This window comes from Dicentrarchus labrax, unplaced genomic scaffold (assembly GCF_905237075.1).
Source record: "Dicentrarchus labrax unplaced genomic scaffold, dlabrax2021, whole genome shotgun sequence".
Classification (NCBI taxonomy): Eukaryota; Metazoa; Chordata; class Actinopteri; family Moronidae; genus Dicentrarchus; species Dicentrarchus labrax.
In genome coordinates this window covers 20,062,377-20,350,734 of record NW_026136712.1, presented here as the reverse complement: position 1 = coordinate 20,350,734, position 288,358 = coordinate 20,062,377, and the positions used below count along the sequence as shown (strand labels likewise).

Genomic DNA, 288,358 nt, shown 5'->3' with positions numbered 1-288,358 from the left:
GGACAGAGAGCTCATTTTCGAAGGTGATTAAATCTGTGAATGTAGATGTGTTCTGTGTGTGTGTGTGTGTGTGTGTGTGTGTGTGTGTGTGTGTGTGTGTGTGTGTGTGTGTGTGTGTGTGTGTGTGTGTGTGTGTGTGTGTGTGTGTGTGTGTTGAATCATGTGTGTATCATATTTTACCATAACAAGAAGGGAACAATAAATATCAGTTAGAGCCAGAATTCACACCTTAGCTTTGAGCATTTTTCTTTTTATCAAATCTTTAGCAATAGTCAACTTCCACATGGCCTCTTTTTCTTCTTACCACTTATATGTGAATTCAGTGAGTTTGCACAATTTAATTCTATCTTCTTCAGCGCCTTGAACACAACCAGTAAAGCTTGTTCCTTCTTTTGTTTACAATAACTGTTGTCACAATATGTAAATAAGACCTGGGCAGAGCAGTATGAAGTGAAGTTCTGTGGTTTATGTGGTTTATGTGGCCATCTAGTGGGCTGGTGAAACATTTCCCAAACTAAACATGGGATATAAAATTGAATTATTTACCTGAATATTGTGAGAAACTTGAAAGTGCTTATTCACGCCGCTTCTGTACTGATGACATGCTATGGCTTAATGCCCAAGAAGAGAGATTTTTTTTTTAGAGCTGCAAAACCCCAAGGAGAATGTTTTTTACTTCCTGTATAAAGCCAAACACTCAAAATAACCATACATGTACATATAATAACATCAATACACATCTACAGTTTCATCCAACATCTATATACATTAATTCAATATGTAGCACAATTCAAGTTAGACTTACTGTGTATGTTTACTGTAAGACTAATGTAATGAACAGGGCTTCAAGTTGCTTTAAGCTCTAAAGCAACAAGCTCTAAACACAGATCTGTCTATGGTATCACTACTTTCTTATTATATTTACATCCGTAACAAGCAGTGAGGAATTGTCTCTATATCGTTTATTTCCTCAACTCAATATTTTATAAAGGTCAATATTATACTTCACAGTTTAAAATAAAAAATAACGAAACTTAAAGAACCGTCTAGAACGTCCTGTTGTAACGTTAGTATTAGTTACAAATGTCAACAGTGTGTAAACACTGATGGACCTCAACCTCAGTATGATCCTCACTAGTCATTCATGTAAAAGAATGTTAAGTATATATAAGGAAAACTAATTGGATGCATTGCACAGTTTTTGTTATTTCATGTTGACATATTAATTGTATTAATATTCTTATTCATATGAGTAGTTATTGCAAGTGAGCAACATGTTTAAGCATTATCCTTTCTCATGGAAATTATACTGATAACATACAATAGTTAAAATGTAATCTTGAATATGAACATTTTCTAAAACTTTCAAGCAAAACGTTAACAATGAACCACAGTTTATTGAACAGTAACCTTATTTCCAAAGGCAACAAACAAGAAGCGATGTGAGGATTACTGGAAATAGAGAAATGACAAAAAAACCTGTGACTTCTAAGAATTGTGTGTTTGGACATGTGTGTGTATGTGTGTATACAGAGTCACACATGCGTGCTGGTTACAGTATCTAAGCAGTGTGTGTGTTTGAAAGTACAGAGGAGTTGTTGTTTTTGATCAGTGAGCAGAAAGTGCTGCTTTTCATCACCTATTGACTGAGTTTATGTACGTTTTTTTTAGTTCTCACTGCAGGCTTTTACTGCTTCTCATAAGTCTGCAAGGCCTGTGGTTTTGTGGCCCGGATGGGTGGGTGCATTTTTCTTTTTCCTGAGGTAGGCTATGTATTGAGGTTAGCGGCACAGAGTTAAGATGTAGGAAACAAACTTGGTGGCGGCTGAAGGAGCGAGGCTATGATTTGAGGTAAACAAAACAAACTTGACTTCAGACAAAATGGGTCAGAGGATTCTTTTTTTTTTTTGGTCTACTCTTTGAAAACTTTCTATGTGCACCAAAGTTCAGTATTTTGGCGATGTTGAAGTTTCCCTCACATTTATGACAAAAGGACTTTCAGTAAACTGGTTGATTTATTCTGACATGCTTTGTATGCAGCCAATCAACACAGTGTGAACAGATATGTGAGACGTGAATGGATGATAAACAGAAATCGTTTGTATCCCCCTTTTATCAAAAGACACTTTTAATGATTAAATACTTGAATAATGTTCTACAGGTCAGTCACAGTATTTTATAAAGACCAATAAAAACATTAAAAGAATTTATACCTTGTGGACCCAAATTTGACTAAAGAAACCGACAAGGCTGCATTCATCATTTAAGTTTCAGTTATTAATAAGTCATCAATAAATAGTCATGGGACTTTTTGTCTACTAAGCAGTCCATGAGATGATTATTATAATCTGTAAAAATGTGACTGTTTTTATTTTATCAATCAGTATGGTGATGCAGGTGAAACAGGAAAATAATATAATCGTTTATAAAAAATTAATGCACAAACAAAGCAGACACACATAATCATCATATTGGCTGTACTGTTAACAACTCTCAGTTCACAATATTTAATAATATTAATATAATTACGTAGCTACAAAGAAAAACCAAAGTTTATACATCAACCACCTCCCTTTAACTTTAATGTGAGCTCACAAACTGAATTATTTTATCGATGCAATAACTTATTTCTGAGATCTACGAAAGATAAATATTAACTGCTAACAAATAGCAACATAGCAGCTGTTGAGGTCTCTTCCAGTCTGTTTCTTTGCTGAAGTGGACCGTTGGTATGATACGCTGCAATTACCCTGTCAACACCTGGGCGTTATCGATGGATGATGTGGATGTTTTCACAGCAAGCTCAGAACTCTCAGCAGCAGCGTCTGGCCTGGCTGACTGAAACTAACAACATGATTACTGCTCCTCAGGACTCTGCAGCCACAACAATTCACCATAATAAAGTGTCCATAACAGCCTCTGTGTGTGTGTGAGTAGGGGTGTGTGTGTGCAAAGGGCACTGCACATATTTAATATTGAATACAGACATAAATATATATACATTTCGAAACTCACCTCCAATGCTGAATAGTTTTGCAGAAATATCATCTGTCAAGTGGTGAATGATCGTTGTTAATAACTTAATATCAACATGCAATTCTAAAATTGAGATGTATTTATACTTTTGAGGCTTGAATTTCACTCTGGGTTATATGCATGCAATAAAGAAATCATCAAAAATGGGAGTTAACGGCAACAATTTGAAGCTCTTTATGTGATAAAAAAGAAATATTAGTTTTGAAAGTTTCAACATGTGCAGTATTTAAATAAAACAGTAAAAATATAAATCTTGTCAGGTGAAGTTGTGAAATAAATGTTTGAAATATCACATGTGAGCACCTACTGTATTGCTAAACCAAACTTCCTTTCCTTCTGCAGAGAGATGCAGCACAAACACTGATCATACTCTACGCTCTCTTTCAAATATTAAAGAACACAAACTGCTGTTATTTGTTGTAGTTCGGATAATCTCAAGCAATATTTATGCTTCTAAGAGCATTAAAATTGAAGTTGCCAGATTTTCACCCACATCTGTGCTTTTTAAATTCTCTTGACACAAACTGTGTAACTCCTTAAACGATATCAAGCTTCATGTGCGTCACAAGCTCTGCAGTCAACATCAGTGAAGACAAAGGATGTGAAATGCAGCCGAGAGCAAATGACATCATGGTTTGTGCATAAAGAAGCCAGTTCATACATTATTTCAGTGCAAGTTCCATTTTATTTATAGGGGTATTTACAGACAGAGAGAGAAAGAAAAAGTGACTCTGTTGTTGCTTTCGTTTTGTTTATCACAATCGTAAAGTTCTTGAATGCCAGCAGTGCTGTTCCACCACACAAATGCTGTAGAGTAGCCATTACTTCTCATTAGTGTTGTGGAGAGTTCATTAGTGTTGAGGTCTCCATGTGCGCTTAATGTTACCCAGGAGAACAACCTGACTCACTTAGTTACTTATAGGAGAGTGGAGCTATACAAGAATGAACAATCAGACTGGTTTTTAAAACTCTTCCTCTTTGTTGGACCTAGCCATTTGTCGCCTGAGTAAATCTGAGTGAAATTTCATGATGAAGAAATATTTAATTTGAATCTAACGATGACAGATTTGATCTTTCCTTTGCTGGATTTGTCTCTCTGTTGATCTCCTGAGTAAACCAAGGAGTCAGTTTGCTCTTATGACCCAAAAAAGGGGAAAAACAGACGAGATGGTTGCAGATTTGAAGGTTTTTAAACAAAAATTAAGATCTTAAACCTGAACTAGCAATTATAAACTTTATGTGATGGACCTCAGCACAGCTTCTGTATGTGCAGTGTTGTAGTGTTGCAGAAATAACGTGTGTGCGTGCAATGTGTAAGCTCATACAGGGTGAGATTGCTCTGCATTGCTGCTTCTGGCCAACAGGTTGCGGTTGCTAACAACATCCCAACACCATTAACCACAATGCAGCTCCCCCCCCCCGACACACACTGACATGACCAAAAGAAGACCTGCTAACCATGTCCTCTGTTTTTCAAAATACAGGAAATATTTTGTTCTCTAGGGGGCAAAAAGGATCATATTGTTTGTGAAATCTGACCTCAGCTGCAGTTCATATCAAATTACATAGTCGTAACTTAAAGTTCCCAAATGCAGTTGAACTACTAGTTTATGATGCAACATTACATCATCAGCAGTGAAGACAAACAACTATGCACATTTGTGCTTCTTTCTTTCTTTCTTTGCTGCATGATAAATCAGACTAGAAAAATATGCATCAGCACGCTTATTACTGACGCTAACCTTCAGACAAACATTAATTTGTAATTTTTCTTTAAACCTAGTGTACTTGTGGTCGTATAGTCAGTCCAGATCATTTGATGTCATATGTGATTAAGCTTGAAAGTGCTCACTGTCACACATCCCACATGATGGTTCTACATAGGAGGTAGGACATACCACTACATAGTGAGTAAAAGAGGAAAGGTGTGGGGTAGTACTTGTATATAACTCGCATATAATTCATATTTAGTGTGGTGGTGGCTAGGATTATATATACTGGTTTACAGACACTCCAATTTGAAGTTGTTGAATAATAGAGTACATGTTGCATTAGCCTTACACACTTGCAAAATACCTGTCTGTACACAACTTTAAATATTTTTTACACAGAGTGATATAGGAACATACATACAGTAGATAATAATTGGGAGTCAATAAAGCCCTCTTCGATTGAATGGTCAAGTAACTCCGCACTGCCTTATTGTACACCTCGGGATGTAGTTCTTTAAGGATAATTCCAGTTTATTGGAACAGAATCAGAATCAAAATCAGAAATAATTTTGTAACATTGTAATCAACAAGTTAATTGCTGAAGTCTCTGAGCCTGGCGACATTGCTAAAAACAAGTCTAATTGGGAAGAACCACAAGCAGTCAGAGAACCCACACAAGCGATAGAATTATGCTTTTGTTTTCAGATTGCTTCGAACTTGAAACCTTTTTCTTGTGAAATTCTGAACAGTTTTTAGGGTTTCCACAGGAATTGGTTTGTGGGGGTGGTAGGTACTTTCTTCTGATTTCAGCCACAGGATGAAGCTGAGCTCCTCTTTAAATAAACGTATAGATGCAACACAATCAACATCCGCTGGGCTGAATCAAACCAATCCTAATGCATGATTAACTGTTTAGATAGATAGATAGATAGATAGATAGATAGATAGATATTCCTTTATTTGTCCCACAATGGGGAAATTTACAAGGCTCACTCCTTATACGTAGTCTCTGCTGTTTTATATTTCATAAAAGTGCAGTAAATTCTTTGTGGAAGTGCTGGGCGCCTCCATTATGTTACGCAGTGGGAAACCTTGGTTTCACTTTTTTACAGCCACTAAAAGGACAGTGACTTGGCTGAGTTTGCACCACTGACCAACAGCAAGTCATCTTCACAGCTTGAGAGAACGCCAGTACAAACTGCTCTACAAAAGAGTAATTATGAGACAGTGTGAGCTTAATGTTACTTAGTGACACAGCTAAGCTAACTAACCGCTTTAATTTCACTCTTCAATAACCTTTTGTTGAACAAAATGTTGTTCAAAGTAAACAGCACTCTGTGGAGAAAATGGAAAGGCTCAGAGCTATTGTGACTGACTGGTTGGCGTGTTAGCAGTTGGCACGTCAGCAACAGCAGTTCAGCAACTTGTCTGACTTCTATTTTTAGCAATACTGGGGCTTTCCCAGATCTCAGCAATTAACCAGGTGACTACGATGTAATCGTGACCAATGAAACCAGTGTCCAAACCTGCTAGAACAAGGTCTAGGTCCATAATAAACCAGTTACTCTTTAATCTGATATTCCTTGACCCCCCCATTGGAAAATTCTCTTTAAACCTTCCTTGTAAAGCCATAGCCTGGAGCAAAGCCTCCAGAGCTTGTAGAGAGTCCTACAATATGTGCTCTAATCTACCGCATTTCATCTCTTCAATAACTTCCAGTCAATTTAAATGCATGGTAGGTGTGTAGGGACATCCCCATATTAGAAACTGCACATGGAACTGAAAGCCTCAGAGTAGCTGACATCAGTGTAACTTTGTTGTTTTTCTTTTTTTTTTTCTCAAAAAAGAAGTTCACGTCCCACAAGCTGATCTCGCATTAAGATTCCACTTGTGATAAAAACTAAACCCATGTATCAAAAGAAGAGTATTGTCATTGCTGAAACCCTGCAGAGATAACTTTGCTGATTGGAGATGATGTTTCTGGTATCAGATCTCCGAGATAGAAATACAGTACACTAAAAAGCCTGCCACTTTTTCCTCGAAGCAGGTCAGAAGTCTTGATCTCATGCAGCCAGCTGTGTGTGTTCTTTTTTTTGTTTTTTTTGTTGGGTGGTCTGGGCAGTCGTGACATCAAACTGTTTTGAAGGTCAGATCTTTAGGAAGACCGATGAGAATCCCAGTTGATAATTTAAAGTCTTTGTACAGAAAAGTATCCCATGTGGTGGGATTTGGATCTTCGACTCCTCTATATACAGCAGTGTGCAAGCACATGGGAACGACACCAACATGAGACATGTGGTGCATTAACATTTGCAAAAATATATCTTCATATTTTTTTGCCTTACAGATTGACAATATAAATAGTAAATTATACATGGAAAATATATATGGGGACTGAAAACATATACATTGTATAGGCTATGCTAACTTAAAGTGCTAAGATACTTAGATTTTTTTTTTTTTGAACAGGCCGCAAGCATAAAGGTATATTCTGACAAAATGTTTCCCTAGTAGAGAAGACACATCAGTGCCCCGCCCTGCAGGGCATCATCTTAACTCTGTTTGGGTAAAACCGCCTTGATCCAAACATACTTTCACATTCATATTCCCCAGCTTGTCAGTTGGTTTCAGTAGTTGAAATGTGAGACTGGAATGTTTAATACTTTCTTAACTGCCATAGAAAAACAGAAAAAAGTGAACTGGCATCAAACCCTGATTGACAGAAAATCAGTCAAAATTCCTTCACAGTGTCAGCATCAAAAACTTCACATCTACACTCAAATGACTAATCATCATCCCACATGACTTTGTATATCTGTCAGATCATTTCAATAAGCCAACTTCTACCAGATCACTGTCCTTGGCACTTACTGCACAGAATCCTCTGCAAGAGATACTGTAGGTGTGTGAGATAGAAAATGTCCAAGCAGGTGTAAAGTATTTAAAGCTAAGTGGTGAGAATAGTCTGTTAAAAAAAGGACGCCTCAGATCTCCCTGATCATTTACTGTTGAAACACTAAACTAACTTTTTCACATGCAGAACCCCTGAACTTTCAAGCCTGCCTCTCATACCTCTTCTTTGGCTTACTTTGCTAAATCAAAGTATACTACACTGTGAAGCGAAAAACAACACGACACCTGAAACTGCCTGAAACCACACAACAAGACTCATAACAAAACATCAGCAACCAGAGCCAGTGATTATACAGGCAGAGCTGTCTTAAGGGCGTTCAGTAAAGGACTGCATGTGGACTCACAAATCCAACACAGACCTGTGTTTAAGTACTTCCATATATACCAGGCCCCTGCGCCCATTTTGCGTCCCTACCTATAGATTACCGCACACAGCTAACTGGTTCGCACCGTAAAATAGGTCGCTCGTGATTCTACGTTCGACTTTCCATTTGGCCGGGTCTGCCAATCTCTTACATAATCTATAAGAAGAGGCCGCAGAGATATGTGCGGGCTGGTTGCCATGGCAATCAGATCTTGCTGTTCTCCAGGTGGGAGTCGATGTGCTTGATGAGGGCATCGTCAGGGTAACCGACAGGGAATATCAGCTGGCAGAGAGGGCAGCTCCGCATGTCACTCTCCTCGGTCTCCATCCAGAGCTGCAGAGCAACACACACACACACACACACACACACACACACACACACACACACACACACACACACACACACAATTAGGCATAAGGATAAATCACATGCGTTCCTCAACTTACTTACTCCACAGGATTGTATTAGTCATTCTGTGGGAGGCAACAAAATTACATCACTACTTGGTGAGTTATCACTTCAGACTTACACAACAGGGTTTTGGCATGAGATAAACTGACCAGTAGTAAATCCAGGTGGAAACCTTACTTTGCTTTACTTCCAAGAGTAAGAAGAGGAGATTAATATCTGTAATATTTCATGCATGTGTGTTAAGCACAGCGCTTATTTAACAACAAAAAAGTATGTCACTTGGAATTGCCCTCCAGAACGACACATATAAGCGATCTGATCTGCCACCCCTCCGTAGAACAACGTCATCTGTCAGTGCCTTCCAAAACTGTTGAAATCCTTGTAAGAAAAATTTTTATTTTTAACCTGACAAAGCTTAAAGTTAATGTTTGTTTAGGTTTAAAAAAACGATGTCTTTAAAATTAGGTAAAGATCTTTTTGGTTAAAATAAGTACTTCCTGGTAGCTGAGGCTGAGGCTGAGTCCTTGCTGCAGTGGCCATGTGTTCGACTCCAACCTGTGGCCCGTGCGTGCCCACCTGTGGTACGTGTAATCCCCTCTCTTTCCCCCCATTTCCTGTCACTCTTGAGTTGCCACTGACAATTAAAGGCAATAAAAGGCCAATAAATAAATAAGTGCTTCATTAAGGTTAGGGAACCTTTATCAGTGTGGTACTTAACGCACAAGACATCAGATTGATATCACACTTCTCATATTACTCTCAGAATTAACCACTACTTTAAAGGAACTAAGAAAAAAAACACTGAAACCTTTTGATGATTGTGACATTCAGTGTGAAAAGCAGCATTCAATGGAAATAGTCTCAAGGGTTAAATACAAGTTATTTCCTGTGAACCAACTCAGTAGTGACACAGGACACTGTGCATTTTCACTGCTGCAACTTCATGGTTTTAGAATCACTCAAACATGTAACTCAAACTCTTTTACACAGATGAAATCAAGTTTTACACTTAACTCACATTGATTGAAGGCCAGGACTGGGCATGCTCTGCTGACATGTACCCCGGCTGTGGGTGGCAGCTGAGGGTGTTAGACCTCTGAGGGATGGGGAAGGCTGAGCAGGACGCTGGGCCTCTCATGACACCACTGGGCACCGCAGCAGAGAGCACGCCCAGCGTCCGCGGTGGGCTGATGGGATGCGGGCAGGTCCACTCCTCCTCATCTTCAGAGGACTGTGGTGGCTGGGGTGCCGGTGTGGAGGGAGGAGGGGGCTCAAAATGCAGGTGGGCCACCTCAGACAGTGGGAACGGCATCTCTCTTGAGTGGCGCATAGAGCTCTCCCCGAGACCCCCGTCTCCTCCTCCACCACCTTGATGGGGAGATGGGGAGACTCTGTGCTGCAGTCCACCATGAGGAGAGCCCACATGTTGGGGCTGCTGTTTTGCGTAGCTATCAATGTAGGGCCGGGGCTTAGGCAGGGTGGAGACAGGGTCCAGTGAGAAGCGGGGTGGGCACTGGTAAGCCGAGGGGTCGGCAACCTCAGAGTAACTGCGACGGCCCTGGAAACTGGCCCTCAGGTGCTGGCTGGGTGGCCGGCAGGAGTAAGAGGCCGGTCCGTCATTGACGTCCAGCAGGGGTGAGCGGCGGTGCATGTCTGGGGAGAGGCGCTGCAGCACCGGGGAGCGTCTCTGTTGGATTGGGGAATGGTGTTGTGGAGGCGGGACTGGAGAATGGCGCTGTGAGATGGGCGAGTGGCGCTGAGGTACTGGAGAGTGGCGCTGGTGGTGGATGGGAGAGTGACGCTGGACTAAGGAAACAAAACAAACATGTAAAAACACATTTGAAAAGTTTGGTAACTTGTTACTACACTATATGGCCAATAGTATGTGGACACCCTTGTGCATATACCTTTGGGCTTGTACTTTTGGTCTAGAGTTGACTTACTTACTACTTATTAGGCCTTATTTTAATAACTCTTTATGTGTTTGTTTCCTTTCCTGTTTCAGCATGCCTGCATGCACAAAGCCAGGTCCACGAAGAAATGGTTTCACCAGTTTGATGTGGAAGAACTTGATTGGGCTGCAGGGATCCCTGACCTCAACCCCATCCAACACCTGCAAGCTAGGCCTTTTCACCAACATCAGTGTTGGACCTCACTAATGCTCCTGTTGCCTTCCTCTGCATAAGCAGAAGTCTGTACTCATTTGACTGCCAATGGAGTCATATAGTTTGAAACAACATGTAGAATCCATAGCAACAGGCCAAATGGATTCGTGTGGACAGAGGACAAACGTAACACGATGTCTGATTTCCATTTGGGCCCGAGAGTCAGTATAATGGAAACTTCATGATTCATATCACAACCCGCAAATGACGTATGTGTTTATGGGCATATAGAGTGGGGAAGTGTAAACTGATCACAAGTGGTCATGTGAGATATAGTGTAATGCTAGGTATAACCAAGGCCGGCACCACAACATTCACACAAATCTAGCTGTGGACATTTCCGGTAGAGACAGATTGTTCTCATTGTTTGGCCCTGAAATTGCTAAACTGTAGTTTATTGGAAGACGTTCATGGCAGGTTTTACAATGTTTGGCATTAAAATTGCTAATTTGTTTTTTTATCGTGAGATGTTCGTGGCAGGTTTTTACAAAATAAGCTTTCCTACAGGCGCTACACTACGATGTTCACTTAATAGAAATGCACATTATTTTCCTCTATGTATTCATAAAAAAGATTTGTATCTGCGCAAGTACAGTACAGTTTTGTGTAATTGCGAGATATGTTGATGAGTCAGTCACCCCTGCAGTCACCACTTCAGCTCCACTTCCCATATAAAAGAGGAAACATCATTTAGGGCCGGTTGGTTTAGGTGTTAAAAGGGAGGGGGTGTTTGTGCTCTAAAGCACTCTCCGAATGAAGAGGAAACTCTCAAATGGGGCTATTCAGTTCATGCTTACTCTTACAGTGTATCACCCAAGAAAAGTTTTACGGCTACACACAAATTCCCACTTTGCTGATCATTTCAATCATTCACGTATTTGTTTCGTTGTTAAAAATAGAGGCAATCATATTACTTGAACGATCTTGTAACTAATTACGCAGAGGTGCCATTCAAGTCGCATTTTCTAAATTAATGTGACACAACATCACCATCAGGAAACGTCTAATGAAGTTGGGTTTTTTCTCCGAGAATGAATCTCATAGCTGAATAAAAATGTGTTAATTGATTTACGCAACCTCGTTTTCCAGTTTTTGTTATCTACAGCTCACTAAAGGCAAAGCACGAGGTGCCTTTGGGTTTGTGGTAGGTAGTAGTTGCACAGTTGTGAGACATTAGCTATGTGTGTGACTGCATGTGCAGGAAGAGAAAGGTGTTGCTACTGTTTAGCACTTGAAAGTTGTACTCATCATCAACATATCTTTTATTTAGCGAGAAAACTGAAGCAACAAATCACAACCAGAAGTTCTTTCTATGGCATTAAAGTGGCACAGGCCATTGTTTAGAGGCCTACAGTAATGTACTGATTTTACTGAAATTATATTTAATTTTACCAGCATATATTGAAAAATATTCAAATTATATCTGGGAATTTAATTTATTTACTCAAATACAGTACTTAATTTGAGATACTTGTAATTTGCTTGATACTACTACTATTACTTTAGATGGCTTCCACTCCGCTTAATTTCAGAGGAAAATATATGTATTTTTTTACTTCACTATATTGATTCAACAGCTGCGATCATTAGTTACTTTTTTATACACAAAACCTGATAAGCTATTAAAAGTAGTCACTTAAGTAGCATTTTGAATACAGGAGTTACTTGTATTTAAGTGTTTTTACCGAGTGGTGATGCTACTTTTATTCAAGTAAAGCAACTAAATACATTAAACCACATTTTTGATATGCAGTTTATATGTGTACTGTAGATGCTTACCTGGACTAGCCTGCTCCTGTGAGGCTTTCCTCAGGATTTCCGTCTGCTTGGAGCTCAGGGCTTGGAGGCGTCCCAGCTCCTCTGTTAACTCTGTGTAGGCCAGAGCTAAATTCACCCTGGAGGAATGAGGAAGTGAGGCAATTATGTAATTATTATAATCATTGTCATTACAGAATATTACAATGTTGGTGGAATGATAACGTATTAGAACCATACAAGAATACAAACACTGTTATCTCTGTTTAATCATCAACATACACACCGTTGACGGAAGTTTATCAGAGGGCTTTCTTTAATATTGCAAAATGCATGCAACTACAGCTGAACTGCATCACAGATCTTCATCGCCTCTTTAAACTGAATGAGCTCTGCAGCACTGACACAGCCTCACAAATCAGGCTGGCTAATTGAGAGGCTTATAGGCTTATATTTTTAGAGAGAAAGTCACAGCGCATAATTGAAGTGCATAAAATCACACCATTTCATGCAAGATGTGTCATGACTCTCTCAGGGGCCGTACTGACAGAGCAACTCTATTTTGAGAACCGTAAACAAGGATGGTTGGCTTACACGCTTCTGTGTCTTTTACCCATGGCAACGAGCTGACTTTGTCTCAACTCATTAGCTTGAAACTGATCTGAATCCCACAACATAAATTACAGCGAGGCAAACATTATTTAAGTAGACACACGGTACATGTCTAAGCATCTATATTAGAGCTTAGATGGGATAAAGGGTGTTATTTACTGTATGTGGTTAAAAGCAGATATTGCAGGTTGCATTACAGCAAAGGATTTTCTTCGCATAGGCAACTATAGTAGTTAGTCACTGCCAGGGCCACATCTGATAACAGGCAGCTTATCTCGAATCTCTAACCAATTTTTATAAACTCCCCAGTCTTGACCTGAAATTTACTCATTCTAGCATTGAAACTGGTAGATTAAACTTTTAACTGCAAGATGGGCGAGACGTGAAACCTCGAAATCTAACTGGAGATCTGTTAAGATAATCACTTTATCCTGCCAGTGTGAGTAATTTTTTGTATCAAGACCAGACAGTTTTGATTAGTTTCATAAATGCAACAATAAATGAGCAAACTCAAGGAAATTAAACTTTGACCACCTTCACATCGAGGTTGTTGTGCCCTGCCTGACTGAAACTTAAACAGTCATCATGAATGTTCTTAGCGTTTTCATTTCCTTTAAAAGGTTTCTATTATTTTCATTTGCACTTTAACCTTTTGAAATTGTTGTTCTTTCTTTTTTGTGTTTTTAATGCATCATACTTAAGCACCTTGAATTGTCTTTGCGTGTGAAATGTGCTATAAAAATAAACTTGTCTTGACTGTAAAAAAGTACACCCAAGTGGCTTTCTTTTATCAATTACTGTATTTAAAAAGGTATGACAGACAACTTGAACAGTACTGACGAATGGAAACATACAGAAAAAACACAGTTGTTGAAGGCAAATGCTACATTTTTGCCAGACTTACAGTAGATCTGATAAAGCACATCCGATTATCCATTTAACCTGCACATGATTAGAGTTTGACTCAGTTCTCTCTTCCATAGAGATCGTGGCAGATAAAAACATGACAAACAACACATATGCATATCCTGGGGATTTCTTCTGCGTCAGTAGGAATAAATATGCACTTCCACTGCACCGAAGAAAAAAGAATAGAAAAGAAAGACACTTGTGTATCCGGCCTACACAGCAAATAAAACACACTGTCTAATTAAAAACATGTTCCTCAGCATACCCCCGTACTAACTTAATTGAGTCTTCCCACTTGTGTGTGTAAGCTTGCTACCTAAAAAGAACACTGCATATTACTTTGTCTGAACTACAATCTCATTCTGCACCTCTTTATACTTTGCAGCTATCCAAAAAGACGTGCACTGAAAACATGCTTGCCTACCCAAGTGATTCACTTCACACATGTTTAAAACCAGGATACACTGCTTTTTAAGGTTATCACCCTAAAATAATTTAAAATAAAATCAGGTACCCCATTTCAAGGAAGTTCACAATTTCAAAAAAACTGAATATAAGTCATAACTTCCACTGGTTAGTTGGCTTTTGCAACTGGCCCACCTAGTTTTCCACCCACCTTCTATGACTCAGACAGAGTCAGAGTGGGGTATCAAACCCCCTGTCATCCCCCACCTTATAACAAACACCATCCAACCTTGTGGTACGAGTTGGTGGAACCTGGTACTAACAAATGATTCAGGGTCGTCTGTGGTAAAAAAAAAGAAATGCACGTACTATATTTGTGGCTTTGGGTCAAAGCTTCATGCAAACATACAGAAACATTTAGTGCATCAATAGGAAAATCACAATCATTAGGTTACTTACTGGCATGGTGGGTGGAGCATGCAGTATAATATTGATATTAATTGACGTGCCTGTAAAATGTAATCCACTTCATCTCCTTACTACTCTCAGTTTACACTCTGCACTGTTCTTCTTTCTTTCTAAATGCTGAATTTGTTAACACTTTTTTTGATTAATGCACCTCTTCCTTTTCACACGTGTACTGTCTCACTTTTCAAAATGCGCTTGTGTGTTTCGACAATCTGTGTCAGAGACCCGGGTCAGACTGCAGCACCACTCACGCTTGGCACCAGGTAGTAAAGCAGATGTGTGAACACGGGAACACGAGCGCACGCAGGAAGAACATTTCTCATTCATTGCCTGTATTCTGTGTGAAATGCAGGTCCCTTGTTTGTTTTTGTATGTCTAAAAATACTTTGCACACTTGCAGCATACCTATTTTGCATTGTGTTTCCTTTTTTCTTTGCTTGTATGCTTGTAACTGCACGTACTTACTGTACAATGTACAGTACAGTGTGTAGGAGGGGTGTGATAATGCCAATGCGGCGCTGATGAAAGAGTCATGCCACTGAATCGATCAGGTGCAAGAGTATGTATGTGTGTGTTTGTGTGTGTGCGTGTATATATGTGGGAGATGAAGTGAAGAGAGTGTGGGCTGAAATCTGACCTCTGATCAGACGTTTCAAAGAAAGAGCCGTCACTGCAGCTGCCTGTGAGATCTGAGCTCCTCTTTGTTGTCTAATAAATGTTCTTATTCAAACCTACTGGCGCTCAGTCACTCACATTAACGACATTGTGTTTTCTTAAGATTTTGCTGGTACATAAAAGCAGAGGTGGCAGAAGCATTCTTTTTGAACGGTTTTAACTTCTTTACTCAAGTAAAAGTGAAAACGTACAGGCTGTAGAATGTACTTAAAGTATAAAACTACTCTCTTGGTTTCTCTGAGGAGATTTCTTCTGGCTGTTTCTGTGCAAAGCTAATGGAAACTCAGCGTTTTTGTCAATGATGTAAAGTAATAATAATAATAATCACACATTAAATGCATTGAAACTAAAGTAATGTTCTGTTTACAGATATTTCTGTAAAAGTGTAGGAAATGCAAAATGACTCAAGTGAAGTACAATGAATTATCTGTACTTCGTTACTTCCCACCTCTGCTTAAAAGAAATGTATAAGCTGCATGTCTCCGGCCTCATGAAGGAACAGGTGTTAAATGGTGGGGGCTTTTCACACTCTGCAGTCCACACTCTGTCACACTCTACTTCTACTACACACATGAACCACTTTAACCCCTCACAGAGAGGTGTCAAACAGTTCTCACACCAAGCCATGATGCACAACACATTTAGCATGTTGAGCTTTGCTACCTGGTAACTTTAAGTGGGTTTTGGGGAAGCTAATTATCAATTAAAATGTGAAAATTATTTCCAAAAGCTAAATTTAATGGTTTAAAAAGCCTGGCTCAATATAATTTTCCAAACATGTCATTACTTTATTGGTAATTTTTTTAATTACCAACTAAAAATGGGAATTCCTCTTCAATTTCAAATCATCATGTCGTGATTTATTGGAAATTGGCTCTCACTTTGTGAAAGTTGAAGAGGGATTAGTCAGTCACTCTGCATACTGAAGAGTGGAGGGGAGGGGGTGCCCTACCAGGTGGCTGCCAGCGTCTGTACAGCACCCTGGCTTGTGGTTGGTGAGGGTAGTTTGAACACGTATCATTAGTTACGAGTGAGGCAAACGAAATTCCATAAATGTAGTCATGAAAGATGTGAGAAGTTGCAGAATTAGCCACAAACTGCACTGTCTCTTAGAAAACAGATGGAAAATGAGAGGAGTGCTGAAGTAGTAGAGCTTTTACAAAAACAAAGAAGTGCGCAGTCAGTAGAGTGCAGACAACCGTCAAGGTATTTTGTTTGTGATGTTTGAGGTGACCTTTATGTTTGTTGTATGGTTAGTCACGGCAAGGCATTTACTTTAATTAGGACACGCTCGCTCACACATGTGCAGTCGACCTATCTAACAATGTGACAGGTCAATGTGTGAATCTGCTCCATGATTCAGATCTGCTTCCAAAATAAAATGTGTTCTTCCTGGGCTCATATTGCACCCTTCCACCATGATTCATGAAAATCGGCCAGTAGCGGTTCTCAAACTGTGGGGCAGGCCTCACTAGTGGGACACGGAGTCCCTTAAGACGGCCTGTGAATGACCAGGGGAAAAAATATGGAATGAATCTAAGTTGAATTCATATAATTTATGCAGGGGGAATAAATAAACAAGTTTGCTGATGCTATTTTGCATTTTTTTAATATGTTTCGGTTCCCCTATCGTTGTTAATGATATAGATATAGATATAGATATAGATATAGATATAAATCTTCCTACGGCTTCTGAATGGGGGCATGCCAGAAACCATTTGAATACCACAGGCCTAGGTAATCACAAAAATACTTGTGAAGAATGAAAGATAAAATCAGTTTCCTTTCAATTGCTGGTATCAATAGTTACAGTATCACAGTCAAAGTTATTTACTGACAAAATCCTCAATTTTAAATAACCCCACTTTCCCCCAATAGACTCTCCTCCAGATCAGAAAGTGCTGATGATTATTAGGGCAAGGGTGGTGTGTTAATACGCTCCAAAGCACATGCAATATCTTCCATATCAATCTGTGCAGTTTACACTAAATGAGCCCAATTACAAGAAAAAGCACCAGGAAACGAAGTATAGGCATTGTACGTTTTCAGTGGGAGTAAGTGATATTGTTGAGTAAAACCAAAAGGTGACCAAGGTCTGGAAAAAGCAGTGGGCTTCCACCACACACTCAGTAAAAATTCTCTTCACTGCCGCACCATTTACTTTCAGTTTGTTCCCCATCGAAACACTTCTGGGGTTTCATTGTGTGGGAGTAGTTGGCCAACCTACTGTGGTTTTAACTTTTTTTTCTTCTTCTTTCTACCTGCAACACCTTGTAAACAGCCTGGGGCAATTTGACACAAAGATAAGTTACTTTCTTTCCTCTCAGTACAAGTTAAACACATTTGCTCTGTTGGCTGAAAGTGACAGAAATGACAAATGAGTAAAAACACAGGAGCTTGAATTCTCCTATCTTACTAATATTCCTTTTTTTGTGTGTGTATTTTGTGTAGGTTTCAGGTATGGAAGAATAGGAGGAAGAATGTATAGATATATGGGACTGGATTTAATGCCTCATAAAGATGTCCAACAAGTACACAGGCATGAGGAAATGGACAGGAAGGTATCCTACACTGTGCTTACACTGCCCCCTACTGCTCAGACCAATCTCCTGCCAAAACATCCTTGAGCAAGTGTTAAATACAGAAACAATGGTGCTACAGCTGAATGCACAGATAGTGTAGTATATAGTAAATGCAGCTTTTTGTGCACAATCAATAACACTCCTTTATTAATACTGTGTTTCAACCCAGTTAGCCAGCGATGGAGAGCTCGTCTAGTTTCTAATGAGGCCCCTGGAGGTCGGCCCGAGCACATCACAGCAGGAGAATAAAGATACAGATGAACAACAGCTTTTAGTCAAACATTTTTCCTTTTGCTCTTTCTTTTCTCGTTGCTCCTCAACCAATATCTCTCCTTTCTGACATAACTACCTGGTGCTCTTGCTTTCCTTCCATTGTTCCTTTATTTTTTTTCTCCCTCCCCACCCCCTCCCTCCCTTCCTTCTCCCTCCGCCCAGAGATCTGCTGTGGTCACTTACTGCTCATCTCCCACCTTCTTTATCCACTCCACATCACACTGCTTGCACGGAGAAGTCATTTCCTGCAGAAGTAGAGCGTGAAATTAGATTAGCATGCAGGTGCTGGTAGAAAATTGGACAAAATCTGACAGCAGGAGCCAATCGAGACAACATGTTTAAAAGGAAAAAAAGGGCGTGGGTGAAAACAGGTCTTAGTCATTGATAAATATTATTCAAGCGCTGTATGCATGTTTATGTGTGTATACATGCACAACTGTGGACCTTTATGGCTCATCCAGGAAGCCCACATTTTTTGCAATATTGGTCCAACAAAGAGAGGAATTACTGTATTTGGAAAGATTTTATTCTCTGTTTAGTGAGTAATACGATGCTGTGATGTGTCATTAAAGGGCAGCAAATCAGCTGTGAGAAGAACTCAAGGAATAGTTTGACATCTTGAGTTATTATCTTTGTTGCTGAAGAGTGGTGAAAAGATTGATAACACTATCATGTCTGTATGGTAAATATATAACCCTCCGCCAGAAGTCCACTGAAGCATAAACATTAAAAAAAATTGCTTTTACAATTGGTCTTGTGTTATCTTACCTTTGGACAGAACCAGACTAGCTGTTCCCAGTCTTTGTGCTAAGCTAAGCTATGTTAACCAGCCTCTGGCAGTGAGTATCATGCAGGCTGCTAGCTGTAGTTTCATATTTAATGTGCAGACATGAGAGTGGTATCAATCTTCCCATCTAACACGAATGTATTTCTCTTAGTACTGCAAATCAATCATGATCCAGGGAATGCAGCACAAGAAAGTATTGAAGTCCACTGCTTCTCTGATAGCATTCTTGACATAATTCAAACTGTCAGATGCAGTAAACTCCACCCATGTGGCACACCCCAAACAGTCTAAAACTAACACTGACCCTGTCCCTCTGGCTGTTCTGCAGCATCCTCATATCTTCCTTCAGTCTCTCACACTCCCCCTTCAGCTCCTCTTCCCGCTGACATGCCCCCTGGGCCTCGTGCCGCGCCCCCTCGAGCTCCGCCTCCAGCCGCTGCAGCTTCAGGTCGGACAGGGCGTCCAGGCTGCGGGAGCTCTGAAGGGTCAAAGCTGGACAGTCCAGCACTGGGAGGGGGAAAAAAGAGAATAGAGAATGTACAAATCGCTGCATTTTCATTGCTTTCCCCCTGACTAATGCAGCATTCTTCTGTCCACAGTTGTACAATAGAGTGTTTAAGAGCAAAAGAGCTGACTTCTTCCAAGGGCAGCATCTTTCAGTTTGTACCTGGGTGATGTGATCTGTGTGGGCATGTTAGTGATTCAGCTCCGCTCACACAGACTCAGTCCTTGAGCCAGAAGACACGGTAACAGTGCAGCGGTATCATCTTTTATATTCCAGCTCTTCCTGCCTCCTCACCAGTATACTCATTTTTGCAGTCACAAGTGCACACATACTGTAAACAGTCTACACTACAACATATTTTATCGCCCTCATTCACACACACTCTTATTAATCAGCAATACTACCTTGCAAACTCTGCCTCCTCTAACACAAATTAAAGAACAAAAAAAGCGTATACACCCTTTTTACCATTAAATATGAGGGTTTTAATGCCTATGAAAAATGTTACCTCCTCCTCATCAAGATATACTATCAATAGAGGCATCTGTTGAGGTGGCAGTGACACATTTCTTCCATGTTTCCATCAGCCACCCACGTCGTCGAAGAGGGCAGAGTTTAGCATCCACTAACTCTAGAAGTTCTTAAAGTTGAACAGAATCATATCTATAGCAGCAGTGGACTGCATATTTTATCTAATAATTCTGTGCTGCAGTCTCAAAATGAGGGACTTTGCTGACTTGGTTTGGCTTTATAATCCGAAAAGTGATTTAAGATTTTATTCATACGTGTTTTCTCCCGTAAATGCAGAGAAATTAGTGTAGTGACCTGTCTAGTTTGAAGCATCGTTGAAACTTTTTTACACATTTTAATACAGGAATAAATTTACATTGTAATAAGTGGAATTATCTCACAGGTTTTCTAGCATTTGGTAACGCAGACTAATCACAATAGAGATCACTCAGCAGTGCAGATGGCAGCAACAGGCTGAATAATACAGAGAAATCCTCAAATTTACAGTACGAGGCACTTCACTCCAAATGTTTTGGAGCCAGAATGATTGAATTTCAATCACCAGCACCCTCGTAGATTGGAGGTCTCTTTTTCTGCGACTCTGACTGGGGAGTGCGAAGAAATGTCCGAGTTGGTTCTCTCCAACAAGCCGAGGATTAACCTGACCTCAGTTAAAATGCTTTCTGGCCAGATTGTTGGATTTAATTAAAGATTTGAGACATAGAGAAAATATGAGTGGTGATTAACAGAGATGATTTTTCTGGCTTTTTCAGATCGTACATGAACCAAACTACTGAACCAAATCACCCTCTGAAATCTGGATAATACACACATTATATTAAATATTATTAATATATTGATATATGAATAAGGAATGTGGAGGGTATGACGGTACATTTAATTTATAATCGTCCTCCCCATTAAAGCTCAACAAATACACTAAAAACATTATAACCAAAAGCAGAGAAACTTTAAATGTATGTAAGTTTTTATACATTTTCTGATTACTGATTTCTTTTTGGTTATAACATTTGTTAAAAGAGCCAAAACATTAATGTGTAAGTGTTGCCTGCTGGTAGCTAATAAATAAAAGGCAGAATGTTAGAACATATAGCAGTGTTGCCAGACTACTTTTTATTTAATTGGGTGGGTAAAAATAGTTTTCAGCAGCATTGTGATCATTTGGGCTATGTTTTGTACCTTTCGGGAGGTTTCCACCCACGAAAGGTTAGCCCAGATTCCAATTAAACCGACACTCATCAGTTTTATTCAGAGCGATAGGATGAGTAGGCTCGGCTTGTAATAGCTGATTATTCGGTCACAGCTCTGTGATAAAAGACTTGTAAAAGATGACATCTGTTTATATAAATTAAGACTTTTAACATTTAATGTAACATTAATCTAATCCAAAAGACAACAAAACACTGAATTGCACTGATAATTTAGCTCATTGTTAACTATGTAACATCCATAAACTAGCTGCTGTTAGTGTAGTATGTCATAAGTGGAGTAGTTACAGCTAGACAGACAAAGAGCCTTGTTTTCTGGTGCCACTGTGACTGCTGTGTTCAAACTGAAGTGTTAAAAAGTTGCTCACTTGTGGTTTATCCAAAGAAACTGCAAATGCTAATAAAGATGGGAGTGCAGTGCTGTGTTCAAGGCGCCCTCTGAAAGCAATGATAATCACAGTAATGATGGTAATAGAAATTGTTGGTGGTATAGTTGCCATCAGTCGAGTGGTTTCTAATATAAATATACATCCTGAATGAAAGTCACTCACTGTGTGTGTCCGGGCCGGCGTGCAACTGCAGATACTGCATGTCTTTGCTGTGCAGCTGCATGTTGAGTTTCTGCAGGGAGTTGTCCCTCTGCCTCAGAGCTGACTCCAGGCCCAGGATACGCTCGACGTGCTTCTCCACCAGGCTGGTCTGTAAGCATACACATTTTCAATGCTTTATTTTTATCTACCAATTACATTAAAAGCATACCGTATTCAAATATTTACAGAGCTTTATTTCTATTTAACCTGCTAAAAGTCAGTTTGTGAACACGTCCAAGGCTGCTAAATATCAGTATGACTAATAGACCTTCATATCCTGGCACTGATATTATACTACTGACATTTGCAACCAGGGATTGGTATTTTATTTCATCAGTTTATCCAAAGTCTTGTTTCTTGTACAACCCATCTTGGCCTTGAGTGTTTTACATGTTGCAGAACAGATCATGAGAAATATTAAACCACCCTGGCATCTCATGGGAATGTTTGTAAAAATGTACATTTGTTTTAATGCTGTGCTGATGCCGTGGTTTGGACAGATCTACATGCATGTCAGTGTTGATGTCTGCTTGTATTTATATCGATAGGTTGACCAGAAATAGGGGGGGAGGAGAGCAGAGCGGTGGAGATGGAAATTAAGGGTGGTGCAGGCATGTGTCAGCCCTGCAAGGAAGTATATATTTCATTTCACTTCCAGTTTTGAGTCTTTCCTTGTCGAAGAAGTATGAATATTATGTAGATTAGTGAGTGAGTGCTCTGCTGGAAGGTTAAAGATCAATGAGGCCTGGTAGGTAGTTGGAGCGACAGCTTCAGGTGACATTGACACTGTGTCAGTCGTTGGCAGGTGGCAGTTCCAACATCTCTGGCGCACCACATCCCTTAATCACTCGGACCACATAAAACTGCTGATGCAGCTTGGCTAGAGCTGCTCAATAGACTTCACTCTCATATGAGATGGTTTATTATCACAGAGGGGATCTGGGAAAGACCAGCCAGACAATCTGTTCAGTTGGAAGCCTCTACCTGGTCTGGATCGACTCTGATTTGTAACCAGTTACAGAAATGTGTTCAAAAAATTAGATTTTCACAGTCGCACACTAATGCACATCTATTGTTAGAGGACAAAGCTAAAAACTAATTATAGTATGCTGTAAATGACAGGAACTTGCAGTATCTTGGATAAAGAACAATGGCAGTAATTTGCTAAATTAAAACTTTATGCTTCCTTAGAGTCAAAAAACAGTAAGTGTGTTGTGTCAGGGGAGAAATTTCAGTGAATTACTTTAAAAGGACTCTTGTCTCTGAAGGACTGTTGACTCTGTATAAGAAGTAATGAAAAAGGTTCGCTCAGAAGGCAATTACTTTGAAATGAGCAGTGCAGTCTTAAGTGCACAGTCAAAGTGATTCAATGAGTTTCGTGAAGTGTCTTTTTTTCTTCTTTGTCGTACTATCAGAGTCCCAAATGTAAAAGAAATGTCCGGAGAGAAAAAGGACAGTCGTATACATTACAGTTCCCTTCATTTTCCGTTTTCCCGAGGTAGCGATATACAGACTGAATTCTTTTGTGGCATAAAATATGACCCAATGAGGTAATAGCAAGAAGGTTAGCTTAAAGGTGCCTGCAATTGTATGCAAACGGTTGATAAAAGGACAAAAGTTTCAGGGCTCTATTTGTTGATTGGCTGCGAACAACAAAGATGATAAAACATTTATAGAAACTGCATTTCTGTTACGTATTTGTAAGATGTTAGTAATGGAAATATATTCAGAATATTGCGCTTTCTTGTAGTACTTGAACACTGAAGTGACTCTCTAATGAGATGGCAATACTAACACTGGCCCAAAGCCAGTTTGAGTTTGAGAAAAGGTTAGTGAGTGACGGTTAGTCCCCATAGTGCAACTTGATTGCATCTTTCATTAGAACATCCCCGCCTGCTAAGCACCTGCATTTTAAAATCTCCACGTCTCCAGTTCCTAACACAGTCTTATTGTTATAAAGTCAAGCCTAATGAGAGCATCAGGGGTTATTTTCACAGACAACTGTTTTAACAGGCTGAGGCTCATTGTGACGAGTAAACTGAGCTTTGTAGGCTTGAATTTGAGCCCTTGTGGACTTCTTTTGTCCTCAGTCCCCACCAGCCTCAGGAGCTGTTTTGTAGCTGACACTGACCTTTGACCTCCCTGGGAGGCTTTTCTTTCACAAGACAAACACAATGTCAGAAAAATAGGGAGCAGTGCAGTTAACGTTCTTTGCTGCTACATCATCCCAAGTCCATAAATGTTGTGTGTGAAAAGAATTCTGTATTCAATTTGAAAGCAGGTAATGACAACATGGTGTAATCTACATCAGAATTCATTAGAATCTGAATTATTAGTGCAGATGGATGGTGACAAATACACTACATGGCCAAAAGTATATGAACGGCTCAATATTATACCCATATGTGGTGGTGATTTAATTTAATCTAAAAACCTTGAGCATTAAAGAGAATCTCCACCAAGCTCAGTCTACCCGTCATGAGGAAACAACCCTGAAAAAATAACCGTGAGGACTTCTGTGTTATTTCTCACACTGGGGTTGAGACTTCATGCGGAGAGAGAGAATGAATGTTGCATTATGGGAAATGTAGGATCTAACATTTTTTCAGCTTGACCCGTAGGGAGTATAAGGCAAGATATCTCAGCTTCTGCTGCTTCAATTTTAAGCACTGCTTAAGTCTGTCTCTTGTGATTCCCTGAAACTATTTTATTCCCTAAAGAAACTTTGGTGGGGGACAAAATCCCCTGTCCTCAATCTGTACAAAAATATATTTTAAAGTTCATCCTGAGTTAATATGAGGCTTCAGAAGTTTGGGTTTGTACAAAGTTTCCACAACAGTTCCTTTCTGAGCAGTAGTGGACGGATTGTAGCAAAAAGAGCGAATATCACTTTGTAATATATCCACTTGATTTGTCCAACTCAGATTATGTAACATATTATGTAACAGAGGCTGAACTTTGGAATACATTTTTGCTTAGAAAGTGAGTTTTGTTCCCCACCTACATTGGAAATGCATTAATAAAGGATCAATTACAGCAACCAACAACACTTTCATTGTACATATGGAGAAGCTGTTATTGCTTTAAAACATACTTAAAAAACATGTTAACCTATCCTTAAAGGAAGTGCAATACTAAATCGCTACATCACCCCTTTAAATCTGCTGCTATAAAAGCCTCCACTGTTCCGGTTTCAGTCTTTTCACCACATTTTGGAGCCTGGCTTCAGGGATCTAATCTCATTCAGACACAAGAGCATCAGTGAGGTCCAACATTGAAGTCTGGCTCACAGTTTGTGGTCCAGTTCGTTCCAAAGTTGTTGGAAGGGGCTGAGGTCTGGCACTTCCACATCAAACCATTACTGTATGAACCTGACTATGTGCACGGGGGCACTGTCATGTTGAAAGGACCTGTTGGAAGCTCACTTTTGTCTAAATGATTATTGTTTATTGTTGCTTTAAGATTTCCTCTTTTTGAATCCAAATCTTAAAAACAGCTCCACAAACACATATGCACGAGGGTGTCCATATGCAATATTTAGTGACTTAATGTATTCATCTATTATGTTCATTAGTGATGTCAGCCATGCCGAGTTTATACATTTTATTTTCACCCCCCCTCCCTCATCAGAAGAGTGTGAAATTCATTAATGAGCCATATGGCTTATGAGTAAAGCTACTGTAAAATAACGAATGCACAGTGCAATGAACTGAATAATGTCTCTGACCATCTTGTCGAGATCCCTCTGGAGGTTGCTCTTCTCCATGTGAATCTTCTCATAGGCCTGGATCACATCCTCCAGCTGCTCCTCTCTCTCTTTCCTCTTCTGGAGCTGACGCAAGATACAGAGAAAGAGAAGCTGAGACCGAAGGAAAAAAATAATAATATCGGCTTGACATACATTTACTTTTTTCCTTCTTTGTCAGTTTCCAAACTTCCTTACAAAGAGAGAGAGAGAGAGGGGGGAAAAAACACCAAAAACTTCCATTGTGAGAGTCATCAAATGTGTCTCTTAAGAAAGGGTTACGTAACCAAGCAAATTTAGGACACCGAAATCCTGACACCTCAGCAGGCACAGAGCAAAATCTCGCTCATCTCGACAAATGGATAAATCATGTTTTCAACCATCTTCAACACTATTTTTTAAAAAAGAGAATTTCTTGATGTCTTCCTGGCATATTCTCCTCAGACTGCGGCATAATAAGGGGGTTGAATGTCACTGGATGCAATAATCACATACTTTCTGACAGATCTGAGGGCAGTGACACACACCAAACTGAATGAAATGAAGAGCAAGCGAGGATACGGAAGTTAGATTTCTGTTGGAGGATACGTTCACTTTAGACAATGCAGAGAATGCGAGTGGGAGCAGCAGAAAGGCAGCGAGATAAACAGAGAGCCATCAAGGACAAAGAGGTACTGTATATCACTGCAGTGTGCCGGAGCACTGAGGCCTATTCAGTGTGTCTATGGTAACATATGCTTGTAGAAAACAGGCACCAAGGTGAGGACAGCTTGTCAACAGCATCGTGACCAAGGAGAGCAGGATTACTCCAGGGCTAGATTTCTATAAAGAGAAGAGAACAGAAAAAAGATTTATTTCTCATTATCACCTTTTAAATTCTCTCCTCTGGATGCTGTTTGTGGGCTTGATCTGTTGTTTTAAGTGGCCTCTTAAGTTCAAAGCTGTCTGGTTTTGTTCTAGTTTTTCTGGAGATTATTTTTAGTTTAATTTGTCCTTTACAAATAGTGGTATAAAAACACGGTGGAAAACGGGTTTTCCGCATCCTCTGTAAGGTATTTTACTCGAGCTGGGCCTGTTTGAACTTCAGTTTAAGTTCATCAGAGGGGAGGGGAAAGATGGGGAGGGTCACCGAGAGTGGACAATTTAAACATAGGGTTACATTTAGGATCTTATTTTGGTCCTTTTGGCCAACGCTGTACTCATCAAAGTAAACTCTCACTGTGACATTAGCCAGCTTTCCTGGTGGAAAAATGTCATTCATGTTTGTTTCATGTGTTAATGTGATGTCTTTTTAAGTCTCTTCAGTGGAGCAGAAGCTTGAGTGGACTTTTAAGTCACATGCTTCATGTACGTCATGATTTATTCACAGTCTGTTTCCACCGCAATATTCCTTATAGTTTTAATTCAATTTTAAACTATTACTATTACAATTCTGACAGCCCACAGGTTCATCTTAGTCTCCTTCTATTAAGAAATAAACGTATTTATGTTGGGGTTGGTTTTCCACGGATCAATTTTGCGTCAGAAGACTTTATGTTATTGTATAGATTTCCAAAACAGTGAACAAAAACCCACATTGTAATAAATTCTCCTTTAATGTAGAAATGCCTTTATTTTTCTTGGCCTCAGTTCAACTGTATCAGGACAGTTATTTCTTTATGTGGTGCTTTTTGCTCATGCCATGTTTTGCCTCCAAATGACTGAGAAAGCACGGATTAAAGCAAAATGAAAGAGAGAGAAGAGTTATTGTTGTCATGATGGTTGGATTAACCTGGTAGGGTGCTGGGCCCTTATTAACCAGTAGTTTGTTCCTCTTTCTGTGCAATGTGTACAGTTTGTCGCTGCAACAACACCTGTTTACTACTGGAAATGCTGTGTAATTTAAGTATAAGCTAAAAAAATAGATTTTAACACAGGGACACGTGGCCTCAAATTCAATTAATAAAACCAAACGCACATTAAGGTCAATTGATATTGTGCTTTATTGGTATTTCCAAATGAAATATACACACAACATGCTCAGTTGGTAGCCTTAACTGTCACTTGATTCAGACATTATGTTAGAAGAAACTGTGCAGTTACATTTTTATCTACATTTAATCTGAAAAACATTTTTTTTGCGACCTTTAAATTCCTCTAATGTGGTCTCTGACAGGAAACATGTCGCCTGTCTCTACTTCTCGTCGATAACTGCAAGTCACCACTTTACCAAAAGAAAGAGTATAAGGTGTGTGTGTGTGTGTGTGTGTGTGTGTGTGTGTGTGTGTGTGTGTGTGTGTGCGCGGGCCTGTCCCAACAGAGCATGCTCAGTGAACCGTGGCACATTTCATCACCATGTGACCTTGTGTGTCCCGCTAATCGTTTCTGCTGCTCCCATAAAGCATTTCCTTCCTCTTTCTTGCTCTCTAGCTCCTTTTTACCGCTGCCACTACCAGTTTTACCACTGCCTTCCTGTGTCAGTCGTTTCTCATTTCTATTTCCCCACACTCTCGTTCACACAGTCATAGAAAACGATAGAGTTACAAGCGATGGGAATGAGCAGCCAAAGCACATTAAGGCCATTCTCCTGCTCTCACTCCAGCCCATTTTTGGAAAGGAACTGCATTCAAGTATGGCAGTAAAGTAATAAAACTGATTCTCAGGCCTTTTTCTTTAAAAAATACACAAGAATTATATTTTAAATCACGCTGTGTTATCCCAACAAACACTGCAGGATGTGTGGGAAAATAAGACTACTTTATTTTTTAAAGGCGTACACATTCAGCAAAATCTTGGCCAGTTCTGGTCCCAATTATATTGCGTCTCAGAAATAGAACACCAGTGTGAAAATCCCATGTCACAGTGCTGCTTGGACGGTTTCTTAAAAACATCCAGTCTCAGTAATTTTGCTTGGACAGCAGTTTTAGTGCTTAATTAGTTCTGGTGGTCTCTCAGCGTACGTCCACCAGGGTTGGCCTTAATTCACTTTTAATTCAATTAATTCACATGCAGGGAGGGATTTCTGCAGAATTCAAGCACTGACAAAAACCTTTGGTGTGATAAGGTTTTTATTCCATCCAGTGTGTTTTAAAAAAAAGGAAAAGTAAATGAATACATAGTGAAAGTGGATCTTACTCTAATTTGGTACATATCCCATCCTGCCTCTTCCTTTCCCATCTCTTGCCTCACTCCCATGTCCCCCACACCCTCCCTCTTCCTTCTTCTCTGTCTCTTCCCATCTTGTCCTCATCTCTCCTCTTACCTCGTGGGTCAGGACGTTGACTCTCTGCTGCAGGTTGCCATTTTCTGAGTGCAGCAGCGCCGTCTCTTTGCTCTCAAAGGAGCAGTAGGAGTTAGTGTTCTCCCCAAACTCGCTGATCATAGGGAACTGCAGAAAAAATAAAGCATTATAGAGACACAGAATTAGACATTTCATAACAAGGATACGGTTGAGACTTGATGTAGAGAACAAGATATTAAACTAATCCAGTGAATGAACACTTTTTGCTTATTTATAATTTCTGTTTGTTTGTGTTCTTATATTTCAGTCTCCTGCTGTTTTCTGATTTCACACTGAGATCATTAAAGATTCATCTTGCATCATCTGCAACTTCTGTCTGGCCCAGATATCACTCAGAGCATAAGGGTGTTTTAACTGAAGTCATGTTTTTTTTTCTTCTCATGAACTAGATTTTATTTTTCAGTTCTCCTAAAACAGAATCTGTGAATTTACATAGCAAGTTATTTGCCGTACTTTCTCATATCATCCCACACAATAAAATCTGGACTGCTGTTTGGCCATCTGTCCATATTTTCTTGATAAAAGTTTCAAAAAATTCACTCCACGGGCCCATATGTGGGAGCTACAATGTTAATTTTAGTGTTTGTATGCCAATCACGATAATTGCGTATCAGATTTTCTCAAATGGCAGGAGAGAGAGACATCTCATTGCTCCACTGTGGCAAAATTACACTGATTAGCCAAAATGGGGTGCTATTTTTCAATCAACTGCACATCCTGCACAATATTTAAACTGCAGCAAACTGTATTTTTATAAAAACTTGGATAATATTGCTGCAGTTTACAATATGTCGGATGCACTGATTACATACATACATTTAGTGGAATGAAGCCTCCTTGCTGTGTCTTTAAAACTGTATACATTGGGCAAAATGCTTTGTATCATGCTTTCCAATCCCCCTAGACTTAGTGTTAACAAGGAGAGCATCAACAATGTGTCTCTTGATACTTTCTGATTTACCTACCTTCACTGTGGCTCTCAGCCTGAAGCCCATTGGTTTCTATGAGGATAACTCTTTAAAAACACCTGACAAATATGTGGTTTCATTTTTTAAAAAGGGGCAGCAATTTTATAAAACAGCTGGGTGCAGTAGTTTTTAGCCAGTGTTATTCAAACAGGAGGAAATAGTGTTTTTGTTGAGGACTATTTTCAATGGAGAATTAATAAGCATTTTGTGCTCTAGTGAGTATTTACAGCAGCAGGACGGTGTTTGTGGGACTGAGTCAAAATAAACTACAGTGTGTTTGTTTATGGTAATGAATGAATGTCACCCAGTACAACTGTGTGACTCACATGTGTTTTTAATAGTTTTTGGACAACAATGGAGCTCTATATGGCACAGAGGAATAAGATACATCAGGCTTTGGATACACAGACAATACTAGAATCAACTCATTGTTTGTGTTTATGGGATTTGTTAACAATAGGAGAAATATTGCCAACCTTCTCTAACGTAACATATTTACCAGATATTATCTTATTCCCTCACTAAAGCTTATCATTCAGAGGGGAAATCAGATTTTCTGTTGTATAAAATAATACAGAGAAACAGAGGGGCAACTGCAGTGTAACAGCATCACATGAAAACATTTAAAATATGCAGAAATAATTGCATTATATGCAGCTACGATTATGCTGCAATGTTTTATTATGCAATCGTGATTTTGTAGAATATGTTAATGCACAGCACATTTACTGCTGTTTAACTTGTGAAGTACGCATTTTGTTTCATGCTAAACTGCTGTTTGGTGGCAGAATCCTATGATATAAACACACAAGACAAGTTATATAACTGTGTGTGGTTTAACCTAAATGAACACATTTACATTTAGAGTGCCCATAAGCAGGGAGGGCTTTTCATTTTCCGTGTGAAGTCATTTGCCACTGATGCAACATCTATTTGAGGAGCAAACAACCCTTTTCCATTCAGCAGAACACCTCTCTCTGCTCAGTTTAACAGTAAATGTTCGCAACATGGGCAAAAAACTCCCAGGGGCCCCAAAGAATTCTCTCACTGCCGAGCATCAAGATCTCTAAACTGGAGAGAAAAACCTCACTTCAACCCATGTTCAAAGCAGCAAGAAGCACTCCCATCTGCATCATTACAGCAGCTGTACTCAGGCATCTTGTATTTAGAGAAAGCCTGCAGCAACACTTAGACCTCCTCAACAAAAAAGGCTATTTTCCAATTGGGCTAAAGTCTTTTTTTCCCACATAAATATTGTGATGTCCATTTTAATTCAATTGATTATCCAAATCTAAAAAAAAGAGAAAAAGACACATGCTGTATGTACAGAGGGACAGGTGTGGCGACTCTCATTCCAAACAGCCAACACCTGCTTTCCCAAAATCAACACCTGTCTCTCAGGGAATGGGTCCTGAACAAACTGCCGCTTGGCGAGTAAGTCAGCAGCGATGTGTCCGCCTGCAGCCTTTTGTACCAGCTGCGCACTAAAAGGATGCAGGATTTCTGCATTGACACATATGTCAGGGGAGGAAAGTCAAAGTGTCTTTCCATCTATTTCCATCTTTCTTATTCTTCACTGGGGGGAAAAATGCCACCAAACATATCAAAATGTATCAACAGCAGCCCTAATCATCCGCTTTTAATGCAATTTCCCAGAATCAAAGCTTTCTGTAGCAGTTTGCACACAACTCCAAAATCACAGAAGGACCAAAGTTTCAGTTTCCGTACCGACAGTATCCCTACTAGACCATAATGCTGAAACAGCTTGCATCTTTTTGGAATTGTCTTCGTCAGCATTTCAAGTACAGCAGCCTCTTTGATAACCTTTTGTCATTTCCAGCATTTCCTTCTCTCTATTCTCAGAGAAAAAACAAAAAACAAAACATGTGCTTAGCTGGTGATACTCCTCTCTGCAGCACTGTAAACAGCACAGCTTGTTGAAAGTCCTCATGTACCTGAACTAGGTGACACAAGTTGAGGGGGAAGTGGGTGCTGTACAGCCTCTTCGCAGTATAATTCCCAGAGCACCGCAGATTAATGATAATAAAAAGAATATCCAGGAGTGGACTTTTTTTTTTCTTTAATCCTTCTTTGTTCTTAATTTCAGCCATTTATCTCTCCCTTGCTCTTTACATCATTATCTCCTTTTACTGCCTCATTTCTTCTCCCTTTTTTCTGCCTTGCACTGCATCCTTCAGCCCATTTAACTCCCTATTTCTGCTTATTTTTTTCCCCACTTTTTCCTCGCTTTTTGTCCTCCCACGCTATTCCTTCACGCTCATTCGCCCTTCCTTCCCCCTGTATGTCTGTCCATTGGCCCAGCTACTGCTAGGAGGTGGATTTCCGCTTCACCTGCTCTCTCATCCAACCCGAAAAGCAGTCTGATTTCCACTAGCCGAGCAAACAGGCCTGCATGCAGAAATATTTACAGTGTCACAGACATATTAGATAAAGATATATTAGATCCAGAGTAACAGTGAAACATACTTCTACGCCTCATTAACTTTGGGATCAGGGTAGACTTTGTCCTTAGGCATACAGTTAAAAAGCAATAAACATTCAAAAACTGTTTCCATTATGTGAACTCTCATGAGCGTACTGGATGAGCCCTGATGAACTCTGTGTGCAGCCCTTTGACATGACCATTCTTCTTACACAGTAACTATTTCCCTGCTGACTCCTGATCAATTTTACCAATAATCCTAATGTACTGACGCCATTAATCAAGCCAGTATTGTCAACATCAGTGGGATTAAGCACAAGATAAAATCAATGAAATAAAGCTGTGTCGTCATAAAATATACAGCATGGTCCACAATACATGATGGGTCATACCTGGGTTGGGACTTATCTTCGCATTCCTCTCAGTACGTTAAGATGGTTGATCACTTTCAGTTCAGCTGTGAGAGTCCCTGAACTTACTTTATAAGGTCAGTTCTTGAAGGACATCCTCACGAACCCAATCATTTCTTAACTGGCCTTTACATAAATCAGTGAGATTTGGGCCACATTTACACCTGCTTTTTAAAATGTGGACATTTTTATCTGGATAAGGAAACACACATATTAAACCTACTACAGGGAGTTTAACTGGTTATGAAACAGTCTCAATTTAATACTGATACCTCTATATGATCATCAGTGGGAAGATTGCCTTTTTCTATCTATTCTTAATGCCCGCCAGCGGGTCACATTCCCTTTGAAATCAATAAAACAAGGCTGTGGAAACTCTACTGCTCTTGTCCACAGGGGTCGCCAGAATCAACCCGAAATACACGTTCCTTGTTGCTGCTTTACGTCTGTAAGGTTTTGTCATATTTTTATGAAATAAATCCATCAACAAAGGACACCTAAAGGCCAGGAAGGTATATTTGAGACAAACTAGTTTGTATGATGTGACATCCCATCACTTCACACTTGAGTGTTGCACTGGGACGTTCAAACTGTTTGCTTTCTCACCTCCACACACCTGGCCAATTACTGCAAGCCTGCCCCTTCAACTGTGGCAATAGCGTGGGGGGAGGGGGTTTCAGACAGTTTAATGATCCAACAGTCACTTAGTTTGAAGCATACTGACCAAAGCTGCATTGACTGGTCAATTCATCGATTAGTCTGCAATTATTTTGTAGCCAATTCGTCGTTTTAGTCATTTTTCAAGCAAAAAAAAAAGCCAAACATACTTTCCTACATACATTTCTCACATGTGAGAATTTACTGCTTTGTCATTTATAAAGGTAACATGAATATCTTTTAGACTGTTGGTCAAATAAAACAAGTTATTTAAACATATCACTTTGGGTTGTGGGTCTTTTTTTCACCAATTATCTGACATTTTACAGACTAAACAACAAGTTAATCAAGACACGAATCAGTAGATTACTTAAACCAACAGAAGTCGAATTGAGCCCCTACAGCAACATCGCTTGACGTGACCTGGATTATACCCTGTCTGTTGACAGGTCTATCGCATACTGAGTTCCAGGAACAGGAACCTCTCCTCAATATCCATATATAGATTGAATGTCACTACCAGGTGTAAATGGGGTCCATTATTTTAAAGGACTCTATTTGCTCAGCAACATTAGTTCCTGTGAGCTATTCATTCAGTTTAACATGAGGTTATGTGTGCAAAACCCTTTCATAGCCCCTCAATTTGCTTTGTTGCTACCAGGTCTCCTTACGGGCCATTTCAAATGTGACTCAGCATTATTTAACTTAAACATGAGTTGAAACTTAAGTACCCTTCTGCCGGCTTATAGCACAATGATTTCCCACTTTTAAAATCATGTTTATTGTATTGTGTGGGATCAAAGCCCACCATCGCTTTCTTTTCTTTTTATCTTTGTGTACAATCTCACTGCCTCAATAAAAAATGCTAAGGGTGCGTGGTTTGCTCACTCCCCTTCTGAAACACTTCCAATAAATCAAAAAACAAACCAGCCTTATCCTTGTCGGCACTGAAGACCGTCTGTCTGATACCAACAAGGACAAAAACAACATTAGTTTGCAAAAGTCTTGTAATATTTGACTTTGTGATCCGGCTTTGCAAGTGAAAACCCTTCACCTTGATCTCATAGATCTTGAGCTTCCTCTTGATACTGCTGTTCTCTCGCTCCAGGCAGGCCAGCCTCGTCTTGATGTCCTGATATGCGGTGATAAGGGCAAAGTGGGAGGCTGAGTAGACATCGTCGGGGGGCAGGGCGGAGGAGTGCCACGCCACACTGCCACAGCCATCCTCCTTCAGGCCTCCTGCGTCGCCGCCTCCTCCCAGCAGCCCCAGCTCCCCTCCGCCAAACAGAGACTGCATCACTCAGAGCCTCAACCTGAGGACAGACACAGACAGTTATTTGCTTATTAATTATTAAATCGCCAGATTGCTTCCATTCAATTAAATGTACCAACCAAAAAAAGAAACACCATTTAATAATTCTAGTAGGGGTCGACTATCAGTGCTAGTGCAGCTTCAAGCAACAAACAAAACAGAACAAAGCATATTCGACTGAGAGCCGTCGGATTGCTGGCACACACAATGTAAAATATTCAAAAGCAAAGTGAGTACAGAGAGACACAGGAGGAAGACTGAGGGACACTGCTATTCCACGTGAAATCTGAAGATGACTCAGTGCCTTACGATGTCTTTTCACTTCAGCTGTAGGTACAATAATCACATTGAGCCTGTTTACGCGCTCACTACTACCCTGGTTTTGATCGTGTCTAGGAGAAACCTGATTATTCATCTCCCTGTTTTATGATTATAAAGTTTTATTCAGACTGAAGATGAGGAAAACTTTACTGGACTTGGGATGAGATGCAAATTCTCTCTGGGTGACACAAAGTGAAGTTAAGACACAAAGTGAAAATGTTTCAGCTTGAGCAAAGAATTCACCCTTAACCCAAAGCTTTGTGACTGCAAGTCATGAATGTACAAAAAAAAAAAAAAAAAAGCAAAGAAGAGGACTAGATAATAGAAAGACTTGGAGTCTTTGCTAAGTTTTGAGATGAGTTAAGAGACTGTACAGTACAGCTGCACTCCACACACACACACACACACACACACACACACACACACACACACACACAGTTGGTGCTAGCTATCTATAGCTAATGTCTAACCACTGTATCCCTCCGTACACATTTTTTTCATGACACAGCTTTCAGTGTACACTCACATTTTGTGTCTCTTGAGGGTTGAGATGTCTCAGTGTTTCTTTGATCCTATTTACAGTCTTTGCATCATCAGACTATCACTATTTCTTCCTGTTGTGTGCCTTAACAACTCTGCTGAAGGGTGAAGGAAGGGTGCAGTGTAGAGATTTTAAATTAAAGATTTTTAAAGATTGGAAATAGTTGAAACTCAATTCTGTGAGAGTGAGCACAAACAGTAAAAGTTGTGAACTAAACAATGAGCTGAAACTCACTATAAAGCTTTGTAAAGCCAAGAGGAGCTACACATTTTCTTGATTCTTTTGACATGACCATTCTTCTTGCACAGTAACTATTTCCCTGCCGACTTCTGATCAATTTCCCCAATAATCCTAATGTACGAACCAAGATTTTTCTTGGTCCGTCCTTCAGGCACACCAGGTGTTGCCACCCACTTTGGGAATCACTGGTCTGGTGGTCAAACTGGAACGAATAATGGTGAATAAAGGTGAAAATTTGCGTTGAGTCTGAAAATGATCATCTGTGGCAGTGTAGGCCTGTCTTTGATTCCTCTACAATACATCCGGCAGATCTGTCATTTCTGTACCAAATGAGTTACCGCAACAGTTTCTGTCTGTGTGGACATATTGCTGTATTTACCACTTTTCTGGTTTTGGCTTCTCAATCTAATGATCAGTGATGAAAGACAGGAGCAACAATACAGTTGTGCTTGGTTCTGGCTTCATAACTTGAGAACGCACCTGCACACACAGTGATCAGAAATCTGTTTTTACATGACACAGTCGGGTTTCTCAAAATCAGGATAATGGCTTATCCAGGACTCTGAAACCAGGATATGATGTTTACATATAAAAAAAGCCCTGATTGTAGCCTTGTTATGATACTTGTGTGCATGCAAACATATAGATTTTTCACTAGCTGATCCCCATAAGCTTTAAGAAGTTCAATCATCTTACATTTTTCTTTTGCAATGAGTAATTTTCAGTGAGAGCTGCCCCACAGGTGCATGAGTAACCAGTGCATGTACGGTAACTGATATGTTAATCAGACTCTGATTTACATATGAGTCTGGTTCGTGCTCTTGTTCCATTTTACAGTACTTAAAAAAACATGAGCTCTGACAGCTTACGCTCCTTGAGTGGCATGATGAATGAGCTGGGTAGTTAGCTGACCATGCTACATCACAGCCAACTGGCCTTGGCCTGCCTCCCCTGCCCAAAAGACTCTGGGCAATGCTGTCAAAAGTGATAAATGGCACCTGTGATGTCACCTCCCTTTTTTCTGTGCAGCCAAAGAGGGGACATGTGCACAAAAGTCATACTAGCTAGGCGCACCGAGAACAGTTTGATTTACGGGCACTGAGGGAGTTACACAACAGCTAGTTGATTTGATGCATACTGGAATGGATGCCTTCCTGACACCCAGCATTGCCTTGTGAGTCAGCGATTGCCTACTGAGCTATTTTCATCTGCTCCCTTCCTCCACGCTGCTATTTTCCTTGTGTTTTAAGAAAGAGGGGGATAGAGCCTCAGCCAATCTACGGCTCTTTTTCCTAGCTGGTCTAACAGGATGATCCAAAAGCACTCCCACATGCACAGGCACGCACACAACACGTCTGTGCACATGCTGCCAAAAACAAAAAAAAATACACAGAGGAACAGAGAGAAATCGCACGTGTGGACAAAAGCGCCCGTTTGATCAGTCCACACATGCACAGACGGACTGTGCCGATCACCTGCCAGCTGCCTGAACACTGGTGTTTACACTGGGAAGATATTAAGGTCCTGTGATGTGTACTGTGCCGACATAATGCAGTCGATTCTCGTGCAGTTTTCTCTGGCAAACAGGCTGTCAGGCCAATATCATATCTGTACTCACTGTGTGTCATATATGAGCAAAAGAGATGAAAGTATGGAAATATATGATATATATATGACTATCCTGCAACGGTGGCAAAGTGGCTATAATTGATATAGTTTATATCCCAGTGCATGAAAAGACAATAGAAAATCTGGAAATCTGCAGATCTCCTTAGATTTATGATGCTTTATATCGAGCTTCAGCTCATTGTTTAGCCCAATATTGTACTGTTTTGGTTCACTCTCACCTCTCTCAAAAGGTCTGTTTATAACAAGAAAAAGCTCTGAAAACTACAAACGTAAAAATATATTGCGAGACAGTTAAATCACAATACAAATATGTGAAGATCGTGATTGTCTTTTTAAACCACAGAGAGCACTATCTTTTGACTTACATCCTACATCACTCATGTCCGTAGCTGTATCAAGGCACAAAGATCAGTTTCATTTTTATAAAAAAAAGGGAATATGTATTGTTTTGCACAATTTATATCCTACCTCAAATTGATTCATTTTCAATAATTTCATATAGAAATACAAGAGAAAAATGTTTGCTCATTTTTGTCTAAGAAATAAAAGAATCCTTTCGGTCATATTTTGTCTAATTTTTGTTAAAAAACAAACAAACTTCATATTGTTATTATTATTGTGCAATAACCAAAGCTACAACAACAGTGACTCTACGGATACAACAATGATAAACAGTAAAACAAGTAAAACTAACAAAATCATATCAAAATATCATATCCTCAATCCAGTATTGAGCTAAAAACCCATTGTATGTTACCTGATAGCAGACAGACAAAGTCAGAGACAAGCTAATGAAGATTGTGGAGCATTTAGCGTCATAATAAGCTAATAATATGGGAGTATTTACAGCTTGTTCCACCGCCCCCAAAGTGGTAAAATAATCAGTTGATCCAGCTTAAACCATGTCCATGATTTCTCCCATTTTAGAACTGTCAGGGTCACTTTGGAAAACAACCTATTTTCTCATTTAGATATGAGGACTACTTGGATGAGGTTCAAGGCACTCAGGCGGCATGCTGACGTAAAAAGTTATTTTATGTGACTACCAAAGGCTTCATTAGCACAGCTCAGTTAACTGCGTTCTGTTTTCACATTTAGTTTTAAAATTACCTCCAAGAAACAAAAGAAAAATGCTCAACATGAGAAGAAAGAGCTGATACAATTGCCACAGCGGGTTTGGATGCAAATTATATAAGCAAATGATTATTAGTATATTATATTAGTCAGGACTAAGCTTTCACCTTGTTGTATGTAGTGACCACATTTCCATAAAAATCCTCTTCAAACTGCATACAGCATCCGCCTACATTCAGGCTCGAGAACATAATTATCCATAGACCAAAAATCAGATAAAATTGCCAAGTGGGTATTATTATTCAATAGTGTATGGAGTACCTATTCACAGGCTATATCACTACACAGTGCAAGATAACACTGGCAATATATATCCAGACTAATTTCCATAGAAAATATCTACATCTCCACTATCGACCAGCTCCAGGAAAGATGGTGCAGCGGCCACTGATAGATGGCGAAATGTGGCCTCAGACTGGATTAAATAAAGGACAGGGGCACAGCAACATCCATTTTGTGTGTGCTCCTCTCATAGGCAGCACAGAAATGAGGTATTTATCACACACACACACACACACACACACACACACACACACACACACACACACACACACACAGCTCCTGCTAAGCTTCCTTCCCCTATCCCTCTCTCGCTCTCTGCTCCTCTACCCAAAATATCCCTCATCTAGCTTGATCCAACCCCCCCCCCTTCCCCTCCTTCGGAATCGCACACTATCCACTCTATCTCCTGGATCTCTGGGCTCATTTGCTGAGGCTCTCGGGGCCACACTGTACTGTAGCAGCGAAAGCGTACGCTTCGCTCCCAACCAGCTCCCTGCTTCATTATAGAGATTACCACAAGAAGTCATACATTACCTTGGGCCCAGATGGCATACGTTGTTCCGCTGAGACAACCTCTCTTCCTTCGTCTCTTCTCCCTTGTTCCCCTTTCCTTCCCCTCTCTCCAGGGATTATAGCCCCACTCCCCTCCCTTTATGTCACCGTATATAGTACTGAAAGGGCCAAGCTCTGCTGCCGTCATCAGTGGACCTGGAGAGTCTAGAGCCATGAACTCGGTGGGTGACTATTGTGTTCATTACCTACATGTGGTGGCAGTTTCACATGTAGGTCTCATGTTTGAATAAGCACCCCGAGCCATTTTTTCGTAAAAGTCACAACAACAATCTGATTAGGTCAGACTTGATGACATTTTCCTCCAACACAGCTCAGGTCTGAATCGAATGTTGTCACATTAATGTCAAGGCTACAGCAACAAAAGGTTACATAACGAAGAGCAATTAAATGTGCTAATTTTTCCACCTTTTTTATACGCCACACAAAAAAAATCTATTCAATGAATTACGTTGGCTTACTAAGAGAACGTAAGACTGACGCATCTCGTCTTGTGATTCAGTGAACGACAGCCTTCATAATAAGCCCACTCATTGAATGTACTGCATTTGTTGTGTGAAATAGTTTGACGTTTATGATGTTAGTGGCGTCGGTGGCTTACGTCAGCTATAAGTCTGTGTTTTTAGTGATTCCCCCCCCCCCCCCCAAATCCGTCTCATTGAACCATCAGCTGGAGTATTCTTTTGTCTCTGCAGGGTATTTCCTCACTGAGTTAAAAAGAACAAGCCTCATCCATTTACAAACATGCATAACCCAATCAAATCCCAGAGCTGGTGCTTTCTGAAAATGCCGCAAATCATATTTTGGGGATCCTTTGAGGACTGAAGCAACAGATGATTGTTCTCTCAACGGGAGATCTGTGTGTGTCTGCCAGTTAGCAAATCATGGATTGCAGTAGTAGACTATAATGGTGCAAATCTCTGCCTACAGATGTTAATATGACATTTTGTTCTGGTCCCTGCTTTGTAATACCCCACCCTTTCTTTTGGTAACGCTAAAGAAAATAAAAGCCCAGTATATAATCATAATCAATTTCTTTCTTCTTTTACAAAGCCTGTGTATATACAAGTTTCTGTGTATGTCTCTGTTGTATCCCAGGGCATAAATATATGAGAGCAGTAGAAAACATGCCAGCTGGGTCAAGGCTGGGTTTTCCGGTGATAACAGAACCAGGATCAAAGAGGAAACTGGGGGAGTGAGTCCCTGCAGTGTGTGATGTTAATGTTGGATCTTGTATGAGGGAGATGCAACCACTTTCCTTTCTATCTGCCCCCTTCCCTCCCTCGAGCTGTGAATGTATTTCTCTCTGAATATCACCCTCTCTGTATACCTTTTCTCTCATTCTCTCTCATCCTTTCTCTGTCCTCCACTCGCTCTTTATTCCCTCCCTCCTTTTTTGTCTGGCAGTTTTAAACAGTCCAGCTCTTCTCAATGCCGCCCCGTGATCCCCACAGGCTGGACGTTTGGCACCTCTGACTCAGACAGTATGTCTGTAAATGGAGAGTCCAGGGCAGAGAGGTGATGTGCCTTTGTGCCCCGTGCTCATCCGCCAAATGCTCCCATAATGCCTAGCTTCGCGCCGCTGCACCTGTTTCCTCTGTTAAAGTCTCCTTTCACATTGAACAAGGCCAGAGCTGGACAGCACAGCACACACTGAGAACCAATTAACATGCCGGCAGGTGGAGCTTGATTGTGTGTGTGAGTGTGCGTGCAGTAAATTCATCCGTGTGCGCACGTGCACATCAGTGTGGCTGCGTGTGGAAGTCGGTGCAGAGAGAGTGTGTGTTTTTGTTTGTGTGTCAGGACAAGGACATAGCAGCAGAAGTGCAAGCAGTAAAACTTCCCTCTGTGTCTTTGTCAAAGACAGACGGGTAGTAGTTATTGATTTACTAATCAAATGAACTGGATCAGTATTGATACTGTGCTCTGACCATTAAATGGATCAGTTATCAGCCAGACATGTCTTAGCCACAGTCATTATAAAACTAACAACTAATAACAACTAAGCAGTGGTGGAAGATGAGATCTGTTACTTCAGTAAGAGTAAGTAACTCTTGTTTTTAAATGTATTTAAAACAACAAAAGTAAAAGTAAAAGTACTCATTGTGCAGTAATATGGTCCCTTTTACTATTATATAGGATGTTTTTGGATTAATATTACTGATGCATTAAAGTGTCTGTTGCATTTTACTGCTGTAGACGTTTAAGGTTTTATCTCATTTGAATTACTTTATATACTGTTGAGCAGTTTATTCTACAGTAATGCATCATGTTCTATGTAGCGTCGCTGTCCTGTGAGAACCATGTATCTCAGAAAAAACAGCTTTGTGATGATGAATTTTCCAGCTCAGAGAGGGGTTTTAAATACTTTATTTAGCTTAAGAAGTAGGAGAATGTTTTCAGTCAATAACCGAACATTTCATCCTTCAGTTCACCAGAAACTTTCCTATTCAAAATCTAAATTTGTGCAGGAAGGGTATGAAAACATCTCAAACGTAACTTAAGCTGTCAGACAAATATCATGGAGGAAAAGTTCCTTAAGAAGAAGTAGAAGAAGAAGACTAACTCTATTAATACCCAATGGGGAAAGTCTTCTTGAATTTGCCCCCTAGTACAGTATTTGAGTAAGTGTGCATAGTTACATTCCACCACTGCAACCAAGCCATATAAACTTCTAGACAAATATAATTAAATTTAGCCTGTTATAGTGAAGACAAGTTACCTTAGAGATCATCATTATCAGTTTTATACAATATGCACTCTCAACCCATCCTATATGTATATAGCTACTGATGATGGGGCAGGTATTGGGTATGAAAACAGATATAAAACAACTCGACAGCAAGTGCTTGTTGTAGTGCTGTACAATTAGTATGCTAATTATAAAAGGCTTCCTATTGTGTTTTATAGCAGAGGTAGGCCACCGTGTTTAAAACTAAATCCAGCCTCCAAACTAACCACGAGACGAGATTCGTCAAGAACTGGGGCGGCTTACCACCTCGGCTAGACAATTTCCTACAGCAACCCTGCTGTACAGCGTGCTGGCCTGGTGGCTTAAACAGCCCGACTGTCCATCATTGGTGATGATGGACAGTGAGGTCTCCTTGGGATAGCGTTGTGGGTAAACACCTCTGATAGCTGTCAGACCTGGGTCAGATGGTAATAACAGCATTTGTTTCCACCCACCTGAAGTACCAGAAGGGAGGTAGGTGGCCTATAGGAAGATACAGTGGACGTATTCATTTAGCACCAGTATTCACAGTCACAGAAAAGAGTATTTATTGATGATGTTATAAGCTATTTTTGTCTCTTATCTTAATCTATGAGAGATTGCCAAAACAGCTAAATAAAGTGTTTTTTGTTTTTAAGTCAATATGATGTTTGTTGTTGAAATTGGATGATGTGAACCTAAAATTAACGCCAGTTCAGACAAAAGAAAATGATTTGTGAGCGCACCAATTGAACCATATCTTTTTTGGAAACCAGCCTAATAACTTTAACTCCAACCTGATGTAATAAAACCCAACCATCTGGTACTTCAGGCTGGTTCAAACAAATGCCAAGAGATATTAGCAAATACTATTTGAGTCAGGTACCTTGAGAAATCCTCTTCTCACCTGCCTGCATGTGGCAAGTATACAGTAACCTCCTCCAGTGCTTGAATTAGTACCGAGCACTGGCACATTCGATTCGTGCAACTGAGTACAGTTTTTTATTTAATCATTATAGTATATGGTGTAGTTATTGTGTACGTGTACATGAAAAATAGGCCAATTTCCTACTCTAACAAGCTGCGAGAGGAGGCAAAGATGCACAGCTGTGTGAGAGACAGTATGTGGTCTTGTTTAGTCAGTTTAGATTTCTGCTCCAAAATCCAAACCCGGAGGGTAGGGGTACATTTTTGAATTTATGTAGATTAATGTTTTTATTTTGATTTATTCATTTGTACCTGGGGCATTCAAATACACAAGGGTTAATGACAGTGGCCAATTTATAGCTGCAATATCTAACAACAAAGGCACCTTATATCAAAACGTGAATGCATTTATCAATCTATACACAAGGTAAACTTGTAAACCAGCTCTTGTACCACGACTGAGTTGAATGGCTCCTGTGATGTGAAAACATCCCTCCACAATGCACCTCCCTCTTTAATTATTTAGTGTCCAACCTTAATATATTCCAAGAACTGACCGAAATGTATCTGTAGCATCAAGTATTGATTGTTCATATCAGAAGTTGGTATTGAATTCTTGCTTATGTAATGAAAAACATGTTTATAGTCCCCAAATGAATGAAAAAGTATAAGTTTCTCATATCAATACCAATCCCTAGTCCTTTAATAATGTATTATGTTGGCCTAAACAGAGTGTAATTTAAAGGGTTTATGTTTACATTCAGTGTTACTCACCAAAATGAAGTCTAACAATTGTGTACGCATGCATGGATGCATTTCCATCATCATAAAACATCTGAACATTTTAAAACCTGTGTTGTTTACAACCTTGCTTGCAGTCTTTTTTCTCCATCTTTGTTGGCACTTTGCTGCATTTCTTGGTGAATTTCCCCCTGGTGCACTTGCATGTGCATCCTCGCACTAAAAAACACTGCTCCATAGTGCTGTTAGTGGTCAAAACCTCCACAGGCTACTTACGTCTATTTAAATTTTCTATTTAGCATGTGAGTGTTTCAGTAGTTAACGGCTGAATAACAGTTCTGTGTCTGTTCTGCTCCGTTTAATAAAGCTGCTGTTGCTGTGAGGCGTTCAGGTTACCAAGACACTATGTACTCTTAAAACACATGTCTACTGTACACACACACACACACAGCTCAGCAACAGCCCCACGCCACGTGCCACTACTGTCCATATCCACAATACACACACCCACCCACACACACACACACACACACATACGTGTACACACAATATAAAGGTCTTATACAGCCTGTCAGTACAGGAGAAAAACACCACCTCTAACAAATGCCGTGCTGTGCCATGCCATACCGCACCATGATTCATCACTCGGGGAATCAGCCGCGTAGGCAGGCGGGCAGAGTGCCGTGTGTGTGTGTGTGTGTGTGTGTGTGAGAGTAAGGCAGCTGCCATTCGGGTGACTGATGGCAAGGGCAGGATAGAGACAATGAGCTGTGTTGCTGTATTTTTTTCCCTCCCCTCTCTGTTTTCTGTCTGCTCCATCGCTCTTTCCTCTCTTTCTCCGTAGCTCCCCCTCATCTTTCTTTCCACCAGAGCTGTAGCGAACCATCAATTCCTTCCCTTCCCTTTTTTTCCCACCACCCCCTCTTCCTTTCCTCTCTTGCTCTTTCTCTCTGTCAGTCATCCATCTTGGTATTCAGAAGCAAAGTTCATCACAGCCCCCTTGAGCAGAAGGGAAAAAAAACTCTATCTTGACTTTGAATGAGAACTTTCCCCACAAAGGACATTAATCTCCTCATTAATACTACAACCAGTCCAATACTTGGATTCCCTCACTCTGAAATCTGAGTCAAGTAGAGCTAAGCTGCAGCCCAGAGGCAAAGACCAGAGAGAAAAAGACGAAGAGGACAAGATAAGAATGACTTCTTTTTTTCCTTCCTCTGGTTGCAATTAACGCCCACCCTCCTTTTACCAACTTCGCTTAGCCTCCCTAATTAACCACGACCACATGCAGTCCCGAACGCATGTGGTGTGCATGCAGTACACATATACATGCTGACAGGGTGAATGAGTTGGATGACTCATGAGCACTAGTGTGTTTCCCAGTGAAACAAAGCTTGTAATTTGGTCTCAGCTGTTACAAAGCACATTAAGAAACAGAGTGTGATGCTTTCTCTCAATGCACAGTTGCTACACCAGCAGGATGGAGTGAAAGATGGCTGCTCAGGAAAGATGAGAAGCACAATGTGGTGAAAGGAGGGAGTGTGAGAGCTGTGGATGTTAGCATTACAAGAGGTCTGGTGGATGTATTTAAAGCTGCCCTAATCAATATTTTTATAATAACAATGTGTTCAAGTGTGAAAGTGATGAAAGGTGTCACTCATAATGACAATAAGACAGACGCAGAGAATTATCATCAGACGTCTGCAGCTCTACAGAACGCTTTAGTATCTTTCAGCTTACTGTTTTCTGACCCACAAACTCACATCTCATTTCCAGCTGCAGCTCCAGCTGTTTTCAGGAAGACAAAAAAAACCAAACTATTATAAACCCACTGTACACTACCTGCTCAGCACCAAACAGCCAACAGTCAAAGTCGGCATCCAGCTGGTGAACACAGTGAAGCATTTAGCAGCTAAAAAGTCATATCAGGAGTTGGTAGAGCCCAAAACAGAGCCAAAAGAAGGGTGGATGAACAGTCATTAGGTAGACTTTAAACGAATGCTAATGTTGCTCCATCACTGCTGTAAAATATCCAACTGTTTGCTGAACCACAACAAATTTATAAGGTGATAATGTGACATATGTTGTCTTATCAGCTTGTTCTGCTGCCCCCAAGTGGCCACAAAAATATATTCCAAATAAAGAGTTATCGAAAGGATTCTGGACTTTACATATTCATAATTGTTGTCATAAACATTTTAGTATGGTGGGAATTTCTTAAAAATGTAAACATTTTACAGGATCATCATTTAGTGTAGAACTTATTAGTCGATTTATTATCTGACAACTATTTTCTTATCTGATTATTCGTTTAATGTGAGGCTATGTAACCTTTGTGGAACAGCAGCTACTAACAGGAACACAATATGCGTAAATGTTAAAACATTGTAGTGTTATGTAGTAACAGTCAGTGTCAATAAGTTTGCTAACATTAGCCATCATTTACTGTTGCAGACAAAGTGAGGCTGTGGCAGCAGAACCACTGAGTGTACTGATGGGAGCAAGGCTGTGTTTCTGTATCTTCTTTAAAAAAGTTACTCACACTTTAAATCATCAAATATGTCAAACAGTCACTGGTTCTAACTTCTCAAATGTGAAGATGTTCTGGCTTTTATCTGTTTTGTTCTGTTGAAAATTGAATCGCTTTGGGTTTTGGGTTGTCGGTCCAATAAAACAAGGAACTTGACGACGCCCCCTTAGGAACGTATGATTGTGATTGATCACTTTTTTGACATTTCATTGACTACACAATTAATTGACTGATCTGAACAATAATCTACACATTGATCATTAAAATACTGCTGCCCTAGTTTAGAGCCGAAGCTTTCTGATATCATAGAAGCCTCCTGTGCACTGGGCTTCACTCAAGAGTACAAAGAAAGGGTCCGATCCTCTGTGGGACGTGATGAGCCTTATGCTTTATTTATTGACGGTTTGTAACTATTATACATAGTGCAGTGTGGTCCTGGTTTTGTGGTTTTGTTTAGTGAAGCTGCAGTGGACTGAGCTTTCATAACCTGCTGCGAGGGAGGATCAGGTGGTGAGGAAGACGGTGTAATGCAAAACGGTACATGTTATGACTTCAGAGCCTTGACATGGAAAGCAGCATCAGTCAGATCCCATCACACGCACACATACACACACATACATATATACACACACACACACACACACACACACACACACACGCACAAACCTTTGTGAGCTTCCACCTCACGGTGAATTCATACATTAATGCCAGCCAGGGACCTTGACAGCAGGAGCAGCTCAAATCATTCCAGTGCCAGTGGCCCTGACTCGTACTTGGCTCTCACTCTTGTCTTGTTCCCTCTGCATCTAAAGGCTTGTGTGCTTCACAGAACATCACATCCTCCTCCAACGTGTCGGTTCTGCTGTCATGCACTGACTATAAGACAGACTGATAGTCACACACACACACACACGCACACACACAAATAGCTAAAAATGGTATATCAAAGATGCATGAAATGAAAATGCATAGGGAATGTACAAACACAGCTGTTACACTATACACATTCATTTTGTATTTATTTATTTTTAGATTTCAATTTCATCCCCATTCAAAGCAAACTAATTGCTGTCAAGTGGAAATTTCTTGAGACATGGAAAATGTACAAAACAAAAGCATGTGTAACAGACATACCCACACAGATGCATCATAAATTGCAAAGCATAACGGTGCTTCCTGCGGACAAAGGCTTATGCAAAGAGAGCTAGAGTCTATCATTATATAAAACAATATTTTTTTCCATATCTAAATTATATAACAAATTAAAATCCAATCATATCCAATAAGAATTACCCAAACTAGCACCACAAAAACGGAGGTTAATTCTAACTCTGGCCTCTATTACTTTAAGAAATAAAGATCTGTGAGAACTTGCTTATGAGAGAAACTATAACCAAGTGTTTAATTGGCTCCCAGCGCTGATATGACAATCTGTGTCTGCTGATTAATTAATAGTGCATGCTGCTGCTGCTGCTGCTTGTTGGATGAGTCCAGAGACAAGATGATGTGCGAGGGAAAAAAGAGCGCTGGCTTGGATCAGAAAGAATAAATGATAAACATGTGCAGTGCATTGTGGGAGCACAGCGTGTGTGCTCATGGTGTGTGCACGTGCGTGAGATCATGAATCTACACAGTGGATATACCTCTGCTCATCAAGGTGTCATTAAAAAAACAATACAGACTGTGTGGGCATGTCCTCTGAATGCGTGCTTCAGTTGCACGTGTGCCTCTTTGTCAAGGCGTTAGTACATTACTTTAATGAAAGTCGCTGTCCTTGGCAAAGGACACAAGCGCTTAGCCACTAAAGGCTGCTCTCCTTCCCCCCCCCACACACACACACAGAGACACACACACACACACACACAAACACACACATTAAATCCTCCATCCGTCCCCCTTCTGCTGCCCTGTGATGCTCATCTTCTCACAGAGACTGAGAGTGTTAAAAAGGGGAGAGCATGTGTGGATGTGTGTGTGTGTGTGTGTGTGTGTGTGTGTGTGTGTGTGTGTGTGCGTGTGTGCGTGTGTGCGTGTGTGCGTGTGTGTGTGTGTGTGTGTGTGTGTTGGGGCAATCAAAAGACACTGAGGGGGTGGAGGAAGGAGTAAGGGGCATAGCAAATGTACTCGAGCAACTATACTGAAGTCTGAGGGGAAGAGGGGAGGAGTCGGATGCCGGACCTGAGGAAATCTGAATGTCACATTGGCACAGTGGTCTGAGAGACACACAATAAACACCATAATAACTGCAGTGGCGGAATGAAACTAAATACAATTCAATACATTTACTTTACTTGAGTATTTCCATTTTATGCTACTTTATACTTCTACTCTGCTACATCTCAGAGGCAAATATTCTGCTTTTTTACCACATTTATCCAACAGCTTCAGTTACTAGTTACTTTTCAGATTACAATTTAAATATCCTTTTTATCCAGGTGAAAAACTATCTATCTATCTCTCTATCTATCTCCATATTTGGTGATATTGAATGTTTGTCGTAAACTGGAGGATGAAGTGTTCCTTTATGGGTTGAGAATATTCTCCTACTTCTTAAACTAAACAAACAATTCAAAACCCCTCTTGGATTAGCTGGAAACTGTCACAAAGCTGAAAACAGGGCCATTTTTCTGAGCTCCTGAAAACTTTTTAGAGGTCCGTGGTTCTCAGAGAACAGCCATGCTACAAAAACATGATGATTTTACAGAATATGATGCATTGCTGTAAATTTAAATACTCAAAAGTATACAAAGTAGCTCCAATGAGCTCAACCTTAAACATCTACAGCAGTAAAATGCAAAATGCACACACATGGCTATCAAACCTCTAAAGTGTAAAAATGATGTCTGCAATGAACTGCACAGGAGCTTCAGATAAATAAAATAAAAGTTAAATTTTTGATCAAAGAACAAGTAAGCACGATATGATTCTTATGACTTCAGGCTTCACTTGACAAAATTATAAAACATTTAAACTCAGCTTTGACTTGAGCATGAGATAAATTTAAAGTGCATTAAATTGCAGTGCAGACCAAGAGACAGACAACAGATGACAGTAATAAAAGAAAACAAAGAAAAACGTTTAAAACATTTGGCTGAAAAACTGACTGAAATTGTGTCACAGGAATAACGAGCACCTGGTACAGAGAGTAATATCTTCACATCTTAAAATCCTTTCAATACTTGTCTACATTTACCTTTACATTGTAAAGTTTTGCTGTTTAAAAATATCACATGATGACACACACTTTATGACTTGGACTTTACTTCATAGCCAAGACTTGTGACTTACAAAACAATGACTACGTCTCTCCTCTGCGATATGACGGTCAAAACATTCATTTCACTCCATCCGTGTGTTTGTTTTTAGCTCTTCAATAATACAGAAAAAAACCAGAGGTTGAGTGACTCTTTCTATGACCCACACAGTATGCTGACAGAACAGATGGGAATGAAACAAAATGACAATTACTTTCAGCCTTATGATCGTCAGGGACGTTTTAGCTTTCCTGCAAGTCGGTGTCCTTCCCATGCCTGCATAAATCTAACCTAGATGAATGAAACCATTTCATGGGGCCTCTCTCACTCACTTACACACACACACACAGTGTTTATGGAGGAGGTATGCATGTAGCAGCAGCCACCACACACTACAGTCATATGCAGCTGCCAGCAGAGTGAGAAAATGAGAAACAGAAGAATGACAGAAGACAGAGAGACACTTTTACTGTAACCAGGTTGGAGACATGCAACGCTTGTGGAGGATAAAGCAAACAAGTAGATTACAGCTCAGCAGGCTGGGCTGTGCTTTCTGTTTAGAGGAACAGGTAGAAAGGCTGCATTCGACGGCCAATTATTAGGCACATACACAGGCACGACAACAGACTTGTTAGGGCATTGAACCCATATGTTCCACTTCATGTGTCTGTGCACACTTCGCACATATATACCTGCACAGGAGAGCATGCTCATCATTAACCAAAGACACACCACTCATACACACAAAGAGAAAAAGGCTTCAGGCTTGTTCTTTGTCCGTATCTAGTAGGCTTCTGCACATATGTAACACCTCTCTATCTTTCATCGTCTGGCGTGAAATAAAAGAGGCACGGGGAAGTGTTGAGAAAAGGTCTTTGACTGTAACATCAACCACACAATAAAAGAAGGTGATATTGTTAGAACAGTTTTTTACATGGTGCTATGTACTATTCTTTCTCTTCAGCTCACATTTGCTTATTTTAGCCTACAATATCTTATAGTATCTACAACAGCGATAGCAGTACAAGTCAGGGATGTGAGATCTGGAAAATATGAAAAACAGAGAAAGAATTCTTGTCCCACTGGACGAGTTTGGGAAAACAACAGGGAGAGTATGGAGATATTGTCGATATTATCGTATTGATTTGCACGTGGAACCTTGAATAAATTGTCTCTGTCCTCTGTGGACGGTTCATCTGGTTGTTGGCTTTCAGTACCATGGACAGCAGCCCACGCAAGCAACAACACTATCAAGGCTTTCCTACAGGAAACACAATGTGCTTGTACACATTCTTGGACCCTGAATAGATGTGGTACTGTTTCAATGAGACAGAAAAAATCTATTAGTCTGATCTCGTCGACTGTTCCAAACCAAGGTTTTCAGGCCTAAATTTGCCTTAATTTTTTGGATCATTAGAAGGATGTTTCAATTAAAGTATTGTATAGTATCCAATACTGTTTAGGGATCCCAGTCTTCAGAAATATTCATTGCTGTAGGCATCAATCTAGTATTGTGCGATTGAATGAGCATACAGTATTAGAACTATCATCTGGCAAGTATTAAAGGCCAAAACAAATATCGAATGCTTTTTCAGGTATATACAGCAATGGCAGAAAATATCAATACTACATTGTCAGCTACAGTATGTACAGTACAAGCAGGTTACATAAGCAGTAAACACACCAGTAACTCCATTTCTGTTATTTTCCTCCAGTATCTCCCCTATTTCCTCTCATCTCTGAACTTTTATGAAGCATAATCATAAAGTTCCAGATGAGGTGGACATTTTTCACTGAAGTTGAAACATTTTTAACTTCACCTCCCCAGGCAAATTCACATCTATTTACACCCACTCTAATCATTCCTTTGACTTCAAATATCCTGTCTAAAATTCCCCTCACACTCTGTCTGAACAAACCTGCAGGGGTTTTGCTGCCAGTCGGGTCAGCTTTTTACTTTTTAAGTTACCCATGCTGCTGGTTAAGTTAAAGGTACCCTGTAGAGTTCTGTTTACATTCAGTCTCAACAAAACCCATCATGGGGATTCTGGAGGCCAAACAAATGTGCTGAATGTTTCTCTTTCGTCATAACACAAAACCAATTGTTGAATATTTTAAAGCCTACAAAGTTTACACCCATGTTTACATCAGCATCTTCATCCTCCCTGCCTTTTGCCGGCACACTGCAACATTTCTTGGTGTTATCAGCAACAGCTGTCAGTCAGTGGAACAGCATGAAACTGGGGGATTTGCATAGCTTGTGTGCACTACATATTTGCATTACTGCCCTCACGTCACCCACATGTTCATGCACAAATGCACATCCTCGTGTGTGCTAATAGAGCACGAGATACAAACTAAACAAGGACCTGCTTATCAAAATATTGCTCCGTAGCGCCACTAGTGGTCAAACATTCTACAAGATGCCTTTAAACATTGCAAGAAACAAGATGAACAACATATTTACCTGCACTGGCAAGCTAAAAAGCCGTTTTCTAGCTGCTTGTCTGCTAGCAACAAACAAGTCTTCTGTGGTTTGCCCACAAAAATACACCATCAAAGACGACGAGGTTGTAAATACTTCAGTCACTGAAGTAAAGACCTACATGAGTCCACCTCTCCTCTTCCCTGCAAAATAAAATGATGCAGCACACAAAACACAAACAGATACTCTGTGCTTCCTCTCAGTCTTGCTCAGTCGTCTACTTGTCACTCTCCGTGATGCGAGCTGTATTTCAGCTACATACTTATTGGAAATCTATGCGCTGTGCCCGGGCTCGCTGCAAACAACAAAGATTATCTCACAGATGAAATTATTCTTTGTATCCTCTGAGTCAATTTGATGACAGTTTGTTTGTTAGGTCTGATTCCAGAAAGGAGCAGGCTTCTTTGTTCTGAGAGATGTGACAGTGTCGACAGCACGCATGACTCCGCTCGTTTCGTGGGTGTATTTCATTTAATAAAAGCAGGGGAATAATGTCACGGCAGCAGCAGAATTAAAATAGCAAACATTTTCTGAAACGTCAACAACAGAGAAATATTCTTACAAAACACTGGTGGGGCATTCTCACAGTGTGAGTAGATATTTTTAGGTGCACCAGAGGGAGTTAAAGCAGTCCAGTAACGAGTGACAAGCAAGTGGGTAACCTGGTTTTTCCGAGACACAAAAAGAATCATGTGAATCCCCAGTGAGCATAAAGACTCCAGGCCCAAAACGGACTTTCTACCTCTTTCTGGAACCAGGATATCTCAAGTGTCACACTCACACAAGGGCCTTTATAGTGTCAATTTTCCTGTATTTTACTATAACTCTCTGTTAGTACTTTAGACCTCCTCTGTCACACGGATACATTTAGCTGCTCTTGTCAAACACACACACGGACGTACTGTGCACATTACTCTACATTATGCCTCCACGGTCGGCACAGTGCCTTGAGTGGGCAGTGAGAGTGAGTGGTCACATTACACTGCAGTTACATCACATTCCGTCAGTCTCCTAAGCAACCAGGTGTCCTCTAACAACAAAAGCAACGCAACGACAATGCTTTTACGTCACCCTCTAGTTGTCACACAATGTTCAAGGTTCCATATCAAAGACAAAACCTAATTTTCCGTCATCGCATGCCTGCTGTACTGCTGTGAGAAGACTTGGTGCAGTCAGTGGGGTTGCTCTTGAACAATGCAAACAGCCGGGACAGGGCAGTGGGAGGTGTGAGTGTGTTGTTTCTGAGAGCAGCAAAGCAGAGTTTGGAAAGAGGTGAGGCTTTCTTCCCTGAAAGAATATGGCAAAGTGACTCATCTAAAGCCAGAACTCTGATAGAAAGGAGAGCCTTGATGCAGGTGGGCCGCCCATGGCTTTTTCAGAAGCAAGAGAAAAGAGAAAACCAGCGGTCACTGCCTTGGCCCACAGATATTACACCACAGTTATGTAAAAAAAAAATAAAAAAATGAAAGAAAGAAATATGTAGAGAAAAGAAGGTAGAGAGAGAAGAGGAACCAAGTGAAGCTCCTCAACATGATGCAACTTTAGAGGTGATTGCATACAAAGTCAATAGAAAGACATGATTGGAGGCGAAGACTTCATAATATATATATATATATATATATATATATATATATATAAAGTATTTTGCCCAGGGTGAAACCAACATTTAAATCCAGTATTTCCACAGCACAAAGCTCCTGCAGTGAGGACGACATGTCTGCTGTTGCTGGAAAGCTGGGAACAGTCTGTAGAAATGCTGGATTTAGACTCTGGTTTCACCCCACGCCGAGGTCAAAAATGGGGCTAGAGAGACTTCAGTCAGACGCGGACGTGAACTCAAACACACACAGACACAGTGTCCACACACATACACAATCAGTGTTAGCTATCTTACAGCTAAAGCCTGTATAGTTGGAACATTGGCTGTTTGGGGTGAGTGCACAAGCGGTCCAGTGGTCAAACTTGCACAAATGTTACAAGGCAAAAATGTACTGTGCTGTATGTCTGAACACACCTTTAAGCAATAATGCTTTCTCTATAATTACTTCCCGAAAATATATAACATTTTATAAGATTTCCCAGAGTGTGAGCACATTAAAATGTCATCAATAATCCCCCATTGTACAGGAAAACTGCACACAGTTGGACAATAACTTCACTGCCCCCCTCTTAAGTTTGGTTTACCCACGTTTGTTAAAATCTGATTATCTGACTGTGTGTGGGTTTTTTTATTGGTGTCACTGTGTTCCCTGATCTCAGCAGTTATTACTTTGTGAGGACTATGTTATTGCCGATAGAGATAATGACCACAACTATAAAAATAAGACACTAATAAAGACATAATTTTACAAAATCTTGTTAACTCAAGCTACACACACTGAACGTCAGGAGGGCACAATGAAAGCAGAAAATAGAGGGAAGGTAAGGAGAGGTGTGTTTGTGTACGTGTGTGTGTACGTGAATGAGCTCCCGCCTCCAGGGTTTTCGACCTTGTTATCTGCTGAAGGTAATGGAGGAGGATCCCTCAGAGGTGTTCTTTGCTGAAATTATGAAAGCTTTGATTTGGCACAGAAACGCCAACCAGGTGTAACCGGTCATTTGGCATTGTGCACTGTGCCATAAACCTGATTAGTGAAATCTGGCTCGTGCTGGATGGACATTACCTCCATGCACCAGGGAGATTCCTGTCTGTCTGTCACTGGCTGGACACTGGCTGCTCTTTGCTTTTTTGTTGATTAAAAATTAGAGATTGACTGCGCTCTGGAACCAAACATTTTTAAACAACCATACTTCAAAAAGAGCCCCTCCTCTCTGTTTTATGCCGCTGAGCCTGAGGACATATTTTGGTTAATTGGATTTCGGTACGTGCTGTATTGAAAATGATTAACACTTAGTCACCAGTCGTGACTGGTTAGCATCTTGTGGAAATGGCCATTATCTTCTGTCTTCACCCAGAATGCTGATTGTTTGCAAAATTCTAATTGCACAGATGTCAAGCACAAAAAACGTGCCGAATTGACTTCGGAAACAAAACGTCTGACAGAGCCTTGTATTGCAATCTTTTGCCTTTTTCAAGAGCCAGGCCTAAATGGAAAATTTTGATATACAATAAAGACAGGAGCACAGCAGTGCATCATTCCCTCTTTGTTCTTTCCGTCTACCCGCTTCCTTTACCCCTTGTGACCCTTAAAAGCTGTCTATGAATATTCCATTAGGCAGCAGGGCCTCTGCTCTTCATTTAGTGATTCAGTCTGTAAGTAGCTTACATAAACCTCTGTATTTATGTGTATGAACATAATCATATCATAAGTGTGTATATTCACAGAGAGAGCAGACCCAGGGGCAGGAAACATTGGAAACGAGTATGAAAAAGTGGCAAAGACATGGGAGGAAAATGGAATAGGTTTTGCATAAATTAGCTCTCTGTGAATTATGTCAGCACTGTTTCTAGGCAGGACACTTCTTCAGTGTGTGCGTGTGCGTGTGTGTGTGTGTGTGTGTGTGTGTGTGTGTGTGTGTGTGTATTTGGTCTAATATGGGCTGCCCACCAGTGATGATACTGCAGAGTTAGATAAACGACCTCATATTCTCATGTCTGAGCATGGCTCTCAGGTGCTCAGTGGAAACTACAACATCATCAGGCTGTAGAGTGAACAGAGCGGGTCATTAATGCAACCTCAGAGTGCAATATTTACTGTAAAATCTACTGTAAATTGTGTTACCATTGCTGTGATGCTATAGTCCAACTATAGTCAAGGTGGAAATAAACTTGTGTTACTGGAAAATATATTGACTTTAACCAGGAAACAAGCTTAACAAGCAGCTTGCCACTGGACTAGCCATTAACAACTCATGCTGTGCATCCAAATATTATAAATAAATTCTAGTGGTGATACCTGATACCAAATATTATTCTGAGGCAATGTGTAGACAAGACTAAGGGTAGACTGGCAGCTCTATGAGGTTAAAGGGTAACTTTGGTATTTTTTTTAACTTGGACTCTATTTCCCCATGCTTTTGTCACTAATGGGGACAACAATTTTTAAAATTGGTTCAGTATTGAGCGACCGGGCTGTAGCAGGCAGCCACAAAACTGGCTGCAATGTAATCATCTGGGGCAATTGCGCACTGACAATTTCCGTCCGCTAAAAGTGCTTGTTTTTGCCACTGACAGGCTCAGATTGTTGTCTAACAACATTATAGAAAGGATTCACACAATAGAGAGTGATATTCTGTTTAACCAGAATCAGCTCTTATATCACTCTCCTCAAAGCCACCACACATAATCCTGAGGTGAACATCCACATTTTATAGCAATATATCTAATAGTTGTTGAGATATTTCACTCAAAACCACTAATGCCAACCTCATGATGGCGCTAGAGGAAAAGCCGGGGGATTGTCAAAGTCAGGAATCCTACTGACTTGTGTGTGGACCATGAATGCGTGCACCAAGTTTCATAGCAATATATCTGAGATAAATGTTGAGATATTTAATTATGAATCAAAGTGGTGGACTGACCAACAGACAGACACTAGTGAGAAATGATGCAAGGACTAGAATCTAGAATACTTTATGTGTTTGGGTTTAAACATTTCACTCAGTTTAGGCATCATGTAGCTTCAGTAAAGAGTTCAAACAGGCAGATAAAGATTAAAAAATGGAGGGCCCAGATTTCTCTCTTTAAAGGTTTGGTTGGATCGTAAACATTGTTTTTATTCTCTCACCAACAGACCTGTGGACTCCAGCAACCCCTGTTTACATCAATTTTTACACAATTATTTCAAGGTAACATTTAATTCAATAATGATTAATCAGAAGTTTATTCATTTATGTTAAACTCGTACCCCTGTGACACTGGAGAGAACAATCATTAACACCATTGATGAGGCTGTCAGAACATCTGATCCAGACTGCACAGCAATCCTGATAAAGGAAACAGACAACCTCCAGTACTCACTGTTTGTACCTTCCCGATGGGACTGATGTACAGTAAACTCTGAGCTGTGAAAGGAAATAAAGCACATGGTATTTGTGTCTTTTCAAATCCAATTCTTCTTTGAAGGCCAGTCTGAAAAACACAACCCTTAACACAAGCAGCTCATAGAGTAGAGCCAGTGGCAAGGTTTCACAACATTAGAAAAATCCTGCATATTTGCTTTAGCAGAATCCTTTTCACCTTTCTGAAAGAAAGTGACAAATCTGATAGATTGGTATTCTGTATATCCTTTGTTTGGTTGACTGACTTCCTTTCTGAGTTTTTTTTTAAATGTTTCAGTGTATTATTATGGCAGAACTGCCTCCAAATAAACCTTGTTAACTAAAGAAGATGAAGACAGTGATGTGTTTTAAGAAGAAAACAGTGTGTTCTGTTCAGTGATGTTACATCGTGTTACTCTCAACATGTTGACAGCTCTAATTCTCAGATCCTGTCAGTAAAGGACAGTTAGGTTGAGGGAAGGAAACAACACAGAGTGCATATCCAGGCCCATGAAGAACTTTTATCTGACTCACTAGACTGTAGCTCACAAGAAAAATGGCAATATTCTTGGTTTGTTAAAATGCCCAAAATAACATTAGATTGTATTTAATGACAAGGACCTCTCGTGTGAAGGAGCTACGGCCGAAGTAGCGTGACACTACTGTAACACCAAACAATAGACCTCATAGAGCGATGAATCAACAAAGCCTGTGACGAAACACCACTGTTAGTGATATTGGTTTCTTTTAACCATTTCTACAACCTTAAAGGGAAACTCTATTTTTCAGATTTAAATTACTTTATTGTCCGTTTAATTTGCATAAAATGGAAATGCATCTTCAGCACTGGCATATATCAACACACTCTATAAACAACAATACATAACATAACAACCTACAAAAAATTTAAAATAAATCTAAAAATAATAAAAGAATCTAAAAACCATTGAACCCTGATTAAAATAGAAAGCATTTTCAAACTGTGTTTACTATGTTTTACACATTAAAGTCTGTTTGATGTGAAAAAAGTGGTATAAATCCTTTTTGTGGTTAAAGGAAGGAGCTGTGTGCCTCAAGTGATGTCACGTGAGTCAGCGTCGGTCTTTCTTTGAAGACAACAAGTTTGAAAATGGGGGTGTGGAAGTAGAAAGAGCTTACCATTATGATTCTGCTGCGTTCATTGTGATCTAATATGAATCTGACAAGGTTATAGGAATGCAATGCTAAATAGGAACTGTTTTAACCATGTCATTTTTCTGCCTAAGCCTAATCAAACCTTATAAATGTATAAATATAAAATAATTTGTAATGGCTTTGGCAATGACAGATGACATAATTTATCTCTTAGTTTAGTTTAGACTTATTGGACTCACAGCTGCAGTGACCGTCCGTCTTCATCTATCCCGAGAGATGACGAGTTTGACCCCTCTATGTTTAATTTTTAAGGCTGTACACTACAGGTACATTTATATAATGCAACATTTATATATAGAAAAGTCAGATCAGATCAAGTCCAATGAATGCTGCCATGATTTATTTATTTATTTCTGAGATGGAGATAAGGACTTGTGCCATATGTAAATGTAATGAATGTCTTTCGGAGAAGACTCCTGCAAACAATAATAACTGAAAAACAGATTATATTTACATGCTTGTCAGAATTTAATGTGCAATTTGCCGAAATTGGCAGAAATCTGCAAATTGCCTAAGTGATTCAAAATGTGCCACTAAAAAAAGCTAAAATAGACTTCATAATCTGCTGCTTTTCTTGACTTTGCAATACTGAGGCAACAGTTTGCAAATGCTTTCTATTTCAATCAGGGTTCATTTTGATTTGAACGAGGCCTTAAAATGTGTTACTTTGAGTGTTCTCTATATGATTTCATGTAAGAATATGATTTTTCATCTTCAGTGGTGTCATCCAGAACACTGAACAGACACTGGTTCAACTGTAATTCACATTTGCTTCTGCAAGTTAATTCATTCAACAGAGAAAAACACTTTCTCTGTTCAATCGAAGGTGCCAATGTTCTCAGGCTGATTGCGTCAGTAACCCCCCCCTCCCCTCCCACCACACACACACACACACACACACACACACACACACACACACAAATGCACTCTTGTTTGACACATTGCAGGAGTTACTCCAGAACAACCCTCCCCAAGGTCAGCTGGCACAATGCAGCTTCCAAAAAACAGTCTAATTAACTCCACAAATGCAACAAACACAAACGGGTGTGTCGCTGATGAGGAATCATCCGTGACAACAGAGCCAGACCCAACCTGTTGGTGACACGTTCTCCTCAAGTGTCCTGATGCCAATCGGGCTAAATAAAACAAAAATATATATATCAGGTATATTAGGTATATTGTATTGGGCCGGGACAGTGCCCTTGGTATAAATCTAATAAAACAAATCAGACTGAGAGGCCATTTCCTCATGAGAATGAAATCACTGGCATACTCTAACCTCCCTTAACAGCGCATCATGTTTCAGAAAAACAGCATCAACAGCACTCATCAGCACATAACAAAGTACATTATACAACAGCTTCAAGCATGGAGGAGCTTGCTGCAATCCAATTTAAAAGTGTGGAGAAATAAAAAAAAACATGATTAACGAGGGCAGAAATACAGAAAAACAAGCCCAGACCCGTGAGAGACTGTACAGCAGTACGGTGGCTATGTGATTGGTGATTAGCAGGAAAGCTTAAGCCATGTTTCATTTCCTTAAATTACCTCCCTTGGACGGGACCCCCTGGGAACCGACAAGAAGGGTGGGTTGAATACTTCAAATGAAGTGGTGGTAATCAACTGAAGTCTGAAGTTCGGGCTCTGTAGATGAATGCGAAGCGAGAAATAAGGAGTTCTTAATGTAACCTACTGACCCCTCTTAAAGGCCACTGCAGACACAGTGACTGACAGACTTTGGCATGGAGCTTATTATCAGGCCTGTCTGAGCATGTGAAATAATGACTTGAATCAGGGATCTGAATGCTAATAGAGGGAGTCAGGTTCTTTTTGGCGTAGTCGCTCCTTTTTCACGGTTAGGAGTTATCAGCCCACCACATTTCTCTTAGCCGTGAGAGGAACAGTGAGGATAAACCCGGCTGCATTTCAGCACCACGCCGCTGTCCACTCTTAATCCAACGGGCCCCCCATTAAAGCCCCAGTTCATACAAAAACCCTGTGTGTTTGTTATCAACGCAGGGTTTGCTACTTAATCTGAATCTTTATCATCATATATTTAATACAGCTACACTCACGTGCAAGCTCCTCCAATAAAAGGAGGGCGATTTGGGTTTTCCATTTTGGTCTCATCTTGTATTTGTCTATCCTTGACCAGTGTTTGAATTTCCAAGCCAAAAATATTCCTCAAAACCTTCCGACAGCCCTATTAGCACCTTCCCTTCGACTGTTTATATGTCTAGCCATGCTAGTGGCATGGCTGTAGGGCAGGCAGTGTCAGCTGGTTGGTCCACGACCTTGCTCCAGACTAAAATAACTTGACAAATATTGGATGGATTTCCATGAAATGCCACATATATTCATGGTTCCCAGTGGATAAATGGATAAATACTAATGACTTCATGATCCCCTGACCTGATCTAGCACCACCAGCAGGTCAGCGTCTTCACACGTCAAGTAAAATATCTCCACATCTTCTTCATGGATTGGCATAAACGACTTTTATTCTTGTTACAACAGAATATATAGTGAGTCCAGTGAGCGTTGTTCATGCAAAATAATGTCAATTTTCCAGATTAAAACATCTACTGGCCTAAAATTTCTAACCATTCTGAGAGGGATGTTAAGGGGTTGATTCAGGCTTGTATTCTATTTGGTATTATAGCATTCAGATGGTATTAAGAGGGGATAATATACAGTTTAAATTCAGATGTGATGCCTGTATAGGAGGCTATGCTGAGACATTTATAAGAGGTGGGTCTTTTACTTTTAAAGTCATCTGAAACATTGCCATCCAGATAACTCCAACTTGAGTTTTTTTGTTTGTTTTGCGTGGACACATTTTCAGATATAAAAAAACAGGGTCTCAAAGGCGGTTGTATTTGATGTCCTGAAAAGTGCGTTTATATCATCAGTCCATCAGGCCTACAATTCAAATTCAAATGATATTCCAAGTGGATACTATACAGTGCAAGTGCAGCTGCTGTGTCTTTATTAAAGGCTGTGCAGATATTTCATAAAAGATTATTAATGATCATTTCTAATAAGTCACTTGGATACTAACACACAGTGATAAAAGCCTGCTAGAGAACAACGACCCGACAGATGTAGACTACTTTTGCTGACCGCTTTCCATCCTCACTGAGCTGAAGTTGAAGGCTGCCTGCGGCCAGGGCATCGCTCTGTGTGCTGCTGATGCTGCCAAAGCGGCTCCTTTAAGCAGAGATGTATGCATCAGCTGTGGCCACTGCAAATAAATTGCGCGTACAATAAATAAACAGAGCAGATGAGGATTTTTTTTGAGCTTACAATCCCCGTTGTTTGGCCCGTTTCGAGACGAGTCTGTTGGTGCGATGCCTAAAACATGGCTGTGGTGCACTGTTAGACATCCAGTCTGCTCTGTATCTTCAGCACACACCGTATCCGTCACATGAAAGACATTGCACGGGTTGTATAAAGAGGGTAACTCACGCGCTCCCGTGGATCGATCCGTGGATGCCATCGCTCGGGAGAGTGGGAGGCGGGGGCAGAGCACCCCCAAAAAAAGCGCTCTCTTTCACGGTGTGTCAAGTGCCCGGTAAAAAAGCCTGCTGGCCTCTGCTGGTCCTCCTCCTGGGCTCCTGTGGCAGGGACAAGCACGCCTCCTGGAGCTGCTACTGTGCAGGACTGAGCATCACAACGCGCACCGTGGAGCTCCACTAGTGTAGGATGATGATGTCGCGGGAATAGGAGCGTCAGTCTCTCCTTTTAACGAGAACATCTATGTCTACTGCTTGAGTCACCCTGCATTTTAGAGAGAGAGAGAGAGAGAGAGAGAGAGAGAGAGAGAGAGAGCTAAGGCAGCCAATCTCTCAGCAACAAAAAGATTCATATCTAATATTCTTTTTTAGATATGCGTTCCCTAAAGAATTCAGATTACAGCCGACCCCAGACACAGTGCAGCAGCTTCCACACAGGAGAGGGAATAAGATAAAAGCAGTTGATAATAACCACGCTGAAGTGTATTTATAGCACGAGCTGAATGCAAACAATTCAACAGCTTACATTTAAAGCCACATGTCTCCACCAATGCTGCGTCCTCCATACATGAAAACTCCTCACACCTTCTGTTTTCCAGGCTGTGGAGGAAGAAGTGTCTGTGGCTGTGGAACTGGCTTCTCAAAGTGTCAGGGACTGGGAACACAATTTAAAATGGGCCTCATTCTTTCATGGCCTTGACCCTAATTTGGGTCAATGCCCCACTTTTGGTGCACATGATCTGTGCCAAGGAGAAACTGTTGTCGTCGATATGCCTTTGGTGAATTTTAAAATGTAATATGAGATTAATTCTGTTGGGAATTTGATTTTTAACTTCACAAATCATTGTTTGCATCCAAATGATCCAAACATATAATATATCATTTTCACTTTTGGGACTTTAAATCCTTTCCAGCCAGTTATATTTCTTGCATCTACATTTACCAGTATTTAAATGAATAATTTAATTTAGGTCTTAGATGCAATACATGGCCAAAAGTATGTGGTCACCCATATGCAATTGTTCATATTCTCACTTCAAAACCACAGGCATTAATCTGCTGCTATAACGGCATCCACTGTTCTGGTTTCAGGCTTTCCAAAACATTTTGGGAGTGCTGGGAAGGTTTGGGAATTGCTCCCATACAGACATGAGAGCATCACAGTGATCCAGCACTGATGCTGGGTTGGTGATAAGGTCTGGCTTACAGTTGGGGTTCACACCAAACTGGGAAAACCATTTTTTTATAGCCAAAGTGTTGCGACAAAGCTGGAAGATCAAAGTGTGAATATGTGGGTGTCTACATACTTTTGGCAATAAAATGTAAATAATCTGAAAGATACTGTTGCATTTTGCACATCACTTAATACATAATATGTTGAGAAAAGGATCCTGTTAACTTTTTGTCCCCCAAACAGCAATTACACTGAATGAATACTCACAGTAAACGAGTCCACTAACTCCACTGAAGTCAGGACATTCACTCCTTTAGAAAGCTTGATTGATGTAAGAACAAAAGACTTTCAAATTCAAAATTTCAAATATGGACTATACCAGAGTGTGATGGAAGAGTATGAGTATAGTCAGAGACACTTTTAATTGCATGTCGTAAAAAAAGCTTACTCATGCAAGGTGTTGCCGAGCTCCATAATCTCCCAGACTGTCTGCATAAAAGTATTTAGCTGCACATTTAAGTCACCATTTGCAGCTGAAATACTGAATCTTATAATACTTTCCAGAACTGCGCTGCTCTATAAACCCTGCCTGTGTAAGAAATGCAGTCTTTACTGAAATCAGGAGCACAATCTCTCAATATGATTCTCCCAGGTTGATGTGCTGTCAGTGTAAACTACAGGTTTCCTGCAGGAACTGATGTGAGTGATGGATTCGTGATGGATAACCACAGGCTTTTACCTCTGGGATCAAAAACTGTCTCCTCCATCTTTTTTACATTCAGTGTGAGATGGCTCTTATCACACCATTTCACAACTCTCCCCTTATACTGATGGGGAGCTATTCTTGTGCATTAAGCCCAAGATAGCTGCGTCATCTGAGAATTTGATGACACAATTATCAGGGTTCGTGCTCCTGCAGTCGTGTACGTAACTTGAGCATCGCACAATGTTGAACCATACGTCGCCAAACTCACTTCCTTGTTTCTGAAGATATGTGCAAATGTCTCCCATTTACCCCTTGCTCCAAACAAAGACATTTTATTCTCACTGGAACAAGTTGTCTTTGAATTTTAATGAATTATACAAAGATATTGCTAACTATTTTTGCACTTTTCACTTCCTTCCACAATTTCATAGCAAAAAAAGGCCTAAGAAGATCACAACATGCCTCACAATCTTTTAGAAAAGCTGCTGGGAAATCAGGCATTTTAGGCTAAAACTATCCCAAAAAAAGCCAATGAAATCCTGGAGGGACGGATATTTGTATTTCTACCGTAAGTTTGTGTATGTTATCTAACATTATTATGTATATTATGATTATTATTACTGCCTATATACTTTGAATATATTTTAGTTCACACATCATGGCTTCCGGAGTTGCACAATGGACTTATTTTGTACAAATGTTTGCACAAATCACTGATATAGTCTAAGGTATTGTAATGTATATACTGTATGTAGCTTTCAATCTCTTATCATAGTTTACTTGACTTATTTCATTCAAAAAGATCTATTTTATTACCTGTTAGCCTGTCTCTGTGCTGTATGTGAATTTCCCGCTCAGATATCAATGAAGTCTGATTCTAAAACCATATACTGACCAAAACAATTGACTGATATGCATAAATGCACCAAAGCACTCTGTGTTTTTATGTTTTGTGTGTTTGTTTATGTTTACTGTGGAATAAGTTATGTCAAGGTTTAAACACCATATATTGATCAATAAAGTTTTGTTCAAGGGCCTATTTATGTTCATCCACCTCATGCTGTTTCACCAGGAAGACTAAAGGGTAAAAGCACTCAATCTTATCGATGCAACAGTCCTTTTTGTGGATGTAAGTTTAACTGAATACTGAAAGCTTTTGTATTACCTGAAACAACACATACTAGATGTTACATTGAAGACAATTTTTTTGTATTCAATATTTATAGTGATATATATAGTTTGAAGTCTCGGATTGGATTGCATATTTATCTCAGTGGTCACATAAAAACATATTTTTTTTCCATTAAAAAGGTATATACTGTGTGCTGTTGTGCTAAACTCCAGAAATAGATTTTTAAAAATACACTTTTAGGAAATACTTCTTGGCAGGGCAACAAGCTGCGGATGTGCACTTCTGAGGGAATGCCCTTTAAAAAATGTGATTATACGGCTTTTGTTTCTTCCTCAGACATCTAACAGGAATAAACAGACAAGATGAGCACAAGAAACAAAGCTTTCAGGCTCAAAATGTATTCAGAGAAATGTACCTGGTTGAATCAGACCGTCCAGAGAGTCCTGGCTCCATTGATTACAGGGATATTATAGTGATTTTCACCCAACCATCACCCTCACACATACTTCATCAAAGAAATAACATACTTGTGGGCGTTCCTTATATAACATACCCTTCATATAAACAGGCTTTTATTTAATGTTGTGATGAATGTACTGATTCATTCATTTTCCTCACTGTTGCTTTTTCACTTTATCTCTCTCACAGGGGGACTGAGGCCAATCCAGCAGTGGGAAGAAAAAGAAGAAAACTGTTTTTTGAGACATCACCCTTGAGTCTGTGGGCAACAAATGATGTCTACTGTGAAAGACATTTAACAAAGAACCAACCCATCAGTACAGGATTGATAATTATTAAACTTCCCATGATGTACTGAGCTCCTCTCTCCTCCTCTCCCTCTCTATCTGTACACATTCATGTCCTATTAGTGTGTGTTACTAACTTAGCTTCTTCCCCAGAGTTTTTCTGCTTTCTTGTCTCTCAGGTTCCCATGAATCATAGTTGTGCCTAGATCAGGGATGGACTGTCCTGGTCCTGCTTTAAGCCCACTGCTAATAATAATATGATTATGATTATCATCATCATCATCATCATCATCATCATCATCATTATCATCACTCCCATCGTCATTATCATTACTAGTAATATTTCTATTATAATGGCTGTTATTGTTACTGTTGCTGCTGTGGATCTCTATCTCTTTGTGTCTCTCTTGAATTGAATATTCTACAAGTGATATCACAGTATATACTCAAGTAAAGTACAGATACATCAAGTTTATACTTGTGTAAATGTACTTTCCACCACTGGTATTATATAAATGTAATTTCTAGGAGAGAGGGTTGCTTTGTCATCTGTCTTGTCCGTAGCAGATCGCACAGCTGTTGTCATCAACCTGTATTTATGTTTATTTTGTCTGACAAATTCACAAAATTAACACTAGTGATTTACTGTACGCCTGCTTATTATCAGAAATCAAATAGCTTTTTATGTTCATTCAGGTTTCTGATAAGAGAAAAATGTGTAAATGGGAACAATTCAATCTTTAGTTTGGCTGTATTAAAACAGACAGCAGGATGGGACAGAATGGAGGTTTAAACAGCTGATATTCAGTACAATAACCAGACAGTTGCCTATCAGGTGTTGGATGTGATGCACTATTCTGTCTTCTGCCAAACAACAGAGGATGAAGAAGAAGAGATTTAGCCTTATTCTTGTTGTTTTATCTTTTCAGTGCGGGGTGAGATCTTTACAAAATATACTTAAAACACGATTCAAGCTCAACATCAGCCATCTAATTAGAAGGCTAGACAGTGAATAAATTACGAACAAATCTGCAGTCAAACATAATTTTTGGCTACATTTGAGAATTCAGTCCATGCCTATGCTTAAGTTTTCTCTCTTTCATTTCTACTTCCCCCGGTCGTTTTTTTCATTGTTCGCTGTCAGTTGCTCCTTCCAAAGTGATTATAATGACCACGTAAGAGCTCAGTTCGTATGCTTGATTAGTGGGACGTCTCCTCTAATCTGCATTTACGTAGCACTGCCATTATCAGTTGTTTTGTGAATAGACACACAGTGAATGTTGTAATGATTACACAGGCCAGACACATTGTTTAAATGCAATGGGCTTGATTAATTATTAAATGTTTTGGTAAGCAGGAACATGTAATAACTGAGGATAGAGTTGAGAATTTGATTTAAACTTTTATCAAGAGGGGATTCTTTTGTTAAGACAAAGTTGCTCCCCGCGAAGTGAATCGTTGGTATTTAAATCCAATTGCAGTGACCCCACTTCTGCCTATAGGGCCATCAACAGCTCCCCCTGGCCTGCAGCGAGAGGAAATTTCCACTGGAGTTGTTGTTGTCCGGTTACACACTCTTCAACCAGTACGGCACTGACAGAATGCCCAAACATTTAGGCCTGATATGCCCAGCTGTTTGTTGACAGTGGGGAATAGGAGCTGACTACTGGCAGGAATGTAGGCGGATGGGAGAGCGGAAAAGTACTGGGGGTAGCCAACAAATACCCCCCCTCCACACCCCCGCCCTACACCACCACCCCTGACCAGTTAGGCGCTCTCCACTAGAGGTGTCTCCAGGGCCAATTATAAACAACGACAGCCTGCAGTTTCAAGCTACAACAGAATAAAACTTTTTAACTTATAGACTGGAAATAGTTATAATTCATGGATTTGTAGAAAACAACAACTAATAAGCCACAGTTAAAGCAATAATGACGAGGAAAGACATCCAGGGATTTCAGCAAAATGTACTGTAAGCATCAAAAGTCCTTATTTTGCACAAAAATTGCCCTGGGACCGTTATTTGGGCCGATCCGACTTTTTCTCTACAATTCCAATACCAAAACTCTGGGACTGGAGATCAGCTAATCCACTGTATTGATTTGGTACCAGTGCTCTCTTTTCCCACATTTAAAATCCCCACTGCTGAGACTGGAATTAGTTCTGTGTATTATTTCTAATGCTACTGTGCAAAACATTTCTGGCTGATTCCTGATCTGTTTAATAAGGTCAGTATGCGTGCCAATACCAATCTGAATAATCATTACTTGATGTTATTGATGCCACAGTGTGTAAGTAGTGCTTTAATGTTGTTGTTGGTCAAGGTGAAACTTATTTAACTACTTAGTATTAGTTTAATCTATAAAAATGCATCTTATTGTAAGAGCTAATCATATGTTTTAAATCTTAATCTCTAAAGTAACTTGTATCTATAGCTCTGAACCTGACCCTCTTAAAATGTAGAGGAGCAGAAGTATCAGGTAGCATAAAATGTGTGATACCTATTAAACTGCAGTGTGTGCAAAACACCACAGCATGTACCTTAGCACTCATGTTGCAAAAAATATCTAAGAAATCTCACTGCTTTAATTTCCTTTTTAAGTAAAATGATGTGGAGCGTCAGGCGATAGAAGCACAAATGAAATCTCCCTATGATGTTAGAAGGAACTTTAGAGAATTGTACTCCACGTGCCGTATGTTAGGATGCTTAGGATTGGTTTTTATCACTGGCTGACATGCAGTCATTACAAATCCTTATTCTCACATCAGTGTTGAGTGAACTGCAGAAATATGAAATGAACTGGCCAAAACAACTTTGAAAAATGTAGAAAAATACATGTTTTTTCTCCTTTACTGCCCTCAATTCCCTGTGGTCAAACACAAATAAATCTCCACGGGTAATAATCTGACCAAGGCCTTTTCTTTCCCAGCAGGAGCTCCTTCAGTTGACTCCTGTACTCGCTTTCAAAGGACACATCTGCCTGAAGGACAGCATGTTTTGCTGTGACTGGCACATTTAAATGTGTAGTGTGACATGTTATTTTGTGGACTCAAAAGTATTTAAATCCAGAGCATAATGCAAGTCAAACATTAATAATGTCGGGGTTTGGATACCAAATATGCTGATATTTTGTGTGTGGGCAGCTCTTATTGCAGATGTTCTGTTAAAAAACGCTCGAAATACCTTGAGCTGAAACAAGATCCTGTCTTTGTAGCTGATATAGCACAACAACCAATAAAAAGCCAAACAACTGACACTTGAAAACAATATGACTAATACTTGTTTTGATATTGTCTAGCAGGGATTAGCATATTATCTGCTGTGAGCTGGCAGAGTTGAAATGAGCCGTGGTATTTTGCGGCGTAGATTTCTGACATCACACTGCAATATTGCTTTCAGGTTTTTATTGCCTCCCACATGCAACTACAAAAGGTGTACAAACTAGTGTTTTGATAGAGAGGCAGGGCAGGCTGGCTTTATAAGGACAATCCCAACTGTACTGACACAGCCGCCGCTTATGTAATGGGAGATCTGACCGGGACACTGTGTTCCCTGACAAAGGCATTTCTATTCAAAACCGTGGATGGCAAGCTTCCAGAGATTCATTCACAGAGGATGAACTTCTGTCCATCAGGAGAGGAGGAAATAAACAAGGAGACTGTTATCATCCAGATGAGGATGGAGGTGGATGGAATTCCACTGAGCTTTTAAGTAACTTCAAGGAGTTTTTAACTGATTATGAAACAGGCTCAGTGTGATACCAGTGCTTCTATATGACCTACATAAACAAACAAGAACAGAATCAGAATCAACACAAAATCAAAGTTTCTTGTAGGGGCTGTAAAGGACCAGTGAGTCGGATTTTCAGATTGCAACTCACTAGTCTCCTTTCCAACCACGAGGGAGAAACTACAGTGGCAGCAAAATGCACGAAAAACTGCCCTATCAAGAGCCAGTGTTTGGTTTGATCGTTATGGGCTACTGTAGTAACATGTAGCCTCCATGGAAGGCGACCCGCAGCGTCTGTAGATAGAACAGCTCAATATACACAAATTAAATCATACCTATGAATATCATATTCCATTTCTGCCAATAAATGTTACACACTGGACTTTAACTACAAATTTGATGGCAAAAATCTTTTCGTAAAACCTCCTGAATAAGACCCTCATCAATAAAGGAACGTCTTATCTTATCTTACTTGAGCTGCAGCAGCTCTGTCGGTTCGCTCATCTTTTTTATACTTTCATAATTTAATAATATGATAATAAAACTGCCATGATTGTAGAACAGTTTATGTTCACTATGTCAGCCAAACCGACCATGATCAGACCCACAGAATAACTGGTCATAAGCATGTCAGACACACTACAGCAGTAAATAAAGAAGCATAAAGAAATGGTTTCCCCAGTCTTGAGTGGAAAAAGCCCACTCCACCTCTGGGATGAACTGGAATACCAACTCTGTGCCAGACCTTATCACCCATTATCAGCGTGTTGTGGCTGAATGGGAGCAAATCTCCGCAGCCAGATTTCAAAATGTGGTGGAAAGTCTGTAATCAGCGTGGATGCTGTTCTAGACGCAGATCAATGCCCACAGCACCATGTAGTGTTGCTGACCCATTTTCAGCAACAGCAAACACAGGTTTGTTCCCTGGTTGATGCTTCATGATGAAAGAGTTAAAAGGATAATTTGATCTCAAACAACACATGCAAAGACACAGAGAGACGATTGATTGTCTTATGTCTTTGATCAGTCGGTGCACTGACACACAAACATAGAATACCTCCTGTCGTTGTAATGCTGCCGTATCATATATTATTATTACTGTTTTGTAACTTGTTGAAGTGGAGCTAAACTTAATCAATCACTATTTGCCAGTTCACCTCTGAGCAATGTATCATTTTATAAACTCAATATAGGTTTTCTGTGTAAGATTTGAATCTTCATTTTTCAGTACTTCATTACATTTCAGAGGGAAGTTTTTACTCCACTATATTTATTCTACAGCTTAACTTACTAATTCCTATGCAGATCTAAATTTTTAATACAAATTATACATCATTTTAATTATGGTAATATTATGGTTTAAGCTACCCAGCGGTATATAAAGTAGTTTTAATTTTCTCCACCTATACCAGCTGCAATATTAATGCATCACTAATCACAATCCAGTAATATAATTATTCTGAAATGGGCCAGTCTACATAATATGTACTTTTACTTTAGGTACTTTAAGTACATTTTGATGCCAATATATTTGTACTCAAGTAAGAGTTTGAATGTTTTATACTGTATTATTGCTACTTTTACACAAGTTAAAGTTACTGAATTAGTGCTTAAAGCTGTCAGATAAATGTAGCGGAGTACAAAGTGCAATATTTCCCTCTGAAATGTGTTGCAGTAGAAGTAAAAAATACTTCTATAATGGAAATACTCAACTAAAGGAGGCCAAATGTACTTAGTTGTTTCCCACCACTATAAAGGGCAGCGCATGGGGTCATTAGGGACATCTAATTAGCACATTTGTTCATCTATGGGTTGATTATTTCAGGATTGATCAGTTAATCACCTGCTCACATAATCAAACAGGGAGAAAGTGCCTCTCAGATGGAGAGTCCACACTGGGAGCACCCAAACACATTAACCCCGCCCCCTCCAGCGACTCCTATTGGCCAGTCTGGGACGTCAATAACAGAATCCCGCCCTTCCATTGGCTGGAGCTCTGGTGGCCTCCCCCTGTTTTTACCCGACAGGAACGATAGCAAGTCCGGTCAGTTGAGTAACCTAGTATCGGACGTGGTGGTGGTCGAACACAAGAGCCACGACTCTGCACAGCAACAATGAAGTTCGTTAGGTTCATCATGAAAAACGCCGCCATGGCCAGTGTGCCTAAACATATCGAACATTTTTCCAAATTTTCTCCTTCACCGCTCTCCATGAAGCAGTTTCTGGATTTCGGTGAGTATCGATCCCCGATCAGATCGGTCAGTTTGTGCCATGTGAACAGGGGAGCATGTTATGTGACACTGTTCCAATGCATAATGTGTGAAAACGAGCCACCATCTCTCTGCTGTGCGGTGCTGGAGGTGTCTGCATCTGCTTAGTGCTCATAGGTGCAGAGTGTTGCGTCAGATCTGTAGCAAGCTCAGGCAGGTTTGGGCCCTTTTCCTGAAGGACACACTGAATTGCATAGCTCCAACTAATCATCCCTGATAAATAACAATAGTCTTCTCAGCAGCTTGCAAATGAGCTGTCATGCAAAGTGTGCAGAGGAATTCAGTGTAGGAATGTGATTACTGTTTGCAGAGAAAAATGCTTGTAAACAATACAAATATCTAGTTTATAATGATCTTTTTTTTGTATTAGGGTTATGTGGGTTAATGGTTATTTTCATGATCTATAAGTATTTGTTCTTGTTAATTATTTAATTAATTAAGTGGTTGAAAGATTATTGAAATATGTCTATATCTAAAAATTCTCAAAATTTGCTGATGCCTTCAAATAAGTTGCAGTCCAGACCTCCAGTGGTCCAGTTCTGTCCATCGATCTAGCAGAAAAAACTGCAACCGATGATCATTTTCATCGATTCATTTCAGTTTCCACAAACACATTGTTTGTTAAGCCAATAAAATGTGAAAAAGAACAGTTAAAAACTCAAATATATTCAATTTACTATGAAATAAGTCAGAGAAAAGCTGAAAAACATCATATTTTAGAAGCTGGAAAACTGTGATTGAAACATAATTAAAACCACGATTGCTTCAGCTCTAATTATTATTCTGTTTCTGTGTTGACTTTAGGTTCCATCAACGCCTGTGAGAAGACATCTTTTGTGTTTCTGAGACAAGAGCTCCCTGTAAGACTTTCAAACATTATGAAGGAAATCAACTTGCTACCTGACAAACTGCTCACAACGCAGCCTGTGAAAATGGTGCAGAGCTGGTAAGTCAAACCAGGGGGAAAATGCTTTAAATGATATTATGATCCAAGTTACCTAACAACTCAACTATGGCTTTGATTCCACAGAAACATGATCCCAAACAAAACAACAATGCTCTGACACTGTGGTTATTCACAATAACCTTATTTGACACCAGATATTTCATCCCCTATCCGGTGAGACTTTAACAGCTGTTAACTTGTTTACTTCCTCGTAGTGGGACGGTTTAATTTCCCCACTGTGGAAACGTCATGCTCAGAAATACAAAAGCACCCTTTGACCGAGTTGAACTCCTTCCAACCAGCCCTGTGCAGGGGGGGGGGGGCTCTAAGCTCTGAACTTTACCCTAGTTTCTCGTCACACGTCACGTGACTCTGTTTTCAAGAGTGTCTGCTTCTCTTTCCTTTGTGAGGGGATGCACTGTGACCAATCCTATCTTTGCAAACATTAAAGACAGGCTCACTCAACTTGGTTTCTGCCCTTAACAACGTCTTTATGTGTGTGAACATCTTTTATTTCTTTTATTTTTGTCAGGTACATCCAGAGTTTAATTGAGATCCTTGAATTCCTTGACAAGAACCCTGATGACTACAAAGTCCTGGGAGAGTAAGTCACTCATTTTCCTGGACTGTCTCACATTTATTCTTCAGGCAGAGAGAGTGTGTCCTGTTCTCCAGTTTTTAAAGCGACATGACAACGCAATAAAGCATGAGTTTTTTTAGGCTGTGTGTTTATGTCAGAATTTTCGTATGTCAGCCAGCTTTATTTTTCTAATTTGGGAACTTAATTCCTGCATATGTCCACCTGTACTGTGATGTAATACAACTTTATGTCTCTCCTCCCCAGGTTTGTTGATGCCCTAGTTACCATCAGAAACAGGCACAACGATGTGGTGCCAACAATGGCCCAGGGTATCATAGAATACAAAGAGACCTTCCCCCATGATGCAGTAACCAACCAGAATATCCAGTACTTTTTGGACCGCTTCTACATGAGCCGCATCTCTATCCGCATGCTCATCAACCAGCACAGTGAGTAACATTTCAAAATTCACTGTGCCTGACAATCTCTTTCCCTCGGGATAAATAAAGTATCTATCTATCTATCTATCTATCTATCTATCTATCTATCTATCTATCTATGTAGTTTAAAGAGTCTAGAAAAATGTCGTGCACACGTGCAGCACACAGCTTCTCTTTAACATTTTCCTGGATTATGTCTGTATGCAATCAACACAGATACCAAGTTATGTTTTTGTACCTTCACATAAATCCATTTATTATATGAAAAACATCAAACATCCACAGATTTAAAAGATTTCAGAACAAGATTACACAAAGTTTTTATTCTTCCTGCATTGTATCCAAAATGAATGTTGTCATACCAGACTGCTCACTGTCTGTTGCATGACACCCAGAGGGAAAAATAAGTCTCTGCTAAGATATAATCCTTCAAAAAACACATCGCCTCACAAACTTTATTGTCACATCCATTACATTATTTATATGTGAGATGTTTCTTCTAGCCTGGGGAGCAGTTAGAGTCAAAGCTAGACCTCCCATCAAAACATTTCTGTTTAATCATGCAGCTTGTGTTACAAAAATTAATCTGGAGTGTAAACGGATGTAGACAGAAGTAAATGTGGTTTTAAATTCATATATATTCATAGTGCTGAAAACACTAGGAAGGAACAGCAGATTGCCGGCTATAGGACGACATTCTGCTGTTAAGAGCTGTGTTTGTTGTAGTGTTTGTATCAGTCATGTGGAGCAAAGATTGTTGGTGTATCTAGCTGCTGTGAGAATGTACTCTTTCAAAACTACTGTTGCATGAAGGGAAAACCGTTATGTTTTAATGAATTTAAAGTAGGACCTCATATGTGTCTTATGACATGTTCTGTTTTCTTTCCCTGTACTTATTTTATTATGAAATGTGCTTCCAGCAAAAAGTACCAAATGTTGGCGTCAAACGCTTCAGAGGATCTCGGTCTTGTTTATTTAGTATTTGGTTACTCGTTTGCTTATTCAAACCATAATTGCGTTAGTTACTGTGTGTTTTGAGAATATCAAACAACTGCTTTACGTTGAGAGGAAGTATAGACGAGTTTGATTTGTTTTGTCATGTGGAAAATAGTTTTTGTACAAACAACATTTTTATAATCTTGGCATCAACAACATCTGTAAAATCGGTACTAAAACTAGTCCTGAATTGGCCAAATTTCTAATTATACGTGGCCCGAATTTTTTACTTACCTTGATGTGTTTGTGGTTTAATAATAATAATAATTTGACTATTTTTTTGTTCTCTGCAGCTCTTATTTTTGATGGAAGTGCCAACCCTGTCCACCCAAACACCATCGGGAGCATTGACCCTCTCTGTCAAGTTGGAGATGTAGTTCAGGGTAAATATGAATTTATGTTATGTTAAATGTAATTTGACAAAGAACAATAATTTTGATGTGTAAACATTTTTTTTTGTAATCCAGGTGCAGTTTTTTTTATTGATTACTAATTTAACACCAGCATTGGAGTGTTTTTAGTATTGTATTTGTATCCTGTGTTTACAAAAATAATTCCATTCTTTTTGTTTTGTTTTGTTGTAATCATAATTTCTGACATTATTATTTTTTTGTCCAGATGCCTTCCACAGTGCCAAGATGCTGTGCGACCAGTACTATCTCTGCTCCCCTGACCTGATACTACAGGAGATGAGCAGTAAGTTTACATTGATTTCATGTGGCAGGTTAAACACAAACCCAGTTGTACTCTTAATGCCAAAATCCCAAAGGGCAAAAGTCCCCATAGTCTGTGCAAGAGATTTAGATCAAGAACAAATAGAGCCAAGTACTCTGTGTGTACATACAGTATGAGTGCTTGCATGTAAATTCACATTCAGCCAGATGGACCTGAGGGGCCTCTAATTATAGCACTGAAGTATGGCTAAGTGGGTCCTGCTGACGGCATGAGACAATATTGACACACGGACCCTTCCCTCTCCATCCTCTCAAACCTTAAAACCAGAGCAGAACAGAATAATTGCAGCTGATGGAAAACATCAGCGAGTGGTGAGGATGATGAATTTTAAATGAAGTGGGCGGAATTAAGGAACACTGTTTGTTTTTCCCTCCCTGTGCAGACAAGAAGAACCTTCCAATAAGCATCGTATACGTTCCCTCTCACCTCTATCACATGCTGTTTGAGCTCTTTAAGGTACGACACGTCCAATAGTTTGCATCATATCACAATGAAAAAGAAATTTCAAATTATTTTTAAAAAACACGATATTTTCCTTTTTGCAGAATGCTATGAGAGCCACCATCGAGACCCACGAGAACAGCAATAACCTTCCTCCCATTCAAGTCATGGTGTCTCTTGGAGGCGAGGACATGTCAATCAAGGTGGGTTGCAAATTACAGTACACCTTCTCTGAAATGGTTATTTCTGTAAATACGGAAAGGTGCAATGCAAAGAGGGTCACTTAGGTTGTTGTTTACAGTCAGTGCAGCATACAGGCTCTTTAAGGTGGACCCTTTTCCACGCCATGTTCTGTTTGTGTAGGTTTCTCGTAGGAGTATCCTCCCATATTCTTCACATACTTGCTTATAGTGGATTAGAGCTTTGAAATTGCCTGTAGGAGTGAATTGGGAATGTGGGTGTCTTTTTAAGCTCTGTGTGAATCAGCACATGTTTAACAAGTTTAATGAAGCCTGTAAATATAAAATTATTTCCCTAAGTTAATCTTCTCCACTTTTGTTATTGCACAAGTTCAAATGAGTTTACTTTTGGATGAATTAATCGTAAATCCCTATTGCACATGCAGTATAGTATGCCTTTACTTTTAAAGCTAAGAGCGCCACCTTTTTTTGTTGTTGTTGCCACCCAAATCTTTCTCTAAACCCGTTATGTAACGGCTTCACCCTCAATTAAGCACAGCGCCTACTGGCAATAAAAGCTACTAAGCTCTGATAAGATTAACTACATGAGCTGTGTGCCTTCATAAATCTTGTCTTAATGCTTGTGTCATGTTACTAAGACTGCTTGTTGTCACACAGACATAGACAGGAGGTAATGTACCACACAAACAATGACACGCATCAGTCTGGTCTAATTTATCAAAGTGCTAAAAGTTAAAAGATTTGGACTTTAAGCTGTACTAAACAATATTGTCATATCTACGATGGTTCACATTTTTGAGTGGATCCACAGATCACCAGACTCTGCAGTTCCCTGTAGCTTGCCCCCTTTTAATGTCTTTCAGCTCATCGTTTTGGTTTTGCTGCCCAAAACTTGTTTTGGTTCACTCTTAACCCAAGCCCAGCTGTTTTCAGCAAAAAAAGCTCATATAAACGCTACCTGCACAGCACCAAACAGCAGAGACACAGTTGGCGAAGTTAGCTAATAGGAGAGTAAATATTGGACACAAACACGACATTAAGCAGCTCTGTGTCTGCTGGAGGTGTAATTAAGCTACTGTTTGCTAACACAAACTTTAAAGGTCACAACATGTCAGTGTTGTGTTAATTAAAAAATCTTAAATAAAATAATATGAGCTCTGGAGGTAAAGGCAATCCTTGATATGACTGTATAATAGACTTATTATTATTATTATTATTATTATTAATACAGATCCTCCTGCACATTTACCCTGACATATGAGCAAACAAACAGAAGGCCACTTAACTTCTATTCTTAAGTGTTAATGAGTGTTAATGACAGACAGGCACTTGTCTGTTGGCATCGTCTCTACCTTTTAATGGCTCGGCACTGCTCAAGGACCTCACATCATTCTCTCTCCTTTCCCCTACATTGTCCTCCGTCTGTAGGTGAGCGACAAGGGCGGCGGTGTCCCCTTTCGACGGATCGAGAACCTTTTCAGCTACATGTACTCCACCGCTCCTGCTCCACAGATGGGAGAGCACACACGGCCTCCACTGGTAAGTAGAGACACAGGCATTTATTATTATTATTATTATTATTATTCTTTCACTCCTACATATATTGAAAAACAAATATAGGTTTGTTTTGCAGGCGCAAAGATGCTGTTAATTGCACCATATGCCGTTTGGTTGCATATCTGAGCAGCCTATAAGCATCAAAACGCTCGTCTTGCCTTTTATTTATATTCTCTTTCCTATTTAAAGATCCTGGCATCATTTCTTTTCTCGAAAAAAAAAAAAGAGTGACCTACAATACACAAAGCAAACTTAACAAAAGTCCTGTTTGTTCCATGTAAAAGCGTTGCTGCTTGCAGTCTGACAGAGAACAAAGCCTTCTTAAACCCTTGATCCCCTCTGTGTCTGTGCAGGCTGGCTTCGGCTACGGTCTGCCCATCTCTCGTCTCTACGCCAAGTACTTCCAGGGGGACCTGCAGCTCTACTCCATGGAGGGCCACGGCACAGACGCTGTCATCTACTTGAAGGTGAGCCAGACATGGTGATCATGCATGAAACTGTGACAGGATGCCAAGAGTTAGCAAGTTTACAGCACATTACAGAGGGAGAAAACAGCCTTGTGACATAATTTAGTTACACACAAACCAAACAATGCAGACCTGTGGTGCCACTGCAGGTTTGACAGGATATTTGTAATTACATCTTGTCTTGTTGTCCCTTCAGGCGCTGTCCACCGACTCCATCGAGAGGCTGCCGGTGTACAACAAAACTGCTCTGAAGAACTACAAAGTGAGCCAAGAGGCTGACGACTGGTGTATACCCAGTAAAGAGCCCCTAGACCTGAGCAACTATAAGGTGGCCAAGTGAAAAGTCCTTCAGGTCTACGGACTGTGACGGCTTCAGAATTTCTGTCCTCATATTCCCATGTCTTCATCTGCCGAGGTAGATTTGGGCACCAAACCTTTTTTTCAACTGAGACGGTCATCTCCAGACAGAAGCGGACGGTGTCGTCTTATATTTCAGTCTGGTTTTAGCAGTAGCATGTTAATGTTGCTTTAAGTCCCCGTTGTTCTTTTGGGTTCTTCATAAGAAAATAGAAAACAGCTGAGACATCTCCAGTGTTGCATCAACAGGGACGTGCAGGTAGAGACAGAGGCTGCACCTAGCATGTTATGGGTACGTTGTTGTGATTAAGAAAGTGGGAATATAAGTGGACCGACGTAAAGTAACAAAGGAGGGTCTAAATATTACAGTTTAAGACACTCCACATGTGGTGAGGTTATTACAGCAGATGTTGAGATATTCAGTTGCACAGGGGGAAGCTGTTGTTGAATAATTGAAAGAGGACCAGATATTATCTACTGTAGGAAATGTCACCCAAGCCTTACCGTAGCAACTTCACCCAAAGGCTCATTTCATTAAAAATACTTGAAACTATTTAAAGTAATACCCATGGTGCACCTTGTTCAGTTGTTAAGTACTGTATTACTAATTTGAACAAATGTATGACTTGTAAGATGAGTGGTTTTGTGCTTTCTGCATGGATATTTGTTCAAGCTTTTGATATTTCAGCCTTTAAATTTTTAATCAGTATTCGCTTTCACTGATAAGATACAGTGTTATCTTAACATCAGTTGTCTGGACCAGGCTGAATGTACTCCACTCTTTTCTATACATTAATTTGCATTCATTATAGAGACAAGAGTGTTACATGATAGGAATTACAGCATTATAGGGTCCTAGTTCTCTCTGATGTAACACGTTTTACAGCCAGCCACCAGAGCTTTTTGCTACACTTGTTTGGAGGTTTAATGTTTGTAGCTGGCTTCAATGAAGGGTAGTGTTATTAAACCCCGGAGGGCAGCACATGTCATGTTTGAGTTCAAGACCATTCTGTGATCCAATAAGGCAAGGCCAGTCTCAGATAATTTATTACACTGTGCCATATGAGGAAAAAAATGCCCTGGGTCCATATGTGTTGGAATACAGTTTTCTTTTGTATTAAATTTATCTTAATCATACAGTATGTGAAAGGTTATTTTTATAGCTACTCTTTTGTCACTGAGCTGATTGTACACATTGTAAATACAGTCCAAATAATTAAAAACAACTATGTCAGTACAACATGCTTCTCTTGTGTTATTTTATTCTGCATGCTGTGTTTAAAAGTAGAGTTGATTTAGCTGTATAGAGGTAATCGATGGACGGCCCCTGTGGTGTACATTTTTCTTAAAGATCCTTTCCAGATATGTCTGCTTGGAACAGTAATGTGTGTCTGTATTTTGAGCAAGAAAATTGTATAAATTCTACATTAAAATCCTTAAAAAAGGCATCTGCTACTTCTACCTCATTAAAAATTCAAGAATCTATGAATATTCAAATTGAATTCATTTCCTGCTGGACACAAGATGTCTCCTACTTCCCTGAAAGTCCATTCTCAGTGTCTGCGCTAGTGGCTTCAAGTGTTGAAACTGATTACATCAAATCTTGAGAAAAACGATCTTAATTTTGTTATTAAGTAAAAAAAACTTAATTAAGTAGCTTTAGTAAATTTAAGTGACACTGATTTTATTTTTTTAATCTTTATTTGTACGGAGAAAACAAAGTACCTGGTAAAAAGTACTTAATCAGGAATGTTACTCTAACTTACAAAACTAAGTTAGTGTCACTTAAAATTACTAGTAAAAGCTGCTTAATCAAGAAGAAAGTGAGCTCAGAGAAACTTTCCACTTTCAGCAGATGAACGTGAAAACATCCTTTACCACCCTAGTGTCCAACTCTGCACATACGTCATTCTGCACAGTGAAGCTCAAATATCAGGGGGACTTTAAAGTTTGGATTGCAGCTGTGTGGGACAAAAAAAGGAAATTACGAAAAGAGAGAAACAAAGTAAAGATAGCTTTTATCTCAGTGTCACTGGATATCATGTTCAGCAACTCTACCCTGCAGCCATTCCAGTACCAGACCCTCAGGCACACAAAAAAATCTGTACTGTGTACATTGTCACAGACAGATTTATGTCTGTAGAAGTTTCCACTCCGTTAGTTTTCCTCCGCCTGTGGCTACAAAGAGTGATGCCTCTATCATGCCAGCAAATGACGAGGTGGATCACACTGAGCTCGGAGCCCAGTAAGACAGTAAGGTCATCACGGGGAAATAGACAGGTCACTGTCTTGTGGTTGTTTGAGATCAGGGTCATGTGAGACTCACGCAGCTGAAGGGTAAGAGCCTGAAGGGAGTTCTAATATTAGATGGCTTCTGTTGTGTCACATATTTGCACTATATGAAAAGAGAGAGAGGCAGCATACAGTAATGACAGTGATAAACAGTTACTCAGCGTATGTACTTAGTGCTGTACTTGATTTTGAGGCTGTTGATAGCTATAGTTACTTCTAATCTAAGATTTTACACACCATATGATGAGCTTGTGCTTTTCTCACCAATTACTGTGCAAGCTCTCAGCTCTCACAAGATTTACCCTTGTTCCACTGTAGTGTGACAGATAGAAAAGTTGTAAAGGGCGCTGTACATCACATCACACTGGGCCTGTCTCTCACCAGCACGGTACTGGTGAGAGAATTTTAGTTGGTAGTCTCACTAGATAAATCTGAGGTGTCACACAATAATTGACAAGATCCAAACCAAGAACAAAAAGCACATATCTGCTACGAAAATCAGACTTTTCTCCAGATGCTAATTGCTTATTATTGTGAAATACTTGATAATTTTACCTCCTAAGACCTCTGAAAACTACTCAAATGAAACAATCTGAGAAGGGAACATCATTGAATAGGCTGGTGGTTATTTATAGATATATTCAACTTGTTGCAGGTTGCACTTTAAAGGTTCATAAGCCAACATGTATATGGCAAAGACATGACGTCTTCCCAGACATCTACAGCCATATAGCAAGACTTGATCTTTGAGTCAAGACTGATTTTAATGAATAATTCTTCGGTATAAAACCGCTGAAGTAATTCTCAAGCGTTGGGAGCCCATCGCTGCCCTTCTAGATAACACCAAGGTTGGAACAAATGACTCAACCTGGCTTTTTTTGACGTACTGTCTAGCACTTTCTGTGTATTTACTTGGCAGCCCTCTTTGCTGCATGCTTATTATAATTTATTATTTATTTTGCTTTGATGTTTGAAAAGTTTTCTAAATCAATTTAAAATAACTACCCGACTGTATATAGTTGAAATTAGCTCCACCTAAACCTGCTGCAACATTAAACTGCTGCCAAATTAATCAGTAAAAAGGAGAACAATTCATAATATATAATATAATAATATATATTTTATAATGTATGAAAACATTCTGAATGGGGAATTTTGTATAAGCAGTACTTTTACTTAAACTTCAGTACTTTTTGCTGATCATATTTGTGTGTTTTTTTCAAATTTCACTCAAGTAAATTTACAGAATACGTCTTCCACCACTGAATAACGAAAGAAAATACTGTATCTGGCTTAAACTTCACTGTGTTTTTATCTCTTAAACCCTTTTTCTCTTTAAATTTGACAATACATATTATTTACAAGTAGAGTTGACTAAGCATGCAGGTGCTATATTTAATCTGGCCCATTTTTTCTGTGGATGCCTCCCTGTTTTTGTTGATGAAAGAAAGATCCTGCGGACGGCAGATGTCAAGTGAGGCTCATTTTACAGTCAGTTTCATGTTTACATGGGCCAACAGGCCAACAGCAGCTGATCTAAATACGACCATTGAACCAAGGTGTTTACCACCACAGCTACATGAAGGAGTGGAAAGAATCCAACAGTGCCCTTCTCCTTATCTCATACAAACATAAGGCTGATAAACTCTCCATAGCAACAGGAACAACTGCTGCACAGCGAGAGGAACATCATGTCCAATATCTGCTTCTTCTTAACAACATCTCACATAATCTCTGTCGTGCGTAACGTGTGCCATGTGTACTAATAAAAATGGAACAAATGGAGGAAAGTTCAAGTTAATTGACAACACAACAGTGAATCCCAGCCACTGGTGATACTTCTGCAGGTGCCAACGGACGTGGAAAGATTGTTAAGAAGCTCAACTAATATAAAAATAGAAACTAAGATTTGAATAAAAACATATATGAGTCAGCTGTAATGCCTAAACAGGTGTAGCCATTGAAAGTAGGCTACATTACACACAGAAACGTTGACACAGTTAGCTGGAAGTATTGGGCGAATGGTTAAAATATGCTAAAAGTAAAAAAAAAACAGCTGATATATTTAGCTAAAAGTAATGGATATTGGTAGACATAGATACCTAAAAGTAATAGATCAGTGTTTGATATAGTTAGCTATAAGAAGTGGCTATAACAGCTACAGTAAGCTAAATGAAATAAATATTGGTTGACAGATACAGTAATGTACAACAGTTGACATAGGCTAGTAATGGATAGGCCTAAAAGTAACTTGTAACTTAAAGTAGGCTAAAATGTTTAAAATAGTTTACTGAAAGTTGATACTGTCTGTTAGACAGAGATAAATATATTATTCATCTATGTCTACCAGTATCCATTGCTTTTAGCTAACTAGTTAGCTACAAATAATGGATAACTAAAAGATAAATGTTTGAATTTATCTTGAAAATCTTGGCACAATATCCACTTTAATATAATAACACCCAGTTTAAAATCAATTCAAGTGAACACATTTGTTTGTGGGGGTTGGGAATTACTAAAACACAACAAAGAATATATGTACTCTGATGAATGAAGCTCTACTCTGTTGAATAGTGACCTATGTCCTGGTGCCCTCGATGTCTGGCATCACAGCTACAAACATCATGAAAGTGGCCTGTCAACGCAGTAGCTGCCAACAGAGACCCTGCAGCCACGCCAAGTATTTTCATGAAGAGCTGGTTATGATTTCACAAGTATGGAAGTTGCTTTGTCACTGGCGTGTTTTAAAGCCTTTGTGTGCTGCAAGTGAAGGACTTCAAGCATTGTTGTAGTTTCTCTTTTTCAAGTAAAGACCTTTATAATTACAATGATTGGGTAATGGTGCTCGAAGCTGGTTTGCTGCTGTTACCCTCTAGTGGTGTGTTTGGTGGAAACATCCACTTCTTGTGTGGATACAAACTCTCAGATGAGCAGAATTTGCTGTATATGATGTGTTTGGACCCATGCGAGGGAAAAGAAAGCATTTGGATTCAACAATCCTCCTTGCTGCTGAGTTTTTCATAAATTCTGATCTCAGAGTTCACAGAGAAGCTCATTAAATGAAAATATAGTCCAGACTCTTCTGTAAAATCACACTTTTGCATTATTGGAATATCAATTTCAAGTTATTGCAGTGATCGCTTCATTGTTCCTCCAATTTAATTAAAAGTAAACAGTAAATTTCACACCCATCTTAAAGGCCAACGTCGTCTCCAAGTACACATTTATCACTGATTTACACTGATTTATGTTGCAATTGTTTGTTACGTGTCATTTTGATAATATATTCTGTTTAGCATGAGTTGCAGTCGTCACATGAATGCTCATTTGACCGTTTTCACACTTCCATCCATCTGTGGACATTGAGGGGTAACTGTACTGACAAAAGAACAACTTTTACAGTTTCACCACTGCCTGCTGACCATACAGACTGAAAAACTGCCAACGCCGTACTAATTTCATGTCTACATTTGCAACTAGTTTGTGAAAAGTAACACCTAAACTGTGTGGGAAAGATGCCGTTAAACTGAAGTCTGTAATTTCCCCTTTGTTTGTGCTTCACTGTGTCGACTATTGATGAGTATATAAGGTGGTTTTCGGACGGCGGGTGAGTTTCTCATCATGCTGATATGAAGAGGTAAGAGTAACTTTGAACATTTGGTAAAATATCCATTTTTGTAATGATAATATCTTTGGAAGATCTCCACTATTATAGGTATTAAGGGTAGTCAGACATATTTAATATGATTTGTCATGTTAATGGTGATTTATTATTCTTTCAGCACTTGTATGGCCTCTACCTCATGAACTATACATGTCTTGATCAAGGTAAATTTACATTTATTACTGTCTTGATTTCACAGATAGTACTACAACAGACAACACTGTTGCCAGTAGGGAAAATTGTATGGCAAATTTATCTAATAGTATCGTCATTGTATGTAAAGTGATCCTGAAACAAACCATTAAAAATACATAAAAAAATAATGGTTTAAAAACATATATATATTTCATTTAAATACAAAAGCAAGATCACAAATTCAATTCAATTCAATTCAATTCAATTTTATTTGTATAGCGCCAATTCATAGCAGAAGTTATCTCAGGACACTTTTCAAATGGAGCAGGTCTAGACCGAACTCCTTAATCACAAAAATCACAATTATAAAAAATGACACATACATAATGCTAGACAAAGTTGATACAAACATACACATAAATAAATAATAATACTTTTTAAATAATTATTTAATATATAGACATCCTTTTAAATGTTTTATAATACAATTAATTAACCCACATCTATCATACTATACATTACATCCAAAGCAAAGCAAATATATTTGCATTAACTATTTAATTTAATTTAATTCCTTCATAATAATATTTTTTTTTTATTGATAATAACACTAAATTATATGATGTTGTTCTAATTAATAAATTAGACATTTATTCTCATAACAGTAAAAATATGAACTTCTCTACAGAAATAATTAAAAAGTCATGCCCAGTAATTGTATTCTATAAAGAAAATAAACTGTATATTCCTCCAAACTTGCTGATAATAATACAGTAATTCCATGTGATTATTATGCAGTGAGTAAGCGAGAAACCATATAACTGTCATCTTTTTACATAACTATTGTGCAACTGTTGTCCCCAGATGGTTGTCTTAGCTGTGGCTGTGTTTGTAACGTTGTCATCTTGTGCAGTTGGCTGCTCAGGGAGCCCAAATTCTGTGAGTATGAGCTTTGTTCGCAGACGACGTTACGAGGCTACCAGGCAGATGGAACATGAAATTCATACATTATGCAACAAAAGTTATTCATTTTGCCAGATGTTGTTTGGACAGAACTGTGCTTAGTTTCCGCCACATTAAACTTATAAAAGGGAATAGAACATTATATTATATTAAACCCAATTACTTACAAAGTCGTGTGATAAATAAAGTTTTGTTTGACACGTTTTCTTTTTTTTCCAGACTGAGCTGAAGCTTTGGAGCAGGGAGAATCAGTCTATGGCAGTGCAAATAGCTGCTGTGTTCAAGGTGAAATTATATACTGTAGCTGTTTCTTGATTGGTTGGATAATTGATTAGTCTTTCAACAGACAATTCAACAACTATTTCGATAATCAGTTCATTTTTTAAGGTAATTTTCTATAAATTATACCAAAAATTCTGGTTATTCCAGCCTCTAAAATGATTTTCTTTGGCTTATTGCCCACCAGCTTTATATCTGAGGGTTTTGGCCTGTTGGTTGCCTTGGACTTTGATAAGCATTTTTCACTATTTTCTGATCATTTGTACACATGGGTGCTAAGGGGCTGCAGCACCACTAAAATCTTATGTAATGAAAACCATTAGTTCATAAAAATGTTCAAACAAGGTTTTACCCTGTTTTATGTCCATTTTATCTGCAAAAAGTTAGAAATGTCTTCTAAAAAGTTGTTAATAACTATTAAGTAGGCTATAAATTATTCTGAATGATTATTCAAATTGATGCAATTTATGCATGCATTTAGCATTTAGCAGACATTGTCATATAGACAGACTTCCTCTCAGCACGCCAACTCTGACTGGCATCCAGCGTCCCTGTTTGTAGACCAAACACTTATTAGATTAAAAGATTAATTATGATTGATAAAAATAATTGTAGTACTGCAGTCTGAAAGCAAAAGAGTCCTTTTCCCTTTTGATTATATTTTCTGTCAATTTCATCTCCCTACATTATAGTATTAATGTTGTTTTAAAGCTCTCCTGACTCTGAGCATATAATTCTGTTTGGAGATTGTTAAATCAGTCATATTTTATTTTAATTTAATTGAATCTGGGGATTTTTGTTTGTTTGTTTTGCCATAAAAACAGTCCAATTTTAAGATATCTAGTCTCCTCTTTTTGCCAATAACTCCCTCAAATTTTCCAGAAATATGAAAGTCTTCTGTCTTCTCTGGACTTGACATAAGCCGCGACATCTGAATCAGTCATTATTATGTTAATCCTCAAGTATTATGAATCTGCAAGAATTTGCCGGTTTTTCAAACGAGGTTCCAACATTCCAGTCATTGCTAAAAATGCACACTTTGCTCTATTGCAGGAGATGGAGAGTCTAAGGTGTGAACAAACAACACTTCAGCAGCAGCAGAATGCTCTGACTCAGGTAGACTCTATGTAATTCCCTTACAATCTGCGTAAATGCTGTATATCAGCCACTGAACGTGTAATTTTCTTCATTCACAGATGCATATAACAAGCCATCAGAAAAGAGCTCAGAAGGAAGTCGGTCAGTCAATAAAACAACAACATTCTTTACATAAAATATGATTTTCAGCATTCACTCTCAACTCTCTATGTGCTGTAGTCTGCTGCACTCTGTAGACCTAATATTGGTGGTAACTGGTGGGAAATATCTCTTGTCAAGCTGGAACAAACGTCCTTACTTATGGTTCAAATGATGACGAGGAAGACCTGCCCAAGGAAGACCTGCCTGAGGAAGACTCGAGGAGACGGGGTGACCCCTGCTTCCACCACACAGTCCTGGACCAGGCCTGGCGTGCCACCAACAGCACCTCCAAGTTCAAGATGTGTGACCGCAATGTTAAATGGAAAGGTAGCTATTGATCTGTATGAAAGGGTTCACTTCAACAATGAGGACAATTACGATTATTTCACTATGCTTTTGTTTTCTACCAAAGGCTGGTACCGCCTCTTCTACAAAGGTAGGAGTATTCAGATGCCTGAGAGGTGTGTCCCTGTGAACAAATGTGGCACCCACTCCCCCCTGTGGCTGGTGGGGCGTCACCCAAAGAGAAGGCAGGGCATCGTCACGCGCAATGTGTGTGGCCACTGGAAGAAGAACTGCTGCGCTTTCCGATCCACCCCCATCCAGGTCAAGAAGTGCCGCGGCAACTACTACGTCTACAAGTTCAACCAGCCATCATCCTGTTATTTGGCTTACTGTGCAGGTATTGAATGAGGATTGAGTCCTAAACTGAACACTGGAACATTATTGGAAAGGTTTTTCAGCCATGAATCCATCAAAATGTTTTAAGAATTAGGATTATTATCTTATTCTATTTTGTCAATGGTGGAATCTTTAAATAATGTGTAACTGTCCTAACTTTGAAGTGGAGACAGATTTAGACATATTGGTAAACCAAGTTATTTTTCACTTGATCCTATACTTTATCCTTACTTTTAGATTTCTTTTAATTTCAAATATGTCTTACTGAAAAAAAAAAGAAAATATTATTTTTTACATATATAAGAGTATATTGCATATGATAAATAGTAGGACTTTTTCTTCAAATACTTGAGAATACGTTTTTTCAGCTGTGATTAAGATGTGGGAAAGAGGTTGTTGCTGTCTTCTCTAAGTTTGAACATTATAAGATACCCAAAACTATCAATACAGAGTCTGGTTCAATATGTTTCTTCACCACTGGAGAAAGTATTCAGATTTTAGACCACTATTTTTCCTATTTGGGATAAACTGAGGAGATCTCAGGAGATAATTTAATGTGGTTTAATCTTTCAGTAGTTCAGTGTGTGAATGATGTTAAACTGAACAAGGCAGCGCTTAGAACTAATAAAACGAGGGTGAATCTCCTCAAGGCTCAGACATCTTCAGAGATCTCACCGTCCCAATCATCCAATATCAGCCTGATATATTTGCACATCTTTTGATACAATCTAAATCCTCTGTGTCTGACAGTATTAAACATGAAGGGGGAAGTGTTTGAATGATGCTGTATGTCTGTTCTCAGATATCAACACACTTGTATGTGGGCGCTGCAGAAGAAACCAGTCCTGTGTGAGCCGAGATAAGATTAACTGGAGGTGTAAGACAAAGAGAAGAAGTAAGTTGTATCTTGTCTTGAAAATGTTTAGGGCATACAGAAGGTCAGAGAAGTATTTCTGTTTGCTGAAGGTCTGACTTTAGTCCCTTGTCAAATGTACTGCAAATCATCATGCTATCTCTTTAGTTATGAATGACAAACAGGCATCTTAAGTCACAAATATCAGGCCATAGCATCAACTGATTAGTTTAGATGTTCATTTATTGTTTTATTTTAGTTATTAATTATGAAAATAATTCAATCAACTCAATACTGTTACATTATTATTATATAAGATATTTGGGTGTAGTTGTAGTTTTTTTTATATTATATTTTTTTTAAATTATTGATTCTGGAGAAGACCTTGAATCAAAAGCCCCCTCGTAGCCCTAATCATTTTCATACAGTCTCTAATGTGCCATGCCCCCCTGGTAAATATAATATATATTAATGCAAAATACACCTGATAAAAATTAGTGGTCACTTTATGAGACGTAAAGAACGAAATATGTTAATTTAAAATGTTCTTATGGATAAATCTGTTTTTGCTTTTGATGAAATGTAAAATGATAAATTTGATGATTAAAGGTATATGCCAGCTATTAAGTGTTGCACTTCCATAAAGTTAGAGGAAAAAATCGCCTACATTGGTGCTATTGGACCCTACATTTCCCATAATCACCGAAAAAGCATGCCGGTCTTTTTCAAATCCCCAGTTTATAATAATAACAATAATATCTCCATTTTTTTTTCAGTGTCTTCCAAAAAGATCCACTTCTTCGCCTCGTACCCCGGCCAACTATCAGGCAAGGTGAACAGAATCAAGTACAGCAAGGTGCTGGTGAACGTGGGCCGAGCCTACAACAGAAGAACCGGCGTGTTCAAGGCTCCGGTCAAAGGAGTCTACCAGTTCTTCTTCTCCACTCAGTCAGCCAACGCTGGTCAGAAGACTGATCTGTGGCTGGTGATCAACAGTTACTGGGTAGCTGTCTCTCACACACACGTCTCCCGTCCCTCCACTGTTGGTAGCTTGTCTATGTACATGACTTTCCTCCGCAGAGGGGCGAAAGTGTTCGTCACCCACAACTCTGGTAGGTCTTGGGCCAATGCTGCTTCCATGACCATCACATTTGGGGGGTCACTGCTTGTACAAATGAAATAAAGTATGTGTAAACACATTTTGACAACGCATTAGGTCTTAATGTATCCTTGAATAGGATGGGACTAGAATTTCAACATGTGGAGAGTGTATCATGACAAAGTTTACAGTTTCCCTTTGCCATTAATTCAAATATTCAACTAGTTTTTGTGATAAAGGACTGTAAACCGTCAGCTAAATGCTTGAAGTAATGCCTAAATGTCTGATTTAATGCTTACATGTTAATATTAAAACAAAAAAGAAATAAAAAGTGTGTGTCAATAATTGTGCTGTGTGTCATCCCCCTTTCCTCTCACTCTTCAGCTTTCACTATAAATTAAAGACAATAAAAAATTAACAAACATAATAAAAACTGCAAATATTTCATCTGGATTTTTTTATTATTTGATCTCTTTTATTCCAACTGGGCTATTCTTCTAATGAAGATCACTTTATTACTTACTAACAGAAACAATAATAATAAATGTACAAGTATTATTTATTTGATCTAGTTTCGGTTTAGATTAGATTAATTGATTAGCCAGTTAACAGATCTATATATCTTATAACCACAGCTGTCAGATGTAGTAAAAGGTGTAATTATTTATATTATAATGTAGTGTAGTAAAGTAAAGTAGCATAAAATGGGAAGTAAAGTTCAAGTAAAGTACAAATACCTCAGAATTGTGCACTACCTGAGTTAGTGTATCTACTTTTTAACCACTGCTGTCTAGTCACAGTATCTACAACATGCTCTTGCCTCTGTTTTACACAAGATGGCGCACTAACATCAGTGTAAACCATAAACAGTACATATAAGGTGTAAACCTGGAGAACTAGTGGCAGTCTGATCTTGGTGTTTCAACCAGGAGGCCTCATTCCGATTCAACAGGGACAGATCAGAGGAAGTTACAATGATAGTTCAATAGATGCAAGTTCAAAGACAGGTTGGTTGAGAATGATCCAGCCTCTGCAGAACCACTCTCAGTCCATTTATTCATTCATATTCCACTCAGTAAATTCTGATGAGACCTCATTTTTCCTTTTATGGTAACAGAGGGCATCATAAAAGTCAGGCCAAAAAACATTATGTTTTTTTTTTCTTCGAGTGTTTTACAACTTAAGAGGTGGCCCCGTCATCGCAGAAATATGTATCAGAAACAGTGGAGCTGTGGTCTAACCCAGAAGTATGTGCTGCTCAGCTCTCACACAGGGCCAGTCTGACCAACACCTCTCCGCAGCGGGGGGGGGGGCGGGGCTTGGAAGAGGCGGCTCCAACCCTATTGGCGGATGGTCGGTCTGGACGACAGGAGAGAAAACTCCAGGAAAAGGGACGCACGGTGTAACGGGACAAGGATACATTTCGGCGTTAAGAGGAAACTTTGTATGGACATGAGGATATTTTGGGATAATTTCCTATTTCTTATAGAAAACCCGGACGTTTAAGGGCAGAAGACGTTAATAGCTACAGGGTATTTTCAACCAGTTTGTTCCTTTTTAATTCAACATGACTGAAATTGCAGTTTGACGAATGAAAATGCGCATCGACCACACAGCTGTCCACTGAGGAGAGGAGGTGCTCGGAGAAGCCCGCCAATGTTCACCTTCTGTCGGCACTTCAAAGCAAGTTGTTAAAAAAGAAAAAAGAAAGAAAAGAATAATTTCCCGCATTCTTCAGTGAGAGAAAGGGCGTATCACCATGGCAGAGCACGAGAGCCTGGAGTTTGGAAAAGCAGATTTTGTGCTTCTGGACAACGTGTCTATGGAAGAATTCATGTCTAACCTAAAACTCAGGTAAGCCCCAGCCCCTAAAGCGGCCATTCACCTTTTGTAAATCCACGGAATGCCTAATAAGCACGGGGGGGAATGAAGGTTCCCGTCACTGAAATCCTGTTATTTTAAGTCCCTCTACAGGTGCTACCTGTTGCTCATTGGTGGCCACTTATGAATGAACACGTCTCTCCAAAAAAAAAAAACCCAAAAAACCCACCGTGTCATCTATGTAAATGCTGCCACTGAACCTGTGTTTGACGTGTGAAACAGTATAGAGTATGTCTGAGCCGCTGTCGGTGGTTTGAGTAGCTCTTGAATGCGGCAACAATATGCGGTTTGTTTTAAAGTTGTTGGGACAGAGCTGCTGGCTGGTCTGCATTCATTTGATGCCTTCTTCCGATCAAACCTGTAATTCCCTCTGAAGAATTCCGTGTGAGACTCCACCCTAACTTCACACACTCACTCTCACTCACTCACACTCTCACAGTATTACCTGCAGTTGGACCTCACAGTCCTACTGCAGAGGAGAGTCACACAGGCCGGTTTTTATCAGCTGTGTTTCAGTGGCTCAGTGCCAAGCATGCTTAGTGAATGGAGAGAGGGTTTCAGATGGGGCTGTGGCTTGGAATCAGTTTCCCCATTGTCTCTCCTCACCTCTGCCATCTGTAATGAAAGTGCAAACTGATCCCTGATGTCAGCTTTTAGTGGAGTTGCTCAGCAGGAGTTTGGTACAGTAGATGTCATTAGTTTAGCTTTCTGCTGTAAGGGAACTTTGTCTGCAATAAGAGAGTTTTCTCTAATAGTAGGTCTTTCACAGCACAATAGGAAGTTAAGAAAAGTAGTCTGAAAATATCCAGTTAAAACCCAATTTAAGCACATATATGTCTAAAAAAACAACAAAAGTATGTCCCTGAATCACAGGTTACATCTCTTATCTAGAAGCCAAAGATCATTCAGGATCATTTAATATCTGGTTAACATATTGAAGTTTGCAGAAGAATGAGGATGAAAGTAGATTGCATGAGCTGTTTTGATTTGTGGAAATTGGGTGCATTTTTTCCTCTGTCTAAAAAACAAAACTCCAAAATATTGTGGTCACAAAAAGGAATTTCGGTTTGTTCAAGTTAGCTAACTTTGTCTTAAAGCCTGGTAGAAGAGGCAGGATGAACAGTCTTTTTTTAGGTCACTGTTATTCTTTATCAGCAAGATAAGATAAGACATTATTGATCCTTAAAGGAGAAACTTCCTCATCATCCTCTCACTTGTTGTCATTTCTCAGTGCTGCTTGCTAAACTGAGTTTATCAAGTCCCAGAATCGTACAGCCAGTAATGACTTGTAGAATAAATATTTGAAAGATTTTAACGATGCCGGTTTCTCCTGTCGGCTGCATGGTTTCCCTTCTATGGCCAACAAGAGTGAGCTACAGAGCTTACTTTTACTTACAAGCAGGAATGTCCTCCACACCAAAATGTTTGTGATTCCTGAGGACAATCATAATATTCATCCGTTTATTATGACCAAGTGTAATGCACCGAACATTTAGGCAAAGTCTGCCTTAGTTTAGTAAAGATAAATTGCTTAGTGGCACATTTCAACAGGTTTCCCTGCAGTTTTCTATTAAAGTAGGCAAATGAGTACGTTTGCATGTTCCTCTTGCTTATGCATGAGTTGCTCTTAAGCAAAGTGTAAGACAGGATACATAGCAGGTAATTGCTAGGCAAGCAAAAGTCATAGGAATGGCACTAAAATGTGCCCCGATGCAGGTAACCAAGTGGAGGAGGGGTTCTTCAATACTCACTCAGGCTCCAGTTTCAGAATACTCAAACTCACTTTCAGTCCGAACACAAAAGAGACAGCGAATAAATCTCAATGGGGCCTAAAGACTAGAGTTTCTGGTAAAGTGAGGTCAATTGAGGAAGGACCAGAATGCTCTGGGTGTGCTGGTACCCACCTCTCTTATCTCCTAAAGATGGGGTGTCGTATTTGTATCTAAAATGAGAAGAACTGAGTGTCTTTGTCTTTTGGACTGTTGGCTGGACAAAAGGAGACATTTGACATGGACCTCAATATTGATACTGCAACAATATTGTAGGGATGACAATCGGTGCTTTTACAGAATATTTACACAATGAGATTTTTGATAAATAATCATCACTAAGTGGGTAGAGGCAAATAGTAGAACAGCTAGTCTGCTCAGAAAATGACACCACTTGACTGTAATTCACCCTTTAAAAGCAGGAAATGACAACTCTTCTGCCATATTACAATATTATGATCTCCAATATCTAAGATGATATCTATCTATCACAATCAATGTAATATGGATTTATTGCCCAGCCCTGTTGCTTTTGGAAAGTGTGATTTTTCTGATGTTTTTTAGACCAAACAGTTTGATTAAATGAGAAAAAAATTGAGAGATTATTCGATATATAAAATAATCATTACTCGCAGCCCTGAACTCCAAAGTGTACATATATTTAACTGTTTGTGTGGCTGAAAGAGGAGAAAGTGCTAAACAAGTGTACATGTTTCATAGAAGACAAGGCAGTTGTGGTTAGCATTGTTTTTGTAGACATACCTCTTAAATTAGATAATCTGCGGTGGTGTGTACAGTAGCTCTGGAAGCCAGGCAAGAAGACCTGAGAGGAACCAGACAGCACCGGGCCTCATTTTCCCAACTCTCTTTTCTCTCTGTTTGTTTTCCCTCCTGCTAGACAGCTCGGTCCGGAGATGGCGTGTGCAGATTGTTATTTGTAGAGGGTGTGACCAGCCAGGAGTGCTTCCTTTTTGCTCCTTTTCCAGTAGTCTGAGGGTGGGTGTGTTTGCCTCAGTGGTAGTGGGCCGCTCGAAGGAGGGATTCAGAGGGCATGAGGCAGCTAATGGTCTGTCCTGGTACAGTTATCCAAAACAAGTATGTCTGGGGCACATCTGCACATCTCTCCTGGGTGTATTTTACGCTACACGTGGGTATTGAACCTCACAGTTAAAGGTATAATGGCATAATGAAAAAGGCTTGCTGCACACCAAAGCTCAGCCCTAGACCCACTTAACAAAATTAATTTATTTGACCATTTTCACAAGCACTGGAAGAGAATTTTGTGTGTGCTTCACCAATCATTGAAAAGCACAATTTTTTTGCTCTTTCAGAACTTGTGAAAATGAGGTCTAAAGCTGAGCTTTATTGTGCCGCCTGCCTTCCTTTAGTGACTCTCCCGTTGCCTGAGTTTCATTAGCAACCAACTGAATTACACTGCTGTGCAGGGGATTTCTACTTGTGTCATTAAATGCTTACCATGTTGAGAAGGTAATCCAGTCCCCCAGTGGCTGCATGTGAGGCAGGGTTTGGGAAAGATTGCTTGTTTCCCCTCAGTGTGGCAGGACATGGTTGTTCAAGTTGACATTTACTTTGTTTGACTTGGGGTTGAACTGTGTGGCCTGTTCCAGAGAGCCTCCCAGTCTCTAAATAGAGCCCAGCAGATGCCCAGTTTCTTTGTAGAGATGTCTGGCAGGATAAAAGTTCAAGCCAAATTCCTGTAGGGGTCTTGGGAATTTTGCCTGATTTGACCAGTCAGCAGATAAGACTCCTTGGACTCAAACTGTACAACACAGTCCATTGGACCATGTGTTTATGTAGGAGAATCAACTGATGTGTGATTAAAAATGACTCATGACGGGAAAATACAGCGGGTACAGCCCAGAAGGGAGTTATAGTATCAAAATACATTTTCTTAAACTGTGATTGCTCGCTCCTTCTCTAAATTGATACTTAATTGAAGCCCATAGGGATGATGCCACAAGTCAGGCATACTGAGGAGTTCCCCTACAAATGATAGGGATTGAGTGTCGTGCTTAAGAGCTCCTCACCAGGGTAGATGTTGGGAGAGCTTGGACATAGAGCCACTACTGTCTACTTCTAAATAAAACTGAAATTCAGACAAAATGATGATCACAGGAAGCTATTTCAAACGGACATTAGTGAGCAAAGACTCTCTGTATATTGTAGTTCTGATGGTCCTGTAAGCTTACAGTATGTGTGTATATCTCACCAGCCAGGCCCTTTTACTTCAACTCTATGTCTTTATAAGGCAGCTTTGTTTTGTCTGTCCCTTGGCATCCAGGAAAAAAAACATTCCTGTGTTTTCCCAGATAATTATGGAAGGATTTTAAAAATTCCAAATGGGTTCTACAAGTTCTACACAATGTAAACATGCTTTTTTTTAATCTGTTTTCTGCAGATGAATGAAAATTGGTTAAGAGGAACCTGACAGGGACTGAGCTTCACAGGACTGGATGTTTGTTTAAGTCTTGCTAGAGTACATGATGGGTGGGGCTTATATCCCGTAGCAAAACACAACCAGAGTCCAAATATGTGCACTGTTTGAAAGTCAGCTTAGTGCATAACACAGTCTGAATTGCCCAGATGTGGTGTGCACCACTTTCTGGTACAAATATGTTCAACCAGAGGCTGAAGGATTCTTAGCTCAGGACTGAACCTTCCTTGCATTTTTTCCAATGGGCTCGAGATAATAGTTTTCAAGATCTTATCTATAGAACAAGTCTGAATAAGTCCAGATATTGTGGTGAAATTCCGAAAAGCTCCTGTTTATTTGACTGTATAAACTGCTCCGAGTGATTTGACCTTTGAACCCATCAAGAGGACTTTGAACAGGAAGTCTCCAATAATATGGAGCAGGCCAACTAGGCAGGAAAGCTGGCATTTCCCCTTGCCTGTGCTCCTCACATTTCATTGTTTCCTGCAGCCTCTCTTCCGAGATAGGTTGGGGATTCGTGCATCGACTGGCACATGTATTTGAGATTCAAAATTGTGGCTAATATATTCTCAGGTAGCACTGACACATGCTCTTATGAGTTACATAACTCACAATGCACGCCTTTGATGTTAATGCCGTCACTTATTTCTGGTGTTTCCTGGATTCGACCATGAAATTACATGGCAAATTATTTTCATCTGCTGTTTAAGGAACAATGGTTCTCCTGTTTTAACTGCTCCAACTGCAGGTAGACTGCGTCTGAAAGGTACAAACCCAAATCGTTTTCTCTTTCTCCTGCAGAATAAACAGTGATCAAAGAACCCACGTGGCACAGGTAGAGTAAGGCTAGCCAGGGAGAGAAACCCAGGGTTAAGGGTCAGACTTTGTACTCCTCCTGTGAGATATGGTTGAGTAAATAACCCTGTCTTTCTCTCCAGTGAAAACAAAGGCGGTACTGATGACATGTATGTGTTTATACGGCTCCTTTTTAAAGTTATAAGTGCTGGCATATTTGGCATAGATTTAGCCCAGGGTCCTTTCCTAAGCTAGATCTCTTGTTACTTTCTTCATGCCTTTGTTCATTCCTCAGCAATAAAACCAAAGTCCATGAGCAGTACACACAGTTCTGGCTGACATATTCGTACCCTGCCACAAAGATGAAAATGGGTGATTCTGTGCAGCAAATGCCTCTAAGAATATTTAATCCCAACCCGCTTATTAAAGTTTTTTCCTCTTAGCGGTGGTCAGTGACTGGAAGAGAAATATTTATAGATGAATGCTAAGATCGAGAGTGTTCTCCTGTTAGCTTCCTGCTTCACTTGTCCAGTAGCTCTTGGCCTTGTATAGACCAGCAGCGAGGGATTGCAATGTCAATTACAATCAAAGGCTTAAAGGTACAGGACCTGTGGCAGATGGTAGCCCAACTGTGCTCGTAAAATATGCTTATTTTATATTTTAGTTGTCAAAACTTAATGAAAATATTATGCAAGTGTTGGTTCAGTGCCTCAGACTGGCATTCCCAGGAGATTTCATGCTAATCATGAAGAAGTCTACCGCGAACCGACGGATTCATAGAAGGCTGTTTGAGAAATGCCTCGTAGGCCCGCTCCCCTGCAACCCAGCAGTGAAAAGTCCAGTCTCGCCACAAGAATTTCCATACAACCGTCTGTAATCTGAAACACATTACCATCCTTACATAAACAGGGGCTGTGCTTGTGTAGCTTTATTCCCCCCTAAAATAAGTTCACCAGCTCTCAGAGACGTCTCATTTGTGGACTGCCTGAGTTGGCAGGCAGGGTCGGGAGCAGGCCGTTCAGGACAAGTTTTTACCAGTTTTTAGTCTTTTTTTAGTGCCTTTGTGTCATGGTTTCTTGCCATTTCATTTGGCCACTGCCTTTGACCATTTTCTCTTATAAATGTATTCCTTTCATACTGTGTAATATGCGTGTTTTGAGTATACATATTATGTCTTAAGTTACAGTAAGAATAAGATGTGGGATTTACTAAGACTGGGTATCAAACCTCAATATTTCTTGACTACTGAGCCAAAGATGTTCATAGCATCAACTATCAAAAGTATTGTAGTGTCAAGTGGTGTTAGTAAGTACTTAATCTTTGACAAGATATTAACATCATCATTCTTGACCTTGGAAACGATGAGAAAACAAGCTCAACACCAGGTTCATTCAGTAGCCGTTTTGGGGCTTTCGATCACATCACTTGATCTTCAGTGGAAAAAGTTTTTAGTTTCTGGTGGGTCCCCAAGATAAAAAAATGAGACCTTCTGCATTCTTGTACATGTTGCCTCCCTGTTGGCTTAAGAGCTCAGGAACAGCTTCTAAATGGACCTTGTGGTGAGACTGTTACGTTGCTAACTTTAGACTATTTTATTTTAAGCAAAGTTCTTGTATAGCTGATTTTTTGGGGAGAAGACCATTGTATATGTGAAAAGAAGTTGTATAAATCCCGTTGTGATCAGAGGGAGCTGTGCAAAATCTGATGAATTGTCTCAAGTGATGTCACTTGAGTCAGCATCTGTTGGGGATGAACACTACAAGTTTGAAAACCAAAGAAATCTTGGAAAGAAAGAAGCGAGCTCACCAGACCTCTGTAACCCACTCCTCGTGTCTGTTTGAGGCTATCGGCTCGAAGCTACATTATCCGCTGCTAGCTCCACTTAAACTATTGGTAATTGAGTTGTATTGTGGGTATTGTAGGTAATGTTTTTATTCCATGCATTTATTTCAATGCGTGGAATAAAAAAACATCTCTGGTTCTGCTGCGTAGATTTTTGATACGTAACTTTTTTAACCGTGCATCATGAAAGTGAAATGTGTAATCTTTTAAATCACAATAAAACAGATTTCATAAAAAAAAGGTTAGGTTTATTCTCCTCTGTTCAAATGTTCAACGGATACAGCCAAAGAGAGATGATGAGAGTTGAAATGCTCTTCAGATTGAAATGTACGATTTCACTTAAATTCTGGCTGTCTTGGATCATTTTTAATATGCTGGATTTTAAAATGATTACCCTAAAAGAATAAGTTTCACCCTTCCCTCTGGCACTGTCTCACTTAGAGGACTTAATGTTGTTACGTGTCCCATTTAGCTGTCTGGCTCATGATTTAACAACCAAGCCCATCCTCTGTCTGCAACATTACCCCCAGACACAACTTCCCAGAAGCCTTGTCCTCCGGCCCACACACGAGCCGTGATGCATTCGTGCGACACTCGTATCTCCTATCTGAGCCTCATTCGCTGAAGTAATGGGTGTTAAGTTTTTCAGGAATCAGCTTGCGTGGGTTGTGTTGGGGAATCCCTAATGAGACTCAGAGGGTGGTTTTGGGTGATGCACATGTGTGTGTGCACATACGGGTGTTTTCTTTGTGCGCGTCCGTGTGTCCTAGTTGGATGTGATGTCATTCTCGGCTTCCTTCGGTGTTGTATTGTTCCCTTGTCCACCTGTTGGAGCTGTGCCCTGAGCCGCTGTGGGGGTGGAACAGCTTACTCACTTTCACAGCCAGCGCCTCACATCACTTTACAGTCACACACACACTGGGCTGGATTATTTACTGCCACTGTTCAATGCACATTTTATTCCCTTTTACAATCTTTTTAGATGGTGGTTGAAAGCAACTGAGTACAGTTACAATTTTGAGGTACTATGTTAAGTATTTCCATTTAATGCTACTTTATACTTAACATTTCAGAGGAATATCTTGTACCTTTTACTGCACTACATTTATCTGACAGCCGCAGTTACTAGTTACTTTACAAGTTAATATTTTACATTTAAAAAACATATGAGCTTTTAAGATACAATACAAAACTCCTTAAACTAAAGCAGTGTCTACTTGGGACTCCTTGTAGCTTTCAGATGTCTCTGAGTTGTTCGCAGTTCCACCAAAAGGTGATTTCCCCTCTAAGAAATTCCCCAAAAATGATCATAAATATCTGTATGAGAACCTTTTTCTTCATTCCTCCTTCCAAGTTCAAGTTTATCTAACTGTCGTTCCAACCATATCCATAGGAAAACACACATAAATGAGATGTTGTTTCTCTCAAGACCAGATAATGATTGAAAAAGGAGAAAACAAGATGATGGAAGACACAAATCATAAAACATTTCAAGTGTGTAGTGTACAAACCACGGTACTTAACTGTATACAAAGCAGCTCTACCTTGAGCAGCTACAACAGTTAAATGTTGCTTATGCATTAATATTAACAATGTAACAGTGTACCATATGAAAATGTATTTTTAGATTGTTGTATTAAATGTGGGTAAGGTTTCTTCCAGCACTGTCTTTAGAGGAACAAGTCTTTGCTTTGTATACTTAATAATCCCATTGTTTCTATCCAAGCCCATTTTTCCCTCCCCGTCTATTCTCATGCTGTTATACTTCGTCCATCTGTCTGTTTTTGTGCTCTTCCCTGCCCTTTTTTTAGCCCTGATAGAAATCGTAGTGCCTTCCTGAAATAGCATGTTGAGTAATGTCTGGTTCTTTTGGATAGGTCCATTTCTCTTCTTTTTTTTCTCTCCTCTCTTTCTCTCCAGATCCATCCAGTCATCCCTTTTCATAGCCAAGCCCACTGTGACTTTTACATCAGCCGCCGCCGGCCACTGTGTTAAAGCATAAACAGGTTCTGAACCAGGCTAGCATCCAGGTCCAAAAACCCCACCACGACCCCTCCCTTCATTTCTCCTGCTTTCACCAGAAAGCCCTTTTTTATTGAATTTTGGAAATTTAATCAGACTGAAATAATCTTCTCACTCTGGAAATGTTACGTGTGTGTGTGTGTGTGTGTGTGTGTGTGTGTGTGTGTGTGTGTGTGTGTGTGTGTGTATATAAAGGGCGTGTAGTGGGTGGCTACAATCCCAGTCAGCAAAGAAAGGAGGGTCAGCCACCTGATCTGCAGCCAGGCTGTTTACACATGGCTCCCATTTCCCCTAAGTATCCAGATCTGCCCGCCTCATGGGAACATCCTGTAGTGTGAATGGGAGGAACACATGCTCCTAAGAGCTATTCGAGCATGGCCTTATGACTTTGTCTTTGAGTGTGCTTGTTTGCTGCATCTTGAAAAGGGTTGTTTTTAAAGTCCTGCAGAGTGCATACAGGATAGATTAAGCTAAATGATTTCCTGTCGCCATTAATGCCTATGAAAGTCCACTTAAGTTAAACTAGGCTGAACACACCCAGGTGTATCACTGTGTGCTGGATTCAGAGGTGAAGGTGATATTGATCTCCTCATCACGGAGCTGTTATAATGAAATCTGACCTGGGAATGACTTCTGTGGAACAATGTCAATGAGAGAAAAAAGGGGGGCTTATACAAAGGGAAGCTGGTGATATAGATTGGGAAATGCAGCTGTAACTGGTCTGTAAAGTGCACATATGAATTTGGATTATCAACAGGAAAGTGTGACAGCCATACTATTAAAAGCATCTCGAATGGGGTAATTTAGTTGAAATTAATAACAGTTTTAAACATCAATATCACTTTGTGTGCAAAGTCATGAATAAAGTATTGATGTTCAGTGCAATGAATCATGTTCACCTGTTGCATGTATTGTATCTCTCTTTCTCTGTACATGATATAAACAGCAAACATTTATAATCCTTAAGATTTTCAATGACTTAAACCCAATTTTTGATGGTATTTATGACTGATATTAAATGCATGTATGCTCATTATTCGTTGCCTCTCTACATAGTAGCATTCTTTATCAGTGGTGGGATCTGCCATTCCCTCGCTGGATTCAAATGATCCACAGGGCAACACTGGCACACACACTGGCTGAAATTCCGAAAACAAGAGTTGGCACATGTAAATTTCATGTAGTTTTGAACAGGAAACATATTTGCATCAGCTTATTTCCTGCCATTTTGAATTTAACTCTGGGACTCTTGTATCATAAAGATGTTCTTAACGTTACCACCAATATCCCCAGGTGTCCTGTAAGTAACCAGAGCTGAAATCTTAAGCACTGTGACTTTTTAATAGGACTGCGCAGTTAATCGAAATATTAGTGACGTGGCAGTGGGGACATAATAAGTCCAAATTGCCAAAGATGAAAGTTTTAGCTAAAGGTAAAATGTGAGACAATGCAGCATCACAATGAAGTACTGTAGAGCTGCAGAGATACCCTGGCCTACAAATCTTGTTTTCCAGATGTATTTTAATTGAATGTGATATTATTGAATTGAACTTGAATCTACTAATATAATACAATCCTCACAAAGTCAAACAAAGTTTGTTGTTGCATGAGATTCAGTGGTACCAGTGGTGCCACTGTATACAGATGATTATATTGGGTAAAAATTCGAGAATATCTGTGTGTAGAAATGAATCAGAATTCATTCTATTGTTTCTTTTTTTTTTTACAACCTTCTCAGCCTGGTCTGTTTCACTAAAATACTTCTGATTGTTTGGCTTGTTGCAGTAATGGAGAGAGTGGAGGCAACAACAGCATCGTCCATGTCTGAGTGTGTTTGTATCACATCCTCATGTTCTGGCTTTATGTTGAGTTGACAGATGTCTGCCTCTTTCTCTCTGTCTCTCTCTCTCTCTTCTAATTTGATAATGTTATATCATTTACTCTCACAGACACGGCATCATTAGAGGAAAGTGGGACACGGTCTCAAATCAGAACCATTAGGTATTAGATAATAGAAGATTTAGTCAAGCCCTGTGTCATCAGGAAATAAAAGGTGATGTAATTGTCTTAAGACATTGTATGACACAGTTGTGCAGTATTACACATGTTAGATCATCTTTGCAGTGAAACATTTGAAACACACAGTTCAGCAATTTTAAGTGTGAGAATAGCAAGATGTCTTACATAATCTGTCTCCCCTGCTGCAGCCTCTGTGCAGGCCAGCTGTAATAGTAGCAGGGAAACTACCTCTTCTGATTCTGGGAGAAGATTGATGTTGGGCCTGAGGGAGGGTGGATGTGTTATGTGTTGATGGGCTGCGTCTCCTACAGACAGTCTGGGAGCTGCTGTTTAGCACTAAGCAGGCTTTACAAAGCAGCGGAAAATCCCCTAATGCAGAGCCCAGATGTCTGATGGCTGCAGACCGTGAAGGAGGCCTCTGTCACTCTGTACATAAAAGAGAGGAGTAGAGGAGAGAACGGTGGAGCAACACTTGACTCATTTCTGGTGGGTCCCCTAAATGAAATCTACAGTGATATGTGTGGGACAAAAGACTAGTGTGACGTTAAAACCTTGTTCTACAGTAGAGCAGACCTTTTATTAGCCACAAAGGAGCAATAACTGTCATATAGAGAGTTAATAAAAGGACGACTATACACCACATAATACAGAACGACCTGCTTAGTTTAGCCATTAATCAACAAGACCTTCACTTCATCTTAACTGCCTCCATGATACTGCTGACCAAAGCAGCAGGTCAAACTACAATAATTAACTTCTGGTTGTCACCTGCATGCACCTGTCCCAGTTTGCAAACTTCTGATTTACATTAAACATTGTTCTGACTTCAATCCTTTTTATTATTGTGAGAAATACTGGATTAAAAAAAAAAAAAGAGGAGCCACAGATCTGTTATATAGGACTAGTTGTTGGTATCCCTTACATTACACACCTTAGACACGATGCCGCAGCGTGGTTAAGTAAGCATTTTCTTGGTTATCAAGTGGGCACCCTCTTTTTCTCAATCTTTCCAACTTTGTGGAAACAGTTTGTGTTTGGCCCTTTCCTGTTTTAACATGACAATGCCCCTGTGCACAAAGCCAGAGTCCTTAGACAAATAGTTTTCCCAATTTGGCGTGCATGAATGTGACTGCTCTGCACAGAGCCCTGACCTTACCCCATCCAACACCTTTGTATGCTGCCAGGTTCCAAGATTTGCTGGAAAACCTGAAGCCAGAGTGGTGGATGTAAGAGCAGCAGATTTATGCCCATGCTATTGGAAATAGATGTTCAATAATCACATATAGGTGTAATGTTAGTGTCCATATACTTTTGGCCATGTTGTGTATATAAGAAGCTAAAGTAAGGTAATGCTAATGTGCAGAAACACCAGCGTTAATATCAGTAGTAATTGGTACTCAGTATATGATATTACAGTAGTTGTAGCAGTGAAAGTATTGAGTCAGCTCACTATTATTAACTAGGAGACAGATGTTAACAGCCACGCTCTGTTTCCTTTGGCACAGTTTATGCCATCATCTGACTTTGGTCTGAAGTACTTGCTGAGAACTGATGCTGGATTACTGTTGTTGTTGTTGTTGTTGTTGTTGTTGTTGTTTTCCTCTTGTCTGTGAGCTATCATCACTTATCATTGCATCCATCTGTCAAACGGCCTAATCCAGTAGCTTCTGGACCAGCTTTCTCATCCTCACTGAGTTTATTCGTATGACTATGTGAACTGTTGACCCCTTTACACAGGCGGGGATGATGAATAATTACACGTCTCGTGTAAATCAGTGCTTCTCAAATGTTTTCTGGCATCCTCCTCTTTAGAAGAGGAAAAAAGTTCACACCCCACAATTTTTTAGCAGTCTTTACCAGTGCTAGGAGAACCAAAACTAATAAAAAGGATCAGAGTTGAGTTTTAGTTGAATTGTTTCACCCACATAAATCATATTCATTCAGCTTTGTTCTACTCTGCAGTTTTGCCCCGGTCATCCACACCCCGCCTGCAGTGGCTCTGTGCCCCACCAGTGGAGCCCGCCCCATAGTTTGAGAACCACTGCTTTAAATGTACATTACAATCTGTGCTGAATCTGTCTTACGTTACAACATTATAGAAAAAATAGAACAGACTCCAGCCATACAGATGGGATGAAAAGCTTTATACCTACTGCTATATTGGGTTCAAAGTCTTAAAAATGACTTGTTTTATCTGCACAACAGTCAAAACCCAAAAGCATCAAATCCTCCCTAGTATTTAAGAAAGAGTAGACTGCACTCTGGCCATGCAGATGAGATAGACCAAGCCGTGCCGGTTGCTCTGTAAGAAAACCAATTCTTTGAAAGACAAGATCTTTAAGCCCTGAAGCATACTGCTATTAGTCTAAACAAGAGCAAATGATAGTGACCTCAGAGATAAAAGTGGGACAGAAACAGATTATGTCTCTTCCCTTCATAATTCCTAGAATGACCCTGAAGTTCAAACACATAATGATGACGACACATGCCGGTTCAGCTCACGCCTATATGGGCCACAGATTGCACCACGCAGTCCCAATATAGGACACAGTACAGAAAGACTTTTTCTCTCTTTAGCAAATTCCTCCATTGCTGCAACGTTTATGGCATCAGACCCACAAAGAAAGGCTATTTAAGTCAAGATAAACTTTTCTCTGTGGCCTTGAAATTCTGCTTTTCAGGACAACTCTGCACCAGCTTGGATTGAACTTTATGAGCATACGCTAACAAGCTGATAAAGTTTTTTTACGATGCAACATAACATACAGTGCTTTTATTCTGGAATTGTTCAGCATATGTGCCTTTATGACTGATGTTGGATCTCGCTTTATTCTTGAAATATCGTGACAATTCTGAGTGTTAATCAAAGCCACACAGTCGCATAATTACCCCAGTGTGTCCAGCCTCAGTAGAGATGTGGAAGGTGGCATTGTTACATTACTAATTCTTCTCTCAAGGTTTTCTTTTTTTTTTTTTTGTGGGGGAGAGAGGAGGGATTGTTGGTGAGAAAATGTCATAAATCGCTGGCGCTCCTCCCTAAGTTAACCATAAAAAAAGACCCACCCAAACAAGATTGGAGACAGTGGTTGTGCTCGGCTTTGCTCTGTAATTCACATCTGAGGGGTGTGTGCGCGTATGTGTATACATACTTCAGGTTTGTGCATCAGTGTGTGGCATTAGGGTTCTTCTGGTATTTTTGGGGCAGAAAAAGGTTTTCTTGGTAGAGTGAAAAACACTGGTCACATTTCCCTGTTTGTTTTTGCGTAACACGTATCTTTGAAGTCACTTTTTAAGATCTTTGCACAGTTGTCTGATTCTGTGTGAGTTACAGCAGGACCAGAGTACAAGGCTGCTTGTCTGTCGAGCTCCAGCTAACCATGACTCGCTATGCTAACATAAGCTAGTTGACCTACTGGTGCTTGGGTAGTTTATGGGCTCTGAGTTGTAACATTTAGTGAGAGGTGACAAAGAGGAATCTCACTGCACTTCCTCATGGGTGGGTACAACTAGGCACTCCATTATGTAAGATTGTTTTTTATTTTTATGAATTATGAATACATAATATATATATATATATATATTCTTTTTATGAGTAGCATAAAGGGAACTACAGACCTGAATTTCATTACACAACTCTGAGTTGTAACATAGCACACTTTGGCCATTGTGCAGGATTTTTTTGATCCTATAACAGCTATTAACACCTAGAAGAAACAGGAATCAGAACATGAATTGATGGATAGAAACGCAGACAGAGCACTTCAATCAACCTGGCTGCCTTATAGCCTTTTTAATTATTGGGGAGGCTGAAAAGTGAAAGGCATGGGAGGAGAGAGAGGGGAGGGGACGACATGCACCAGAGAGCCGCAGGTTGGAGTCAGCAAAGACTCAGCCTTGGTATATCAGCCAGGTGAGCTACCAGGGCACCCCGTTTCTGGTGTTTTTAGTATGTGGGAGGTGAGTTCTTCTGCAGAAAAAGTGTTTGTCATGATATCCCATTACAGTGATATTTCGGAGCAGGAACATTTGATAGCGGCACGTCCCTAGGTGGGAGTCTCCACAATTTATGATTGCTACTTGCACATATTCGCTTTCTTCCTCCCCCTTTCGCTTCACGCCTACTCTACCTCCTCTTTATGCTCTGTCTGTCTCTCTCTGTTATTTCCTGGCGGCTCTTGGGAGGGGTCCTTTTTTGGAAAGAGATCACAGGACTGCAGGTCAGACCAGTTTAGACACACTTCCCCTCACAGCTGGACGGACAGAAAGATGACAGGGTGGAATATAAGATGATGAAGAGACAGTTGCGCTATTGCACATGAGTGTTTATGGACCTCGCTTCCAGTTTTATGTACTTTTAAACTTTGACTCTCTTCAAACTGAACCTTTATCTAACCAGTGGTTTCAGATGGGTCTCTGCCCATTTTGGTCTGGAATTGAAAACTTAAACAGACAGGTGGCTGTGTTACCAATTATAAAATATGATTCAGTCTCTCCTTGCACCTATAAATAGCAATTCTAGGAGACTATTATGACCCATAAGGTTCTCTAATCTCTGTCCTGTGTGTCCGTTTAAATCCTCCTAAATGAGAGTGGAGCAGATGGATCAGCCAACCCTGTATCTCAGTTGACACGCTCCAACTGATTGATTTTTCTCTTCTCTTCTCCTCATGTGAACCCATTCCCCATGAAATGATGACCGACACAAACATGATTCACAGATGCTATTTATAAACTCGGAGGTGGGGGAAAAGCACCAGGGTACCTCTGGGCCTTTCACTGATTTATACTCGGCCTGTGTTAGTCTAAACTGTGCAGCTTCACAAACACAGGCGGTGATGTCGGAGGGTTTGTTAGTCCAGTGTGTAATGTTTCGTCATGGTGTGGGGAAAATGAAAACCACCATGCCAGACTGACACTCCCAATAATAATAGTTACACAAATATCCCTTTGACGTATGCTTGAATGAATGAAAATGATGTTGTTTTTTTTTTACTGTAAGTGATATCTCTGTTATGCAGTTGGAAATATGATGAACATATATAATTGGCACATTGTTCAGGAGTGTGTTTTCAATTAGCTTGAGTGTTACACACATGCTTGAATATGAGACAAATCCGAGTTCTGAGTTGTTATATTTTAGCTGGATTAACTTTATTGTCATTATTAACGACAATAAGTGACGAAGTTGGTGAGCTCATAGAGCAGCAGGACAGACAACAGGACAACATTCGACACAACATAGTGAAAACACCATAATGTAAATAAAACATATTGAAATACACAGAATAGCACAAGTAGGAAAACATTACTAGTCTAGAGACTGTTTTTGTTTATAATGTTATATCATAAAAATGATTGAAAAGGCGTGAAACAGACATTAGTAATCAGTAATCACATTTAGTCAAACCCATAAGGTGAACTGGCTGATGGAAGATATGGATTCATTGCTTTGATGATGATCATGGTGGAGACTGTGTCCAATACGTTACTCCAAAATCTGCAATAGGTGTTGAAGATCTGGTGAATATGAAGGTTATAGTATATGAGTCACGTAATTTTCCTGTTATTTCTCATTTGTCTGTATATTGGGATGCACATTGTATGGGAATTTGATTAAGAAATCATTAAGGAACATGATGGTTATGTCTGTTTTTGGCAGACACATGATGAATTATGGTATTTCATTATCCTGTTTCCAGACCTCTGAATTTAATTAAATTTGCTAATCTTTAAACTCATCTACAAATGTCTACCTAACCCGGCTGCTCAGGCTCTCAGTGACCTTGTGGTTCCACTCAGAGCTTCATGCTCAGTAACACGTGGAGCATCCAGTGGGAATTGTAACGTGCCCTTACGTAAATCCTCATTCGGACAAACAGCTTTTTGTGTTTGGGGGATCAAAATGTGGAATTCCTTACCTGCAGAACTCAAACTGGATCCTGGCTGGGGTCGTTTTAAACTCAGCCTGAAGAGTACGAACGATGGTGTGTCTATTAAAGCATTTATGGTGCTTTACTGTATAAGTTTGTGTCCATATGTTAAGTTGTTTTAATGTACATACTTCTTGTGTATTTGTAGAGTTTAATGTATCTTAAATGCCCATCTAGGGACGGGCATTGCAAATTAGCTTAGGCTATAAATGCTGTGGTGTGTGGCATTTTATTATGCTACTTCCTTGTCCCTATACAAATAAACAATAAATAAATTGCCATCACGTTAATGCTCCCAATACTGTAAGTCTAATATTGTATTTTTATTAGTATTATTGTTATTGCAGTGATTATTAAATCCCTTCTCATCATTGATCTACGTCTCCTCAGATCACTCAGTATAAGTGGAATATTACAGTATTAATATGCTTTCATGACCCGTCTTTTGTTCAGATTAGTTCCCTATAACACTCTCTTTGGAACCAGCTCAATGTCCAATATGGAAAATACCTGTGGATCTTTACATTATGGATAGGAGACCCTGTCACCTTCTTTCTATGCATTCCCAGCTGGGACTCCAGATACACCCCTCCCATCATGTAAACCATTGTTGACAATCCCCCAGAAGCTATTGTACGTTATGTGCGTTTAGGGGCAGCTCGCCGTGTCGGCCCACGTAGGGGGAGACGGAGGGCCTGTCTCAGACAAAGACCTCCGATTGACGTCTGAACAATGGAGCGGGCACACAGCAGCCTCCTGACTGGGGGGGGGCACAATGGCTCTTTTTCTGCAGCACCAGGGGAGGAAGAACCAGCATGTTAGCTTAGCTGCTCATAGAAATGATTGTGAACTGCTAATTCTGTTTGCAAGAATACAAATGTGACAGGTGGTAATTTATACACATTCTTGGACTAACTAGTGTGTTTGCAAGCTTTAGTTCTCATATACAAATTATGTATACTAGAAATGCACCGATACCAAATACAATAGCGATATATCATTACAGTTCTAACAATTACTTTAAAATCATGTTTTGTCTGAATGTAACAAATCAAATGTTGCTAATGTTGTTGTAAAAGTTGCTTAAAATATCTCCAGACTGCTGACATTGCTGAGGTTACGTCACCCTGCCGTAAAGTGTTATCGGAGTAGTTTTATGATTACAAGTACATAAGCTCAGTATCTTAACCGATACCTGATAGTGGCATCCGTATCAGTGCATCCTTAATGTTTACTTTCCATTTTTGAATGCCTGCTACTGAGATTAAACTTCTGGATTCATTACGAGCTGTCACTCCTGACGAGTTTTAGTTTACATGTTTTTGTTCATTATGAAACTTGCTTGAGTTGTGTAATCCATCCCAGTGAGTGGGCATCAAATCTGCAAGGATTTATCTCTGAACACCCCATGTCATTGTCAGCCAGTTGTGCCTGTTTGTGCTTGGCCTGACATACAGTATGAATACTGGCACACACATCTGAACACACTAGCATGAGCTAATCGGAGCATGCTCTGCTCTGTTAGGTAATGTGTTAAATGCCAAACAGTTGTGATAGCATTGTTGTTTCTAGCTACTGCATGAGTAATTCCACCCATTGTGTTGTTAACCCTTTTTCTGTCACTGTGTCACACACATAAATGAATTTCAATTCATAATTCTATTAATTTATGAAAGCCCTACTTACTTTCACATTACCCTACACATCAGCATTCAGGTTTTACTTCCCTGAGCCAACACACACCTTATTTTGCTGTTGTGACACTGTTAGTGTTCTCACTGTTTTGATACGTTTTGAGTACAGTTTACAGAAGGTTTAGAGAAGATAAACTGGATTAAAAAGGCCAAGGCTCACGTGTATTTAAAAAGTCAAGGTTTAGAAAACACTGACAAACAGGAAGAGTGTCACAGGCATCTGTCAGCAGCCTCAAGGCCTGTAAGTTGACAGCAAAGCGTACCACTCTTGATTTGTAGTTCTACCAGCAATTCAGCATTTTAGTTCAACAACTGATATCTCAATATCTGACAAGTCTTTAAACAAACGAGTGCTTGATTGAGTTTATCTGGCAATTGCATCAAACCCACAATCACAAATACTTTATGTAGGCCTTTTTAGGACCGTTGTGGAATAATACGCTTTTGGCCTTGTTTGCAAGACAGCGGCAGAGGTTTGGCAGCTGTGAATAAAAGAGACCTTTCTTCTGTCGGGAGACACTGGGATACTAGTCCTCTTTGGAGAGGAAGGAAGTCAGGCAGGCGGCCTGGGGAGAGGGAGAGAGAGAGAGAGAGAGAGAGAGAGAGAGAGCAGCCATATAATAATAATGATCATAAAGTTTTATAGTGTTTTGGTGCTCACCTGATACATATGAATGTCACACATAAACCAACTATCATAAACACATATACACACATAAATACACACATTGCTGTTGTGATAGCCTCCACTCTTTCAGTCTTTCAGTCTTTCAGTCTGTCCACCAGTTTTTGGAACCTGGATGCAGGGATTCAGCCACCATTGATGCTGGGAATCAGCGTCAGAGTTCATATTTATCCCAAAGGTGTTAAATGGGGTTAAGGTCAGGCCTCTTTACAGGCCAGGCAAGTTCTTCCACACCAAACTGGGGAAACTATTTCTTTATGGTCCTGGCGGGAAAGAGACAAACACAAACTGTTGCCACAAAGTTAGAAGCTCATTTGCTGCGGCATTAACACGAAAACATGTTGACGGAGCAGGAGGAGCAGGAACTGGATCTTTTCCTAGACACATTTTTGGTGTCTATTATAGTGACTTCCTTTTGACAGTGATAGAGGGTGTGATAGAAACCGCCTTCTGTCAGATTGTAACATGCAAAATTGTGATGGCTATTTATGATTTGTTTTGAGATTACAAATTAACATTTCATACTCTTGATAAAGGTAATTATTTACTTTTTCTTTTGGAGTTTCCTGCATGGTGGACGCAGGGAGGCAGGGGCCTTCAAATACCATGTGACTTGGCAATTTAAAACTATTGCGATTCATTAATATTGTAATGTCCTGTTTTTGAGTAATGAAAGATTCTGTATTTAATACTGGACCATGCAAACACTTATACTTACAATATTTAAAGCTTTAACACAGAAACACGCAACAGTTCCACAAGTTTCTTCCACATCTAATTTGATTATATTCCATTGTTCTGTGTCCTCAGGTTTGAGAAGGGGAGGATCTACAGCTACATTGGAGAGGTGGTGGTGTCTGTCAACCCTTACCGTGCCATGAACATCTACGGCCGCGACACCATAGAGCAGTACAAGGGCCGCGAGCTGTATGAGAGGCCGCCCCACCTCTTTGCCATCGCTGACGCTGCTTACAAAGCCATGAAGAGGAGGAACAAAGACACTTGTATTGTCATCTCAGGTAACACGGGAAGCCCCCCTGTGTGGGCCAGACGAAAAGCACAGAGATGTTTTACTCTCTGGTTCACTGTTCAATTTATATACAACTACAAGTCTGAGATCATTTTTTTTCCTGAGCATTTTATATCCTATCTATACCTATACAGTATATACCTACCTTTATAATATAAACATAAAGTTCTACTATAATAATCCATTGTTTCCTCTTATACTCAGATGTTTTCTCCCCTGAGAAGAGACATCTTGAAAAATATTAATAAAACCTGTTAAATTGAAAATCAAAGCATTTTTTCTAAAAACAAATATTTCATGTGTCACACATGCTGTGCGGCAGCATGGAGGATCCATGCAGAGGATGAAGCACCACTCAGTGGTCAGAGGGAGAACTGAGCTCCTCTAAACCCTGATATCATGTCATTAATCCATACAGAGACAGGAATACTGTTTGGTCTAATAATATCACTAAAATATGAAAATTGGTGTGGTGGACTGAACAATAGCACAATACCATGCTACACCGTAACGATTTCCAAATGAATGAGCCTGAAGCAGAAAAATAAACTGTCAATCAACGTATCAACGTTATTTTAATTTTTCTATATTTACAATTTTGACCTCCTTTGAATGTTTGGTTATCTAAATCACTTGTGATTCGGCAGTTTAATTTACAAGGCAAGCAAACTGTGTCATAATGATTAATAGCGAATCTATTTATTTATTATTATATTTATTTATTGATTTATTATAAAATATTTGCCCTGTGTTCTTTATTGCAGGGGAAAGTGGAGCGGGAAAGACAGAGGCCAGCAAGTATATAATGCAATACATCGCTGCTATCACCAATCCCAATCAGAGGGCTGAAGTTGAAAGGTGAGTTACTGTTAGAGACACAGTTTGAACCTCGGCACACTGCAGAACACTGTATGGCCACAAGCTTGGTTTGGTGAATAAACGGCAAATATTGTCAGACACGGAGGGTGTGTTTCTGTGGATTCATGTATTACACTTGTTGCGTAGCATTGATCTTATTGCACAAAAAACCCTTTTATACCTTGCAGGAAGATGTGTTTTGTGTATTCAAATGAGATACATGATATTTTGATGTAAGGTGAAAACAGTGTCAAATGTTCACCGTAGAGTGTACAAATGAAAACAAATGCTCATAATTATTTTCTTTCTACCCACAAGAAAAGTTGTTTAACTCATTTTTAGTGCCTGACTTCATGGCTCATTCTCAGCCAGTGAAGCATTGTTTATTACAGGTCAACTTTATTATCTTATCACAGCTATTTTAAGTAAGTCAGTGTCACATTGCAGGAATGAACACTGCCAGTAGTCAAGTCTCATAGATCATAGTGAGATATAATTAAAACTCAACAGCGCCATATCACTGATACCTGAGTGGGCGTGGACCTGTCACTCCAGAGAAGAAATTGCGCCAACATTACAGAATGGTCATATTTAAAGTGTGTTGAAATCAACTAGATAGATATAAAGAGCAAAGCAAGAGATATGCTTGTATTCAAAGTAAATGTAGGTCAGAGATTACGATAAGATTTGCGCAGGGAAAGGTTTTAAGGTCAACTTTACAGTTCCAGTTAAACAGTGCTGCTGATACATTTGGCTGTATAGAATCAACTGGGTGCAAACTACCACCGCTGCACAAATCTACACACACTGTGGGCAAATATCACATACACAAACTGATAGGACAGCTCTATGTCTGCTCAGGATTTCTACATGTGATTCATACTTCTGTTACTTTGTCAACTGCATTATTTTCTTTTTTGCCACTAGGGGGCAGCACAACGTCTAAACCCAACAGTGGCACATCATCATCTTACAAAGTTGATATAGGAACATGTTAGTAAGCAGTTGCCTATTAACATTAATTCTGCAGTCACTGAGCAACATTAGCATTCATTTAGAGTTGTGTTTCTCACAACATGATAAATATCAAAGTCTTTATTTGCTAAATGCTCCATTAATATCTAAATATAATAATAATAATATACTATAAAGTCGATTCATTTTCTTAAGAAGGTATAAAATAAAATGCTATAGAGGACAGATTTCAGTACACACAATGGGGGTCTGCAGATGGGGTTTGTTCTCACACAGCTTCACAGTATGAGTCAGTGTATTAAGCTGGTTGTACTTAGTCAGCCTCTCAAACTGTAATATCATCCTGCCTCCCCGCAGGGTAAAAAACATGCTGCTTAAATCCAACTGTGTCTTGGAGGCCTTCGGGAACGCCAAGACCAACCGCAACGACAACTCCAGCCGCTTTGGCAAGTACATGGACATCAATTTTGACTTCAAAGGAGATCCCATCGGAGGCCACATCAACAACTACCTGCTGGAAAAGGTAAAGGCGTGTCAGCTACCCTCAGAGATGAAACGAAGGGTAGTCATACCTACTACATGGTTAAATTGAAATTAATTTAATATAATAAAGAGTGTATTGTAAGTGCAGATGCTATTGTACCTACTGTAGAAGGTAGTTTGTTTAACATTATAGTAGTCTGTCTTAAGTACATGTTATGTTCTTTTCATTTAACAAAGGGTTTAATACTTTTTATTATACAGTAGGATGTTTCAGTCAAGCATCTTCTCAAAATGTTTTTCCAACTGTGGTTATAAACTCCCAATGGTGGTCATGTTCCTCTTTATTCTGAGTGGTTCCCAGCCTGGGGGTCTGGAAGGCCCCACAAGGGTTGCAGGATACTATAAATCTGAGATGATAAACAAGATACTGCAGGGAAATAAAAACTACTACTTTCTACTATTTTTGGCTTTTTTATTGTGAAGTTTTCCCCTTTCAGGTTTGCAAAAACTTTTAAAATCAAGCAATCTAAGAAAATAACTTGACTTTATGAATGAACTGCTGCATTGGGAACCACTGGTCTAGGCAGTAATAGTGAAAAGGTAGTAATTAGACAAACTTCCCTCTCTTTTTTGTGGCTTTAAGACACCTGTTGTCTTACACTGTCCTGCTTTTGTATGTTGCTTTCTTCCCCAACAGTCCAGGGTCATTTTCCAACAGCCAGGAGAGAGGAGCTTTCATTCATACTACCAGGTAAGTGTGTGTGTGTGTGTGTGTGCACCTGTGTGGTATATATGTGGAGCATATGTACAATATGTGTGTGCATGCAATCATTTTCAAGAGGACTTTTGAGTTTAGTGAGTTGAAAATGAGGCCAATATTTGTTTCTTCTCTATATAAGGCTAACAACTCTGCTGCAATATGTACATTATAAGTATAATTACAGTTGGCACCATGTAAAGTAGTTGTAGCTATATAATAGCAAAAACTAGAGCTGTCAATTAGAGAAAATGACAGATAATGAAAATAACTGTTAGTTGCAGCACTAGCTTCAACCAAACAAGGGTGCTGTATGAAGTATTGTAAGTAAGGTTTGTGTGATTCTGGTCTTCCACCAGCTGCTCAAAGGAGCTCCAGATTCCCTGTTACGCTCTCTTCACATCCAGAGGGACCCGACAGCCTACAACTACATCAAAGTTGGAGGCCAGATTAAGGTACTCCAAACAATGAACATACAATTCCACCCACATGCGAACAGACAGACAAATAGAAGTGGTATGAAAACCCCAAAAAGAGTCTGAGAGAGTGTCAGTGTGACATTGAGTTTGTTTACAGAGGCATAAATACAACCAAGCACACAGCTTACAGATGTGTGTTTCCTCACCACAGTTTACAACGTTTTGAAAGTATAAAATGTAGTGAAAGTATTTCTGTAATCATCACTGTGTTGCTGTACAGAAGAGGTGTCTTTATTTAGACCTCTGCTGTGTGCCGCCATCTTTGCACGAGCTTAATGAGTAGGAACAAAACCACTCGACAGCAACAAACAGCCTGATGTCATGGAACACAATACAACCAAACAGCTGAGGTGGCGGTTTGTACACTGTGTGCCTCAGCGTCTCCTATTTTTATATAACGAGACCTCACAGTTCAGCACCGGTTTGTAATTTAATTAACTGTGGATATTTGATATCCCGGCTAGATTAATTGGGGGAGAAAGGAAAAGGCTTGTTGCTCCAGGAAAAAAACATGCACGAAAAATGGAGTCTATTAAAATATAGATTTGCTTCAGCAGGAAAATGTTTAAAAAGCTGACTTTAACATTATCCCCTTTCAGTAATTTGTTGTCATCCTTCTCATTTCTTCTCTCTCTCTCTCTCTCTCGCTCTCGCTCTCGCTCTCTCTCTCGCTCTCTCTCTCTCTCTTCTATCCAGTCTGGCATCAATGATGGGGCTGATTTCAAAGCTGTTGCTGATGCCATGAAAGTGATCGGTTTCACGGGGGATGAGATTCAGACTGTTTACAAGATTCTGGCCACCATCCTACATCTGGTAACGCTCCATGATATCAAATCCCCTGCTAATGTCTAACGCCAGCTGTGTCCCAATGTGGGAGTTCTGTGTATGGATTTTAGACAAATGAGTGCCATATTGGAGAAGTGGACTAGTGTCAATGCCTAGATAGTGAGTCAGAGGATTTGAAAATGCACCTGTTTGTTTATTTTTTGTTTCTTATTACCACTGTATGCTGGTCCAATGCAAAAGCAGCTCACAATTAATCTAACAAACAGTGTTGGTAATGGTTTATTTTACAGGATCCGTAATTTCTTGACAATTTCTTAGGAAGTGCTCAATTTAAGCCCAAGTAAACATTCAGTCAGAAATATGTTAATTCGCTGTCTCCAAGAGTTTGATAAGATCAATACCACTCCCATGTCATACTGTCGAGCTAGAGCTAGCAGGCGAATAGCTTAGCTTAGCATAAAGACAGATAACAGGAGGAGACAGCTAGTCTGGCTCTGTCCTGAGTTAAAAAATGTCGACCTATTTTCCAGTTAACATGTTATATCTCAAGTTTGACACATAAACAGATATTATCTTAAGGTACAAGATGTCCAAAGGCCAGTGACGAATACACATATTTAGAACAACCAAAGATAAACATTTAGAAGATGAAGCAATACAAAAAGTGAATCAAAAAGCGGTCCCATTACTTTTTGAAACTTCTCAGTTTGTGGACGTACTTTTGTGCAATCTGAGGGTCATTCAGGCTCCACCATCAAAACATGTATGTTGGGTTAATTCTCCTGCCAGGTAGTTGCACTCAAATGCAGAGATCGAAGCATTAATCCATCCTCTCTGGCCTCTCTTCTAGGGCAACCTGACATTCGGGGTGGATGGTGATGTGACCTTGATAGAGAACACAAAGCTGGTGTCCGTGATCAGGGAGCTGCTGTCCACCAAAGAAGAAAACGTGGAGAAGGCCCTGCTCTACCGCACTGTGGCCACGGGTCGAGACGTCATCGAAAAACAGCATACGACGCAAGAGGCCAGCTACGGGCGGGACGCTCTAGCCAAGGTTATTGTTGGGTTGATGGATAATTACATGTTGTTGGTCGTCTGTCAGGCACTTTATCTGTTGTGGGCTGCACAAAAAAGAAAAAAATACAACATCACTGGCCTGCCGATGCCTGGAGGGTTGTGACATTTCGCTGAAGTACTTGGCGATATTTTTTACTGCGATTCACACTGATTCACACACGCATGAGTCACAATGTTATGACCCCAGACAGAGGCTGGAGGCTGTGGAGGAAACAATGTATGTAGGCAGATTGAAGACCAGCGCTGTGTGCTGCAAACTGAAGTCTGACTCACTGATATCGTGATATTTCCCTTGCAGCGGACCCATCTGTAACTGTTAATTGTCCTAGACTACTCTGTGCCCCTGAGCAAGGCACTTGCTCACCAGCCAGCAGCCAACTAGTCAACTACTACACACTTGTTACGTCTAACATTTTGTCGTCCTCAGGCCATGTATGAGCGTCTGTTCTGCTGGATTGTGGGACGCATCAATGACATCATTGAGGTGAAAAACTACGATGCCAGGGTCCACGGGAAGAACACAGTCATCGGCGTGCTGGACATCTATGGTTTTGAGATTTTCCAGAACAACAGGTTTGAATGAGACAGAATATTCCACCAATACAAAACATCATATATACATAATAATTTACTTTTATTCCCATATTGACCATTTTAACATGATTTTAGTGGTTGTAACACAAGGACCACAATCTATCTGTATAGAAATATTAACGCATGTTGTCGAATCCGTAACACATTAGATAACATTCAATCTCCTCTGTTTCATGTGCCGTAGCTTTGAACAGTTCTGCATCAACTACTGTAATGAAAAGCTGCAGCAGCTCTTCATCCAGCTGGTGCTGAAGCAGGAACAGGAAGAGTATCAACGGGAAGGCATCCCCTGGAAACATGTATGGAGGATATTCTTTTGAGTTATTTATTATTCAGTGGAAGTTGGATGTCTCCTGATCTTTTCAAATAGTACAGAGCAAAATTCAGTAGCTTTGATGCTCTGTGTCCTTTTGTTGTTAGATCGATTACTTCAATAACCAGATCATTGTGGATCTGGTGGAGCAGCAGCATAAAGGCATCTTCTCTGTGCTGGACGAAGCCTGTATGAATGTGGGCAAAGTCACGGATGAGGTTTTCCTCCAAGGACTCAATGGCAAGCTGGCCAAACACGCCCACTACACCAGCCGCAAGGTAGGAAACACTAAATGCAGATCTGACTTATTATTATTTTGACTTTTACGTTTCCAGTGCAGGACTTTAGCTGTTTCCAAGGTCAAAATTCCAAATGCTTCCTTTCTTTCAATGACCAGATTCCATTCTTTGAATCTGGTCTGTGATCTGTGTCACACATCATACTCACCCTCATGTTTCCTTTCACAGTCACTACAAGCACACTTTTGTTAATTACATAAAATCATTTCTTAATTTCTAAAGCAGAAATGCCAAATCATTTTTATGGTCCTTGATTCTCAAATGTAAGAATTTGCTGCTTGTCCTTGTCTTAATATAGTGAACTGAATACTTTTGGGGTTTTGAACAGTTGCTTGGAAAAAACAAAACAAACAAATGAATCAATGAACTGAAAAAAAATCTGCATATTAATCTATTAATCTAATTTTAATTATTTATCCCTATGCCCTATGCTGAATTTATCTTTTACAGTCATAGTAATTGTTGGGGGATTTTACAGTGCATGACAGTTTCTAAAGATTTTTTAATATATAATTAAACATACAAAACAATAACATGAACAAACAACCTTAATGTAAACATCAAGCAGTGTATCAGATTGTAGTGATGCAGAATGATGCTGTTGTAACCTGAGAACAGCAGAGGGCAGATTACACCGTGCAGTAAGTAACCATTAGAGGCAGAGAGAAGAGATTGAACATGATCCTGTTAGTTTTGATAATCAGGAAGGCTTACAGTCTAATTCACTCTAATGGTCTGTGCAGCCAGACTCAACATAAGCCAATTTACTTTGCTAACATCCTCGGTTTCTGTGTGGGATCAGATGGCTTAGAAGAAGGTGAAAGTCACTCATCATGACAGATCTGGGGTCAGCGTATTTCCGTTTCTCTGCAGGTGTTGAACACGTAAAAAGAGTGTTTGTAACGGTTAATTAGTAGACTGGAAACCACAGCAGTGTTTTTAAACGATAACTGCAGTTTCCATTACGGACACAAGGGGGCATCAGCATTCAGAGAGAGCGAGAAGGAGTCTGACTCGACACATTGCACAAGTGATGTCACTGCCAGCCAATGGGAGTGTATGGAGCTGGTGCTTTGCCGTGTTAGAATGGGTGCTGGAGAGAGAGGGAGGTGTAGGGGATGTATTTACAAATGTATGAGGGAGATATAGAGAACTGGGTGGAAGAGAGGGAGTTAGATGGTGATGCAGTGAAAATGAATGATGACAAGTCGTAGGTAAACAGACCCCGGTTGCATAAAAACACTCTCAGAGGTTCAGAGGTTGCCCTTGAATTCTCAGCTCAGGATGCCTTAGAAAGAAATTAGCTGCATAAAATCACCATAAGGATTTCCTTAGGACGTTGTAGGGGAAACCCTTTGATCTCGAAGTTTTTGCCCTTAGCTAAGTGTTCCCTTAAGCATTGCTAGAAGGTTTATAAATATATAAATATAAGGGACCTATAGCAGTCCTTTTAAAGGGAAATAACATAAGACAGCTGACAGGGAAAACCCCACTGGACACTATGAGCAAAATCTAGATTTGACCCTCAGTTTGCACTAGCAACTTTGCAGCTAGCTAGCCAAACATTTACAACTCAACTTAATATTAGCTATATTGTTTTATTGTTGTCTTATTTTGTTATCTCCTTTCTTGCTGTCACAGTAATATTTTTATATTTCTTCAGAACTGCGTCTATGGTACGTTTCAACGTTCGTTTTTGTTGTGGCTGGGTTACATTTACTTTGGATTATGTGTGTTGTGCTTTCCATATTCGTAAATGCCTTAGTCCAAACTGAGGGTCTCACACTCAAACTGTCTTGTTGCCGCTGCTGGTTGTGTCATCTACAAGAAAGTGCAATATTTTGAACATATTTCCATTACTAACATCATTTAACACAGAAGTTTCTCAACATTTTTATATCACCATTGTTATATCATCTTTGTTGTTCACAGCCACAACAACAAATAAAGGACCGAATCTTGCGGGCCAGATTATATTGTATTTTGTTTTAGATCCCTTTTCTAAACACTTAAATTGGAGACAACCTAAGAGGCTTTATGCAACGCTCCTAAGTGAACCCCACAGCTTAGGGAAATATTTTGCATGAGGAACAAACTTAAAACTTAAGTCAGAAACGTTAGGTAGCTTAGGCAACCGGGCCCAGTATTCTGTACCTTTCTGGCCAGTGCACTGATACAAATACTTAAAGCAACTACAAAGTGAATCATATTGGAAAAGAGGGGTATTCAAAGGCAGCTATATGATGTAAAGAGTATTGAGCCAACGCAGTGGGGACTGAATCCTGCAGTGTTACTCTTTACAGTGAGTAAAGTGCAAAATGACAGAGAAACGGTGAATAAAGCAAGGTTGAGTCAAGATGGGGTAAAGATTGTGCTGTGCTGCAGGCTGTATTGATTCGAAAAGCTTGCCTTTACTCCTATCATGTTGGAGTCGATGTTGCTCCCTGCTGTCGCCCCTCTGCTGCTCTCTGGCCCGCTCCTCTGGCAGTTTCAAAGACACGAGAAATGAACGGTTGAAACTTAAAGTGATCCAGCTGTTACTTCCTGGAACCAATATTGGTATAAATCAATATTAGCCAGAAATCTTTTTTTTTTTTTTTCTTTCCTGTACTGTATGGAGTCCTGTTGCCAGGCAACATTAACATAATGGACTTTTTGTCAAGAAGTAGTGTGAATTGTTGGGGGCTTTAGTAGATCTCCAGGGCATTATTTGGGGGAATAGTGTATTACCATTTAGATTAACAGTCATTCATTTTGCCAGAGTGCATTGTGGCTTCCATATAACTTTTGATCTTGTTGTCATTGAAATAAATCTGTAGGCAAATCTACTGGGGCAAATAAATCCCCCTCCAACCATTTAGTGTTTACAGGCACACTTAACACTCAATTTAAGTGTTTATGAATGCACAGTATTTGTCAACAATTCTAACTTCTCCTATGAAGATGTGTTCCATATTATTACAACTGTTTTTTACTCTATTGTTTGTTATTTTTTCCTTATTTATTATGTGTTTATACAGCAGCATCCACTGATGGGAGCCCACAGGAGGAGTTGACAAATACATTAATAAACACTTATATGGGATTAGAACATCATTATATGTGATATATGAATTTATAGAGCTTATAAATGCTAAATAGGGCCAGTTGTACAATAGAATGATTCATGGTATTGTTTAGCCTTAAAGTAAAATACTGTAATTGGAGTTTTTTTCATTAGTTTTACCATTTTTAAAGTCATGAAACGATACTCAGAGAAACAATGCTATAGTTACAAAGCGCATTTAGAAGTTAATATTCATGCTTATGATTCTGTTTCCTTCCCCAGAACTCCCATCCTCGGAGGCAGCCTAGTGGTTTCATACAATGAACACAATAGAGCCACATTGGTTGAATGAAACCTTTAATTGTCCAGTACATGAATGAGCTCCTTTTTTGTGGTTTATGGTGATTAATTATTGTCTGTGGACTATTGAGAGATGTTTTTTTGTGTCTTGATTGATATTAGCGTGAATCATTTTGAGGGTGATTCACTCTCTTATTATGAGCCATGTGACTGCCATGTGTAAATAGACATTTTGTTCTTAGCATCACTCAGTGGTCATAGTAATATTTGCAGTCTTTTTCACCCAGCTCCCTAAGGTATCCTTATAGTAGAGATTGAATGCACCTGTTATTGACTGAATCCGAGACTGGTTGTTGTTTGCACTTTGAAATTGAAATATGAAATTGTGAAGAATCTAATTTCCAGTGTGTGATGTGGGCAATGATTTACTTTATATATATATATCACTGGTGTCGGTATACTATTTGGATCCATATTGCTCCTCTCCGGTTTATATCTTTAAAGTGCATTTTATAATCTTTTTTATCACTTTCCAATTGCTTTTGTGAGGGATTCTTTAATTTCAATAGTGGAGAAGAGCCATGAGATTGCTGAATTGCTTTCAGCCATAGAAAAAAAGAAAGGAATACTCTCTCTGTATATTAGTGTGACCCAAAATAGACATCCTAACCCACACTCATGATGCAAATTAGCTCTTGGGAAAGTTTTGAAAATTTCAAGGCTGTGAGGGTACAAAGTGTACATGAGCTCTGCAGACTTTAAACACCCACCGTTGCTCTCTAGCCTCGTAGCTCACATCTCCACAAGTCTGTCTGCCAGGATAAAAGTGTGAAGGTGGAAAAAAAAGATGAAGGGGGAGAGAGAAGGAGAGGTGCACAGGGAGAGACTGGGAATTAAATGTGAGAGGAAGTGAGATATGCACATCAAGGGAGAGAAAAGAGTTGAGGCACGGAGAAAGGGAGAATAAAAACCAGAGCAATATACAGTCAGTGAGGACAGATGTAGCACCTGTATTTGTGGTGTATTTTTAGTATATTTCTTATATTAACAATGGATCAAATTACTGTATCATGTAAAATTGGTGTCTTTTAGTGACAGAACCAAAGAATTACGACCCACATCTGCAGCTCCCCTCGTGATTTTTCTGGTCCACAAACTTTGCTCTGATCAACTTAATTTCCAGCAGCAGCTGCAGACAGCTCCAATAAACCCACTGCACACGATCTGCCCAGCACCAAATGGCACACAGACAGTGTTAGCAACAAAGAGCGAACAACAAACAGCGTAACATTTAGCAGCTAAAAAGATGAAAAAGCTTTTCTCAGGAGTTGGTGTGGATAAAAAAACACTAGAGTTTAGTTTTGTGGTGGACATTCCCCACAACACCTATTCTGGTTGTATTTACAGCTTGTTCTGTTCCACCAAAGTGGCCAAAAACTCAACTATACAAATTTTTTTCAGTTTCAGAGCCAGAAGCAGCCAACTCATATAGAAGTGTGGATAGTTAAACTCTGGGGTTGCAACATTATCAGATCTACACTGTACGATAACCTTATGCGAAACTATCACGTTTTACATTCTTATTATTAACACCAGTTACAATGACCCTTAAGTGAGTATGAAAGTAGAAGTTTGTTTTAAAAATGCTTTATTATGATTTCCCAAAATATTATGTCCTATATATATTTTTAAGAGCACTAATACAGTAGAATTGTAGTAGTTTGGTTTGTCTCATCTGGGCTACTGTGGAAACATGGTGGTTCAAGGTGGCAGCTTCCTGGAGGGACACGGTCTCCTGTAGTTAAGTACGGCTCATCTTAAAGTAACATAAACACAACAATTCCTATTCAACTGATTGGACACTAATGAAAACATAACTATGAATATTATATTCCATTTCTGACAATAGATCCTCCTAAATGTTGCACACTAGACCTTTAAAGATAGAATTAAAAAATTCCCAACTTTGCTGCCCCCAGTGGTAGCAACTAAAACATCACTGTGGAAGAAACATCTCATTTTTCTAAAGTTGTTATGATCACATAAGGTTTTAATGAAAAGGAAAAGGTCTCGTAGAAATGGTATTTCTTATAAAATGGCTTGAAGCAACTTTATAAAGCAAAGTGCTCCACGAAAAAAGGCCATGTCAGTTGCCGAGCAACTCCGCCGAGGAAGGACAGGAGAGGCAGCTGAAAACTTCAGAAGCAGCAAATACTGTGGAGTTGAGATTTCTTTTGTCAAACTGCTGTTTCCAAGGTCAAGAATGAATCTTGTCACGGCTGTCACCACAAAACAAACTAAATCTACATATTGAATACCATCAATTTCTGCTTCGTGGTGTTCAGCAGAGCCTCTCTGCCAAGAACCGGGGGGACTAAAACGAGAGATACATAGGAAGAAAATGAGTCAGAGATCTATTCCAGGCGATGTTCCTGTAAATGGATGTGTGCTGTGTGTCTGCAGTAACGTTCTCCTTCCAGTACTGAATGATGTTCGACTCTTGTCTATACACACACACACACACACACACACACACACACACACACACACACACACACACGTCCTTGCTGTGTATTCATTCACTGGACACCGCTTGTGCAAGTTAATTTACATCTCACGTTTATTTACACATGTCTGTCACAGTATAAGAAGCATACATACAGAGGCACGTGTTGCCACTGTCCTGAAAAGACCTGATAACAGATCAAAAGCAGAAGGGGAGAGGAAGTAAGGAGACAAAGTTAGGATCACTAACAGATGCGCTCTGTTGTGGCTTCTAAACTGAGCTTTCACATTTTAATATGTCATGTTGCTTTGCAGTCTGGTGATGAGAAATTCTTTTTATTGGCTTCCAGGCTTCTCTGCCTTGTTATAAATTAATCAGGCGCTTTTGATGCATGGCAGCCATGGGCTTGTTTACAGAGATGTCTTACCTAAAGGGAAACGCTTGAATCTGATGTGCTGCACATGAGGCTCCAGTGTGATCTTTTTTATTTTTTTGCTTGTACGTTGGTGCAGTAAAATTTGGCTGTCTCCAGATGTTTCCCATCAGGTTGCGTTTGCTAGACGCTACACTTTCATCACACTTTAACACATTTCATAAATGTTTTACTCTTGTTGACCTCCTGCCAGTAAATGGCGTGCCTGTTTACTTGACTCGTACAGCTTTTTGATCTATTTTTAAGTCATTGCACCACAACCAAAGTGGCTGGTGATATTCTTTTTTTTCTTCTTATTGTGTTATTAATGAATTGTAGCTGTTTCCTCTGTGCCATTGAGCTCCATTGTTGTCCAAAAACTATTAAAAACACATTATTCTGGCCTCACTGTGCGTGCAGGTGCACAGCTGTACAGCAGCCTACATAAGGCTGAAGACAGCAGTTGGCTTTTGGGATTTTCTCTGGAAGTTTACAGATAAAACGCCACAAATTTAATTGAATTATTTCTGATTTGTAATCAATATGATATATAAACAAGAATTATACTGAAGGTGTTGTAAAAATGTATTCGTAAAGTTACAAGAAAGCTGCATTTACTCCAGTATAAACTAAGTATGGAATTAGTTTCCAAGAAGAAAGTATTGTCTGTAAAGAACATTAGCCTGTGACAGCCAGTGGCTAGATTGGTTAGCAGTAATCTGAAGTTAACATCTCCAATTACATATCAAAGACAACTAATAAAGAAAGTACCTAGATGTGTCATTCGGACAGCAGATACACTGTGTGCCACAGATCTGACAAAACTGTGAATCTCACAACGTCAGTTAAACTGTGCCAGTGGTTGCTACTAGCAACAGAGTGTTGGACCAACTAAACACACATTAATGATCCACACTGATGCACCTGGTGACATTTTCCTTCATTACTGAGAACCTGAGCACTATAGTTCATTTTGAGTTAACATACCCACATACACCATCCTGCTGCTTAAATACTCACTGGTGCACTCAAGGCGTAATAACCCTCAGCTGGAAATAGTCCCCAATTAATGTACTATTAAGTCCTGTTTGAGTCACATTTGATAGAAGCTACAGTGCCCAGCTGCAAATTATCACCTGACTCGTTCCCGTTATGGCAGCTTATCTCATTGTTTTACTGTTTTAGTTCAGTCTCACTCAGCATTGTTTTCTAATAGCATTATTGGTGATAATACAGTATGTGTTGTGTTTACAGTTTGTTTCTGCTGCCCACAAGTAGTCAAAAAAATAATTTATTGCAGGTTTAAATCAATGGTTGCCTTAGTGACGGGCTAACACATTGTTGGCTTTGGTCTTTTTATTATATAGCATAACATCAGCTGTATTCTTTTATCAGAACGTAGCTGAAGCTCCGACATGTTTCCCAACACTTCTCGCCGTCTCCTCGCCTCACTGTCTGTTGCTTTCATCTTCCCAGATTTCTTTTTTTTTTTTTGCTCTTAAACATTTGCTGACACAGTAATTCCATTTCCTGCCTCTTTCTTCTTACTTTCTTCAGCTCATTCTCTTTCCCAGTCCCTATTTCAGTAGCTCTCTGCTGTCTTCACTTCCTTCTCAATTTTCTCATCTGCCTCCATATTTACTTTTCTCAAGTGTCTCTGCACGTGGCCACTACAGGTGCAGCATACTAATAGGATGGGAATGTGTTGTGTGTGGTGTGTGTGTGTGTGTGTGTGTGTGTGTGTGTGTGTGTGTGTGTGTGTGTCCTCCGCCTGCTGCCACATGTATGAATGCATGTCGGGGGTCTGCGCTAAGTGGTAAAGCTTTCATGGGCCATGTGTTTGGTGATGCTAATCACGATATGTTCTGTTCATTATCTCCAGTGAGGCACAAGGTCAGCAGTAGCAGCAAGGGCACATAGAGAAATCGAATTGATGTCTATGAGAGCATGAAACGGTGGATATAGTAGCCGAGACACTATGATGGACGTTGCGTGAGTTGTACTCATATATACGTGTGTCTAGAGTGAGGATGTAGATCGATACTCAGTGTTTTAATACCCTGACAGCTGCCAGTCAGTGCATTGGGCAGGAAACGCAAAATCCATCTTCTCATCTGCCGCCTGGATTAGCTCCCGTGGTACCTACTGTGAGTTTTTGACAGGTTTGGAGACAGTCAGACGTTGCTCAGTGGGAGGTCTGGCTTGTGCCCTCAAATTGAGATGGCTGTTCAGTCCAGAGGCTGGAGAGTGGGAGGGCACAAGTGACAAACAGGATTAGAAAAGAGAAGTGGAAAGTGGATAGGAGTCTGGGATGGTCAGATTGTGGTGGGAGTTTTACTGGGAGTGTTAAAACAATCTATGTATGTGGGCAACAAAAAGTCGAGAACAATTTGATCCACCGACCGATGTGACGGCTGAAGTGTCACAGGCTGTTTGTGTTGTAAACAAACAACAGTCGAGCCTTACGTGTTTGCCAGGCCGAGTTCAGGGACTAATGATGGAAAATACGACCATATAATGACCGGACAGTGTTCAACATTCACTTTGTACGTTATTGTAAAATTATTTTCACATTCATTGTTGAAAGGATGTAGTTTCACCATCACATACTTTACACCTAGTAGTATATAGCCATTACTGGTGGGCAATGTGAATAAAATCTATCTCAATATTAATTTGATTTGTGGAAAGTGGTGTCTCATTCAGTTAATTTTCATAAGATACATTTTTTTTTTTCAGATTTGTTTGTTTTTTTTCCAAATCCAATAAATCGATATGACCTGGTAATTAAAGATATTTTATCACATTGATGCAACAGTCCTTTAAAACAAACATAAAACATTCTTGCATATTGATTTATCCGCACTGATTCTCCTCAGGTTTCCAGATACCTGTCTGTTTTGGGCACACACAGCTTTTTCAATACTGTGAGCAGCACAAACAAAGATTGTATGTGTGAAAAGACACATCACTTTGTATCACCACTGTGTATTTTTGTAGTTCAACGGCAAAGCTGTGACTCTTTTACTTCAATTCAAATTCGTCCCAGTTAAACTTCAGATCATATTTTAAGCTGCTTCAACTTCATCATTTTCATTGTCCTTATTTTAGCCTTACAAATGTTGAAACTTAAGCCTAATAAGAAGATTCAATAAGGGATTCTGATGGATTCAGTTCTTGATTTGGATTTAATAAAATTCTATCGAACCCCCATCCTTACATTTGGGTGAACCGACCCTTTAATAAGGTCAAGGTGTGGCCAAAATTATTAGTGAGTATTCTGCTTCACCTATAATAAAGTATTAGTTGCAAGACTGCCCAGGGAAGGAAACACTAACATAAAGTGTTTTACCACAATCCGTTCTCTCATTTGATGTTTTGATGATGGTGTCATAACATGTTGCTCCACTTACTCCCATAGGCTTTAAAACAGGTTGAGATGCTGCTTTTGATACATATAAGTGGTCATTTCCTCTCTGCTGAGGGACTTTGTTAAACCTCAAGGCCACCTGTGGCCTGAATGAATACTGCTCTGTATTTCACAACAGAATGAATATGAGGCAGGAAAAAGTCAGCATGCTTTAAGGTCTCTGCAAACACAATCTTAAGACACATCACTGTCCTAAGAGCTAAAGGTGACGATGCTGTGTGGAAGCATCTTCTCATCGCTTCCTGTCACATTAACACCGGGTGCTGCTACAGTCAGTCCACCATGTTCTTGTTATTTTCTCTCTCTATCTGTCTCTCGCCTTCCCACCTCAGTTCTCCCTCTGTTCGCAGTTTTCCTGCATGTTATTCTCTGCAGCTGTCTCTAATTTATTTGTCCCCTGTCCACTGTCTTTGTCTTTATTATATTTCATTTTAACACTGAACACTAATTTCCCTTCTTTCTGTGTCTCTGCTTTTCCTGTTCAAGCTATGTATTTTTTTCTTTGTGTCACCTTAGCCTAGTTTCAGTCTCTCACTGTGCCTGAAACCCCTTTCCATCTCCTTAATTAATCTGTTAATCTGGCTATCTGGCTATCAGTAATTCTACAATACGGACCATTATCAGATGAGAGAGGATGTTGTGAAGTCGTGGGTTGAATTATTATTATTGCATCTTCACAGCTTTTCACACCTGAAAAAAAAAAAGTGTTGACTCAGAGCCTATCAAATGTATCTAGTCGAGCTTAAAACATTATGTTTTATTGATTAATCAGCAGAAGCATCTGCAACTATTTTGATAATTGATTATTGATCTGTTTTTAAGCAAAAATACGTGTTCCAACTTCTCAAATGTAATAATTTGCAGTTTTTCTTTATCTTATGTGATTTTAAATTGAACTTTTGGGGGATTTTTCAAAACAAAACAAGCAACTTGATGACCACGATCACCTTGGGCTTTAGGAAACCTCAGCATTGTCAGACCTGATCTATTGATCATTTAATAGATGATTAGATAAATGATTAATTGGGAAAACTCATCATGCTACGGCACTTGCTACTGGTATTTAATGCTGTAACCTTTGTCAGTCCTGGGAAAGGTTGCTGAGTTAGCTCTTCTTCAGCTCTATCCCTGCTTTACATTCAAGGTGCGATGCGCCTGAAGCAGCTCAGCATAATGATTGTTTTTTTACTTCATGAATTAGCATCACTATTTCCACTGGAACAACCGAGAGTTATTATTAAGTGTCTACAGAGATTTTAGCAGCTGGTGTCAGGGTTTTAACCTGCCACCATTAAGTTTCTATTCTACCTGTCTAAACTGTATGAGCTGCTATCCATCAAGAACAGATTTCTTATAACAACATTTAACAACATTTAGAATTCAAATTTCATTAAACCAATATATTTGCTCTTTTACATGTTATGTATTTTAGTTTTTAAATTCTTTTAGAACACTTATATTATACTTGCAACATAACATTAACATCAACGCAAATATAAAAAACAACTAATAATTATTTTTAAATAGCTTTTAATAGATTTTAATTAGCATCAATTAAACTCTAATAATGTCCAAATTTATGTCTTGGGCTTTTTTTTTTTTGTTCATCAAACAGTCCTGAACCAAGAGATATTTAATTAAAAAAGATTAAAAACAGAGAAAACCAACAAAACCTGACATTTGAGAAGCTGTTACCAGCATTTTTGGTTAATACATTTCTCAGACAATTCACAATTATTAAATTTATTTGTCTATTAAATGTCAGATATAAATCGACTTATTGTTTCAGCCCTAAAAACGACATCTGCCAGTGTGCACTGGAATAATTATGTCCATGCTTTAGGTTATAATATGTGAGGAATAAACGCTGTGATACAAATATTCTTCATCAGTATCAGTACGCAATCTGTTCCTACTGTTTCCTCTGAATTGAAAGTCTTAATATACAGTAAATCTGTCTCTCTCGCCTGTTGGCTCATGCTTATGTTCCTCCCTTCCCCACTTCCTCCTCTCATTATTCTGACCTTGTTTCTATTAGTTTGCCCTCCCTCTCCCACACACACACACACACACACACACACACACATCACACCCTCGGTCTTAACATTAGGCTGAATCCCAAACACAGAGGAGGTGCTAATAATAAAGCTGCCAAGATGTGTGTCTGGTTATGTGTGTGCTTAGTGTGTGCGTGTGTGTGTTGGGGTGTGACTGATTGTGATGGATGAGGGGCAGTACGGCTTCCAGCAGATGCAGGCTGTCTGTCTGTCTGTGCATCTGTTTGTCTCTCCGTTCTGTGTGTTTGTGTGCATTCAAGTGCGTTTATCCTGCAACTGTTAGTAATATTTATCCCCTGAAAGTGTGTGTATTCTTCATTTCCAAATAGATTGTCTGCTTAACTCGAGACAGTTGCAGAATTGGGTCCACACAGGCTTGAAATTAAGATGTTGAGTGGGAGACCTGATTGAAATGAAGCCACTGCATTATACAGCTTGGTATTTTCAGAATGAGTTGATTACTGTGTGCTTTAAATAATCTTTTTAATAGCATTTTTTCCCGCCGTTTCCACCGAGCATGTCACGCTTAGCAATAAAAACTTCAGAAATGCTTTAGCATTGAAGTGCTTCCAGTGATATTCTCTGAAGTGCCATGGAGGTAAATAGTTTTGTGATTTCACTGAGGAATTTTGCGTGGATCTGTCAGAGATTTACTCTGGGGCCCCGTGTGGTTTTGATTCTGGCTTTGGACCTGAATCTAGGCTGACTGATTCATTCAACTCTCTGATGTAAATCTGTCTGTTTGTGTGAGGTTTTGTATTGTGTTTGCTATATTTTCTCTCATATGGGACTGTTTCTTCTTTCATAGTCTGTGTGGTTGTCTGCGTGTGTGTGTGTGTGTGTGTGTGTGTGTGTGTGTGTGCGCGCGTCTGAGAGCGCTGAGTGACTCATTCAACATTTTCACAAAGACCCAAAGTAATGGAACAGAGCGAATTGGCTCGGCTGACGGAAATAGCTTCCAGGTTGAAGGCAGCGTGGCTGTAAAAGTTTTATTTGTTGGCTGTGTTTTTCTGTCTTGCCTTCCTTCTGTTCCTCCACACCTGTGTCTAGTCTTTATGCAACTCTTGAGTGCACTACATGGCCAAAAGTAGGTGGACACCCATACATTTCACCCGTATGTTATTGTGGGACATCTCATTCTAAAACCAAGATTTTGGAGCCTGGCTGCAAGGATTTGCCACAAGAGCATTTGTGAGGTCCCACACTGATGTTGGGTGACGAGGTATGGCTCACAGTCTGCGTTCCACTTCTTCCCAAAGGTGTTGGATGTGGTTGAGGTCAGGACTCTGTGCAGGCTGTTTTTCCACACAAAACTGGAAAAGCATTTCTTTATGGGGCAGGCTTTGTGCACAGGGAAAATGTCTAGTTAAACAGCAAAGGGACAAAAGTTGGAAGCACACTGCTGTCTACTTTATTAATCCCCAATTTTTTTCACAATCACAAATGTGACAATGTGACAATCAAACAAATGTGGAGAGGTGGTGGAGTGATGGGTTGCAGAGTAGCAGTGCCCCCAGGAGCAGTTAGGGGTTCGGTGCCTTGCTCAAAGGCACATCGGTAGTGCTGTTGGCCTTCTGTTCCCAGCTGCCAGTTCACACTCCGTACTGTGGTCAAAGCTGGACTTAAACGCCAAGGCAAGTTACTATGGACTGAGCTACTGCCATCGCTTTAGCCTAGCTTAGCATAAAGACCAGAAACGGAGGAAAACGGCCAGCTAACTAGACGCATTGTATGTACGGGAAGTTCCTTAAAAAACAACAGCTGTGCGCAGCATCACTGAGTGTTGTTTCTACCAGGATGCCAGGTTTGATACCATTCTGTGTGTACCGAGACCTACACCTTTGCTCACTGACCTAATCTGGCAACCTGTGCTACAGCCGGAGACACTGCTCAGAAGTTAAAGAAGATACATGCTGTTAAATGAAGAAATGTAGAGGTGTTGGACAGAGCTTCCTCTTAAAATGTCCTTAAAAGCTGCACAGGGATGTCCACATGCTTTTTTATTGTTTATTCATTGTGTATCTGTCTATACTTGTCTTCTGTGTCTGTATTTAGACATCAGTCTTGTTATCCGTAGCTTTAATCTTGCTGCTCCCTTTACTCTTGGCCAATTCTATGCTAATTACCTCCCTCTCTTTGGGAGTGTTATGAGAGAGCGGGATACCTCTCTCCACTGCTGTCTTCCTATAATCTCTGATGTCAGCGTAATACTTGTACTGACAGGACACTGCTGTGCATTCCCATTCATGCTTCTTCCCTGCTCTCCTGCTCACTGGCCTACATACAGGCATCGGTATCACACACTCTTTCCTACTTTCCTCTTTTTTTGTTTGCCTACTGCCGTCACGCTACTTTAACCTCTCTTCCTCAGTCCTTATTTCATGTCTCCGATGCCCCCATTCTAACATTTTATTTATCATGTCTTGCACATTTCTTTCTGTCCGTCTCTCTCGCTCTCCTCCCTGTCCTCTTTTCTGTAAGACTTTATCCTCCCTGACAGTGTTGGTGTTTTCCACATCACTGCATCTGCTATTGCAGTAGCTCTAGCAGTTTTGCCAATCATTCTAAGCGTTCCTGTGTAGAGTAATAACAAAAGGACTGCTTAAGAATCCAGACAGGTTTGTTTGAAATCCAATTGAGCATACATTTTCAAGATGGACAATTTACCCAAACAGTCCCGATGTGGGAAAACCACACAACTACAACTTCAGAGAGGTTAAAACAAACTTCCAAATCATATTGAAGCCAGATTTATAGCCAACATTTATTAGGGGACCTCTGTAACTGGGTAGCTGTGGTATTTGCCACATGAGATTGGAATCCGCTGCCTGCTGTTTATTTGACTATATCCTTAAACATTTTTTATGCATGCCTGACCTGAGACTTAAACTCAAGGCAAGGTTTGGTTTTGTGTAGCAGCAAATAACAACGTCCCCCTCCCATTGTAAGCGTTGTAGGAGAAACTACAGTAGTCATCACACTTGTGAAAAACATGCCATTCCCATTATTGGGAAACAAGGCCATGACATGAGACTTAACTGCTTTGAGACTAAGGGTAAAAAGCAGCCAATGAATATTTATTATTAGCTCTATGGGTCGGAGGCACTTGGTTTCAACTATGGAAACAACACTATTAACATAACTTTGAAAGACAAATGTTCAAATGCCGCGATGATGACTCTTTGCATAATTTATCGTGGTTACAATGAAGAGAAATCTCACAGGTTTGAGAGCAGCACAACAAGTTCTTGCTGTTTACTAGAAGATCCCTCTATGTTAAGTCAAAGGCATTGGTTACTTTCATGGTTGGACATTATTTATTCAGAACAAAGAGCAGCCAGAAAACACGAGGCAAAGGCAGATATTTTTATATGTTTAGTCTGAAGAGGTGAAAAAAGTAAAGTTTTAAGTTATGTAATACATAATAGACTGAGTGGGCGATACCAGAAGGGCTTGCACTTGACTTCCAATTTCCTCATTAGGACTTGAGACTTAATAGTGTAATAATAATGGGATTTAGAATTTGAATACTTAAAGTGATAGCAAACTAAACGTTGGAGGTAATACTTACATTATAACGCTAGCATAACAACATAATATATGGATAAATGTCGAAGGAAAGTTGAATGAAAGCCTTTTTTGCTCACTCTCTGCTCTCTGTCTCTCTGCAGCTCTCACCGACTGACAAGAGTTTGGAGTTTGACAGAGACTTTCGCATCAGGCACTATGCAGGAGATGTGGTGTAAGTATCTTAAAGTTTTATTTATTCAGGAAAGGCTTTTACCAGTGATTCATGCTCTTTTCCCACATTTGTACATTTTTACATATTCATGCCCCAGAGCTGCCTACTGAAACCACAGTCTTGTACTTTTGGCCACTTCAAGAGCAGATGGGAGTTCCTAAATGAAACTTGATGGTGGTTTTGGGGACGTGGGAGCACCGCTCATTCAAACTTCATGACTAGATTATGACCAAATATTCTCTTTCATAACCCTGGTTTCTTTGTCTGCTTGGCCGTCTGTGTTTGAATATTCGACACCCTGGATTTTAGGCAGTATCTGTATCAGAACAACTATAAATTTACCTTTAAATAGTTTTTTTTAATTTGTATCTATGAAGTCTGAATTATATTATTTGTGTTCATGTATTGATGTCAACGTTTTGGTTTTTTTTTATCAGAGAGTCAAAACTTTACTGAAATTTCAGCAACACAGCTGGAACTCATACATGTGGATGGAAAAGTAGCCAAAACATTATGACCATGCTTGTGTGAATAAAATAAAATGACACACCACTCTCAGCAGTCAAACCTGAAACATTTCGGTGAACTGGACTGCAACTTTTAATTGTCGGCATTTTTAAAGTAAAGTAAAAAAAAATGTCTTGCAGTGCCTGAATACAATTCAAAATGAAAGCCTAAAATAACAAAAAGAATGACGTAAAAAAAAAAACCTCTTCGTAATGTCAGCCAACTATTAGCAGCAACTTGACATTCAAAACTGAGACACTTATAAAAACACACACACATACTTGCATGTACACTAGAAAGTACATCTTCATTGCATGATGTCCCCCCAAAATGACAGCACCGCTTCTCAATCCCCAAAGTACTTGGACATCATTCAAATGAATAAATCACACACGCTAAGCCCCCAAAAAGTGCTCTTAGGGAGACGTGTGAGCCCATTTGTGAGGGCTAAGTGTCTGCCACCCAGGGGACGACTCAGGCAGGGAGCAGGGCCTGACTGGCAGACTTGATTGATCCCTGGGCCACTTAGACCAGGCACTTACACCATCTCACAGCATGATGTAGAACAGATCAGTTATTTATAGCAGGTTCCTCACTAACAGCACGCATTAACATGAGGCTATATTAAGATTACCTGAAACACCAATTAATGCAGTAAGTTGTTTGTTTCAGGATGATTCAGAGTCAGATTTAGGTCACAGTAATCATTTAGTTATGATGTTACAGGACGGTTTGTGCAAGAAAAAGAAAAGTGTGTGTGTGGGCGTGCGCACACATGCATTTACCTGCCTCTCTCTCTTCGTAGGTACTCAGTGGTGGGTTTTATTGATAAGAACAAAGACACACTGTTCCAGGATTTCAAGAGACTGCTGTACAACAGGTGACACACACACACACACACACACATACACACAGAGTAATACACACCACTTCAATCACCTCCACACACTCTTTGCTGTATTCCTTGCAGCATTTTGATTACATGACACCCCTCTAGAAAAAAACAGCACAGGACAAGTACAACTAATCTCCTCTCAGCCCGCTCTTATCCTCCTCCTCCCCTCCAATCCTCTGGTGTTTTTCCTCTGCGGAATATAAATGTGAGGTCTAATAATTCCTGACCTGTCTAATATGTATTTTATTATACTCTTTACACAAGTCAAAAGCAGGATTTTTGGATAACAGTCAAAAATGTTTTAATATGGAGGCTTATGACGAATGAAAACCTTTTTCTTGTTTGAAGTTGCACCTACATTAAAATGCAAATTGAAATCTAATAATGAAATAAATGATCTAGCTCTTGCTTGTTATATTGTTTGGACTTGCAACAAGCCTCTTATGAATGTTGGATGGCCAAACTGAATTGAGCTGTGATTGTTGAGCTGTTTTTACTCACATACTCATGGATGTGTTGTAATATCTTCCCTTTTATGTTTGTCTGTTCAGTTCTAACCCAGTACTGAAGGGGATGTGGCCTGAGGGCAAACTGAGCATCACGGAGGTCACCAAAAGACCACTGACAGCTGCAACACTCTTCAAAAACTCCATGATCTCATTGGTGGAGAACCTGGCCTGCAAGGTGAGCAGTCAGGACTGATGATGAACGAAGCAGCATTACATCCAGGGCTGTAGTGGTGGCTAAACACGGTTTACTCACTGCCCAAATTCTGAAACTGCACAGCCCACTCTGAGAGTTTATGCACACTTCACATCACTTCACACGTTTTTGTGCCCTCAAACCAGGCTCCATGTACGTTTCTTGTGCAAATTCGAGGCTTGTTTTGTTTTCTGCTCTATTGTATCCTGTTAACACAGAGTGATCAATCAATCAAAGTCCTGCATAGCAGCAGACTGTAAACAAGTTCAGAATAGGGACATACGACATCTGACCACATGCTAAATAAAATAATCTAGTCTTCATAAGTCATAAATCACAATTTGTTGCACAATTTGCACTGTCAAACTTTTCAAATGGATCCAGCCCAGGGACACTGAAATGAGTCAACTGAAAGCAACATATGACTTAACCAGTAGGCCTGCAACTAATGATTGCTTTCTTGATTCATCAATTAATTTCTCAGAACCCAAAGTGACATGTTCAGGTTGCTTAATTTGTCAGCCCAAAATAATCAGTATGTGGTCGGAAGAAAAGCAGTTGAGAAGCTGGAACCTGTTCAACAACATGTTTTGGAGCTAAAAGGTTTTTTAAATAATTAGGTTGATTATCAAAATAGTTTCTTATTTTTGTCTGTAGTTTTTGTCTATTTATTGCCTGATCATTCCAGCAATATTCTACAGTTTTAACAAGTTTGCTCCATTTTTCTTCAACAAAAACTTATACCATTAGAATAACTGGAAAGATACCTTAAATCACATAAACATTTGACACATCGTCACATCGGATTTATTCATTTATGACCTCCTTACAGGTCTACAGTGAGTTCAGGGCTTTTGTTTATGAGTTAAATAGATAATATTCTCCCCCATGTTACCGACCAGTAACTCTGTATACAAGATGTGCTCCCTCAGGTGTCACTGTGAATTATAATAACATATTATTGGTCCATCTTACAAGTTGAATACAGATGTTCAGCAGTTGTTAACACATTGTTACCTTCTGTAGGAACCCTACTACGTTCGCTGCATCAAGCCCAACGATGTCAAGTCCCCCCTACTCTTCGAGCAGGAGCGCTGTCGCCATCAGGTGGAGTACCTCGGGCTGCTGGAGAACGTCAGAGTGCGACGTGCCGGCTTCGCCTACAGACAGACATACCCTCGCTTCCTACAGAGGTACACACAACCTAATAATCATTCTAAACACCTTGTCTTCAACCTTGTTTCAGCAAGTTATATGTTGAATTTCCCCTTACATGTTTTTATTTATTTAACTAATCACACCAGTTAAATACTCTGTCAGTACTGTCATACACAATAGAGAAAAGCAGCAAATAATTTTATTTCAGAAGTTTTAATCAGAGAATGTCTGGCATTTTTCTTGAAAATTCACATAAGCCATTCATCATTGTGGCTCCACAGTACATTGAAAATTACAATTCAAGCATATATTGTTAGGCACAAAGGACAAGGATCCACGGGGCAAACAGACATGGTCACAGATAACTGGAGTGCACACATCCATGTGACTGATTACAAAAACTACCAACAGTACATCAAAATATAGTTGAACAGTGTAAACATAGGAAATCATTGAAAACTATAATACAATAATAACAAATATATAGAAAATCTGTCAAAGGTGAAATGTGTAAAACAAAAAAATACAAAACAAGAAAACACATAAATAGGGACAGAATCAGATCTTAATAGGGCCAAATTTTTCTGTCTACATAATTGCACAAATAGCTCAAATGAAAGTTCTTCAGTAAGTCATGTTGTTAGTGGTCAATCCTGCAGCAGATTCATTTGGTTTAGTGGATTAAGTCTGTAATCCACTGAAAAATGCCCAAATTATAGGCATCTTTAATAATTTTTATTAGGGTTATGATTTGAAGGTTTGCTCGTGAGGCCAGCTGAGTAGAAATGATTAACACCTCCTCCCTCACCTCACATGCTCCACATTTACATAAGTGTTCTGGACAAACATGCTGAACGCCCGAAGCTCCACATTGGGCAGCCATGAAAGATGTTACATGACAACTCCTGTGACTGTGGGGTGTGAATATGTGTTGTGTAAACCTAATCAGCTCGCAGCTAATCTAATCTTGTAGCCAATCAGTTGCATCTCCAGCAGCCATTACTAAAAAAAAACCCTTAATCATCATCAGCTTGTGATTTTTAACAGTACCACTAATTTTGTCAGTTTCCTACAAGCATAATATTTGTGTCCTTCCGACCTTGTTCAAAAGACAACTGGATTATAATTAGTAGAGAGAAACATTGTGGTAAAACATTTCAGTTTGCTGAGAAAAATACCCTGTTTTAATTTGGTAAAGTAGTAAACAACTACGAGTCAATGAACTGCATTAATAACTCATGTTTTATTCATAACCTGTAGAAGCTCAAACACCTGACATTACAAGTCTGTTTACATCCCAATTAGCATGAAGTTGCTTGCAAACAGAGTACTGATAATGGATTTCTGAGGCTGATAGAAATATCAGTATTTATTTATTTTTATTTTATAAAAATCTGATATTTCTGGCTAATATGAATAATCTTTTAAATAAACTTCCTTAAATTTTACTACAATATGTACAGGACTTGTTATGACATTTTATGTAAATAAAAATAGAAGTTAATTCATTTCAGTGAAGTTTACACATTAGTTTATACTGCAGTTGAGATTAGAAGATTTAACTCAAAGTTATGAAAGTTCAAGGCAAGTTTAGTTTATTAGTTTAATAGTTTATTTCATAAACTAACAGAGTACATTGACAGTGCAGCATTGCTACTTTTACTTGAATAAGGAATCTAAAATACTTCTTCCACCGCTGATCTTCTGGGAGTTGGTTTCAGCACTGTGGTGTGTAGTAAGGAAATGCTGCTTGTGATGTGTTTTCTGCTTGTCTGGTTTGTACTCTATACTATTAACTACTGAGAGAATTACACCAGTATATTCATATAGACTGCATATACAAAAAACTATAATATTACTTATTGACTAACACACAGAAACAAATATATCTGTGAAACACTAAAATAGGCTGATAGTATCTCTAGAGTTGAACCAGTTTGTCGATAATTGATTGAAAAATACACTGGAAACAATTTTGGGAATGGATAATTCTTGTCATTGTTTAATTAAGCAGAACTCGCAAATATTCTCTGGTTATACCTCGTGTTAAAGACGCTGTTGATCTGTGTTTTATATCATTTTTAAATTGAATGTCTCTGGGTTTTGGACTTGGTTGCACAAAAGAAGATGTTAGAAGATATATTACACCATTTTGTGATATTTCATACAGTAGACTAAACAATTAATCACAAGCAACCCTAAATGTCTATAATCTTGAGCTTTCATAAGAATGTTCAGTCTTGGCTCGTAACAAAAAGAGACTATAGATCTGGGTTAGACTTCAGAGACGAGCAATGGTTTCACTCACATGTTGCACTTGCACTCATGCTACAGCAGGTCAGTTGAGAGCTTAACCCTGACAGGCTGGTCTTGTCTTGTTTTTTAATGATACTTTTGGCTACAAGCTGGCGTCACTAAGTCACCATAACGCAACACATTATGCTAACCAACACTCCTAATAGTACACACACACTTGTTGTAGCCTTGCCCTCGTTCCCCAGCTGTCACATTTGCCCACTGCCCTCGTAGAACCCGTCGTGGAGGACGGAGGATTAGGTAATGAGTCTTTTGCATAACATGCTAACGAGTCATCCAACTCTGTCACTCCAATCCCCCTCGCTGATGTATTTGGACTTGGTATTACATCACAGCCTTGCCTGCCAGTGGGTCGGCGCTGAAGTGACACAGGGACGCAGTCTGTTGGATCTTGGAAGACAGAGAGTATCACTGCTGTCTTGGAATAGCCTCATAATCTTGATTTTATTCATCAGTTTTTACATGAACTTTGGGTTATTCTGTGCTTTTCGATGTGCAAAAAGGTTGAAAAAAACATTGAGAAAATGTAGAAAATGTTGTAAATTCATGGTGATTTCACGATCACCTTTTTTGAAAAAACATGATTGATATTCACTTGCTGTGGTAGCCTGTCGCTGTCCTTTTTAAAGCTGTCCTTCTTCCTCCTCAGGAGTGATTTTCCGTGTCAGAACAACCCACACAAATTCAAAGAGCCTTGCTTTTGTTGGAACTAACACAGGAAGGAATTTTATTGACTGACAGCAGCACAAGCTCTTTCTCAGCTCTGCTGACCATCCTTCAAGCCGTACATAAAGTTTCTTTAGAATACAAAAAAAATAATACAAGGCCTTTTTAATGCTTGCTGTGGAATATTTCAGTGGATTTATAGCACCGAAAAGACCTTTTACCCCCTGCGTCGGGCAGCAGGTGCACTGTATGATAATTAATCCCCCTTTTCATGTACTAAATGATATGATTTCCATCGCACCCTGCCAGGAGCAAAGCCCCATGCTTGCTGAGTAATTAAGATCTATACGGCACTATACAGTATTTCCAGATATAACATGATCTGAGGATATGGAGTGATACTTTGAAGTAACTACATAAAAGGTATTAAGAGTATCACTATATTGATGTATGATTTCAGTGAATACATTCTTGAACCGATTAATTTAATACATGAAGTCTTTTTTTGGCTGCACATTAATGCAGTTCCTAATACTTTCTCCCTCCTCCAGATACAAGATGATCTCAGAGTTTACGTGGCCAAACCATGACTTGCCATCAGACAAGGATGCAGTGAAGAGGCTCCTGCAGGGGTGTGGATTTGACCATGACGTGGCCTACGGCAAAACCAAGGTCTTCATCCGCACACCACGCACCCTCTTCAGCCTGGAGGAGCAGCGAGTCGAGATGGTCCAGAGAATTGTGCTCTTCCTCCAGAAGGTGAGACTACCTCATGGCATCTTATGAAACTGTAAATTACTGCTGCATTATTGCTCTGTCACCATTGAAAATTCATAATTTGTGAAATTCGTACTGCCAAACGTGAGAGAGAAAGCTATTGAGAAGCCCCCTACAGTCACTGATTCCTTACGTTTCTTCATTTTATTAATCATTTTTTTAATCTCTCCCTGATTTTGCCTTGAATTTAAACCAGTGAACCGAATGAGCACTATCCTTTTCCGTATTTGTTGATAATGAAAGAGCTCCTATTTTCCAACATCTGTCATTGTGAATACCTCTGATTGCCAGCTATCAACAACTATTATCTGATGAGAGCCTTCAAACAAGACCATGAGGCCCGTGTCATGTTCTCATTGAAATTCACCAGCCCTTGTTCTGCATATGAATAACCTTGGAGACTGGAAAAACTCAAGCCAAATTTTTATACAAGCACAGTGGTATTATTGGAGCTAATTTAATCTTGTATTATTAGTCTCTTATATCTCTCAGGGTGAATGTCTCCTCTCTCTTTCTCTGTCTGAGTTTTCACCCACACAGCTCTTGTAAAGTTGTTAGATGTGATGAGTAGATCTCAGATTTTTCATTGGAAATGTTTCAGGGAGTTTTGGGCAGTAATGATTATAAAACACGCTGCAGATTTGCCCTTATATTATCATTAGGCCAAATCTGTTTGTTGGTTTTGGTTTGCTGGTCATGAATTAACCTCTCTGACTTGTCAATGGACTGTAAATATGATGGGAATAGATCACTGGTTCATGTTTTCATACATTAGAAGTATCTGGTGGTGTGGATAAAGAGGAGGATGTACAGCATGTTTGTGTTGATGCTGTATTATTTTAGCATAATTGAGGTCGAAATATCATGAAATCAATACTTATGTTTGGCTGAAAGTTGACTTACAATACGTGCTTTCAACCTTTGTAGAAAACAAGCTAAATGTTACCAAAAACTTTAAGTGTAAAGTATTTATATACCATTTCATGCAGCTCTTCTCTCCGGGGCTTGAATTCATTAATTGGAAGATTGGAATGAAATTTCTTGTTAAGACCTCTATTAGCAAAATCTTCTTTTTCGCATTATATGAATATAATATTGAAGTAAAAATAGTGGTTAAGACACATACCATATAACCACAGTCCCCAGTTCGATCCCAGTTAGGTACCTTTGTTGCATTTAATACCTCTCCTCTCTCTCTCTCCTTTCACCTTTTCTCTCTGTATCTCTACTGTATCTCTTAAATAAAGGCAAAATGCCAAAAATAGATTTTAACGGCAAATGTCTCAGTAAGGTGTTCCCCCGCGAGCCTCCAGACCGGCTTCAGCTCTCCTTCTCAGACTGCAGGCCAAAGTGACCTAAATCTGATTTCTTTGCACTTACTGTATGTGACTCTGCATTTTTCATGACAGGGTGAACAGCACAAATCACATGGAATCTGATCTTTTTAAATTCTGATTCGGCTCACTTTCATATGAGGTCCAAATAAGATGCAGGTGAGGTATGATTTCTTGCAGTGTGACCTCAGTGTGAACAGTCATACCAGAATCAATGTTACTTTTATGTCACCGACTTTCGTCATGTGGGTCACTTCAGGGCCGTGACACTGGAATCTGATACGGGCCACATTTAAAAGGTAATGTGAACAGCCATAAATAAAGCCAGAGATTCCTCATGTTGGAGGGATGAACAGCATTCTTCCAAAAGATTTTCCCTCATTTGGAAATTTTCATGATGGTGATGGAGAGCACCAACACTTCATTCCAAAGTGTCCCGTTGGTGTCCAACTGGGTTGAAACCTGGTGACATGTATGGAAGTATCTGCATTTATTAGGTTGCTCACTCATGTATTCGGGTGTTTGCATTAATTTGCTCAATATCATACAAAGAGTAATAGTATTTTAGACGCATTTAATCATCGGAGTAAATCCTGTGTTTGTTAGGGTGTGGCCACAGGCTGTTCCTATATGAATCATTTGATCATATTGGCAGTTTTGTTTGATACTGATAATTACTCTGTGACCAGTACATCAGTACTTTTCCTTCCACTGGACTTGTTTTAGAAGATCTGCTCTGAATATTGATCACTGTCGTGTCTCAGTAGTTGGTAAGCCCGTCATGCGTCGGTGATTTGATGACACCTTCAGGCAAGAGTGCCAGTATGTTTGCTGTGATTATGCACTGACATGTGTCAGATCAGCGTGCAGAACTAAACTTTGTCCCTTTGATAGATGGAGAGATTGGTTTATAAACGTGAAGCGCTGCTCTGTCTGGCTGTCAAATCAAGCATGCACGATGCAAATCTGCAAATCAAAATGCCATCTCTGACAGGCAGGTAGTTCAAGAACACTGTGTTGGTGTATGAGAGTAGAAACACGCTCTGCATACATCATCTGGGCACTTGAAGCACAGTATCCTCCACTTGGGAGCCATGTGATTGACAGTCATCCATTTTCCCTAACCTGTCATTACGTTAGCATCATGTGAGCAGATTCCTCCACACCATGTTGCTTTCATGTCTACCTTTCTCGAGGAGTATCTCCAAGCTCTCAGACATGAAAGGGTCGTCCAGCCAAATTAACTTCTGTAGTGCATTGATTGGTCGACCTTTGTATCGATCTGTATGACCCTTTCCCACAGACATACCAGACGGGTGTTCCCTTCCACCTCTCCCTCAGGAGAATCTTATCTTGTATCTCCCAGGATAAGCAGGCTTTGATAATGAAGGGAAAGCCCAGAGGAATCACAGCTTTTCCACCAAAACAAACATCACAGCACCGCAGAGGTGTCGGAGCAGGCGTATTTAATCTTGCTCTCTGTCAATGTTAAGGCCACGCATGCAGAATGTGCTTCTCACAGGCAGGCTCACTCATGCTATATGCACTCAGTGACACACAAAATCAAATAGTGGTGTGACAGCAGCATTGACTCCTGTATCTAGTGTCATGCTGTTACTCAAACAAACATCCCAGCCTGAGTCTGATCTGCTGTGCCAAGCAATCCCCTTATCAGCACCTGGCACACCACACTGCCTTATGCCAGTAAGGACCACAGTGCCAGGACTGTCAGCCTATGACTGAGGCTCAGACACACTTCTTGTCCCTCCGTTTGCCTCATGGATTTATTATAAAACCACTTAGCTTGCCCCATCATCAAACAGCTAAAAATCTGTGGATGTGCACACTTCCTGAAGTCAGGTTGAGTGGCCCCCTTGTAGTGCCACTGCCTGTCCAGATTTGGAGAATATTGTGTTTTTCTGAAGCTGCACTCTCATTTTAGCCCTTTAAAATAACCATAACCTCTCCTCCTTTGGGGAGGGGGAGTAGCTGGAGGAAAGGGTTGGGGGCAGGAGGAGGGGAGGAGGCTCCTTCACAGCTCAGTTTAATCCTGCTGGTCTCTCCAGCCCTCCGTCCTTTCTTCATGTGCTCTTACTCACCTCATCTTTCCCCTATTGTGGTGCTTCACCCAGTCAATCCGCCCAACCTGAAATGTATTGCAATCAGGCCTGGGTGCATTACCAGTGATTGCTCTGCATCCTCCTGTGTGCGATCCTCCATCGACAACACTGAAATCTCTACCTTGTACAGAGCAATCTAATCATTACCACTTTGGGGAATGGCAACCAGAACAATAGCTAAAAAAAGGCACACAATCCAACACAAATACAGATGTTATAAATTATACATAGGCCACCCCCACCTTCCCTGTGTGTTAAAATGAATATTTCATAAATTCAGGCTCAGCCATCCACATCACATTAACTGTCTGCGCTTGTCAGCGGAGCAACGATGACGAGAAGAGACTCCCCCCTCGTGTATTCTGAACCACCGCCTTAATTGCTTTCCAAAGCTTTACATAGTCTCTGTGTAGCAGTAGGTTTATCAGACTTGGCGAGTGTTATGTCTTGGGTAGTCAGCCCAGCCATGGGGAGGGGGTTTATCTGAGCAGGAGCTAAATGAAAACGTCTAAAAAGGATAAGAAGTCCTGTTTTTATTAATTTGTATTGTTTATTGGTGGATGACTCACGTCTTGAGGCAATAAATTGTAAAGCAATAAATAAATAAAATCTTACTGGAGGAAAGGGTTGGAGAATCTTACTGATGTGAAAAGGGAGTAATCTGTGGATAGCTCTGTGCAGCCCTCTTGAGAATAACAGGCTACTTAGTGCAAGGCTAGCACTGCCTCTTCTCTGCTTAACTGTCCAGAACTGATCTGTCTCCTGCTAGACCTCAGCAGAAACATGATCTCTAATCCTCTGATCCCCTCTGAACCTGCAAAGTGTTTTAGATATCATCCAAGGCTATCACCTCCACAAAAACCTCAATGGTTGAGAACACAGCGGATCAAAGGAGGGTGGTTTAACTTTTTTGTTACAATCATACAGTTGGATTTTGAAGAGAGGAAATGTCCTTCTTCTGTCCTCAGGAAAGTAGTGATTTGGAAAGTCGATACATTTTCTTCTATCTTTTACTTAATCCCAATTATCCTTTGTTATATTGTGTTACCATTCATTCTGTGACCTAAGTGCTATTTTCTTATAATACAAGACACGTGACTGTTCTTGTGAACGAAGCTTAATTTGTTTGTATTAAGTGCGGATTATACTGATCGTTCAGCTGTCCTTGTAATGTTATCAGTTTTCAAAGAAAAGCCTAATTTCAGAACATTTGTATGAAGGCTACAGAATCGACTGAATTTGTGCTTTCTTTCAATGCGGTAAGCCTAAAAATATCCCACGGTTCATGACACCTTTTGGCAAGTATAAAAACTGTAACCACGGGCCTCTCTCCATGGCAACTGACATGAGGTTCGCTGCCAAAGTTTACTGATTTCTTTTTTAGATTTTAGCCTCCAAATCCTCCCAAAACCCTTTTTATTTTCAGTTTTCATTCTGAGTAACAGTTACAACAGAAACAGGCGCCCTTGTGCTCTAAGGTTTTAGGATGCTGACCCCCATCTCCATAGTCCTTGTCACTCACTGTTTCCTGTCTAACAAAGGCTAAACAATTACCAAAATACTTTATATTAATAATATTAATAATATTATTGGCCATTTTTCATAGCAGATGAAAATAAATTGATTTTATAAAATTACTAAAATAAAACCTCACCTATATACTGTAAATAACTGGATGCTTATAGAAACCCACACAAAGTAATAAAGAAATGATAAAGAAAAACATTGACTGACAATGATTATTTTCACGATCAATAAATCTGCTCATTATTTTCTCAATTAATTGGGGAAAATAATAAAAAATAACAAATTTACAATGCTTGATTTGTTAACAGTCAAACTTATTATTTACTTTACTACCATAGAAGCTGAAGAAATCTGCAAATTTTCACATTTTAGGAGCTGAAACCTCTGAAGTCATTGCATTTTGCTTTAAAAAAATTACTGAAAACTGTTTATAAAAATATGAGTTTTGGACCACTAGTAGAGCTATGGAGGAATAAACATAATTGACTTTATCAGCAGTTTCAGCTCTCACCAGCTCTAACTATAGATATTTAAGATTCTTAGTTATTAAGAAAAGGGGAACACCCATTGAAGCCCATTGTGTATATATTGTGTTGTATAGCACTAATGATAAATACAAACCGTCTCTGCTGATTATAGATAACCTGTGTACAATGTGATGCTGTAAAGTCTAGCTTTCTTTTACATACTGGCATACTGGTTTTAGTGGATGCATAGTATACTATATTACTGCTTTGTCACTTCGGTAAGCTGATTTTATTGCTTGTCCTTCAAACTCTGGAATGATGTGTGTTACTTTAAGCGTATACTGCTGACCATTGGCAATATTCTTCCAATCTATTTAGTCCAGTCCCATCTAATTGATGGATGGGCCACCCAGAGTCATTCAATTTAATCTTCAATACTGTCCCTTCTGATCAGACCTTATTCAAGATCAGCTTGAACACTTTCACATCATAAGCCCGGAGCTAAAAATGTAAAATAACCAAATGCTGGGAGTCACGATTGAAGGAATGAGAATCAGTGTCAGTATAGTGGTCTTAGTGTTACTGGTGGGTGTGTGCTGCTCACCCGAGCACTTTATTGATTTATGATAATGACTGTTGGCCTGTGCCTTGGCCCGATGGCTCCCTGTGACAGCCTGTGGTCCGAGCACGTTGCAGCCTCACTAAATTGTGTCACACACTCTTGATTCCGCCCCCCTCCGCCCAACGTGTGCATCGAGCATGTCACTGGAAAACCAGCTCAATATCCCCAGAGGATGTGGAAACTCAGGCGTTCAGCAGTGGGTTGCAGTCAAGTGTGTCAATGGTGCAGACCGGCCTATCTGTCTTTCCATGTCGGAATTCGGACATGCTTTTTCCCCCTCTAGATGACAACGAGGTGGAGGGTTGTTTGTGTGTTTTTATATTGAGCTTTTTAAATTGCCAACACTGCAGTTCAGTTAATGGCCTTTTAGTAGAGCCCCAATACTTGATTAAAGACATTCAGTGGCCAGTAAAAATCTGTGTCCTGCTCATGTTCAACATCTGAACCGAAACCCTCCAGCTCTCACCAGTTGCCCTGGCACATGTGATTTGTGAATGCTTTTACCCAGTGTGCATTTCAAACCCAAATAAAACCCCAGCAATCTGTCCCGCTTTGTTGCGACGAAAGATCCCCAATCTGGCTTTGATGAGCTCGTAAATCCCAGGCCCGGGAACGTGGTGAGGGCAGCCTCCATGATGGCAGAGTCTCTAAAAGGATGATCAGATGGCTTTATTGGCCAGGAGAGTAAGGGGCAGACCGTCAGGGGCCTTGTTATTGGCCTGATTTATCCACATTCCCCCGAGTGTCATCTTCATCAGCTCACCAGCGTCATCACAGCCAGTCTGCTTCGATGTTGGAGAAGCAGAAAATGTGTTTATGGTGTTTCGTGCCTGCGAGGGAGCGGCTGGATGGCCCCATCGTAATTCTAACCTCTCGCCGCTTTCCACCTGTCACACACCTTAATGAGGCTCCGAAGACAGTGGAGACATTTTATGTCTGCCGTTATTTGATTCATTGTTCCTTTATGGCCTTTTTTCCTCCTGCTTTGCTTCTCACCTCCAGCCCCAGTCGTTTACAATTTAATTAGTGATTTGTAGCTTAGATAAACACAGTTGTTGATCTGGCATAGGCCCGTGCACCATGTGGATATTATGCAGGCAACATCTTAACTGAGCTCTCACTGAAAATCCAATTTGGCCACTTTTTTCTTTGTTACTCAGTATATCATGTGAGCACATATGGGCTGGGACACTGTGTCTGTATGGGGGAGGGGGAGTCACAGTAGTGGTTTATATGCTGACTAATTTAATTTAGATTGAACTAAATTTAGTAAATTCTAGAGTTTCACTGGTTCGGATATAATTAGATGAATGTTTAATACTGTATGTATGACAGATTTTCACTGATAAGATCTTTGTACAATTCCCACACTGTCAGCACTGAGTTTATTAGAGCTACAACATTTTGCTCATGGACAAAATTCACAACATGAAACAACATCACTGGATACAACTACCAATCAATAATTGATTAAAAAAGATATATATATATATATATGGGGTTTTTTTTAAAGGGAAATGCGTCTACTAATAATGAATAAATATCTTAATATTACACTAAATATCAAGTTAACACTTCGAGTGAAAACGTTCAGGTAAATTGTCTAATGTTAAACAACTTCTGGCCAATATTTTAATGCACTAATGAAGAAAAGTGTAAATGCAAATAAACAAGTAGAAATCTAATTCTTATTAGACAATTCTTAAAAGTAGAACTTAAAAAAAAGAAGAAATTGTAAAAAAAAAAAAAAACTAGATCACAAACTGCATTTATTAATGCCCACTAACAGGTTGCAGCAAAGACATAAAACATCTGTCTGTCTGTCTGTCTGTCTGTCTGTCTTACTGAGCTGAAATGCACCTTTTCAAAACTGTAACTACAGGTAGGGGTCAGGTGGGGATGGGCAGATCAATACTTAGAGTATTAATACTACCAATACTAATTATGGTTTTTAGTAGCAATACTAGTGTCAGGCGGGTCACCACCAATAATAAACATGGTTTTGTCTTCTGTTAGATCACACTCTGAGCACACAAACACTCTCTGCTGCCGCTGTGTGCAGCATTCACCGCATTGATTAATAGAATTCACGCAGTGAAGATTAATGTTAATTCTCCTTTCATATCTGTCTTGTGTTTTGACATAATTAACATAGTGGTATAATGAATACATTGTAATGTTCAGCAATCAGCATCATTTGGCAGCAGTGGAAATGTATTCAGAAACACATTGGCGGCTTGAAATAATAAAAAGTTTAAGTATCAGTATTGATATTGGTATTACTACCACCCTAAGGGGGGCTACGTCTGCAACAGAAATGCCACAGGCAAGAACTGTACAAGTTTCTGTAGCAGAAGGAGATTTGTGATAGCGAAGACAACCTTAAGCAAGTTGAAGAAAAGCACTGTAATAATTCTTTCAGTAACACACAGTTAGGAATGTATCTGCAACCATCTGCTCACCTCAACCTCTGCTTTATGTCACAGTGAATGAAAGAATGCTATTGATTGCACAGCAATAGTCTCATACAGTATTCAGCGGTGAAACGAGGCTAACCTCCATATCACTGTTGTATATCACAGAGTGAATGAGCGAATGTGTAATTATAGCACTGTAAAGCCAGATAATGTAATATCTGTCTGTTATTGTGCTACATCAATTTGTACCACCACAATAATAGTCGACCTTAAGCCCTCTAACACCTACAAGGATCCTGTTCATCCTCAGCAGCTTAAAGCCACTATCCATATATTTAAATCACTGCTAAACATAGTGCAAATAACGTTTTCTTCTGTTTTCTTTTTTCTGGTAATAACTGACTTTTCCACACAAATGACTTTTTTGTAGTGAAGGTATGCTATGTAGTTGTTTTGTTTATATGAAATGATACTGTGTGGGTTAGCCACCTTTTTTCTGAGTCATGGCATAAACAGGAAATAATATTTTCAACAAGTATGTGAGTAAAATCCTGGCAGAGATTAGAACGAAACACTTAATAGAAAATGGATGAATGAAGAATTGCATAAAATAGTGTTATGAAACATGAAAAAGAGTGCCATGCACTGTCCACTCAGAACATATTGGTATATTCCCACATATTTTTGTATTGACTAACTTCAAAAGGCTCAAATTCTAATTTAAATCCACTCATAGTCTACCTTTTACACCGGGGCCATTTTGACAGCAGTGTTTGACCCATTGCCTGCTCTTAAAACTCTGTCTCATTTACTGTAACACTCAGAATACATTCTGAATATAAATGAAGGTAACTTTTAACCTTGTTCACAGAGACAACTACGCCCGCTGCAGTCGGGGCAGGCAGTAAAAACCCCTTCATTCCACCCACCGCTGTCACCCTGAGCCTGTGGAAGAGTCATCTCAGGGGTCGATTAGTGATGAATATGTAGTCGCTCCTCTTTTCTCACTCTCATCCATTATGTATTAGAGACAGTGCGGCATGGAAGGAAGAGGTCGTCAACTGCCATTTTGCCAGAGAAGCACCATTTGAGACTTACAGTAACACAGCATTAGAGGAGCTATTTTTATACCTGGGTAGATGTTTGTCGCGTTGCATAAACATAGATAAATCACGGAGTATATACAGTATTTAGACATAAATACAACAACAAATAGACATTAATACAAGCTTTTTATGAGCTAAGAAAAACAGCCCTGTTTTCAGATGTAAGATTAATTAATGTTTCAGGTTTTTGATTAGTAATTTAGCTGTAGAAGTGTGTGAATTGAACCCTAACTCTGGATAGCAGCAACAGACGTGTTACAAAGACTTGGACAAAGGATAAGGGAAGGAGTCTGTGCTTTCTGATCTGATATGTAATTTCTGTGAAAGTGAACATTATATTTGTAATAATTAACAGAAACCATTGAAGAATCTGAGATTTTATGCACAAAAACTGGGCCAGTGGGCTTTAGTTTATATCAGTTGACATCCTAGGGGACAGATTTGTCAGTTTTTTAGTCCGATAGGGCTTATCTAATATTACTGGACATATAACACATGATTACATAAACTTTAGGGCTTAAAAAGGTCCAAAATAAATCTTACTTTTCTGAGAAACACAGTGCAACCCAGCTGGCTTGGTGATTTAGATGGCTGACTGGCCTTCTTTTATTGATTTCAGTGTGATTCAGCCTCTTCAGAAGGCCACCCTCTTTCCAGTCTCCAGAGGAGGTGGCTCCATGCTATATTCCTGTTGTCAGAAAGTGACACTTCACTTAAAATACTTTACTTGAAATAATGTTAAAGTACATTTTAAACGTATATGCAGCTGATGTGGTTATATCAGCTTGAAACGACATGAATGAATCTGCTGCTTCCATATTCCAGTGGTGCATGACTTATCTTCTTCCCTGTAAATCATTACACCACGGCCTCCTCCACAGTTTTAATATGCAAAAGCAGGAAATCCTTTTCTTTGCCTTCGGGCCACCCCCACACTTTGAAAGATTAAATTGATCTCCATGATTACTTTGCATCACAGTTAGACGATATCCAGAAGTGAGCCTGCAGCGCACTGTGCAGTATTTTCCTTTAATTTGTGACTCTTCAGTCTGTGACACTAAATACGCTCCATTACTGATTATTTAGGATTATTTTGGTACAACATAGTCCAATAAATGTGTAAATAATTGAGAAGTTGTGTGTAAGAAAGGGAGAGAATACAGTAAAAGGGGAGCATATGGTGGTGATTTTAGTGAGGGCGGATCAGGAGTTATGATTCCCTGGGGTCCCACTTACATCTATTATTCATGTTTTAGAGGGTCTGATAGCCACTCAACCTATGTATAGTTACAGGCAGGCTTGGGGGTCCTTAATTAAGCCCTCATTCTAGTCCATGTTATTCAAACATTACAAGTACTTATGTATAACAAACAAATATGTAGCAATGTGAATTCTAATGATGAGTAATGAAAAAACTCTTTGTATAATTGTAAATGAGGAAAATCAGCAGTGTGACACATTGAAATACACATTTATATATGAGCTATTATAGCAACATTCAGCTGTATTTATAGTTATAAATATATTCATCGCTCGATATTTTATGATTTCCATGCAGAGGTCATACCACTGGTGCATGAGACCTTAAAAATAGCCCAGTTAGTGATGGATATCCCACTAAATAAGTAAAAGAAATCTAGATACAGCAGCTCTAAATATCCCCTCATCCCTTCTGCTTTAGTAAAGTTCCCCCAGTACTTTATGCTTACACACATAAAGATCAGTTTTCTCTCAGTTCTTCGTAACCAAGATGCAACCCAACACTTGAGTCAGACTAGGTCCAAATGTTCTGGTACAGTACGGTTCTGTTTTATTGCCCTGTGTCTCTGGGTTTTTGTGGTAATATGTCTCTTACCTGAGTACATCCAAGTGGACTCTAATTATGCGGTCCATTATCATCACCACAAGAGAAAGATGTGGTTTTTGAGGTGAGAGAAACAGTGTGTGCTGTGAAAATGACGTGCTGTTGTTCTTCGCCCACAGCTGCTCGTCATGCTGCTGTCGATGTTCGTGTTCTCTGTCTCTGTTTGGCTCTGTTCGGGTCTACTGCATTTTGGACCGGGTCTGATATGGATCGGTTCCTGGGTGGGGCAGCCGTGTCTCAGGAGGTAGAGCGGGTCGTCCACTAATCACAGGGTTGACACACATGTCGAAATGTCCTTGAGCAAGACACTGAATCCCAATGGTCATGCCAGCACCTTGCATGGTAGCTTCCTGCCATGTGTGTGTCTGTGTGTGTGTGTGTGTGTGTGTGTGTGTGTGAATGGATAAATGGCTAATCGTAAAGTGATTTGGATAAAATCCCTTTATAAATGAGCCATTTATTTACCATTTTTGGTTCAGGTGTCTTTTTAAAATGTTCAGGTAGCTTTTGTTCAGGTATTTTTTGGATTAAAAAAAATGTATTGTGTAATGTCCTGTGTGGCTCTGGAGGAGCTTTGTCAAGTTTGAGGAAATAACCCCTGATGTTGTCATCATGTTATCACAAAGCCTGAGCTTGTAGACCAATTTTTAGCCCCGCTAGCGGCGCGGCTGAAAGGATGGCAATGACGCTCAATTTGTCTATTACTTTGGTCCACATAAAATATCTCAACAACTGTTAGATGGATTTCTATAACCTTTTGTACAAAGATTTACAGTGACCCAGAGGATGAATTCTAGCAACTTTGGTGATCCCCTGACTTTTCTTCTATTAACAACAGGGCGAATATTTAGTTTTTTCAGTGAAATATCTACAAGATGGGTGGCACAAAACTTTGTCTAAACCTTTATGAATCCAAGTTTATGTATCCAAATGACTTTAACGCCAGAGTGAAATTGATTACAATGCAATTTGGTGCATACATTCATGGTCTTTTTGACCTTTGGTGATCTCCTGACTGCTATCATCAGGTCAAAATGTCAATCTGTCCATTATTTTGGTTCATCTATCTCTACAGTTTCTATACAATGACCATTGTAGCCTCACAAAGCAGCTTGGTGACTGTAGACAGTAATGTAGCTTCTCAGTTAACAAGACAAAGAAGAGTAGGGTAGCATGCAAGTGTACAGTAGAAGACATAGGATCTAATGAAAATATGCCATAATTTGTATCATGGGAAACGAAGGATTCAGCCTTGCAAGAGCTTGAATGCTAAAGGAGATTGAAAAGTCAGGATACCTCAGCCTGTGCTGCTTCAATTTGAACCATTCCTTTTTATAATCTGACTTCCCAGATGTTAATGTGACCAGTACAGAACGTGTTGTTCAAGAACCCCGCGTTGCAGCAGTTGTGTTCCCAGCGTGTGACAATACAGAATGCGTTATCTACAGTAGCTTTATCACTTACAGATACCTACATTTTCATTTTGTTGTCCTGTGTCTCCAGGTGTGGAGGGGCACCATAGCGAGAATGCGATACCGGCGGATGAGAGCGGCACTCGTCATCCTGCAGGCCTACCGACGCTACAAGGTCAAGTCCTACATCCGAGAAGTCAACCGCCGCTTCAAAAATGTCCGATCAATGAAGGATTACGGCAGGCATGTGAAGTGGCCCACGCCCCCCAAAGTCCTGCGCAAGTTTGAAGATGCACTCAGAAGCATCTATAACAGGTACTCAGGCAAAATAACTTTAAATGTGACTGCTGTCTACCTGCTGCAACTTCAAGATTCATAACAAAGGTTCTTGCTTCTCTTCAAATACACAAACACAACAAACTGCTGTGTTTGTGCTGTGGGGTCAATTATCTTCCATTTCAAACAATTCAAATATAAAGTAGTAATAGTGAAACTGCATTTAAAAGTTTAACAATGTGCCACACATTCTCAATTATGTATATAATTCAAAGCCTGTTGAAAGAAAATGCCTGTTGAAAGAAAATGTTTAAAATTGCTTTCTTTTGAAGAAAACCACTTTCCTAAATTGGCCGAACTAAAAGTGGATCTGACCCCAAACGCAGGAGAGAGCGCATGGCCTCAAGTGTTGTTTTACATCCAGATGAGTCCGTTTGAAGCAACTTACACATGTTTCCTTCTGCCTTGGGCTCACACTGGGCATTGATTTTTCTTCCTCCATCAAAGACTCATCACTAGCTTTCATCCCAACGTCTGTTTGTTTGCTTTTTTCTATTTGAAGCTGGGCACAGGAAGAAAATAGCCTTCCTAGAGAATGATGTTGGCTGTCAGGATGTGTGAGTGGAAGGTCAATAAGTACAGTACAGCTGGGGTCTCCTGCAGTTCCCGCTGACCTAACTATCAAGGCCTTGTGCAGTAACCATGATGAAGAAAAGTCGATTTCCTCTGTTCTTACTTTTCTCGTGTGTGTTGTGTGTGTGTGTGTGTGTGTGTGTGTGTGTGTGCGTGTGTGTTTACCTCCAGGTGGTGGGCTTGGACACTGATCAAAGGCCTCTCTCCAGAGGAGGCCCTGCAGGTGAGGGCCAAGGTAGCCAGCCTGGAGGCCCTGAAGGGCCAGAGGGCCGACTTGGGTCTACAGAGGGCCTGGGAAGGAAACTACCTGGTGAGTGGGTGGGGTACAGTAAAATGTGTGTCTTTATATATTGGAAGGAAAAAACAAACACAGCAACAGAGAAAACAAAGACATATTGTACAGATTACTGTCCCTGTGTGTCAGCTGGTTTTGTGTCTCTAAAATCTATATTAGAGCTGTATATTGAACATCAATACTTCTTTGTGATAACTGTGATAATCTTGTTTACTTACTCTTTGATCAGATAGTTCCTGATTGAAATCAAAATGTTGCCCATTTTAGACTCATTTGTTAGGCACTTTATTGTACGGCTACTTGTGTTTAGACATTTAACATTAGCTGGCTAATTTGTTTAAATGAAAAAGGGTTTTTATAGAAAAACGTTTTGTTGTATCAGAATTGAAGGTCATGTATTTTATCAGCAGTATCTAAAAATGTCAAATAATACCCACTGTAAATCTCTTTACCTCTATATTGTAATAAATTCCACATTTACTGCGATAGCTATAAGGGATACTACCAAAACTGTTGAACTTTAAATTATACTGGATTCAGAAAATGTATTAATTAAAATCTTTGGTTTATTAAATTCCTAGTATCATTAGTTTTCCAGATCTGGTTTATTTCCCTGCCCAATGATGAACAAATCATTATTTAAACAAGTTTTCTGGGGTTTTCTTGTGCACAACAGAAGCGAGACAGCCCTGACACAGCTTCATCCTTCACACTGGTCTCCAGCGAACTGCAGCGGAAAGACAAATTCATGAGAGTCTTGTTCTCATGCAACGTGCGAAAGGTAGGAGGTTTTTAGAGCATTTATCCACCGCTAACCACATGCACACACAGTCACAACATGTAACTGCCTGCACAAACAAACAAACCCAACTGCTCCTGGTTTGCTCAGTCGCCCTGCAGGGTGTTTACATGTGTGTGTGTCTGTGTGCACTTATCCTGTGGGGTAACTAATGAGGAGCTTTGTGTTTCCCAGATCAACCGTTTCCACAAGGCGGAGGACCGGGCTGTGCTCATCACTGACCGCCACCTGTACAAGATGGACCCCCTGAAGCAGTATAAACCTATGAAGAGCATCCCCCTCTACAACGTATGGCACTCCATTCCGTTAACAGCCTCCTTTATTACAAACACAGGGGGGTAAACAGAGGGCGGCTCATTAGACACAGGTGTTGTAGAATTTTAGTGCAGATTCCCAACAAGGCTACACATATTGGATTAAGAGAAGTAGAGATCTTCTAGATGCAGATCCATAAAACACTGTTTCATGTGTAGTTGATCAATGTGGGTCAGAATGAGAATGGTTTATGCAGAATTGCTTTTGATTTGAACTGAATTACATGTTACACACTTGGGTAACTTCAAAATGAAACGTCATAAATCATGTTACCTCAAGATCAGCTACTAAAAGCACAAGAGTTTTAGCTGTCGATTCAGCACAAGTATAGCCTGATTCATATATGAGGAAGATGAAGATGAATGTGAGGTGACCAAATGTAGCTTTTGACAGATTATGTTTCGCTGCCTCCATTAATCTTTTGTAAACAGAGACACTGAAAGAAACAACCATCTAATCATACTGATGCTTTAACATTTGACTGTTTTATTGGCAGCAAATTCAGGCAGTTATTCATACGCAAAGGGAAATGAAGGCGCTTTACATAAGTGGTTCACAAGTTGGACCCCCATAAGTTATCAGAAGTCAAGAAGGTTTTTTTTAGGGTTGGAAATAACAAAAAACTAAGTTTAAATACTCATATTGTGTTTATGTTTCCAACTTTGCTATAATTGAACAGCTCACAAGTCACCACTTCATTGCAGAAAGAATTTAAAACCTAAAAAGAGATAAATAATAATAAAACATTAAATCACAAAAAGGGGACTGAAACCATTTTAAAGTGAATTAAAAAGACAAAACTTTATAAATCAGTACACAATAAGTTAAAACATAAGTGCAAGTAGGAAACTTTGGGTTCAGTCAAAGGCAGTGGAGAACATAAAAACATTTGAAACTGTAAATGTAAAGGTTGTTGGATGGTAACTTAATGCTGCTTCTCCGTGGTTAGTTTGAATAATCAGCAGGTTCATCTGGTAAAAGAGATATTGAGAAATGTGGGGACGACCAGCAGTAATTTAAACTCTGTTCCAATTAACTGTTTGATATGGACCATACTACTTCTGGCCAAGTGTAATTACAATGGTTACCTCATTATACAGAGACCATGCAGTATATCAGATCTCTCACAGCCTACTCCAGTCGAATGTATGAATTGCCTCCTTTAATTATTGAAGACTTAGTGCATTAATGAGATTATATTTAACATTCTTCTCATACACCATGGTTTAAATTTATATAAATTAGTGCATATTGTAGAGTACTACATGTTGCTCAGGCTAATAGAAATTTTTAATTATATACCTCAGATTTGCAGTTTCAGGGAAGGGGTTGAACACAGGGTGGAATTACAGTGAGTTCATTTCCATCCTGCAAAAAATGGTTAGTAATTACAAAAAGTAAAAAGTAAAAGTTCCAGATACAAGCTTTCTCAAGACTATACATAATCAGTTGATTCATTGATTAGTCAAAATTCATCGTCATAACCAACTGACCATTAAAGTCATTTAGCAAGCGAATACAGTAAATGTTTGGTGGTTGCAGCTTCTTAAATGTTATCATCATTAATTATCTTGAAGTTTGATTCATCAAAAGATTATTTTGATTAATAGGAAAAATATTCATCAGATTCATCATTACTGACAATAATCATTAATCACCCAGCTTGATGCTTTTTATTAGAAATGTTAATGTTGTACAGTAAGACACCAGAACACAGGGAAGCTGTGCAGAGGTTACAGTATTATCTCTGATTTCCCACCAGCCCGTTATCATGTGGCAACAATGATATGCAAAATCTCATTGGGCTCTACAATTGGCTGGTTTAATTCATATTCACACAGTGATAGGCCCATTAAGGCTTCTTCACGCACACAGCATTGCACACAGCACATCAGGCTGTTTCCATGGCAAATGTGTGTGTTTGTGTGTGTTTGTCAGCTTTATGCTAATTGTTTTTTGTTTTTTTATACCAGCAAAAATCAGTTGCATTTGAGGTTGAATTTCTTTTTTAAATGTTCTCTTCTTTTCTTAAATCTTCTCTCACAAATTAGCAATTGATTCCTCATAAGAAGCTGTGGTTGTCATTTTTTTAAAACCTGGTTAGAGGAAGACATTTGATTATTGATTGGCGAAATGTGCTTATTTGCTCTCTTGCTGAGAGTTAGAAGATCAATACCAATCTCATAGGACTTCCTGGTCTCTTGTCGTCATCGCGAGGTTCCCAGGCAACTGGCAAAGACTACAGGAAGTCACCATAAAACCTTTTGTCTTAATTATTTGGTTTTGGTGTGGAACAACATAGATAAGTTGGCAGATTTTGTTTCCCCCTGTTTCCAGTCTTTATGCTAAGCTAAATTAACCCGTCTCCTGGCTGTAGCTTCATATTTAACAGACACTTTATGAACCTTTTTTTGAACAGGGAGTGCCGAGGAGAGCAGGCTCTCTTTTGTAAGGATGCCTTGATTACAGTACATAATGATAAATACATAAACAAAGAAAATCAACATGTGCATCAACAAGATTGTTTAACAAACAAAAATTATCCAACAGACAGTACAACAATCAGGCCAAGGACCTCCACATATAAATAAAAATCCAAAGAAAGCACATACATTCACTGCTCTATGCCAGCTACGGATTTAAATTAATTGACTGAATTGAAAAGACATATAATGTGTCAATCTGCTCGTCTAACTCTCTGTTAGCATCCGTAATGCAGTAAATTCTCATTTTAAAGCCAGCATTCAAATGATGGTCAATATTATAGTCATGGTGTGGCCAGTGATGAACAAATGAAGGCCGGTCGCCAATAAACACCAGGTAAAAAACATTTTTAAGGGGTAATTTGTTGTAGCCTAGTACAGCAGCTCATGTGGTTAATTTAGCATAATGCACATTTTCATTTCCAGCACTAATTCCTTCAGTAGAAACCACCACGCTGTTCTCACTTGTTTTCTTCTTTAAAGAGGTAGTTCCTTTTTCTTTTAAGTAGCATTTTATGAGGTACTTATTCATCACCAGTGCATTACCTGCATTAGATGCGTGGCGGTCAACACGCCCCCAATTTGGAGAAGCACCAGCACGGAAGCTAAGTATGCATTGTTGTGGATGGGGGCAGCAATAAAACGTTTTTTTAGCCACCTAAAAAAAATCAATGTTAGTTTAAGTGTACGCTAGCGTTAGAGCATTTTTACTGCCTTATCTTGCCGTCAAACAGCGCTTTCCACCTGGAAACTGAAGCATTTATATTGCTCTCAGAAATCACCACACTCCTTTGACAAAAAAAGGAATTTTACCTCGCAGCACACAGGATTTTCTGGTCTACCGCTGCCTCTGTAGCAACTAACGAAATGACATGTTAAAACACCAAAGTCACACAATAACACAAACAAACCAAGCAATCAAGGCGGCAGACCAGCAACTCCCTCGTTCTGCAAGGTAAAATTACTGTTCTTGTCAAAGGATTCTGGTGGCTTTGAAAAGAGCACAGATCGATACAGTAAGCCTATTTTCCAAAATGTTGAACTCTTTCTTCAACCGTCACAATTACACACCTGACCTCGTTCAAAGAGCGCACTCAAAACTAATTAATGCTGAAGGTGAATGGACTGCCAGTTCTCCCTTTTAAGAAAACAAAGCCAGAAGAGATAGCAGCGTTTTAATCAACAAACTATTGATGATATTTCTAGTCTAACCTTCTCTCCGATTACACGCCGCGATGACAAACATTGCTTACGCCGTTTATCCGCACCGCTGACCTTGGAGGTGAGGAAGAAATAAGACAGGAAGTGAAGGTGTAATGCATTAATCTCTGAGGCGGGTACGCCCCCGTCGTCTTGTGAAATGAGTGAGATATGAGGCTGGTGTGCAGTGACAACTGTGACAAGACACCCCAGTGTTCAATCTGACAAAGTGACAAGAGGGAATTAGAGAGCTTGGAGATGGACACCCAAAGCTTGTATCAGTGCATCTGGAAGTGAAATGGGGAGATGGAGTTGAGACAGATGGTGGCAGAGAGAGAGAGCAGCATGAGTTAAGGAGATTTTTAGTTATTGTTCATTCAGAGAGTGAGTCACTCACACACACACTCTGAGTTGATGGATGAGGCTCTGTCCTATACTCAAGGTACATGGGAAGCCATCAGTGTGGGAGGAGGATGGGGGGGCACATAGTGTTGTTTGCAGTTTTTGCACAATGACAGTGACACAAGATTAGTACAGCACATACAGAGATCTCCACACAGTATAACCAAAGATATAGTTGAGGGTAGAGACATTTACAGCTATTTTAACCCCCTTTTTAACTATGAAACATAAAAAATGGTGTCTTTTGCTTATCTAAACAATTAAGTATTTGTAACATTCTTAGAGTATATGTCTGGTAATACTCGATAGTTTGTTATTGTCAACCAATCTGATGAAAAGCCCCAAATCAAAAGGGACTTAAGTGTTGTCAGTATATCCAAAATATCTTATTCCTGCCATAGAGCTGCAAACTATTAACAACACATTAGTGAGCCAATGGGTGACATGTTCCTTTATTACCCCAAACACACACACTGTAGTTTATTTTGACTTAATCCAAGATACTCCAAAAGTATGCTGTAAATACACACTAGAACACCAAATGTGTATATATTCCTGTTTGAGTAACGTTTGCTGAGAACCCGTTTTAGTAAATCACTGAGCCTTTTTCTAATTTAAACAACGTATTTGTGAGCTTTTAAATAAGCTTTTAAAGAATTGCATCTTCAGGAGGAACCGAGCAGCTTGTCTAGCAGAGTGTAACAGACAAGGATAGGGACATCAGAAGGTATTAAAGGAAAGGTTCACAATTTTTCAAATGCTTTTGAAGAAATGCTTTTATAAAGTAATTTCAATGTAAGTGATGGAAGACAAAATCCACAGTCCTTGTTCTCTTTAAAATAGGATTGTAATGTTCAGCTGAAGCAAATATGAGTGGATATCTTCCAAACTCATATTAGTCGTGTCTGTCCCTCTGGCGTGGCTTGGCAAGGAAACACCGTCTGGGGAAACAGACTAAAAACATTGTAACTTTGGAAGTTACTTCACCCACTTTATTTATCTAGCTCGACAAATGAGACAGACTAACACATTTCATTTTGGTCTTTTGTTGAAAAAAAAGAGAATAATGCCAACTTTATAAGTAAGTACATGAACTGTATTTCTATAGCACCTTTCAAAGCCACAGTTACAAAGTGCTCATAAATATAAAATAACATTAAAGGGGAACTTGGCAACTCGAGCCATTTCTTCGCTGGTTTTCACTTTTGTCGTCGCATGTTTTCTCAACGAGTCCTGTCGTAAAAAAACTCACTTGCGGCACTCTCCTCCCCCTTTCTACCGCTGCTGATGTGCATTTGTTGCCGGGCAACTTTATTGTGTGGAGCAATGTCTACCGAGGTGGGTAATACATTATACACACAGTATCATAGAACATTGCGTTTATGTGGAATTGCCGTAAAGCAGTTTGTGTGTCTCGCTCGTTCTCGCTTCTCACAATACTTCCTATTTCCAACTTAACGGGACGGTAGTTAACACCGGAACAGGCCATTTAACCATCCAAATGATTTCTAAACGGGTTTATTAAGTTGAAATAGTTGCCAAATTCCCCTTTAAATACAGCAAAACAACGGAAGTATATTGTCAGCCATAGACAAAACAAAGTAAAATACCAACAACATAAAACCATTGGAATAATGAAGTATTATTATTCTGTAGGCTACAGCACAAATGTGCATAAGGATGTATGTTTTAGCTAGTTGCTGCAGCTGGCTGTCTGTGTAGAGGAGCTCATTCATGTTTTTAGTCACCGTCACATCCATGATAATAACCACTGCCCTGCTGTATCCATAACACCAGGCCTTCTTTCACACAGCAAATGTCAAGCTGAGTGGGTGAGTAAATTGGTTGAAAAAGCGCAAAGGCGGGTGAGAAGAAGTGTAGAAAGAAAGAGGGGTGAGGAGGCAGAGATAGAGATGTACTGTAGGCTGAGAGCCACAGCAGCGTGACGCGGAGCTATCGATTGGAGAAGGTCAAACAGAGGCGAGAGCAGTTAGCTCATTGTTGATTAGCACTGATAGGCTAATGCCACAGCATCCCCTCTGCTGCCCTGTACAGTGTATTTACTGCTGCTCCTGCAGGGCAACGGAGGGGGAACGGCCGAGCTGATAGATGGCTGGTACTAATACTGGGGAGCCAGCGAGTGTCCGCCAAAGGATTTACACACCAATTAATGCCTCTGCTGCAGAAGTGAGATCATTACACTGTATTTCTTGTTGAATAAAACAAATACTGTTAAAGAAATGGTGAAATATCCATTCTGCATCAGTGACTCATCTCCCTGCTTCTCACCATCTTTTCTTTCCACATTCCTTTTTTTCCTTCATTTTATTCTTGCCTCCTCCTCCTCCTCCTCCACCCATCCCCACCTTACCCCCATCCCCCCAACACCCTCTCCATATCTACTGCTGTCTTTTCCCCTCTCTCCTGTCTCTGCTGCCGCTTCTCTCCTCCCGTTGTTGTCATGCCAACTTCCCAGGAGACAGGGTTGTCATGGATACCGAGCGGCAGGGCAGATCAGCTGATGTCTGGTGTCGTTCAGGCATGTGCACAGATCGGTCTCCTGTATGTGCGCTCTTTTCCTCCCCTTTTCCCAACGAGGCTTATTTGTGATCCCTGCGGCTCTCGATCTCCTCACGCTCTCTCTCGCCTTGTTTATTTTTTTTTATTTTTCATTCACCCGTTGAACCCTTCACTTCAGTCCGTTTGTACTCAACCCACCAGCCCTACACAGCTGCAGTGTGACTATACAGACATTGTTTATGAACTCAGATGAATGATGTACATGTGCAGCTGTATCATGATATTCTTAACCGGGTTGTAGAAGTAACACCCAGAACAAAAGGCCGCTGTATAAGTAGCTCTCAAATTACATCAAGCTCAAGATGAGAAGGTGATGAAGCATAAATGATAATTGTGTAAATAAATTCATACACCTCAGAGGCAACTAGCAGGGGGTTGACTTTTTTTTGCCCTGTAAATATCACTGGTTAGCTCACTGGTTCCCTCACAGCTTCACAACATGAATGGCTGCACAGCTTAGCTCATTATATCCTTATATTTCATCATAGAGCACTCACCATTTGCTCTTGCAGCTTTTTTCCCCCCTTCTGTCTTTACAGGACTGTTGTGGGATGTGTTATATAAGCAGTAAGTTGTTCCCATTAGAATACACTGGAAGAACCTGCTGTTCAAATTATGTCCTTATAACAACTGCATCAGACCAGAGAGCACTTGACAAAAAGCACTGTGGTCCTGCCTGCACATGGACAAATGCACATTGTACAGGAGTTTTCTCACTAGTGCTTTCACCAAATATACACCCACTGGTGTTACTGTTTGGGAACATGGCATTTATAAATGCAAATTAGACATCAGCAAACAAGTTGTCCCTCACAAGTGGCGCAGTCCTCCTGGGTCCAACAGTAGCAAATATGGAAACCTGTTTGGACTTTAAATTATTGTCTCTTCCTTGAGCCAATCCGTGTGTTTTGTTTTCTATTTAGTTTTAATAGAGATAGTAATGGTAGCAGAGCTGGGAGATCCATATTTACACATTTTTTCGAACATATTTAGTTGTGTAAAAGGAAAAAAAGTGAGGAAATAATGTTGCATGGAGCATTTGCTTCAGAGTGGGACACGTGGACAGAAGCCCCTTATAACAGGGCAAATTTGTGTTGTCGATAAATGTTAACAATCGGGAAAATGCAAACCACCTATAATCTGGCTTCAAATGATCCAGAATACACTGGCTGATGCAATATTTTCAAAACTAATGAGGGACTCCTGCACACTGTCTCGCTTACTGCTTAAGAAATATTTATTTAAATAACAATGTTTCTATATGACCTTCTATATTGGCAGCATGACAACACTTCATATGTATATACACACACACACACACACACACACACACACACACACACACACACACACACAAGCGCCCTCCATCATTCAATTTTCCAATCAGAGGACTGTACTGTTTAGTTAACAGGTGATCACCTTGAGCCATTCCAAGCATTCACGTCATCGGTCAGACAATAGCACCAAAAAAAAACTAAAAATATACAAAATACAATAACAATCTTAAGCAACATCCAACAGCTCGAAATAAACAAGTCAATTTAGGAGCAAACATGAAACATCACAAATCTTACAGTGTTTTCAAACATTAAATCGTAAATACATTGTTCCCAAATGGCTATAAATACACGTTACAAGTCACAGTGTGAGCTGATATAGCATAATTGCCAATTCATCAGTACATTTCTACAATAACATCAGTATAACAGTCACATTCAGCACCATTTTTGATCTATATATTTTCATTTTCAAAACATGTGACCACAGGTGAATGGTATAAGTGGATAAGGCTGCAACTGATCTGCTGATTATTTCTCTATTAATAATTTGCTCCATGAAATGTTTTTTGCTTTTTGGTCCAACCAGCAGTCTATAACCCAAAGATATTCAGTTTATTATCACATAAGACAGAAGAAAAGCTAAAAAAAATCTTCACAATTGGGAAGCTGGAAACAGAAGGCGTCATTAGTTATCAACACAAATTAACACCAATAAGTTGGACTGCAGTAATGAAATGTATCATCATCCTCGAGTTTTGTTAGATTTGTGTGGGTCGGCGAGACGAAACAGATGGCTGGGCAGATAAATGCCTCTAACAGATTTCATACTCAGGATGAAACTGATTTGGTGAATTAAGACAAAAAAATTAGACAAGGAAACGAATCCGGGTGTATCATTACCCAGCTCATTAGAACGCTGACTGTCGTTCCAATCAATTAAGCCTTTAATATAAATGTAAATGTAATCGGCTCCATGTAATTAACTGCGGGTGGATTGCGAGACAGAGACGCATGGCTTTAGGCTTTATTCATGGTGAAGTGTTTGTTTCTGAAGTCACAGGCGTCATAATGGAGCTAAATAAGCTAGCTGGTGGTTTAGCTGCCGGTAGCAACCCGTCTTCCACTGATGGAGAATGTGTCCCATCATTGCAGTCTGCTGAGTGGATATTAATGTACCTGACTGGCTGCCCTGTGGCTGTTTCCTCAACATGCACCACTTCAGTTCAGCGTAGAAAGATACGTTTAGAGAGAAATAAATGTCTCAAAACGTAAGGGAGGGAGTAACAAAAGAGAGCTAGGCTAAAAGGAAGAGAGATAACCGTATAAAAGAGGATGAAAGAGGAAAGCATAGGGAGTTAATGAGCTCCTTTTCCCCCTGAGATGTGTTTACCTGTGAAGATATCGGTTTCTTCCTGTTGTTGTCTTCCTCCTGCAAAGCTAAACAATCCAACCGCAAACCTGGGATTCCCATTTTAGCCCGGCTGCTCTGTTGGTATGTCGTTTGGGGCCTCTGAGTGGAAGAATTCGATTGGGCCTTTGGGATTCTGATCAATAAATCTTTACTGCAAGTGCTGATTTAAGCTTTGAGTGGGAGACACCTGATACTGGCCCTTTTTTTTTTTTACAGAGGTATATGTTTTACAAGAAATTCAATATGAAAAGCTCTAAATGGTGTGCTGCTCATTTTACAGTACACTTCAAAATGTAGCATGCAAATTAAAATAAAAAATATCTTTAAAATAGATCCATGATGCAAACCAGTTTACATTACACTAAACTGAAACTCTATACATTACACATTTTGGCAATTAACTAATGGAAACTACTGAGTGACATCTATGTTTAGTGATAAGCATTTGAACTCTGTGAGAATATGAGGTGGCTGTATTCTGAATGTGATTTAGTGTTGTGCTCACTGTGGTTTGGCTCTTGGAATTTCAACTTTTGCACATTGAAAGGCTGTTGTGAAAATTAAGCCAAAGAAATCCAAAAGTACTCTAACTGAAGGCTTTTATAGCCTCCTCTCTAGTCCTCCAATCACTCACAAGTTCTGAAAGATACTTTGACATACAACTTTAACTCACAGCGGTTTGACCTATTAAAGTAGGAAAAGCAGCTGTTCTATTCATGTGTCCCAGTAAAGCTGGGTAGACGTTTTTTATTTAATCAACAATCTAGCTTTTCAGTGATTGGATGGATTTCTGGCATGTCAGAGATATTGATCTTGCAGTTTGAGCAGTTTCATGATTCAATTTTACACTGAAATTAGGTTGTTTTAATATTACTGCAGAGATATTTTACACATAGTGGCTAAAACTCTTGAGACGGCTGTAAGTTCAAACCTAACAGACACCATATTGTCCACATCTTCCAGTCGTCTGTGGCTCCATCTTATTTTTTGCCTTACTTTCTAGTAGAAATGCACAATGCTACTTTTCTCTCTTTCTCTCTCTCTCTTTCAGGCAATATGAGGACCCTAAAACTGAAGCAGCTAAATGGAATAATGTCATCATTAACTTTATTATTTACACCTGCTCATTTATATTTAATTCAGTAACGACAAATAACACAGCTGAAGTATTCATTGGCACAGCATGAGCACCAACACTTTATCTATTAAGGGACACAGAACCATTTTTAATTGTTAACTGAATTAGATGTCCTACTGTGTGTGAATAAAATAACATAACCTTTTTATTATTAAGGCTTTTATTTCCCCACTAAAACAGGAGATCTGCTGCATACACAGAAATTCCTCAGGTCTCCTCTCTTTACTTCCTGTGGAAGTTAAACATGATGAATTGTAGCCCAGTGCAGCAACCCCGGTGACTTCGTGTCCTTTGGGGTGTGCCAGCTCAAATTCCCCGATCAGCATCTGCGTCTGTATATGTTCTGTGTTTGTGTTTATCTACAGTACAGATGGTTATGTGATATGTTTCTCAACTAACATTCATGCCTTTACACATGTTTGTGTTTCTCTGTAGGCTCTATCCACATGTTTTATCTGTGTTTAATTGTGTGTCCTCTCTCTCTCTCTCTCTCTCTCTCTCTCTCTCTCTCTCTCTCTCTCTCTCTATCTCTATCTCTATCTCTATCGCTCTCGCTCTGTCCCAGGTGACCGGATTGAGCGTGTCCCCTGGGAAGGACCAGCTGGTTGTGTTCCACACCAAGGACAGCAGGGATCTCGTGGTGTGCCTGCAGGGCATGGTGCCTGCCAATGAGAGCCGCATTGGGGAGCTGGTTGGCACCTTACTTAGCCACTTCAAGAGGTGAGCGGTGTGGGGGAGGGAAGCGGGCAACAAGTGGTGGTAGAAGCTGTTGAAATGTCCTAAAATGCCTAAAATCATGGATTCTAGTTTGCTGATTGAAATGACCTGTAGTTGACACTGAAGTAAAGGCAGAGGCCACTTCTTTTTTTCTGTGTACTGCATAGAAATTATATTTTTGTAAAGGTGAAATAAACCTTCTCATCTGAATTTCTAAAACACCACATTAAATCCAATAGTATTGGCCAGATGTGCGGTATTGACCCGAGCAGGAGGATTATGAGGCAGATCGAGTGCACAGTCCCAGCTGTCCTAACTTGAACCGTAATGTTCATTTAATCTGAGCTCCCTTCAGGACAGGATACAGAGAAGATATTCAGATATAGATTAAATGAAATCCCTGAACCCTGCTGTCGCTTTTTCTTACCTTCCGATTCACCCAGGTTGACTTCAGGACTGTCTCTTCTCATATTGCTCTCCAAAACTACAATACAGGATTAGCATATAAAATTCATTCTATCACTTGAATACATATAGGAATACATAAGAACTTGTCCGTTCACACACAGCCTTCTAATACAGATGCTTAAGGATTTTGTTTACAAACTGGTAATCAGAATGCTGTGTGCAGAATATCCTGTTTTGCTTTGTTGATTGGTACAAGGTAAAACTTATGAATAGGGTATTGAAACACGAATATGAGGTAGTATCTCAGTATCTCTTCTTTGAGCACAATTTATTCCATTCCAGTTCACATGAGGTTAGTCTTACTGCAGTGGGTCTGCTTGTCTTTCCCACTTACCATCAGGAAGATCAAGAGCCCTCCCACTGCCGTTAACACAAAACTGTACTCGAGTTGTCCTCAATTCACTCTTTTTATGCAAGTTTTATAAAGACAGTTAAATTGACCCTCTAGTTTTCAAGAAAAAGGTTATTCTATTATATAATAAAGTAAGATACTGTCACGTACTATGAACTGTGTTGTATCACAATATTCAGCCAGTGTTAACGAGTGCTGTTTCCTTATCATTACAAGCAGCTTACACGTGGTTTAGCTACACATCAGCAGGAAGCTCTCGACTCCTTGAAGTGTTTATACTTATACCAACCTTCCAACAAATAATTTAATAAAGTAGCTCCAGGAAAAAGTGTGTGAATAAAGTGATTTCATTCATCCACTCTCATTCCACTTTCATCCTGTGTTTTAATCCCAGGGGAGGATGACTCTGTCGCCTTCGCTAACAGGAGCATATACACACACAGACACACAAAAGGAAATGAAGGCATGAGGGAAAAGGAAAGAAAAATGCTCAGAAAATAGAAAACCTGTTTTCCTAGCCTAGCTGGTGTATTGTAGAGTCTTTCAAGTCCTATATTAGTCCTTCGGGGTCATGTTTTCTGAAATGGCCTGCGTATGTTCAGATGGAGGTCACCTATCTTTCTTCTACTTTCTATGTTTAACTGCATAGAGAGAAAGCTCTCGTACTAAATGGACCTTTTGCCCCTACTTAAACCAGTTCACTTTATTTGGCTCATTGAAATGGATTTGTGAGTGAATGCAGCTGTACTGCTAAAACTAATTAGATGTACCCTTTGTCGGCATTTCGACTCAATCCAACGATTTGTTCTGTGGGCCTTACACGATTTTATTCAGACCTTGTGATTCTGTCCAGTCCATTGTGGGTGAGAAATGTGCTGTGGATCAGAAAACAAGCAAGCACACAACCTGTAGCTACGGATTGTGTTTGCAGCAAGCAGCATCCATACTTAGAATACTAAAGTAGAAGTGTCTTAAGCTGCAGCTCCTCTATAATGGCTGCTCGATGTAATTAGTTTTGCAGGTATTTAGTCAAAAAAAAGTGTGACAGATCAGAAATGTGAATATCTGTACCTGAATTTTGTCACAATCTATTCAATAGTTGTTATTCAAGACCACAAGTTTCACCCTCACGGTGCAGCTACAAGCGCAATCAGGGGATCACCAAAGTCATAGGTTACATCACAGTTGTTACAGACACATATGGTGTCTGCGGTCTGTAGTTTATATTGCACATTGTGCAGCAGTAGAAGAAAAAGCAAAATGAAATAGTCAACCTTGTAATAAAGTAAACTCGCTAATTGAGCTGTAAAAGGTTTCTGTCAAAACGATCAGATCAGGGAGTGAAAAACAAGAAGTAATTTGTGTTACTGTTTGACCTTTTCACATCATTTGATCTCTCTAAACTTCTGCCACTGTGATTACTGTTTTGATATTTTTAGATCACTGAAATCGCTCATCTGACTGATTATTGAATTGACTCCTCCACTGGAGTCTGGCACGTGTATCGATTAGTGTATTCATGTTTGTCTCTCTTTGTGTGTACGATTGTGTGTGCGTGAGAGAATTTGTGCATGCAGACAGATGTTGAATCTGTTTATCTTGGTGTGTGTGTGTGTGTGTGTGTGTGTGTGTGTGTGTGTGTGTGTGTGTGTGTGTGTGTGTGTGTGTGTGTGTGTGTGTGTGTGTGTGTGTGTGTGTGTGTGTGTAGGGGAAGTGTGCTTGATCGTTGCCATTCTGTGATGGTATCTCGTTCCATTGTGGAGCTCATTTCTCAGTAGATGTCGGGCTGAGAAAGGCCTCCACAGGGCCACATGTAATGACCCTCCATGTGCTTCGCATGCCGACTCATCCATCACTGTGAAACACAGACAGAACAAAGGGCACACCGGCATGCACGAGGATGTGTGTGTGTCTGTCTGTGTGTGTGTGTGTGTGTCTGACTGCATTAATGGGTATGCGTGTGTGTCTGCATGAGGAGGAATTCCTGAGAGGAAGTCTGCATGTGGCTGCATGCGTTTGTGCATCCGTGCCGTATGATCTTTTGCATGCAGCGTCCCACCACTGCAGCTCCCTGTAGATGTGGCTTTAACCTTTATCTCTCCTTCAGTATGCTGCACAGTGCACAATATGCACAATAGCGAGCAGGGAGAAGGGCAGCTTACAGCAGCAACAAAGCAACACTTTATCCTCCTCAAAGTGACAGCGAGGCCAAAGCAGAATGACATGCCGCTGGGAATAAACCCTCTTCTTGTCATAGCTTGTGTCAGGATACTTGAGTTTCCATGAGGCGCGGTTTGTTTTTGACAGTTTCCAAATCTGCTTGGCGTTAATCTGTTTTCTTTTTCATGTTATTAGGAATTTTGATTTTGCTGAGGACTGGAGTGGTTTTCATGTTGAGATGGTGTCAAGGCTGGCATGTTTCAGGGTGTATTTTTTTTTTTAAAGCAGAAACTTATCAATACCACACCAAGTTGCCTCAAACTGAAGTGATTCAGAGATTTCTGCAACGCACACATAAGACGATAACCCTCTTATCGACCATGACGCACCAGTTGTCTGGAGAATTTCAAAAATACTTCATTCTTATTTTGCATAAAAAAGGAGGGGGGGGATTAGATTCCCATGCCTCCTCCCTTTCTCCCTCCATCCTTCCTTTTTTCCCTCTCCCTCTTTCATGCCTTTTTTCGGCTTCCTATTTTTAACTATATCCCCTTTGTACTGATCTCAGTCTCTCATGAACCCCTTGCGGGCCCCCCCCTCCACCTCCTCTCTCTCTCTCTCTCTCTCTCTCTGCCTCTCTCCTAATCTTTCCCTTTTTTCTCCCCTGGCTCCCCCCAATCTTCATTTCTGGAGAGGAGGCAATGAAATATTTAAGGCTGTGCTGCTGTTGAGGCCTATATTTAGAAGAGACAGAGCCACCCCCCTTTCTCGCTGTCTCTCTCGTGTGTGTGTGTGTGTGTGTGTGTGTGTGCGCGTGTTGACATGCACCCCACGCAGCAACGACTGCAGCACTCCCACCGTCCGCTGGCAGGATAGCAGAGCAGACACTCCACATCTGTCACACTCAAACTCTGAAAAATCAATGAGACATTCAGGCGATCCAAAAGACCTCACTATACGTTCCACCCTCTCCTATTGATTACCGTGAATTCTCTAGTGAATGAGTTTGAGCTTATTTGAAATACTCTTATATTACAGACGGACCTTTATTCCCAATTTAGTGTATAAGTAGTTTTATCTAGTTTTGATAAGATGTCTCCCTGGTTTCAGATCTGTTTTTTTTTTTTTTTGCTGTTTTGCTGTCTGTCAAACTTAACTTTTCCAACTTGTTTGCCTATTGAATCAGAATCAGCTTTATTGGCCAATTATGCGCAAACACACAAGGCTCTGGTTTCACGTTGCTTTTTTAGAGGCCCTTTTATGTACTTAAATATAGTGCCAATGAAGAAAAACAGGGAAAAAAGTAAATTTCAGGAAAAATGATGTCTGAATGTCTCTACTACCACGGTTGTGCCCTTGAGCAAAACATTTTAACCCCACATCTATACTTATGTCACATTGTAACATTATACTGAATCTGTGAATTACTTTATTTATCATTTTTATTTCCTCTTGTTCAGTTTCCAATATTTCTAGCGGTTTGTGTCTCAGTCAGTGCTGTATCACGCTTCTACGCTGCTTCACACTATTCTCACAGAGATCTGGATGTAAAAATAGCTTGATGTTGAATTATTCATCCACATCCTCATTTCTCACAGGTGGTAAACTGCAGTTTGAAGATTAAGCTCCATCAAATCGCACACAAATGTTCTTGTTACTTATAAGCAAGAAAAGTGTTTGACAGGTTAAAGTGACGTTAGATTTGTTTAGAGCATTGTGCACAATGTGACGTTTACAGCTAGTTGGCACATTTTCTCTCTCTTACTCTCTCTGTATGTGTCAGTCACGACCTAATGACAAAAAGTTGCCCCATGACCGGCACTGGTAAATCCCTGGTTCACACATAATCTCCTCTGTCTTTCTGTCATTGTAGTTCCTGTGTTGTGTAAGCAGCTGGAATTGGTTTCTTAGAAAAGCACTGGGGATTGTTTCTGTAGCAACTGCTTGGTTATGGCTCCACCGACTGCTACCACCGCTGTCAGTGTCCACAGTGACTAATGAAAAACCCTGTGCAGTATATTGATTGTGTGTGTGTGTGTGTGTGTGTGTGTGTCATTTACAGGATTTTATTAACCCCGAACCTGCTGTCCTCTGCGTGCGTTTGGGTGCATCGAGTAGATTGATTATTTTAGTACTGAAATGATTAATTGATTAGCCGATGGAGAAGGTTTTATTTGATTTGATTTTTTTCGTTATTAGAGACAATACAATAGTACAGACAGTAAAAATATACTTTTTTCAGTACCTTACTATTAAATTATATGAACAATTTATTTTTCCGTTTAACATAAACAGATAAAGTGTTAAATGTTATCCAATCACAAGCAGATATACAAAACCTTTGCCTCAAGAAAAGGGTTGAAACTCTGGTACACTTGATTGATATTGTCAAAGAATAAGTAAAATGCTTTTACAGAACTACTTGGCAGATAACTGACACATTTTTTTCATTACCAATAACATTTTAAGCTTCAATACGCAGCCCTGATTCTTTTTAAAGTCCTTTACTAAGCAAAAGTGCCAAACATTTACTGAGCTTTTCAGGTTTTTAATTTGCTGCTTTTTTCAGTTTTATGTAAGATTATATAATATAATAATATTTGGATTGTTGGTGGGACAAAACAAGCAATTTAAAGAGTCACCTTGCACTGCGACTCCTCGTCACGAGTTGTATGATTTAGTTGTGAGCAGTACAATGAAAGACTGATTTTGCCTTCGGAATACTTTTTAGAGGGCTGAAAGAGTAAAACTATACAGTATTTTAAGAGCGAGTCTGCAACCATGTTAGCAGCCCTGTGAGGCTATATGCACTGTGGTGCTTTGAGCTAAATGCTAATGTCAGCATGCTACAGCTGAGGCTAATGAGAATGTCTTATACTTGTTGAGATGTTTCAGTTTGGACTAGTGGTGGACCAATGAACCAACCGACGGACGCCATCTCTAAAGTCATAAAAAGTCTGATTGAATGTGTGTAACAGCGATTATGAAATTACATGATATTTAATTGTTTCTTGCAGCTCTTGATATTTTATTCTAAAGCTTAAGGCCTTCAGTAAGCATGATGACATCCTTCTCAATCCCCCTCCCCTCCCACTGTGCACTGTCCTGATCTGTCTCTGTGACAGATGTTTACCTCCCTCATACTCTATCTGTCCTCCGGTATGGCTGCATCCATTCATACTTGCTCTTCCGCTTACTCTCCTCTAACCTCCTCCACCACCCTTTGTCCTTCTCTGCCTCCATCCCACTCACACTCAGTCTTTCTCTCCCTCTCCTTCACCCTCTTCTCACCCACCCCACAGTATGAGTCAGCAGTAGTGTGCAGTACACAGCCCTTCATTGATCTGTCAGAGTGATGTGGTCATATTCTGTTTTTGCCCTTGCTCCTGCCCCCTTCCCTGAAGACAGGAACGTTTAGCCTCCCCCTGTCTGCTTCCGACACTGCAGAAGGGATTTGGGGAGGGGGGGGTTGCTAAGCCAGACTGCTCAGGGAGGAAAAAACAGAGGAGGGAACACAGAAAGTGTTAGTGAAAGTGTGACAGGAATAGTGAGAAGAAAGAGGTGTGATTGAGGTAGAAGGGTGAGACTGCAAACAAAGCAAAATAAATCAAGTTAAAAATAAGCAGTGGAGAAAGAAATGTAGAAGATGTTGAGTATGAAAAAGAAGAACACGTATCGATCTGCTGATGTAAAATCTGATTCACTTGTGGTTCAGGTAACTGCAGACATGTTGGCGTCAGTGTGCTTCGTTCATTATTTTCCTCTCATTTTGTGTTTGACTAAGATGGATATTTTAGTAACACTGTCTGCGTAAGACTTAATCATCTCCCTCCTTTATGATTAAAATGAAGATTTTTAAAGAATCATACCAGTGTTTTTGCACATTTACAGCTCTTCAACTGAGCCTTCTGATGCTTCGTTTTGACACATGATCATATCAGCTGTCACTTTTCAACTCACACTTTCAACACTGTAGCTTAGCACTTTTTAAAGTTATTAAATGATCACTTTATCCTATCAGCTGATTCTGGTCCCAGTCAGCTGTATACTGGGCATTATGAAGGTATTTCGTTGCCCATTTCTACAAGAAAATCAAGTAGTAATTCGGTCCTGAAGCCACTTGTAGTACAAGAAAGTAAAAGCAGAACTCCTGACTGCCAGAGGCAATGGAAATCCAGGTATTGCATACCATGCCCAGCTGTCATCCAGAATTCATAGAACTGTAGTTACATAAGTTACTCTGACTTGCGAGTTGTAATGGATTGAAAAGAGATTATGAGATTGAGAGCATGCAGCTAAGAGCAGAAGTAACATTAGTAGTATTTTACAGTGTTAAACTAAAGTAGGGTTGGGTTTGAATGTGTTCTGTAAAAATGTGAAGAGTTAAGATGCCCTTTAAGCTGCATTACCACAATATTATCATGTAATTTGTTTCCATACTGCACAGAAATGAATGGAACCCAATGGATGCCAGGATCCAACATTTTCTCTTCTGATACCAGTTCAGATACCTCAACTCAGGGGGCTGTCTGTAATACCAAGTACTGAACCTATGAATCCTGTCCTAAAATCTATTTACCTCACTGCGTGGAGGAATTGTTGTGACATTAAACTCTGAGTATGCAACCTACTGTGACTGATACAATACAACATTTTATAAAGACGCTGACTCAGAAAATGTACTTAATGTAGATCGATCACATCTTTTCCAATACCTGTTCCCCTTAGAAATATTCAGTGTGTCGGATCGGCACATAAAAATACAACAAAATTACTAAAAAACAGTGGCATGGTTTTCCAAATGGTTAGCTGTGCTGTTAAGTACACAATGGGATAAAACAAGCAAAGTCACTAGTGTGATCCTTTTAATTAAAAAAAGGTCATCCACTCTTGTTGTTTTTCTTTTTGGAAGAATTATATCTGTTGTTGAGTGTTTTAGCTGCAGAGAGTAATAAATATTTTAGAACAAAACAGTAAAATAAATATGTCAGAGTGCATTTTCTCTTATATCTGGAGATGGCACTAACATCGTTTATAATTGTGCAACAAAAGGAGGATGAGAGAGGGTGGCAGAGAGAAGTGATAAGAAAAACAGAGGGAGGGAGAGAGAGAAAGCCAAGCTGCCTTTGTCTTCCTCACCAAGGTCACCCTTTCTGCTGAATCAAATATTTCAGACTGATAGAAGTGGGCTTCTCTCTTCTCCTCTTTCCCTCCATCCCTCCTTCTCTATTTCCTCTTTCTCCATTAATCACCCGCCCCACTGCTGCTCCTCCCCCTCTTGTTTTTCACTTCACATTCCACTTCTCCTCTTCTTCCTCCCTCCCTCTCTCTCTCTCTCTCCCTCCTTTCTGGGGCGCTGCGGATGCAGTTCCCATGGCAACCATTGGATCCATGTTTGTCTGATACGTATGTGATCCATTAATAACCCTGCTGGCTGGAGATAATAACGGCACATCTCGTTCCAGACCACAGACAGAGGAATAGAGACACATGCTAACAACACCAAATAGTATTGAACGGGAAAAATGTGAGCGGAATATGAAGATTAGAGAGAAAGAGAGAGGACGACAAAGGAGGATGGAGAGAAAATCAGCACAAGCTTTTATTTTAGCTTTACTCTTCAGACAATTAGGACACGATATCAGTCCGCAATATGTTTTTGGCACTTACTGCAGTGTTTACTTATTCTTTCTTCAGATTGTTCCTGATAAATCAAAATGTTTTATTTTGGCAAACCTCTTGTACAGCTTTTCAGAAATTATGAACTTGGTTTGTTTTGCTCCATGAAAAAGGGGCTTTGTCGAGTATTCATGCTTATATTTCTCAAAGTATCAAGAAAGTATTGTTTGATATCATATTTGTATTGGCACTAGAATAGACAGTAGTCATTGTCTTTGTGCACACCAAGGGGCCTTCAAGGATACTCTATCTGCATAGTCGTTATATAACTTCCAATTTGCAAAGTCAAATTGCATTCAAGTTCACAAATTCTCTCACACACATAAAAGAGGCTCCCGCACGCACACTCGGAGTCATTGTTATGTGGGCCAGTGGGGAGTCCTGCTTGTCTCATTGGCACTGTGCTGCAGCCTGGGGGAGGAGGCTGGCTGGGTGGAGTGATGGATGGCGGGTGGCCAGGCCAGAGTGTGTGTGTGTGTGTGTGTGTGTGTGTGTGTGTGTGTGTGTGTGTGTGTGTGTGTGTGTGTGTGTGTGTGTGTGTGTCTGCGTGTGTGTGTGTGTGTGTGTTGCGTGTGTGTGTGTGTCTGCGTGTGTGTGTGTCTGTGTGTGTGTGTGTCTGCGTGTGTGTGTCTGCGTGTGTGTCTGCGTGTGACTGCGTGTGTGTGTGTGCTGCGTGTGTCTGCGTGTGTGTGTCTGCGTGTGTGTGTCTGCGTGTGTTCTGCGTGTGACTGCGTGTGTGTGTGTGACTGCGTGCTTACTGTGTAAGTACACATTAGAGATAATATTTAAAGGAGTGAAAATACACAGTATGTGTCAGAGGGTGTGTATGAATGAAAGGAGTGTGAATGTGCGACTTGACCTACTTTCTTCACTGCAGACAACCCCTGATTAACTGCCAAACAACCTTTCTCTTTTCCATTTCTTTCTCTCAGACGCAAGGACAAACACACTTCACTTTGAGTGTGTTACAGAGGTTTTAACCTTACTAATTGCACCATGTTGTGCTTTTATTATGTAGCATAAGCACAAACACTGGCACAAGCATACGTAACAGATGAGTGGGTCGAAAAGGCTATAAAATGTCTTTCTCCTTTCCTGTACTCAGATATTCTGTGTGTTAGGCGTGTCTATGTTGAAAAGACAAGCACATTTTAAGGTGGTTAAAAGATGAAAGTGACATATATATGTATAGTCAACAAGTGCTAACCAATCAGAGGCAGAGTAGGGTAGGTCATGACTTCACCACCCTGGGAAAAAAAATAAAAAGACGTTGAGACATTGAGCATTTGTTCAACATGTTTTACACTGAATCTTAATGTGTTTGCAGAAAACCTCTGATGTTGTATCGTCTTCCACAGCAGTCATCTATGCAGCTGACGGCTTTAAAGATCATTACATCCTCCAACAACTGCAATGATGCATGAAATCTCATGATACATGTGAACAAAATTGCACACTTGTAATTAGCCCTGACCCTTTGACAGATTCAGCACTCGGGGACAGATTTATTAAGCCTCATTTCAAATGCATTCTAATGGGAAGAGATAAAAGTGTTGCTGGATTTGCTAAAGTCCACACTCTTTGCAAGGATCAGTTTTGCATTGGAAATGCTCTGCCTCTGAAGTTTAATTGCGGCCTCTGTCATTATTTGGAATGCTGTTACTTCATTAATGAGCATTTCTATTTCAGGATCACAGAGACGATTTTGGCTTGTTGATCTCAGACAAATCCCAGCTCTGAACTTTTACCTTTTTAGATTCCCCCTCAAATGCAAAATTAATTTAAACACAGTCCCAGTAGTTGATTGCATAATTAGTTTCTGTCTTAGTAAATCAGATTCTAATTACAAACAGATTGCGAGTGCAAATTGAATGAAAGGCTGAATTTGCCTCATGCTTTCATGTCATAAATTAGGCCATCGTTGTTTTTATAACACTTACTTTTATTCTTTGTTTTAAAATGTATTTTGTGTAAATAGCTAAAAATATGGCAAGTACAGTAAATGATTGTATATTTGTATACAAATTGATGTATTTGCAGTATTTTGAATTATTGGGGCAATAGTTTAAGTTGTTATTTAGTCTCTTACATTCTCACGTGTCAAAATATTTACAGACAAATAAATCTCTGTAGAGAAAGTGTCTGCATGGGGGGCCAGTACTCACCAGTGCAGAGTAAAGGACTTAGAGCTCAAACAATCAGCCAATTAATGGATTAGTGAATCCACAGCAAATTAATCTGCAAATATTTTGATAACCTAGTAATTATTTAAGTAACTTTTCAAGCAAAAATGCCAAAAATTCTCAGATTCCAGCTTGTTAATTGTGTGAATTAACTGATTTTCTTTGTTTTATGTGTCACTAAACTGAATATTTTTGGCTTTTAGAAGTGTGATGACCATTTTTATCTATTTTACTCTACAAACAATCAATTAGTAGACAAAATCACCACCATTAGTTGCAGCCCTAATTAGGAATTTTAACTTAGTGTTGTTACTTACTGTATGACTTGGTACATCCATTTTTTATGACTGTAAATACTCGTGGTGTGGTTATTGTCGATGTTGGACAAAATAGGCCCCTGTCCAACTCAAACAAGCTTCCAGAAGAGGTAAATATGTGTAAATATGCGGTCTACTTTGGTTGTAACTCAAACATCCTATGTCCATAAATGGTCTGTAAGAGCCCAGCATTAATCAGAGGGCTGTATTTTCTGATCATCTTTTAACACAAATTACTATTATCCTATTACAAATGAGTCATTCATACCTTCAGATTCATAATTCCCATGATCAACTTCATGAATGCTGCTAGCTGCATGCTATGTAAGCTGCTGATTTATGGTACTGGCACTGTTTTTATTCCAGTTCAACCTCTGTATAAAGTACGTACTGTATATGTGTACTCATATATAGTAGTCAGAATGGAAAAGGGACTTGCATCTGTTGGTGTGAGCTACATTAAATCCTCTCATGGCCGCTCACTAGCAGAGTAGCTGTCTGTGGCTTCCCATTGGAGCTTTCCTCCTCACACTGAATGTATGTAATGCATGCACTTACTGTAGTCTCCCATCTTACTTTCACTTTGGATAAAAGCATCAGTTAAGTGCTACAGTTAAGATGATACAGTAGGAGCCTTGATATTTTATAGACTCTATCTCCTCAGTGACCTCTACATTTACACCATAATCCCCCCCCCAAACACACATGTTCCACCCAGCAACAGCACCACACCATCTCCCACTGTCAGGCCAATTATGATTAGCCTCAGCACACTCCCTCCTCCCTCCGCTGGGCTCCTTCACCTCCTCTTTTCCTTTCCTCCTTCCTGCTTGATCAGGTCTTCTATCCTTCCTTCCATCTCACAGTCTACTTCCTTTCTTCATTTCCCACCTGCCATTAATCTCCTCCACCTAACACCTTTTCATCATGCTTATTTTTTCTGCTTCCCACTTCCATCTTTGCTTCCCTCCCCTCCCTTCATCTTATCCTCCCTTTGCTCCCATACTTTAATCTCCTACACATAACTCATTCATTACACCTCCATCAATCCTTTGTTCCACCTCGCCATGCATTCTCTCTATATCCTTCCATTTCATCTATTCATTTTTGCTTTTTTATCCTACCTTATGTAAGGTCCAGCTTTCGGCTAATCAACTTAACTGACCTGGGGCTGCTTGCACAAAGACATACTCTGACTATGACTTTGATTTAACAAATAGTAAAACGTCTACATCAGATAAAGCGCAAAGGACTTCACGGATTGACTTTAGGGGCAGTTCAGGTTTTCAAAAGCCTGAAGAACCTCAAATATATTCAGTCCTTTCAGAAGTCTCTAACAGTGATATTTAAAATATGATAACAAAAACAAGATAAATGTCAACGTTAATAAGTTGCACAAAGCTGTCTAATTCCAGAACAAAGCAGAACTAAATCACTGTGTGTTCTGGGTAAAATAATACCCTTTTCAAACTATAAAACATGGCCAAAAGAGCTAATAGTAAAATAACAAACCGTACAAGGACCTTTTACTGGGCCAATTGAGTGCATGAATAATAGAAACTGAAAAAAATATTTACAAGGCCCTGGAACCGGTCCGTTCCTCCCATTCTCATGACCACAATATATCTCAGGGACGCTTCAAGAGAATTTCTTTAAAATTTGGCATATGTGTCCACTTCACTGCAACATCAAAATGTTCTGAAAAAACACTTCTCTGGTGTAACCGTAACTTGGGAACAGAAGACCGTAAGTTCACATCTGGTCGGGTACTGAATTGGTGACAATAATCATAGCCCACCTTGAAACTGAGGTGCTTGGATAGATCTGCCAGGTTGAAGATGTGTGTGAAGCATAGTAGTGCACCTCAAGCTCACTGGTTTTGATATTTAGCTTAAGGCGATTGTCATTGCACCACGTGACGGAGCTCTCTCTCAGTCCTCTGTACTTCTCTAAGTGAAGCCAGCACGTTTCCCATTGGAAAGTATTCACTAGAATCATGAGTGCCAATATAGTGATAACTTAATACAATATATTAAATTGCTTCAAAGTCACTACATACATTATGAGCTTGGATAGACGTGGATGTAAAGTGAAGATGCATGTCATTGATGGTGATTCATTCTGGGAATTCAAACCTTCCTACCACTGAAAAGAAAACAGTAACCTGTCAGTAGATGGAACAGATGAACCTTTGATTGATGTATTGATTGCCTTTAATGAACAGAATTGGCAGCGTAGCCACTTGAGAAGTGAGCGGTCTTCCTTCAGTAATGAGCAACTAATTGAGGTTTTTCGGTTTTGACTCACTGTGTGCCAGCTCATTGATTTACCTAATGTGTTTTTAAGCCAACTCGGTCAGCCTTGAGATGGCCGAGAGTCCTTCTGAAAGGCCAAAGACGCACCTGATCAGTGAGTAAGATTTAGCTCACTGGTTTTTAACAGTATATAGAGAGAAGAACAATGAGAGTTGACCTCCTACACGTGAACACAGGCTTGTTTAACCCTCCTGCTGTGTGGCTATTATGGCTCTGCAGTGTGAGATAGCCTCCACCATCTGTGGCGCAACTACAGTATCCCCCAGAGACAGAGGCCTTTGCTTTGTACATTTCCGGTTGCGTTTCATCTCCCACTGATCTCTTAAACACAGAGATGTAGAGGTGAGAAGTGTGTCCTTTTGTTTAACCAGGGCATCTGTGAGCGCTGGACTCGAACAGCTTGCATGAGTAGCTGTTATTGATAGCAGTCATTCACCTGCTGTCCTGTGGGAGTTCAGATGCCATGTGGACAACGTACTAGTGGTCAGCCCACATGTTGCCGTCCACTCCATCTTCTGTTCTCCTCAGGGGTAGCGCAAGGAATTATGGGCTCTGGCCACAGGAGGTTTGTCTCAGTGATTTTGCCGTAGTGGCCACACGCTGTATTGGAGAATTACATAAAACACTTTTTTCACTTACACAGTCATTACCAAAGGAACAGCTTTAAAACTATGAGTCACAAACACCCCACAATGACTTTTTGTATTGTCAGAATTTGAACATAAAATTTGAAAAGATTCAAAGAATCATAGCAATACATTATTTTATCCCATTTGTGTTAGGCTCAGCTAAAAGGAAGCCTCTAATGTGCATACTCTCAGCTTGAAGCCTGAAAAACATTTTTATTTTATGCGCCCAGTGAGCATCTTTATATATTAATATATTGACATAATCTAGATAGGGGGTCTAATGTATTACATTAGTTTCCAAAAGGGAACCACACAGACTAGCCAAAATGTGTGTGATTTGGTTTAAGGGATAGTTCAGAGATATAGTAGTTTTGGGGAATTGTACTGTTTTCTCACTTTCCCAATCAGAAACTAATAAATTCCTGAGGATAGGTTTATTTTATGTGTTTGGTGTTGTCAAACAGCAATATTAGGATCTCTTGGCTCCACTGTTGAGTGTCTCTGGGATAAAAAAACATAATCACGATCCTATAGGCATCCAGGAATTGAGCGAAACTGAGCAAGTCAAATAAGGGCTGTTTTTCCAAGCTTTGTCTGAGGGGAGGCCCACAGTCTCAGAGTTTTAAATATATATTATTTTTACTTTAGTAAAATATGATAAACAAAATAATTGGATCTAGGAAGAATATCCTTGTCCACACATTCAGTTATAGGATAATAACTCAGTCTTTAAATCATAGGTTTGGGGCATTTGCCTGATATAGCTATTTAGCTGCGGTGGCCAATTCTTCGCATCAGTAGTCTTCTGTTCAGAATCTATGTTATGTCTTTGTATAAAGGGTGGAGATAAAAAGCAGAGACAAACTGTGCAGCCGCATGTTACAGTTTACATCAGATAACACAGCAGCTGCAGCATATTTGTTTTAAAGTTAAAGAGATTTCAACCAGAACCAGAGAACTGGGGAAAACATGTATAAAATATGAGGATGACAAAAGGCATTTTATTCAAGACACCTCAGGGGCCCTTGATAGTCGACGCCTCTATTCCCCCACTGCAGCACCCCAGATCTCGCTTACTGTGCATAAAGCAGCAGAAATACTAGTTTAGCATATTAACAAGAAGACGCCTTTTAGCTTGTGTTTACTGTTCATGTGTGATCCAGCTGCAAGTGGAGCCTCATGGGAGTTTCGGAGACTCATAACATTGTAAAGTCAAATGTGCCTCATGGGACGGCATCTCTCATGTTTGAGAATTTTGATGAACATGTAGGTTCACAGTGTCCTCCAGTGCATGCTTACCCATAGCTGCTGACCTTTCTCCTCTGTGTCGGTCTCGTGCAGAGGCCTGCAGCAGCTCTGACGCTCAGTCTTTGATGTAAGCCTCATTCTGGCAGCTCTGCGTCTTCGTGTACACTAAAGATTGACCTCTCTTTTCTTATTCTTCCTTCCATTCTTTCTTTCCTTTCGCCTCTATACACATTTGAATCAATACCATTTCTGCTGTCAGTGCATTTTCACCCCGTTTGTTAAATGACCTACTTAGTAATCTTTCCCGTGGTGAGTGCAGCTCTTTTTTTTTTTTTTTTATCTGTAGCAAGGAGAAAAGATAACAGCTGAGAACGGGAACGCACAATTAGCAGTCAAAAAGACATAAAAGGAGGTATCCATACTCATATTTGCAGTCCTTTCACAGCTTAGTAAACACTGCGAGCAAAGGCTGCTTTTATATTTCATATAATTTGATGCACTAAACCTGCTGAAATAACCCAAGAAGGTTCCTGCAGAAGGTTTTCAGTGCTGCATTTGATCTGGTCTTCGGGGGATTTTCTTTGCCTCGTACTCTCTGTAGTTTGCAGCTGTGTTGTCAAGTCGAGTACAAACCTTTTGTCCACCTGGAAGTGAAATATGAAGATTGTAAATCTTTGGTAAATTATTTATAAGAAAGGTTTAAAGAAAAAGAGTGAAAAGTCTGAATAATATGTTGAGGGCAACACTACCTGATCTACAGGCCAAACTTGTCCTGATCTGATGTCTGCACTCTTGAGATATCCCTCCAGCCTTCTTTTTATACTGAGCTAAAGCATATGTATCATCAACACACTCACCATGTCATGAGTTCTGCCTCTCCCTCTGCATTTTCTCTATTATTCATACACCACATCTGCAGTTGCTGTACTAGCAAAAACTGAGTAACTTGGGCGTAGTGATGCTAATTAAAGAACGGCACTCAGAAAGCCTCCTAGGCAGTTTTTACACTTTGAACCAGTCCAAACCCAGGCCACTTTAAACTGGGGCAGATACAGCCATTACAGTTTCATTCATCCAGACTGATGAAACTGCCTCATATCAAATTCTCTCTTTGTGATGCTCGTCCAGGACAATATAAATTTCCTCCTGTTAGAAGCCTTTTCAGATTTAGTTTCAGTCTGATGCAGGTGTGTGTGTCTTGTGTGTTTGTGCTGCTCTGTGTGTATCTTTCCGTTTCCTTTTCCAGTGTGAACGTAGCACACAGGAGCACGTGAGACGTGTGATGCAGCCATGTGAGACAGAGTAAGGGTGTGACAGTGAGAGGAAGAGAGATGCTGTGTCAGGTCTGGTGTTAAATGCAAATCCATGTATTTAAGTGGGATGTGAGAAAACCCAGAAAAAGAGTGAGGGGACACAGACATGTGGCCCATCTGTTCACCAGTGCCGCAGTGTAGGTACATTTACTCAAGTACTGTACTTTAAGGTACTTGTATTACTTTATACTTCTACTTCATTACATATCAGAGGCAAATATTGTACTCTTTATTTATTTGACAGCTTTAGTTCTGAGTTACTTTGCAGATTCAGATTGTTCATATGGAATAAAATCAATTGATAAATAATAATACTGTATTATTATTGATTAAGCTACCTGGCAGTATATAAAGTAGCTAAAATTAGCCCCAATCTGTATCAGCTGTAGTATCAGTGATTCTTACACATTAATGCATCACTAATATATATATTTTATATATATATATATACACTATGTGCTACGTATGTACTTTTTTTGTAAGTAAGGTTTTGAATGCAAGGCTTTTATTTGTAACAGAGTATTTTTACATTTTGGTATTACTATTTTTACTTAAGTAAAAGATCTGACTACTTCTTCCACCCCTGCTGTACCCAAATATAAAAACATATCTTAATTTTTCCTTTAGTGCCGCCACTACATTGTGGTGACTGCATTAGTTTGAAATTGAAACGTAGTTCATATAAACCATGTTAACCTCAGGTTGGAGCAACTTTGGTGATCCTCTGACTTTTCTCATCTTGTGTCAGAATTCAAATTTGAAAACATTCTCACATGCACTCTGTGTTTAGAGCTGATTAGCAAACAAATGTTAGAAAGTGAACACATTAAACTAAGAGATATTGGATCTGTTTAACCATCAGCGTGTTCCCATTGCCAGCATGCTGACAGTGTCATTTAGCATTTAGTTCAGTACAGAGCTGCTAGCATGGCTGCAGACTTGTTAAGCATATAAATATAACTATATGTGACATGGGGCATCCAGTGACCCAGTGATCTAAGTGCATACCCAGTTCAAATTGCATGTAATGTTGTTTCCTGTCTGTCTCTACTGTCAACAATAGAATAAAGGAAAACATGACCAAAAAAACAATACCTGAGCATAATCATTTGTTAATAAATCTGTTCAAATGAGCATAAAATAGCCATGAGCTATTTGTAGCCATATAATCTCAACCAGAGTGGATGCTGAACAGAATGAAAATAAAGAGAAACTCAGCAAGCAGGGAGCATTCCTGTAATGTATAAACGTAATAGCGCTCTCCGTACTGTTAATCACCCACCTATGTATAGTTTTTAAAAGATTGTGTCTGACCCTGCTGCGCACAAGGAGTCTGGAGAGGTTGTCCATCAATCATAAAGGCAGCATGGCTCCGTCTGCAGTGTGAGCTCCCTCAGTCTTGCCCTACTGTGGCTGACCTTCTCACACACACACACACACACACTTTCAGGAAAACGCATACAGTATACATGTTTGTATGCTTTCTCCTCACTCCTTGCTTTTTCTTTCATGATCCCAGTGTGGTCTCGCAGACTGAAATATTGATGTGAGGAGACTGTAGTTGGTAAAAAAAGAAAGTGGCATCATCATTTGGTGTGTGTGTGTGTGTGTGTGTGTGTGTGTGTGTGTGTGTGTGTGTGTGTGTGTGTGTGTGTGTGTGTGTGTGTGTGTGTGTGTGTGTGTGTGTGTGTGTGTGTGTGTGTGTGTGTGTGTGTGCAGACACTGAGCACATCAACAATGTGGGTTCATCCCCCATGCATTTGCATGTGGGTGTTTATTGTGTATCCATTAACCATTCCTTCGGATTGGAAGGTATATTTGTTGTGTTCCTTCAAACTCTTGGCACAGAATCTGCACTATTCATAGTCTTTGCTTTCATATTTTCACACTGTCTCTGTCATTTCCCGTGCTTAATAAACAAGAATCTCCTTTTGCCACTCAAATATTTGCCTCCTACATTAGCGTCTCCTTCATAATCAATTAAATAGGATTATGCCAAGAATAGCATTATAATACAGAGAGCGTTGGACACCGAAGTGCTTTTTTATGCATATTTGAAGAGCAAAATAGGATAAATTCATGTTTTCGAGCTTGAGTTAGTTTGAAATGCGTCAATTGGAAACCAGATTCTTCAGTGTTTCAGCTCCTTCACTTGCTGGCGTAATGTGCTATGATTTCCTTTTCATTCTGAAATGGCTCCGTCATCACACTCAGAAGTGATCCAACTTTGATCCGCTCCTCCAAGTCCTGAGTCTCTATAGCAAGTCAGCTTTGCAGAGTGCCCCTCCTCCCCCCTCCTCCCCCTCCACCCCACCTGCAGCGCTCATATATTTTTCAGCAGCAGAGAGCTTGGGGGAGAGCCAGGTACACTATTAGAGGGATGACTCAGAAGTGGGACTGGATGGCTTCACAGACTGGAGGTAATCCTGGCTCCTCGACCTGAAAATAGCCTGGATCGTCCTTTCCCACTTCTCTTTCCCCCGTTCTCATCTTGCAGCACTTTTCTTCGCTCCGATACCTTTCAGCACCCATTTTTTTACTTTGTACTTTCTCTTCGCTATGCTTTCCTAGAAATCATTTTCACTTTGCACCATACTTAAATTCTTCCTTGAGCCTCCAAAATGTTGTTTTATTTTCATTTCTCCATTTCATCCTCTTCCACCTCTTCCCCCATCTCCTCCTATCCTCCAAGTAAAGGGGAGATACTTTTTGGAGCAAGTGAGCCTGGACTCACATGGCATGAAGGGCGAAGACACTCAAAGGGATCGGGGGGTGGGGGAAAAGGAAGAATTGATTTTCCAGTCGGAGAGAGGCCATCCAGCGAAGGACTAAGTCTGCCCTCGGGGCTCTGACAGGCTCAGGCCAGCTCCTGATGGGAAAGGCCAGCCAGTGACCTTAAGACTCATCTGATCATGTTTTTCTATTCAGAGATGAAGTGTTCTATTGTTTTTTTATTGGAATGCCAGAATATTCATTTAGAGGCAAGCTTTGGATCGGAGCAAAAAGGTGTCAAAGACCTGTTTGGTGTACCCAGTGGAAGCTGTGTGTGTGTCTCTCTCTCTCTCTCTCTCTCTCTCTCTCTCTCTCTCTCTCTCTCTCTCTCTCTCTCTCTCTCTCTCTCTCTCTCTCCCCGGGCGGGTATATTTCTGTGAATGTGAGCCTAACCCTGTTTGCCCTTCACGAGGAGAAGCTTCCCCTCTGGCATTTCAGTGAGATGGAGAAGTAACAGGATGAGAGATGAACAGAGAAAGAGACATATCATAACACACACACACAGACACACACACACAGTACCATTGGCTGGCTGGCAGCCATGACAGATGGGGGAGTTCAGTTCACAGGGGTTGCCATGGAAACCAGCATCAGCGCTACCCTGAGCTTCTCCACTCTGCATAAGCCGAGATAGAGAGAGGCACACGCTCTGCAGAGGAGTGCAGCGTGGGCAGCAGAAGCCTTTTGCTGGTTGTTTATGACTTATTGTTGTTGCGCAACAAGTCGGTGTCATCAGGTCCTCGACTCGTTTGCCAAGTTTAGATTTGAAGGACAGAGATTGGCGGCTGTGCGTGAATCCAGCACTAATTGCATTTAATAGATTTGTTTATGAATGACACGGGCAACCATGATCGGTATCTGTGCCAATGAGAAAGTGTGTCACGACGAGCACTTGACCGGCAGGAAGAGACGACATCACCCCTCCTCTCTGAGCCACTTTACATTAAATTACGTCTTCCCATCGCTCGCTATCAGCCGGAGAACAATTACCACACAGTCATCTTCTCATTCACACTTACATTTACATCACATTACATATTCCTCTCGCAGCCTCACAATTTACGCCTTTTTTCTTCTCACTCTTTGATTCCCATCATCGATCCTGTTTAAGAGCAAACGAGGCAAAGCACCCGTTCACCCAGAAAGGGTCTAACTAGATGTGACAGGCACTAAAAGCCAGTCCGCCGCTGCTGCTCCAGCCCAACAACGCCATATGGATCATTACTTCAACAGCACTCCTGCATGATTTCTTCTGTGTACACGGAGTGTGCTGAAACATCCGTACACAGTCTCTCCTGTATAAGAGGATACAGCAGCATAATCCTCCACATACATTCCTTATTCTCTCCCACACACACTCCCGTACCCTCTGACCCTCTGTCGTACACAGCATCGTACTCTCCCACAGTGTCACAAAACCTAGAACTAAACTCTCACATTATAGTATATGTGAGTCAAGAGGTGTACCTAGAGTGTTTCTATCTGTGCCACTGAGCAGCTACAAGGCTGTAAACCAGTCAGGGTTACTGCTACAGCACCTTCCTGTGCAATGAATCTAGTCATTTTAAAGGAATAGTTCCACTTTTTGAGAAAATATGCTTACCATTGGGTTTTTTGCAGCTACAGCCAGAAGTTAGCTTAGCTTATCAGAAAGACTGGCGGAAACAGCTAGCTTCTCTGTCGAGTCAAGTCAAATTGTATTTCTGTAGCCCAATTGTACAATCCGTACAACATTCAACACCCTCTGTCCTTAGACCCTCGATTCAGGTAAGGGAAAAACTCCCCAAAAAACCCTTTTTATTTTTTTATCCCTCTCCAAGGATGGACAGACATACAATAAATGTCACATGTAGAGAATAAATTGTGGATCCCGGGGGAAGTTGAAACCCCTTCAGATGTCTCCGAGTGAGTGGATCTGTGCAGTGGATCATGTGTGTCACTGTGTGTTTTTGTAGTCCAACAACAACAACAACAACAGATCAGTGAGTCTTCCCTAGTGAAACGGGCAGCTGGTAACGTCATGTCAATTTGAGTAGTCAGAGTTAAATCATTCACTCAACTTAATAGTTAGAAGAAATGAGGTGTGTAAAAGTAAAATAAGTACACTACAGCTGTTATTTAAGTGTGTCAGATGCATATTCAGTCAACATTTAAACAACCACTGTGCACTTGGACAGGTGTTTTCACTTCTGTAGGCCTGATTAGACCTCTCCTGAGGTCTCTGTGGGCAGGTACAGGCCAGGTTTGATTGACAGCTCACTTCACTCTCCGTTACTGTCACTACACCTGTTAGGGCAGGAGAACATACCGCTTGAGTCAACAGAACACCACATGGACCAACAGCACTGTGAACAACATAGTCTAATAAACATATTTCACTTGGCTTCTCTCTGCCGGCGCTTTTGCAGCGACCTAACGAGCGGCACACGCTAAACACTGAACAAGCTGCCATTGTTGTTGCTGAGTAAGTGAAAACACCTGTGTGGGCCTTTTTATATGCTGCTCATCTCAGTTTCAAGCAAAATAAGTCATGTACAGAGTCATGAGTCTGACAGTGCGGTTACAAAGGGTATAACAGTATGTGTGTAAGAGAGTGATTGTATGTGTGAGTGAGTTTCTGCAAAAGTACTGTGTGTGTGTGTGTGTGTGTGTGAGAGAGAGAGAGTATGACTGCATATAAAATGTATACAGTAGTCATGTGTGTGTGTGTGTGGAGTATGACTCTGCATATAAAAATGTTACGTGTGGGGGGGGGGGGGGGGGGGGGGGGGGTGGTGTTTTGGTTTAATGTTTGTAAGAGTGTGCAAGTGATTTATGGGCCTCATATTTTTGCTCACACACACACACAGGTTACTAATGGATCTGCATGTTTTACTCCTTTGCATTAAGCTACGACTGAATGTAATGTGAAGTCACTGAGGCAGGCTGCCAATGCATTATGGGTACAGTAATAAGAGTCCTTCCTCTGTGTGCAACCTTACACCTGCCAGTATCCAGGAACGTCTCTCTTTCACTCTCTCATGCTTTTCTTTCTTTCTTTCTCTTTTATTTATCTGCAGTGAGAAGAGGAAGCTGCAGGTCAACATCGCGAGCCCCATCCAGTGCAGCATGAACGGGAGGAAGTGCACGGTCATCGTGGAGCCCAAGATCAACCAATCGCAGCCAGACTTCACTAAGAGCCGATCTGGCTACATCCTGGCTGTTCCTGGCAATTAAACCGGGCTAAAGCAAACAACAACAGTGACAGCTGACATCAAACCAGGCCGAGGAGATGATGATGATGATGATGATTCACTTCTGATTCACCTCTCGTGTTTATTCTTTTGCAGAGCTGCTGATAATGTGACGATTTAGATAGCAGCTCTCTAGGAGGATCGGGTTAATTGAATCCTCAGAATGAAAAGCCATGCCAAATTTGACCTGTTTTGTAGATTTACATGCAACGCTACTATAAACAGGAAGTGTACAATACGCCTACACGCAACATGTTATTAGCGGAACAGGTTTTTAAAAAAATGCACTACAGGATAATCCACCAAAGGGGTGTTCTCTTTTTTTTTTTTTTAAATCCAAATTTCAAATGATTAGCTTTGTGCAATATTTAGTTTTATTGTAGATGGAATATTGTGGTAGTCAAGGTGAGAGGAGACTATGCGAACTGTTCTCTGAACCACTGATGTTGCATAATTGAGGGGATAAAAATCCCTGCAGCTCCCTGCGCAGGAGCCAGATCAAAAGTGAAACCCTGAAAAATGAAGTACGGTGATATTTATGTATGACTCTGATTTTGACTTTATCTGCTCTAAAATAGAAGATGATTTATATCCTAAGGAATAATACTGTTAATGACCTTAATCGAAAGAATGAACGGAAACACAGCGTCCACTTTTAGTGCAGTTAATGTCTACAATCACATATGGGAACAGCGAGTGCGAGAATGTGATTCAGCGGTTCTGTCGGCGTCTGAGGCACAAATTCCAAATTCATTGTCAGTTTGTTCGTCACAGGATGTGTTGAGCATATCCTGAACATCACAACCTGTTAAAATCTATTAATTTAAATCCTGCTTCTTATACTCTCTACTGCAATGTTTGTACTTTTATAATATTCCAATATTGCTTGTATATTAAAGGTTAGAATATACTTTATTCAGATATGCGTATGCACAGAACTTATACTGCGTTTAGTATAAAAAAAGGGATGCTATAACTAAAACTGACTAACAGGAGGCAAATATGAAGACTATAATCAAAGCATTACTTTCTTCCCAGATGTATTCTGAGTTCATATTCTCTTAAATTGTAAGACTTAATGCTCTATTTTAGCAGCAGAGGCCAGTACTGTATAATCCCACGTGAACTCCAGCCCCAGAACATAGTCTCATTTGCTGTCTTTGTGCTGAGTGAATAGCCTAATGACTTGTAGTGGCCCATAGTCCTTTAGAATAGACTTCCATTTGACAAATATCCCCTTGATCCGAGAGAAAGACAGTGTGGGAGCGTGTGTACTGTATGTGTGTTGATTAGCTCTTTCAGGTCTCCTCCTCTTGGCTCTGAGACTGAGAGTCTGGCTAGTGGCCACAGTGAAGGAGTGAAGACAGACTGTAATCAGACTGCTGGCCTACTTTACCTCCCCATCTACCGATGGGAGGGACTTTTTGTATGAACAGTGGACTTTTCGGTGAATTGATGTTCATCCGATGCTGCTGCTAATCTCCCTTCGCTTTTTCCTCATCACACAAATCAAATCATCGGCAGCCGAACACTCAGAGTTTGGTTTGTTCTGTTCTCACAAGCTGTCGGCTGTGTTGAGTGAGTGTGTTCACTCTGTGTTTTCAGCCGTTGGTAAGTGTTAGTACATTACAATATGTTCTTTTTCAGTGCGTTGCGAAAATTGTGGCAGCACAGAAGCTCACAAGATGGAGGTGTCTGGTTTTATGTTTAATATTAATATTCATTCAGGATTTGCAGTTTGTAAACAGTGAACGTTTGCACATCAGAGTTCACCAAAGTCGAACTCAACTCGCCCCCACGAGCTGATTTCGATTTTATCATCAAGCCAGGTTTAGTAGTTGAAAAAAAGTTTGAACGTCTACACTTCAATGACAAATAACTTGATGTGCTGATGAAGATCATGTGATGTGATTGAAACGCTCTAGAACAGCTTCTAAATGGACCTGGTGGTGAGATTGGTTCATCAACTGCTGTTTACCAGCTCAAGAATAAACTCTGAAGCTCAGCTTTAAAAGCCAAAGTGGAGAAGAAGTCCTTAGTGCTCAGAAAAAAATGTTTTACTGTTCAAATGTCCATGCATAGGACATCCTCATTGTTGAATTTGAAAGGAACGGATATAAAGATGGATGTTCACTAAATGCTAAAATGTCAGTTATCATACATCTGACAAGAATTGAGCTATTCCAACCCTAACCCATTTTAAGGTTGTCATGGTGCCGTGACAGTAAATGTCACAAATTCTTTGGACGAGAGGAATCATCCCTGTACCCACAGAGGCTTAGAGCTGGATTGTCTCTGTGTAAAGGCTAAGTAAAGAATACCGACTGTGGGCTGAAGAACGACAGCCCAAGGTTATGAATCGGAGCTCCCTCGGTGTCTGGCCTAGTTGAAGAGGCAGAGGCACTCCTCTCCACTTCACTCCAGCATGGAGGAAAACCTGCTAGCAGTCATATTAGCCTCAGTAGCACGGCCCTTTAATTGTGTTGTCTGAACACAAGTCGTTTATCTTAATTAGTTTGGGAGCGCCCCTGTCATTTGAAGAAGCGCGTTTCCTTTCTACCTCGCGGCTCTGCGGCGGCTGACCTCGTCCTGCTGCTTGATAACGCACTTTGATGCAGAAAGGAGTTGTTTGGGGAAACTCGCATTCTTAGTTTGGATTAAGGAAGTGACACTGGTAGCTTTAATAGGCAGATTTCAAAGGAGCTCAGGAGCTGCCTGTGATGAGTTTAGTGTGTGTGTGTGTGTGTGTGTGTGCGTGTGCGTGTGTGTGTGTGGACTATAACACTGCAGCTCTCCATATCCTTCAGCATGGTAATCTCCCACAGGGCCTCTGCTCCGCTCTGCTCTGCTCTGCTCTGCTATTCACCGCTCATCATTAGGATGGACTCCGTGTCACTTCTCACTTCAGCGCTTCTCTCTCGGCTTTCTTAAGGCAAAAGAGGGGGTTGCTGAACAAAGCCTCGCTTGGCCTCATCTTCTTCTCTACTCCCTCTGCTTTCTTCTTCCACCCTCCCTCCTTTTCCACTTTTCCTTCCTCTGTCAAATCACCTCGCTCCTCGCCCACTTGGGCCGACTGTACCGTCCTGCAGGGCAGTGAAGGTTTTCCTATTTTTCTGTTGTTTTTTTTTGTTTTTTTCCTTCAGCCGTCCTGTGCCTGGGAGGCATGGAAATAAAAAAAAGGGAAAATACACCAGCAACTAGACGCGCCGAACAGTAGAGTATCATGCAGTAACAAAAACTTTAAAAAAGGAGACAGAGCTGAGTCTGTTAACCTGAAATGTAAATACTGTGGATCCAAACGATACTCATTAGTAGGATCATTGTTGGTTTTGGTCTTTTCATAGTATTTGTTGACAGTAACAAAGCTATGGAATATCACCAGATTTATCCTTTAATGATTAGTCTTTGGTGTGCAGACCCAATCAGTCTAGATTACTTTTCCATTCCGCTGATTATCAGCTTTGCCTCAAGTGTAAAAAAAATAACAGACATTTTCTAATTACCCCTTTCTAAATGGGCATAAAGGAATGTCAGATATGAATGTTAACACTACGAGACTTGTGCCATTGTGTTCTTCCCTCTACTGCTCTCTTCAGTGGGATCTTAGTTTTCAGTGTTTTTGTTCCAGAATCATTTTGACTCTTATTACCGAGCCCGTCCACGTTAGCCAAAGGGTAACAAATTCCATCTCCATAATTTATTCCATATTCTGTTGCTTTAAGCAAATGTATACACCATTCATCCAGTATGTGCCTAATTTTATATCAAGTCTATACTTTGCATATTTGTGATTACAGACCATAAATATACTGTAATATCCTGAGTTAAGGGAACGTCCCTGTTGTGATACTATGTTTGTGCAAATGTATTCTGTATAAATGCAGACTAGGCATTCCACCATGTTCCATAATGAAAAATATATGTCATTAATCACTTTATTAATAAATTTATTTGCTTCAGGAGCCGCTGCTTTTAGTCATTATCTGAGCTTGTTTACGTGTGTGTGTGTGTGTGTGTGTGTGTGTGTGTGTGTGTGTGTGTGTGTGTGTGTGTGTGTGTGTGTGTGTGTGTGTGTGTGTGTGTCTCATTAGTGTTGATATCATGCAAAGACTGATGTTATGTAGACTAATGTTTCCCGAGGCCAGCCGTAGTCTGTGATGTGGTAATAGCTGGGTAGAGCCCAGCGTTAATCCACCCACTAACAGCTGTTTCACCCGGTGACGTCGAGACGGCTGAAACCCCTGCAGTCGGCATGACAACGCCGCTTCCCACTGCCAATGTGTCAGCCATCACCAGCTACCTCAGCAGGGGTTTCTAATCCACTCGCTGATGGATGACTATCTGCAGCAAAGAGTGGGATGACTTTTTCTTTCCCAAGGGCAGCGACTGAGTAAGACCGGGCTGCTGACCAGGTGGTTAAATAAATTGGAATTAATGGACGGAGAGTGAAATGTGATGAGTGACCTGACCCAAACTAATCTGTGTATGTGGGGGGGCTCGCAGTATATTTGGAGATGCAGCACTGATTCCCCACTATGTGTAGCCCAGGAGATACGACTACTGCAGCTGCCAGAGGGTTTATTATCCACATATATCTGTGTTTAAGAGGAACGTAAACACATATAGGAATACAGATTTAACACATTTATGCTCATAATAACCTAAGAGCTATGATAAGGCCAACTACACAGGATAAGCCTCCCACTGACCTGAGTCATCTGGGAGCAGTGAACACCACGTGCTGTGATTTAGAAAGCAGAGAAGTCTAAAAAGATAGATATTCTTTTTAATAGCAGAAATAGAGACTTAATGGAATGGATGAATGGGTTTTTTTCCGCCTTCAGCTTCGACCACGCTCAAGAGTTGGAACGAATGGAAACAAATCTACTGGAAGAAAATAGGGCTGTGGGGGCTCTTCAGACTAAAAGGGTCGGGAACCACTGAAACACAGTTCAGAGTCACAGATCAACAACTCTAGGAACATTTAAGATGGTGGTCCTACTCTGTCTACTCTGTACATTGAATATCTATCCCTCCTCTGTTGACGCTGCAATTTTCTTTCCCCGTTAAGGCTTTTTCTGGGGGCTTTTTCCGTATCCAATTTGAGGCTCTAATGATACAGGGTGTCATGTACTGTACAGTGATTTTGTGTGTGATTTTTCTGGTCTCAGCACTGTGCCATCAAAAGCACTGTATAAGGCACCAGAGCAGCTGGCTTCAATCAGAGAGGAAACACTAACTACTGAAACACTGTTGAGACTTTTTTACATCCAGTGCAGCTTAGATTTTTCCCACAGACACACAGTTTAGGACCAATTTTGGGTTCAGTGTTGTTGCTCAATGACACCTCGATATGTGGGGGGATCGAACCGCCATCTGTTCAATTAATAGCCTACATTTAGAATTACAACCGCCCCATACGTGAAGTACCATTAAATTCAAATTCATTGATTCAATCCCCAGACTTGTACACACACTGCCAGTAAATCTGGGTGGGGAAAGAGCAACACTTGCCCCTCCCTAATTACTGTTACCAAGGTTCTCTTTGAGCAAGGACCTTAACCCACAGATCAGACTGTGGTTGTGTGCAGCTTCCAGGTGTGAATCTGGATGGATGTTCCTGTTCCTGTGTTGTTTTTTTTTGCAGTTTTAGGCTGAACGAGTGAACTTCAGTCCACAGATGGAGGCACAAAAGACAAGTGGCCGCCTTGAACGATCAGTGCATTTTATTTTTCCATCACAGTACAAAAATAAATTAAAATAAGCAGAAACTAACTGAAAAAGGTTTCAATTACAGCAACAGCTTTTTTGTCTTTTTCAAAAAAGAACATTTTTATTGGAACAGCATCAACACCCCCCTCCCTCACCCCCCTGCCAAGTCCTGGTACCGGCGTGGTTGGTGTATGCTCCGTGTCCATAAGAAAACAACATGTCACACATTCTTCTGTACAAATAAAACGCTGTCATTCGCACACACACACGCACACACATCCGCGCACACATGCAGCCATCAAATGCCCGTCTCTCTCTCTCTTTTCCAAGTTCCTAACCACTGTTTCGTTTTTTTTATTATCTACAAAGTACGCAACAAGATACAGAAAAGAATTTGACAGAAATCTTTAACTATCACTTGAGTCTTTTTTCATATTTTATAAGCTTTTGAAAGTATTTTCTCAAACAACTACTCAATGATGCAAAGTGGAGAAAAAAATGGCACATTTCAAGTGAGTCGGGGCAAGTGGACAGAGAGAAAAAAAGATTCAGGCTCTCCTTTTTTTTTGAGGGCCTTCACCCCGATGCCCTGCTTTATTCTGCCAGAGTCCCCCTATTGTGCCAGTACAAACACTCCAAATGAACTTTCTCTCACTGATCTAACTCCATATGGCTGCCACAATCCCACAGCAGAGGAGGTCACAGGTCGTGACCGTCAGAGCTGCTCATTTTCTCTGATTCACACTAACAAGGCAGCGGAGAAGCCTTCCATCCTCTGGGAACAACTTTAAAACATGACAGAAGCCTTTAGTTGGCACAACCAGCCCATTATGCTTTTCTGAACACTGCTAAAGAAAGAGAGTATGCACGATTCGTCTATATTGAGATGAGATGTGGAAACCAGTAAAAACATTTCTCATACAATTCTGGATGGAAATACTGTAGCTTCTCCAGTGATTGCAGTCATTACACAGACGGCAGATAGCTGCAGTGAAGTAGCTTCAACTATTCTCCCGTGAAACAGAAATTGTTCTGCATGCTTTCTGTTTTTGGTTGTCATGTCGCTGCCATCGCACTCTGCAGCGTGTCGTTTCAGTCAAGTGGTCTCTATGATTGAAAATGTGATTATTCCCCCATGGAGGTCACCTCATATTCCTGCAGCCCCTAGATGGATGTGAGGTCGCCTCACATTTGATTTACACAGAGGTGATGCTGATGGATTATCCTCAAGGTAAGCTGTGCTTTTCTGCAGCGATGCCGAACGACCGAGCGTCATTGAAGTGATCTATTCCCCTGGAGAAACGTGTGTGCTTTCTCTTTCTGATATGTGGGTTGGGTTAGCTCCTCACTCAGGCCAGAGGTGCAGGACAAAAATATGTTTTTTTGGGGGGGCATTTTCTTAAGTATAAGGTCAGTGATGTGTTGTTCGGGGAAGGTGTCCTTGATGATATCACTTTGGTGATGGTCAGATTTGACATTGGTTTTGACCTCAGGGCTTTTTAATTAGACACTGATCAATAAATTCCTTCAACGCTTGTTTGTATAAACCAGATCAATCTTCATTCCCACCAAAGATAAGCACACCTGCTCTACCAGCAAAACCCCTCTCCATGCCCTTCCCTTTTCAAAGTCTCTCATCTAATCTTTCATTTACATTAAATGTGCCTAAATAAATACATAAATGGCAATAAATTAGGTGTCAGTAAGTAGTTATTAGGAGATGAAAATCCACCCCATCATTCAACAGCTGGACAAACAGTACAGTATTTCCGACCTGTGGGATTTTCATGAAAGATATGGCACTGTTTTAACATTTTCTATGCTGAATAATAAGCACAAAATTAAACATCATTCCAAAGTGGTTGCAACACAACCTATCGACAAAAGTACAAAAAGAATTTCCCTGGTAAACAAATAGCCTATTTTAGCAAGCATAGCTAAAAAAACTAGTGTCACTTTGTTCACAGCATTCTCTAATGCAGATGCAGTTGGTTTACAAATCAAGTAAAAAGAAGAAACTATGCTCCTGCCCTCCTGGAAACTGTAAAATTGCATGGCACACGTGCAAAACATTACATTTCTAAGTAAAAAAAGAAAGAAATCAAAGAAAACTTGTTCCAGAAAAGCAATAAATAAGCCTCCATAGGTGTAAGCCTCTGGGGAGTAAAACATCCATTAACTTGTTCTTTTATTTTTTTCTAGATGAAAATAAAGTAGGTGTTTCTGAACACACACACCGTATGACCACTCATCGCTGGCCACACGTCCCCAGGCTGTTGTCTTCTTATCAAAAGTCCCACAATGCAGTGTTTGCTTATTGTCCATCCAGTCTTACCATGTACAGTATAAGTCCTGCTGTAGAGCCACAAACAGAAACCCACAAAAAAGTATGGATCCAGCACTGAAAGCCCCTGCGGTTCCCTCAGATATGCATCGCAGCAAAAAGAAAAAGTCCTGTCGTATCCGTATTAATGGAGGGGACGTGGTGTTGGCATTCCAAAGAGCCAGGGTTTGCAGCCGGGGGATGCCTGTTCATCCGTGATGCATGAAGAAAGCCAGTCAGGCGATGGCCCTCACCCTCCTGCAGTAGGCAGTGCACATCACATCGTCAAACAGTCAGCAGGTCACTGGTAGGCTGCTGCAGCCTCAGTCCTGTCCACATTCATTGCTGTAGATGTATGCTTCCTTTTCTAATGTTTTTTTGTTTTTTTCGTGTGTGTGTGTGTGTCTTTTTGTCTGAATTGTTTTTTTTATATAGATATATATATCTGTACGTTAGCAAAGGATTTACCCAAGTCTGGCATTTTTTTTGTTTTTGTTTATATATCATTGTCAAAAAAGCTTTCATTCTCAAGTTTACAGGAAATCCGCCCTTTGCTCGTTTGAAAATAGAATCTGGCCTCGATGATTACATGTATTCAAGAAGAGGCAGATTAGTGCTCTTGCTTTTTAAACACTGTGCCCCATTTTTAGGTGACTGTTGCAACTGTTATCTGTCAGATGCAATAACTGAGCCCCGCTGCCGAGCTGTAGATTCTCTTACCAGATACAAAGGTGTTGTAAATGTCAAATACTTCCTAATTAGCCTCCTCCCACCGCAGTTTGGACAATAATAAATAAACTGCATCACAAATAATCTTCCAAACTTGTCAAAATGCCAGACTGGAGTACCCCCCTCCTCCTCTGACCCCTCTCCTCCCCCCCAGCATCCCCTCACCGGTCCAGGCCGATGAGCAGGCGGCTCCTCTCCTCCTCCTTCTGGCTCTCATTCTTCAGGTCGGCGAACACCTGAGTGAAGTAGTGTGGGTCGGAGTTGATCTGGAGCATCTTCGCGCTCATCAGGTTGATGATGGACAGGCAGCGGTCCCAGAAGGTCTCCTTGGAGCTCTCCACCAAGAAGGGCTTGAGAGGGTAGGAGATCTCGTTGCCCATGTAGGAGTATGACAGGTACAGGCAGGTAAGCAGCACGGCCTGCAGCTCGTGCTCTGTGGCCACCTCGGAGGAGACCACGTCACGGCACAGCATGTAGACAAAGACCACGTTTGCAGGGGTGATGAAGCCCTGGTCCTGCCAGCCTTGGAGCAGCAGGGAGCGGTCCACGCTGCGCAGCCACAGCACTGGGTCAGTGGGTGACAGGTGTTTCAGCCGGTAGCAACGCCGGCACAGAAACTCCCCGAGGCAGCGCAGCAGCTCACTGGTGGAGGCCTGGACAATCACTCTCTTAGGGGTCCCGGGGGCCACGTTGGAGTTGGCCAGAGGGGCCTTCTTGACGGACGATACTGTTGTGTTGGAGCTCTTGGTGAGAGCCGGAGTGCTCTGATCCTGGGTGAAGGAGGACAGGTTGGCGCATGACTGCGACTTCTTCAGGTTTTCATTGTTCAGGTGGGTGACATTGTTCTGGTAGTTGCCGTTGGGCTGCACCTTCTTGGAGCCTTTCTTCTTGGCTGACACTGCTACAATCCGCTTCCACGGGAGCACATTGATGAGCGAGTGGCGCTTCAGGTTCTTGTCTTTGGCGTTCTTGCTGTTCTGGACAGCTGTGTAGTGGCCCACAGTGGCCGGTCCATCCTCGAAGAGAGCCGCCTTTCGGTAGCTAGGTGACAAAGACAGCACGGTTCCCATGGTGACTGCGGGGAGGCGTCCAGGGGCTGTAGCCGCACTGGGTCAGAAGAGCGTCTGCCAGGGGAGATCCTGGGGGTCTCAAAGCCTCAATGCTTCGGGGAGCTGGGAGTCCCGGGCTACAGGCTGCCGCTGGGCATCTAAAGCCTAGGAGGAAATAGTCCCGTGGGCAGCTCTCTGAGGGGATAACGATCACCTCGACTGAAACAGTCTCTGTTGTATTTCAGCTCTCTGTCTGCGTCTCCGGATTGCCACTGCTGCAAGCACAAAAGATCAATAATCAGAAAAATAATTGTTGAAGGATCAATTACCTTAAATTATCCACTGATTTTCACAAAAAGCAAACCAAATGTGTTTGATCTCACATTAGATCTATAATTATTCAGCTTGCATCAGATAATGTCATGGGTATCTGAAATGTCCTCATGAATGTGAGGCTGAGTGGTTTATCTGACAGTACCTCAGGCTTATTAGCAGCATTGATTTGACTCAGTAAGTGGTGGAATGGATCAGCCTATGCTTATACTAATTAATTCAATCAGCAGGCTATAGATCCCTCCTTGCTGCAAATGATCAATGCAATAAGGCAGCACATCATCCTAACGTTATCAGCATTTCAGTGTGAAATTGTGCGAATGGTTATATTCATCTGCAGTAAATTATAGAGCAGATATATAAGAATATGAGAGATTTGGCATCAGCTATTAAAATGCATTCTACTCCATATGATTGAAATGCATCCTGTATGGTAAATTCATAAACATTTAATGACGAGAGATCCATATTTTATGGGCAATGGCCGACGAGTGAACCACGCGCCACCCCCTCTCACTAAAATGGAAGACAGAAACGTAAACACCTTAATAACAGGTGAAGGTCGCGGTTGATGCATATAGGATTCAGCACATGGAAGCACAAATCCAAGGTCATAGAATCTGCCGCCGTTAAAACGAGATAAACAAAGAGATATGAGATTCTTTCTGTGCTCGACGCGGTTTAATCCCCCACTGCAGTACTCTACCTATGCATACGAAACACATCCGATGGATCGACTTCGCTCACTTTGCGCAGAATCCGAGCTGCTCGATGCCTCATTCCATCACCCTGTTATCAATCTGATTCGGGTCAGTTGTGGAGAAATTCCCAAACAGCCGCTTTTAAAGGGACTTGGCTGGGCTGGGGATGAGAGGATGCGCCGGGCTGCTGGCGGGGATGCGGAGCTGTGTACATCGGGTGCTCTCCGTGGTGCTGAAGCTGAGCGTCTGCGTCGAAGTGAAAATGCTGGCTGTAATAGGCGGTGGCTTAAAAATGAAGAAAATCTTCATCTTTCCACCCCGCTATCCGTTGCTATCTCACAATATGTCTGTGGATGTGGCTGCCTATAACTCCACAACCCCATTTCTGCCCATTTATGGCCATATTTTCTTAATGCGCATCACCTGTTTTCACATATGATGGATCCATAAATCTGTACAGTCTGAAAGGCTACACGAATATGTTCCAAAAATCAACGCAAACTTACCAGATCTCCTGCTCACCGAGAATAGGATTGCGCTGTAACGATGTTGCTCCTCGTCCCAAGTCTGTTTTTTTTTCCTCACAAAACGAGATTAAAAACATAAAACCATCTCGGAGAATATAAATTGCAACAAAGAAAATAATCCGAGCCGATGCGAAAAACAAAATAGCAAGCGTTGGATGAAGGCGCCTGGTGTCCGGCGGTGCGCAGACGGTGGTGGGCAGTTGTGGAATGGATGCTTAGATGAAGATGTGCTCCTGGTCCTCCTGGCCGTGAGATGCGGATGCTGCGAGGGGCTGATGTTGTGTTGTGTCACTGGCTGTGTGAGGATGGTTGACGCAAAGGCGGTGGTGGGGCGCCGCTCTGCGCTCTGTGCGCGCTGCTGTCTCTCTGCCGGGAAACAACTCCGCCTATAGCCACACACAGCAGAGAGCTCATGCAAACTGAACCCAGTGAACTCCCAGTATGTTTTTCTTCATAACACCATTAGCACCAACGTAATGCCATCCTATTGCAGCATGCATGTATGAGCACCTGCGCATGAGGTGAGTTGGTGGGCAGGTTCTAGGTCATTCTTAAGGTAAGCCTTCATGAGTATAGGGCCTTTGTATTTGGCTGCATTATCATATTTTAATCTCCGCATATGCTTTTAAAGTAATCTCTACTGGTCCATAACATGCCTATAGTCTTCTAGTGGGGGCTTTCATTATTATGTATGATCAGACCAATGTATCATTTTGTCATTTGGGCAGATATTGCTGTTTTATTCAGTGTTGGATATCAGCCAGTCATCTATTACCAATGTGATGGAGAGTCCCTTTAGACCACGGAGCTATACAAACACAATAAATCTATTTTTTGACAATATTTTTTTCCCCATTTAATTGTTTAAGTATTATTTTGTACATTTTTTTATTAAAAAAGTCGATCAGACTCTTGCACAAAAAATGGTGCGAAAAAAATAACTATTAATATTATATATGATCATATTATTCATACATACTGGGTTCTCTTTAATTAGAATAAATCTAATATAATACAGATTAAAATGTATTTACAATCCTTAAAATGAAAGACCACTGATACATATGATCAAATAATTAAACGCGAAGGGAAAAAGGACTTTACGACCCTTTTCTTTGATATGACTACATTTCCCATGTTTCCAAAAAAAAAAAAAAAAAAAAAAAATCCCAACATGCAAAGTCACACGCTGACGTCACCTACGCTAGGTAACGTAGTCCGCGCACGTAACTTTCATTCAAGCAGCATTTTGAATAAGGAAGATGGCGGCTGCAGCAGTGGTTGAGTTCCAGAGAGCCCAGTCTCTCATTAGCACGGACCGCAACGCCTCTATCGACATCCTGCATTCAATAGGTAGGTGTTCCGCGGAGGGTTTTTTGTTGTTGTTGTTGTGGATGGACGCCGTTGCTCTGACTATTTCTTTTAGGTTAGCGGGGGGGGGAGTTAGCATGCGAGCTAGTGGCAAGAGCCGGCGGTGTGCCGTGCTGACTCACTGTTGAACGGCTAGTGGACGTTAGCTCGTTAGCCGCTCTGCTAACTGCGGGCCTGGGCGTGAAAAATGTGCAGTAGTTCCCAGCTGATGTTGTGTTTTTTTTTTTAAAAACTGTGTGTGTTTGTGTTGTGGTGTCGTTGAGCACAGTCCCCCCTCCCCCCAGCTATAAGCAACGTTAGCTCTGATTGAGACTGTCAGTGTTTGTTTGTGGGGTTGCTGTTGTGGCTAACGTCATTAGCTTGTTGTCAAAAGCCTTTTAACTCACGTCGTTCAGCTTTCTGACAACAAGAGGGGATACAACTGTTTTTAATGAGACATTTGTGAGTGATTGGCCCTCGGTTTGTTTTTGTGTTAGTGGTTGCGTTAACACGAAAAGCTAATTTTACATTGAATTACCATATTGTGTAAACAGTTCTTGTGTTTCACTGGACTCAAATTGCCATGTCACTACAGCTCTCTAACTTGGTTGTCAAAAGCGAAACGTCTCAGTAGTGGGATTAATTAATTGATTTTAAGCATTTTGACATTTATCAAGCTATCAAAAAGCTCAACAGCCTCTGATTTCACCTTAATTATGACGTTTTGTTGCTTTTCTCTAATTGTAAATGAGATATATTTTGGTTTTGGACTGTTGCTCAGACATAGGAACATTGTGATCTGTGTTTTCACAATATCTGGCTAAACAGTTTGTACATAAAACTAATTGGTAGTTGTATCCTTTGTTGTCAGATTGGTGTGCGGGCTGAGATAATGTTACCATGAAACAGGACTGTCAGCTTCCAAAGTCCATCAAAAGTGCCTCAACTGGGGTTTAATTAAATAACCTGGTTTCTGATGTAAAGCTGTTGCCTTTGTTTGACAGTGAGGAGAGATGTTCAGGAGAACGATGAGGAAGCTGTCCGGGTTAAAGAACAGAGCATCCTGGAGCTGGGGACACTCCTGGCCAAGACCGGACAGGCTGCAGGTAAACAAGTCAAACTTTAATGTTCATTCTGTACCTGTTTTTTTTTTTTTTTTTTTTTTCAACTAAGCCTACAAATAATCTAATGGAACTAATTCTATGTCATGTTTCCATTTTTTCTTTTTCTGTCTCCAGAACTAGGGGGTCTGCTGAAATTTGTGAGGCCTTTCCTGATTTCCATCAGCAAGGCCAAGGCGGCCCGGCTGGTCCGCTCCCTGCTGGACCTCTTTCTTGACATGGAGGCAGCAACGGGACAGGAGGTTGAGCTGTGTCTCGAATGCATTGAGTGGGCCAAGGCCGAGAAGAGAACCTTCTTACGACAGGCTCTGGAGGTAAGGAGATCTAGAATAAGCTTGTGGGTGCTATCGAACGGCATAAATGTAACTTAATCCTCACCGTATGTACCGTTATGTAAGTGTTGTCTGAGAAAAACATTGCAATATCAGCATACTTTACTGCTAGAATCCGGCAATTTTTTCCTACTGGCTCGCTTATGCGTAACGTAGAGGAGAGATGCAGTATGTAACAGGATATCACTGAGATACAGCATCTTCAAATGGAACATAAACCCCTGTGATATCTTTTGGAGCGCCACAGTAGAGAGCTGCAGATGAGGAGTTTGATACTTAGTTTGATGACTTTGTGAAGGCAAATGTTATCAGCTTTTCCAACAACTTATAGTGCACCAATTATGCTGTTAGAGGATCATTATTTGCATTGTGGGTGACACCCTGACTGCTGATGAGGATATAAAGTTGCTTATTTTGTTTTTTTTTTTTGAATAGGCCATGCCATAGATGTACCCTATCACCAACAGCTGATGTATTCATCCTCTTCCCCAACCCTAGTTAGCACTGACATGCAATACCGTTTATGATTAATGATACTGAAAACAAACGTGATATCACCAAACACAATCAGCTGCTGTGGGAGGGATGGAAATTTAACATGTTGTGACTCATGGAGTGGGAGACGCTTTGATTTCAGACAGATTAATGCTGCTGAATTTTGCTGGTGGATATGCAGCAAACGCCAGTGTGGCATTACTTTGGGATGAAATCAAGTGAAAACAGGAAACTTGACAAATGTGTTGAAAACAAAAATGCAAACACTGCCTGAAGAAAGTGACAACGAGAGATGCTAATATATCTACTACACGCTGCCATCCACGATGACATCACCCTGCTATAGCAGCCAAAATGGACTTCTTGGCCAAGTGACTGCCAGCAGGTTCACACTCACAGCCAGGAATATCTGGAGCTTTTGGCTGAATTACAAAGTACAGGATCAACAACATTTTGCATCCGTACTGTTTATTATGTGGCATGTATGCAGAGGGACGTTTTTCAGACGTGTCCCGATTTGCCTCAGGCCACAAATTCTGAATAATGTGATTGGGGACACGCTAAAATGTGTCTATTCCTTCAGATGTCCCCATTTTATCAGATCGTAAGGAATCTTAACAGTTTCAGGTAGAGAGCTATGTGTACCAAAATGATTAAATCTTTTCGTGTGTGAAGAGCACGACTGGAACAAAACACCACCTCCAGGCACCAGGATTTTTGTTTGTATCTACCTGCCAAGACTTTGCAGATGGAAATTAGTTGGGAGCTGAATCTGGTACATATTTTCTCTTTGTATGAGATTCATGTTTTGTTTTTTTTGTACACGATCCCTGGCAGTTAAATGTAATAAACTAAAGTTTTTGTGAACCTTACAATCTTGATTTCTATCAAATGTTTTTATGTGTGGGTATAAATAGGAGAACAATTTGTGGCCCACAGGGCTGTACTTTTTAGAGCTGAAAAATATTCTGCAAAGATCTATAATGGGAATTGGGAAATGTGTCTTTTGTTTTTTGTTACAACTGAAGTTTTTTTATGTCTTGTATACGTGTTGCAGCTTTTCTACAAGGCGATATATTGGCTTCTCTCTGCATGTCTAATAGGACACTCTCTCTTCCTTCAGGCACGACTGATCTCACTCTATTTTGACACCAAACGATACCAGGAGGCCTTGGCGCTCGGTGAGTGTTTAGAGACGGGACATTTTTATCTTTTGGTTAATGGCAACGTCTGTCTTCAGAGACCTTACATTTGCTATTGTCCCTGACATCCTAATCAACCACACATACAGCACAAGATGTATGCTAGTCCACCATGAAACACCAAAACTGTCAAAAGACATCTTTTATTGTTGCAACCTTATTTCCACCTATAAAAAGTTGCTTTTTATTTTATTTGTGGCCCTTGTTAGCAAATATGTGCCCAACTGACTAAGGAAGCAAGGTAAAAACAAAGGTTTTGTAAAGCAGTTAGACATGCTTTACTTGCAAAGGAAGGAGAAAGAGCAGCATATAACAGGACTGTAATTGTACATTTACCCTCTAGCTGTTTACTACAGGAAGCGCTGTACTTTACAAAGTTATTGCAACAGTTAAATTTGCATGACATTAACTCTTACTCATTCATTCCCCTTCCCCTCAGGCTCCCAGTTGCTCCAGGAGCTGAAAAAGATGGATGACAAAGCTCTCCTGGTAGAGGTTCAGCTGCTTGAAAGTAAGACGTATCACGCTCTCAGCAACCTGCCCAAGGCCCGCGCAGCCCTCACTTCAGCCAGGACCACCGCCAACGCCATTTACTGCCCTCCAAAGCTCCAGGCAGCTCTGGACATGCAGTCAGGTCAGATGTGTTCACTATTCCCACTTTCAAAGCTTAGCCTAGCTTTGCACTGATTTTATACTGTTTGACAGCTTTACCATCTGCTACCTTAGTACCCAACTACAAGATGCATTTGGTAATAGCATTTTAAAAGACCCTTTTTTATGCTGACTTGTCATAGCGGGGGAAGTACAGATGTAGGGACCATTAAGTGTCTCAGTCAGTCTCAGTCCCAGTTGTTACTGATTTTATTAATTACACCTGTGCTTGTACCGCTAGGTCGTGTCAACTGTAAAAAAACAACAAAAAAAACTTTATTGGGTTTGTTGTACAGTTAGACTAAGTGGGGCATTCCCAGTTTATAGGCCAGGGAAGAAGCCTTGCATAGCCAAACTACACCACATCACAAGCTCAGTTTGGGAGTCTTAAACATTTATTAAGGTGTGCATTCAGCTAGTCAGATGCATACTTAAGACTTAACTCTGATACAAACAATTAATGAAACAGACATATAACAGCCCGAAGAGTGGTGTGTTCATCCACTCAGGTGTAGCAAGGAATCAGTTTGATGTCTGAGTTAATTAGAGAACTGTTTATCTGTTGTGAAGCCTACTTGAAATTACAGTATGTCCGCCTCAAGAGAGTTAATCCATAGCTTTGCTGGACCACAAATGAGTAAAGCCAAAAATGTGGGACATAGCAGTAAGCAGATTATTCTGATTGCTTCTTAGAAAGAGGAGAATAATCTCTACCACATTTTCTCTTTTTGATTCTACCACTGGGGGGCGCCAGGCAAGACTGAAATATGTGTGCAGAATTCAAACTACTAACTACAGACAAACTACAGTGTCTCATTAGATGATGGTACCACACACTAGATAATGCTTTAAGAAAGTGTGACAGTGTTGCCTTATAAATTAGTGGAATGTTTGATTAATCTCATTGTCGTGACGATCATTGATTTCATGGTTGTATTGGTGACAATTTTGTGGTCATTGTGTGATACATTGCTGCATCATCATATAGTCCTTTACACAAAGGATTAAAAATGGATTAATAAATTATTATAAATATTAATGATAATAAAAAGCTGTACCAACCCTGTTGAAATGACTTAAACTGTACATGAAGCAACTTTTCTCAGAAGCTTGAAAAGGGTGTATTTGGTGACTCTGCTCATTATATACTGATAACCATCTCAAAGTCACCGTTTGTGTTTACCAGTGTGAAGGCAGAAGCAGGGAGGTATGACACTTTCCATGACTTTACAACAGTGTGGACTAGAAAAAAACTTCTGTAACTACCAACATTATGATTAAGTAGTCCGCGTTAGGCAACACCCAGTGAAACTCAACCCAACTTTCACAAGCATTTCACATTTCCCAGTGACTGGGCGGAGTTTGTTTTGGCCATAAATAGTAATCACGTTGCGTCCTCTCTGTTGCAGGGATCATCCACGCAGCCGAGGAGAAGGACTGGAAGACGGCCTACTCCTACTTCTTTGAGGCCTTTGAGGGCTACGACTCCATCGACAGCCCCCGAGCCATCACAGCACTCAAATACATGCTTCTGTGCAAAATCGTTCTCAACTTGTGAGTAGAGCTTAAAACTCAATGTACAATGTTTTACTGATTGAACTTACTCACATCCATATGGTGCTATGTTCTGGCATCTATATGTGATTATTCATTCCTCTGTTATTAACTTTTAGACCAGAGGAGGTCCAAGCCCTGATCAGTGGTAAACTGGGTCTGCGACATGCCGGCCGACAGGCAAGTACCAGTTCTTTTCTACTCATAGCAGAGTAGGCAAAGCAAATTAGTAACGCTAATTTTCACTTCTTGTCAACACTGAAAATGTTCTGTTTCTTTGTTGGATTTTGTAATGTAGCTCACAATATTTCAGTTTTTTTTTCTGTCTTGATCATTCTTAAAGTAAATGACCTTTCACTGTACTGAGTAGGCACCTCAGTTTTGTTCAGGTAAACAATTTTGTTATGCTTGTTTCTGTAGAATTACATTTCGATTTTCTCCTTTGTCTTTATCCATCTAGACAGACGCACTGAAATGTGTCGCCCAGGCCAGCAAGAACAGATCATTAGCAGACTTTGAAAAGGTAAGAATCCTTTAGTCCTGTCAAATCTGTCTCAGACAAACTTCCATTTAGCCTTTTTGGTCTTCTTTTCTCTTTTGCTACAGCTCCTTTTACCTATTGAGTGATCTGTGCAGCACTCAGGAATCTACTTTTTTAAACCTGCTGATGATATAAAGTGTTGCTCAATATATAATGCATTTAAATGAAGTCTTTGTTGTATACTTCCACACTCATCATCATTTTAATTTAAAATTGTGCGTCCTGCAGGCCCTAACAGAGTACAGAGCAGAGCTGAGGGATGACCCCATCATCAATACTCACCTGGCCACGCTGTATGACAACCTGCTGGAACAAAACCTCATCCGAGTCATTGAACCTTTTTCCAGAGTACAGGTAAGGACACGCTAAGCCTTTTTTTTTCTGTTACTGTAGCTTTGTACAATGAAGACTTGCTACATTTATTGCCAGGTCCTAAATCTTTACATTTTCTTGTACGTCAGCATTGTCTTGTTCTCTTATAACTTTGTACAAAGACTGTCTTACGCTCTGTTCAGACACTTTCCTAAGAGTTGTCTCTTACCTCCTGGTAAATGCCCAGCGATAATCTTTGTATTTTCCTGATTCTTTCTCTAGTGCTTATACTTGGACATTCCTTCCGTAATCTAGGCTGACATGACAGTGCGACTGTACTGGTCCTCAACATTTAAACAAAGAAAATAATGCTTCTTAAGTCCTGTATTTCATTTTCTTCTCTTTCTGTTTTCAGATAGAACACATATCAGTTCTAATCAAACTGTCAAAGGTATGTTTCTTTGCAGTTAATCATTCTTTTGTGAGCATTAAAATCATCATTTATATCTCTAAAAATGTGGGCTTTATTATTCATTTCTTTGTCTTTTATAGGGTGATGTTGAAAGGAAATTATCACAGATGATTCTGGACAAAAAGTTTCACGGTAATTAGATTAATCTGTTCCTATAAACACAGTTGTCAGACATTTCACCCTTCACAGGCAGAGTGAGATACCTCAGTGTACTGAAATATATATTTTTCTGACACTGCTGCAGGAATCCTTGACCAAGGCGAAGGCGTCTTGATCATATTTGATGAGCCCCCAGTGGACAAAACCTACGAAGCAGCCTTGGAAACAATTCAGAACATGAGCAAAGTTGTGGATTCACTTTACAACAAAGCCAAGAAGCTGACATAGGTAAATACATATTTCAGTAAGAGAAGAAGCATGGCTTTGGTGCTCTTTCTTTCGCTCTCTAATAAATGTTTTCTCTTCCACCTCCAGAGCAGATTGCCACGGCAGTGCGATGGAGGAACTGTGTGTGTTTGACCAGCGTGTGTAACATTTTAAGAAGGGGACAAGGGAGAGCAACGAAAAAGTCCCACAAACTGCAACAAACAGGATTCCCCCATCAAACTCCCCCCTCCTCTCCCTCAACGGACAATTTCATCACTTCTCTTGTTTTTTTGGTTTTTTTTCCTCTTTAATTTTGATATCTCTTCAGGATTCTGTGTAACACTCAGCGGCCAAATCAGGCCATCAGGGAATATTGTACAACCACAATAAAAAGATTAAAAGGTTTAAAAATACATATATGTTTATATCTGCTATAAGGCTGGGCTTACCAAGCCTTAAGCTGACTCCACTGCAACCTCAAAGGTGCAACATTGACCTCTGCAGCCTCTGACTCTGCTACTAACTGCGTATGCAGAAATGAGGCTTTCTCCTTTCTTCTTGTCCATATCTTTCAGAAGCACACTGTTCAGTTTTTGGAAGGTTGGGATACTCCTTGGGATTCTGAATTTTGGTCAAAGAGCTCCCTCTAGTTTTTTTTGTTGTTTTTTTTCCTCACCATATCAATGCCAACAGTTAAGTACCCACTGTATTTCAGATATGTATTAAACTCACTTTATTTGTTTTTGGTTTTGTGTTTTTGTTTAAAAAAAGAAAAGAAAAAAGAAAATCAGAAGGTTGCCACATGTCTGCCCGCCCTGCTAATGTAAGTTTATAGAACAGACAGGATGCCATTTCACCACCAGTGCCACTTTTTCGGCGCTTTCTGTTTGCCTCAGTGTTTGGGTGCAATATGAAATCGGAGGGCAGAGGTGGAGATGTATTCATCGCCTCTGTGAGTTATCCCTAAGTGAGCAATTCTCCATTGTTAGTTCCTAGCACTAGTGTGGTATGCTAGTAACCAAACAATTTGTATGGTTTTGATTTGGTTTTGATTTTTTTTGTTTTGTTTTTCTCTTATAAAGACATTTTCAAAATAAATATTTTGTATTTTAAGGATTTTGTCTTGTCTCTTGCAAAAACAGAATGCAAATGGTGATTTGGTGTGGTAACTTTGATTGGCCGCTCGGTTATAATATTTGTTTTTAAAGTTTAAAGGTGAGAAGAAGACTGCAAAGTGTCTTTGAATTGCACTTAAGAATGGGAGCAAGTGATTCAGAAAATGTACACAGTAGTTAAGTAAAGTATGTCTGTTAAAGAACAAGTCAAAGGTATCTAAGCAGTCAGAAACAATTCTTAAAATGACTCCAGGGGAGTACAGATGTTGATACTAAAATACAGAATCTCTTCCTGCTGCTATATTTGTCACACCTCACATCAAAGGGCATTAAATCAGTTCAATGGACAGCTTTGGATTGTCTTTTATTTTGTTTTTTTTTTTTACACAAACTGCCATGTTTACTCCAACCCACGTTGTCAAACCTGGGTAAACCTGTAACACGTTTTCTGGCCAAATTCATCACAAGAAATTGTAACTAAAGTGGCATCAAAAGGCTTCGTTCTACAACCTTTTCCTCTTTTTTAAGGATAGATTTAACTTTTCTGAATACCACAGTATTCAAACAAGTGCCACAAATGTTTCCTCTCCAGACTAAGAAGCACAATCTTGTCATTTTAACTGTAGTTGTCAAGCCCATGCAGAAGAATGCTACTTTCAAGCCTTAAATATTTCATTTTAGACTTGATGTCCTTCAGTATTTGTTTGCAAAGGCACAGCCTTTCACTGTGACCCTTTTAACATCCAGAATAAAGATTTTACTTCGCCTCTCTAATTCTAATTCAAAACACATTTTTTCTATTCTAATGTTACATTTTACAGATGTCTCGGCCCTCCACAGGCTTCATTCTTTAAGAACCAACAAAGTGAAGTATTTACTAGTTTCCGATACAGATCAATATCACATATACAAGTGGTTCTTAATTTCAGACATTTTTAAACGATGATGTTCAGATGAGTTCAAATGAATCATTTTTATCCATTGTATTCATTCTGGGTTTGTCAGACGAACAAAACACAGACACAGAAAAGATTTTAAAAGTTATTTATGACTTAAATATTTCTAAAAATAATAATTGAGATTATTAATGTGAATATGTTTAATATTTTTAATGTTAATATTTTAGTCTCCTCTCTTTATTTTTATGCATGAAACATGGAACATCGGTGACAGAACCAGGACATGCATTGCATCATTGTTATATTTTCCTTAATAAACTACTTAATATTATTAAATAAATACTGAACATACCAATATATTTTTAAAAGACAAAAAACAGGCAAAAAGCATTGTAATCTCACTAAAATATCTTGGATTTGTTATACTTTTATTATTTTAAGAGAATCAATGTTATTTCCAAATGAATAAATAATACCAATAATTAATAATTAAAACAAAAATGTAATACTTTGTCTTATGGATGTGAAATATATAAACAAATATCCTAAAATAAATGCTTTGTTTTATGTTCATTTTTAAAGTAAAAAAAAAAAAAAAAAAATAAATCTTTATTTGCAAACATAAACAATGCATGAGCAGAGAATGCCAGACAGAAATCATAAATTAGATAAATAAATTATACAGGGTAAATACACGTAAACTCTTATTTTTACAGTATGGGAGTAGTTTAATGTATTGTTTGGCTTCACCTACAACATTTTTTGATTTATGTATGAGAAATTTTGCAAGCAGAAGGATCAAATTGAGGATATTATACTGATTTCTTTTGGTTCAGGGGTAAGAAAAAAAAGCCAAACAATACATTCACATACAAAAGGATGAAATCAGAAACAATAAACTGGGAATTAAATACACAAATATCTTTCCAAAAAGAACAAGACAAACAAACAAATGACATAAATCTTCTGGAGCACGTTACATCAATGTCCTTCCAATAATTTCAATGGATAAAAGCAATAAATAATTTTTTTTACAAGACACTTCTTTGGCCTTATTTAAAATAAAATATTTTACATGGTGCACTTCCTCCTCTCACTTTTTATTTATTTATTTTTTTTTTTAAACAGCTTTATTTATCACTTATTTCCAAAATATACATAGTAGCAGTGCAGTAATGATAGAAACAACAGGGTAAACATTATAATAGCAATAATTGAAAAACAAATAAATGATACAGAAAATAAATACATAAATAAAAAGAAATAAAAACATGCCAGGGATCACCAGCAAAGAAAAATTTAATTGAATTAAAGATATCAAAGTGGGAGCACAGTCTCACAGTTTTGAAAGCTTTCTTGACTTGAAATACAACTCCAGTTCTTTCATAAAAACACAAAAAAGAGGTTTCACTTTGGCAAATTTACATTTGTGGATGTAAAACTTTGCAAGAATTATAATGAGATTAATTAAACAAAATTATTGACTCTCTCTAAAAAACCAAAAAGCACATTCTGCAAGAGGAGCTTAAAGTCACAGAAATTATCATCTAAAATAAATAAATAAATATCTTACTTTACGACGTGTGTGCGTGATGACGTCACGGCGCGTCAGGACAATCCCGCCCCCCTCTCAGCACGTCACTTTCTCTCAGTAGTGCCGTTGCTCTGTCAGCGGAACGCTCCTGGTGAACTGCACTTGAACACGGGAGGAAACAAAAAAACACATAAAGATGACCTCTCGGGTGAGTTTATTTGAAGCGAATATTCAAGAATTTAAAACACAAGTACGCCACGAACGGGGAAAAAAAACCCAAAAAACCCACTGAACACTAAAGCTTAACTTAAAGGGCTGGGGGCCATTGTACACGTAAAGTGAGCCAGCGCGGCACTAGCCTGTGTGGCGGAGTCAGATGTCATTCACAACTTCGTAAGCAGCCCGGAAGAGGAATGGGGTATCTCATGACCAGTCCAACTGCTGCTGGCTTGTTAGTCCAACTGTTGGACTTTCTGTAAAGTAAAATGTGCAACAGCTTGAGCTGCTCAGTTGTAATGTCGATGGTGTTATTGACATGGATATGTGCTAAAATGCTAAAGCAGTGAAGGCTCTTCAAGGTGGAATGAAGGAAGTGTGGCAGACTGAGGAAGAGCCCGATGAACTGGACTGATGTGTAATGTTCAGTCTTTATGGATCTGAGGCCATTTTCCACACAGCTTGTTTATGTGCGTCAGTGTGTTCAACTGAGGAGGCCTTTGCAGCTGTTTCATGATGGGCACTTGTCAGTTTATTGCCTCTGTGTAGATAGTTAAAAGTGAAAGTGTGGTCAGTCTTTCCCTGCAGTGAATGCTTCCTTCATGCAGGTCATTATGGCTGCAGTTCACTTCATTTCATTATTCATTCATTTGCTGTTTGTCAGTCTGAAATCCCCCCCAGAATAATCACTTTCATATCACAGAAGGCTCAGAAATACAGTAAAAGTAAATTCTTGCAAATCTTACTTAAAAAAAAAGGACTGAAAGGATTAATTGATGATTAAAACAGTCACTTATTGATGAGAAGTGGAGGAGGGATTGTGCACTCAGATGATGATGATGATGATGGTAAGTGGACGTTTAAGGTTAAAAATGACCTGTCATGCACTGCAGTGTTTAGCAATGACAGCAGTCTAAATATGTTTAACTCAATGCAGTCAACAACGCCATAAACGTCTCTAAGACAGCAATAACCGTCCATTGAAAGCATTATTGCACGGCTGTTGTATTACGCTTCTACCTAGGTGTACCTAGTAAATAGTTAGGTTTCATCGAACTCTCTGTAATGAATTCTGAAGCAACACTATAATGAGAGAGTCACCCTGATCGTATGGTCTTTAAGATACTGGGACATTTCTGTCGCTCATTAACACTTCACATTTGAGCTGATTACATGGGAACAATGTAAGGAATGCCCTCTGCACAGTGTATAGGACAGACTTTAGAGTTTCTATGCTATAAGACTTTGGCTAATAGAGGCACAATTCATGGGTCATATTTTCAAGTGACAAAGTTAATGTTTATTTTATTGTCATTCAGCAAATTGACTGCAGTTTAATCTTCATTTGGTGCAACTCTAGATTTCTGTATTTTGCTGTCAGGTTGTGTTGTCAACCCACATTCCTTCAGCAGGCGGTGTTATCTGTACCGTCCTAAAAATGATCGCTTGAGAGATGTGACCTTGGCACGTCAACAGTCTGTTCAATGTGAAGCTGTGAGATTATCAGGATGTCTAAGGGGCCGTGGTTAGCCTGGATGCTGAAGTTTAATGGTTTTGAGATGTAGGTCGGATATTAATTAGGTTATTGGAATGAGAGCAGTCTTTTTCTTAGAAGGGGCTAATAAGACTGGGCTGTATTATAACTTGAAATGACTGGTTGACAGTATCCAAGAAAATACTCCTGTTGAATTGAGTTCTGTGACGCTACGTAGCTCACTCCTACACACTGGTCCTTTTTAATTCCCGATATATTTGGTAAGCGTACTTGAGCGCATTTACCCATCAACTTAAATCTATTGCTAATTGTAACTGGAGAGCAGGTTGACACTGAATACGTATGGATATTTGGGTGTTACAAATACTGCATCTACATAGAGTTGGTACTTTTAATTGGTCTGCATTGTAATTGTTGAAGCCACATTAAAATGAGGCTATGCTTAACTTAACCTTTAGTTGATATTTCATCACAGCGGATCATGTTGATGCTGAATCACCCAGCTGGTTACTGTAGACTTGAGTAAGTCAGTGTGAGGCAATGTCCTTCACTCCCGGTGTTTCGGAGAAGATGCATTTCAGTTAAGAGCAGTGGTAGACGAGCTGCGGCTGTAATGACGTTTGAGCTTTAAACGTCCAGTCTCCTGCTTTAATCTCCTCTTAAGGAGCTCTGAGGTTGTTAAAACCACCTTTTTTCCGCTCTGTTTGACAGTGGCATATATATTCTGTGCATGAATCTTTTATGGCTGCACCATTCCCTCAAATGGAAGCATTGTGCTTTATTTTACACACGGTATCCCAAAATTCAGCCAAAAGCATTTGGTATCTTTGGAAACTTTAGGTGCTGCACCAGAATTTAAAATAAGGTTCTTCTGAGTTTTTAGAAAGGATTTTGTAATGACTGACTGACTTAAAAAAGGTCACAAAATAGGAGGATCTTGCTGAACCTGAGCCGAAGATCCTGAGACATTAGTGGGCATAAACATAGAAAAATAATTTCCCTTAAGTTAGTGAAGCTAAGCAGAGCTACCTCCTGCATGTGCAGCACATAATGACACCATGCTTAATGTCTCAGATCCTGTTGATCTGCACAATATGAACAACCGGTGTAATCCTTAATGAGTATCCTAATGAGTGTTTGAGAGACTTGACATTTAGTATTCGAGGCCTAGCAGGAAGCTTCATGGTGGAACATGTTGTACAGCTAGTCTAGAGAGGCTTTATCAGAGATCACCATAGCAACATGCATGTCATGGTGGTTTTGTGAGAGTGAGCTCTATGCTGATGGGGAAAGGGAGCAAAGCCTCAAGAGTGCTAAACCTACATGATCTGCCTTTCTCCATGCAGAGTGCGAACGCTGTAAATTATTATCAGTAACAGTCCACAATACTGGCTTTCACAGTATTTCAGCACGAGCACCATCTTTTGCCTCCTTTTCACCATAAATCATAGCATTGGCTGTAAGTTGAAAAAATCCCTTAGAGGACTAAAACAGAACCTTGCATGCAAGCGTGAAGTAGAAACTACATTGTCTAAATAAACTATTCATATTATTTCCTCAGCGGAGTCACTGTTTGCATTTTTCTCTGCTCACCTTTCAGATTATGCAAGCGGCTCGATGCCCAACAGACGAACTGTCGTTGACCAACTGTGCCGTCATCAATGAGAAGGAGCAACAGTTTGAACAGTGAGTGGGCTTTCCTCTGGTACATGTACCTGTGCATCATACTACAGTAATAGTAGTGGGTTGTTTGTTGAATGGGTGGGTGTTTGCGTCAGTTTAGTGATCAGCAGACCCCTTCAGCATGTTTCTTTTTTTTTTTTACATCCTTGAATATTTATCTATCTATTTATCTAGTAAAAGAAGAACAGTAACATCTGGATTGACACCTGTTCTGTTCTTTCTTCTCTCTCTTAATTGTTCATCTCAATGCAGACATGTGACTGTGCGCAACTCAGCCCACAAGTATGTGTTCACCTTGAAGAAGCATCCCAGTGTTAACTCTGGGACCATTGCCTTCAGCCTGCCACAGGTAAATGTCCCCCTGCCACACGTTCCCGATGATTGTGTCGCCTGATGGCAGCTGTGCATTGCTGTTGTACTGTTTTCCTGCAGATGTCATAAAGAGTGATTGATTTCGCAAGATAAAATGAATTTTTTGGCACCATTGTTTTTGAGTCTTGATGTTCCTAATAAGATGAAATACCGTCATGCCTTTATTTTCTGCCTAAGTAATACATTTATTTAACAGGTGATGTCCACAGTTTTTCATAACGAAGCACAGATGAACACTTTCATACTGTCGAGGGCAGCAAACAATCATCAGTTTTTTCTGCTAACATCGTATTGTTTTTTTAAACCTTGATAGCAGTTTGTGACCTGATGTTCCCTAAGTCAGGATGTTCTCTCAGAAAAGTTATGCTTTAGCTTGCGTGGTCTGTCTGTGGGCTCTTTGCATGGACCTCTTTGTTTGTCTCAATCTGTCTGTTACTGCTTTTTCCTTTTCTGCCTGTCTCTGCCTGCTCTTCCTCCGTCTGTAAACTTGGCAGCCGCAACGGCACACAGGTACTACTGTAACCTCCTCAAGGCGGTCTTATTTTACGACAAGAATGCATCAAATAGTTTCTGTCGATTGATCGGCTCATGTTTGGTATGGTAGCCATCATTGGCCGCCATCTTAAAAACATAGCTCATGTATAACCATTAAAGATTTTTAGCGTATAGAACTGTTGTGAAATAAGACCATGCTGCAGAGGAACGTTGCACTTATGTCTCGCGTAGTGTTGTTCATATGAAGTATAAGCTTCTGGAAAATGTAATTCCCGTATTGTTGGCTAAATGGTTCCATGGCAGTATTGAATCCTAATACAAAAGGAAATGACGAGACATGGAACTAAAGCAATCTCTTGCTTTTTTTCTTTACAGAGAAAATGGGCTGGTCTATCAATTGGACAAGAAGTTGAAGGTAAGCTTCATGTATATAGCAAAAGATCTATATGTGTGTGTATATACCTTTTTATATATAAGCCCAAAACCAATAATGAATTGACCTTTATGCACAATTATTGTACGTCTTTATGTAACCATCACACCTGAAGACATTTCTTACAAGTTATATCATTCTGGGGCGCCATGCAGCAGCTATGGGTTCAAATCCGACTTGTGGCCCTTTGCTGCGTGTCATCCCCTCTCTTTCTCCCCATTTCCTGTCCATCTTCAGCTGTCCTATCCAATAAAGGCCTAAAAAAATATATTCAAAATAGTATCATTCTGTGTCACTGGTGTAAGGTACATCAATGTGGCAAATAAAGATAGCCACGCAATTTAAAAGCAACATCTGCTGCACTTTTAGACGAGCAGTGAACTACACCGAAGAAACATCTGTCACAGTCAGCAGAATATAAAATATTAAGATTTGTAACCTTTCATTTAGCATTTGGCCCCTAATTGCTAACTGACAGGCTAGCAGTGCCTCACATGTATCTACAGGCCGCACAGACAGATTGTGCTTTCAGCCTTTTGTGACGACTGCCATTCAATTTCCTATCTATTGATTAGCAGTGCTTGACAGTCTTTCTCTCTTATCTCTGAATGCCTTTTGAGTCACAGACACCACCACCAGCAGAAACATAATAGCCTTTGACATCAAATCTAACCTTGGGACATTGAAGGATTCATCAAACTGTACATGTGACTGACTTTAAAGGCTGCAGTCTTCCTCTCTTCCAGATGTCACTGTGCTGACATCTGATGGTCGACTGATGGTATCCTGCAGATTCCGAATTATATGAGGGGTTAGGGGGTTTAGCTATTATTTAGATGTCATGAGGGGTGGAGGGAACATGATTTACCCAGCACAGGGAGAGACAGGATAACAATATGGGTGGGTGGTGTCACCGCACATCTGTTTCAGAGGTTGGCCAGCATCCAGAGAAGGAGTAGGCCTGTTCTTTGATGAAAGATTTCGCTCAGCTCCCTCAGGCCAAGTGATGCCCAATATGATGGGTGCTATTATGATACTGTCTGCATATCAGGAGTGAAAAGGAGGAAGGAAAGTATAATCCACTGAGTGAAAGAATGAATAGGCCTCATGATACTTTAATCTTTCTTGACATCGTCTTGGAAAAAAAACAGACGAGCCGTGGCTCTTTTTTATAATTTGATCAAAGGAATATTCTCTCTTTTTTTCCTTTCTGTTTAAACCAACCATATCAGGATAATTGAACATTCAGTTAATCTCCATAATGGATGTAATGTTTTAATAGTGTCTCCTGCTAACTGTGATATGAATAATGTAGCAGTATTGCAGGTGTAATTACCTGGCAGCAGTGGAAATCCACAAGACAGATATATCATTTTCATAATGAGACATTACCAACAGTTTGAACAGTAAAACCACAAATCATATCAGATTCAGGAACTTCCTGTTGTGCTGCTGATTCTGTTCTCACATTAAAGGATAAACGGTTGATTGCCTGCTAATAAGGCAATCATTGATTTGATAACCACTCCAAATGAGCTTAGACCCTGCTGTTTACTACATGTTTAATTGAACATAATCACACCATAAATATCAGAGATATTAGTAGACATGCCACAGAGCCGTGTGTGATATTTAGTAGCGATAGGGGGAAACAAAGCTTTCTGAAGCACTAAATCACTTCGAGTGAGTTAAAAATGGTTCCCCGTTTCGAAGCATTTGATTCAGTCAAAAATGGCGACATCTGCTGGACAAGCCCTTTATTGGATTTGTATGGTTGGATCATAATGAAATAGCTCTGTTTTTAAATACAGACTGACAAGAACATCCAGTATTCAAAACTAGTGCCGCATTAAAAACCTCCTTCTGCAATACTTCTGCTATGAAAGGTCAATATTAAGACAAGTAGTCTGCTTTGATCGTAACACTAGTATTCAGTTGTTATGGAGCATTCCAGCTATTTAAGGTGAAGAAAAAATTATAATTTATTGAAAATGGCACTGTTGTAGGTTTTGGACAATGAGTGTGCTCAAGATCATATGCATACTAATTATCTAAAGCCATATTTAAACGTATTTCATTTGATAAATAAATTCACATTTAAAGCTACAGTAATCAATATTTTTACAGTTACAAAGGATCAGATGTCAACCAAGTCTTCCATTTCCTCTAGCTCCACGAAGAGTTTTAGCCTCTTTTAGCTCATTGTTTCTGGCTCTCTCAGTCTCCTCTCATCAACCTGTTTCCAGCAGAAACCCTCTGTATAGTGCCTGCCCAGCAGCAAACAGCACACAGACAGAGTTAGCAACTAGCTAAATCTAAAGAGCCAGATACTTACTCAGGTTGGTAAAGAGAGAAAAAGAAAGAATATTGGACTCCAAATGAATCCTACTCTTCCTCTGTGTCTGTTGCATGTGTAAATCAGCAGCTCATATTATGTCAGATGTTGTGTTCCAGCTTGTCCCCCCCCCCCAAGTGGCCACAAAATCAATTAATACAGCTTTAATTTCAATTAAACAGTGCTACAAAGTGAAACTTAAGACACACTCTAATGAGGGCCGGCAGGAAACACAGTGTGATTGGACCAATATACGGGCCACTCGGCTCTGAGGAGAACAAACTCTCCAAATAAAAAGTAATCCAGGTCAATGAAAGATGCTGTCGTCTAGACTATGAACCTTACCACCTATTGTTTTCCTCTCCTTATAGTAACAAACTACAACTTTGACAAGTCCAAACAGTGTGTAAGCAGCATGACAGTGGAAATTGACTTCCTGCAGAAGAAGAATGTGGACAGCAACCCCTACGACTCGGACCACATGGCCACCGAGTTCATCCAGCACTTCAACAACCAGGCCTTCAGCATCGGCCAGCAGGTGGGGTTAAAAAGCACTGGACGAGCTCTGAGTTTATTGTAGAATTTAGTGGAATTCGGGTTTGTAGCTGTGAGGGAGATTCATTCATACAGTGAAAGCACAAACATGCATTATGAGACTAGTTGTTCTATTAATTATATCCTTATTTATTTTAATGTCTCCCTTCGTTAGTAGAACTATTTTCTGTTCGTTTGGAGTAATTAAACATTTCTCTGACATATATTGTGCTTTGCTCCCTGTTGTTTTTTTTCTAGCTGGTGTTTAGTTTCTGTGATAAGCTGTTTGGCTTGCTGATAAAGGATATTGAGGCCATGGACCCCAGCATCCTAAAGGGAGAAAATACCTCTGGCAAGAAACCTAAGGTACCTGGAGAACAATTTGTCGCTGTCCCCTGATGTACTTCTGTACCACTAGAGGCTTTTATAAATAGCGTGGAAGTTATTCATTTTAATTAACATCATTCATTTAAACCCCATGTGGTTGAAGTTGTCGGTATCATATATACAGAACTGCTGATTGTACCGTGTCCTGAGTATCATCTTTGTTTTTTTCCTCAGATTGTGATCGGTTTGTTGCTGGGAAACAGTCAGGTGATTTTTGAGAAGTCAGAGACCTCATCCATGACTCTGATTGGTAAGTGTCAACAATACACAACTTTTTTCACCTTCTGAAAAACAAGTGGATTTCTTGATATGGTTTTAGTTGTGTGTTTTTGCATCCACTGTCTGTAGGACGATTCTCTATAAAACCACAAGGGGGCACACTCCACACATGTTGCTCGGCTTTCCTTTTAACATTGTGTTGGCAGTGGCTCAGTCCAGCTGTGCCAGTAGCCACCTGGCGGGCACTTTACCTTCATAACAAGGTTTAAATGTAATAAACTCTGGTTGTATGAATATTGCAATAATTTATTTAACACCAGTCAGCAACAAAATCTTGAATTGACCTTTATGTAAAAGATAATTTAAGTGCTCAGACCGAGCTTGTGCTATGCACCAGATTGATTTTTGGGAGTCAAAATAACTCATGCAAGTCTCATAACTGTCAATACAAAGCACAAGAAAAGATTTCTCTCTCAGTAATTAATCAAATACATTAGGCCCTTCTTTTAAGCACAACATTTAAGCATCTTGTTTTTGTCTGAACCCTCCAGGGAAAGCCAAGACCCGAGAGTCTCGCCAGTCCCTCATCAGCCCAGACTGGAACTTTGAGAGGATGGGTATCGGCGGCCTTGACAAGGAGTTTTCTGACATCTTCCGTAGAGCCTTCGCCTCCCGAGTCTTCCCTCCAGACATAGTAGAACAAATGGGTGAGTTTCCCTTTCTTTTTCTTTATCCCACCACCACTTAGTCATTGTGCCTTTTTCAGTCAGACGAGGATTTCATAAGATTGTCTGTGTGTTAAGAACGTTTTCTAATGATTTTTATCTGTTGCTTTTCCTGAAAGTCTTGCTTAAGCTACATTCAGCATAGAGGAGTAAAGTGCACAGATGTTTCAGCAGTGCCTTCCTCAGTGTGCAATAATTACTCAACTGAGTCATTTTAACCTTTCACCAACAATGACTGTCAATAAACTCATATACAGGTGCACCTAGTGGCTTCCTATGGTGAGATAGATGTCAACAGAAATGCCTCACTGAAAAGTCCATTGGGCCACTTCCCCAAATCCATCAACTGATTCAAAAATACACATACAAGAGTCTGCTTTTCAATTTAAATTGATATGAGGATATGTAAGTCCCTCCTCAACATGCTAAATGGTAAAAGCAATGAGGAGAAAAAACACAAATATATTGTGAGAAACACTATTGTCTCTTTCAGACTTGGTAAAGTTTTTTTTCAGCACTCATTGGGTCAAAACAGATTAATACTACCTGCCAAATATAATCACTGTTTTCAGTTATTATAGCCAGCTTGTGTTTAATCCCTGAACCAACATTATGGCAAACGAAACTTTGAATAATTCCTTTGAGAAATGTATCATTGCCTGAATCACTGAAACCAACAATCAACCATTAGCAGGCAAAGCAGCGTCCTCCTGCGCTGCCTCGACCATGACTAAAAACCCCGTCATCCCCTGACAGTGATCCCTGCGCACACTCATTAATAGCCCTTTGACAGCTTTGTCAGATTACTATGATGATTCACTTTGCAAAAGGACAGCAGCTCATTGTAATAAAAGTCATCAGGTAGTCCTCTTTGTGACTCATACAAAAAACCCCTGCTATCCCACACACGTGCATACATACACATCAGTCCTAATCCTTGCTCCCAGACCTGGAAGTCTTGTGAAAACCTGTTGTAAAGACCTCTGAGGTTGGCAAATACACACCTTACTTAAATCTGCTACGCACAGACACTCCATACCCGCGGTGCTCAGCGCCTGTGGCAGCGTCCAGCAGTGTGTGAGCTGACCTTTAGCCGGGTGGTTGTGTGCAGGAGTCGGCCTTTGGCTGTGGCCAGCTGGCTGCTGTAATGAGATGGCATGCCCTGATAGAGCATCCCGCTAAAGGTGAAGCTGTAATTGGCAGGCGTGGGGAGCAGGGAGAGCAGGTGCTGACAGAGAGGCGGTGTGCATGTGTACCTTACACATTATGTGTGTGCGTCGGACCAAAAGTCTGAAAGTTTCACCTTGTCTCCCCTTTGCTCCCTGAGAGGTGAGGCAGGCAGACAGACAGAAGCTTCAGAGCATTCTCTCCCAAATACAACACAACCACATAACTTTTCCCCGTCTTCTCTCCCCCCCGCCCCCCAACCTGTCATTCTGGCTGCTTTTCCTTCAGCAGGCCCAAATGGCAGCTCAGATGGTTATCAGGGGCCTCTCAATTAGTCTGGGCTAAATGTCATTAAGCAGGTGCAAAAGGCCATTAAAAGATCCACACTGTAAACTCGCAGCCTCCACACTTTTATCTAAATTTTAAGGGAATAAAACAAAGGAAATCATTGGTGTGTAAACGTACAGCTGGAGTAACTGTCCAGATCATTCAGTTCAGTTCAATTTTATTGTCATTTAAAACAATGTGCAGACACATATGTAAATGTAAAGGAGGTTTACGGATTCACCAATACAGTGCAAATAAAAGAAAAAAGAAAAAAGGGGGCATGGGGACATGCATGACATGAGATAAATACAGATAAATATAACAATAAAGTAACAAAAATACAACAATGTAGATAACATAGACACAAATAGCTATGCAAATGGCATTGCAAACATGTGCAAGAGGAAAGCTGTGCAGATAATAAATGAGAGTAGTGCATTATACCGCCACAGTCTTCTGTTGCCATGGTTTTTTTATTTGTAATAAATTCACAGTTAAGTCTCAAGACTGAAATCTCCCAATGCGAAAAGTGTTCATTATCAGCACAAACAACTGAGTAACATTTCGAGCACACTGCAGCATGTGAACATTTTTATTATGAAGGCATACTTGTCCTGTCTCAAAAGCCAGTCACTGAGTTATAAGTCACTGAACTCTCATTCAATGCCATAAACAACCTGTTATTTTTATGTTCTTTGCATTTCAGAGTTACAGTCTCAAAGCTGAGCTTACTTCGCTTCGGGGATCACAACTGTACCTTATTGTACTTGATATTACAAACTACTAATAGATAACCAATGGGCTATGGAAAAGGAAGGGGAAAAAGCCAATAATGCCTTAAATGTTGCAGGGTTTCCACAGGGTCTTAAATAATCTAATAATCAGAATTGAATCCTTTAAGGGTCTTAAAAATCGATTGGATTAATGAAGTTAACAGTACTTGTATTAAGTTGCATTTTAAATGTGTTTAGGGGGAAGAACTTGTATTGATTGTGCTGTAACAACTACAAAAAGAAACCGACATGGAACCAATACTGATTTTCCTTCATATCCTTTGTACTTTTTCATGCCAGTATGGACGTGAAATAGGTCGTAAATTTCTTACATATGGTCTTAAAAAGGTCTTGCAAAGTCTTTAATTGAACCTGTTGAAACCTGCAGAAACCCTGTGTTGGCTGGGGGACAGAACTCCACACTGCTCCATTAACATGTTTTGAGATGTCTGATTAAAAGTCCTCTGTTTTGGCTTTACCATACAAAGATATGAGCTTTATAACTACTAGAAACATTTGCTGTGTATAAGTTTCTTGTGAAAATAAAAGAACAGCCTGTGCTCAGTTTGACTTCTATTCCTCTGTCCCCGGTTGCGTGTCTGTCTCCAGGCTGTAAGCATGTGAAGGGAATCCTGCTGTACGGACCCCCAGGCTGCGGTAAAACCCTGATGGCACGACAGATTGGCAAGATGCTCAATGCCCGGGAGCCAAAGATCGTCAACGGCCCCGAGATTCTCAACAAGTACGTCGGAGAGTCTGAAGCCAACATCAGGAAGCTGTTTGCAGACGCAGAGGAAGAACAGAAGAGGGTGAGCGGAGGACACATTACAGTATATACGCACATGCACAAGGGGGGTAATGCTGTTTTATAAGACAACCACACATAGTGGTGTTGATAAACGAGTCTTGTTTTATTACAACTTTACCTGTAGTGCTACAACTTTGTTGAAGTTATTATCGACACATCAGATAAAGTCTGTTCTCGGGGATCGGTATTCTCCCATTTCAAAACCCAGATAATCATTTCATCTATCTAAACAGAAAAAAACTAATTTCTCCAGGAGAGGAGAGATCTGCCCTTTAGCCAGACATAGCTGTAATAACTTTGGTAAAGTTAAAGTGTGTGTGTGTGTGTGTGTGTGTGTGTGTGTGTGTGTGTGTGGGGGGGGCAGTTATGCATTGAAACCCAGCGGGGATGGTTGGTTTGGATGGGGAGACACTTGCATCGAGCCTCACTCTTCACTACCTAATGAGGGGCTGGGCTCTCTTTGACCTCCTATTAGACCTCCCTATATACACACACACACACACACACACACACCATCCAGTGTGTAATAAGGACAGCTCCACACCTGCTTTAAATGCTAGGGCTGAGACTGACAGGTCTGTAGATGGACGGATAACCCCCCACCCTGCCGCTCTCTCACTTTTTCCATCTGTCTCTCTGCTGAGGGAAAAGCATCAGCAGCGTCTTTGTCGTCTTTTTGCGTTTATGTCTCAGAAAGAAAGAAAAAACTTTATTCAGTTTGTGACCTTGGGTCCAAACCAAATCATTGGAAAAGGAATTAAATGTAAAAAAAATACAAACCAGTACATGGTTTCAATGAAAAAGGTTGTTGTGCTTCCTCTTCTTATCTCTGAGTAAAAATACTAAACTATTTATTCAATAGCCTTATAGTTTTTGCAAGTCACTGCATTGTGTGCTGATACAGGAGTAATATTCACTTTTAACTTCACAAGGCCATGAGTAATGCCTGAGGCCCTATTTACTTGAGTTTTAGCTGCCAAATTGTCTAGTAATGCATCTATTGGCATGCAACCAGTCAGGATACTGCATATTAAACTCCCAGACTCTCAGATCTTCTAAAAAACTTCATTTAAGGATGCAAAATGTAAAAAGAAAATTTCTTCAGAGAATAATTCAACAGACTTTCAGGCTTTGTGTCCTTCCTTACCCCAAAACAACCCAATTATTATACATTAAGACCTTGGAAAGCTAGCAAAAGTCCTTTAACTTGATGCCCAAGTACATTTGTGAAACACTGAAAGAACACATATCCTAGATGTTTAAGCAAAACACTATATAATACATGTACATTTTTTGTTTTTAAGTAAATAACTTGTACATCATCAAATGTGTCCAACAGTCAACAACAAATCCAACACTGTACATCTAAAGAAATCAGTTAGTATCGTATAAGACAAGAGGAACTCATTTCTAGTGTAAACAGCTGATATGAGCATATGAATTCTTTCTGTAATGTCATTTTCCTCCTCATCCCTCTGCTGAACAGCTTGGCGCCAACAGCGGCCTTCACATCATCATATTTGATGAGATTGATGCCATCTGTAAGCAGCGTGGCAGCATGGCAGGCAGCACAGGAGTCCACGACACTGTGGTCAACCAGCTGCTGTCCAAGATAGACGGCGTGGAGCAGCTCAACAACATCCTGGTCATAGGTGCTCGCACACAAAGAAACACCCCCTTTTTTCACTCAGTTTGCAAGCTCACAGGCTCTTCAGTGTCATCCCTGAACATCTGCACTAACTCTCTCATTCATCCTTTTCTTGTGCTGTCTCTCCTTTTCACTATCTGTCCATCTGTCCCTCCCTCAGGTATGACCAACAGGCCTGACCTGATAGATGAGGCCTTGTTGAGGCCGGGAAGACTGGAGGTCAAGATGGAGATTGGTAAGAAGTGAAGAACGTACTGATAAGGTTTCACTCTGGTGTTAACTCCTTGCAGTTTGTCTCAGTAGACTGGAAACGGAATTAAAACCCTATTAGTGACTTTTTCTTCGAACTAGTGACCATTTAAAAGTTAAGGTAATACCTCTGAGTGGACTGGAAGTTGCTGGTTTACCAGTGTAATCCATTATTTATATTTACTTTGCTAATCATTTTGGTTAGTCTGACCTATCAAATGCTAAAGTAACAGTGTCTTTAAGGAGTTCACTTCAGCCATTTAAGACCATTAGTCCTTGTGAGGTAGTTTAATGGTAATTTGACTGCTCCCTGCTGTCAAAAAGAGCCGTACAGCAGCAGGACATCTTTACACAGTTAACATATCTTATCTGCTCGACAGTGAGTTAAAGACATAGTGACTGTTTTTTGAGGAAAGCTCCCTTATCTCCCTTCTCTTTTTCCAGGGTTACCGGATGAAAGGGGGCGAGTTCAGATCCTCCACATCCACACGGCAAAGATGCGTCAGTATGAGCTGCTGTCCGGTGACGTAGACATCAAGGAGCTGGCCGTGGAGACGAAGAACTACAGTGGTGCTGAGCTGGAGGGCCTGGTCAGGGCTGCACAGTCAACTGCCATGAACAGACATATCAAGGTCAGAGTCCTCAAGGGACATTTGGCATATTTCTGCCAGGGTTGGGTCAGATTGCTTTGAAATGTTGTCATTAACTAAAACATGAAATCACATGGCAATTTTTGTAAACAGTAATGCAATCTATTGACAAATCTAATCTGAATACTTTTGGATTACTTCAAAATCACACACTCTCACACAGTAAGAATACTGCACCTTATACTAAAATAAATGGGCTCAAATCGAAGGGATTGCTATATTTCCATGAATAAAATGCTGTTGTGTTTGAAGCTTCATCTCCTTTCAACACATTTTTTTTCTCTCCCTAGACCTGCCACAAAGTGGATAACTTGTCTAAGAAACCCCATATGACAGACCACTCTGAGTTAAGAGCATTGGTTATCATGAGAAAAACATACTCTCTCTGTATTTTTTTTTCATTTATTCTATGAAAATATCCATCACAATCTTTCAATATGTGGTCTTGAATTTGTTCATATTTTGACCAACTTATATCAAAGATATTTAAATAACAGTGATATAAAACCATCACATCTTAACATTTGAAAAGCCACAGTCAGTCAATGTGTGAATTTTTGCTTGCCTTTGAGTTTTTTTTGCTCTGGGTCTGGCCTCTGAGGCTACAGTACAGGTTGCCCTATCTTATTTCTGGAACATAAGTACCTGCAGACACTATTCAGCGCTTAAAACATTCTTGCCAACTACATTTTTAGCATTATAAAGATAATTTAATCTATTTTAATTTATAGTTAATATTACCCTGAAACCAAACCTAAATCAAAATTAAATTAGTAACTGAAATCTCAAATATTTCATCTCGGATTGAGCTTTAATATAAGCACTCACTGGAAAATGTCTCGTGCTGCTAAGTTTAAGGAGGTGCAGGTCACACACCTGGCGGGCATGGTGGCCAGTTTAACTAGCCACCACCGAGGAAGGATTGGGTAAAGAACCCAGGTGTGTGTGCCCTCACTTAAGTGTTTTATCAGGTGCATAGGCTCAAATCTACACAGCTCAGTGGGACACGCAGATAAGGTGAAGTTCTCATCTGTTAAGTGTTCTGCCCCCACAGACACGCATTGGAGCAGCAGATATTGGAGGGTGATGATAAATGACAGACAAGGGGCCTTACACATTTCTGATGGCTGTGACGTTTTTCTTCACTCCTCTGAACACTTATTCTTCCCTCCCTCCTCCTCTCGGTCTGACCTTTCTGCTCTGAGGGAGCACACTGTCTCCTGACACATTGTGCAAATCTAAATGTGCAATACTTCACGTGATGGATTTCATTAGCAGGGGGCATGGAGTTCATCCAGGAACCAAAGTAACTCATTATTTGCTGTCGCTCAACTTGCATTTGTGTGTGTGTGTGTGTGTGTGTGTGTTTTGTGCTTGTCGTAGGCCAGTAACACGGTGGAGGTAAACATTGAGACGGCAGAGAAGCTGCAGGTCAGCAGGCTTGACTTCATGGCCTCGCTGAACAACGACATCAAACCTGTAAGTTGCTTTACGTCACTCTCTCTGTCTCTTCTTTGTGTCTTCTGTGTTAAATATGTTGGATTAAGAAAAATAAAGAATACATTAAATGAATTAAGCTTTTATAATGCAGATTACCCAAAGTTCAAAACAGTCAACCATCCCCATCTTCTCCCACCCTCCCACTGTCCTAAGCCAACTTTAAAATAAAAAACATACATTACAACAACCATTATCTGATAGACATATTATTTATAAAGCCTCTAGGTAACTTAAGAGAAGCTGTCGGATATTATCAGCCCGCTCAAGTCTATCCTTTATCTACCTTTTCATGGTGTTGGTAAATTCATAATTCCAATAACTGGACAGTGGAAACTTCCCATTGTGTGCAGGTTAAAGTCTGTGATACCTTTTGCCAGTGTTACTTTTTGTTTTGTTTCTTTTCCCTGCTACTGTTATTATTGGTTGTTTGGTCCAGCCTGGCATATATTTAAGATTATACTGAACTTTTGGGCAGCCCTTACTCGTTGAAGGAGAGCAGCGGTGAATGAGTTAGCTAAATTGAATGTATTCGGGGGGTTAATGGATGTACAGTAGCCCCTGATTACTGTAGTAAGCAATTTAGATATAAACAAGGAATATATCCCAAACAATTTCTTTTCTTCCTGTTTATTTATTCCTGTCCAGGCGTTTGGTACCAATCAGGAGGACTACGCCAGCTACATCATGAACGGGATAATCCGATGGGGTGACCCGGTGTCAGCGGTCCTAGAGGACGGGGAGCTGCTGGTGCAGCAGACGAAGAACAGCGACCGCACACCGTTGGTTTCTGTGTTACTGGAGGGTAAGACTCACACACGCTAAACTCATGTAACTGGAGTTACAGTCAGCATACACACAGTTGAACACTCAATACACCTTTAAAAATGTTGCAACCAGCTGATTAGTGTTTGATCCTCTCCCTCAGGCCCGCCTAACAGTGGGAAAACTGCGCTGGCTGCTAAGATCTCTGAAGACTCCCAGTTCCCCTTTATCAAGATTTGCTCTCCCGACAAGATGATCGGCTTCTCGGAGATCGCCAAATGCCAAGCCATCAAAAAGGTATCACTCACCACTTGACAATTTTAAAAATCTTTACATGCGAGTTTAAAGCCTTGGAATAAAGGAAAAAAAATGAGTCATGTGTCAGTGTCTATGTCTACAAAGGACTGGGATTTGTACAGAAAGTATTTAAAGGTGTGAGAGTTCCTCACCAGTACTGATCCATGTAAGATGGCAAATGTAATGAGGTTTAAGCCATACTGTTGTCTCTCATCTTGTGGACTTTAATAGCTTTATTGCCTGGCCGCTTTGATTTAACACATGTGACTTAAATTGAACTTAAGTACAAATACTGAACAAATATATGGAAGACATTTTTTAATTGAACATCATTTTTAACTGACTGACCCTAAGAAAGAAATAACTAGCTTTGGCTGTGCGCCTATTTCTGATCTGGACCTGTTTACACTTTTATTCCCTGTGATAGATATTTGAAGATGCCTACAAGTCCCAGCTGAGCTGTGTGGTTGTGGATGACATTGAACGTCTGTTAGGTAAGAACCCCAGTCGTCCCTTTTTAGAGAGTCAAAGTACTACAAGGTAGCTAAAAATAAAAAGCATTTTGTGTTCGGCTGCTGATGAGTTAAATGCACTGGACGGATATTAAATCATGAATCAATCTTTGTGTGAAATGGGGAATGAGGAAAATTGCTAATAACAAATGATCTGTTTCATCAGACTACGTCCCGATTGGCCCTCGTTTCTCCAACCTGGTGTTACAAGCTTTACTGGTGCTGCTGAAGAAAACTCCTCCAAAGGTAACAAACTCTTTGTTGTGGTATTTATTTGTAGCACGCTCACTGTGGGACTGTTAGTCCTTTGGTGGCAGAAAGAGGGCAGCAGATCTTATGGATGCCAGCGCAACGTCTTGTGAGGAATTGTTGGAGGTCTTTGGCTGCAACTGGCATGTGTGAGCGGCTGTGTGTGAGTGTATGGTTATTAGCGAGTGTTTGGGTCCAGGCCTGTTGTGCTCACCGTGAATGGTGGAGGTAGAGACCCATTTCTCATAGTTTCTTTGGTTGTAGTTTGTGTGTGTGTGTCTGTTGTTGATGGGTTTGTGAATGAGAGTATAGCCCCACTATATGGCTGCATGTGCATGAGAAGTGGCGCGGGGCCTGGTGTTGAATGCCTGGCTGCAGTGCTCCTCTGGGGTTGTAAAGCGCTGGGCCCAGCGGGGTGCCTGGGGCCGGGGGAGGCCAGGGGGACAGGGAGGAGAATGGGCTCTGTGAGAGAGCCAGGACCTGGCAGCACCGCCGCCTGTGTGGCACCTCATCTGCATGCAGCATCACAACCCCCCACGCCATGGGGGGGCAGCCGGCAGCCATAATCCCCCTGTCTACTCGCCACTCCTCTGCCTCTCCTCCTTCGTCTTCTTCTCCTGGTCCTTCTCCAACTTGTCGGCTTAGCGGAGCTACATTTCTTTTGCTTCTCTTCTTTCTTCTCTGCTCATGTTTGTCTTCTCTGCTGTTGTGTTCTGTTGTTTTCTCTTCTGTTCTGCTCTGTTCTGTAGTCCTCTCTTCTCCTGTCTCATGTTATTTTCTATTCTTTGCGTTCTTGTTGTGACTTACGGCCCCTATACGCCATCAAACCTTCATCACTGACTGCCTAAAATCGCGCAATCATGAGAAGAACGTGGTGAAATATTTGGTCGTCAGTCCAATAGTGTGGTCCTAGATCTCACGGTGAGACACGCCCACCAATGGCAGATAAGAGCTGTGGCGATCGCAGATACAGCCGGCAACGAAATTCTGACAGTCTCATAAATTTAAGACCAAATTCTCAGAATGTGACACAACGATGCAGAAAACTTATGGTGACGCAAGATTATGAGTATTGTTGAGTAAAGGGGGAAAAAACTAACAGGCTAAAGGTTGTTTTTTTGTTTGGCTTCCTTTTCAAAACATTATAGTGACATAAATGGAATGAAACCAGGGTCCTTGTGATCACAGTATATGACAGGGACCTGTTACAGTGATTGACCCAGCATTCATCGCACATGCCTCAAAACTAATATCGTATCACATTGGTTGAATTAACAAATTAAAGTCTGAAATCATATCTGCTTCTCTTACAGGGTCGTAAGTTACTGATCATCGGCACCACAAGTCGTAGAGACGTCCTCCAGGAAATGGAGATGTTGGACGCTTTCAGCACCACCATCCACATTCCCAACATCTCGAGTGGAGAGCAGCTGGTCGAGGCCCTGGAGGTAACATCGCACATACGCACTCAAAAACAGCAACGCACACCTGCACATGTGCAGCAGCACCTTTAAACCCAAAGCTACTTAATACACTTGACATACAATTATCCATCCTCTCCCTCACAGACGCACACACACACATACCATTACACACAGATTATTCCAAAGTAGTCTATGTCCATTTTAGTACTTAAATACAGGTTTAAAACAGATTTTCAATCACTGTTTTTAAGAGTGACATTTACTTTGTCAGCTCAGGTGTTAAAGATGTTTTATTCAGAACCCGAACCCTGAGTTCTCTCCTTCCTTCTCCTCGCAGCTGCTGGGCAGTTTTCAGGAAGTGGAGCGGGCCAGCATAGCTAAAGCTGTGAAGGGCCAAAATCTGTGGATCGGCATTAAAAAGCTGCTCATGCTGATTGAAATGTCCGTGCAGGTAAGAAGGCGATACTCATTTGCATTTTCAACCACGCTAGCAGGATGTCAGCCTGTCAGTCGGTCAACCACTCTGGTCCAGACCGAAATGTCCCAGCAGCTATCGGATCGATTACGATGACATTTTGTACAGACATTCTTGGTTCCTGATCCTAATGAATTTGGTCATCCCTGACTTTTCCTATGGCGCCACTGGTGAGGTTGACTTCTGTGGTTTTGAGTGAAATATGGTGACAACTATTGAATGGATTGCAATGTTTAGTAAATATGTTCTTGTCACCATAACCACAGTTATTGATCCAGTATTTTGGTGTATGACCAAATACTTGCCTCGCTGATATCAGTCCCATTTTCATTAACTTGTTTAAGCTTTTTTTTTGCAGCTATTTAGTAAATATCCTCACAGAGCCACTAGTGTGTCTGCAGACTCTTAGTCCTATTTCCCTCACCATCAAAAATATTCACATTTTTACTGGCTATTAGATAGTAAATGTGATTTCTGATGCATCTACATGTGCACTGTTGGTATTAGGTGATAGAAAGGTCAAGTAGACACGAGTGAAGGAAACATCACTTCACATTTTTTATTTATTTAAAATTGGCTCAGCCTGTGTATTATGTTTTTCTAATAGTGCGGTCTGAGCTCGAGCACCCTGTCCCTCCTCTTCCTCGACATCTGGCCGGCATTCTCAACAGTCAACAGAATCTGTCTCCGTCACAAAAAACTGTCATCTATTAGCTGGAATGAAAAACTGTGTGGCTTTCCTGATGATTTGTTGAGCAGAAGGATCCAGTACATTTCTAGTTTGCAAACCATTCTCCGAACGGTTGAAACCCAGTACATTCATAGTTATGAAACCATGTTCTATGCAGCTTTCCAAGTTACGTTCACATGTTCTGAATCAGAGGGAAGCTGCAGTCATCAAACAATCATACACACTTCGTGGTTGTGGTTGTACCTACAATTTAGAGCAAATTCAATTATCAGTCGTCATAGGGGCCAACACATATGGCAGGTTAAAAAAAAACCCCATGTATATGTACATTAAACCCATCCAACTGTAGAAACAAAAATGAAAACATAGATCACCAACTCACAGCAGATTCTTGGCTTCCTTTCAACACACCAGCTGTATGTATGTAGATAAGTACAGTTGGTATAAAGTCTACTCACCTTTTTAAAGATGCCTTTAGGGGCTTTGTGGTTTTGGCCCAGGAGTTATGTTTTTTTGCATTTTTCCCTGTTGAAGGTGGTGTAGTTATTTCTGTTTGTCCTGCACCAAAATGATTTATTTGTAAAGCCTTGTTAGGGGCCCTGACCCTGTCAGAGCACCAGGATTATCAATTATACTGATTCTTCGAAAAGAAAATGTGTCATACATCACTCCCAGAGATCCAGTGTTCCTGTTTAGTAAAGCTTAGTGATTTGGACTCATAACAACCAGTGGAAGCTTTAATTTGATCCATTTTTTACATACTTTCCATCAAATAAATGTTGTCTTTCATTATTCAACCACACACACACGCTCAACAAGCTTGTAGCTTGCATCCTGTTAGTTCCCACATGTTAAATAACAAGACAGCACAGTGCAAAAGGAGAGGAGATCCTGGTGGGATTCAGTTGGAACACATCACTTCAGACTACAGCACTATCTCTGGGCATGGTCTGTAAATTAAGACTGTCATCTTTATACTTAGGACCAGATCTCGTGGTTTTGTCAACTTGGGGAGTTTGGTTGGGTTGGGGGATAAAGATCCTGTTACTGTTGATTCACCATTAGCATATTATCATTAGAATTTAGTCAAGTTTGGACATAAACGGGCCATCCATCAGTTTTCCAAACTCTGCTTTACTGGTCCAGGGAGTCCTCTGAAAACACAGTTAAGGCCCAGTCTCATCAGAAAATACAGCCTTGCAAAACAGACTTGAGAGTGCTGGAAACAGATTAGAATCAGAATCAGAAATACTTTATTGATCCCGGGGGTGGGGGGGAATTTGTTAACAAAAGCATTTTTAGAGAGGACACAGCTTAAATAAAGTACTGGTAAACAAAAAAATCAAAAAAGTAAAACAAAGCTAAAGTTAGAAAAAGTAAGACGACGACGATCATTTCATTCAGTTACGAGTTATTGAAGGGATGAATAAAACCTTGTAGGCAGACTCGCTCGCTAGCTGAATCGTTAGTTAACACAGTTTATTCAACACGACATCGGTGGTATTCAGCTCTCTGTTGACTTTTGCTGCGAAATGTAGCTGACGTTAAGATGTAGAACGCCTTTTGGTGGCTCCTAAACAGCGTTTGTCAAATCTGTGAAAATGACCCTGATGATGTCATAGTTATGTCATAAAGGTTATCTCTGTGTTTGAAAGACGTTTACTGGCAGTGAGGGTCTGAATACAATAAGAGTTTGAATTATGGGGATTGTTGGATCTGGTGATTTTAGAGCTCGAACCACATCAGGGACCAAAATTCAGTTTCTTGCAGATCCTCCATCTTCATGGAAGTGCACTACTACATTTCTGTAGCCCTCTTTAAGGCTTAACTTGTCGGATATGAATTGAGTTTCCACAAGACATTTTTCAGTTAGATCTTGACTCAGGCACGAACATTTAAACCTGAGCCAGTTACAGTAGATTCCAACTGTACTGTCGGATTCAGAGATGCTTTGTTTCACAGCGGCGGCGTCTTCAGCGCTCCTCTCAGATAAAGCTTCTCTATCTGCAGTTATAAGAACTGATCTGACTGTTGGCTGGTGTTAATTTCTCCCCCTGACTGTGTGTCTGTGGTATGTTGATGATGTGTACTGCCTGTTTGTTGAGGCTGGATGCTGTGTAATTGCTGTGGTATGCACAAATGCAGCCATGTTCTGCACCCTGCACCGCCTCCCCCCCCCCCCCCACACACCCCATTCTGAAGAAGTATGAACCTGTGTTTGCCGAGACATGCTGCAAACAGCCGCACAGCTACACACACATACACACATTCGTACTTCTCTTTATCTTTTTTCCTCTCATTCCAATGTTTCTGACTGCTCTCATGTCTTCACTCTAGTAGCTACAGGCAATTCCAGACATACTGTAAGTTATTGCATAGGTTGCCATTAATTTTACTTCCTCTCTCCCTCCCCTTCTGCACAATCCTGTTTGTACAAACGGCAGCGTGAACTCCAGGACCTGCCACTATTTCAAATTGCTCTGATGTTTCAACACCTTGCTTCTGAATTATAAATGAAACAGATGCCTGTTCAAAAAAGAAAATAAGACCTGCTTGAATATGAGGTTTTTACCCTGTATGCATGTGCACTAAAAAGTAATGTGCATGTCTTTTTTAGATGGATCCTGGCTACAGAGTTAGCAAGTTCCTGACTCTACTGAAGGATGAAGGAGCGTAAGTATTCTTTTCCTGTTTCTGACCCGACTCCTTTAAGCGCAGCGGGATCGTCGGTGACACTGAACACACACACACACACACACACACACACACGCACACATCTGTCACTTTTACCAGTCTTCATTTTCAAATGTCGCAGAAGAGGAGAAAACTTAATGTTTACATTTTCATCATTGTATCAAGTGTGATTAATAATAAACATTTTGTCCCCGCAGACTGGGTTCTGATAAGTTTGTGGCAATCTAGACTCAGTGGAGCCACATAGTGAAAAAGAGGCATCCTTCAACGGTAAGACTGCAGCGTCTGCATCAGGCTACACATGTGCAGGATGAGGGGAGCTAATGTAGAAATCTGTAAACTGTTAGTTCAGTTCAGTAAGTCGTACCCTTAAAGGATCATTTCTTCCACCAAATGAATGATACACAAGTGGTGTTAGCCAAATTAAAACGTGTTTAACTAGTTAAAATAGAAGCTGCCACTAAAATGTATGGGTAACTAACCTCTACTTAGAAGTTTATTTTTAGAAAAGGTTTCCAATCTTTATGCTAAGCTAAGGCAAGAGTTAGCAGCCAGTCACTATCTATGTTGCACTATTCCTTTAAGTTGTGTTATTGTGTTACATAGTCTCCAGTAAAGATTTTTCCAGGGTATGGTTACTTGCATTACTACATAAAACCGTCCAATCAGTCTTGAAGGTGTTGGGATCAGACAGCTCTTCAGATAATTGTGAAATGATTGTCCTGTGTCCCAGTTTTTCTGATCTGAATCTGTGAAACGATGAATTAATATTCATTCTCACATGTTGATTGATGATGTCAAAGTTTCAGAAAATATTTCTCTTTTTAAAGTTATCTAGCTAACTTGCTAATCCTGCTTTGTGAAACGCGCCCCTTGAGGAGAGGCTGCCCAGGGTGATGAACAACAAAAGCTTGAACAGCTTTTCAACTCGCAGCCAGAGCTTTGCTTCACATCACTGCCTCAGAGACTTATGGTATAGTTAGCGCACGGCGTGCCTAAAAATAGGTCGACTAGACAGGTGCTCTCTTGTGGCAACACGTCTCCTTTGCCTGCCTGTCTCTTCTCACTTTTATTTGTCTCTCTTCACTCAGTTGCTGAGAAACGGAAGCCTGAAAGAGGCTGGCAGGAGGAAGCAAGCGAGAGATAGTTTCCATCTCCCTCTCTGCATCCTTCCCATCCCTGAAGCTCGGTGTGCTTCTCTCCGCACTGCAGCAGCAAACCAGCAAGGCAACCTCCTCCTCTTCAGCACTATGTGAACATGTAAAATAAGAGAAATATGCAGTGTTTGTTGTATCTGTGTATATTGCATTGCATTTCCTGAAGACTAGTGCTTTAATATCTGTGTGATGCCCCTAGCACTCCACTGGGATTCTATATACAAGAGTCAATGCAAAAGATACCTTTTGGTGGCAAGTAGATGTGCATGCACAAACACTAATCGTAACACAGTTTGTTTATAAAGGCCTTATCGGTATGCACAGATTTGTAATCTGATCATTCCAGGACATTTTGTCTCCATAACTTTAAGATCTTACTTTGTTCTTATCATGTTGTGTACTTGCCTGTGTCTGACCTTTTTATTGTATGAATAAATTAATTCTAATACTAACAAGGAACTCTCTTGATGATGAAATTAATGAAGTTATGTCACGCCAGGGGGCTCAAACTGCTTTAAAGATGTGTTTCCATGCAGAAGTTTGGATGTACGGTTAGTGTCCTCAGAGGAAAATGTACGTAGGTCTCTGTTTATAACAGTCCCTATAGGAAAAACAACCCAGCAGTTGTTTTCATTATCAAGTGTTCCCCTCATAATTATAGCATGTTGGATTCATAAGGAGCTACCTTATAATTATGATACAGCGTAATTATCTCATAATTATGAGAAATTTGGCATCTCATAATGAGCTGAATCTGCTCAGATATTCGCGGTTAACCTCCACAGCATCTGTGTTGGGCAATCTCAACAAGAAAACATAGTCAGCCATTTACTAAGTAGCTACTGCAGCAAGTGTGTGGGCTGCAGAGAAAGTTAAACCCATTGGATGTAGACTTCTCGATGCACTCCTTCTGGACTGTGGACACAAACCAGCAAAAATATTGTTTCAGGTTATCAGTAACTCCTTCCTCATGGCCATGCTTCCACAATGCGGGGTCTTCTCTTTCTTTGTATACAAGTGAAATTAAATAAGAATGAAGCTGTAACCATTTCTTTTCTATTTGTAATAATGAATAATGATGAATGTTCACCTCTTTGTAAACATATTGCAAGTTATTGCAATAAAACAATAAAAGCTCTAAACAAAAGCATATATATCATAATTCTACATTCTGCTTTTTGATTATTAATCATGTGTCCTATTAAACTGAACTGCTGTATATTACAAATTAACAGCCAATTCTTCAATAATATTTCATATTCACACTGAATTGTATGCCAGACCTTTCTTTAGGCAAAGGCTGGTCTTTCTTATTGGCAACAAATTCCATGAAAAGACCAAAACCAGCAATATATGAATATAAACTTTCATTGGGTACAAAGGCTCAGTCATTTCCTAAAGCAGTCAGGCACTGTATTTTTAATTAAACATGACCTCGGTTAGAGTAAATACTCAAGTCACATGACCTGGACTTTAGTCAGTCTAGACAAAATCAAATACTTTGACTTGGACTTTAACACCAATGACAATTAAAACCTTCCCATAAGCCCCAAGATTAAAAAATGTGCCACAAATGATTTAATTTTCCTTTATTTCCTAAATCAACGCCATTTATTCCCAGCAAGTTGACCCTTAATTCCCAAGATCCTCTTTGTTTAAATTGATCCGATATCATCAGGTGAGGTTGCAGGAATGAACCATGAAGAACATTGTTACTGAGCGCTAGTAGTTGATAGAACTATGCCAAAGATAATCACTTAGTTTGTTCTGTTGATTAAATGGCTTTACATTTGGCAAAGAGTGCATTATGACTTTAGGACTTGAGAATTACTTGTGACTTGCAATCGACTGACTTGGTCCCCCCTTTGGGAAATGTGCATGCATCTGTTGAGGACTATTTCCCGCAGCAGGACAGTGTGAGATCGACTGAGAATAAACTACAATGTGTGTGTGTGTGTGTGTGTGTGTGTGTGTGTGTGTGTGTGTGTATGTGTGTGTGTGTGCTCATAGTGATGAAGGAACTTGTCCCTCAGTGCAACATGTGGCTCAGTGATGTGTTTTTAATTGTTTTTGGAAAACAATGAAGCTCTATGACACGCAGGAATAAAATATATCACTGTCGGTTTTGGTCTTTTCATGAGAACTGTTGACAATAAGAAAATGTTCTTTAAACGCCTCATTTTAAAATGGAAGTTCTGATTGTTTATGTACAATATGTAATCCAGCTATAGCACTAACTGTGTATAGGGACGAGATATCTGATCATGCTATCTGTTATGCAAGGAGAAGTTTAGAAGTGCGGTTATTAATGTGTGCGTGTACCTCTGGGCATAAAAACAAAAAGCATGAGACAGTTTTGTTCTTCAAATATATAATCTTAGTTCAGTCATACAGATATATACATTGTATAATAAATAATATTTATAAAAACATAACATTTACGATTATAAAATAAAAAGGGAATTATTCACTTTAAAACATTTGTACAAAACTTTGGATATAGCGGGGGGGAGATGGAGGTGGAGAGGGAAAGGTGAGGGGGTTGGGGGGGTTGGAGGGAACTGAACACAGAAAGGTAGGCCCAGGTAGGGAGGGGCTGTGTAGAAGATGACACAAATGCTAAGCTATGTCACAAAGAGAGGACAGCCTATACACTACTGGGTAACGTGTGTTTTTGCTGTTGAATATAATTAATAGGAAGCAGGTGGGACTGTCAGAACATGTTGGGTGGAAACCTCTCTCAGTTTGTTCCACCATTGTGAAGAGCCAGCCTGCCATCCATCCATCCATCCATCCATCCTTTTTTCCACTTTACTTCTGTTTGTCACTGGCAACTATCACGCACACACACACACACACACATCCACATCTTGCACACATAAATCATCGGGCTCCTGATGAAGTTTCCCAACCTCTTTCTGCTCAATGTTCTCAGGATAAGAACTCGAGAATCTACATGAACTGGAAGTCTTCTCTGTCCACCCAGAAATCACAGCTATTTTTCCTCAATGATCTGAAAATCATTTCCTTTTGTTAAAAATTACAAGTCAGCGTCAACTGGGCAGTCATCCATGCCTCTGAAAAAAATATTTGGAGTAAATTACAGTATATTGTTCTTCCAATATCTCCAAAACCAGAAGAGCTAGGCAGTTTTGGGGTGTACTGACAAGAGTACAAGTTCATAAATCAGGGTTCTTAAAAACCTCAACTGTCCAACTCAGGGGAAAATATAGAGAGAAGGAAGGGAGGATGTGAAAGCCAATCAGAACCTACTTTGAATCTGTCCACATCCACATGTCGTCACATGTCCCCCTTTTTTTTCTTTCTTTTCTTTTTTTTTTTTTTTTACAGTGATAAAAGAAAGATTTGCTTCAGACAAAATTCTGTAAGATGGACCGGATGAACGCTTGAAGTGTTTGCTAAAACGAGCTCCCAATAATCCCTTTGCTCATGAGACCAGAATTGTTATTAAACATGCTTAAGCTTCCAGTTTGATGCATAAATGATCTCCTACTCACATAATTTGAGCGCTATCTTTCCCTGGCTGTTGTTCACCACAACGCTCCTTATATTGAATAATGTATGACCGTGTTGCATCACACTTTGTGGAAATCATGAGCAATTTACAGGTTGATGGTGCCCGAATGCAGAACAAAGTCGTCATTCATAAGAGCCGATAGCTCGCAACCAAGAAGAATTTGCTCGCATAAACAACGCTCAAATTTTTACCACCTGGAGTAATGTGTAACTGAATAGTGCATACATATACATGTGTAGGGTTATTAGTTAGTGGAATGAGCATGCTTGTTCACACACATGCTGCATACCTCCAGTCCCAGCCCAATGGTAATATTTCAGAAATGCAGGGCTATAAAATCAGGCTGTAGCATATATCTTCCAGGCTCCCCGGTCGACTGGTGCAGTAGAGTCAGTCAGCAGGGGAGTAGCAACACTGAGGATTTCATCAGCTCAGTAGTTAACAAAAGACAGGACTGTGGCACTTCCAACACCTGCCTGCTGTTTTCAGTTCAGTTCAGTAGTTACAAAGTGATGGTTTCCTGGGGCTGCCGACGTGTTCAGTATCACTTACGACTAAGTGACAGTGTAGAGGTTGGTTTAGTTTAAAAAAAAAAAAAAAAAAGGTAAACCGGCCAGACCGGCCAGAGAAGTGAGGTGTTAGTTAGAAGATGCTTTTTATTCAAAAGCAAAGAGAGTCTGAAAGTTTTTTTTTTTTTTTTTTTTACTGCATTAATCTCACAGGTAAAAAGTGTTACTGTACATGCCACAGACGTTGTGTTGGCATGGAGGGGGGAAATAAATAAAGACAAGGGGGAGGGGAGGGGAGGGGGCCCAATGCTGCAAGGGAAAGAAAGGCGCGGGATGGGGGGGGGGCACAACTCTAGCTTCTTCCCATGAGAGCGGACTAGACTATCAGTCAGGTCAACACAGGACACTCTCTGGTCAGATATTATGGAAATGTAGTGGTTTGGAAGACGGATTCTAGAGCAGGGTTTTCATTAAAAAACAAAAAAGTATCCATTACTGATGTGCCATTACCCATTAGGGCCTGAGTGTGTGTGTGCTGATGAATATGTTTTTTTGTATGGGATGCAGAGTGTGCAAGTCTGTGTCTTGAGGGAGGGTGGGGAAGCAGGGAGGTCGTGCAGGATTTGGGGGAGTTGGAGGGCGGGTGGGCAGCACTTGTAGTCCAGCAGTCAGTTTGTCTGAAAGCACAGGCCTCTCTCACTTACATGTGTGAACGTCATAGACGCGCACACACTCCTGGCAGCTGACGTAGCAGCACCAGTGGAAGATGCAGTGGCACTTCTCTTTGCGTTTCTCAGTCCGGGTGTTGTGTCCGCGGCCGCAGCACAGCAGGTCGCAGCCCTCGATGCCATGCGAGGACACGTTGCAGGCCCGGTCGCGTGTCCCAAAGGAGCCGGTCTCCGGGTTGGGCTCGCAGAAGTTGGGTGAGCCCTCATAGTAGACCAGGTCACGCTCAGTGGGGTGCTTAAAGAAGTTGTACTTGACTCGCAGTGTCTCCACCCAGCCTCGTGACTCGCGGTGCTTCTCCACCACCATCTCCGAGGCGCTGTCGTACTTGTCCTTCAGGTAGTCGCCCAGCATGCGGAAGTCTGGCTGAGCCCACCAACATGTCTTCACCTCGCAGCTCCCTGACAGGCCGTGGCATTTACAGCGCAGGTGCATGTGGTCAAGGATGGTCTGAGGAACACAGAAGACACTTTTATGTTCACTTTGTAGGAATGTTTGACCAATGTCGGTCCTAAACATGGTTGCTTTAAAAGTGGGGTCTCACTCCCTGCTCATCAAATACCGACACTTTGGCAACTAAAAGCGTTGGTATTCGACGAACTCTACATGTTGTGTTGTGTGGCTCACTCCAAGCCACTTTGTCTGTTTCTCATTTACCATAACCCAAAGCCTCGGTATTTGATGACCTGGAAACAAGATTCAATAATCAGCTTTCTACAGAATGACTATTTCTTGTCTTAAAAGAATCAGATTCAATACCCATAAATACAACTTAATATAGACTAAAAAGCAGCTATTTATCAGCCTGGCAAACATCCATGTTTTTAAGCTTTCGTAACCCATTTTTCCTGATGCATTAAAGCAAAACTCCACTGAAAACTGTATATTTTGATAGTAGAAAGTCACTGCCTGTAGGCTGTAAAAAGGTGGCTATGAAGCTTGATCCATCAGCTTGGATTCAAAGAACAGATTTCAGTCCAGAGTCATGGCAAAACGTGTCAAAATATCTGTAGAAACCTCTTAAACACAGAGGATCTGTATGTTCTGTATGTGTTCCCTTAGCCTAAAAGCCCCTAAACACACTTCTTGTGGTCGAGTTTTGGAGCTTGAGGTGGTGAGAAGTTGATGATGGATGTTTTGACTTGTTTTTAGTTGTGTCTCTGAGCTGCCGCTGGAATCCACTCGAACTGCTGTGATTTCCAGCTGACTGCGTCTGCCATCCTCTGGGAAGAGTCAAACTGTAAAACTCCACAGAGCCACCTTTCGACAGGGCCGACAGGTGGTGAGAATTTGATCCTGACAAGGTAGATCCTTTTAAAGCGTAATTAACTAAAATGCGCTGGTCTTAATTTAATGACTCAGCGCTTATGGGGCAGTCAAGTCACTCACCGCCAAGCAAGATCTATCGGAATTTTACGGTCAAATTTACAGGAAATTCAGTAATGCAGACTAACAAAACCACAAAAGACTCGCAGAGCTGGCCAAGAAAAACAATATGCCACTGGCTGCAATTTATTTAAGTGTCATGCAGCTGTGAAGTACAGAGGCTCTGTGCTGCTGCTAATTCTCTCTGAAGTCACTGGCTCACATCATGAGTGTGCTGCCGCGGGGCATATTTCACCTTTGTGTTTTGATTTTGTTGTGCTTTAATTCAACAGCTATATTTAGCTGCAGAATTCCCCCAGCTGGGGCGGAAGGCAGGTGGCTGGGGCACCTCTGGGTGAGGAAGGGGAGAGTAGGGGAGGGGGGGCAGATGTAGGGGTGGATGGACTAGTGACATCACACTGTGAAGCTTGTCATGCCAACATCAAGTCTCAGAGGCCCTGGGGGCTAAATAATGGAGCGTGAGAGGGCCAGGTGGAGAGGAGAGGAGACTCCTGACAGTACTGCTGTTCAGCTAGCTCCTGTGGTCGCCCCGGCTGCTCATGTGTGCTCTGATCAAAGGGCTGTCTTGTTGCCGTGTGGTCCCACCATTTGCCCCTCAGCAAGCAGCCGGAGAGTCTATTTTCTCCAAGCGGCGACAGCAGCCAGTGATGTTTTAAGTCGGAGTTGATTTCCTTCTTTTCCCCCTCAACTCACTCAGGTTATTTGACTGGCAGGGAATTTTTCATTGGGATGCAAGGCATGAAAGGCGAGGTGTGGGGGCAAGACGGGAGAGAGGGTGTTGCTTAGATGAGTAATTAACCAGTCATTCAAAGTCAAGTGCTCATTTTCAAGTGGAAACTCAGAAATGTGCGGACAAGTCAAATACCAAAACCCCTAGCCGTCACATAAACAATTAGTAATCCCAAACTGTAATGGTTCTTGTTTAAAGCCACTCCTTCTGCAAGATAGTCAGATCATTGTTCATTGTTTACTGCATCTCGGTTTCCCCCTTTTGCTCTAATTTATAGTACAATGTGTGCTGAGGTTATTAAATTATGTGAGCACTTTCATCCTTCAGTACAAAGTGTGCTCAACAATGGAACCTGCTTCTATCTTGCAGAGTCAGTCCTACAGATATCCAGTAGTAACTAGCCTACTTGTGGTACTCAATTTGTTCACTGTCTGGCCAAAGGTATGTGGATTCCCCTGTCCACCTCTGTTTTTCATGGTTTGTGCAAGGCCCCTTAGTTCCGATGAAGTGAAATCTTAATGCCGTAACATACAGTGAGACAGTGAACCTTTCCTGTTTTAACATGAGCAGCCAGGCCAGGTCCATAAATAAATGGTTTTCACAGTTTTATGTGGAGGAACTTGACAAACCCTGACCTCAACCCCATCCAACACATTTGGGATTAACTGGAACACAGACTGCGAGCCAGACCTTATCTAAGGCACAACATCAGTGTTGGACCTCACTAATGCTTTTGTGTCTGAATGGGAGCGAATCCCTGCTGCCAGGTTCCAAACTCTTGTGGGAATCCTTCCCAGAAGACTAGAGGCTGTTATAGCAGCAGATTAATGCCCATGGTTTTGGAGTTCAACAATCACATGTGGGTGTAATGTTCAGGTGTCCACATACTGTTGACCAGGTAGTGTATTTCAGTTTGGAAAAATTGAAACCTAACAGCACATCCCTGCACACTTTCCTCAAGTGTCTAAATGTGTTTACCGTGCGTCCTGCCTCGTTGTTGTGTCGGTTCATCGCAGAGCGAGCGTCTGGCCGGTTCTCTCTGGCGTCTGCGAACTCCCTGGATACCAGCACCCCAAACTCTGCATCCTCACTGCAGCCGCCCCATTTCCAGCCCTCCCCGGGGGGTCCCTTGTGGTGGGAATCACAGCCGCACATGGTGGATGTGCCCTCAGCACAGGAGCGCGTCACTGCAAACGCCACGCCTGCTGAAGCTATAGCATGGACAAACGCTGACTCTCTGGTTGCTGAAAGAGACGGATGAAGACAGACAGAAAGACAGAGAGAAGGAAAAAAAGGGATAGAGGGTGTCAATCTTGTGTTAAACATTGACAAGGCAGTCTTTACTACTGCCAACATCCAGACAGAGGTACTGAAAGGGATACCTCTAGGCAATAACCTTTTAACACAACATTTCATCTTTGAGAAGGCACATTTATTTACCGGTATTTGCCACTGTGAAAAACAAGAACCCTATAGAAAAAAAAATGGTTCACAGTGTTTACCATATGATCATCATCAGCGATGAGGAAGCACATACAACATGGAGACAGTGAAGGAGCCTAAAAACAGAGTCCCTGCAGTGACATCAGCCCATTGTGGTTGTGTCAGGAGGGCCTAACGCTCAGCGGGATCTCAGTGACCTCCTGTCATCCCTGAGGTGTGCTGCTTTGCATCTGGATAGTGTTTCAGGAATGTTGTCACCCCCTCCCCTCCTACCAGTCCCTGCTCAGAGCCCAAGGCCTTCTGGTGAAACCTAGCAGTGTGTCGGCCTGTTTCTTTTTTGCACTGAGGGATGGAGTTACGCCTCCTTTGAAGGCAACAGCTTATTATGTAACCAGACACCATTGTTTCACAATCACAGCACACTTACCGTGGCTCACCCATTACACTCCGCTAGCTCTGTAACAGACATAGAAAAACACACACAGAGGTATGGCGAGGTACCCTTAAGCAGTGGCTCGACTTTTCAAGAGCAATGAGCGGTCTGATATGCACAATTGTGTGATTTGAGTTTTGAAATTTGTATGAACACGACCAGAGGATAAAACCTGTATTTTGCAGACCACAGTAGTTACTAAAGCCAGAAATTCCTCAGCAATTCAACTGCCAATGAAGCTTTCAGGACCCAATCAGACTACTTTATAACCCACAAACAAAGTGTACTGATGTTTGGCTGGAGGCTAGTCATATGTTCCTACTCTGAAAGTGTCTGCAAGCAAAGTTACGAGACAAAAATATCGTTTTATTTATGGTGTTTGATGCCACAGGGGTCAATATCTGTGCTGTTTTAAATTTTTTAATATCACTTGAGTCATTTTTTTGCTGATCATCTATATTTCTGGCATTTCTGAGAGTAAGCATGCATTTAATTTACAGGGTGGAAGGTCGGATGGATCATCTGAGCTGGTATTTTGTTGTGAAACGTAATACAAACTGTTCTTTTTAGATGTATCTTATTAAATATAAACAATGAAATACCAACTAGACTTTTGTGTGTCTAGAAATACTGTATTTTTACCCTTCATTCTCACAGTTTTGGTCTAAATTCCCAGTGAATCCTTGCACGACTGGATGACACACAGTCCTCAGGTTCGGCATCCCTGCTCACCCTGGCAAGCCTAGCTGGGCCCTCCACAACAGGGGCCTGTGAGCCCTGGGCCCCTGGAGCTCTGGCTGTTAGCCAAGGCTAGCGCTGCTCCTGCTACCTGCTGGGCCCATCAATCCGCCTTTGTTTCCCTTGTGTCACACTGTATTATCCACACAAAGAGCCCAGCGACTCGCGCCCCCACAGCCCCGCTCTGCCCGGAGCTGGCATTCCCTAAACTCCCTAACCCCCCCCACGACCCTCTTCTCTCTCTCTCTCTCTCTCTCTCTCTCTCTCTCCAGCCACCCCTCTGCCAACACCCTGAGCTGAAATCCCATACACCACCACCCACCACAGGACCTCAACCCCCCACTTCCTCCAGGCATCCACCAACGGCACCACCATGGCCAACGCGCAGCTTAAGGTGGCTGGGGCTGGTGGTAGCTCTCCCTTCCCTAACTCAAACTTTTCCATTCATCACTCCCAAAGTGAGACGCTGTCCTTCCTTCCCTCCTTCCCTCCTTCCTTCCTTCTCTTGCTTCCCTATCCCAAAGTGCACACCCGGGCTGGGTTGGGAGAGATCCCCTTTCAGCCTGTTTTCATGACAGAGTCAAAAGGGCGTGTGAATGGGGCGTCCGTGGGAGCTGGACTGTGTGAGGCGCGCACTGGTCTTCATGCACAGTAGGGGTTGAGCGGAGCCCCCCGGCCCTTTTCTATTGCCTGTAATCTCATTTGGCCTCCCCTCTCCCTTTTATTTGACTGAGGAGCTTGGACTGCTCACACTGCCCATTTCTGCCCAGATTCCTTCCCCTCTGACATACAGGGTAATTCATTTCCAATCAGCAGCCTCGCTCGCAACACTCAAACTTCTACCTTTAAATTTAGGGACTGCGAGGCCTTCAGCGGGACACCTGTGCCTATTGTTTCCCACTGTCACAGCTTTCGTGGGATTGTTTAAAGCACACAGTTAGTGGTGAGGTATCTTACAATTAGTATTCTGCGTGTGAAGCGCCTGATGGATGTCTCCAGTATATCAGCTGTACTTGTCAGGTTTCGCTGATAGATTTACCACGCTGACCCTCTTTCATGTAAGAGAGTGTAAACACGGTTGGGACAACCGAAAAGAAGCCACTGACTCTGAAGACTAATGCGATATTGAAGGTAAAGATAGATGGAAGTTGAATAATGTGTCGGTGCTTGTACCTGCACTCATTTCTCACAGCAGCCAGGAAAGGTGTATATTATTGTAATTGCCCTAGTTAGTCGTTTGTCAGCAAAAGCCCAGAGAACAGGCAGTGCTGAGCCTTAGGCTGGAAACTGTTAAATGTTATGTTTTGTAGCAGCTTGCAATAGCCTCAGATATATAACCTATTTTTTAAAGTGGTGTTGTTTGGCAGAGATAATTTAGATCATTACTTTTATACTGTGAGCCTCAGATACAAATGTACATCAATAAAAAGCAATAAAGATTCAGGCGTTTTTCTTAGCAAGCACTTGTAAATAATTTACCTTTATCTAGCACAGGGCCGAAGATGGCCAGGTTGTCCTTGATGGTGGTACAGTTCCACCGGCGGCCCCTAAACTGGTGCTGGCATTCCTGGATCCCCAGCTTGACACCTTCAGCAACGCTGGGCATGATCTCTATGTAGTTGCGACAGAAACGCAGCTGCTTGGGCACCAGGCCGGGGATAGAGCCACACAGGATGGGTTGGGAGCCCAGAGACGAGTACTGCTGCCCAAGGGCCAGGGACCTGTGGCACACAGAGAGGGGAAGCATCATTAAGCGAGATGTGCTGGGCATGAAAACACCTCCGTCTGTGTTCAGCACTCTGGGGGATTAGGACTAAAAAGAACTGCAGCATGATTAAAATAGGTTTATCACCACAACCAAACACCAGATCCTAACAGGCCATCACTGCAAATACAAATGAGCTCCATTAAGGTTGGACTGAATATAGGATTATCTTCTATGAGTTTATATTGAACCGCAATGCTTTTTTGCTACTGGCTAAAGTGTCTGTAGATACTGATTTAAAGCAACATTTTGCCAATTTTGGACTATTTTAATTTAAAGTATTGTACTGCTGTTTGTGTTTAGACAATATTTAACATTTGAGAACTTTGTCTCATTCTCTCAGAGGTATCAGAAAAGTAAACTTGCATCTGCACTGCTATAGAAACATTTCAAATGATACCCAACCCTAGCGCTTTTACCCATTTTAAAGGATTAAGGAAGTGAAATTGCCTCCCTCACAGTACAAGTCTGTGGCCCCCCTGAACTCAGCCCCACAATAGCACAATAAATGATGGTGACCTGAGTCGTCCGTGAAAGGCAACCTGCTCTACAAGGGAGTCTGTATTCATTATTAATCTCAGATTTAACTGTAAGCGTAGCTGTGTGACTGCACAGTGATTCATACTTGATTGTTTTATCGACTTATCTGTGTAATGTAGTTTATACTTAGAGATCTTCTGTTTATTTTGTAATTTTTTTCCCACTAGGAGGGGTTAGGCTAATAGGCCCACTTCAGGGCAGGGATACAAGCTATTAGTACTGACTTTTCAAAGTGTTCCCACTTGTTAGCATACACAGATCTGCTGATCTAACAGATAACGCACAAGAACCTGTCTGCTTAGTTTGGGAAAAGCCCCCTTACACTATTTCAAATATATGAAAACACCTGCCTCTGCAGTTCCATCATTCATTTGCGGTTATCCTCTGTAGCTTATTTTTTTAAGAATGACAGCGTACACAGCTGAGCTTGTTGGTGATGGATGAAAACAGCATATCTGAAGGTACGTGCCTCACCAGAAGGCCCGTGCAGATGTGCCTAAGCAGGGATTAATCACCACAACGAGACAGCCAAGATCAGCTTGTGATGCCAGAAACCATTATAGTTTCATTCAGGTAATTAATTTTAATTGCTTTTTATTTCTCTTGAAATAAAAGAGAGAGAAAAAACATGTTTTCCATGCCCATGTTTTAACATGCTTTTTGTGATGACAAGCTGGAACAAAACTGTAAGGTTTCACCCAGAAGGTCATGCAAATACTGTAGGATGTCAGACTAAAATTTCTTGTTTATTTATTTCTGGCCATTAATATATATACCAGCTGAAGAAACACATATTCCTGTACATGTCCGCATTCTTAAGAGATGGATGCTTTACAATAGATGTGTGTGAGCTGGGTGTACAGGGTTAGGGATGTGAAGATGTGCTGCCAAATCCTAGCTCTAAGAGGAGAGCTTTACCGGTGTCGAGCACACTCTCCAGCACTTGGTTGAGTCTGGGCCGACATCGTGGCGCTGGAGGCCATGAGAGGATCATGGGGGAACAATTGACGCTGATCAGATCAGAGCGCCACTCAGGATGACCTCAGGACCCCCGCAGGGCGCAACCCAATCATAGCAGCCACTGACTCTGACAGATGAGTGCGGCGCAGTGCCCCACCCCAACACAAAAGTCAAGCCATTGAAGTCACAGGGAAAAAAATCCCCCCTCAGATAGGTTCACAGCTCATGTGCGCTTTTGCTTTCTACATATGGCTAAACCCTGCCCCCACCTCCCGACACCCTTCGCCCCTCCCATACACTGTTTTTGATCTCAGGTGAGCATTGTTACAGCAGGATCCCAGGTATCAATGTTTGCCAGGGGAGCTTACACACTGAGCCATGAGAGTTGTTTTGCTTTTACAGCTGGTCTACTGGAATATATGATGATCACATAACCAGCCACTTGTGTTGTTGGCATGAGCCCTCTGACTGACACTGATACACAACAAACAATTCTTATGTTTCAGTATGAAACCCTGTCTGATCACAGTTCCTCCAGGATAGTACAGTTACATAAACTATTCAAAACTTTCAAACACTTCTCTGCAGGAGGAAAAATACTTCTCATCTCTTTCATTTCCAACTTAAATGCTGTTTTGCCCAATTTGATGTTCTGATGAAGAGTTAGTAATTTGATAGTGCTCATCAATCTCCATTCATGTTCTTGCTTTGGGTGTACCCAAGCGACGGCAGCCACATTAGCTCATCTGCCAGTCCCAATCCCACCAACATCACTGAGTTCAAGTGTTGCTGACTTCACTCTGTCTGGTGACTGAGTGACTAAGGACCTTAATTACACTGTCTGCTAGCTTGGTTACTGCCCATTAATCTCTCCGTCATGGGATGGACCCGAGTGGATGATGCTCTGCACAGAGCTTTGGTTTGAACTCTGGTGTCACACGCTCCCAAACAACATCAGTCAATGCAAAGGAAAATCTCTCCTGCCCAAGTGAGATATCTCTGTATATAGACAACTGTGCCAACCTCTGCTACATTTCGGGTTCTATTCAGGACAGCTAAACAACTTGCCCACCACTATGACATAGTGGCTTAGCCAGTAAATCTGGGATTTCTGATGGAATCAATTAGCTAACCGCATGGGACTCTGTGGTGGACATAGCATGTTTAGACTACAGGCTGTGGATCTGCCAGCCTATTTGTCTTTGTTTGCAAAGGATGTGCCTCCCTTGATCCGTATGGACAGATGAGATGAAAGGGATATCTTTTTGGCTAGGTGCTAATGAGAGTCTTAACCCTGAGGGGTTATGAGGCGTATCGTGCAAACAGACACACACGCAGACTCATGCATGCAGACCACATGTGTGCCATGCTGATCCTGCCTGCTTTGCCTCACTTCTCGGAAGCCACGAGCAACGTGTCTCAACCGAGTGAGGGAGCAGCAGACGCAGAGACCTCCACAGAGGCAGAATGCCGGGGGAATCTGCTGCAGGGGACGAGACAAGCAGCAGAGCAGCAGCGAACGGCAGGGCTTGGCAGGTGCATGCCCAGGCAGGTCCGGATGGGGCCTCTACTGCCCCGGGGGGTTTACGGCTCGGTTGGGGGTTTTCTCAGTATCTAAACTGGCTGATGTGAAAGTATGACGGGCGGCTGGAAACCACAGAAATGAAGCAGAGGAAACAAAGGGATTCCACCACACACCTTGCTGAAGAGTGGAAATTCACGCAATCAAGACTTTAACACTGTCAACAAAAACTTCTGACTCAACCACTCCCAGTGTAATAAAATCACTACTACAATCTCTGCTGCTTGGTTAGAAACGTAGAGTGCCAGGAGTTACTCTACTGCATCTCTCAGTTTTTATTTTGTCTGGGAGAAGCTCAGCTTTAAGCTCAAGAGGTGAGTCAAGGACTCTTGTACTGTCAGAAATATGTTGCAGCTGCTATTGTGGGAGGTCTACATTACAGGGGTCAGTGTGTAGCACATGTCTGTGCACAGATGAGCTCCCTTTGTGTGACAACCTCCTATGTCCAGAGGCACAAAAAGTACCAGGTGACCCCCTGAACCTGTTGAGAAGAACACGACATCTGACCTCAATGCCTTTAGCCTGATGGTCTCAGAAACAGTTTGAAGTTCATGATCAGTATGCAAGTTTCTAAGATCAGGTGCCTGCTCAAACTCAGATTCTCTCTAGTGTGTACGTGTGATCAAACACATTTATCTTTAATTGAGGAAAATAAAATAAGTACATTTATTCGGGACCTTGGTATTACACATTTTGGATACTGAAAAACTTGCTTAAATTGCACAAGCATGACATGGTAAAACTTCCACACATGAGCATGCACAAATACAGACAACTCTGCTGCAACACTCCAAGGTACATTGTACCTGTGATGGTCAAATGAGCTTTCATAGTACTTTAAGGAATAATTTCATGCATTTTCACTTATAAATATAGATATAGCTTGGCATCAGTGTGCCCCTCATATTTACATTTGAGACTTTTGCATTGATGATTGCATTAAAGTCCCATTGATAAACTCTCACCTTGTATGCAGGGGTAGATCTAGAGAAGTATTCATGGGGTGGCAAGAGGGTGGGAATGACGATATTTTAACTCAAAAACATTATATTATTGTGGCACATTAGTAAAAGTATCTAAACTTGGTAAGAAAAATCAATACATTGTTTTATTTTAAAGGTTTAAAATGTGGCCTTAAAAGGTCATAACACAAATTATTAGAATTGTTTCGCGATTATTTCTTGTGTTGCACAAAATAACCAATTGGATAACACTCGAAGGATCTTTGAGGAATCTTAAAATGTCTTCAAAATAGTGTTACGTGTTCTCAAACTACCTGCTGAAGAATCTTTCAAAATTGTAAATCTAATAATTAGCATAAATGTATGTATTGTACTTGGCTCATAGCGTTCTCAACCTTTTCCTTAAGGGACCCATTTTTTGTATTTAATAAACTGAAGACCCCTGACTGAGTGACATATTTTATGGATATTTCATATCATATGCAAAACTGTACAGTGAACACAAATAGTGAACTCAGTAAAGAAGTTTGTGTAAAACGAATGATTGGATTTATTTCGAGCAGATTATTTCCTGTAGCTTTTCCACAATCATACAGACTCAATGGGCTTCTTTTTTTTTGACAAATTCAGTGTTTTCATGTCTCTGGCATTTGGTCATTGTTTGATTACACAATTTCCTTTACATTTACTTTTCTTTACAGAAGTGGACCAAATGCTGAGATATAGGCCTGCTGTGTATACTTTTAAAGTTTTCTTACAAGCCTTAAAATCAAGAGGACCCTTCAACTCCCCATGAAGCTTTGGTGACCCCCAGGTTGGGCCCCACTGTGTTATATCATACCATTGGATTGGATATTATTAATAGATGAACGTGTATGCAGCATCCTGATGTTGAAACTAGCTGGTTGAGGTGAAGCTTATCGTACTGTGGGGTACATTGATTAATAAAAATGCATGTTTTATTAGCTTATCACATGCTTTGTGTGTATCTGAACCTGCAATAGGAATAGTAACTATAATTATTAACATATCACCTGCTGCTTACAATATCGCAACATATTGAATCGTAACCCCTGTATCGTCCTATATCCTGTATCCTACTATATATCAGAATGTACTGAATTGTAACCCCTCGTATCGTCATACAAATCGTATCGCCAGATTCTTGCTCCAGTATGTAATCCCTGGTGGATTGCACAAGTTAAGTCAACGTTTTTAGTGGTTTGTAGTTCCGAACAAATTGGAATGTTTAAGTGGCAACCAAAGTATGAGAGTGAAGCAGAAAGGAAAAGAGAGGGATTAGAGAGCCTGTCACAATCCATCCCTCCATGCATTATTCCTTAGGCACTGTTCAAAGACTCATGGAAACCTGCGTGCATGTGTGAAGGCAGACTGAACTACACGGCTGTGTTGCTACTTGTAAGTTCCGACTTCCAACGCGGTTATCACTAAGATGATGGCGAGGGATGGTATTCCTCGATCGTATTACCCATTCGGTTTTAATTTGCTCGTATTACCCATTTAATTGGCTTGCGCCCTTGTTGCAGGGCATGCTGAAAACTTTTTTTTTTCATTTTTTCAATTTTCCATTCCGTTTCATCACAAGCTGGGACACTCTCCAGACTACTGCTTTCAGGTCAGAGGATGATGTATTTAACTACACCTCCTTTGTGCAGAGACATAATTAGAGTTGCAGTTTTTCAACTCTGACACTCTAATGAATCTCCTTCATTGTATTAGTAAAGAGCAGTATACAAAACTTATAGGTTAGTTCTTCAATTCGAACTTTATTATATTTTCTGTTTCTAAATAAGTCAATAAGTATTTTAAAAGCATTCATCCTTTATAAACTGATTTGATCCTGGCTTCAGATTTGATAAAATGCTATTGTTTTCCAGGGTATTTGCTACAGTGGTTATTGATAATGGGTGCCAGTCGTTCTTAGCCATGTCTGAACAAGTTAACTTATTTCATTAAAGAGAAATTAATGTTAGCTTATGCTGGGTTTGTGCCTGAAGCGCTGAGTCCTGAGTGTGTTCTGTCACTTCCTCTGTGAGAACCAGGCTTCTGAAAAGGCCTCTGCAGCGACAGACTGCAAGAATATTGTTTGCATTAAACTCTAATCTACCTCTAATTTACCTCTATATGTTGACGCCGCAGCTCAACTTGTCAGATTTGCCCGGAGGACATCGTGTTGCTAAATGAGGCCCTAGCAGAGCAGTCTGAGACGTGCACTGAAAACATTGCCACCAGTATTTCATTTATAAATCCCACAACAGAGTCCGCAGAGAGATAAAGACACTCGAAAGAGAGTAAGTGGGCCAAGGAAAGTTGCCGGCTTTGCCCGAGGATGGGACTTTTCCTGGTGGAGGCTGGAATGCAAAGCTCCTGTCTGTGTTTTGTTGTCTTCTCTTTTTCTTTGGCACACTTTTGATTTGTAGTCCAACAGCTCCTGGCTGATCAGATAAAAAATGACAGGACCCCTGAAAAATGTTCCAACCTGTTCTTTCTTTCTACCTCCTTCTTGCCTCCCCTCTTTTCCCCTCTCTGCAGACTGTTGCAGAGAGTGTGGAGTTGGGACAAGGAGCCCCTGCAGTCACATGTATGGAGACGTGAAGAGGGAAACTGAACAGGGTGTAAACTTGTGAACCTGCCTGTCAGGAAGTGAATGAGAGCAGCAGTAGCTCTGCACAGAAGTGCACCAGAGAGTACAAGGCACTGACAAATGCACATCTGACCGCATGGCTTGGTGTCTTGGTCTGTCTGTAGGTGGACACAACAGAGTCTGAGCTGCTGTCTTGAAAGGACAGAGCTTGTTTGAATGAGAGTCTTGAGGGACTGTGTGAATGAACCGCAGCTCAAACGGCGCATTGTTCCCTGCCTCTGCTCATTAGGGCCAGCTTGTTGGCACTGCTGCTTGAACTGTCAGCAGTAATGCATCCTATGCAAATCATAACTCGTAACGGATTGTCTGGAATCTTCCGTTGTATGTCTGGAATTTTTCGGTGGAAGTTTCAAACACCACACAGTGTCTTTAACAGTAATTAAAACCTTAATTGCTGTTGACTTTCTCATGCTTGGTTGATTTTAAAAAACTGGAATGTGAAACTTCATCGTGGGGGATAAACCTGGTTAACAAAGCTTGTGCACAGATATTTCACTCTCAGGCAGTCCACACTTTTCCACTGATCTGTAGGTCCCTATCTTTATGAAACCAACTGTCATGCATGTTTTTACCTCTCCCTTTTACCTTTGTACCTTTTGTGGTTGTCGTACTTTTTCGGTGCAGGCTGAAAGGTACCAAACGCAGCAAAAACTGGCATCAAACATCTTTGACAGTATAGCAGTCTTATTCACATATTCTTTGATATGATCAAATTATTTTTATTTTTATAAAAAAAATTATTATTGTTTAGCTGCTTCTGTTGTTGGATTAAATATATATATTTCTAAATTTTTAAGCAAAAAAAGGTATAATTTTAATGTCAGTACCCAAACTCTGCTATCATATCTCTAATGTTGTAAAACTTCAGAATCAAATGTGTGCAACATTATGTCATTATGTGATTGGAGATGACATTTGTTGCAAAGACATGACCCCTTCTACTGGAAATTATTGATAGCACCACTGTGTTAACTGGATCCTTTGTAATTTAGATATACTGAATGACATTCCTCTCTTCCTTTGCACATTGCATCTGTTGGTTGTTTGGTTGACCTGGTCAGTGACCTGAGGGCTTTGACTGAATATAGGCTGTACAGGTGTGAACAGTACATCTCTGTCACTGACCCTGTGTGTCAGAGAAATTGCTTTCTGCTAATAATTAACCTCTGTAACAAGCCATACAGGTGAGATCAGCCATGTAATGAAGACTTTAAATATTGTGTGTTTGTGCCTCCACACGTGTCCCTTAATGATCCCTTTGCCCCCGGCCGTGGCCGTTTTCCCTTTGAGGAACTGTCCTGGCCTGTGTTTTAGTGCAGCTAATAGCCGTGCACTGGGGGACTTTGTCATTTCCTACAAGAGCACATTGCATGTCCTTTGATGGTGGGTGAAGATTAGGACTCGCCTTCGCTGCTTTGAAATACCACTCTCCTTTGAACCTCTCACCTAGCTTGGGTTTGACTGGATAATGTCATCCCACAGGCCAGAGTGTTCACTGAAAACAGTCTTATAATGTTGTGTGAAGAAATGTGTTGGATCAGCGCATGAAGGCTACCCTCACTGACAGTCAGTACAAGTCCAGTTAAAGACCGGTGCATTTTTTTCCGGCCATTGTGATAAACAAAATTTTTTAATTGAATAAAAAAAACACTAAAATGTCACAAGATGTTCAAATCAAAGTGTTTTAATCAACTCCTTGAGCAATATTTCCTCATTTTGACCTCAGCAGTGGCAATACACCTGCTTAGGGCTAAGGTCTTGATCATTTTAGACCATATATCCATACGTTACATAGTCATACATGTTGTTAAAAAATGTGTTCCTTTCATATCCTGTATCCCTGTGGATATCACTCACTCTCTAGGGCTTTAGCCCAAAATTGCCATTGACCCTGGCCCTATGGCAGCCCTCAGCCATTCATAATGGAACCCCAAAGTTTCTTATGAATGACATTCTTCTAGACTTTCCTGCTCTTTTCTCTACCTTCCACTGCACTGTTGAGAATAATACCCAAACATCCTTGATCTTTTCACACAAGGCGGCAGACGGGAGGATTTTCCCGCAGCAAGAATCATTTAAGTGATCCCTTTGCCAACGGTAGGGGTTTTGGGGTTGAAGATTGGATTGAAGATTGGAGGTGGGGGGTGTCACAGTCAGATAATGACATTCCTGAGACCCAGAGATGGACTCTAGAGCCCCATTTAAGCCGCTCAGGTTGAACTGGAAAGGTCTGTGTGTAGCCTGGCTGGTTTGGTAAACCTAGATAGCTTTGCGTGAGATCTTTCGAGAGGTATGCCGCTGACATTACTGAGGCCCCGGCGGTTCCCAAAACTTCCACAAGTAGTGCTTCAAACAGCAAACACAATTTTAGTCAGGAAGCCGTATTTAGGCTTGTATGCGCTCCAAAGTTTAATTAAAGGATGTGGAATCACAGAAAGCTTTAAAAAGGCACAGATCTTAATTATAGAATAGTATTTATATGTGCACTGTTGACAAATGGCATCTTATTTTTGCTCTGATGATACAGAGTTGTTTAACTGTTATAACCTGTTTGTTGCAGTGACTGAATATCAGACATTGCAACAATCTTTCACCTGAGAGGAAGTTAAGTAATTTTAACTTGTAGCCTACTAATTGCTCATTAAAATGTATGCTGAAACAGATTTGTTGTCTGCAGCAGTTAACTCTCACTCTTTCTCTCAGTTTCCTCTCTCCCTACCCATTGCTCTCTGTTCGATTCTCATAACCACAACAGTATAAGTCCCAAGCAATCTAAAACACAAAAAAAATATCCACAATGATCCGGAATCCCTATGAGATGGCCCCACTTGAAATTACAATGAGCGCCGAGGAAATTTACATCAAGTGTACAACCTGTCATGCAGATTTAACAGCAGTGATGATAACAGAGGATTAAGAGAATAACAGTTATTGGATTTAAACATCTCATGGCTGTGCAGTGTGATATGACGGAGTTAAACCGGTAATCACTGCTGATGCTCGATGGCTGGTATTGGCATACATTCAGCTGAGGTAATTCCTTGCTGAAAGTGACTGTCATCATTCTCTTACAACCGCCGCTGTTTACGCAAGGAACGCAAACACACTTTCTGGCTGACAGGGTGGCTTAAGCTCTTCTGAAAATAGATGATGAGTTAAGCCACAAAGGCTTAATACAATATAGCGGTGACTCTTATTAACAACCTTGGTGTTTAATAAGAGCAGAATATTATGTCATAGCCCTTCAAGTTGTTATATTATTAAGTTTATTGTTATTGATTATTAAGTTACGTAGGTTAAAAGGTGAAACCAAAACACAACAATAAATCCAAGAACAGATATTTTTTCATTTTTCAAACCACACAGAAAGCATGGCGTTGTCAGATAATTGGACAGAGACACTGCAGGACCTGTGGATTATGTGTGGTCACAACATAGCTTTAAGCTGTCATGAATTCTCTCAAACCTTGTTTTTGAATGTTTTGTACAAAACTAGTGTTTCCCAAACATTCTTGCATTTCAAGAAGGCAATTTACTGCTCTGTCTCGCCTTTCCAAACCCACCTCATTAGTTTGCTATGCCTTTTCTTTCTTCTACACCTCATCTTCATCCATGCATATGTGCATATCACCGGAGTTATTTATGCTCTGTTTTGTTTTCAACACCTCGTCTTGTAAAAGCAAGGCTGCCAGGCATAAAGCAGTCAAAACTCCTCTTCCCTGCAACCCGTCCCACCTTGGCTGGAGAATTTATGGCCAAGTCATCGCCCCTGAGACAGAAGCTGAGAGGAGCCTGACTGGGCCCTTGCTGAAACTCGGCACCCTCTTGTTTGACGCACCACCTCATTTTGTCTCCTTTTGGACATGTTCGACACCGCGGGGTGATGCCACTGACAGCGCTGTTTGACACCCATTCCTCAGCACCTGCCCAGTCACCTGGAGCTACGGCTCGGCTTTTCATCTTTCCACCTTCCCAGTAACCCCTCACCCAGCCTACACTTCAAAATTTGTTACCCAAATCAAAGGTGGTGCGCATTGTTAAGGTTCGAACATTATACCAGTGTCATGTAAGCTCCTTGAACAGAACAGCTGCAGGTAATTCACAGAGAGAGAAAGCCAGGCTCTTTGTCACTGTTGTCTGATGATTCTTGCTGAAGCCAGGAGTGGGTGTAAAGTCCTCTTTGCCATTAACACTTCAGCCCTGTGGCCTGTGTGCTTGGCAGCTGCCTGCTCTGTAAATGAAACCAGAAGATGCTTGCGGTTTGGACAGCACTATGGTGGGACCACATGCTAGTTGGGCTACTAAAAGTGCAGTAGCTCTGACAAGTATTGTGTTGTGAGCCAAAAGAGCTTTGTCATACGCCTACGCAAATATCTCCAAAATAGAAGCTTTATGTTACAAAAGAAGACCAGGAGCCATGAGGTCAGCTGCATGTAGCTGAATTTGTAATGAGATAAACCTCTAAATTTCAGTTGCTGGTGCCAAAAGCGATCTGGGATAATTTAACAAAGAATAAAACCCTGCGGCACCTAAACACATTGTCTCCTGACAAATCCGTAGTGGAGGGGGTGAATTGTGGTACAATTGAAAAGCAAAATGATATGCTTAACTGTTTTACCAAAAAAAAAAAAAAATAAAGATTCATTTAATTACAGCTGATGGCCTACTGCAGACCACAAATTTGTAATATTTTTAAAAATTATGTACAACTTTGTCAGTGGCTGAGATTTTATGTTCTGTGCATGTCATACATCTACCAAAAAAAAAGCCCAAAACAATTCAGATTCAATTCACGGCATGTTTAGGGGGCCGGCGGCCTGAATGTAGAACAGTGACACACAATAGGAAACAAAACAAAATGACGCTGATCTTGTAAGTCATGATTGTTGTACTTCCTAGGGCACTCCTAAAATTATATGGTTGTATTTCAAGCAAAGAAACTGATCATGGTTTAGAAACAGGAGCCTCTTCTGAGGCTTTGTTGAGTTTTCATGAGCAACATCAGTGTTGTCATTGTCCTTGAGCGGTATCTTCAATTTATGTAATAATGAATGATCTTACTGACTTACACTGTTGTGTGGAAAAGTCCTTAGAGAGCTGTTGACAATTCATATCAACATGGCAACCACTCGCTATGTATTTTTTTCTTAAATAAAAAAAAAGAACCCTTTTAATCATTTAATGGTTCCCAAACTAAAAAAATCATCCTCTTAGCATCACAACATACTCCAATATGATAAATGGACCTGAGTGTAGAAGGGAAAAGAACGGCGAGCCTTTTCCGTTACACTAGTATTTGAGGTTAAGATTCTTTGGACTGGGCCGGAGAACATTTTTCCACGCAGTCAACTGAAAGTGCACATTCTGCCCTCTCAGAAAATTATCATTTGACCAAAAAGACTCTCTCTCTTTATGCGGCTATAGGGTCTGATGCTGAAACTGTGGATTTGTACTCACCACCAGATGGGATAGCCTCCAAGCACCCGTGAGCTGGACAACCACACACACATCAAATATCCAATCAGATACAAATCCATGAGGTAAGCCTTGTAGTGTGTGAGAGGGTAAATGGATCAATACATAGAACTTCCAGCAGGCAATGAAGAAGAGTTTCCAGGAAGAGAAGCTTTAGGGCAGCTTGATTGTTGAATGAGGGGAAGATTAAAATGATATTGAAAAAAAAAATCTTCCTCCTGTTTTCCCCCCTTCTTTGAGTCGGGCCAGGAAAGTGTGTCTGTCTCCTAGTAGTTAAGAGAATAAGTGTCTCTTACACACATGCACACACGCTCCTACCCGTCCTCTCCTTCCCTCCCTCTCTCTGAGGTTCTTCCCTAAGGTAGATATCTTTTTCTCTCTCTCTCTACTTTTTTCTCCCTCAGGATGCCTCATCCACAGGCCCAATATTAAAGGGGGGGTAGAGGCGGGGGGAATGAGGTTTGGAGATGTCAGCTGGCAAGCCAATCACAGAAGATGGCCTTAGGTTACGAAAAAAAAATTATTATTCGTTCCCATCTGTCAATCACACGCCACCCCCTGGTAATGTGGAAAAGAAAGGAAAGAGTGAAAAGAGGGAGGGAGGGAAATGAGAGAGGGAGGTATAGGGAGGGACACATGAAAAAGGTAGAGTAGAGTTGTTACTCAACTTGTTTCATCTGTGATCATTGAGAAAAAAATGATTCCCCAAAGTGTCTAGAGGTAGGTGAAGGGATGTAGGCCAGCTCCTGCGCAGAAGTCTCAGGGTTCACAGACGCTGACGTACATGTTGACACATTGATTTTTAGGGGTTGTGCCCTGACTAATTGATCCGGATATATGTGCATACAGTGCACACACACACACACACACACACACACACACAAACACGCACGTCAACACACGCATAATCTCTGTCCCACTCACGGAGACATTTACAGTGAATTTTCTAAATTGTTGTCCGCCCACCCCAACAGGGGAGGACATAAAAGGGGACACAATAAAGCCATAAACTGTGGTGGTGGCTGGGCCAGGCATGCAGGGGTTATATGCTTCAGCGGCCCAAAGGCGACACATTTTACATCAATACTATTGTCATTCTGATGGGCTGTGGGGCGAGCAGCCGTGGGACAGGGGGAGGAGGGAGAGAGAGAGAGAGAGAGAGAGAGAGAGAGAGAGAGAGAGAGAGAGAGATAGATAGAGAGTGAAGGAGGAGGGTGGGACACTTGTGATGGACTTAGCCTGAAGTAAGCACGCATTTGATTCACACACAAGGAAACTGATCGGGACAAATGCAAACAAGATACCCGGCAGAGATCAAACAAACCGAGTTGTAGTGATGACAATCTGGTTGAGGGTTTTGTCTCAACGGATTATCAGTCGGTCATCGTGGAAAGAATGACCACCAAAGACGTGACCACTGCAGAAAGCACTAATGAAAGGGTTCATCAGTATAAATTTCATCCTTGACTTTACGGAACATAACTTTGAGTAGAAGTGAGGCTTTCTACTGACCAGTTTTCTGCTAAATTTGTGCCCCATTGCCCTTTAAAGACTAATGCTGTCAGTGCTAACATGTTATCAAAGAAGTCTGTGTTTAAAATTGTAGTTTCTTTGTAGTTGAATTTCACTCTTTTCTGACCCGTTTAATAGTCAAAATACTCAAAATTAAGTTAACTAAATAAGCACAAAAAGGATCCTTCCTAGCTGAACTAGTGAACTAGATTTGAAGGCTTTTTCTGAACATATAATTTAGCACTCCACAATGAATCGAGTGCGATATCCAAATGCTGCAGAAGCTGCAATGTTTTTGATAAAGAATTTGTGACAAAACAGTATTATAAATTAAACATTTTAACACTTATTAAAAATATATTCATTAGACCAGATGGATTACATGATAGATTTCACAACAGATTGAGTGTGTGGAGCCATATGGAAACCAGCCTTTGGGAGATCTGTTTCCAAGTAAGAAAGGTCATAATAGGTTCAATGACACCGTAAGAGATGTTTTATTGATTTCAACCTGATTTAATATTGCAGCAACAAATAAAAATGAATGAAAATAAGTTTAGTGGACATTGAAGATGAAATGTCACCCATGAACAATTACAGAAATATACATTTGACACGTGTGCCATTTTATAGATTAGACCTGCTAATATGGCAGGTGACTCAAATGTCACACTTTGACTTTAAATACAAAGTTTGTCATAGACATGTGGCTCTATGGGGAATCATTTTAACACAAATATTGTTATTCTTAAGTGATTTTAAATGTGCTAGCAGGATTTATATTTGAGCAACATATCTCAGTTGTCTCTCCCTCTGATGTGTGTTGCCTGGGGGGGCCGTGGTCTTTCTGCTGAGGACCTCCAGGGCATGAGTGAGCTCGGTGGACTTAGGGGGCTGGAAGGTCGCTCAGCAGGGGCTGGGAGCGTGCACTCTGCAGAGAGGAGGCTGAGTGCCCACCGCAGAGAGAGAGCGCAGTGACCACAGTCTGGAGGTCAGCAGTGGAGTGCCCCCCTTCAACCGCCCCTTCTGTTTTATTCCTCTATAACAAAGAAGATTGGGAAACAGGCAGTGACTGAGCAGCACTCGACCTACCGCCCTGCTTGAGAGGGGGGGGGGTCCCTCCGAGTCTCTAAATGTGACAATAATTGATAGATATCTTTGTGAAACTTGTATGAGGCCTGCTCTCCAGCCAGTCGTGGTGGGGAGTCTACTATATTCTACCAATAAAGATGACTTTTCAATGCCTCAAGTCAAGATGCGGTATGTCATAGCGGTGCTGACAATGAGGCAGGTCTGTTTTCGATCACGAACATTGTTGTGTGTTACGGCATCGCCAGAAATGTGCCTAGCTCAGCTCTGGGATTTGGATGACAGTTGCTCTCTAGGAGCTATAGACGGTGTGTAGGGCCAGGGATGGATGGGGGGAATGTGACAGTGGTCTAATTTATGAGTGCAGGCAAAGGAATCAGTCTGCGGTCTGCATCTGAACAACATTGAAACCACGTTTCCCAGGTTGAGGCCACAAGTGCAACGCAAACTGTCTGAAAAGGCAGCAGTGATTAAGGTCAAGAACATTGGAGCCTGATCTTGAAATGAACTGTGACTCAACAACACTTTTGAGCCGTGGTGTTTTGTAGAAAACCTCTGCAAAGGAAGGCCTTGGTTTGCGTGTCTGCATCAGTAGGTGCACAGGAGGGGGAGGCACACACAGAGGTCCCCTACCGGGCTGGTTTCTACGGTGACCTGAGAAAGGCCGTAACCAGGTCCGGCTCTTTCTCAGGCCTAATCAGCGTATTACCACAAAGAAGGACATGTGTTCGGCCCCCCCACCTCTCTACCCTCCCTACTCAATCCGACCAGCATGGCTGGACACAGGCAGCCAATAAAACCAGGATTAGGAGGGTATCTACACACACTGGGCTGTAGCGAAAAAGTTTCTGAACACGCCCAATCCCGCCCTGCTCCCTTCACAAACCTCTTTTCATCATTCTTCTCTGTCTCTCATTCCTTCCATCTTTCACTTTATTTCGCTTGCTCCCATGTTTATATCCTTCTTTTGCCTCTTCCTTTCAGAGCCCTCACCCTGTAAGCTCTTCACACAATGGGGCATCCAGAAATTACTCATTTTGCCAGAGCAGTTCAGCAAATTCCCAATGCCTCTTGCCCACCTCCCCCTTTATACTCCGGATCCTGTGCTGTTTGCTGTTATGATAATGAAATGTGCTCCATCACAATGACAAAGCTGTGCATGTGTTTGGCTGTGTATGTGAATGATGGATGGATTTATGTGAATTCACGCTCCTTTACATATTTTTGCATGAATTCACGCTACTCTACATGACGTGCAAAAAGGAAATCTCCCATTCAGATTTCAAGAGCACGAACCAGATTCTCTTTTGCCTCCATGTGAAGCAATTGCGTGATTAATTAATACCACATAGTAATAATAAAGTGTCCCAGTGTGCAGTAAGTTCTGTCTGTACAGGAAGTACATCATGTTTACTGTCATGATTTGTCTGGAGAAATTTGGAAGTCGTGTGCCTCTTGGTTCTTGGAGGCCGCTGCCTCACCTCAGAGTCCTCGCTAATGTGTCCTGGAAATGGGAGAGTGTTAAAGATAATATCAGCGCCTTTGTCAGGACTTTTTAAGACAGGGGACAAAGACCGCAAGAACTCTTCCCCCAAATAAACCTTTTTCATTAGAGCAGCAAACACTTCATCCATCGGCTGTGTGAGCGAAGCTCTATTGGTGTGTGCGAGCTGCTCAGTAAGGTCCCACAGGGAAGAGCCTAAACCCTCAGCGGTCTTCAGCCGGACACTGAGGCGGCCTAATTAAAGGGCACTTAAGCCCCACAATGTGCGGCGGTGCAGGTTGGAGTTGGTGGGGGTCCCCGCCGAGAGGAACAGAATTCATGGCACTCGTAAACAAGGGAGTCCAGGACAGAGGGACAGAAGAGGGCTATGTGCCAGAGACTTTGTTCACACAAGATGAAGAGTCAACAGCCTCCCCATCCCTCACCCCTCCTTAGCCATCCCCCCTAATAACCACCTTCTTCAGAGGAGCTGCAAACACAATGCCGTCCCACTCCCCTCCTCTTGCTCTCAATCACTGTTGGGACAATGAGGGGAACCCCCCCCCACCCCCCCCACCCCACCTCCACCACCATCCTTCTGCCCCTCCCCGACCCCCAAACAGACACTTCTTTTATTGAAATTCTTTGGTGTTCTAATCCTCAGCTTCCTCCAGGGGCAATAATGGACTCCCTGCGTCAGCCTTTTCCAGCGAGGCTATCATCCAAGCCTGCCTGGGTCACAAGTCCACCTCTCCTATTGGAGAAAACTGCCCCAGCAGTGTCATTCCTGTCACATCCAGCCCATCTACAGGCCATACAAGCCCCGATGCTATTGACCTGAAGAGCACATTTGTATTAATATTTTCAGAACGTTTTCTAAACAAATGGGAGGTAATGGGAACCATTACACATCCATTCAAAAATAATCTGATGCCTTACTCTTAAGATTTACAGAACGACTTGGGAATCTTTTTTATTTTCCTTTTTTAATGGTATTTATCAGCTCTGATGAATTTGAACAAATCCTCATTTTGGCTTCACTTTTGAATTCACTCAGCAAATTTGCCGGGAAGGGAAGTGTGTAAAGTGCTGGAAATACAAGATACTGGTTACAATTAGATGTCAGCAAATTTCACAAATAGAATGACAAGAAGCACAATGATTGCTGAGTACAGATTATACTGTATATTTTAAATATGTAGTGAGATTGTCTAAGCCTTTTTTAATAGAGGATCCTCGTTGACATGGATGGGGTTGAAGACAGACCTCTCAGTATAAAGCAACACAGCTACAAACTACAGACTACAAAATTAAAAAAAGTTGTGTAAAAAGACATTTTCACATTTAAACTTAACTCATGAAGGTGGGAGTGATTGAATAAGTATTGAATCAGATTGACTTTAACCATGTAACGATAACTGTGCACTGTATATACATGAGGAAAAAAGCATTCAGCAAGAGTTATTCAGACTACAACCATACCATTTAATTTTAATTCATCATTATTTTATATGCATGTATGAAAAGACACTGTCACATCATTCACATTTACCTTACAGTAGTTGTGTAGATACATGCACTTATTGAAAAGATGCAAAGAAAATGAGCTTGGCTTTAATTGTTATATAGATTTAATCTTCACTGCACCACTGTGGTTGTGTTAAACTTACTGGACTTAAGGTGTATGGCAGTACAGGATCCAGGATGGCAGCAACCAGTTCAAAGTGTGTTGATGGTGACATCTGCTGGTCACACACAATCAGATTGATTGTCAAGAACATACATGAAATGTCTTGCAAGCATGAAGCCTGAAATGTGCCATAAGAACCAGAGGTGCAGCTAACAATTATTATTTTTTGATGTATCAGTCAATAAAATGTCCAATACTGTGACAAAGGCTCATCATCATTTTTCAGAATCCAAAGTGATGTCTTATGAGTGAATGTTGTGCACTTTACTGTATAACAACTGTAATTTACTTTTAGGTAAAGTTGTTGAACAAGCAGACAGCTTTTTCTTTGATGGGTTTGGCTAATGGTATTAAACTACTTCACTGACAGAATTGCAACAGCACTGCAATCTGTGGTGCACCAAGGGATGCAACACCAAATTCCTTGGCCAAGAACATTGCAATATTGCACTCTCTGCTACAACACAATTCAAACAGCTTTTTAAAAATATTTCTCCTAAAGCTGGCTGTTTTTATGACTAATGCAAGCCGCATTATCAGGAGAGTAAAGTGAATAATTTCTCTCCAACAATCTTTCAGTGCCAAATTAATATAAAGACTATAGAAGCTTCAATAACTAGTAAACCATTAGGTATGACAAAGGGAAGACCTATAATACTGGCTCTTTTAAGCAGTATTCAAAAAAACTGGTAACAACACAAAATAACATAAACATAATTTTACAACAGGAAAAAAGTACACTATAATAATCTTATAGACACGTTTTTGTAACAGTTCAGTCACAAATTGTGCATAAAAGTATTAAGGTCAAATCTCAGCCCGGGTCCTTTTTGTGCTTAATTTATTTGCACATTCTCCCCAAAATACATAGTGTTATGATTTAAATTCATACCTGACAATTAGATACAGGTTTATGAATTGCCTTAGGGAAAAAAAAACAACATCATGACATATAAAGAATTACACTAGATACACAGATAAAGACACCCAATGATGCCAGAACAAAATGCAACATGAAATGCATCTCATCATTAAAAGCCTTTATTACTGGCACGAGTCCATACTAATGGAATCACATTACGTCTGAAGGGCTCAGCCAGATGACCTGTGGGCATCAGCCAAAGTGTAGAGAAATGTAGTCTACAGTAGAACATATCTAAACATCTATTAAATATGTGGTTGTACAGAAATGCAGGACTTTGAAGCTTTGATTTTGATCGTCGTCAGAGTTTTCTTGCGGCGAAGATCTGACACCTGATGTGTTTCAGATGTGTTCTGTACAATAAAACATAAAAGCAACACCATGTGGATTAAGGAACTTATATAAATGAATCATTTTAAAATAACTAAAACAGACATCCTAATTTTATTTCATTACCTAGAATTTAGGTGTAGATCTGAACACCATCATTGTGCAGCAAGGGAGGACTCGCACACAGACAACAAAACACAGATTCATTCTGGATTTTAGATGTTCATGTTGGACTTTTCTCTGCAAAATGACTGGGGCATGCATGACGTCAGTCACCCTATATATGGGTTACTATACATGCATGAAGCCATTCGCCAGCAGGTCAAGTAATTACAAATACATTAGAATAATATAATTCCATTGCATTGATACATTCTCATACACATACTGGTATATATACATACAGATGGTAGCTCGTACACTGGAAATTGGACCCACTTGTATAGAAAGACAACAGTCACAGGACACAGGTCATATCTTTTTGTGGATTCCTTTTTAAGCATTTGGGGAAAAGATATATCTACATTTCTTGTAAATTACAAGAAAAAACAGTCATTTGAAGTGTATGGTATTTATGTTACTGAAAGGACTCGAAAAAAGTTTACCGTCTCCCTTAAAATCTCCTTTGTGTGTCTTGATGTCAAATATATCCAGATGACGACTCAGTAGGCGTCATCATTTTCTCCCCCATCCTGAGGTCTGTTTTATCAGTGACATGTATTTGGCCATTGTTCCAGTGCCAGCCATGATCTCATGGTACTGTCATCCATAGTTCGCATTTGAACAGAGCTCTAGGTTTACATAGCTAACACAGCTATAGCACCCAAGGCTATGAGCACATGAGAGAGTTCACTGTCAGTCGGCCAAACCTGTTTCTTGCCACTCATCACAGGGGTACCCTTACAAACAGTGGGTGTCGCGTAACATTGCATGCAAGTAGAACACAGTTGACCCCTTTGGCCTCGGGCTACTGTGGGCCTAAATTAGTATTAGGGCCGATCTCGGGAACTAGAACATGACACTGTTGATCTTTGATTTTGGGACCAGAGTATCAGCTCCGTCACTCATTTTTTGTTGCCTCTAGCAAGGACTCCTCTCACCTTGGGTACATAAGTAGTCAAGGGCCTCCTTTTGTACTTTGGTATCAAGAGCGAAGCAGAGAGGCGACAGAGCCAGAGGCTGTTCCAATTAAATAAAAAGTTACTGTTAATGAAGTTTGAAAGTTTAAATTGTGACTTAAGAACCATGATACACACACCTAGCCTTATCTCAAGTGTTTTTCGTCCCTGTTTAATATCTGTTTAATAGCTGTAAGAGCTACTTTATTTTTAGCCATGCGCTGGCCTGTTGCGCAACCTGAGGGGGCCGTTCAGGGTGGACTGTAAGAACTGATGTCTCACTTTTCCTCTCGCACCACCATCAATTATATTGTTTTTTTAAATGTATCCAATAGTTTGCCTCAGAAGCATTCCCATCAGCTTAAGCTGTAGTTTGTGTTTAGTAAGCGGGGTTATTCCCTGAAAACTGAGTGTGCCAGTGTGAAACAAGGGCTAAAGTAAACAGAATGTAAACACAAATTAACATCAGTCGCATATTCCAACGCACATTTAACACAGGGCGAATAGGTTAACCCTGGGTTAAAAGTGCATGTGTGAAAAAGTGCTAAATTATTCCAAGGTCAACTCAGTTTTAGCCCTGGGCTAATATGCAGTGTGAAAAATTAGTCTGGACCTTTTTCCTACTTTAATTAGATTTCTTACATTCTTACAATATTATATACACTTTCTTTAAAAAGAAAAGAAAAAAATATATGAAATACATCTGTAACAGCTACTTTTTCTCAAAGCTTTTTTCTGTTGTCACATGTAGAAATGTTTAAAAAAAAAAAACACTCTGCCAAAAGCAAAGTGAAAATATTCTTCAGTATTTTCTTTAAAATGATTTAATGTCACAAATGAATAATAATGTCCTCCGTTATCAATTTGCAAGAAGTCAATCGAGCCCATTTCCTCTGGTCCCTCCTTCGCCGTGACGCAGAGGGGGCGTGTCCCACGCTCTTTCATCGCATTAAACGGCGATTGGTCCATCGCGATCACATGACACGAAGCGACCAATCGCGGCAGAATGCGAGGAGGCCCGTGGAAACGAATAGCGGTGACGTTACATCATGAACTGTGCTGTGTTGTCACCAGCTGTTGTCTGGAAGACGGAGGAGAAGTGGATGCGTCTCGGTTGACCGTGTGCCACGAGCAGACCGCGGCACGTAGCACCACGTTTGGAGCCGGAGGATGGTACCGGATGACTGATCGACACACCGGAGCCCCGCCGGTCTCCCGGTGACAGTATCAATTACATAACTGAAGGCATCGATAAGACACAAACTGTGATAACGGACTAGTGCCAGCACAGGTCGGAGTTGAAGCCATTTTTCTCTGCAGTGAGTGTAATGATTTATTTACTCAGTTATAACTGACATATAGGAGTTTACTTTGAACCCCCCCCGTGGTGCACCGGGGGGGTCCGGGTATGTGTGGCTGTGTTAGGGGTGAATATGCAGCCTGTTAGACTTTAGGTTAGCAGCATGCTGGAATGAGCCAGAGCTTGTTTCAGTGTTTACTCTTGTCAATCAGTTACTGTGGACCAGGCACACTCTGAGTGCTCAGCTCAGCTCTTTGTGGGGTTTTTTTTTTTTTTACTTTAACCTTAAACTGGCCTTAGTTTGTGATTGGCTGGCAGGTGTCCGTTAAAATGTGCATTGATTGTGCTTTATGGCACAATATCTGAAGCTGAGTAAGTAAAGTCACTTTGGGGATTGGATTGGGGCCACATGGTTAAAATCAATACCACTATTGTAATTGTTATTTTACATTCATATATCATGATATGCAGAATCATATAGAATATGATTGTATGTATGTTAAGTGGCATCCACAGTTGTCAATAATGTCACAAAAAAACTCCTCATATGTGTGAATCAAAAACTTTAATAACTCTATTTCTGATTTTTAATTAATTCAGACATTAAAATTCATCAAAAACATGATATAATAGTATATTTTATAGGCTAATGTTCACTGAAATACATTTTGTGGACCTTATGAGGAGTAGCTGTTGTTATACAGTAGCTAACATAGGTATAAATAAGCAACAAGCTCAAAGCTGGTAAGTGATCGCCCAACCCTATAATTCTTAGAAATCATTATTTGAATTGTACAACTCGAGATAGGAGCTAGCAACACATTTAATTAAAATGTGACGGTATAAACTGTTCAGAGTCTTAATAACCGTCCAGATGATAATTTACCACATAACCTTTTGCTCAAGCGTCTCTCTGTTTATCTTCCAGCAGACGGATAACCACGGCAGCTGGGTTCACCTGAGATCATTTAACGTCTGCACATCGAGTGCCTGGAAGCGGCACCACCGCCATCATGAATGTGGGCACGGCGCACAGCGAGGTGAACCCCAACACCCGAGTGATGAACAGCAGAGGAATGTGGCTCTCTTACATCCTGGGCATCGGCCTCTTGCACGTCATCCTGCTCAGCATTCCCTTCGCCAGCGTACCTGTGGTCTGGACGCTCACCAACCTCATTCACAATCTGGTCAGTGGAGCAGAAGCAGCGCCACAATTTCCTTTAACGTTTGTTGAAACAGTCAAGTCAGTGAAGGACACCCACGGCGCAGGCCTGGTGAAAAGACTGGAATGTGGTGAATGAAAGTAACTTTACAGAAAGGAGTCGGGGGATAATAAATCTCTTTATGAAAGGTTTTTGTGAGGAGACTGGAAAGATCTACTTACTACTTCACCGCTCTTAGTCATGTTCTTTGTTAAAATAAGTTGCTGGCAGTAATGATTCAACCAGCATTTCATTCTCAGGGCTGAGGTATACCTCAGACTTGCATGATGGGCGTCTGGTTTCCGAGAAAAAGCACAATGTTAACAACAATTTAATGTTGTTACAGTCGTGTATTTAATAGTTTGGGTTTGAGGCGTTTTATCATGCAGTTTAAACGTGCTCCTTACACCAGGAATCCTGACACATCCACTCGCTGCTTGTGGGCTTCCTGCTGTGTTTTGGGGTCTATAACCTCTTATTCACTAACTTCCTGGGCAATTTTGTTGTAGACCATGGGGTTTTAAAAGTCTGAGACGGTGGGCCTCTCCTGAGACAATACTCCCCCCCCCATAAGTTTACTTGCTTATGTTCGTTCAAGTCCTGAATGCCTATGGGGCCGTGATTTTGTTATTTGATCCCATGAGCCAAACGTAGAGTAATATTTGATCTTTGACGTCATTTCGAACCACACCCAAACATAAAAAAGGTCTGTGCTAAGGCATTTATTAGTTCCTGACTACTAAAAACAGTGAAATCCCCCCAAACTACTGTATCTCTCTAACAAAAGCACACACATTTAGGCTGTTCTATGTTATCTCCTTTTGATAATAATGTAATATTTTTTCACCGCCATCCAATGAGCCTTCTTTTTTGTCTCTGACTATGTGTCTCTTTGTCTGTTGCAGTGCATGTACCTCCTACTTCATACAGTCAAAGGTACGCCCTTTGAGACCCCAGATCAGGGCAAGGCTCGCCTCCTCACACACTGGGAGCAGATGGACTATGGTGTGCAGTTTACTGCCTCGCGCAAGTTCCTCACCATCACACCCATCGTCCTGTAAGTGGCCCTCAAAACCTAAAGCTCGGCCTACCAGCTGTGTAACAGTTGGAGGGAACAGTTGATCATAAAAAACTCAAGTAGAGCAGAACTGTACCTTTATAGAGTACCAAAGCTTGAATTGGTAAGGCGTAGACAGAGGAAGAAGAGGGTGTAGACAGACCGAGCAGAATCACTCCCTAGTGTTCAGACAAGGACATAATCCCTCACTGGCTTCCCACCCATATCACCAGTTGTGTTTCGGGGTCTCTATGGAAGTGGGTGAGTGCGTTAATCAGCGCTACCTCTACTGAATTCTTTCCCTTTAGTTCAGACTGAAGCCGTACAAGGGATTTACTTTGTCCTCTTCTACCTTTTTTATTTTTGAGCTTGTACTCACAAAGAGATGATTGATTAGCATCCCTGCTGCTACCACATTAGCCAAGCTCACGCGTTATTAAGAGGCCTAGTATTTGAAGCAGTGCCCCTTGCTGCTTTCATGCTGCTTTCTGTCCTTATTAACCAGCAGAGTTCAGTTTACAGGAAGCTCTCTGGCTCCCCGGGGTTGATTTGCCAGCTCAGCCTGAACATTGTAGGGATAGCAGTTTTTGCAGGTGCACACTTTTACACACTGGCTTTAAAGGCCACTTAGTCATTTTGTTTTCGTGACCAGCGCCAGCAGGAAGAGACAAGTGGTCAGTCTCCCGGCTCCACATGGAAAAGCTACACATCTGCAGAAGTCTCTTGAGAGCCTTTTATTACATGTCCTCACTTGTTTTCAGCAGAGAACAGGATGTGCAGTTCCTCATTCTAGCCTCACACAAACCTCATACTGGTGTGTGCAGTTACATCTAACAATGCTGTTTGCATCAAATCGGCGCAGTTTCTTGTTGTGTCTTACCAGGAATACCACATCTGTGCATCATCTGTCAGCACGTAGCCAGTCAGGGTTCACATAGGAAGCGCCGGGAACTCGCTTCAGAGGCATTTCTAAATGTTCGTTGAGTGGTTCTTCTGTAGTGATGAGATTTATAGATGTGTAGATTAGCATTGTAGCATCATATGCACATGCTTTGACTTTTAACTGATAATAAGTGATGTTGCAATTCTGTAGTTCAGCGTGTTGAAACAGTCACAGGTTGAAGTGTTGGCACTGTGTTCAGGAAACATCTTAAATGAGAGGTTATTACATACTTAAGGTGAGGTTTTGACAGTTTGATTTTTAATCAAAGTTTTTCTTTACTAAAGACTTTGTTGTGTTCCTTAGGCATTTTTTAAAGTTTATTTAAAGTTCTATCTACTAATTTCTACCCTTGTAATCATAACTTATTCTTCTCTTCTCTATCTCTGCTTTAGGTATATACTGACCAGCTTCTACACCAAATACGACCGGGTCCATTTTGTGGTCAATACAGTTTCCTTGCTCACTGTACTCATCCCCAAGCTGCCCCAGCTGCACGGTGTGAGGATCTTTGGGATTAATAAGTACTGACAAGGCGGAAGAGGACACCTCCTTCCCTGAGTCTCCATGGACTGCTGAGAGCACAAAAGAGTATCAGGCCTCTGATTTGGCTGCAGATCCACGAGGATCCGTGGCTCTCGACTCTGCTGAGCGGCACTCTAAATGAAGCCTGCTGGGGATACTGCCATGGCACCAAACCCCAGTAAAGAGACACAATACACTTTACACAGAGGACAAAGGGAAAGTGTATTGTAGTGACTGTTTGTGGCTCTCCTTTGAGTCGCTTAAAAGTGTTTGTAAAAAGGGAGTATTATGTCCATTTCTGTAGAAATGACAATGTTCTGATGAGACAGGTGTCAGGGGGAGAGGACAATGTAGTTGCACAAATAATGTGCCATTTTACACTCATTGGCACTCTGAGGCAGTAATCAAAGTTATTTTGTATGTAATGATACACTGCTGTATTTATTCAGCTTCACTCCCACAAAGAGCTTCCTCTTTCTTGAGGTTTCTGGGCTTAGAGGGGAGTAACAATACTTTAATGAAATGCTAAGGGACCTGTGAACTGCTGCAGAGGCGAGACACGAGAAACCGCAAGGTTTTATATTTAGCCCTTGCTGTTCCGCTTGGGGCCAAGATTGGGAAGTTAAGCAATCCTTATTTTTATCTGACCATTTCCATATTTGGACTCCTCTTGTCCTGGTTTGTGTCACAGAAAGCCTCCTGTCTGTAAAATCGTCTGGCCTGTGTGCAGAAAGTATGTGCAAGAGCTCTCTGCTGATACGACATAACCGAAAGGTCTGCAGTATGAGTGAGGAGAGAAGTATTTCTGTCCTTACTTATTTTAAAGTTACACTACATATGGGGACAAAAGCTTGTTACTCATCTATAAAAGTGCTCAGGACGCTCCATTGCATTAGCATGTAATGTCTGCATAGTCTAGAATCTGGAGGCGAATAACACACTGAGTTACCACTTTGTTAGGTACGCCTGTGCAGTCCAATACAGTAGCTGTGCAGTATATCCTGAAATACCCAAAAGTGTTTCTAATGTTCAACCCTATTTACGTACATGAAAGGGGCAGAATGTTAGAAACACCTCTCAGCAACATTTTGGGGAACCAAACAATCTTTAAATGCAACACTGCATTTTATTGCCTAATAAGTTTTTATGGCGAATACACTCGCCAGAATTGCTTGTTTACATTTCCAGAAGACTCTGAGCAACATTAGCATTCATTGGGAGTTGTGTTTTTGGCCACCTGATGAATGAAAGTCCAATGCTCACTCTCCGTTTAGTGCTGTTTATATCTATCTTTAGCTGCTAAAGGCTCCACTTTAGTCACCAGCAAGCCGCCGCTTTGTCTGAGCAGGTTGTGTACAGTGGGAGTTTGGAGCTTTTGGCTGAAAACAGCTTCCTGCTGGTTGATCGGATTGGAGTTTGTTTCGATGCTAAGCAGACCGAGGGGAACTTAAATAAGTGCCGACCTCTGTGGTTTTATCACTTCTCACACTGCAGTCCGTCATTCATTTATAAAATACTGAGAGTGCAGCTGTAAGATTGATTCTCTTTCCGAACAAAACATTTGGAAAGAGATATTGGTGATTTTTAGAGTTGCTGTGTCCACAAAAGGTCCAAAATCCAGATATTTAAAGATCATTACGTGTCCTCTTCACCCTGTCAAAACCCTTTTTAGGATCCAAGGAGTTATTCTGTAGTATGTGCTAAAGGGATTCCTAAAAAAAAAGGTGTTAGAGTAAGAATGTCTACAAGGTAAGATGTCACTGTTCATTTCAAAGTATTAGGGAATATTTTAGTTTTAGAGTTTTACATATTGCTAGTCTAGTGCATGTGTATGTGTTTTTTTGTCATTGCACTTGCCAGTGGGAGACTGAAGTGTCCATGAACCATTTCACCATGACAGTTCCCACTGAATTAATTGTTTAATGTGAAGTAATAAGTAATAATATTAAATTATAGGGTTGTGAATCGCTACCGTAGCAGTGATTCAGTCTGATTCCCCAACGTGGGGATTTTTGTTCTCGATTCAACTTCAGAAACCAACAATTTGATTTAGTAATAATGAGCCAAAACTGTATGTATAGTCATTAAATAAACATTTAAATTCTCCTACAATGGTGAAAAATAGGTAATTATAGAATGCACCGTAATAACATAATACTTTACAATATTATGCTGCAACAGTGTTGGCCTGCAGTGCTAATAGCAGTAGCCATAGTAGCATAAATATTAATATTACTCACAGTTGCAGCAGTTGTAATAGTAGTAGAGACAATAACAGTTTCGTCTTTTAAGATAGACGATTTGATTAAATTCAATTATTGTAATTCATGCTGTTTCATATGAATTATAGCTGACCTCAAAGCAGCTGTGTTTGAGCAGATCGATGTATTTAATTGGCAGACTTTAGAAGTGATGCATTGAGCCAACCAGTGACAACCGTGGACCAAAGAGCCAAAGAATTGTGGATTTGTAAATACTAATGGATCTGCTGCAGCTTCCATTTCTTCATTATGATGTTTCTGAGATATTGTCACCTTAAAGGGCTTTCCTTCGAGGACATGCTATGATATTTCATAGCACAAAGTGATCATGCATTTTTCTTGTTTTTTTTTTTGTTTTTCTTTTTTTCACGAAGACAACAGTTTTTGAAAGAAGGTTGAATTGAATGTTGATTACATGTGAAACAGTGGGGCCGTTCTGTTGATCAGTGTATTTGCTTTATGAAGGAAATGTTAATGTGATCTTCTGTAAGAGTGCTTCACCCAAAATACAGTATTTTTCAAGTATCATCTCAATTTCTTATCGCTGATCTGTTTCTTACATGTTGGTTCATCATAACATGATAATGATGAGTCTGTCGAGGGCTTCAAACCCGGTGGGATCATCCTGCCTTTTGTGGCTTTAATTATTAATTAGTCAGGAAGGTTGATAATTAAATCTAAATATAGCTTTAAAGATCAGATGGATTACTGTTAATCTAAACTTCCAGACTTTATTGAGGACACAGAAACACTGTTTTCTCTTTCCATTGAATATATTTGCATGCTTCCAGTCATTGTCATCTTTTTGACTGGAAGCATTTGTTAGTAAGAGTTAAATTCAAAAGTTCAGATTACTGTTTTACATCTCAGGATAGTTAAGCTTGGTTTTAATATTTACAGTACAGAGTACAGTTTACCTATTAAAAGTAGGCTCCTCTTTCAGGATCTGTCCACAGTGATGGTGTGTTTTTTTTTGTTGTTGTTGCTAGCACCAGTGGGTTTTCCATTTGAAAAATGAGTTTTATTTGATACGTGTTCACAAAGCATGCCGACTGCCCTGCAGAGGCAATAGTTGGTTAGCTGCAGTACACCAGACTAACAAAATGACATGATTGTCCTACACCCGGAGGCTTAAACCTCGTTGCTTTTGCGGTCTGTCAGTTCCACCCTGGTGCTTCAAATCAAAAATTTAATCCATGGTCTTTATTTCAACATGGCAAGCTGATACAGGTGCTGTACAGTGCTCGCTCTGTTACACAACACCGGAGGCTTGTTAAACATTGATTAAGTGAAAGTGATAATGAGGTATTGGAGTGAATATAAAGGGTATCATGTTGGATTAATTGCTGTGAGACACAAGGATTTGGCAAAACACCCAATGTTTGAGGAGAGAAGTCTTTTTATTTTGTATGACACTGAAGCAAATAGGTTTAATAACATTTTTATATTTCATTTTAGTGTCTTTTTTTATGGTGACATGATTCAGTATTGACATGATATCCCAGTTCTACAATATCACATATGGAAATGCAGACTGAGTTTATAGTTGTTATTTTGTGTTGTACACTGCAGGGAGTGTTTTTCAAGATCATTGTTTATCCTGAAATGAAAAAGAACAATCCATCAGTGTTACAATCTCCTCTGGGCTTGGCACAGTACATTAGTACCCCTCTCAATCTCCATAATTAGGTAAGTATTAGATATTGCGGCTGTTAGACAAGCAGCAATTACTTCAAAAGGTCAACATTTCAAGAATGAAAAGAGCCATACCTAACATAACATACTGTACACATGTTTGTGTAATTATCTAGAGGAAGTTCTGCCTCTTTTTCTAACATTACGAAATGTTTCTGTTTATAAGGCATCTAGGATTAATTGTAACTTCATTTAATTCAGTTTCATATATTTTAAACCTTATTAACCTTCCCCTCGAGATGCTTGTGCACGAGTCAAGTTAAGTCAATTTTATTTTAATAGCCTAATATCACAAACTGCCTCAAGGGGCTTCACAATCTGTAGAGCATACAACACCCTCTATCCTTAGACCCTTGCATTTTCATCTTATTTTCTATTTTTATGAGCTTTAAGAGACCATTGCCTGGGGTGAATGTGGGATGTAATTTGTAAATTCATGGTACAATTAACTGAATTACATCCTGTGCCATGTGGTGCCAAGAGTTGAGCCATATAGTGCACAATAAAGTATGCACAATATACTGTGACAACTCGTCAATATTCTTGATAAAAGTGAAATATAAGTTTGGCACTTTGGGTTGCAGCTGAGCACAGTTACACGTCTATGAAAATATGTTTTTTATATAGAATTGGATAAGATAAAGTGTGAGCAAAAAGTGCACAGGTGCAAGGTAACAATGAGCTTTTGTGCAAGTTAAGCATGCGTATTGCACTGGCAGGGACAAAGGAAATGTGAAGTCTATTGCACTTTTACCTGGGAACCCTGTGCCTCTGATCTGTAGGGAGAAGATCAAATGCCTCAAAGAGAGGATGGTCTGAGCTCCCTCAAACTGATCCCGCCTTCCTGAGGATGTCTGACAAAGAAGACTTACTGTTTCCCGATGATCTTACGGGCAACCATCCAAGAGAAAAGATTAAAACTGACTTAATAAAAGCTCTGTAAAATAGCACCATTAATTTACGGTCAACATCATAGACATTAAGCCTCTTTAGGTTTATGTGTTAAAGGATCTGGAGCAGGTAAGAAAATGCTGTCTCTCTCCAGCAGAGGGCAGCAAATGGCTGTCACTGACCTTAATCTGAAGCGACATTCTACCCCTATAAATAGGAACACCACAAGGGAGAGATTATTGGTCTTTTCCTCTTGTCTTTTAGTCTAGAGGTTTTTACTTCTCTGCTCATTCACTTATTCATGCACATCCAGATTTACAGTCCCATGAAAATATGATGATTTATTCTCCCTTTTCTTTTTTAAACCCTGTTCTCACTGAAATAGTCCGATTTTTTTTCCTGCTGAAAACACATCAGCCAAGATTCATATGAAAATAGGAATCTATGTGTCAAAATGAAAACATGGTTTAACATAGGTTGCATGTGTTCTGTCCACTCTTAAGCAGACTATTGGTTCAGACATACACTACCATTCAAAAGTTTGGGGTCACTTAGAAATGTCCTTATTTGTGAAAGAAAAGCACTGTTTTTTTCAATGAAGATAACATTAAATTGATCAGAAATACAGTCTAGACATTATTAATGTGGTAAATGACTATTCTAGCTGGAAACGACTGATTTTTAATGGAATATCTACATAGGTGTACAGAGGCCCATTTCCAGCAACCATCACTCCTGTGTTATAATGGTACAGTGTGTTAGCTAATCGTGTTAAAAGGCTAATTGATGATTACAAAACCCTTGTGCAATTATGTTAGCACAGCTGAAAACTGTTTAGCTGATTAGAGAAGCTATAAAACTGGCCTTCCTTTGAGCTAGTTGAGTATCTGGAGCATCAGCATTTGTGGGTTTGAGTATACTCTCAAACTGGCCTGAAAAAGAGAACTTTCTTCTGAAACTCGACAGTCTATTCTTGTTCTGAGAAATGAAGGCTAAGAAATTGCCAAGACACTGAAGATTTCCTACAACGATGTGTACTACTTCCTTCAGAGAACAGCACAAACAGGCTCTAACCAGAGTAGAATGAGAAGTGGGAGGCCCCGGTGCACAACTAAACAAGAGGACAAGTACATTAGAGTCTCTAGTTTGAGAAATAGACGCCTCACAGGTCCTCAACTGGCAGCTTCATTAAATGTAACCCACAAAACGCCAGTCTCAACGTCCACAGTGAAGAGGCGACCCCGGGATGCTGGCCTTCTAGGCAGAGTGGCAAAGAAAAAGCCATATCTGAGACTGGCCAATAAAAGGAAAAGATTAAGATGGGCAAAAGAACACAGACATTGGACAGAGGACGACTGGAAAAAAAGTGTTATGGACAGACGAATCTAAGTTTGAGGTGTTTGGATCACACAGAAGAACATTTGTGAGACGCAGAACAAGTGAACAGATGCTGAAGGAGTGCCTGACGCGATCTATCAAGCATGGTGGAGGTAATGTGATGGTCTGGGGCTGCTTTGGTGCTGGTAAAGTGGGAGATTTGTACAAGGTAAAAGGGATTTTGAATAAGGAAGGTTATCACTCCATTTTGCAACGCCATGCCATACCCTGTGGACAGCGCTTGATTGGAGCCAATTTCCTCCTACAACAGGACAATGACCCAAAGCACACCTCCAAACTATGCAAGAACTATTTAGAGAAGAAGCAGTCAGCTGGTATTCTGTCTGTAATGGAGTGGCCAGCGCAGTCACCAGATCTCAACCCTATTGAGCTGTTGTGGGAGCAGCTTGACCGTATGGTACGTAAGAAGTGCCCATCAAGCCAATCCAACTTGTGGGAGGTGCTTCAGGAAGCGTGGGGTTAAATTTCTTCAGATTACCTCAACAAATTGACAGCTAGAATGCCAAAGGTCTGCAAGGCTGTAATTGCTGCAAATGGAAAATTCTTTGACGAAAGCAAAGTTTGAAGGACAAAATTATTATTTTTATGTCTTGACTATATTTTCTATTCATTTTGCAACTCATTTGATGAATAAAAGTGAGTTTTCATGGAAAACATGAAATTGTCTGGGTGACCCCAAACATTTGAACGGTAGTGTATATACAGCAGGAACATATGCAGGATAAGTGTTGGATCTATCAGTATGATTGCAAATATATAGATATGAATAAATATATTCACATCTGCATTCAGTCCAACAGTGTAATGACATTTTTATTTTTGATACTCATTACAATGTTACCCTCTTTGACATGATCTCTATATCTTTGTGATGCTGATGCAGACTCATCTACTGTAATTGCAGTCCATAATTACATCAGGATTAAACATACACAAAGAGGCGTATATGTTAACTCATCCAATAATAATCCAATGACCTTTTAATAATTTGTCTTTCAAGAGTCAAGAAAATGAGTACAAATGTGTGTAGGAGAACTTTGGACCCCTCTGCAGAACGGGTAGTTTTAATTTGATTCTTCAAGTCTATTTTGCTGATAGTATTTCAGTATTTTTACTTAGGGTAGGGTTTTGAATGACTGTTGTTGGTGGTAGTGGAGTAGCCTAGTTTCACACTGTTGTATTGGTACTTTTATCTATTGGCAGAAATAGAATATAATATTCAAGGTATGTTTCTATCCCTGAAAATAAGAATGGTTGCTTTACTTTCTCCGACATGCTTGAAAAGCTGAGCTGTATTCAGATGATTGCAATCTGCAACTCCACTGCTGGATGTCACTAAATCCTACACACTGGTCCTTTGAGAACATGATCTTATCACTTCCTCCACCACTGTCTCACAGCTGTCATTAGGACTCTGCGTGTTAGAACTGCATATGTTTAATCAAAGGAGTCAGAGAGAATTTAATAATCCTGACACCCTCTTGTTCCTGCCTCTGCTTTGTTGTCCTGCTGCAGAAACTTCAGAAGATGAAAGCAAAATAATGAAAATAAATCAAAAATACAGACTAAACCTAATTCTGATTGAATATTTAATTTTTTCTTTCATCGTGACTCATACTGTAACATCATAAAAAGTTTGTGCTGACCCTGAGCTGGCAGCATCTGCTTTCTTCTTGGAGCAAAACAAAGTCACATGGCCGCCACACAACCAAAAACATCATTCAATATGGATGACAACCTCGCCAGAGAGGCAGCGCCCCCCCATCAAGCCCTTAGCAACCATGAGTGCACGTGGCAATGCCATCTACTCCAACTCAGCATTTGAAATATGCATGCCCCATGCTGTGAGGCTCCCACAGCGTGTGCTCTGTTTTTCTGTGGATGTGACAGGAACAGGGAAGAGATAAAACATGAAAAACCATAGATTCGCTTCTCAGTAACCCTGCTGTGACATTGACACAGTTCAACCTGATAATAATCTGCCTGATTATAAGTGTTGTGTAGGAGTGAAGAAGCAAGTGTTACTGTACAGAAGCGAAACTATAAATAGAATCAAACAAGAATTGGATCAATTAGTTATGAGCTCTGGATGCCCCCGGGGTCTTTGAACTAAGTGAGAAAGTGAGAAAGCCAAGAGCGACAGGAGGCATTGTCCCCTTGAAGCTCATGTGCTGTCACTGAAATGCACTGTGGGGCTCTCAGAGTGTACAGAGAGTAGTACTGGTACACTTTCTTAAGGTCAGTCTGGCTGTTCTGCCAATCACAGCAAAATCATATGTGCTGTATAAAAGTCATAAAGTAGAAATAGATGCGGTATGTTGATTACATGTTTGTCCACTGCATGGTATTGATGGAAATATGCACAGTCAATCTTTACTCTGCACTGCTCCAAATACACAACAAACACACTACAAGTAGTGTTTGAATGTGTGTTTTTTGTAATTCTGTTGCTGAAATGATCTCTGTCTGGAAGATCAGGCCTTTGTTTTAGAGAGGATGTAGGTTTGATTGTAGAAGTCGGGACAGTAGGGGAACAACGGCGGGGGTTCTTCAACTGAACTAAACAAAAAAAGCTGATATACATGACACAAATAACACATTTTGCTTTCTATAGTCAAACAAAAAAACCCAACAAATGCTATAAATCATTGAGTTTCATAGAGAAATACTTGGATTGGGTCACAGCAGCATTTGTATAGTGTAATAGTTTGTGTAATAATAAATCAGTGATTTTAGAACTTAAGAACTTTTAAAATGTTGCAAAGTCTTTAGTAATATGTAAACTGGTTGGAAACATTTGTAGCGCCGTCCAATCAAACACAATCAACTATGTAAGTAGAAAACTGGTTAAACCATCAAGCCCTGGGCCATAATCCTGTATTTCTTTCCCCCGTTCCATCCTACTGCATATGGGTAACAAACTGTGCCTTTAGGGAGGGTAGATTGTTGGATCTAGATGATCATACAACTGAAGACGTCCAGTCAGTGATATATCCCTGGGTAACCTCCCAGCAATATAATTTCAAATCATGAGAAAGCCTTCAACCATAGCTTGGTTCCATATGTTTATGTAAAGATGCTTTGGTTTAAAACCTGGTTTCAAATCTCTTTTTTGTTGTTGTAATTTTTGTTCCAGTGGAGCACAGAGGCACACAATTGAACAGACAGGTCACCAGGGGCAATACAACACAAAATCAAATGTTATTAGTACAGCAGTCAGCTTTGTGTTAAGGGTTACTTGCCAATAGTTCCATAGTCTCAAGATGAAAGAGAGGCACACAAAAACAACACCAACAGGGCATTAAGTGAGTTTGACCTCCAGTCCATATCAGTCTAATCCTCAGAGTCCTCATTAAAATGACTGCTGTCTTATGACATTTATCTAGCAAATACACATCCAGGCCCACTGTGGAAAAAAGGAAAAAGGATTAGGAAAGACTAGTAGACCACATACATAAAGGTAAAAAAAAGAGGAGAGGGGAAAATAACTTCACAATGCAAGGTTTTCCTTTCTTTCTATTCTATTCTTCCTATAATTTATCGATACAAAGTCTTGGAGAAAAGGTCAGCTTCTTCATTTTATACATTTCCCTTATTATTGCTATCCACTCTTCTTTTGTTGGTGGTTCCTTGTGTAGCCATTTCTTAGTTATTGCTTTTGTGTGAGCTAGAAGTGACAAGCTACTTGTTAGTTGAGTGTTAGTTATTATTTTAAGTTTAAGAGCCAAAAAATCATCAGGACTGTAGGGGTTTGTTCGTAGATGTAAATAAGCAAACAACCACACAATCATCAGATTTTGATATAAATGTCACAAAAATCTAAAATCTTTTTTCCAGAGAAGCCCTGCTCTCTTCATGCTGAAATCTCTAATGTATAATAACCGAAACTATTCGAACCTTGGCAGAAAACTGAGTCCATATAGGATCCCATCACTCATAGTAAGACGTTGATTGATATAATTGGTTTTCAGGGTCTTTAAAGCAGCATCAGTGTTCCCAAGACATTGTCTGCAGGCCACAGTGGCTATTCCATCCCAAAAAAAAAATCAGCTCGAGAGGCAAGAGCAAGCAGCAAAAACAGAAATGGACCTATATCTGAGTGTTGGCTGATGTTCATTTCTCCATGACCGTGTGTCCGTGGTCGATTCAAGCAAAATTACACCAAATTACTGGTGTACCCCTTTAATAAAATAGAGCAAACTATTGAAAAAATTTATAAAGCTGTGATAACAGTGTCAGATCCAGATTTTTGCAAGAGTCCCACAGAACCCAAGCTGTTTGGCTCGGGACTGAAAGCCACTTTAGTGCTTTTACAGATGAGAAGGTCCACGGTGACGGCTTCAAATGATGAATAGCTTTTACGAATGAGCTGTCTGCCCAAGGCGGAGCTATAAGCCAACTCATAACGACTTACCCAGATCTATCATAAGAACTATGAATATTCATAAACTGTTCTTGTTTTACATTATTAACAGACTCATTCCACCCAATAATAAGATTTATGAATGCTCTGTGACATCCAGAGTTTTAAACCAGCGGTGAAAAATTTGCCGGTCACCATGGTAGTGCCGCATAAATTGAGAAAACGTTCCAGAAATGCAGTCATAAATAAAACACATCACGATTTAAGAGACAGGCCTAATTAGCTTTCACTTCGCTGCAATTTAGCACTGCACTGCTGGGTATTAAGCCATGACTAAATCTGAACATTCTTAATTAATTACCTAGGGCTTACTGAGTATTTTGTGCTGGATTTGTGTTATTTTTTGTTTTATTTTCCCTCTTCAAGGACAGTCAGGCCTGTTTTTTTCCCCCAACAATGCTTGTCTATCTGTCTGTCTGTGTGTGTGTGGGTGGGTAGGTTGTGTAAGTTTCTGAGGTGTTTTATTATCTCACTTTGTGTGAGTGCAGGGGGGAGAAGGGGAGGAAGAAGGAGCACAGGGAGGAGAAGATGCTGAGAAGAAGAGAGGGGAAAGGTGTGTGCAAATCAGGGCTGTAGTTAAGACCGCTTAACTGGAGTTTGAGAGAGGTCCGAGTCTGTGCAGGTTTGAGAACAAGAGGGTCAGGACTGGAAGACCCCCCCCTCCCAAAAAAACAGTGCCAAATAAGCATGTTTTGCATGTCCATACTCCGTCAACTGCTCCTTTGAATTTAGACTGCCTAGATGTTTTATTATTTGCCAAAATCACAAGAGAAACAAAATACACTTGCACAATATTCTTTTTACACATTTGTACATAAAACTACATGACTAAAATTTGAATGCTTGATTGTTACATGGCAAAGACACACTAAATGAGCATGCAATGCACTTGTAAATGACGTTGTATTAAAGAATATAGTGTTTCCATGGGGAAATGACAGCTGACTGAAAGGACCTTGTTCGAGTCCAAAGGCTAATAGGCAGGACTGGTGACCGAGACTGAGACATATCTGAGACAGGGCTGTACCTACACTGAGGTCCTCATTATCATGTCTGGGAATCTGGGGGTTTAATGACCTTAAGAAAGATTTTGTTCCAAAAGTTTGCTGAACCCCTCGCCCAAACAGTGATTGTCCAATTATTGCTTAGCAACTGTAACTGCATGCCTGTCAAGCTGCTTTGTACACATGTGGAAAGTGCAATAGTTGGTATCTAAAGAGTTCAAAGGATCTTTCTTTTGCTTTTCCAAAACCAAAAGCTCGAGAGCAAAAGTGTAAGGAATGGATTGAACAGTGTTTATCTACTCTAACATATCTGGAGGCTTGGCTTGTCCCTTCTAGGCCACTGTGGAAACATGGTGGATTCCCGTGGCATCTACATGTGAGAATGCTGTATCTATTTTGGCACAATGGGGGTGATGATAATCCCATTGACAGTCCCTGCACAGACACACACACAGGTTTTGATGGCTGATTCTGATATATCTTTACATTTTATTGTTTGTTTTAGACAAAAAGTTACTTTTTTTTGGTTATTTCTCCCCCTAGAATTACATTAACACTGTGGGAGTGCAGTAATATAATATTTGGGATGCTCAAATGTACAGAAAATATGATGGAAAAGTTAAATGAATTTAGAAAATGGAAAAAAAAGTTTATAAATTCAGTTTTCTGGTGACTAGTTAAAAATTTCTTTGAGGGTTGGGGTGGCACTGGTGAATTTGCATTAATGCCATCAGTACTTCTTCATACAGCCCTGCAATGTGTGCGTCGTTCAAACTCCTGAGCGTTCCCCTTGCCATCACCGTGCACTCTCATCCTTCTGAAGGGTGTCGTAATTTTATCAACTGTACCACAATTACATTCCTCACAAACCACTGTGAGCTCGCTTTGAAGATGAAAGCCTCTTCAGGCATTTCCAGACGTAAGACGTATGACACACTGGTGTTACGTATGTCTCTCTTACTAACATGCTTGTATCCTCCTGACCTTAGTTTCTTTTTAATCTCCTTAAAGGTCCAGGCTGAGCTCCTGGAGGAACAAAACATCTGACAAATCACCCCCAGCATGGTGGGACTCACTGCCAGTGCACATCATAGTCTAGAACTGAAGTCTTACTGATCATACGGATTCTATATTTTACAGGGATATAACGTTTCTCTTTCTAAAGTTATCCGACCATGTCAACATGCAGCTGCACCTGCATGAATGTGGATTCTGCTCAGTTCAAAGGGGAGTGCAAAGTTTAAAGAGTTGTTTAAAACTTACTCAGTCCACTATGATCATTTACAGTAATTACTGATTAGCATTTTTATGATAAAACTGTGTACGTCTGCCTTTGATCACCATACTGCACTGGATCTGAATCTTATGCTTGGAAGGCATTACTGCAGGTCTACCCACAGAGGTTCACTATATCTTATCACTGCACCGTATTTCAGTGTGTGGTCCAATGGGTGGGATATATCCTCTAAAGAATAGACGAGACTGTGGTCTTGAATGTAAATCATTTAACTTAAATTATACTTAATAATGCGCTATGAATTGAAGCAATTACTATTTCTATGCATGTTAATCTCCTTTTGTATTCTGTGACAAAAGTTCAAAAATTCACTGGTATAATAAGCCTCTCCAATGCTTAATTGCGTTGAATATTAATAATTGAATCTATAGGATACTTTTAAAATAAAACCACTGAAGCTTTCTATCCATTCATCATCACATTTAATGCTTCTTTCCCTTGTGTTATTACCAAGTCTCATTGACAGCTGCTGCCTGAGGCCATGTTAGTTCTAAAGAATAATTAGATGGGATGATTCTACTTTGAACTTTGGACAGTTGTTGCAGTCAGAAAAACTTTTTAAAGAGGTTCCAGACGGGAAGCTGAGCTTTTAGTATAAATATTTTTTGTTCTTTTTTTAGCGTGATCATGAGAACAAGCGATCTCTCTTCCTCTGAGCGAAATAACATACAGTACTAAAAATTATAATTTTTTTTCCCCTTTTGTGCTGCAGACTTCTGGGAAAACTATATATTCAGTCACGAATCTCTGGTGAAGAAAAGGTCCGTCTGAGTAGTTTATACATTGAATGTCAAGAAGGACAGTCTTTTACTGAAGGTTCTTTGGAGATGTTGTTATGCAGGGGAAATAAATATAATAAGGGTGGAGAGTCTTTCACAGTGTAGTAAACATTACTTTTATTAAACAACTCTGTCCTTCATTGAGCAGTATTTGAATCAGTCAAAGAAACTATTCACTTCATTATAGACCGTATATTAAGTCAGACATTTAACATGTAATAGCAAGAACAGCAGTGTAATTAATAACATTGGACTGCAGTCCTCAGCAGTTACACATGCTTTCCCCGCTGTCTTCTGTAAAAACTATTGTAAAATATTCTGGGATCCATTTGCATTAAATTATTTTTCCCATCTAGCATACAGGAAATAAACATGCTTTACAGTAAGAGGGAATGATACAACACTGATACAAACACAGAAACCACACTTTGCTTGTCTTAACCTCTTATTTTCATTAAAGCCTTGGGACGGGTGTTACAAATAAGCATCCTCTATAATACTTGCAACAGATAGCTGTTCAGTCTGTCTCTGTTAACTGTATCTGTCCCTATCAAATAAACCATAAATAAATAATAAATATTGTTTTTTTTAAAATGTGTTTGTTTGTTGTTTGTAGGAA

The 288,358-nt window shown here is 40.4% G+C and overlaps 9 protein-coding genes across 13 annotated transcripts; 6 read left to right on the top strand and 3 right to left on the bottom strand.

The window, feature by feature from the left end:
* Positions 1-3,698: 3,698 nt before the first annotated feature.
* Positions 3,699-62,021, bottom strand: tbkbp1 (TBK1 binding protein 1). Its single transcript, XM_051418177.1, has 10 exons — positions 61,724-62,021; positions 34,460-34,718; positions 28,889-29,014; positions 25,630-25,734; positions 21,864-22,011; positions 19,373-19,575; positions 18,465-18,526; positions 12,382-12,497; positions 9,456-10,243; positions 3,699-8,359 (listed from the first exon to the last, which is right to left on the bottom strand). The coding sequence occupies exons 2-10, from the start codon at positions 34,700-34,702 to the stop codon at positions 8,231-8,233; spliced, it is 1,920 nt and encodes a 639-aa protein (XP_051274137.1). The 5' UTR covers positions 34,703-34,718; positions 61,724-62,021; the 3' UTR covers positions 3,699-8,230.
* Positions 62,022-71,291: 9,270 nt separating this feature from the next.
* pdk2a (pyruvate dehydrogenase kinase 2a) lies at positions 71,292-79,487 on the top strand. Its single transcript, XM_051418129.1, has 11 exons — positions 71,292-71,490; positions 72,333-72,474; positions 73,007-73,078; positions 73,319-73,503; positions 74,784-74,873; positions 75,109-75,186; positions 75,608-75,681; positions 75,771-75,869; positions 77,295-77,405; positions 77,777-77,890; positions 78,087-79,487. Exons 1-11 carry the CDS (start codon positions 71,373-71,375, stop codon positions 78,228-78,230), a joined length of 1,227 nt encoding a protein of 408 aa, XP_051274089.1. The 5' UTR covers positions 71,292-71,372; the 3' UTR covers positions 78,231-79,487.
* Positions 79,488-84,075: 4,588 nt separating this feature from the next.
* LOC127373728 (uncharacterized) lies at positions 84,076-89,797 on the top strand. Its single transcript, XM_051418449.1, has 10 exons — positions 84,076-84,176; positions 84,322-84,367; positions 85,203-85,277; positions 85,521-85,586; positions 86,634-86,696; positions 86,777-86,819; positions 86,958-87,146; positions 87,232-87,501; positions 88,303-88,395; positions 89,130-89,797. The coding sequence occupies exons 3-10, from the start codon at positions 85,203-85,205 to the stop codon at positions 89,534-89,536; spliced, it is 1,206 nt and encodes a 401-aa protein (XP_051274409.1). The 5' UTR covers positions 84,076-84,176; positions 84,322-84,367; the 3' UTR covers positions 89,537-89,797.
* Positions 89,798-90,818: 1,021 nt separating this feature from the next.
* Positions 90,819-193,738, top strand: myo1d (myosin 1D). The gene is made up of 22 exons (XM_051417097.1): positions 90,819-91,306; positions 111,355-111,563; positions 112,339-112,432; positions 113,765-113,930; positions 114,588-114,641; positions 115,007-115,102; positions 115,823-115,939; positions 116,763-116,966; positions 117,417-117,562; positions 117,768-117,882; positions 118,004-118,174; positions 133,618-133,688; positions 135,001-135,075; positions 135,642-135,774; positions 136,819-136,985; positions 140,484-140,691; positions 153,670-153,893; positions 154,659-154,797; positions 155,459-155,563; positions 155,756-155,869; positions 166,956-167,110; positions 189,603-193,738. Exons 1-22 carry the CDS (start codon positions 91,212-91,214, stop codon positions 189,757-189,759), a joined length of 3,015 nt encoding a protein of 1,004 aa, XP_051273057.1. The 5' UTR covers positions 90,819-91,211; the 3' UTR covers positions 189,760-193,738.
* A 1,746-nt stretch (positions 193,739-195,484) lies between these two features.
* cdk5r1b (cyclin-dependent kinase 5, regulatory subunit 1b (p35)) lies at positions 195,485-201,533 on the bottom strand. 2 transcript variants are annotated; one of them, XM_051417101.1, is made up of 3 exons: positions 201,130-201,533; positions 198,706-199,864; positions 195,485-198,069 (listed from the first exon to the last, which is right to left on the bottom strand). In XM_051417101.1, exons 2-3 carry the CDS (start codon positions 199,608-199,610, stop codon positions 198,048-198,050), a joined length of 927 nt encoding a protein of 308 aa, XP_051273061.1. In that variant the 5' UTR covers positions 199,611-199,864; positions 201,130-201,533; the 3' UTR covers positions 195,485-198,047. The 2 variants fall into 2 exon arrangements, with proteins under 2 accessions (XP_051273061.1, XP_051273062.1); XM_051417102.1 differs by lacking the exon at positions 195,485-198,069 and having other exon boundaries at positions 198,702-199,864.
* Positions 201,534-202,341: 808 nt separating this feature from the next.
* Positions 202,342-211,008, top strand: psmd11b (proteasome 26S subunit, non-ATPase 11b). Of its 3 annotated transcripts, none has more exons than XM_051417100.1 (13): positions 202,342-202,503; positions 203,505-203,606; positions 203,739-203,935; positions 205,572-205,629; positions 206,090-206,284; positions 207,711-207,855; positions 207,975-208,035; positions 208,316-208,378; positions 208,625-208,750; positions 209,124-209,159; positions 209,261-209,312; positions 209,425-209,567; positions 209,660-211,008. In XM_051417100.1, exons 1-12 carry the CDS (start codon positions 202,413-202,415, stop codon positions 209,565-209,567), a joined length of 1,269 nt encoding a protein of 422 aa, XP_051273060.1. In that variant the 5' UTR covers positions 202,342-202,412; the 3' UTR covers positions 209,660-211,008. The 3 variants fall into 3 exon arrangements, with proteins under 3 accessions (XP_051273060.1, XP_051273058.1, XP_051273059.1); XM_051417098.1 differs by having other exon boundaries at positions 209,655-211,008; XM_051417099.1 differs by having other exon boundaries at positions 207,975-208,039; positions 208,320-208,378; positions 209,655-211,008.
* A 2,163-nt stretch (positions 211,009-213,171) lies between these two features.
* On the top strand, positions 213,172-238,533 carry LOC127373427 (vesicle-fusing ATPase). Its single transcript, XM_051417876.1, has 22 exons — positions 213,172-213,302; positions 216,406-216,491; positions 216,741-216,837; positions 217,731-217,770; positions 220,495-220,661; positions 220,916-221,023; positions 221,219-221,294; positions 221,815-221,970; positions 224,865-225,064; positions 226,550-226,715; positions 226,872-226,946; positions 227,405-227,592; positions 228,994-229,089; positions 229,756-229,912; positions 230,036-230,169; positions 230,597-230,663; positions 230,848-230,927; positions 232,244-232,378; positions 232,692-232,805; positions 236,138-236,193; positions 236,412-236,484; positions 237,306-238,533. The coding sequence occupies exons 1-21, from the start codon at positions 213,291-213,293 to the stop codon at positions 236,440-236,442; spliced, it is 2,241 nt and encodes a 746-aa protein (XP_051273836.1). The 5' UTR covers positions 213,172-213,290; the 3' UTR covers positions 236,443-236,484; positions 237,306-238,533.
* Positions 238,534-239,732: 1,199 nt separating this feature from the next.
* wnt3 (wingless-type MMTV integration site family, member 3) lies at positions 239,733-261,215 on the bottom strand. Its single transcript, XM_051418418.1, has 4 exons — positions 260,806-261,215; positions 248,354-248,595; positions 245,239-245,504; positions 239,733-242,594 (listed from the first exon to the last, which is right to left on the bottom strand). Exons 1-4 carry the CDS (start codon positions 260,883-260,885, stop codon positions 242,115-242,117), a joined length of 1,068 nt encoding a protein of 355 aa, XP_051274378.1. The 5' UTR covers positions 260,886-261,215; the 3' UTR covers positions 239,733-242,114.
* Positions 261,216-270,023: 8,808 nt separating this feature from the next.
* On the top strand, positions 270,024-276,786 carry ormdl3 (ORMDL sphingolipid biosynthesis regulator 3). Of its 2 annotated transcripts, none has more exons than XM_051418249.1 (4): positions 270,024-270,286; positions 271,199-271,454; positions 272,375-272,526; positions 273,862-276,786. In XM_051418249.1, exons 2-4 carry the CDS (start codon positions 271,281-271,283, stop codon positions 273,995-273,997), a joined length of 462 nt encoding a protein of 153 aa, XP_051274209.1. In that variant the 5' UTR covers positions 270,024-270,286; positions 271,199-271,280; the 3' UTR covers positions 273,998-276,786. The 2 variants fall into 2 exon arrangements, with proteins under 2 accessions (XP_051274209.1, XP_051274208.1); XM_051418248.1 differs by having other exon boundaries at positions 270,025-270,286; positions 271,196-271,454.
* Positions 276,787-288,358: the final 11,572 nt, after the last annotated feature.

Coding starts and splice junctions, on each gene's coding strand:
- wnt3 (XM_051418418.1), bottom strand. CDS start 260,885: ATGGATTTGTATCTGATTGGATATTTGATGTGTGTGTGGTTGTCCAGC. Junction 245,505..248,353: donor CGGCCCTGTGCTAGATAAAG/GTAAATTATTTA, acceptor CGTCTCTTTCAG/CAACCAGAGAGTCAGCGTTT. Junction 242,595..245,238: donor ACAACGAGGCAGGACGCACG/GTAAACACATTT, acceptor TGTGTTCCTCAG/ACCATCCTTGACCACATGCA.
- cdk5r1b (XM_051417101.1), bottom strand. CDS start 199,610: ATGGGAACCGTGCTGTCTTTGTCACCTAGCTACCGAAAGGCGGCTCTC. Junction 198,070..198,705: donor CTGCTCATCGGCCTGGACCG/GTGAGGGGATGC, acceptor TGCCTACTGCAG/GAGGGTGAGGGCCATCGCCT.
- myo1d (XM_051417097.1), top strand. CDS start 91,212: ATGGCAGAGCACGAGAGCCTGGAGTTTGGAAAAGCAGATTTTGTGCTT. Junction 91,307..111,354: donor ATGTCTAACCTAAAACTCAG/GTAAGCCCCAGC, acceptor CTGTGTCCTCAG/GTTTGAGAAGGGGAGGATCT. Junction 117,563..117,767: donor GAGATTTTCCAGAACAACAG/GTTTGAATGAGA, acceptor CATGTGCCGTAG/CTTTGAACAGTTCTGCATCA.
- tbkbp1 (XM_051418177.1), bottom strand. CDS start 34,702: ATGCAGTCTCTGTTTGGCGGAGGGGAGCTGGGGCTGCTGGGAGGAGGC. Junction 22,012..25,629: donor AGAGGGATCTCGACAAGATG/GTCAGAGACATT, acceptor GTATGCTTACAG/ACCAGCCTGGTGGAGAAGCA. Junction 10,244..12,381: donor ACAGGAGCAGGCTAGTCCAG/GTAAGCATCTAC, acceptor TTGTTTCCTTAG/TCCAGCGTCACTCTCCCATC.
- pdk2a (XM_051418129.1), top strand. CDS start 71,373: ATGAAGTTCGTTAGGTTCATCATGAAAAACGCCGCCATGGCCAGTGTG. Junction 75,682..75,770: donor TGCTGTTTGAGCTCTTTAAG/GTACGACACGTC, acceptor TCCTTTTTGCAG/AATGCTATGAGAGCCACCAT. Junction 77,891..78,086: donor ACGCTGTCATCTACTTGAAG/GTGAGCCAGACA, acceptor TTGTCCCTTCAG/GCGCTGTCCACCGACTCCAT.
- ormdl3 (XM_051418249.1), top strand. CDS start 271,281: ATGAATGTGGGCACGGCGCACAGCGAGGTGAACCCCAACACCCGAGTG. Junction 271,455..272,374: donor CCAACCTCATTCACAATCTG/GTCAGTGGAGCA, acceptor TGTCTGTTGCAG/TGCATGTACCTCCTACTTCA. Junction 272,527..273,861: donor ACCATCACACCCATCGTCCT/GTAAGTGGCCCT, acceptor TCTCTGCTTTAG/GTATATACTGACCAGCTTCT.
- LOC127373427 (XM_051417876.1), top strand. Junction 220,662..220,915: donor CCTTCAGCATCGGCCAGCAG/GTGGGGTTAAAA, acceptor TTTTTTTTCTAG/CTGGTGTTTAGTTTCTGTGA. Junction 229,913..230,035: donor GGTTTCTGTGTTACTGGAGG/GTAAGACTCACA, acceptor CCTCTCCCTCAG/GCCCGCCTAACAGTGGGAAA.
- psmd11b (XM_051417100.1), top strand. CDS start 202,413: ATGGCGGCTGCAGCAGTGGTTGAGTTCCAGAGAGCCCAGTCTCTCATT. Junction 205,630..206,089: donor CCAGGAGGCCTTGGCGCTCG/GTGAGTGTTTAG, acceptor CCTTCCCCTCAG/GCTCCCAGTTGCTCCAGGAG. Junction 208,379..208,624: donor CATTAGCAGACTTTGAAAAG/GTAAGAATCCTT, acceptor TGCGTCCTGCAG/GCCCTAACAGAGTACAGAGC.
- LOC127373728 (XM_051418449.1), top strand. CDS start 85,203: ATGGTTGTCTTAGCTGTGGCTGTGTTTGTAACGTTGTCATCTTGTGCA. Junction 85,587..86,633: donor AAATAGCTGCTGTGTTCAAG/GTGAAATTATAT, acceptor GCTCTATTGCAG/GAGATGGAGAGTCTAAGGTG. Junction 87,502..88,302: donor TTATTTGGCTTACTGTGCAG/GTATTGAATGAG, acceptor GTCTGTTCTCAG/ATATCAACACACTTGTATGT.